The sequence below is a fragment of the Callithrix jacchus genome, chromosome 6 (genome assembly GCF_049354715.1).
Source record: "Callithrix jacchus isolate 240 chromosome 6, calJac240_pri, whole genome shotgun sequence".
NCBI lineage: Eukaryota > Metazoa > Chordata > Mammalia > Primates > Cebidae > Callithrix > Callithrix jacchus.
This window is the reverse complement of record NC_133507.1, coordinates 129,704,325-129,912,996: the sequence shown is the minus strand read 5'-3', so window position 1 is coordinate 129,912,996 and position 208,672 is coordinate 129,704,325. Positions and strand designations below refer to the sequence as shown.

Sequence of the window (208,672 nt, the reverse complement as noted above, 5' to 3'; positions counted from 1 at the left end):
ATCATTCTCAGCAAACTGACACAAGAACAGAAAACCAAACACCACATGTTCTTATAGGCTGGTGTTGAACAATGAGAACACGTGGACACAGGGAGGGGAGCATCACACACTGCGGTCAGTTGGGGGTGGCTAGGGAAGGAACAGCATGGGGTGGGGATGGTGGGGAGGGATAACGAGGGGAGAAATACCAGATATAGGTGCTAGGGGATGAAGGCAACAAACCACTTTGCCATGTATGTACCTATACAACAATCCTGCATGATCTGCACATGTACCCCAGAACCTAAAGTACAATATATATATGAGAAAATTTTCTAGAATAACCACTAAAAGAATTAAATATAATACATATCTTCAATACTCAGTGGGGTGGCAGGGGATGGAATAAAATGAGAAAAAGGTCTCAATCAATCCAAAAAAGAGTTGGAGCTGCAGAAGTGGGAAACAGAAGAAGAGCTAATAAAATAGAAAGCCCAAATAAGATATTAGAATTAAACTCAAATACTGTATATTAGTAATTACAATTAATGTAATTGAGCTAAATTCTTCAGTTACTAGACAAAGATTATCAGAATGCATAACTCTATGGGTGTCCTGTTTGTAAAAGATACTCCTGAAATCTAAGTATACAGAACATTTAATAAAAGAATGGAAACCTGAGTTGTTAAAATGTAATAAGTACAGAGTGTCAATTTTAGATGGAAAATTTCTGGAGATTGATTGCACAACAACGTGAATATACTAAACACTACTGAAAAGTACAATTTAAAAAATTTTAATAGTAAATTTAATGTTATGTATGTTTTATCACAATTAAAACATTTTTTAAATGACTGGAAAAGATATACAAGGCAGGTACTAACCAAGAAAGAAGAAAACAAGTGTTATTTGTTAAATTTTCTTAATATAATAATTTTAAGTTGTACATATTTTTTAAATATGAAGGAAACATATCCTAGAGATAAAGAGGGCTACTTCTTATGTATAAAAGTTTTAATTCAACAGGAAATGTAATATTTCTAAACTTAAATATACCTCATATATTTTCAAAATATCTGAAGTAAAACTATCTGATAAATTTTTCAATGAAAAGTTGAAAACTTATCATCATAGTAGCATATTTTAAGATATATATATCAGGAAATAATAGGTCAAGCACATTTTTTAACACTTTTACTTTTATTGTACATACTTCATGTTATACTCTACATTGTTCACTCTTCTAGGTGAGATGATAAATGAAATATAGAGGAATGTTATTTTTAAAATACCCAAAACCTTTCAAGTTTTTGCTCATTAATTTCACCAGATGCTCTGAAATAATTTTCATCCATGGGCACAAATCTCATTTCTTCCTTCATAGTACCTACAATATGTACCAATTATAAGTAACTCACCTACGGATGGCAAAAGATGCAAAACAAGAACACAAAAATGGAATGCAAAAGAAAAATAACACATTTACATGGTAGTTTATAAACAAGCAAAGGCCTGAAAAATGAATTTTCGCAACTAAATTCAATTGTTTCCATAAGCCAATGTTGTATTACCTTACCTACAAATCATGTACCAATGGGTCAAGCACATTTAAAAAATCATATGGATGCAGAATATATGAACCACCCAACTAATAAGCTTAATGTAGTGGACACTGTAAAACATTGTACTCAGAAACTAGAGAATATACATACCTTTGAAGACCACATGGAACATTATCAAAATTGACAAGAATATAAGCCATTAGGTTTCAACACATTTTTAAAACTCAGTATCATGCAGACCACATTCTCTGATCATAAACATTGAGAAATCAATCACAATTATTTATTAGTATTTAGAGATGTATGAAGTAGATTTCAAACTGCACATTTTATAACAGAGGGAAAACTTTAAGATCATTTTCTGCTGCATTCATTTGGGAAGGCAGGGAGCAAAGTAAATAACACTCCACTTCCAACTTGAATTTGGAACTAATTAAGAGATTGCATAAAATGTCAGGCAGGAAATAAAATTATCATTTTACTAACAAAAAAGGTTTTATGGAGAACATGGTTTAGGTATATAAATGGGCTTGCTTATGTACTGCTCTAAATTGAGCTTACTACCTAAACTTGCAGGCAATGTCCACAGGGACAGAGCCTGCTCCTCCAAGCTTACTGTATGGTCAAGGGCAAATCTGCCCTCTACAGGCAGACGAATACTGAAGAAAGGACTAAGGAATAGGCTGATGTGCACATGCCCAATTGCTATTCTCAAACTTGCTATCAGGCAAGTGACTCCTTCCACAGAGAGGGAAAAGCATGTGGAGTAGAGATAAAAAGAGTGTTGTTATTCTGCTACACACCCCTCCGCATGGAAATGTGGATTGACTGATAAGGATATCTCTAACACCAAAGAAGGAGGGAAATTTGCTATAGGAGGTACAAGGGGAGTCAATTTTCTTGGCATCTTTACCTCCCTCCTGGAGTTGAGCTGTGATGTTGAGTTCACATTGTACTTTTGCTTTCAGCACAAGGACAATCTGCTCCTCTATAGTAATGGTGCCGTCAGAGTCCAGCTGTAAAAATGAACAAAATACGAACACTTCCATCATGGTTTTTAAAGCCAGGATACAAACTTTCATTACTTTACCTTTTAACCTAATTGAAAATGAGTTTTGATATCAAGCTTTTTGAAATAGACCTTTATCTGAATCAAAATTCAAAATCTATCAATGCATAAGATTTTAAAATAATTTTACTTTTACCTGATTAGTCTTTTTAAAAATCTTATACCAGAAAAAGTAAGAACATTTTAATATAGTTAGTAATTATATTAGAGATAATAGACTAAAAAAAAGAGATATCACATTAAGAAAAAAAAACAAAAAATAATTATATTACAAATAACATACTACAAAAAATAAAAATAATGTACAAAGAAAAAAATAATTTCCTGCAATGATATGCTTCCACCTACTATAATACAAATTATTTAGTACCAAGAGTGGTTGGTTCCAGAGGAACAGGATCTTTAAGAAGAAACAATCTGTATTTATCACCTATAGCTGTGTAACAAAACATACCAAAATATTGCTGTGGTTTAAAACAACAAACATTCATTTGTTTCACAGTTTGGGAGATGCTTAGCTGGGTGGTTCTGGCTCAGAGTCTCTCATGAAGCTACAGTCAAGACTTTGGTCATCCTGATCAATCAGCAATCCTGGCTCCCTGGCTGCCCCCTACCCACCAAGTTACCCTTAAAAACTCCAATCCCCAAATGCTTGGGGAAACTGATTTGAGTAATAATAAAACTCCAGTCTCCAGAAAGAAAAAAAAAGACTTTGGTTATGGATGCTGTCATTTAAAGATTTGTCTAGACTAAAGCGTGTGCCTTCAAAATGGCCTACTCACATAGCTATCAGCAAAGGAGTCTCAGTTCTTCAGTGGTAATTGGGAGGAAGCCTTAACTCCTCACCTCATGGTTCTCTCCAAATGGTGCTTAAGTGTTTTGATAACCTGACAGCTGGTTTCCCACAGAATGAATGATTCCAGAGAGAAAGATGCCTTTGATGACCTACCCTTAGATGTCACTCATGGTCAATTCCACCACATTCTGTTTGTTACAAGTAAGTCACCAACTGTCACTCAAAGGGAGATCAGTTAATCTTCACCTCAAATACCAAAAAAGTTGTAAATATAATCTAAAACAACCATAATTTTCTACATGTGGTCATCAATTTTCTAGAAAAATAATACTATTGTGTTTTCTGCAGATTTAATAACAATAACAGCATCCAGAACTTTGCATTTCTTTTCACTGTCAGGGACTTCAAGACTCTTAAATCAAATTAAATGATAAAACCATTAATTAACCTGAGTGACAGACTTTCAATACTAGAATTCTTTGCAAATACCAAATCATTGATTTCAGGCTGCAAACACACTTATTTTCTAGAACTATTCTTTTAAAAAAGTGGGAAAACAAACCTTTTTAAATTGTGCAATAAGATATTATGGATGAACATTAGAAACAAAAAGATGTTTACATCATTGACCATAGAAAGAATGCTTAGATTATTGATATTTATATTTATTTATTATTGGCTGAGCACAGGGGACTTTAGTGATGATGGTACATGACAAGGTGGGGCTCCCTAGGCCACTCCCTCTTGAAGGGGTCTGCATGGAGACTGTGAGGAGAGGAGATGCTCAGTGTGGTGGGTAACTGATTGTGGCAAGGACTCCCCAGCAGTGAGGGCCTCTATCTTCCTCTTGTGATATTGCTGGGGCTGGTGGTCCAGTGTTCTTACTCTTTGGAGGCCATGAGGTCCACCACCCTGTTGCTGTAGCCAAATTCATTGTCTTACCAGGAAATGACCTTGGCAAAATAGGCGTTGAGGGCAATGCCAGTCCCAGCATTGAAGGTAGAAGAGTGGGTGTCACTGTTAAAGTTGGAGGAGACAATCTGATGCTCAGTATAGCTCAAAATGCCCTTGAGGTAGCCTCTGTTGCCTGCTTCACCACCTTCTTGATGTCATCATATTTGGCAGCTGTTTCTACATGGCAACTCAAGTCCATGACTGACACATAAGCAGTGGGGACATGGAAGGCCATGCCAGTGAGCTTCCTGTTCAGCTCAGGGATGACCTTGCCCACAGCCTCGGCAGTGCCAGTAGAGGCAGGGATGATGTTCTGGAGAGCTCTGAGGCTGTCACACCACAGTGTCCCAGAGGGACCATCAACAGTCTTCTGGGTGGCAGTGATGGCATGGACTGTGGTCATGAGTCCTTCCACAATACCAAAGTTGTCATGGCCTTGGCCAGAGGCGGTAAGCAGTTGGTGGTGCACGAGGCATTGCTGACAATCTTGAGGCTGTCATACTTCTTGGGGTTCATACCCATCACAAACATGGGGGCATCAGCAGAGGGGCAGAGATGATGAACCCTTGCTTCCTCCCAGCAAGTGAGTCCTAGCCTTCTCCGTGGTGGTGAAGATGCCAGTGGACTACACCATGTACTCAGTGCTAGCATTGCCCCATTTGATTTGGAAGGATCTTGCTCCTGGAAGATGGTGATTTCCATTGATGACAAGCTTCCCATTCTCAGCCTTGACGATGCCATAGAATTTGCTATGGGTGAAATCATACTGGAACATGTAGACCATGTAGTTGAGGTCAATGAAGGGGTCATTGATGGTGACAATATCCACTTTACCAGAGTTAAAAGCAGCCCTGGTGACCAGACACACAATATGACCAAATCCACTAACTCTAGCCTTCACCTTCCCCATGGTGTCTCAGGGATGCAGCTGGTGGTATGAGAGAAGATGTGGCTGTCACAGACAGAGGAGCAGAGAGCCAATAATTATGACTTTAAATGACACATAAAAAGATAGACTTGTAGGTTAAACTGAAATTAAAGATACAAGAAGAAAATCTACCATAAGAATTTGTTTTAGCATCAAAAAATTATATTCCTGAAAATAAGTATATTATTTTCAAGATATTTATAGCACAAAGAGAAGCCCAGTGAATAGTCAGATATATAGTTTTGGAGATTTCTGGATTATATTCATAGCTCAATGCCCATATTTACTTTAATGATTTTTTTTAGGGAATGAGAGAATAAGCAAAAACTAACTTTGGGAATTGAAATACATATCATAATATATGTATTTATCAATATAATACCACACAGATTCTGAGTTATAAGTAGACATACTAAAAGTGAACCTAAAATCCCACATATCAAACAGAGAGAATGAACTAGAAACCGATGAATCATGGGAGTGGGCACAGAAGGAAAAATTGACTCCTTCCAATTCGTCCTCTAGAAATAGGCACCAATGAAGTTTTGTTTTGTTATGATTTGTTTTGTTTGTTTTGTTTTGTTTTGTGTTTTCCTGGCTTTTTTTTTTTTTTTTTCAGTAAACCCATTACTTTCTTTTACGCCAATCCTAGAAAACACTGGGTAAATTGTGGCCAAATTTTAGATGTGTAAATTTGACTCAGAGAATTTGACTTCAATTATCAAACATGAATATTTCAAATCACCCCTTCTACCATTTTTACTTGAAAATATTCTTTTTTATTTTTTTCTGTGCATATGCAGCCTTTTTATTGGGATAACCTTCTCAGGAACCTAAGTATCTTATAAACTATGGCTTCTAAAGATATTTTGTTTTAAAAAAATCTGATCAGTTTAGCCAGGAGCAAGAATAATCATTATGTGCTAAATTATGATCTGTTAAATTGATCTTTAGTCATTGCATTAGCCCATTGTCACACTGCTATGAATAAATATCCAAGACTGGGTAAGGAAAGAGATTTGACTCAATGTTCTGCATTGCTGGGGAAGCCTCAAGAAACTTACAATCATGGCAGAAGGCAAAGGAGAAGGAGGCACCTTCTTCACTAGGCAGCAGGACGAAGTGAGTGCAAGCAGAGGAAATGCCAGATGCTTATAAAACCATCAGATCTCATGAGATTTACTCACTCTCAAAACAGCATGGGGAAAACCTCCCCCACGATCTGATTACCTCCATTTGTTCCCACCCTTGACATGTGGGGATTATGGGGATTACAATTCTGGATGAGATTTTGGGTGGGGCATGGCCAAACCAAATCAGTCATTTCCAGTAAGAGCAAATAAGTATTTGTTTTTTTGTATTGCTTGCTTTTATTCTTTATATTGCTTTTATCTTATAGATACAAGTGTTCTTTAACATAGAATGACATTAAAATGATAGTGTACTTCAAAGGGAGAGCAGTTTACATTTTCAATGTCTATTACTCCAAAAGCAACAATTGCACCCAAAACAAAATGTTACATTTCGAAAAATAGATATTAGTAACTTTCCTTGGACAAGTGATCATTTATGATTTGAAATAAAATGTTGAATTCCAATCTGTCACATATTTGATAGCTAAAAGAAGCCCTAATTTGGTAATTTGTACTTTATTAAAAGTCCCTAAAGTTGTTAATATAGATATCAATTTTAATGTCAAGATATGAAAATCTTCATAACTAACCCAATATTCACATATATTCCATTTGTAAGTAACCATAAATCTATAAGTTAGATTAATTTAAGAGGTATTCTGGAACTTCCACTTCCAGCGTGATAGAGTTGATGTGCTTTCCCCAATTCCTCTCAGTAAACATAAACAAAAGTCATAGGTATTATATATAAAATGAATATAACAAGATTCTAAAAGGCAGAGAGAAGATAGCAGAGCCGGTCACAGATCCTGGAAAACAACATGGTGGTAAATTCCCTGGGTTTTCTTTCTGCTTTATATGCCCCCAACTTGGAGCAAAAGAAGCTGGAAACTCTGGAACACCAACAGGCACAGGTAAAAAATTTAAAAGTCTCAAGAGAAGCCTCATCTCTAGCTAAGAAAGAAAAAAGACAACCACAAAACCACAGAAAAAGCTGCAGCTCACAACTGGGACTTAGCCTGGGAGGGTTCTTGATTCTGCTTAGGAAAGAATTCAAAGGCAAGCTGGTGGTGACAGCAACTTCTATCGAACTGATGGTTTACAGCAGGAGGAGAGGTACTGTTCCTTGCAGAGCAGGGGTAGGCAGTCTGCCCAGAGTAGCAGCTCAGAGGCAGTTCTACAGTCATATTTATACCTACTTATATGTAAATTAAGGGGTAGATTATATAGAAATTTCTTTTAAAAAGAGTGGTAACTTCTGGGTCATTGGGTCATTGCTGTGAAAAAGGGCGGTAACTTTTAGTGTTGCCATGTCAATGGTAAACTGGCATGACACACTGGAGGATGTGTCTTATGGAAAGCTGCTTGTACCCTGTCCCTGCTTTAGCTAGTCCTCAATTTGTTCCAGTCTCTGAGGCCCACCTCCTACCTCAGTATCTCGAGTTCAGCTTTTTATTCCATCTCATTACATGTGATTTGCAGGTCATGAATCATTGCCTCCACAATGATGTACTTTCCTTTAAAAGGCACATCTTTTTGCTTTGCTTAATGTAGTGACTCTCTCACTCACCTTTTTTTCAGTTCCTATAGATTTTTTTTTCCAGTTCTGGCTCTACTATTACTGTGGTCTGATTCTGAAAATGTTTGTCTAAAAGCCTAAGAAAATGACATTTCCTCCAATATAACTTGAGCCTGTACTCTTGGCTTGTCTTGATGTGTCTAAATTGTTTTGGCTAACTGGGAAATTTTAAATGATTTCACTTTTACTGAAAGCCATACATTCCCCTGCTCAAGGTACTGGTTTTCTTGTTTACATTATTCCTCTATGATACGGTGTACACTCATAACCTTAGATACACACTCTTCTAGTGTCTAACTGAATTCAAGTATCTTGTCATCAGCTGCAACTTCCAGGTTATCTAAACAGTCTTTCCCTAAAGAGCAGAAGTCATACTAATAGAGTTTTTCTCTTTATCTTTTAAGTAATCAGTCTAAGAAATAGAGATTTTGTGTTTTAAGATAGTTTCTTTTGCTTTGTGCTGTCTTTACTAGGTTTGACTACATGGAAAAACTGTCATCTCTAATACAGGTCTAAATTTTTTTCTTTCATTATGCAACTTCTTGTATTTGGTTTTGAAGTCTTTTAATTATCATTTGGACTAAATAAATGACTATTATTTTTCAATGACATGTGCTTCTACTTTGATTAAATGTTTTAAATCTGTTAACATCTTTACAATCTTCCCCAAATTCAAATTCTAAGTTCTTTTAACCTAAAATTGACTTTGGGATTTTTCCAGCCAAGCCCCTTGATATGTTGGATTATATGAGAAGCTACATCAAATAATAAAGTGATACTAAATCTTCTTTAAGCTATGTTTATATTAGTATGTTATTGATGTGAACATTCTAAAGATCATATAAAATTTATAAAGGTCAGATGGTCCTGGTGTGGTACTACCAGTTATAATTCTGGTCATTACCTCAAATTGATGAATGCAATAGAAGCAACTGAATTTCTTCATCAGTTGCTAAAATCTGATCAGATTTTAACTACAGCTATTGTAAGTTGTTATTATCTACAGCAGCAGTCTCCAGCCATTTTGGCACCAAAGACCACTTTCATGGAAAGCAATTTTTCCATGGACTATGGTGGGGGATGGCTTCTGGATGATTCAAGCACATTATATTTATTGTGCACTTTATTTCTATTATTATTACATTGTAATACATAAGGAAATAATCAGACAACTCACTGTAACATAGAATCAGTGAGAGCCCTAAGTTTGTTTTCCTACAACTAGATAGTCCCCATCTTGGGATGATGGGAGACAATGACAGATCATCAGACATTAGTTTCTTATAAGGAACATATAACCTAGATCCCTTACATGCACAGTTCACAATAGGGTTTACACTCCTAGGAGAAATAGTGCCACTGCTGATCAGACAGGAGGCAGAGCTTAGGCAGTAATGAGAGCTATGTACAGGAGGCAGAGCTTAGGCGGTAAGGTAGCTGTATATACAGATGAAACATCGCTTGCTAGCCTGCCACTTACCTCCTGCCATGTGGCCCAGTCCTAACAGGCCACAGACCAGTAACAATCCATAGCCCAGGGGTTGGAGACCTCTGATCTACAGTGTTAATTCTTGACTTTTGCAATCAGATTAATAAAAAAGACCTAAAAAGTACCCTTCAGTACAGGTTTCCAATAACTTTGAGATTGAAGAACTAAATAAAAATTTCTAAAACTCTAATGAAAAAACTAATGGGTTCATGAAACTGCAAATAAAGATCAAGCAGAACAAAATAATTATATAAGATTCAATAATTCATAAAAATTATAACTTTTATAACTTTCATTTGAGACTTTATGAATTCTTAAATGTTTTGTTTTTCTGGTTTAAGAAAACTTTCTTTCTTAAGCTATCTATAATTTACAGCCATTTGGAAAAGTATACTTTTATTAACAAAGGTAAAAACATTTACTTTTTCTTTTGACTCAATCTCTCCAAAATTCAGAAACTATTCCTATTTTTTATTTTATGACAATATAGTTACTTACATAAGTTCCATAAAAATCTGTTTTCTTTATTACAGGATACAATTAGAAATATTAATCATATTACCAAGGTTTGACAAAGATGTCATATTTAAAATTATTTATAGGTACTGCAGATAAAATCTGAAGTCTGATTTGATTTGGCTTCCTTTCCTTAAAAGATTTTTTTAAGTCTGATCTGAGATTAAATCACTGCTCTTCCTATACTTATCTAAATAATTAGGCCAAATCTGATCAAACTATATTTATTTTACAAACAAATTAATCTTACTCTGACTATCTTTGATAAAAATTGGGGTGATTATGATACACCTTTTATTAGATTATAGCATTGTTTCTGAATTCTTGTTATCTACATGTAGACTGGACTGAATTCTAAATTCTCCTAGGTTCTGCCAATATCTGGCTACAATTCTCCAACTAAGAATAGGAGCCACTCTGTTCCTAAGGCCCTATAAGTTGAAATCAAATGAATTTCAAGGGAAAAATGTTGTACCTGGCGTGTGGACTGCACAGAGAGCTCACCAAGCCCAATGCCATAATCAGAGACATTAAAACTGCAAAACTGATGACAGTAGACAGCTCTTCCCAAGATCATTGGAACAAGACTCCATATTACAATGAGACTCTTACCCCTCTTAATTCCTACCTTTTTCACTTGAGAGAATAATGCCATAATTAAAATTTCACAATTAGTAACTATTATGGGTAATTTGACAGAATGTGACCTAAGAAATCCTTTAGTCCACCTACTGAGTAACTTTAACAACATCCCCAACATAGCTTTTTGGGTAGTGGTCCCATTCATAAAGTTGGCACTCTCTGCTCTAATTCAACCCAGCCATGGAATGCTATTCAATGGCTACAACTGGTCTCACCCACTTCCCCCACGGTCTTTCAATTTGCTTAGTTTGTTGCCCTCAGGCTTGGCCTCTTGGTTCAATGCCATTGTACAAAATAAATTTGTTATGCTCCTGTTGGTTTTACTCTGTATTATTTCCTTTAAACATTGGACCTAACTGTGGCCTGTCCCAATTCTATAGAAACAACACTCCTAATAGAAGAATGCTGGCCCAGTGATTCAAATGATGACGAATACTTACAGAACCAACAAAATTGAATGTGAACAGTGGACTCCGGGAAGATTTAGCCTGAAAGCCACTTTCTCCAGGTCGAGCTTGTTGCTCAAATGTGGCTGAAAGTGTTTTAATGCTGATTCCTAGTCGCCAATCACTTCTCCCCAGTGTGAGACCAGACCAACAATCCAGGACAGGTGCAACTTGGCACCAAGGGACAATCAAAAGCAACCCACAGGAGAGTCGATCAGTGATGCTTTCAGAGAAATGTGAAAGTTGTAAGATTCAAACTAGAGTAACTTGTGTCAAGTCTTGGCAAGTGGAGCAGGGCAGAACCATGAAGGCAGGGCTCTCACAAATGATTTGCTGGATAACAAGAACTATCGCAAGAAATTTTTCCAAACCACAGTTTACTACATGAATCCATTTACACAAGGGCAGCTAGCAACACAAGAACAGCTAACCAATTATACAAGAACATTTGCCTGACATGCTGTCTTACAAACCCAACCCAAAATTACAGGGGACCCCTACAACCTCCCAGTTTAAGAGCAAAGTAAAGAATTAAAGCATTCCCCCTCACAGGCCTGTAACAAGGCTTCTGGACACGCCCACCTTTTCTCCACAACCTGCCTGTGAGGAGCCTGGTCTTCCACCCCTCCTGACAGTAGCATGTTACCCCTCTACTTCTCTGCTGGTGGAGTATCAGAGAAGACCTAGTGGAGAGTCAGCCTAGCAGTAAGAAGGCTACTCCCATTGTAGTGTCAGTGGAGGCCACATGAGGAGCAGAACTCATACCCCCAGCCATCAGGAACATGGAGCAGCCCACCATAGGTGTCAAGGATAGCTGACTGGGGAACCAAAAAGTCTACTTCCATGAGCAGTAATAAGGTGATAACTCCACTTCCCCAACTATATTAGTACTAGATAAAGTAGAGCAAACAAAATTACCAGAGACTAAAAGAGAGACATTATATAATAATACAAGGGTCACTCCATCAAGGAAACATGGCTCTCTAAAATGTATATGCATCAAAAAAAAGGGCTGCAAAATATGTGAAGCAAAAACTGATAGAACTGAAAGAAGAGGCTGGGAACAGTGGCTTACACTTGTAATCCCCGCACTTTGGGAGGCTGAGGCAGGTGGATCACAAGGTCAAGAGATGGAGACCACTCTAGCCAACAAAGTGAAACCCCATCTCTAGTAAAAATACAAAAATTAGCTGGGCATGGTGGCACATGCCTATAGTCCCAGCTACCTGGGAGGCTGAGGCAGGAGCTTCAACCCAGGTATTGGATGTTGCATTGAGCCAAGATCGCACCACAGCACTCCTGCCTGGCATCAGAGCAAGACTACGTCTCAAAAAAAAAAAAAAGAACTGAGAGAAGAGATCAACAAATCTATAATTACAATTGGAAACTTCAATCCCCCTCTCTCAACAACTGATGGAACAACTAGACAGAAAATCAGCAAGGACAAAGAACATGGAACTCAACAATGCCATCAACCAACAAGATCTAATAGACATTTCCTGAACACTTCATACTCCAAAGTAATGGAGAATAAACTTTCCTTCCAAATGCATATAGAACAAATACCAAGGTAGACCATATCCTAAATTGTGAAACAAATCTCAACAATTTTAAAAGAATTGCAAGCATACAGAGTGTGTTCTTAGACCACAATGGAATCAAACTGGAAATCAGTAACAGAAAGATAATGAAACTCTCCAAATGCTTAGAAACCAAACACATATCTAAATAAACCATGGGTCAAAAAGAAAGTCTGAAGGGAAATCAAAAATACATTGAACTGAATGAAAATACACAAACATATCAAAATTGGTGGGACAGACCTAAAGCAGTGCTAAGAGAAATGCACAGCACTAAATACATCCATTAGAAAAAAAGAAAAATTTTGCAACAATAATATAATCTCCCACCTCGAGAACCTAGAGAAAAAAGAATAAAATAAAACCAAGCAAGTAGAAAGGACATCATAAAGATAAGAGGAGAAATCAATGAAATTGGAACAGAAAAATAATACAGACTGTCAGTGAAACCAAGAGCTAGTGATTTTAAATTACCAATAATATTGAAAAGCTTCTAGAAAGCCAATAAAGACAAAAAGGAAGAATACACAAATTAAACTATAGAAATAAAAAAGAGATAGTGGTTGCTAGGAGTTGAGGAGGAGTGGGAAGTGCAAAGGAAGAGGGTTTGTGTATAAAGAACATCAGAAGAGATCCTTCTGGGAAGAAAATGTTCTGTATCTTAACTGTTATCAATGTTATTATCTTGGTTGTGATATTTTACTGTAGTTTTATAAGATGTTATCATCTTACAAGTGATAAAGGGGAAACTGGGTAAAGGATACACGTGTTCTCTCTTATTAGTTCTTACAACTGCATGTGAATTTACAATTATCACTAAAAAAATTATTTTTTAAAAAGAAGCATTCTTCTCTCACTTAAAAAACACAAAACATTACCTAATTCTAGTAAATGAAAATCTACCGCAAGGTGCTCATAAGAAAAAAATGTATATAAAAATGTTTTAGATATAATTATTTTATAATTTTACAAAAAATCTTTCTTTCCTAAAGTGAAGTCTCCTTAATGAATATAATGTCCTCTTAGAAAGTTATTATAATATTTATACATTAAGTTTTACTTTAATTTGGAAAGGATTAAAATGATATATTTTTAAAAAATGAATTCCCTTCTAGGCTAGTGTGATGGTTAACTTTATGTAGCAATTTCAGTGGGCATAGGTGCCCAGATTACATTTGTTTCCAGTGTGTCTGTGTGTCTGTTTTCATCCAAGATGAGCATCTGAATCAGTAGACTCAGCAAAGCAGATTACCCTCCTGCAATGTAACTGGGCCTCATCTAATTTGTTGAAGGTTTCAATAGAACAAAAGGCAGAGGAAGAAGAAATCTGCACCCTTTTTTCCCCTGCCTGGCGACAATTCATCTCATCTTCTCTGGCCCTCAGACTGAGATTTACGCCATCACTTTATAATTCCTGAGCACTGAATCTTTTTACACTCTCATTCCTTAATGCATAATTTTTCTTTCTGTTCATCAGTGACACTTGACAGTGTCAAATGCTGTCTCTTGGTAAGGTTGGCTCTTGGAGTTTCTGTAATCATGACTTCTCTGTAGCTGTGCCTGAAATTGCTAGACTAGCATCACATGGGGAAAATGTACTATGATAACAATACTCCAAGATGAACGGAGGACCACTCTCTCAAGAGTCAAGTGGTAGCTCTCTATCATTTGTAATATAATTTAATGAGTTCAAATTGCCAGTCTTCTATATTGCTTATAAACATTCTGTGTGTGTGTGTGTGTGTGTGTGTGTCACTTTTTAAACAAACAAGGGTGAAATAACTACATCTGTGTTTATATTTCATATGATCAAATGAATTATGGAGAAAGAGGTGGAAGGATACACAGTATTATCTGAGTGGGATTGAGAGGAGATGGGACAGTGGTGAGAGAGAAAGAGAATGAGTTCATAAGACAGGAAAATAGTCATAGGAAAATAGAAAAAAATGGATTGTATAATGTCAAGTGAATATATATTATTAATATATTAATAATTTATTGCATGTTTTAATATATATTAGTCTATGTATAAAATTTCATATATGACATAATTGAAAGTATGTATTAATTGAATAGGCATATAGGCAAAGACTAAATGGAAATTTGGGTAGTTTTTACTTTTGATCCCTGTTATGTGTATATAGTAAAAATGTTCTTTTTAAAGCTATCACTGTTGATAACCTGAAAAAACCTGAATCGCTGATATGCTGGAACTCAAAATCCTGTATTCTTAACATATGACAAAATGATAAAATGAGACCCAGAATTTAGCCACTTATCTGTGGCCACCAGCTAATTTATAGTAAAACATGAACTAGAAGCCGGGTGTCCTATCTCCCAGTACAGTGTCCTCACATAGCATGACCTCTCCTTTCAAGGCTATTCTATGGCAGCTCTATCCAGTGATGGAGTTCATTTCATGGGGATATGAAATCAACCAATGACTATCACTTTAGAAATAGTGTTGACCTGTTTTGAGCATGACAAATCATCAAGAAGATCATTTCCTGACAGCAACTGGCAGCGAGAATCTGAGGTTACAGAAAATCAGGCCAAAGGCCAAATTCTGGATCTACACATAATAGCAACAGTGGCCAATGTTCTATTCATTTCTAACTAGTGTCACTCCCTCTAGGGAACACATCTGTCATGAAGCACAGCTGTGTGATCCTGGGAGACAGTAACAACTGGGAAAAGTAAAGTGGTAATATCCATCAGCAAGAAGGAAACAAATTTTAAGCAAAAGGAAAGAGGAAGATAGATATTAATCAAGTACTTATATTAATAAATATAATATCATAACAGTTATTGGTGTTATGAAGAAAATGTCCAATTGCTATCAGGAAAAAAGGTGGGTCCTGAAGGAGAAGTGGTAAGAAATAAAAAGGAAGATAAATCAGCCTCACAAAATTCTCACACACATACACACCCCCATTTTAAAGCCTTCAGGAGTTCCCACTAATGCTTAGAAATAATCTAATAATCATTCCATTAAAAATAATTTGACCTATCTGCTAATATAAGAGGAAAGAGCTGATATCTTTTGTTACCAGGCACCTTAAAGTTTTTTTATGTGTGTATATTTTTAAATTTAAGATTCACATTCTATGAGTAGATGTTACTATAATGCTTATTCTATGAGTAAGTCCTATTTTACAGGGAAACCAATGGAGACTCTAAGAAGTGAAATTAACTGCCTAAAGTCACATAGCTGTTTAAAAGTTTTATGAATAACCCAGAGAAAAGACAAAAACAAAACAGAGGGGAAAGAAAGGACAAGATGGTTTCTAGCAGATGGCAAAACCAATTGAAGCTCAAGACAGGAAAATAAATGAGGTGCATGAATGCTGGTTGAAAATATTTTCTTCTGTCACAAAGAATTGAGGAAGCCCTGGGAAAATGAAATCTGCTCTCTGTGCAATGGCAAGAAAAAGCCACACCTGGGACCCTTCCATCTCACTGCTTCTGGTCTATCAGGGCTGAAGAGACTACTCACAATCAATGCAGCCACCGAGAAACCCCATCCCTCAGGGATTCAAGGCTTCCTTAAAACTAGAAGACAAATGGAACCAGCCCTGGTTGTCAGCCGAAAAGGATGAGAAAAAAACAACTCTCTTATCTTTAACTAAAATAGTGTTTGTGGCAGTAAACACAGTATAGAGATAATCAACAATCGAGTTTCCATTTGATTTTGCCAAAGACAGCTCCTAGTTCCCACTTTGGAGACACTGCCTATATTCTTAGGACTCAGAGCAATCTCAGCTCACTGCAACCTCTGCCTCCCAGGTTCAAGTGATCCTCCCACTTCAGCCTCCCAAGTAGCTGGGACTACGGGCATGTGTCACCATGTCCAGTTAATTTTTGTATTTTTAGTAGAGACGGTGTTACACCATGTTGACCAGGCTGGTCTTGAACTCCTGACCTCAAGTGATCTCCCCACCTCAGCCTCCCAAAGTGCTGGGATTTCAGGCGTGAGCCCCCATGCCCAGCTGTCATCATTCTTAACTCCACCAGTTATAGCTTTGACAGTTCTGTTTATTATCACCACACTTCCCAATTAACGCCGGGTTGAGATACAGAGTGTAGGCCCACTTGATTTATTGATTTATCCCCTTCTATCTCTGTACCCCACTCCTACTTCTCTACCTCCCTTATACAAGCATTTATGTGACACACACACACCTTTTATCTGAATATGTTCATACGACATTTATTACTTTTAGGTGTATGTATTTTAATGTATGCTAATGATATCATAACACATATCCTATTGTTTCTGTGTCACATGTTATCCTGTATTTATGATCTCATCCATGCTGATTTGTGCACATTTAAACCATTGCTTTTTATTGCTGCACAATACCCCATTATGAACACTCAGATTGTCCCTAATTCTATAACACCACAGAATTACTGCAATTATCATTATAGAGCTGGATGAGAAATTCCTTGGGATAGACTCAGGGGCAGAGATTGCTGGGTCAGAGGACATGTGTATACACGATGTCACTAAGCAGTGCCCAGCTGATCTCCACAATGAGGGTACCAGTAGGAGAGGTGGACCCCAGAGGTAAAAGCCAGAGTATAAATCATGGCTGCTTGTGTGAGTTGAATATATTACCTAACATCTCATAGTCCCATTTTCTCATTTATAAAAGGGTGAACAATTACAGTGCCCATCTCATAAAGTTACTATGAGAATCAAATGACAGAAGAACTTAGCACAGTATTTGGTACTTGGCAAGTAAATAAATAGCATCACTGATTACCACTTTTCACCACCCGGAAAGAGATTTCTGATTTTCTAGTAGATGCTGAATCTTCATACTGGAAGGTCAATAATAGGAGTTCTAAGACCTGGCCATTTTTTTACAGCATGGGACTCCTCTAACAGGTAACCTTTCCCCCAGGATTCTCCACTGAGTTGGACAAAACTTTGTCAGATTTGCTTGCTAGTCTGTTTCCCTGTCCAATTCTTCTCCCTCTCCCTTTCATCTTTGACAAGCATTACCTCCTCCCCTAATAAACCTCTTGCACCCCAATTCCCTCTCAAAGTCTGTTACCAGGAGGATCCACTAACACAGTAAAGAAAACACTGAACATGTTTATATAAAGGTCCTCATTACCATGTGATAATCTGACTATAGAAAATGCATTGCTGGGCTCTGTAATGATGTATGAACGCATGAGTTTTGAACTGTGCATTGAGACAAAAGTATCTATTTGCCAAAGAAAAACCACAGAGATCCTTAAAACAATTGATAAGCACTAGTCCATATCATCTACTTTGTGGTGTGAACCAGTGTTTATTGAATAGTACACATTTACTCTACATAAGTTCACTCTACTTGGATGAGTTCCCTTTTGTTCTCTATCAATATAGAATAATTTTTCAAATATCTATGTTAACTAGGAATATATTCATCATTAACTAGGTACACTAAAAAACTTAATAAAGCCAGACTCATTCTTCATAAATACCTTGTCTCTCATACTTAAGCTAATAATATCAGCAACTGATATTTGACGTAAATAATACCCAGGATGTATTTAGTCTCTATTATACTCCAGGCTAACTAATGGAATTTCAGAGTAGAGAATGACTGTAACCTGAAGTAATAAGCCAAGAATTATAGAATTAAAAGAATCTTGGATCAATATGATTCTTTTGAAGATGAAGAAACTGAAGGTCAGAAAATGTGTCAGTTTATCAATGTAAATCACTTGAATGTAACCTCCAGATTTTGTTTAAAATGTCAAAAATTTGGCAAATGTAATATAATACCACAAACTGTCATTTTATGCAATTCAAAATCTATAGCTATAAATGGAAATCTGTGTAAAGCAATGATTCTCAACCAGGAGTGGTTTTGCCTTCCAAAGTACATATAGCAAAATCCAGAGACATTTTTCGTGGTCTCAGGGGGAGGGGTACTACTGGCATCTAGTAGATAGAAGAGACAGGGATGGCACTAAATACCCTGAGGTATACAAGACAATACCCCACCCCCACCAAAACAGAGTTATTATATATGGCCCAAAATGTCAATCATGCCAAAGTTGGGAAACCCTGGTTTAAAGTTATAATAAAAGTATTTGGTGTCCTGATTGTTTTGTTGAAAGCAAAAGAAAATATTCTGCCCACAATCCCATGGTGATTTCTTTCTTTTCTCTCTCTTTCTCTCTCTCTCTCTCTCTCTCTCTCTCTCTCTCTCTCTCTCTCTCTCCCCCTCTCTCTCTCTCTCCCTCTCCCTCTCTCTCTTATTTAGAGACAGGGTCTCACTTTGTTACCAGGCTGGAGTGCAGTGGCATGATCGTAGCCCAGAGCAGCCTCGAACTCCTGGGCTCAAGAGATCCTCCCTCCTCCCAAAGGTCTGGGATTATAGGCATGAGCCACCACACCAAGCCTTTTTTTTTTATTATTGTACTAAATAATACCTCCCCATTTCCTTATAAAGAATAATCTAGAACACTAAAAAAATAAATGGTTAGAGTTCAGTTGCCTCTTATATACAACAAGATGCCATTTTTAAGCATATTATCTAAATATCTTACAAGTTAGACATGCAGGAAATACAGTAGAGATTACCAGAGTTCTACAATGGTCATGGAAATTTATCACCGAATATTTTCCATGCATTCATATTCCTCTAGTAACTTGATGAATTTTTTCAGGTTTAAGTGTACCCTACTTTCAGGCATCCATTGCTAATTTTATTAGTCAATGTATGACACAGAAATTGTTTAGTTTATTAACAAACTTTATTTATTAACAAAATAAATCTACATGAAGCATCTTGGTCATATTAAGTAAAGCCCTCTGTTAGCATAGCACCTACGGTAGAAATCCCCTTTAAGTTTGAATGTCTCTGGTTATGACTATGACAGGTTTTTAAAGCTGCACTTACAGAATAATTGAAATTTAAACTAGTCATCTGAAAGCTGAGAACACAGTATTAAGTTTAGATGGCATCCATACGTAAATCATTGCTTTAAATTCTCACTGTGAAAGAATTTTTTATTGGGCCTTCATTTGACCGTCTAGGTGCACCCCCTACCGAACTAGAGAGAAAAACCTTGATTTTCCTTAAATTCACCGGGCTCTTGAACTGCATAACATCCAACACTACACGCATCTCTCTAGCTCATCTGAAAAGCTGACTGGAAACCCTGCATTTGATTTGACTCAAAAAAAAAAAAAATGTGTGTATGAATGGTGCCTTGCACATTAAAGAGGCTTTATTATGAAAGATCGCCCAGAAAATCTCTAAATGATACTAGCAGTACAAAAGTGACAGCCACCTCTTCTTAACATTAACAAATGAGCTGTATGTTGATATTTTTATTGTATCTCCTAACGTGAATGGTATGTGATTCTGTATCACAGACAGCCAATTATTCTTTCAGACAGTGATCACAATCGATCCTAGAAGTTTAAACTCTCAAAAGCGATAGTAAATTACCAACAGTCAAAAGTCATTTCAATTAATTAGATGGAGACCACGGAGTTTAAGAGTAAGAAAACTTCCTTCACCTTCCCAGCCTCACACTCCTGATCCTCGGCTCCGCTGTTCGGAAATAACCCCTTACTTTGCGGATGCCATGATGCTGGTCCGAACAGTGCCGGCCCAGGACATCACACCACTAAAGCAGACCTTTGAAGCTCCGCTAAATGCCTGCCTGGACCTGCCGGGTGCGCCTCGGTGCTTGCCGGGCGTGTATGGACGAGTGAACATGAACGAGCTCTGGCGCGCACCCGGCCTCCGCTCGCTAAAGCCTACTTCGCCCGAGGATCCGCGAAGCAGGTGTCGCGGGGCACTGGCTCTTACCTGGGCTCTGGCCAGGAGGCAGCTGCTGAGCATCAGCCAACCCCAGACGTGGAGCGACGCCCCCAGCCCGGCCATGCCCGGAACTGCTGTAGCGAGAAGCAGGGACCCTCCTCCAGAGCCCGGGAGAAGCTTCCAAGTCGCCAACTTGGCTGGCGCGGGGCAAACTTGCGGCCAGGAACGACGCGCAGCTGGGGTGGTCGGGCCCGGGCCACCGGCCGAGGGTGCTTGGGGTCTCGTCGGAGCGCCCGGTTCCTGCTGCGCCGCGGCTCGAGGTTGGTCCTGTCTTCCGGGGAGACTGGCCCAAGTCCTGTACTTGACTCGCAGCCGCGCACCGCCTGCGGCTGGAAGGGGGCGGCTCCCGCGCCAGGCGGATCCGGTTGCGCCCCGCGCGGCTGCGTTCGCGCTCCTCCTCGGAGTCACTGAGTCCCGCAGGCCATGGGAAGGGGTGCCAAGGATCCCACGGCGCTGCTGCCGCCACCCCCTACTCGCATTGCTTCCGCTTCCCTCCACTCCGTCCCGGGTTCCAGGGCCCTCTCTCTCTAGGGACGCCTGGGTCTTCGCGAAATGGTCCAGCGGTTCCCTCCGGTCCTGCATGCGCTGACCATCGGCCCCGGGGAGAGCGGCAGTGTAGCTAAAGGCTCCCAAGGCCAGGCGGGCCGTGCGTCTGGGCTGCTCGCTGGACAGTCGTAAAGCCCTCTAAATGTTCTGATTCATTTTCTCCTAATCATTATAATAATACTTATATATTATATATATATAATTATAATTATACTTATATATATTATATGTATATTTTACATATATATATATATATTTGAGATGGAATCTCTCACCCAGGCTGGAGTGCAGTGGCACCATCTTCATTCACTACAACCTCCATCTCCTGGGTTCAAGCGATTCTCCTACCTCAGCCTCCCCGTGTAGCTGAGACTACAGGCACAGCGCCACCGCCCCCAGCTAATTTTATTTTATTTTATTTTATTTTTTGTATTTTTAGTAGAGACTAGGTTTCACCATTCACCATGTTGGCCAGTCTGGTCTCGAACTCTTGACCTCAGGCGATCCGCCCACCTCAGCTTCCCAAAGTGTTGGGATTACAGGCGTGAGCGACCATGCCCTGCCCAATATTCTTTAACACTTAGTGTGTAGGTGTGTAAACACCTTCATTTGGGACAAAGCCTGTTCCTATATTTTCCTTAGAAGCATAATTATCAGGATGCCTGGGACTGCTTCAGACATTGAGTCTCCCAGGACCTGATACTGTTGGGAAGAGGCAATTCCCACAGATGAAGCACAATAATTCACAATGATCTGAGATTCCTCACAGAATGGCTTCATTTGCTGCCAAAATGAAAACTAGGTTTGCTTATAAAACATATAGATTATTGATTGCCAGTCAGCTCTAAAACATTTAAAGGAGTGACATATTTCTATTTCTACATGTCTGAAAATGTTCACTCCTATCTCTATTTCGATAGTGTTATTTATATCATGTATATGTATTATAAACACTCTCATATGCTTTTTGACAAATAACACTTATTTTCCACTGATTCCATCACTAATTTACGGTTTTTGTTTTGAGTTTTTTTTTTTCTGTTCTTTTTGGGAGGGAGGGTTGAAACTCTTTTTCAAAATAGAACCCTCTATAGTCACTATTATCTAAAATCTTCAATTTGATTACTTGATTAAGAATCAGTACACATTACATTATTCAAGCAAGAAAATAATGGTAATGGTAATAATACTGCTATATAACATTTTTTAAGTGCTACTACATTCAGTTACTATTCTAAGTACTTTCCATGAAATTAACTAATCTTTAACTCTGTGAGATAAGTGCTATTGTTATCCATATTAATAGATAAGGAAATAAACACTCAGTATTTGTCCAAGGTCCAGATATTCCATCACTGTGGCACTGCTAGTCATCTATTCTATTTATGCAATAATATTACAACAAATTTTTATCAGTTCCTTAGGACTCACAAAACCAGGAACACTTTTCTATGCATTTTTTTATTTCATTGTTCTACCTCCCAAAAATTGAGAATAATTCACTGTGCATAATGGCATGGGTTCTGGGCCAAGAGAAATTTCATGCTCCACTTTAGAAGTCTGGCAATGTCTGAGAACATTTTTGGTTGTGTCACAGTTCTGATATGTCACACATGCTATTGGCAGGTGGTGGGAATGGGCTATGGATGCTGCTAAACATCCCACAATTCATAGGACAGCCCCTTAAATCAGAGACTATCTGGCCCAAAATGTCAGTAGTACCACCGTTGAGAAACTCTGCATTACAGCAAAATGGGTACCCAAGACTACTGCTATTTAAGACTACTGCTATACATTCAATCAAATAAGATAAAACCAATTTTTGCTAAACATATGCTATTCACGTGGTCCATTCATACAAACAGGTACAAATCCACAGACTGCAGACTGAAAGTATTGAAACCCTTGAGGATATTAGACTGTAATAAATGAAAAATGTTAGGTAAAGTGAAAAAATACACAAATTGCTGTGATATCAAGATATTTGTGTCTCTGGCCATAAAATATATAATTGCTTATATCATGGGTAAATTAGGAATAATTAATTAGCATTATTTTTACAAGCTAATAACTAAAAAAAAACCTTTATGCAAAGTCAATGAGATGACTTACCTGCCAAATTGCTGCAAATGACATCTTGTCAATACTTAAATCAATGAAAGGCAGGTGACATGTCTTACCATCTCCAATTACAAAAGAAAAATGGAATTTTGATGATAAAAAGACTCAATCCTGAGCCAATCACAGTCCCAATGACATTTTCTGGTTATTTCTGGCAATGTTTGGCTTTGGTTTTTTGGTGGTGTTTATTTATTTGTCCGTTTGTTTTTATCTTTAGCAGGACCACCATGTCACATGATGATCAAGGTATCAGAATGAGCTGTGCTTGTTAAAATGCATATTCCTAGACTCAGGTCATTACTGAATCTCTAATGATTATCCTTGAACATGTATTTATGTAAATAATTGAATATTGTCTCAAAATAAATTTTTAATGAAATGTTTGTTAAAAATATATGTTCAAATTTAATTGTGAATATTTATAAATTGAACACATGGTCTTGGTGAAGTGTTTCCCTACTCTCTTGTCTTGGTTGGTATTATTTTTCAGAGTCTTGAAAATTTAGCAAAGATGGACATATATTATTGTTTTAATTTTTAGTTTATTCATAAGTTTGACTATTTTAGACATTCATTGGTCAATTGTATTACATCCTTTTAAAATATCTTGTTCTTGCCTCTTGAGAGTAGAAAGGCTTTGAATTCTGGCACTGCCATGTGCTAGCTGCATAACCCTGAGCAAATTACACATTGGCCTTTCTTTTTCTTAATTTCCTCAATTGTAAGATGGGAGAAATGAGAGAACCTCCTTTAATCAGCTCCAGATGCTATAACAAAATACCATAAACTGGGTGGCTTATAAACAACAGAAATGTATTTCTCACAGAACTGGAGGCTGGGAAGTCCAAGATCAAGGTGCTGGCAGATTCAGTGTCTGATAAAAGCCTGCTTCCTCATTGACCACTGCTGTCTTTTCATTACAGCCTCACATGGCAGAAGGAATGAAGAATTTTTCTGAGGTGTCTTTTATAAGGGCACTAATCTCAGAGCCTTTTGTGACCAAATCACCTCTCAAAGGCCCTACCTCGTAATACCATCACTTTAACGACTAGAACTTCAACATATTTATTTTGGGGGAATATAAACATTAACCCCTTTGCACTCTCTCAAAATTTTGTTGGAAAAGTTAAGTGAGTAACAAACACAAAGTCCAGGGAAATCCTCAATAATTATTAGCTAGTAGGATCAGTGTTGTTTGAGGATGATGAATATTACTATTATTATTTTTAGTCCTATGATCATAGCCTGTGAATGGGCAAATTACTGAGGCAAGTTTGAATATTCCCTACTTATGTAGAAAAGCACTGTCTATATTTACAATATAAAATATTTTTCTGACATAAATACCAAAATGTTTTTCAACTTCATTTTTGGCCTAATTTATAATATATTGATCAGTGCAGAGGTTTATTTTCTTTTAATTTATGTATCTAAATCTATCAATCTTTTCTTTTATAGTTTCTTCCTCAGCTTTTATGCAGAAAGAAATTGCATACTAAAAATTAGAAAATCTTTTTATCAGATCTTTTTTCTAGTTCTTTTCTACCATTTCATATTTTTTATTGCATTTTAGGTTTTGGGGTACATGTGCAGAACATGCAAGATAGTTGCATAGGTACACACATGGCAGTGTGTTTTGCTGCCTTCCTCCCCTTCACCCACATGTGGCATTATTCCCCATGCTATCCCTCCCCAGTTCCCCCCCTGCTGTCTCTCCCCTAATCCTCCCAATAGACCCCAGTGTGTAGTGCTCCCCTCCCTGTGTCCATGTGTTCTCATTTTTCATCACCCGCCTATGAGTGAGAATATGCAGTATTTCATTTTCTGTTCTTATGTCAGTTTGCTGACAATGATGTTCTCCAGATTCATCCATGTCCCTACAAATGACACAAACTCATCATTTCTGATTGCTGCATAATATTCCATGGTGTATATGTGCCACATTTTCCCATTCCAGTCTATAATCGATGGGAATTTGGGTTGGTTCCAGGTCTTGGCTATTGTAAACAGTGCTGCAATGAACATTCGTGTGAATGTGTCCTTATAGTAGAACAATTAATAGTCCTTTGGATATGTACCCAGTAATGGGATTGCTGGGTCAAATGGAATTTCTATTTCTAGGTCCTTGAGGAATCACCACACTGTCTTCCACAATGGTTGAACTGCTTTACACTCCCACCATCAGTGTAAAAGTGTTTCTATTTCTCCACATCCTCTCCAGCGTCTGTTGTCTCCAGATTTTTTAATGATCGCCATTCTAACTGGCGTGAGATGGTATCACAATGTGGTTTTGATTTGCATCTCTCTAATGACCAGTGATGATGAGCATTTTTTCATATGTTTGTTGGCCTCATGTATGTCTTCTTTTGTAAAGTGTCTGTTCTTTTCCTTTGCCCATTTTTGAATGGGCTTGTTTGTTTTTTTCCTGTATATCTGTTTGAGTTCTTTGTAAATTCTGGATATCAGCCCCTTGTCAGATGGGTAAACTGCAAAAATTTTTTCCCATTCTGTTGGTTGCAGATTCACTCAAGTGACTATTTCTTTTGACGTGCAGAAGCTGTGAAGTTTGATTAGGTCCCATTTGTCTATTTTGTAGCCAATGCCTTTGGTGTTTTAGTCATGAAGTCCTTGCCTACTCCTATGTCCTGAATGGTTTTGCCTAGATTGTGTTCTAGGGTTTTTATGGGGTTAGGTCTTATGTTTAAGTCTTTAATCCATCTGGAGTTAATTTTAGTGTAAGGTGTCAGGAAGGGGTCCAGTTTCTGCTTTCTGCACATGCCTAGTCAGTTTTCCCAACACCATTTGTTAAACAGGGAAACCTTTCCCCATTGCTTGTTTTTGTCAGGTTTATCAAAGATTGTATGGTTGTAGATATGTTGTGTTGCCTCCCATCCCTCTGTACTGTTCCATTGGTCTATATCTCTGTTTTGGTACCAGTACCATGCTGTTTTGATTACTGTAGCCTTGTAGTATAGTTTAAAGTCTGGTAGTGTAATGCCTCCTGATGTGTTCTTTTGCTTAGAATTGACTTGGCTATGCGGGCTCTCTTTTGGTTCCATATGAAGTTCATGGTGGTTTTTTTCCAGTTCTGTGAAGAAAGTCAATGGTAGCTTGATGGGGATAGCGTTGATTCTGTAAATTACTTTGGGTAGTATGGCCATTTTCACAATATTGATTCTTCCTAACCATGAACATGGAATGTTTCTCCATCTGTTTGTGTCCTCTCTGATTTCGTTGAGCAGTGGTTTGTAGTTCTCCTTGAAGAGGTCCCTTACGTTCCTTGTAAGTTGTATTCCTAGTTATTTTATTCTCTTTGTAGAAATTGTGAATGGCAGTTCGTTCTTGTTTTGGCTCTCTTAAAGTCTGTTATTGGTGTATAGGAATGCTTGTGATTTTTGCACATTGATTTTATATCCTGAGACTTTGCTGAAGTTGCTTATCAGTTTCAGGAGTTTTGGGGCTGAGACAATGGGGTCTTCTAGATAGACTATCATGTCGTCTGCAAATAGAGACAATTTGGCTTCCACCTTTCCTATTTGAATATCCTTTATTTCTTTTTCTTGCCTGATTGCTCTGGCTAGAACTTCAGTACTATATTGAATAGGAGTGGTGAGAGAGGGCCTCCTTGTCTAGTGCCGGATTTCAAAGGGAATGCTTCCAGTTTTTGCCCATTCAGTGTGATATTGGCTGTCGGTTTGTCGTAAATAGCTTTTATTATTTTGAGATACGTTCCATCGATACCGAGTTTATTGAGGGTTTTTAGCATAAAGGGCTGTTGAATTTTGTCAAAGGCCTTCTCTGCATCAATTGAGATAATCAGGTGGTTTTTGTTTTTGGTTCTGTTTATGTGGTGAATTACGTTTATAGACTTGTGTATGTTGAACCAGCCTTGCATCCCTGGGATGAATTCTACTTGATTATGATGGATAAGCGTTTTGATGTGCTGATGCAATCAGCTTGCTAGCATTTTATTGAAGATTTTTGCATCTGTGTTCATCATGGATATTGGCTGAAGTTTTTTTTTTTCTTGTTGAGCCTCTGCCAGGTTTTGGTATCAGGATGATGTTGGTGTTATAAAATGATTTGGGAAGGATTCCCTCTTTTGGATTATTTGGAATAGTTTCAGAGGGAATGGTACCAGGTCCTCTTTGTGTGTCTGGTAGAATTTGGCTATGAACCCATCTGGACCTGGGTGTTTTTTGTGTGGTAGGCTCTTAATTGCTGCCTCAACTTCAGACCTTGTTATTGGTCTATTCATAGTTTCGACTTCCTCCTGGTTTAGGCTTGGGCAGACACGAGTTTCCAGGAATTTATCCATTTCTTCCAGGTTTACTAGTTTATGTGCATAGAGTTATTTGCAATATTCTCTGATGATGGTTTGAATTTCTGTGGAATCTGTGGTGATTTCCCCTTTATCATTTTTTATTGCATCTATTTGGTTATTCTCTCTTTTCTTTTTTATCAGTTCGACTAGTAGTCTGTCTATTTTGTTGATCTTTTCAAAAAACCAGCTTTTTGATTTATTGATTTTTTGAAGGGTTATTTGTGTCTCTATCTCCTTCAGTTCTGCTCTGATCTCCATTATTTCTCGTCTTCTGCTAGGTTTTGAGATTTTTTTTATCTTGCTCCTATAGCTCTTTCAATTTTGATGATAGGGTGTCAATTTTGGATCTCTCCACTCTTCTCATGTGGGTACTTATTGCTATATATTTTTCTCTAGTGACTACTTTAAATGTATCCCAGAGATTCTGGTATGTTTTTTCTTCATTCTCATTGGTTTCGAAGAACTTCTTTATTTCTGCCTTCATTTCATTGTTTATCCAGTCAACCTTCAAGAGCCAGTTGTTCAGTTTCCATGAAGCTGTGCAGTTATGAGTTAGTTTCTGAATTCTGAGTTCTAACTTGATTGCACTATGGTCTGAGAGACTGTTTGTTATGATTTCAGTTGTTTTGCATTTGCTGAGGAGTGCTTTACTTCCAATTATGTGGTCAGTTTTAGAGTAGGTGTGACGTGGTGCTGAGAAGAATGTATATTCTGTGGATTTGGGGTGGAGAGTTCTGTAAATGTTTATTAGGTTTGCTTGTTCCAGGTCTCAGTTCAAGCCCTAAATATCCTTGTTAATTTTCTGTCTGGTTGATCTGTCTAATATTGACAGTGGAGTGTTAAAGTCTCCCACTATTATTGTGTGGGAGTCTAAGTCTCTTTGTAAGTCATTAAGAACTTGCCTTATATATCTGGGTGCTCCTGTATTGGGTCCATATATATTTAGGATCATTAGCTCTTCTTGTTGTATCGATCCTTTTACCATTATGTAATATCCTTCTTTGTCTCTTTTGATCTTTGTTGCTTTAAAGTCCATTTTTATCAGAGATAAGAATTGCAACTCCTGCTTTTTTTTTTTTTTTTTTTTTTTTTTTTTTTTTTTTTCTCTCTATTTGCTTGGTAAATCTTCCTCCATCCCTTTATCTTGAGCCTTTGTGTATCCTTGCATATGAGATGGGTTTCTTGGATACAGCACACTGATGTGTTTTGGATTTTTATCCAATTTTCCAGTCTGTGTCTTTTGATTGCTGCATTTAGCCCATTTACATTTAGGGTTAATATTGTTATGTGTGAATCTGATACTGCCATTTTGATGCTAGCTGGCTGTTTTGCCCGTTAGTTGTTGTAGATTCTTCATTATGTTGATGCTCTTTAGCATTTAGTGTGATTTTGGAATGGCTGGTACTGGTTGTTCCTTTCTGAGTGTAGTGCCTCTTTCAGGAGCTCTTGTAAAGCAGGCCTGGTGGTGACAAAATCTCTGAGTACTTGCTTGTTTGCAAAGGATTTTATTTTTCCTTCACTTCTGAAGCTCAGTTTGGCTGCATATGAAATTCTGGGTTGAAAGTTCTTTTCTTTAAGGATGTTGAATATTGGCCCCCACTCTCTTCTGGCTTGTAGGGTTTCTGCCAAGAGATCTGCTGTGAGTCTGAATGGCTTCCCTTTGTGGGTTACCCGACCTTTCTCTCTGGCTGTGCTTAGCATTTTCTCCTTTATTTCAACCCTGGTGAATCTGATGATTATGTGCCTTGAGGTTGCTCTTCTTGCTGCATATCTTTTCAGTGTTCTCTGTATTTCCTGGACTTGAATATTGGCCTGCCTTGCTAGGTTGGGGAAATTTTCCTGGATAATATCTTGAAGAGTATTTTCCAGCTTGGATTCATTCTCTTCGTAACATTCAGGTACACCTATCAAATGTAGATAAGGTCTCTTCACATAGTTCCACATTACTTGGAGACTTTGTTCATTCCTTTTTGCACTTTTTTCTCTAATCCTGCCTTCTCATTTTATTTCATTGAGTTGATCTTCAACTTCTGATATCCTTTTTCCTTCTTGGTCAATTCGGCTGTTGAAACTTGTGTATGCTTCGCAAAGTTCTTGTGTTGTGTTTTTCAGCTCTGTCAATTCACTCATATTCCTCTCTAAGTTGTCCATTCTTGTTATTATTTTCTCATATCTTTTTTCAAATCTTTTTTCAAGGTTCTTAGTTTCTTTGCATTGATTTAGAACGTGTTCTTTAATCTCATGGAAGTTTCTCATTTCCCACCTTCTGAAGTCTGCTTCCAACATTTCATCACACTCATTCTCTGTCCAGCTTTGTTCCCTTGCTGGTGAGGAGTTTTGGTCCTTTGTAAGAGGGTAGGTGTTCTGGTTTTGGGTGTTTTTCTCTTTTTTGCGCTGGTTTCTTCCCATCTTTGTGGATTTATCCACCTGTGGTCTGAGTGGTTGCTGATTTTCCAGTTAGGTCTCTGAGTGGACGTCCAGATTGTTGATGATGAAGTATTTCTGTTTCTTAGTTTTTTTTCTAACAGTCTGGCTCATCTGCTGTAGGACTGCTGAGGTCCACTCCAGGCCCTGCTTGCCTGGGGAACTCCTGTAGCAGCTGTAAAACTGTGAGGGTTGCTACCAGATTCTTCTGCTATCTTTGTCCCTGAATGATGCCCGCCAAATATCAGTCTGATCAGTCCTTTGTGAGTTGACTCTTTGGATATGTGGGGGTCAGGGAGCTGCTTGAGGAGACAGTCTGTACTTTATAGGAGCTCTAGTGCTGAGCTGTGAGCTCCGTTGTTCATTCAGGGCTGCTAGGCAGGTATGTTTAAGTCTGCTGCAGCAGAACTCATAAAGCCCTTTTTTTTTCCTCAGGTGCTCTATCCCAGAGAGTTAGGGCTTTATTTATGACTATCCGTTGCACTTTCCTGCCCAGTGAAGAGGCAGTCTAGTCACTGTCTGCCTGTAGTGGCTATGATAAGCTGCCATGGGCTCTGCCCTGTTGCCGTGGGCTCCACCCTGCTGCTGCATGTAATTCCCTGTAGTCCTGTTTATATGCGTGTGGTTAGAACTGCAGTGGTGATGGTGGCCAGCCTCTGTAGTGGTGGACTCTCTCTGTTATGGTGGGTTGCCTCGGCAACAGCAGGCTGTGTCAGCAAAGGCAGAGTACCTCTGTAGGGGTCGTGTGCCTCAGTAGTGGTGGACGCCCCTCCGCCACCAAGCTGCACTGTCCTGGGTTCAGCTGTGCTTGCCGTGAAACTCTCAACCCCGAGTGTTTCCAATTGCTGTTTCATTTGTTTTTGTGGGGGTGGGACCCACCAAGCCTTATTACCTGGCTCCCTGCCTCAGAGCCCTTTTTTTTTTTAAGTTGAATGGTTGACTCTCTCCCAGGTGTTCCAGTCACCTGCTGCAAGGGCACCGGGATCTGTGTGACTTCCCATGCAGTGCCCACTGCACCAGCTCAAACCACATTGCTGCCCGGGAATCTCCTGGCCTGGCTTTCTGTTTAAGTCCCGTTTAATCAGATGAATATGCTAATCTGCCTTCCAAAATCTCCAATTGCCAATTTAACAGGGCAGCCAAACCAGGGTATTTTGTACGGAGTGTCGCTGTGCTGCAGCCTCAACCCAAACAGCCATGCCGGCCCAAACTGCCGCACTGGCGGCCTGTGGGGCTCTTACACCTGGGAATCTCCTGGTCTGTGGGCAATAAAGATCTGTATGGAAATGCGACGTCCACTCACCCTCTGTGGATTCACTGGGAGCTGCAATCCTGATTTGGTCCTACAGTGCTATCTTCCCAGTCTCCTCCCATTTCATATTTTTACATTTAATGTTTCAAAGTATCAATTGTTTAGGTAATATAACAATTTCTCCAAGTAACTAACCAGTTAATGCAACACTATTTATTAAAGAATCCATCTTTTTAGACTGGGCACAGTGGCTCACACCTGTAATCCCAGCACTTTGGGAGGCCGAGTTGGGCAGATCACAAGGTCAGGAGTTTGAGATCAGCCTGGCCAACATGGTGAAACCCCATCTCTACTAAAAGTACAAAAATTAGCCAGGCAGGGTGGTGAGCACCTGTAATCTCAGCTACCCCGGAGGCTGAGGCAGGAGAATTTCTTGAACCAGGGAGGCAGAGGTTGCAGTGAGGTAAAATTGTGACACTGCACTCTAGCCTGGGTGACAGAGCAAGACTCCATCTCAAAAAAAAAAAAAGGAGAAGAAGAAGAATCCATCTTTTTAATGGGAAAGATATTTTGAAGAGAGGTGGAGGATGAAAGTTTGCTAATGCCTCTGAAATCACAACTTACGCTCCATGTAAGGCTGCTCTGATAGAAGAGGCTTAGAAATCAAAGCAGGATTTGCAAATGTTTGAATATAGCATCTCTCCAGTTTATCCAGGATAGAATACCATTCATCAAACTCAGATGTGAAACACCTCCATCAGATGGTTGTCAATCTTTCCTCTAAGTGCCTGACTGATAGATTTGTAAAGCTGAAGAACTGAGGCCTCTAAAGCTCAGACCTGAGGGAGGACTTTCTCACTGGAACTCAGGAAGTAGACAGATAACAACCAAGAAGTGTGGCCATTCAAACACGGGTCCTTCTCGGGGCACATCTGGAGAGAAAAGGTACTCCCCAAGGTGAGGTTTTCTGTCTTGACTCCAAACTAATGTGCAGTGGCTCGTGTGCAGGTGTCTTTCTCCCTGTTTAATTAGAAAGGTTGCTATTACTAATAACAACTTACTTCGTAAGGCCAAGTCACAATTAAATGGGATAATGACAATGTCGAAGAAATGCTTATCAGCTGTACAGAGTTATAGAAATGACAGTAAGCTAGGTATTTGCAGAATACTTTCATATACACTATTGCATTCAATTTATAATTATTAATATGCCAAGCCTATTATGAAAATACTCAGTAATTAATTTGTGGCTTACAGAAGATAATGGAAAGGAAGCAATAGCCAATCTTAAAGTTTCCCTAATGAGGATTAAAGAAAATTAACAAATTCAAGGCCCACCTTTAGTCAAGATAAAGCCCAAAGAAAATTAAGAAGTTGGACAATTATGTGCTTGGCACCATCCCATTTCCTCTCTCTTAAATCTACACTGTGCTACTTGTCAAATAACCAGTGTTCTTTGTTTCTCAAATAATTAGATGAGAACTTTCTTCTCAGTAGCTAACAGCCCCAACTCAAGCTTATCCTCCTAAGATTTGATGTTTTTCTCTCTGTTCTTCCTTTACACTCTCTGACTGTAGAGGTTTTTAAAAGTGTGAGTCCAGAACTCTTGGACTCACACTTTTCATTGAAAGGTGAGGGTCTATGTCTCCTTCCCATGATTACGGGCTCTGTGATTGCTTGACCTATAGAATATAGTGGAAATAAACCCTGTGTTTAAGAAACCGACAGCTTCTAGTTCTAGACTCTAGGACTTCCTTTCAGCTTGGAATTTAGCCACCATGCTGTGAGGAAGTCTAAGGTGCCCACAGAGAAGCCCAGTTCAGGAAACTGAAGATGTCAGGTCTCAATCCTAACTGCTGTTCCAGGCAACAACCAGTGGCAACTCATCAGCCCTATGAGTAAGCCACGTTGGTTAACCCAAGCTGAGCTGCCTCTGTTGATACTGACTTAAACAGAAAAAAGCCCTGCCCTAATTCTAGATTTCTGAGCTGTGTAAATGGTTGTCCTTACTTTAAGTCATTAAGTTTGGGAGTAGCTTGCTACACAGCAATAATAACTGAACACCATCCTGACATCTAACTGCTGTGCTTGCAGTGTGAAGATCTCATCTAGCTGCTAGCATCTGATGTTTGGTTTCATTGATTGTTAGATCACTTAGCACCAGGATTTAATCCTGTCCAAATGCTAACTGGACAAGTAGCCCCTTCTGCTCTTTGTACCTCCATTTTGTCTTTCTAAAATTAAATGACTTTCTCAGAGTTGACACATTCTTCTGTCAAGAATTTAGGACAGCTGTAAGTCTTCTCTAGAAATGCCACAGAATTTTAGTATGTGAAGAATCTCTTAACTTCTTCCCAATACTTAAATCATTCCTACATATGTACAGCATATTTCCTCAATCAAACAATTCTAATGATGAAAATCTCACTCCCTCCATGGAAAACATCTGACTTACCTAGCCAATATCATGGATTAAATGACCATAATTTGCTGGCTATAACAATACCTCATATTTTTAACTTATTACCAATTTTCTTTCATAAATCTGCTTTCTGCAAAATATTTGCATCAAGAAAAATATCCCTATGCCCCAAACAAGCCTTTGAGGTACATAAACTAAAATACCTATTTTAGTGGTAGTATCCATTTAGATGAAGAAACCGCAACTCAGAAAGAAGCTAAATGACTTGCAGAAGGACACATGGCAGCCAGTGATGACTTCAGCTTAGGTCTCCTGTTTCCACATTCATCACTTTTTCTATTATTCCACTGTGCCCCTATAGAATGTGTTTTAGCATTTCCATAGAACTTCACAGATGTACTAAGCATCCCCTCATTCATTTTCTCATTTCTCCCACAGAGATAACTCTCCAATAAAATTACATTTTTAATTCTTGTTAAACCAAAGGACAGTCAACATTGCAGGTAGTATGGCATATCTATGAGCAGGTCATGTTGAGTCTTTCAGCACACAAAGGCATATGTTCCCAAGAATGTACCAAATAACACAGAAAGAGAAATCTCACCTAGATAAGAAGAGTAACAACCGTTTAATTTGGAGATGAATTAGGAAAAAACACTGAAAACTTCAATCTAGTTGTTTCTTTATCACTTAAGTACAAGAAGCCTTGAAAAAGAAAATCTGATTAAGGATTTTTTAAGATGTAGGGAGCTAAGACATTTTGTTAGCAATTTATACTAGGTACTTTCTAGACAAGAAAAATCACTGTAAGAAGTAAATATTGATAAAAGAAAGAAACAAACAAAAAACAGAAACATACTGGTTTTGCCCTAAAGAATTTATATGATAGGCCTGGCCCAGTGGCTCATGCCTGTAATCCCAGCACTATGGGAGGCCGAGGCAGCCGGATCACAATGTCAGGAAATTGAGACCATCCTAGTTAACATGGTAAAACCTCGTCTCTACTAAAAATACAAAACTTAACTAGTCCTGGTGGTGCGCACCAGTAGTCCCAGCTACTCAGGAGGCTAAGGCAGGAGAATTGCTTGAACCCAGGAGGCGGGGTTGAAGTGAGCTGAGATTGCACCACTGCACTCCAGCCTGGATGACAGAGCAAGACTCCATCTCACAAAAAAAAGAAAAAAAGATTTATATGACAAAGCAAAATATCAACGTGGACAGAATAATGTAATATAAACATAGCTACAGGCTGCAGAGGGAGAGACTGATTAGTTTGGGGCTAAGGTTACTTAAAGAAGTCTTCCAGCAGAGTGAGAAAATCGGCAAAGCTTCTCAGATGCTATGACAAAGGGAAAAGGCATTTTAAGTGTTCTAAATGGCAAAAGCCCACCAAGAAGCTGGGTGTGCTATGTAATGTGCAAAAACAGACAGAAAACTGCCTTGTTGGTAACAATGGAAATGTGAGGAGGAGGAGCGGGAACCAGGAGTCTCTCAAAGCCTGGCTAAGACATGGCTTTTGCAATGGTATGGTAGCCTCTCATGTGCCACCAAATGGTTGAGATACAAAAATGTTTTTGTAGGAAAAAGTGTTCTGTTTGCTCTTGTAGAACAGGTGCAGTGGAGAGGAACCAGGGAGCTCTGTAAGGGGACAAAGTGTAATAACAACAACACACTGTAACTAGCATCTCGTAGGCACAAGAGTTTCAAGGAGAATGATCCTGTCCTGTTCCCAGTGCACTTCCAGAGCCTTGAAGATGACAGAAGTCCTCTAAGCCCTGTGTGGAGTGAGAGGATTTCCAGAGGAGTCCTCCCAACTGAGTGTGAGGAACATCTGCATGTGACCCAATGGAGGATGCTGAAGAGGGCATTCAAAGCAAAGAAGAACATGTGCAAAGCAGAAGACGTGCAAAACAGGAGGGATTCTGAAACAGCGGATTTGCCACGGAGGAAGAAGGGTGGCTGCAAACCCTGAGGAGGAAAAGGATATAGTTTAAAAAATACACAGGAAGGAAAGACACCATGAAGAAAATATTAACAGGACCTGGTCACTAAGCGGTTTGGAAGGTAAAAGGAATGACAGGGCTAAAAAAAAACGTTTTTGCAAGTCTCGGAGGCCAAGACCAAGACTAGTGTTGATAGCAGTGGGAAGGCAGGAAAGGGCACTGTTATTACAGGGGACAGATGTGAACCTTAACTCTCCTTATGTTCCATTTCAGGTAACATTGGAACATACAGGTGGCAGGTAGGAGAGAATTTGGAGGCTTTTGGAAAGAATGTGAAATTGGAGATTGGGTCTCAGGTAAGTGCTGAAAACAGACTTGGGAATATTTCCCATACAGGTGGAAAGTGAGACTGCGAAGAAACTTCATGTTATTGAGAATATCAATGATTTCTTCATAGGATTCATACACATTCATCCAATATTTCTGGCATAGCATAATCCTATTGTATACCTCCTTCTGATATTTGGAATATATAACCAATGAATTAGCATAATGATCATAAGGTAGGTCTGCTGACTCTCATGCATCATATCCAGTTGGTTTCTACTCTAGAACTATGAGGTCAACACTTGTCAAATATATATTGAGGTTTATTATGAAATTTGCTTTTACTCTCCACAAACAAAGCTTTTATGTTTGTGCAATTAAAGTTCAAGAGATACATATACATTGGGTTACTTACTGAGACATTAAATATAATGTTTATTAGTTGAATATAATGCATATAAATCATATTTCCAATAAAATATAAATATGCTTTAGAAATTAAAGAGACTATTTTAGCAATTATATAGTGAACTTTTACTGACCTAATTTGCAAAATGCTTAGATAAAATTAAGTTATTAACTGATTCATCCATGTCTAAAATGACTTTCCCTACATTAAAAGTGGCCAGGCATACTGGCTCACACCTGTAATCCCAGGACTTTGGGAGGCTGAGGCAGGCAGATCATGAGGTCAGAGTTCGAGACCAGCCTGTCCAACATGGTGAAATCCTGTCTCTACTAAAATGAAATAATTTAATTTAATTTAAGGCATCTGTATAAAAAGCAATAGACAGTACCAGAAACCTAATACCAAAATAACCACTAATATAATCTACTCTGAATCATCCCTTAGTGATCCAGAAAATGTTGCTATTTTTACTAGGTTGCCAGGTTAAACTAGACATCTGAAAAAGACATTCTAATGAGAAATTCAATATATCTTGCCACCCTTGAAAATATAAGAATACTCCACTGAAGGACATATCCTTTCATTGTAGGCAGTCCCCAAAGAGAGGTGCTGATGACTAATTTAATGACTGGGCAGATATTCATGCTGAGTATGTCTCAGGATATTATAGCAACATAGTACAAAGGAGAAATGGTCTACCAAAGCCAATTCTACCACTTATACTTTGAAGAATTTAGACATTACTATTTAGAATTTATATTTTATTTTGTTTTCAATAGTACTCTACTAGCCTCTGGACATGTACCCTCTACAACATAATATTTTAGTAAGTATTTTCTGAAAAACAAAATAGGTCAAATTGCTGAAAGAAGTAACTTGGGTTTTAGGAAGAGTTTAATTTTCCAGGTGCTATAACTGGAGACCTATTGAAATAGGTGTCTATACTTTCCATAGAGTTATTACTTTCCATAGGGTTATTAATGAAGGTTTAAGGCCCCAGAGACAGGGTAAGTATCAGTAAAAAGGGGTAGAAGGACATCATCACACAGGTTCATAGCTCCACACTACATGGTGGGAAGAAAAAGGCAAACAGCAGGTGTGAAAGGAAAGAAAAACCTCAAATAAATCTCATGGTAAACATGCTATGTTGCGAGTCCCCAGAACCATCACCATCATGCTTAATTATTTGCTAGAAAGATTCATAGGAATCAGAAGATGTTATCTCATGGTTATGATTCCTTAGAGTGAAAGGCCACAGATTAAATTCAACATGGAGAAAAGTCACAGAGGGTGATGTTCAGGCAGAGCCAGGAAAAAGTTCCAGGTGTCTTCTCCCAGTGGAGTCACACAGATGCACTTAATTCTCCCAGCAATGATGTATGACAACTTGTGCAAAGTGTTGCCAACCAGGGAAGTTTATGTGAGTCCTGGTGTCCAGGGTTTTTAATCATCTACTCAGAATCCACCCCAACCATAACCCCGCCCTAAACAAAAACAGGCATTCACCATAGATCACATTGTTAGCACAAAATACACAGTCAAATTGGTACAGCATAGCCAAGGCTGCAGGTATACAAACCACTCTTATCCAGCAGATTATGCTGAGGACTTAGAGCTCATCTCCCGGAAGCCAGCCAAGGGCCAGTCCTCAGGACTGGCCTTTCTTGGAGATGTGCCTGCAACCCAGACCTACTGAGTTAACCCTTCCCTGCAGACATGACAATGACCAAATTTTTCAGTAAATACACTAAGAATTTACTAGGAATGGAAAGATAATGGAGAGTCCAAACCTATATGTTGTTTTTAGGAGCACACATCTTGACTGTATAGGTTTTACTATAAATAAACTTAGAATTCACAGATTATGGATGATGTGGGAAAATAAGAGATGATGATGCAAACAGTAACATATGAAGAAGAGGTGTTGCATAACTGGAATTATTCCTTTTGTTTGAACAATGTCTCTGCACATATTGCTTATAAAGAAGCTTGTTGAGAATAGGGTTATTTTGGATATCTGTGCCAAATGATCTCAGACTTCTCCTAGAAAAGACTGTTTTATTTGTGCCTGGTGTTTGCCTGATCCTTTGAATTCTGAGTCAAGTTTGATGCTGGTTAAGAGCTAGAATTCAAGAGAGTCTAATTCTATAATTCCAGTATTTGCGTTATCACAAGAGATACAGGTAGATGCAACAACTGTTTTCTGCCTTAAGATTCAAACCATACAAAATTGAGATAGTAAATAAATTAATTTGTAATATAATAAGTTATGGAAAGAGAGAAATCATTTAAAACACTTTTAAGAGAATTGATCTAAATATGTTCCCCAAACCCCATCCAGACACCTCTTATAAGGCTCTAAAATGATTATCTAAGTAATGATACAGTGCCCCTAAAGAAGCTTTTCATTTTGAACACCAGAGTGTGATTGTCTTTCTTCTATGCCTTTGCAGTTTCATGGTCTAAGGACACACATCTAATTATCTACCAAATCACACCAGAAATGATTGGAACATTGATAATAGCTGCTTTAAAAAATAAACACTTCCATCCAACCATTACCATAAACTCATAGATGCTTTTTGCTCCATTTTCTTGCATGAGACATGTTTGACTTCCATGGCCATTCTAGCATCAGATCCTTGAAGAGAATGCCAAGGAGTGATAAATGTGACATGGACTCTATTTATACATTAAAAATGAAGTAAACATCACCATTTCACTAAGGATAATGAGGATATATCTGATCTGAAACTTAGACTACTTCATCCTGAGACAAAAGAAACTAATATTTTTTAATGAAATGCCTAGGGTGGCAAATACAATCTTTTCCATGACTTCTGTGGCTTAAAGAATATTAATATCAAAGACCCAATAAATTAATTTTCTATTATTTGATTTTAGTTTGAAGATACATGAATAAATTGCTTTCTAGTAATCATTATGTTATAGGGGTCATTAAAAAATTATTTTAAGCAGATAGAGAGGAAAAGGGGTCCTTGGGAACTTTTTTTTTAATTTTAAAGCAGCTCCAAAAATGTTTCTTGTCTAGCAGAAAAGCCCTGGCTCTTAGAGCCAGGCTGAAAGATTTGATAAGCAAATTCTGGCTATTAGAAACTGGGTCCACCCAAATATGGTGATTCCCAGCATCTTCTTCTTGTCCCGACATGTGCCTGGCAACATGGCCGCCTCCACATATCCCCACATATGTAGAACATCATGGCGCCCTGTATTTACATATTAAAAGGCCAGGATGGGAGGGCCTAGCCTTTTTCATTGGCCACTTGAATGATATACCTGGTCAAACCAATCCCCTGGGCCCTGTGTCAGTAAGACACCATCTCCTCCAGCCTCCTCATATAACTGGCTGCTTTTTACTACTCTTATCATTCCCTCTTGCATCTTGGAGCGCTCCCCCACCCCAACCTCCTCTATGTCAATACAAGGGGAGCCTCTTCCTTCTTTCTTGCCTATTAAATTATCTGCTCCCTAAAACCACTCCACATGTGTCCGTGTTGTTTTATTCAAACTGGCAGGAGACCAAGGACCCTGGTGTTCCTTCATTGGAGCCACTTCATTCTGGTGCACTGGCCAGGAATCCAAGGTACAGCCTTTGTCAGAGTGGTAAGTATGGGAGCGAGCTTAAAATCTGTTCTATCATTCCAAGGTGCTCTTGGCATCTATTTTAAAATAAAATCAAATAAATCAATGGGCATCCATCAGACAGGTAGAAACGCTTAGCAGTGGCTGCTGTACTAAAGACTTGGATGTGAGACTTGCTAGTGGAAACATGGAAAACCTCCCAATACCCCGGGATCATTGGGAATGTGGGCCATGTTTTGGACCAGCTTCTTTTCACAGAGAGATCTTGCCTTCATGCAAGGCTGGGAAAATCCTGAGATAACTGAGAATTTCTGGCCAGGGTACACCCTGGTGTGACTCAAAGGCCTCTGGACTGAACCCAGCCTCCCACAGCCCTTTCCAGGTGTTGGCAGAGAATCCTCAGCTATCCTGTGGCAAAACTCTCCTTCCTTCTCTAACCATGGTCTCATGATCTTTCTCTGTGTGAAATGTGCAGAGATCTTTAGAGCCTAGGAAAGTTATCCTTTTAGGCAAAATCAGGAAAATGCCATTGCAATCTTCAAGGAACAGAGTTCCTTTTTCCTGTATTGAGATTTTTGCTACCACGTCGCAGGCAAGCTCATAGTATTTCTAAGCCAACGGCACCACCTAGTGGAAATAGATATCTTCTACATGAGGGACTTTCTTTTTTTCACAGTAATACCGCAGCATCCTTTCGCACCATTAGAAATCAGACTCTAGGCCTCTTCTGCGCACAGGAAAGTCTTGCCTTTAGCAGTTAGGAGTAAGATGTCTTCCATAGCCAAATTTCAGACTCAACATTGTCCCATCAGCAGGAAAATGGCCATTCAGTTCCTTTAAGGCACTTATTCTGTCTCTTATTAAGACAGTACTTAATTAATAATGGGTTTAAAATCCAGAAGTTAACTGGAACCATTTTCCTAAGGGAAAATGCTTTAGCACAGGCCATAATAGCAGGATATAGAGTTCAATCTAGCATGTCCCGTCCCTTAAAGGAGCCTTGCTCAATTGCATAGTTTTTCTTGAGATCCATCTTTTTGGGGAGGCACACAGGTCACACAAGTCTAGGAGGTCAAATGGAAATAAAAGGCAGAGGACTAAAGCTGCTTGAGGAAGCGTGATTAGGCCCAAAAGTCCAGTTTCTCTGGTGCCATGGCTTGGAAGGTCATGCCTGCAGTCATGGGCAGCACATTTAAATGAGTGCCAAGATCCAGGAACCAGGGAGAGATTAATTGGGGGGACACCCCCTACTGTTTTCTTCTCCATCCTGGATCACATATCAAAAGAAAGGAGACTAAAGAACACTTATTCTCAGTTCTCTTTCTAGATGGGTTACAGATCATCTTCAACATGCACTCCGCTAGGGTATATTTTAAAAACACTGGGACTCCTTCGACCCTAAGACTTTGAAGAAAAAGCACCTTATATTCTATTGCACAAGGGCATGGCCTTCTTACTATCTTGGGGACAGGCAAATCTGGCCTGCTAGGGAGAGTCTTGATTTTCATATTATCCAACAATTAAAACTTTTCTGTAAACGGAAGGGCGAATGGACTGAGGTTGCCTATGTACAAGTTTTCTTTGCTCTGCAAGACAACCCAGACCTTTACAGGTTCTATATAATCAACCCAGGTTTTTTAGCAGCCACATCAGGCAAACCCACAGGAAATAGTTCCCCAGAGCTAAAGCAGGTTCAGAGGAGCAGTCCCAAAAAAGCTATTGAATGTTCCAACACTTCCAGTCCCCTTGCAATCATACCATGAGCTCCTCCAGCTCCACCAGCTCCAGTATATCCTACTCTCCCCATTTCACTCTCACCTCTGCAGGAAATGCCTGAGGGAAGTGGTGCCATGAAGGTTCACGTTCTTTTCTCATTAAAGGACCTTAAGCAAATAAAAGGAGACTTAGGCCAATTTTCTGATGACTCCGACAGGTATATAAAAATTTTCCAAAATTTAACTCCGGTGTTTGATCTCACATTGGAGGGATGTTATGTGCCTACTAAGTCAGACCCTCATTGCAGCTGAAAAGCAGGCAGTTCTGCAGGCAGCAGAAAAATATGGAGATGAGCAACATGCCTCCTATAACAGACCCAGGAGAAAAAGAGGAGAGAGAGAAGGTGAGAAGAGATGGAAACTCCATTCCCACTAAGAAGGGAAGCAGTTCCAGCAGACGACCCTGATTGGAATCCCAATGACTCAGGAGATGAATGTAAAAAGAAGCACTTTTTATAATGTAGAAGGCCTATGGAAGACCAGGGCCAAACCTCTCAATTACTCTAAACTGTTCATGATAGACCAAAGACCAGAAAAGAATCCCACAGCCTTTAAGAAAAGGCTGGGAGGCACTAATAAAACATACTTCTTTATCCTCTGATTTAGTCAAGAGATAGCTCATCCTGAAGGGCAACTTTATTGCACAAGCATCTCCCAGCATTAGAAGGAAGCTCTACAGAAGCAAGCTATAGGACAAGATAGCACCCTAGAAAGCCTCCTGAGAATAGAGAGTCTCACAAGCCCTCGGCCTACTGGTTCACTGTATTCTGTGTGTGAGTCCATTTATTTATCCATCAAGTGGCTAGAGACTATAGGACAGACCCTGACAGGTGGTGATCCCAACGTGATCAACATCACACTATAGCATGACTGTTAGGGCATCTCAGGAAAAACTCTAACCCGATATTTACTTTTAACCCTTAGCTGCAGGTGGGGGCTTACAGTTTACACATGGCTTTCTAATCATGCGTAAAAGTCCCACTCCTTTGTTAGGTAGAGATATTCTAGCTCTCGTGGTGGCCGGCATCCTTATCACCATAGGACAAACCCTTTTTCACCTCTGATGGAAGCTAACATTAATCCAGAAGTGTGAGCAACTCGAGAAAGAACAGGTCGAGCCATAACCACTAGGCCAGTCAAAATCTATCTTAAGGATCCCACTTCTTTTCCTAACCAGAGAGAGTATCCCTTAAGGCCAAAGGCTAGGAAATGGCTAGAAGCCATTATTTTATTTTATTTATTTATTTTTGATACAGAGTCTCACTCTGCCACCTATGCTGGAGTGCCATGATGTGATCTGGGCTCACTGCAACCTTGGCCTCCCAGATTCAAGTGATACTCCTGCCTCAATCTCCCAAGTAACTGGCACCTGCCACCATGCCCAGCTAACTTTTTTTATTTTTTGTATTAGAGATGGGATTCCACCATGTTGGTCAGGCTGGTCTCAAACTCCTGATCTCATGATCCACCTGCCTCAGCCTCCCAAAGTGCTGGGATTACAAGCGTGAGCCACTGCACCCAGCGAAGCCATTATTAATAACCTAAAGATGCAGGGCCTCTTCAAACCCTGTAATAGCCCCTGCAACACCCCAATATTAGGAGTGCAGAAACCCAATGGGAAATGGAGACTAGTTCAGGACCTTCCCCTCATGAATAAAGCTGTTGTTCTAATCCATCCAGTGGTACCTAATCTCTATACCCTGTTAATTCAAATACCTGAGAGAACTAAATGATTTACAGTCTGAGCTTTAAAAGATGCCTTTCCCTGCATACTGTAACATCCTGACTCCCAGTACCTGTTTGCCTTTGAAGATCCCTCCGGTCAGGCCACCCAGTTAACATGGATGATGTTGCCTCAGGGATTTTGAGATAGTTCTCATCTGTTTGGACAGGCACTGTCACAAGACATCTCTGAGTTCACTTATCCTCAAGTTAGGGTCTTGCAGTATGTGGATGATACAGTGCTCTGTGCCCCAACTGAGGAAGCTTCTCAGGAAGATGCTGAAGCTCTTCTCAACTTCTTAGCTAGCAGAGGATATAAGGTTTCAAAACCCAAGGCCCAGCTCTGCAAAACCTCAGTGAAGTACCTAGACTTAGTGCTGCCTGAGAGGACCAGAGCATTAGGGAAAGAGAAAATTAAGCCTAGCTCCTCCTTCTCCCTCCCCAAAACCCTCGGGCAAATAAGAGGATTTGGGGGCATTACAGGATTTTGTAAACTACGGATACCTGTGTATGGTGAAATAGCCTGTTCATTATATAACCTCATTTAAAAAAAAAAAAAAAACTCAGGGAACTAAAACTCATCTTCTAACCTTGGAACCTGAAGCTCAAAAGTCCTTCAAGCCTTGCTCAAGGCACCAGCTCTCAGCCTTCCTGTAGGGAAGGCCTTCAATCAGTATGTATCAAAAAGGAAGGGGATGGCCCTGGAAGTTTTAGCACAGGCCCAAGGACCAGCTCAACAGCCAGTGGGTTACCTATCAAGAGACACCTCAGAAAATTATCCCCAGAAACTCACCTTCCTTGGATCACTCTTCTTCCTATGGCCTTACTACAAATTAAAAATACCCCTTCAAAATTAGGTCTTAGCCCTTTTAAGATGCTGTATGGATGGCGTTTTGTTACCAATGATTTTCTATTAAATTGAGAAACCTCTGAGCTAGTCAAGCATGTAATCTCCCTGGTTCACTTCCAACAGGAATTAGCACAGTGAAAGCCCAACCCCAAGAAATTGAACCGCCTCTATTTAAACCAGGAGATTTGGTACTGGTGAAGACTCTCCCTTCCTTCTCTCCCTCCCTAAGCCCAAGCTGGGAAGGGCCTTACACTGTTCTTTTTTCAACTCCCTTGGCAATAAAGTACAAGAGTCTACTCCTGGATACATCACACTTGAGTCAAAGCCTGGAGAGCTAAGGGAGCAACCCCTGACAGCCCAAAAGAACGACCCGGATGCCAATGTGAAGAAATAGGAGATCTTAAGCTGAAAATCACAAAAGTAGCTAACTGAGTGAGAACTACTCATCTTACCCAGTCTCATCCCTCCCTCACCAAATACTTTTTGCCATTTCTACCTCTCCTCTTGAGCCAAATATTAAAACTTCTTTTTCATGGAAATTATTTACTATGCCACCATGGCGTGAATTGTTACACTCTACTATTTGCAGTAGGACTATATACAGTAGCACCCTCACGGTGGAATGTCAGAGAGAGAATCTCAATTACTGTACCATTTTTCTTATTATCCTCATAGCAGGAATAATGGTTACTAACAGAAAATAAACATGGGTGTTTTGCTATCACTAAGTCTATTAGGACTTTTTATCAGACTTTTATCAGACATCACACCCTTTAGATCCTACAATAGCTGCCATGACCCATTTGTACAAGACTAATTGTTGGATCTGTCCTAAGTGGTTCACTCAGTTCAACGGCACTGAGGAATCTTACAGTGACCTGGAACTCATTGTCCCAGGGTTCCCTTTGTTGGCTTTACCTTTAAACCTTAAAGACGTATAAGGCATAAATGGGACATGATATGGGAGCACTTTCAGCTGGGTGACTAACTCCTCTCAGGAGAACACTCCTCCCCATTAACAAAGAACACAAAGAACACTCTCCCCAAAGATAAGCTTCACACTCAGGCTGGGAAAAGTTGACCAAGAAATAGCAAATGTCTCCCTCTGCTTTAAAAGTAGCAGGAAAGGACCACACTTGGGAGACCTCAGATATGGTAACATCACACTTGTCATTGCTGGTAGTTCAAAAATTTGGAGAGGAGAGTGAAACAGGGGTGATCTAAAAGGATCAGAAGCTCTAGTGGGGGGCTTTCAGGATCCAGCCTTTCCTCCCAATGGGAGTGGCATGCCATAAATAACCATCTTGACCATAATGTAAAAGATAACACATGGGCCTTTCCAAACATGCCCCCTCATGGAACTTGAAACCCCTGTATAACATTTGCTAATAGTAGCAGCTTACAGATCTATGAGTGAAATGGAGACATCTGGAATGGTAGCCCTTGACACAAGGATCATTTGAGATATTGGCCAGGGCATATTCTGTCTCTAATTTTTCAAAACTCCATTTGTCAGGTGGACTCTTCTCACTTGGCATGTCAAATTCCAAATGGCATTGTAAATGACTATCCTAAATATGGTTATCCTATCCCAAGGATGCCCCTATTATATGTAAAGAAAGGAAACTTCTAAGATATCAGAAAAACCTGCTGGTGTCTCTCACAAGCCACAACTTAGAACCGTCCCTTCAAGGAACAGGACGGCTCTTGGATACACTTAATCCTCACAAAACATTGGAAGGGAACTTGTACTATCGTCGCAGTAGTTTTTCTGACTTACTATTTTTAAATCCTACTGAGATGGCAACATCATTGGGGAATATCCCTGACTTGGGCTCTTTTCTAAAAACTGCACTATCTCACATATGCTGGACAAATCTATCATTTCCGTGCCTTCATATGGAGACATAACTGAAAGGGAAGACTGCGAAGGACATCCACATAACAATCCCATCTTAAAGAAAATCATGGATGGGAAATTCTATAGTCAGAGGTATATTCTGGTTAATGTGCAGCCCTCTCTTTAAAAAGTCAATACTTAATATCTCTCTTATGATGCAATGAGGATGAAAGGCAACTCTAGGGGCCACAGAGGCACAACAGCAATCTGTAGTCTCTTTATCCTCAATAGCAGAACAGAATAAACAGGACTTAAATGTCCTTACAGCTGAAGTAGAAGGTACCTGCGCACTTTTAAATGAAAGGTGCTGTTTCTGAATTAACATCTCTATTAAAGTGTAGGAAAATCTACAGGTACTTAAAGATCAAATCAAAATTATTGACAGACTAAGGGAAAATGCAGCCTTCAGCCCCAGATGGCTACAATCCCTCTTTAATGAATTCCAGTCTTCTTTATGGAACTGGTTAACCCCTTTATTAAGCCCCTTCTTGCTTATATGTCTTGTATTAATATTTGCACCTCGTATACTCAATACCATATCTCGAGTTATTTTCTCTTGCCTAGAAGCAGTCAAACTCCAAATGGTGCTGCAAACCAAACTATGCATGGACGCACGATTCTTCCAAGGACCCTTAGATCCACCCCAGGAGGAGCCCTGGTTGCTCTTCCCCAGAAACAGTCATTTCCCAAAACCCCCTAACTACAATTATGGTGACCTTTCCTCATGGGGCAAATACTATAGGGGTTACTAAAAAATTATTTTAGGAAGATAGAGAGGAAAAGGGGTCCTCAGGAAGTTTTTCTTTTCTTTTAAAGCAGCTCCAGAAACGTTTATGCCTAGCAGAAATGCAAATTCTAGCCCTTAGAAACTGGGTCCATCCAAACACATTGATTCCCACCTTCTTGTCCCCACATTTGCCTGGCAACATGGCTGCCCCCACGTATCCCCACAGGTGTAGAACATCGTGGTGCCCTGCATTTGCATATTAAAAGGGTAGGGTGGAAGGGTCAGTTTTCTTGAGAGCTACTTGAATGACATACCTGGTCAAACCAATCCCCTGGGTTCTTTGCAAATCAGACACTGCTTCCTCCAGCCTCCTCATATAACTGGCTGCTTTTTGCCACACTTGGGTTTCCCTTTTTTGGCTTGGAGCCCCCCTCCCTCTGTCTTTGTACAGGAGAGCCTCTTCCTTGTTTCTTGACCATTAAATTCTCCACTTCTTAAAACCACTTCACGTGTATCCATGTCATTTTATTAAAACCGGAGCAAGACCAAGGACCCTGGTGTTCCTCCAGTCATCTGAGACATATCACTTATATGTATGAGTATTTTTATTCATTGGATAATAAATATATAATTTCACTAAGTTTCTTATCATACTTGTTTGGAAACCCAGAAAAATGTGAGTACCCGAGTCAACTCATGATGGCGCAGTGAGAACAACCCAGGATTGAAGCTCTCGGTGAATACATGGAGAGGGTGACTCAGGGCCGCATTTCCACACAAAACTTTGTTGCCCAAAGAATGGGGAAATTCCCAGGTATAAAAGAGGCGTGGGACGCCAGGCAGAGGTTTTGGCTGGTGCAGCCGGCAGCCAGTGCAGCCGACGGCTGGCACTGTAGGACAGCAGTGCTACATAGGCTCCGCACAAAGTGCACTGGTCCAGGTGCCCTGTTGAACCAGCAATCTGAGACTTGAGAGGGCTGAACTTGAGACTGAATGGGACTTGGACAGTGAGCCAGCCCAGGAGATTCCAGGAAAACAGGGTTTTGGGTAGTGCAGAGGGACAAACAAAATGGAGATTCCAAACGCTCCCAGTGGAGAGGTTCCCTTAGGGCACAGCTGAACCCAGTATGGTGCAGCTCCGTGGGGGAGGGTCATCTGCCATTACCTAGGCAAACCGCCCCTACTGGGGTACACGCCCATTGCTGACACAGCCTGCATTGCTGAGGCAACCTGCTACAACAGAGAGACTCCACCACAGGGCGTAGCCCATGGCAGCAGGGCGGAGACCGCAGCAGAAGGGCAGAGCCTGCAGCAACAGGGCGAACCTCACACCAGCAGGGCGAAGCCTCAGCAGGCAAATAGTAACTAGACTGCCTCCTAGCTGGCAGGACAGCACAACGGGCACTCAATAAGAAAGCCCCAACCCCCCCCAAGACGGAGCATCTGAGAAAAAAAGGGTTTTTTAATGAGTTCTGCTGCAGCAGAATTAAACGTAGCAGCCTAAAAGCCCTGAATGAACAACAGAGCTGAGCACTTGAGCTCCTATAAAGTACAGACTGTCTCCTCAAGCAGCTCCCTGACCCCTCTATATCCAGAAGACTGACATTTGGCAGGCATCATTCTCGGATAAACATAGCAGAAAAAGAAGCTGGTAGCATCCCTCACTGTTCCGCAGCTGCTATAGGTGCAGCCCAGACAAACAGGGCCTGGAGTGGAACTCAGCAGTCATAAAGTGGAGGGGCTAGACGGGTAGAAGGAACACCAAATAACAGAAATACTTCATCATCAACAATCTGGGCGTCCACTCAGAGACCCAATCGAAAAGTCAGCAACTACTCAGATGACAGGTAAATAAATCCACAAAGATGGGAAGAAACCAGTGCAAACAGGAAAAAAACACCCGAAACCAGAACACCTCACCTCCTAGAAAGGACCAAAACTCCTCACCAGCAAGGGAACAAAGCTGGACGGAGAATGACTGTGACAAAATGACGGAATCAGACTTCAGAAGGTGGATAATGAGAAAATTTTGTGAGCTAAAAGAACATATTGTAAATCAATGCAAAGAAACTAAGAACCTTGAAAAAAGATTTGAAAAAAAATTCGAGGAAATAATAACAAGAATAGATACCTTAGAGAGGAATATGAATGAATTAAAGAAGCTGAAAACACAATACGAGAACTTCGCAAAGCATGAAGAAGTTTCAACAGCCGAATTGACCACACAGAAGAAAGAATATCAGAAGTCGAAGATCAACTCAATGAAATAAAACGAGAAACCAAGATCAGAGAAAAAAGCACAAAACGGAATGAACAAAGTCTCCAAGAAATGTGGGACTATGTGAAGAGACCTAACCTACGTTTGATAGGTGTAAAAGAATGTGATGAAGAGAATGAATCCAAGCTGGAAAATACTCCTCAGGACATTATCCAGGAAAATTTCCCCCACCTAGCAAGACAGGCCAACACTCAAATACAGAAAATACAGAGAACACCACAAAGATATTCCACAAGAAGAGCAACCCCAAGGCACATAATCGTCAGATTCAACAAGGTTGAAATAAAGGAGAAAATAATAAAAGCAGCCAGAGAAAAAGGTCGGGTCACACACAAAGGGAAGCCCATCAGACTCACAGCAGATCTCTCGGCAGAAACACTACAAGCCAGAAGAGAGTGGGGGCCAATATTCAACATCTTTAAAGAAAAGAACTTTCAACCCAGAATTTCATATCCAGCCAAACTGAGCTTCATAAGTGAAGGAAAAATAAAATCCTTTGCGAACAAGCAAGTACGCAGAGATTTTGTCACCACCAGGCCTGCTTTACAAGAGCTCCTGAAAGAGGCACTACACATAGAAAGACACAACCAGTACCAGCCATTCCAAAATCACACTAAATGCTAAAGAGCATCAACATAATGAAGAATCTACAACAACTAACGGGCAAAACAGCCAGCTAGCATCAAAATGGCAGTATCAAATTCACACATAACAATATTAACCCTTAACATAAATGGACTAAATGCACCAATCAAAAGACACAGACTGGCAAATTGGATAAAAATCCAAAACCCATCAGTGTGCTGTATCCAGGAAACCCATCTCACATGCAAGGATACACAAAGGCTCAAGATAAAGGGATGGAGGAAGATTTACCAAGCAAATGGAGAGCAAAAAAAAGCAGGAGTTGCAATTCTCATCTCTGATAAAATAGACTTTAAAGCAACAAAGATCAAAAGAGACAAAAAAGGCCATTACATAATGGTAAAAGAATCGATACAACAAGAAGAGCTAACGATCCTAAACATATATAAACCCAATACAGGAGCACCCAGATACATAAGGCAAGTTCTTAATGACTTACAAAGAGACTTAGACTCCCACACAATAATAGTGGGAGACTTTAACACTCCACTGTCAATAATAGACAGATCAACCAGACAGAAAATCAACAAGGATATCCAGGACTTGAACTCATACCTGAAGCAAGCAAACCTGATAGACATTGGCAGAACTCTCCACCCCAAATCCACAGAATATACATTCTTCTCAGCACCACATCACACCTACTCTTAAATTGACCACATAATTGGAAGTAAAGCACTCCTCAGCAAATGCAAAGCAACTGAAATCATAACAAACAGTCTCTCAGACCATAGTGCAATCAAGTTAGAACTCAGAATTCAGAAACCAACCCAGAACCACAGAGCTTCATGGAAACTGAACAACTGGCTCTTGAATGTTGACTGGATAAACAATGAAATGAAGGCAGAAATAAAGAAGTTCTTCAAAACCAATGAGAATGAAGACAAAACATGCCAGAATCTCTGGGACACATTTAAAGCAGTCTCTAGAGGAAAATATATAGCAATAAGTGCCCATATGAGGAGAATGGAGAGATCCAAAATTGACATCCTATCGTCAAAATTGAAAGAGCTAGAGGAGCAAGATAAAAAAAACTCAAAACCCAGCAGAAGACAAACAATAACTAAGATCAGAGCTGAATTAAGGAGATAGAGACACGAAAAACCCTCCAAAAAATCAATAAATCCAAGAGCTGGTTTTTTGAAAAGATGAATAAAATGGACACACCACTAGCCAGATTGATTAAAAAGAAAACAGAGAACAACCAAATAGATGCAATAAAAAACAATAAAAGGGAAATCACCACAGATTCCACAGAAATTCAAACCATCATCAGAGAATATTACAAACAACTCTACGCACACGAACTACTAAACCTGGAAGAAATGGATAAATTCCTGGATTCCTGTGTCCTCCTAAGCCTAAACCAGGAGGAAGCTGAAACTATGAATAGACCAATAACAAGGGCAGAAGTCGAGGCAGCAATTAAGAGCCTACCACACAAAAAAAGCCCAGGTCCAGATGGGTTCACAGCCGAATTCTACCAGACACACAAAGAGGAGCTGGTACCATTCCTGCTGAAACTATTCGAAATAATCCAAAAAGAGGGAATCCTTCCCAAATCATTTTATGAGACCAATATCATACTGATACCAAAACCCGGCAGAGACCCAACAAGAAAAGAAAACTTCAGGCCAATAACCATGATGAACATAGATGCAAAAATCTTCAATAAAATATTGGCAAGCCAATTGCAACAGCAAATCAAAAAACTTATCCATCATGATCAAGTAGGACTCATCCTGGGGATGCAAGGCTGGTTCAACATACGCAAGTCTACAAACATAACTCACCACATAAACAGAACCAAAAACAAAAACCACATGATTATCTCAATTGACGCAGAGAAGGCCTTTGACAAAATTCAACAGCACTTAATGCGAAAAACCCTCAATAAACTCGGTATCAATGGAACGGATCTCAAAGTAATAAAAGCTATTTATGATGAACCAACAGCCAATATCATACTTAATGGGCAAAAACTGGAAGCATTCCCTTTGAAATCTGGCACTAGACAAGGATGCCCTCTTTCACCACTCCTATTCAATATAGTACTGGAAATTCTAGCCAGAGCAATCAGGCAAGAAAAAGAAATAAAGGGCATTCAAATAGGAAAGGTGGAAGCCAAATTGGCTCTATTTGCAGACGACATGATAGTATACCTAGAAGACCCCATCGCCTCAGCCCAATAACTCCTGAAACTGATAAGCAACTTCAGCGAAGTCTTAGGATATAAAATCAATGTGCAAAAATCACAAGCATTCCTCTACACCAATAACAGACTAAAAAAAAGCCAAATCAAGAATGAACTGCCATTCACAATTGCTACAAAAAGAATAAAATACCTAGGAATACAACTCACTAGGAACGTAAGGGACCTCTTCAAGAAAAACTACAAACCACTGCTCAACGAAATCAGAGAAGACTCAAACAGATGGGGAAACATTTCATGTTCATGGTTAGGAAGAATTAATATTGTGGAAATGGCTATACTGCCCAAAGTAATTTACAGAATCAACGCTATACCCATCAAGCTATCATTGACTTTCTTCACAGAACTGGAAAAATCCACCATGAACTTCATATGGAACCAAAAGAGAGCCCGCATAGCCAAGTCAATTCTAAGCAAAAAGAACACAGCGGGGGGCATCACATTACCGGATTTCAAACTATACTACAAGGCTACAGTAATCAAAACAGCATGGTACTGGTACCAAAACAGAGACATAGACCAATGGAACAAAACAGAGGCATTGGAGGCAACACAACATATCTACAACCATACAATCTTTGATAAACCTGACAAAAACAAGCAATGGGGAAAGGATTCCCTGTTTAACAAATGGTGTTGGGAAAACTGGCTAGCCATGTGCAGAAAGCAGAAACTGGACCCCTTCCTGACACCTTACCCTAAAATTAACTCCAGATGGATTAAAGACTTAAACATAAGACCCGGCACCATAAAAACCCTAGAAGGAAATCTAGGCAAAACCATCCAGGACATAGGAGTAGGCAAGGACTTCATGAACAAAACACCAAAAGCATTGGCAACAAAAGCCAAAATAGACAAATGGGACCTAATGAAACTCCATAGCTTCTGCATGGCAAAAGAAACAGTCACTAGAGTGAACCGGCAACCAACAGAATGGGAAAACACTTTTGCAGTTTACCCATCTTACAAAGGGCTGATATCCAGAATTTACAAAGAACTCAAACAGATTTACAGGAAAAAAACAAAGAAGCCCATTCAAAAGTGGTCAAAGGATATGAACAGACACTTTACGAAACAAGACATATATGAGGCCAACAATCATATGAAAAAAATGCTCGTCATCAGAGAGATGCAAATCAAAACCACATTGAGATACCATCTCATGCCAGTTAGAATGGTGATCATTAAAAAATCTGGAGACAACAGATGCTGGAGAGGATGTGGAGAAAAAGGAACACTTTTACACTGTTGGTGGGATTGTAAAGCAGTTCAACCATTGTGGAAGACAGTGTGGCAATTCCCCAAGGCCTTAGAAATAGAAATTCCATTTGACCCAGCAATCCCATTACTGGGTATATATCCAAAGGACTATAAATCGTTCTACTATAAGGACACATGCACACGAATGTTCATTGCAACACTGTTTACAATAGCAAAGACCTGGAATCAACCCAAATGCCCATTGATGATAGACTGGATTGGGAAAATGTGGCACATATACACCATGGAATATTATGCAGCAATCAGAAATTATGAGTTTGTGTCGTTTGTAGGGACATGGATGGATCTGGAGAACATCATTCTCAGCAAACTGACACAGGAACAGAAAATGAAATACCACATATTCTCACTCATAGGCGGGTGATGAAAAATGAGAACACATGGACACAGGGAGGGGAGTACTAAACACTGGGGTCCATTGGGGGGGAAAGGGGAGCACCAGCGGGAGGGGGAGCTGGGGAGGGTTAGCCTGGGGAGAAATGCCAAATGTGGGTGAAGGGGAGAAAGGAAGCAAAACACACTGCCATGTGTGTACCTACGCTACTGTCTTGCATGTTCTGCACATGTACCCCAAAACCTAAAATGCAATAAAAAATTTAAAGAAAAAAAAGGAAAAAAAATGTGAGTACCCTCTCAAAGACAGGACTAATAACAATTTGTTTATATTTCCAACACACATCCATTAAACACCTACTATGTGCCAGATGCTTTTCTAGGTTGTAGCAAAACAGTAGATAACAAAATAAACAACACTCCCCCAACAAAAAAAGAGAGAAAGAAAAGAAATCTATCCTCAAAAATCTTTAGGTTTTGCTCATTAATTTGTAATAAAAGTTAAACATTTGTAAGAAAACCTCACAAATGTGTGAGAAGACATCAATGTTTGGCACACTACGTTAAAGGTAATGAAAGGGTCAGCTTGATCGTGGTTCATTACTTTCCCTCGTGGGTCACACACAGCCTAGACATAGGGAAGGGACTATTCCAGTGTCTACATGTTGAAAACAACTGGCAAACTAACATGAGCTAACTATCATTTAGAGGCTGGAAATTAAGATGCATTTAATGATTTGTCCTCCAGTGTTTCTGTTATCTTTTGACATTTATGAGTTAATAAGCTGCTATGGTTTCTGCAAATATAACTGGCAGTAATTCACAATTGATTTAGTTAATTAAGCATAACAATTGTCAAGAGCTAAGAATAATTAGAAGAAAGAATTTTAATGAAATGATGCATAAGGCCATAAAGCTACACCAAGGAGTGTAGACAATCTGGAAATTTTTCTGTGTGTGTGTGTGTGTGTGTACATGTGCACACATGTGTGTGTATTAGTTTCCTTTTAATGTATCATCATTCTGTAAAGTATGGCATATTCCTAATGTTCAGATTAATGGAAAACACACTGTTAGAAACTTAGTCTTTTCCTACAGCTTGACTGTAGGAAACTCTGATGCTTAAATTCAGATATAATGAAAACATCTTCACAATATGAACACCGTATTATTGCTAATTAGAATCTCTTGATAATAAGAAGGGGCACTGATGCCGATGCTAAGGTTACATTGCTTTCTACATATGTGCTATGCCCCAGTAAGTCCAGCTACAGGATATTTGCTGCTTACATCCATGAGTGCTTACTTAGTGCCAGACCCTGGATTAGTATTCTCTCCCCTGGTGTAAGTGCTAAGTAAAAATACCCTTTATACCTCCTGGGGATAGAATTATAATCAAACATCAGGACAAGCATAAGTTCAAGAATAGGGGCAGTGAATTAGTATGTCTCATATCCTAATAGTTTGGTCATAGTCCTTGACGGTTTTCTTTCTAAAGTTGTATTTATTTCTCCACTTTTACTCAATCTTACAATGATTCTTTTCTCTTTTTCCCTTTTCTTTTTTTTTTTTTGTTTTGTTTTGTTTTGTTTTGTTTTTTTAGATGAATTTTTGCTCTTGTTGCCAAGGCTGGAGTGCAATGGTATCACCTCAGCTCACTACAACCTCTGCCTCCCAGGTTCAAGTGATTCTCCTCCCTCAGCCTCCGAAGTAGCTGGGATTACAGGCACCTGCCACTGCACCTGGCTTGTTTTTTGTATTTTTAGTAGAGACCGGATTTCATCATGTTGGTCAAGCTGGTCTTGAACTCCTGACCTCAGGTGATCCACCAGCCTCAGCCTTCCAAAGTGCTGGGACTACAGGCATGAGCCATCACACCCAGCCACCTTACAATGATTCTTATCTCAACATGTCTCTTCTAGAGTAACCACTATTATATAGTATTTCAAACCACACAACTCATAAAGACATAATGTTATGCAGAGATGGAAGGTTTCAGGGGTTACAATATCTCTGTACCAACACAGAGTATGTAGCTAGGGAGATAAATATTATGTAATAGGTTATTCTCAAATCTTGATGGAATGGGACACAGGTATCAATATGATGGAAGAAAGATCTCATTTTAGTGTTGAAGGATAATGTGGAATGTCACCGGAGGTTAGACTTTTTCAGAAGGATATGTGGAATCATTGCTTTGTGGCTGTTGGGATCGATGCCATTGAAGGGTGAAGTCTTAAGCCACTGCTAGTTAATTCATGAGTCCACTCAAAACTGTTTAGCCTATCTCCCCAGGAAGCGTGGTGCAATGTTTACAGACTAACACTGAGAGGGAGAGCCCTGCACCCACATCTAGGTTCTGCCACTGCCAGCATCATCTGTGATCCTGGAATAAGATATGTAATATGAGAGCACTAGTTGCCTGACCTTTGCATTAAAACGGGTTGTTGTGATCAGTGATTGAGACATAAGGGTCTCTGCACTTCAAAGAATAATCACTTACTTAAAGATTACAGCATTGTGGGGAGGAGGATTCAAGATGGCATGGTAAGAACAACCCAGGATTGCAGCTCTCAGTGAACGCGCAGAGGGTGAGTCAAAGCCGCATTTCCAGATGGATCTTTGTTGCCCACAAAACAGGGAAATTCCCAGGTGTAGGAGAGACATGGGATGCCAGAGCAGCTGTTTTGGCTCGTGCAGCCACTTTGGCTGGCGCCACAGCGCAGCAGCACTCTGCAACACTCCACACTTGTCCGGGTGCCCTATTAAACCAGCAATCTGAGACTTGGGAGGGCATATTTGCATATCCATCTGATTAAACGGGACTTGGACAGTGAGCCAGACCAGGAGATTCCTGGGAAGTGGCGTTTGAGCCAGCGCAGTGGGTCGCTGCATGAGAAATCACACAGATCCCAGTGCCCTAACAGCAGGCAACTGAAATACCTGGGAAAGAGTCAACCATTCAACTTAAAAAAAAAAAAATGGTGCTCTGAGGCAGGGAGCCAGGTGAGGAGGCTCGGTGGGTTTCACCACCAAAGGGACAAACAAAACGGTGATGAGAAACACTCTGGGTGGAGAGTTTCACTGCAGGCACAGCTGAACCCAGGACAGTGGAGCTCCGTGGGGGAGGGATGTCTGCCATTACCAAGGCAATCCGCCCCTACTGAGGTACACTACCACTGATGATGCAGCCTGCCATTGCCGAGGCAACCCGCCATAACAGAGAGACTCCGCCACAGGGTGAAGCCCGTTGCAGCAGGGCAGAGACCGCGGCAGAAGGGCAGAGCCCACAGCAACAGGGCGGACCCCAGGCCAGCAGGGCAGAGGCTCGGCAGGCAAATAGTGACTAGACTGCCTCCTACCTGGGCAGGAGAGTGCAACGGACACTCGCAAAGAAAGCCCCAACTCCCCGAGACAGAGAAACTGAGGGAAAAAATAGGTTTTATGAGTTCTGCTGCAGCAGACTTAAATGTAGCAGCCTAACAGCCCTGAAAGAACAAGGAGCTGACAGCTCAGCACTTGAGCTCCTACAAAGCACAGACTGTCTACTCAAGCAGCTCCCTGACCCCTGTATATCCAAAGAGTCACCACAAAAAGCACTGATCAGACTGATATTTGGCAGGCATCATGCTGGGACAAAGAAGGCAGAAGAAAAAACTGGTAGCATCACTCACTGTTCTGCAGCTGCTACAGGTACACCCCAGACAAGCAGCGCATGGAGTGGACCTCAGAAGTCGTACAGCAGAGGGGCTAGACTGGTAGAAAGAAAACCAAGTAACAGAAATACTTCATCATCAATATTCTGGGCGTCCACTCAGAGACCCAATCGAAAAGTCAGCAACTACACAGGCGACAGGTAAATAAATCCACAAAGATGGGAAGAAACCAGTGCAAAAAGGAGGAAAATACCCGAAACCAGAACACCTTGCCTCCTACAAAGGACCAAAACTTCTCACCAGCAAGGGAACAAAGCAGGACGGAGAATGACTGTGACGAAATGACAGAATTAGACTTCAGAAGGTAGGTAATGAGAAACTTCCATGAGCTAAAATAACATGTTCTAAATCAATGCAAAGAAACTAAGAACTTTGAAAAAAGATTTGAAAAAAGATTCGAGGAAATGATAACAAAAGTGGATAACTTAGAGGGGAATATGAATGAACTGAAGGAGCTGAAAAACACAACACGAGAACTTCATGAAGCATGCACAAGTTTCAACAGCCGAATTGACCAAGCAGAAGAAAGAATATCAGAAGTCGAAGATCAATTCAGTGAAATAAAATGAGAAACCAAGATTAGAGAAAAAAACACAAAAAGGAATGAACAAAGTCTCCAAGAAATGTGGGACTATGTAAAGAGACCTAACCTACGTTTGATACGTGTACCAGAATGTGATGAAGAGAATGAATCCAAGCTGGAAAATACTCTTCAGGATATTATCCAGGAAAATTTCGCCAACCTAGCAAGGCAGGCCAACACTCAAATCAAAAAAATACAGAGAACACCACAAAGATATTCTGCAAGAGCAACCCCAAGGCACATAATCGTCAGATTCACCAGGGTTGAAATGAAGAAGAAAATACTAAGGGCAGCCAGAGAGAAAGATCAGGTCACCCACAAAGGGAAGCCATTCAGACTCACAGCAGATCCCTTGGCAGAAACTCTACAAGCCAAAGGAGAGAGGCACCAATATTCAACATTCTTAAAGAAAACAACTTTCAACCCAGAATTTTATATCCAGCCAAACTGAGCTTCAGAAGTGAATGAAAAATAAAATCCTTTGTGAACAAGCAAGTACTCAGAGATTTTGTCACCACCAGGCCTGCTTTACAAGAGCTCCTGAAAGAGGAACCACATATAGAAAGGAACAACCAGTACCAGCCATTTCAAAAACACATGAAATGCTAAAGAGCATCAACAAAATGAAGAATCTACATCAACTAATGGGCAAAACAGCCAGCTAGCATCAAAATGGCAGTATCAAATGCACACATAACAATATTAACCCTAAATGTAAATGGGCTAAATGCTCCAATCAAAAGACACAGACTGGAAAATTAGATACAAATTCAAAACCCATCAGTGTGCTGTATCCAGGAAACCCATCTCACATGCAAGGATACACAAAGTCTCAAAATGAAGGGATGGAGGAAGATTTACCAAGCAAATACAGAGCAAAAAAAAAGCAGGAGTTGCAATTCTCATCTCTGATAAAATAAACTTTAAAGTAACAAACATCAAAAGAAACAAAGAAGGCCATTACATAGTGGTAAAAGGATCGATACAAAAAGAAAAGCTAACGATCCTAAACATATATGAGCCCAATACAGGAACACCAGGCTATATAAGGCAAGTTCTTATACAAAGAGACTTAGACTCCCACACAATAATAGTGGGAGACTTTAACACTCCACTGTCAATATTAGACAGATCAACCAGACAGAAAATCAACAAGGATATCCAGGACTTGAACTCAGACCTGGAACAAGCAAACCTGATAGACATTTACAGAATGTTCCACCCCAAAGCCACAGAATATACATTCTTCTCAGCACCACATCACACCTACTCTAAAGTTGACCACATAATTGGAAGTAAAGCACTCCTCAGCAAATGCAAAACAACTGAAATCATAACAAACAATCTCTCAGGTCATAGTGAAATCAAGTTAGAACTCAGAATTCAGAAACTAACCCAGAACCACACAGCTTCATGGAAACTGAACAAATGGCTCTTGAAGGTTGACTGGATGAACAATAAAATGAAGGCAGAAATAAAGAAGTTCTTTGAAACCAATGAGAACGAAGACACAATGTGCCAGAATCTCTGGGACACATTTAAAGCAGTCTCTAGAGGAAAATATATAGCAATAAGTGCCCATATGAGAAGAGTGGAGAAATCCAAAATTGACACCCTATCGTCAAAATTGAAAGAGCTAGAGGAGCAAGATAAAAAAAACTCAAAACCTAGCAGAAGACAAGAAATAACTAAGATCAGAGCTGAACTGAAGAAGATAGAGACATGAAAAACTCTTCAAAATATCAATAAATCCAAGAGCTGGTTTTTTTAAAAAGATCAACAAAATAGACAGACCACTAGACAGACTGATAAAAAAGAAAACAGAGAATAACCAAATAGATGCAATAAAAAACAATAAAAGGGAAATCACCACAGATTCCACAGAAATTCAAACCATCATCAGAGAATATTACAAACAACTCTATGCACACGAACTACTAAACCTGGAAGAAATGGATAAATTCCTGGACACCTGTGTCCTCCCAAGCCTAAACCAGGAGGAAACTGAAACTATGAATAGACCAATAACAAGGTCTGAAGTAAAGGCAGCAACTAAGAGCTAACACACAAAAAAAGCCCAGGTCCAGATGGGTTCACAGCCGAATTCTACCAGACACACAAAGAGGAGCTGGTACCATTCCTTCTGAAACTATTCGAAATAATCCAAAAAGAGGGAATCCTTCTTAAATCATTTTATGAGACCGACATCATCCTGTTACCAAAACCCGGCAGAGACCCAACAAGAAAAGAAAACTTCAGGCCAATATCCATGATGAACATAGATGCAAAAATCTTCAATAAAATACTGGCAAGCAGATTGCAACAGCACATCAAAAAACTTATCCATCATGATCAAGTAGGATTCATCCCGGGGATGCAAGGCTGGTTCAACATACGAAGGCTATAAACATAACTCACCACATAAACAGAGCCAAAAACAAAAACCACATAATTATCTCAACTGAGATTCAACAAAATTCAACAGCCCTTTATGCTAAAAATCCTCAATAAACTCGGTATCAATGGAACATATCTCAAAGTAATAAAAGCTATTCACAACAAACCAACAGCCAATATCATACCTAATGGGCAAAAACTGGAAGCATTCCCTTTGAAATTCGGCACTAGACAAGAATGCCTTCTTTCACCACTCCTATTCAATATAGTACTGGAAATTCTAGCCAGAGCAATCAGGCAAGATAAAGAAATAAAGGGTATTCAAATGGGAGAGATGGAAGCCAAATTGGCTCTATTTGCAGACGACATGATAGTATACCTAGAAGACCCCCATTGCCTCAGCCCAATAACTCCTGAAACTGATAAGCAACTTCAGCAAAGTCTCAGGATATAAAATCAATGTGCAAAAATCACAAGCATTCCTCTACACCAATAACAGACTTAAAGAGAGCCAAATCAAGAACAAACTGCCATTCACAATTTCTACAAAAAGAATAAAATACCTACAAATACAACTCACAAGGAACCTAAGGGACCTTTTCAAGGAAAACTACAAACCACTGTTCAACGAAATCAGAGAGGACACAAACAGATGGAGAAACATTCCATGTTCATGATTAGGAATAATTAATATTGTGGAAATGGCTATACTGCCCAAAGTAATTTACAGAATCAACGCTATACCCATCAAGCTACCATTGACTTTCTTCATAGAACTGAAAAAACCCACCATGAACTTCATATGGAACCAAAAGAGGGCCCACATAGCCAAGTCATTCCTAAGCAAAAAGAACACAGCGGGGGGCATCACTCTACCAGATTTCAAACTATACTACAAGGCTACAGTAATCAAAACAGCATGGTACTGGTACCAAAACAGAGATATAGACCAATGGAACAGAAAAGGGGCATCAGAAGCAACAGAACATACCTACAACCATACAATCTAATAAATCTGACAAAAACAAGCAATGGGGAAAGGATTCCCTGTTTAATAAATGGTGTTGGGAAAACTGGCTAGCCATGTGCAGAAAGCAGAAACTGGACCCCTTCCTGACACCTTACACTAAAATTAACTCCAGATGGATTAAAGACTTAAACATAAGACCTGGCACCATAAAAACCCTAGAAGAAAATCTAGGCAAAACTATCCAGGACATAGGAGTAGGCAAGGACTTCATGAACAAAACACCAAAAGCATTGGCAACAAAAGCCAAAATAGACAAATGAGACCTAATGAAACTCCACAGCTTCTGCATGGCAAAAGAAACAGTCACTAGAGTGAATCGGCAACCAACAGAATGGAAAAACATTTTTGCAGTTTACCCATCTGACAAAGGGCTGATATCCAGAATTTACAAAGAACTCAAACAGATTTACAGGAAAAAAAAAACAAACAAGCCCATTCAAAAGTGGGCAAAGGATATGAACAGACACTTTACGAAAGAAGACATATATGAGGCCAACAATCATATGAAAAAATGCTCATCATCACTGGTCATCAGAGAGATGCAAATCCAACACATTGAAATACCATCTCACGCCAGTTAGAATGGCGATCATTAAAAAATCTGGAGACAACAGATGCTGGACAGGATGTGGAGAAAAAGGAACACTTTTACACTGTTGGTGGGAGTGTAAATTAGTCCAACCATTGTGGAAGACAGTGTGGCGATTCCTCAAGGCCTTAGAAATAGAAATTCCATTTGACCCAGCAATCCCATTACTGGGTATATATCCAAAGGACTATAAATTGATCCACTATAAGGACACATGCATTCGAATGTTCATTGCAGCACTGTTTACAATAGCCAAGACCTGGAACCAACCCAAATGCCCATCAATGATAGACTGGATTGGGAAAATGTGGCACATGTACACCATGGTATATTATGCAGCAATCAAAAATGATGAGTTTGTGTCATTTGTAGGGACATGGATGAATCTGGAGAACATCATTCTCAGCAAACCGACACAAGAACAGAAAATGAAATACCACATATTCTCACTCATAGGCGGGTGAGGAAAAATGAGAACACGTGAACACAGGGAAGCAAGTACTAAACACTGGGGTCTATTGGGGGGAATAGGGGAAGGACAGTGCTGGGGGGAGCTGGGGAGGGATAGCCTGGGGAGAAATGCCAAACGTGGGTGAAGGGGAGGAAGGCAGCAAAACACACTGCCATTTGTGTAGCTATGCAACTATCTTGCATGTTCTGCACATGTACCCCAAAACCTAAAAAAAAAAAAAAGATCTGTAAGCTGCCCGACAAATACTGTAAAATAAATATCATAAAAATGCTCAGTGACATATAAGAAAACACAGACAACTAAATGAATCAGGAAAATGATACATGAACAAAATGGGAATATCAACAGAGAGAAATGCTAAAGATAAATAATCAAATAGAAATTTTGGAGCCTAAAAATACAGTAAGTAAAGTAAATAATTCATTAACAATGTTCAATTGCAGACTTGATTAGGTAGAAGAAAAAATCAATAAACTTGACAGATCATCAAGTCAGAGGACCAATAACAAAAAAAGAATGAAAAAAATAAAGAAAGCCTAAGGGACTAAAGAGTCAGTATCAAGCAAATCAATATGTACCTTATAACTGTATCAAGAAGAAAAGGTAGAAAAATGAAAAGAACACTTATTTGAAAATATAATAGCCAAAGAATTCTCAACCAAAGAGAGAGCTTGATATACAAATTCAAGAAGCTCAAAAGATGCTAGCCATAATACATCTAAAGAGACCCATACTGAGACATATTATCACATCAAACTGTCAGAAGTCAAAGACAAAGAATTGTGAAATATTCCAGGGAAAAGTGACTCATCACACACAAGAAATACAACATAAGATTATTACAGGATTTCTTAACAGAAACTTTGCAGATCATAGGGAAGTAGAATAATATATTTCAAGTGCTGAAAGAAGAAAACACCCCTGCCAACCAAGAATATGGTATCCAGAAAAACTTTCCTAGAAAAATGAAGGAGAAATTTAGATTTTCCCAAATAAACCAAGCTGAGGGAGTTAATTGCTACCAGACCTGCTTTGCAAAATGCTAGAGAGAGACCTTCAGGTGAAACAAAAAGATGCTAGACAGTAACACAAAACTACTTGTAAATAAGTACTTTAGTAAAAATAATACATGGTCAAATATGGTAACCTGTATTAATATAATTTTGTTGTACAAATTCACTTTTCATTTTTATAAATAAAAATTTAATGATAAAAAAATTCTAAAACTAACCATAAATCTATATGAATATACAATATATAAAAAAATTGTGATGACAATAACATAAAATGGGGGAAGTAGAGCTATACAGGAGTAGAGATTTTGTATGCAATTGAAATTATCATCAGTTTAAAATGAACTGTTAAAACATTAAGAAGCTTTATGTAATTTCAGTGGTAACTACATCCTGTAGAATATACAAAAAAGAAAATGAGAAGGAAATCAAATTATGCACTAGATGTTAAATCTTCCACCTGCAAGTGACACCCATCACTTCCACACCTATTTTAGTGATCAAAATAAGTCACAGCAAAATCTAACTTCAGGGGATTCCAAAAGGAGAAATTTTTGGTGAAAAGCACTAATAAATGACCAAAATACTAATTATTAATTTTAATTTCCTACAAGTTAAAAAAAACTAGTCACCAAAATTTTCATTACCACAATCTAATAACAATAATTACAGAATACATGCAATATTATTTTCAATATTTGCTCAGACATCTGTAATTACTACTATTCCTTCCTAAATTAAAAAAAAGTGCTTATTTTTTCCACCTTCTGTATATCCCAATGTTTCACAGGGAAGTAAGGTACCTTTGGGAATTGTATTTCTTCTGTCTATCATTTTTCTCTTCTTTAAGAATCTAAAGATTAATGCCTCTGGTCATAGCATTTTATGATCAGATGTTTTAATTTCTTGACTGTCTGTTCTCACAAGACACAGTTTTCCTTCAGTGTTTTTATTTTCCTGCCCTGACAACTGTTTGATTGTTTCTGGCATCTATTCCTCTATCTTCTTGTCTTAATATAGACACAAATAAAGCCTTGAGGGTTTGGCAATGCCTCTATGAATCCATTACTCTTGCTGTTTTATTGCTAGAGACCCTGAAAAATCATGAGTTACAGGACAATGCATTGACTGGGATCAAACATCCAGATGGTAAAATTAATATTTTCTGATTCAACTAGATGTTGGTGAAGGAGCAACATGGTTTGATGTCTGGAATCTATTTTGACAAGCTCCTACTTTAAAGAAACATTTCAGAATTGAAAAGTTTGCTAAGGATATTTGCACTTCAGTTCTTCTTAAGCAGTTCCGGGTTTAAGGTTATCAGACTTTCTCCATCAGCACTAGCCTTGGATTTTATTTTAGCATTTGGAGAGCTAATGATATGGCAACCAACTCTTCATTACACACACATCTTATTCAAATATGTGCACAATCCACTCTGCCCTGTGTGTGTGTGTGTGTGTGTGTGTCTATATGTGTGTAACCTCAGCATGGTCTCCTCATACAGCCAGCCCAACCCAATCTTTTTCCACTACTCTATAGATAGATGGCAAACCTAAACTCTGGGAATTATTTAACATGATTTGTCTTACTAGGCTTTCCGTTTTCTCCCTGTGTATTCTCTACACATCATTTGATTTTCAATCTAAAACTAGAAGATAACATGACACTTTTGTTTCTTAGCTCCTTCTCAAGAGGGTATTTTGACTGATTTCCCAGGGATTTGAGAATATTTTGCAACAGAGTATATTAATCTTCAGACACAAAGTAATCTAATGGTTTGGTTTTGTATTTTTATTATTTTCTAAATAATGAGAGAAAACAGAAAACTTCAAAACATGATTCCTAAAGAAATCAAAATCTATATCTATAAAATAGGGGAAAAAATTGGACCATTTTTATATGTAATGTGTATATGTGCAATTTTAATAAGTTTTATTCTAAACAACTATTGCATCATATTTTTAGCATTTAGAAGTGCTTGAGAATCATTAGAGAATTTTATGCCAGTTTTGACTTATCTTAGGACAATTGTTCATCTTATAAAAATATATGCAGTTTTCCCTGGTTTGTTTCTTTCCTTACAATCATGAGTGGTGGATGGAAATATTGTCCCTGACTCCACATTTGAGATCTGTGGCTTTCACATCATTGTAAGGACTCATAAAATTATTCTTCTTCCACCAAATTTTTTTCAGTAATAAGTGAAAAGCTCTCTGCTTTTCTCCATCATCCACAATCTGCATGTGAACCTCTCACACGTTTGCAAGATTGTATTCTCATCTAAGGGCCATTTCACTGACAGTTCCCTCTCTGCCTCAATAACCACACAGAACATTCCTTTCTCCTCTAAGGCTTTGTTCGAAAGCCAACTTCTCAGGGAGACTTCTTTTATTATGCTTTAAAATTGCTAACTTTTCCTTTCTCATATGCAAACCACCTCACCGCTCCCATGCTGCCAATTATTTTTTTTATTGTAGCTATCACAATCTATATCAGTTCAATTTCTTGTGTTTATAACCCTATTGGTTATAACCCTATTGGTTATAAACACAAGAAACTGATAGAGTGTATTGCCTATGAAAGACAAAGGACAGGGGATGCAGGAGTTTGTAGGGGAAGCCTTCAGACCACAGCGCAGGTCTGACTTGTTTCAGCGGTTATGTGGTTTTGCTGTGTCCTCACCTAAATCTTATCTTGAATTGTAGGTCCCATAATATCCACGTGCAGCTACAGGAACCACTAAATCATGGGGGCAGTTACCTACATGCTCTTCTCGTGATAGTGACTGAGTTCTCACGAGATCTGATGGTTTTTTAAGCGGCTTTTCCCCTTCTCATCGGCACTTTTTGCTGCCCCCATGTGTATGTAGAAAGATGTGTTTGCTTCCCCTTCTGCCATGATTGTAAGTTTCACGAGCCCCCGCCCTCCAGCCAAGCTGAACTGTGAGTCAACTAAACCTCTTTCTTTTATAAATTACCCAGTGGTATTTCTTCGCAGCAGTGTAAGAATGGACTAATACGGGAGGAGAGGAGGAAAAAAGTAGAATTGAACAAGAGCTTCAGATGAACTGCGACTCACAGAAGTTCTCAGCTAGCCAAGAGAGCTCCAAGATGGATATTAGAAGAGTCCTGTATTTGGCAGAAGTGAATACAACCTACTCCCCAGGTCTGCCCATTCGTGGGCTGGAGTAGTCCAACTGATGGACTCAGGACTGACACAAATTCCAAGGGCACTGCCTCTGAATCCTGTCACCTGGCTGTACTCCATGTTTTCCCTTGAAAAAAGATCAGATTGGCACACACCCGGAATTGCCGTACTTGCTATGAATACATTATGTATTTATTAAAAGTTTTTTATGTGTTTCCCGTTAGCACCAAGTAGGTGCTCAAAAAATGTCTAAGTAAACAAGTGAATGAATTTAAAAAATGAATCCAGTAGATAAATTTAATGTTGAAGGGACAAAAATAAATAAGATTCTTAGTTTCCTTAGGACAGTATCCAACCATTGTTTTTGTATTTCCACTGCCTTCCACATTGCTTGATACAAACTCAATAAATGCTAACCACTATGTAAATTAATAAATGATATTTTAATATCACAATGAAAATATTTTTTAAAAATGCAAGTAGTAACTTTGAATGCTTTCACTTCTGTAACATATCTCTTTTATGAGTAAATCCATAATGTTTCACAGTTTCAGCTATACAGTGAATCAATTGTGGAAGGTATCTCTCCAAAAGAATGTAATATTACCTCAGGAAGCTAAATCACATCTTATCTACACATGTAATTGAGGGGCAAAAGAGCAGCTTCCCTCTTAGAGGAAAATAACATCCTTGGGGATAAGATACTTAAATAGACAAAACTTATGAAGTGGCTTAAGTCATGCTGTATGTGGATTACATGGTAAAGAAAGATTGCTGATGGGATTCTAGGTCTCATACCTTTGGGCCAACTGTGTTCAATTAAACTAGGCTTCTTAGGAAGGAAAAAATACATCAGTAAGAAGCCCGTGGGGAGGGCTGAGAATTCACTGATAAATAGTACACTGTGTTTAATAAATAAGATAAGGATTAAGAGTAAACCTGAAACTGAATTGCATTTTTGTAGCTTGTGCACTTCAGAGTTCCGCTCTACAGAGCAATGCATGGTGAAACACTGTAATCATATGGGCACAGATAGTGCAGAGCAACAAGTCTAAAACTCCAAGGTCTACAACAGTGAACTCATCACCATAAGAAAGAAGTCAACAATCACCTCTAAAATATGCTGTGTTTCTGACTTATGTTTAGTAAGGGAAACTGGGAATGCATGTGAATAAATGTATTCCTGTGTTCCAGTCACCTGTAAACAGTTCTTTATATACTTAACCAACCCTTGACTTATAAAATGTCATTTTCTTGATGACCCAGATGTTCTAAAACTTTGGGTTTATAATAAAATATTATAATTGTTCTAAAAAAAAAGATTACAGCATTGTGACATCCTCTAGCTCTAATAGTATGATGGTTTAAATAAAGAAGCAAAATCACCTGAATGTTATTTTGCCTCAATTATTTTCATAATAGAAAATGGTCATCTAACTGGAAAAAACAGAGTCACATTTTAAAAGGAGGATTAACTTCTAGTGTATTTTATGGTTCTTTCTGAAACACCAGGAATTTTTCCTAAGGGAATCAAAGCAACAGAGTCTGAGCTTCAGTGATTAGACATCTGGGGACAAAGAGTATAGTATGGTGGAGACATTTAGGAGAGCGTGTCTTTTGTGAGTGCAGTGTTTTAAGTCAGGAACTGCCTGAGCTCATGTGATGTGATTTCATTTGATCTGGATGCCCATATGTGTATTTGGGAAAACAAGACTGTTTATTTATGATTTACCACCACCGTGTTTTACTCATACAACCTAAGGTACCCTAGACTCTCCCTGGAGCTTATCTGTAAAACAAAATATATGTTCTTTCTATCTCAAGGACTGTTTATTGAAAAATAAAATCTAATACTGTATATAAAATTGTTTTAAAAATATAAAGTGCTGTCCCTGCACACATACAATTATAGGGTGATCATAACAGTGCAAATAATGACCCAGATCTCAAAAAGCAGAGAACATTTATTCAAATTATTGTCCCTTTGTATATGAAAGTTTCAAAATTAAAAAGTAAAAAAGAATCTTAGAAAAGATAAAAATAGATTACAAATTGGCATTTAAACTTAAAATTCTGCTCATTATTAATGAACCTATTTCATATATAGAATATAAATTCTTGAGATTTTTCTATCTTACCTGTTATGAGCTGAATGTTTGTATTCTCCACCCCAAAAGATTCACATGTTAAAGACCTAATCCCTAGTGTGATGGTATTTGGAGATGACAGCTTTAGGAGGTAATTAGGTCACGGGGGTGGAAAGCTCCTCGTGGGATTAGTGCCCTTAGGAAATGAGAGCTCACCTTCTCCTTGCATCCCTCATTTCCTCCCACACCATGTGAGAATACAGCAAGAAATCTGCGATTTGCAAACCATGAGGAGCTGCAAAAGAGGAAGGGTCCTCTCACCAGAAACTAATCTTGACCTTGGACTTCCCAGACTCCAGAACTGTGAGAAAAAAAGTCCTGCTGTTTTTTTTGTTTGTTTGTTTTTTTGTTTTTTGTTTTTTTGAGACGGAGTTTAGCTCTTGTCACCCAGGCTGGAGTGCAATGGCACGATCTCGGCTCACCGCAACCTCCGCCTCCCGGGTTCAGGCAATTCTCCTGCCTCAGCCTCCCGAGTAGCTGGGATTACAGGCATGCGCCACCATGACCAGCTAATTTTTTGTATTTTTAGTAGAGACGGGGTTTCACCATGTTGACCAGGATGGTCACAATCTCTTGACCTCGTGATCCACCCGCCTCAGCCTCCCAAAGTGCTGGGATTACAGGCGGGAGCCACCGCGCCCGGCCAGTCCTGCTGTTTAAGCCACATAGTCTGTGGTATTTTGTTATAACAACCCAACCTGACTATTACGCATATTAGCAGGTTCTGTTTCTATCACAGACACACACACACACACACACACACACACACACACACACACATTGACTGATTGCAGTGTTCCAGGTATTGTGTTGAGTTCCACATATTTATGCCTTATAACTTAATTAGGTATTAACACAGATACAGTCAAGATACAGCACAAAAGATATGTGACACACAGATGTAATTATATAGCTGTACTGAATCTACATCAGTACCATATCCACAGCCATCTGCTTCATCATCTATGCATATCTACAGCTAAGCCCATCCATCACAGCACAGAGTGTTAAACATGTATACACATATCAATGTGAGCTATGTGAGCATGTCTCCTAGGAGGTTAAAATGATGCCAAGAACATGTGTATAATGAGCACAAGTCTAAATCTGACTTTCTCTAGAATAAGGTTATTAGGACACTGTCTTGAGCCAGATATATGGAATAAATTAAAGATTTGATCATTTGAATGTTTTATACAACTTTCTGTACCTGAAGAGATGGAGGAAACTCAAGAGTAGAGAACAGTAATTCAGCTGCTTAAAACTATTATGTACAGAATATGGTGATGATGAATGACTAGATTTCTGGGTCTCTCAGTCAGGATAGGGGTGAACAAGTTCTTCATATGTTTCAATTGAGGAGGGATGCTTTGGTTCATATGAAAATGCTCTTTGAAGTTTTTGCTCAATTGACCCAGTAGTAATTTTGACAATAAATTCTCTTTCAAAGCTGGTTTTCTTATCTTCTGTGTTTTATTCTGTGTCTAGGTCTTCACAGGTCCTTTTGAAGTTGAAGGTGGCCACATCAAGGTTGAAAGCCTGATTCCATTTCAAATCTAGAGCCCTACAAATACATTTGACTTAAGAGGTTGTCTGGTAACATATGGTTGAAAATTAATGAATGGACCAGTACAAAAAACATGACAGCCCAGAATAGAATTGCAGAATTTTCATTTTACATTGCTCACGTACCTCTGAACCAAGTCAGGCCTTCTAGATGACCACAGGTCTTTGTGCAGCAAAGTCTAGAAGTGGAAATGTTTGGTCAAAGCATAAGAACATTTTTAGAATTTCCATTATGTACACTAGTTGCCAGGAAAGGTATGTTGCTTCGTAATCCTATCCATAAAATTCATATAATTGTTAAGTTTTAATTTGACAAACAAGGGTATTATTATTCTAATTTGCATGTCTTTGAATATTAGTGAGGGGACCTTTTTGATGTGTTTACTGACCACTCTTACTGCTCGCTTTTTAAATAATTTGTTCATGTTCTTTACTCAAAAGGCCATTTTTTAAATCATTATAGCACACTATAATTTAAAAACACAGTTTCTTGGAACAGATCATTTCCCTGTATATTTTAAAGAAAGGTACTATACAAAGGTATTAACACTATCAGGTAGTAAATGTAACTGGAGAATGAGAAGTACGAAGAAAATTCTTCCATCCATTTTCTTAAAGCACAGGGCTTGTATTTCTGTTCTAAGAAGGGAGTGGTGGAAAAAAAAAGTGTTTTTCAAATGTTTGTGCTATTTCTGCTTATGCTTTTTTATTCTAATTCTAAGCACTGAAACAGAATTATTTTGTTGTGTATGACTTAAGAGATTGTCTGGTAATATGTGATTGAAAATTAGAAAATGGGCCACTGCAAAATGATGACAGCCCAGGATAAAATTGCATCACTTCCACAACTCTAAATTGCTCTGATACTCTGAACCAGGTCAAGCCTTCTCCTAGATGACCACAGATTTATTTTTTATTTTTTATTTTGAGACAGAGTTTCACTCTTGTTGCCCAGGCTGGAGTACAATGGCGTGATCTTGGCTCACCACAACCTCCGCCTCCCAGGTTCAAGCAAGTCTCCTGCCTCAGCCTTCCGAGTAGCTGGGATGACAGGCATGTGCCACCATGCCCAGCTAATTTTGCACTTTTAATGGGGATGAAGTTTCTCCATGTTGGTCAGGCTGGTCTCAAACTCCTGATTAGGTGATCCACTGGCCTTGGCCTCCCAAAGTGCTGGGATTACCCAGCCCAACCACAGATCTTTCTGCAGCAAAGTCTAGAAGTGGAAATGCTTGCTCAAAACATAAGAACATTTTAATTTCTGCTTTTGAAGTTATCGCCAAAATGTGTAATTGTTTTATGGGACTATGTGCCTTTTTCATTTAAATAATAGTTCATCTATCTAAGAAAAAAATTCTCAAAATAAAACTGTGTGTGTTTAAAGAAGCTAGCATTTAGCAGCAGCACTGAATTGACAATCTTTTTTACATGAAATTCTTATCAAGGGATTCATTCCTTGAGGGAGAGGTAATAGAATGGTAAGGTGTTTGGGGTTTACTGATCCTCTATACCAAGATCAGGCTAAGAACAGCTTTCATTGTTTCTTCTCAAATCTTCAGAGCCTCTAGTTAGCACTCCTCAAACTAAATATCATGATCCTTCACACTTTCATGCATTTCATTACATTATCATGCCCTATTCTTACTGGCTTTTCTGCAAAACACTCCTGAAAGCCACTGGCATAACTTCTTGATGTGAGATGTCCTCCCTGTCTCTTTCCACCAATCCAAACTCTCACCAATCCCTACCTTCATCCAGAAACCTGTTCTAACCAGTCCAGCCTACACTGAACTCTCACTTTGCTAAACTGCTGTTGCACTGGTTTTCTGTGCCACACATGCTATTGCTTAGTCACAAGCTCTCATTTGAGTATTTAGGTATTTTTCACATGGATATCTTCTCTTTTAAGTTAAATATTAGGCAGAAACACTTATACACTATTCCTAACTTCCACACAAAGGGTCATAACTAGAGAGCCTCATCTTCACTCATGCCCCTATCCTCCATTCACTCCTCCCAGACTGTTCTCATCATATGGCAAACAGAAACTCAGCATGAAGATCAGTATTGACCAGAGCATGCAGATCCCCACTGATGTTTGTTGTGGTATTAGGTTATACCTGAGTTTCAGCAGGGAAGTGATATTCAACTGTGTTAATTGTGAATCATCAATGCCAGCCGCCACACTCATGCATTATGTTGAAGCTCAACTATTGGCTGGCAATTGATATGTACTGCATGCATTACTTCAATAAAACATATTTTGAGATTATTTCCTAGGATTATCTACAGGCCAGAAGAAATTTAAATAAATAGCCAAGTGTTTCTTTGCTGCATAATATGGCCAGAATAAATCAAATTTTAGAGAACTGTTGGAGTTGTGATTGAATGTTGCATGAGTTTTACAAAAATCTTATTTAAACATTATTTAAAGCTCTCTTTAGTTACGACCATTTAAGCATGTCTGCCTTTTGCAACAATTCTACCAGAAAATTTAAGGAAGTCTTTACATCTTCCAAAGTGTCTTGGAGACCCTGACAATGTTGCTGTTTCTCAATTGGCAGTGTAACCTACTCCCCTAAATCTCTGCCTTGTAGCTACATGTGAGCTGTTGAGAAGAGATACGAGATACACTGTTATTTCATATCAAGGCCCCTTAATAAATTTCTGCCAACAGAACCTACTGTTATATTCTGAACAAATAATAAAAGGAAAATTGCCCTTACTTTAGATCCAAATTACATTTAATAAGAAAGAAAAATATTTAGCACCTCACAGCTTCTACCTCCCTTGAAGTAATTTTCCCACTGATGAATTTCTAGATAACCTAACAGTTTTACTAAAATAAAAGGTTTAGTATAAATTGAGGGATTGAGCTATGGCTCGATCTGCCCACTAAGAAAAAGTGAACTGGTTAGTGCACAGGTGCATTTCTTGGAGTTGACTAATAATGCAAATGATGTCAGACCCCCAGATCCCCCAAAGGGACAGCAGTAGGAAGACAGAGCAAGGGACTTAGAGTGGGATCAATGCTGAAGGCCCAGATTTATGAACCAGGGCACACTAACAGCATGCAGTGAGCCTCAGACACCATCACAGTGTGCTGGTCAATGACAGGATAATAAACTCTAAGTTGAGTTGGCAGCTGGGGTGACAGGTTCAGCCACACAGGAGTCTATAAGTACTGAGTAACATCAAAACTTCCCTGGAATAGTTTAAGTTCTTCCTGAAGTCTCCGAGAGTTCAGTAACTAGAGCAGAAAAGGGCCCAACAGCAGATGAATCTACCAATCTATTTGTGAGGAGTAGGGAGGATCAGACTCAGAAATGAGGTGGGATGGGAAAAGCAAAACTTTCTAATGCACGTTTCCTGTGCACCTGTTCCCTCCACACCTCCCATGTATTACCTAGGCAATTCCTACATTGACAGACTAGGACACTATTATTAGATTCTCTTAGGTTGTGGACATATAGCATCAAAATTGCTGGTGTGTTTCCTCTTTTCTAAAAAATCAAGTATGGTAGAAACATTTTGGAAAATAGTTTAACAGTTTCTTATCATTTTAAATATATGCAGTATTTGCCACATAACCTAGAAATTTCACTCCCATATATATACCCAAGAGAAATGAAAACCCATTTTCACACAAAGACATGTATGTGAATGCTCATAGAAGTTTTATTCATGATGGCTAAAAACTAAGATCTCCCAAATATCCATGAATGTGTATGGATAAACACACTGGGAAGGCCGAGCATGGTGGCTCACGCCTGTAATCCCAGCACTTTGGGAGGCTGAGGTGGGCGGATCACCTAGGATCGGGAGTTCGAGACCAGCTTGACCAACATGGAGAAACCCCATCTCTACTAAAAATACAAAAGAACTGGGTGTGGTGGCGCATGGCTGTCATCCCAGCTACTCAGGAAGCTGAGGCAGGAGAATCTCTTAACCCATGAGGTGAAGGTTGTGGTGAGCCAAGATTGCACCACTGCACTATAGCCTAGGCAACAAGAGCAAAACTCTGTCTAAAAAAAAAAAAAAAAAAAAACCAGACTGGTTATATCCACACAATGTAATATACTACTTAACAATTTTAAAACTCCTGATAAATGCAACACTATGGATAAATGCCAAACGCATTATGCTAATTAGAAGACGCCAGAGTCAAAGGCTATGTATTATTTCTTCTTGACTGTACATACCACTCCCCTAAATCTCTGCCTCAAAGCTACAGGTGAGCTTTTGAACAGAGACAGCAGATACACCTTTATTTCCCACTTTTATTCACATCCATGCTCTTTAACAAATTCCTGCCCAGTGCCCAAGAATCAAATGCGCAGCTATGATTCCCTTTATATGGCATCTGGTTATAAGACTGAAGTCCCTGATATCTTGCTGAGATTAGTTTAGTTCAGCCCAGGATAATCTCCCTTTTGATTAACTGAAAGTCAACTGATTAGAGTAAGTCACTGTCACTCAAGGGGAAGGGTATTGATTGTACAAGGGTGTGGGTGATTTGGGAGTCATTTTAGGAGTCTACCCACCACAAATAATTACTTGAAAAAGCTTCTATTGTTGTATTACTCTTTCAGATGCAGCAGTATATTAATTGGTAAGTCTGACTTATTCAAAATTTAAGTGCATGCTGGACACCATGGCTCAGGCCTATAATCCCAGCTACTCCTGAGTGTGAGGGAATAGGATCACTTAAGCCCAGGAGTTTCAGGCTGCAGTGAGCTATGACTGTGCCACTGCACTCCAGCCTGGGTGACAGAGCAGAACCCTGTGTCTAAAAAAAAAAAATTAAGTAAAGAATAGTTATTTTGTATTTTTTTTAAGGGAGGAAGGCAGGAAGGGAGGAAAGAAAAAAGGGAGGGAGAAAGGCAGGGAGGGAGGGAGAGAAGGGAGGGAGAGAAGGGAGGGAGGGAGAGAACGGAAGGAAGGAAATCAGGCAGTGAGAGAGACATTGCTAACCTTGATCTAGAGGTCTACAAGTTGATTTCTTTTTTTTTTTTTTTCTTTGAGAGAAGGAAAGAAAAAAAAAAGGAGTGAAGGAGAAGAAGAAAGAGGAAGAAAAGAGGGAGAAAGAATGGAAATGTTGCTTTATTCTAAAAAAATGGGTATTAATAATGGCCAATCAATATTTCATTTAAACCTATGAGTAGGTGTGATGTGGTATTAACAAGAATGTATATTTTGTGTATTTGAAGTGGAGAGATCTATAAATATTTATTAAGTTTACTTGTTCCAGAACTGAGTTCAAGTCCTGGATATCCTTATTAATTTTCTGTCTCATTGAGTCTAAGTCTCTATGTATCTGGGTGTTACGATAGTTAGCTCGTATTGTTGCATTGATCCTTTTACCACTTTATCTTTGTTGCTTTAAAATCTATTTTATCCACTATGAGAATTGCAACTCCTGCTTTTTATTTATTTATTTATTTTTGCTCTCCATTTGGTAGGTAAATCTTTCTCCATCCCTTTGTTTTGAGTCTTTGTGTATCCTTGCATATGAAATGGGTCTGAACGTAGCATACCATTGGGTTTTGGCTGTATCTTTTGATTGGGGGATTTAGTCGATTTAAATTTAGGGTTACTGCCATTTGATGTTAACCGGCTATTTTATCCATTCGTTGATGTAAATTCTTCTTTAGGTTGATGCTCTTTACTTTTTGGTATATTTTTAGAAAGGCTAATACTGGTTGTTTCTTTCTATGTGTAATGCTTCTTTCAGAAGCTCTTGTAAAGCAGGCCTGCTGGTAATAAAATCTCTGAGTACTTGCTTGTTCATAAAACATTTTATTTTTCCTTCAGTTGTGAAGCTTAGTTTGGCTGGATATGAAATTCTGGGCTGAAAGTTCTGTTCTTTAAGGATGTTGAATATTGGCCCCCACTCTCTTCTGGCTTGTAGAGTTTCTGCTGAGAGATCTGCTGTAAGTCTGATAGGCTTCCCTTTGTGGGTAACCTGACTTTTCTCTCTGGCTGCCCTTAGTATTTTCTCCTTCGTTTCAACCCTGGTGAATCTAACGATTATGTGCCTTGGGGTTGCTCTTCTTGAGGAATATCTTTGTGGTGTTCTCTGTATTACCTGGGGTTGAATATTGTCCTGCTTTGCTAGTTTAGGAAAATTTTCCTGAATAATATCCTGAAGAATATTTTCCAGCTTGGATTCATTCTGTCCGTCACATTCAGGTACACCTATCAAATGTAAATTTGGTCTTTTCACATAGTCCCACATTTCTTGGAGACTTTGCTCATTCCTTTTTATCCTTTTTTCTCTAATCTTGTCTTCTCATTTTATTTCATTAAGTTGGACTTCGACCTCTGATATCCTTTTCTGCTTCATCAATTCGAGTGTTTAAACCTGTGCATATTTCTCGGAGTTCCCGTATTGTGTTCTTCAGTTCCGTTAATTCACTTATATTCCTCTCTAAATTGTCTATTCTCATTAGGATTTCATCAAACCTTTTTTCAAAGTTCTTAGTTTCTTTACATTGGGCTACAACATGTTCTTTTAACTCACGGAAGTTTCTTATTATCCATCTTATGAAGCCTGATTCTGTTATTGGGATGCACTCATTCTCCATCAAGCCTTGTTCCCTTGTTGATGAGGAACTGTGATCCTCTTTAGAGGGAGAGGCATTCTGATTTTGAATATTCTCAGTCTTTTTATGCTGGTTTCTTTTCATCATTGTAAATTTATCCACCTGTCATCTTTGTAATTACCAACTTTCAAATTAGGTCTCTGAGTGGACGTTCAAGTTGTTAATTCCCAGGGCTGAAATATGAGCAACCCACTGCTCCGGCCAAAACAGCAGTGTTAAGACTGATGGTACTTTTCTGCCCGGGAATCTCCAGTCTGGCTTCGTTGTTGAGTCCGTAATAGGCGACTCTGCCTTCCTGGAGTTCCAAACGTCGGTCAGAAGGGGAACCAGTCCCCTTTACTCTGCACCAAGAGCTGCCACACCGAGGTGCCAGCAAAACTGCTGCGCCGGCCACAAGAGTTGCACTGGCGACCCATGCAGCTCCTCCACTGGGAATCTTCTGCTCCATGAGCGACAAAAATTTGTCTGAAAGTGTGGTGTCCTCTCATTCTCTGCAATTTCACTGGGAGCTGCAATCCAGAGATGTTAGCGATCAGCCATCTTGGATCATTCTTCTATTTTGTATATAGCAATAAGTGCCCATATGAGGAGAATGGAGAAATCCAAAATTTACACCCTATCGTCAAAATTGAAAGAGCTAGAGGAGCAAGATCAAAAAAACTCAAAATCTAGCAGAAGACAAGAAATAACTAAGATCAGAGCAGAACTGAAGGAGATAGAGACACGAAAAACCCTTCAAAAAATCAATAAATCCAAGAGCTGGAATTTTGAAAAGATCAACAAAAAAAAGAGACTCAGACTCCCAGACAATAATAGGGGGAGACTTTAACACTCCACTGTCAATATTAGACAGATTAATGAGACAGAAAATTAATAAGGATATTCAGGACTTGAACTCAGATCAGGACCAAGCAAACCTAATAGACATATACAGAACTCTCCACCCCAAATCCACAGAATGTACATTCTTCTCAGCACCACATTGCACCTACTCTAAAGTTGACCACATAGTTGGAAGTAAATCACTCTTCACCAAATTCAAAAGAATGGAAATCATAACAACCAGTCTCTCAGACCACAGTGCAATCAAATTAGGACTCAGGATTAAGAAATTAACTCAGAACCACATAACTTCATGGAAACTGAACAACTGGCTTTTGAATGTGGACTAGATAAACAATGGAATAAAGGCAGAAATAAAGATGTTTTTCAAAATGAATCGAATGAAGACACAACATACCAGAATCTCTGGGACACATTTAAAGTAGTGTCCAGAGGAAAATTTATAGCAATAAATGCCCACATGAGAAGCAAGGAAAGATCTATACCCTATCATCAAAATTGAAAGAGCTAAAGGAGCAAGAACAAAAAAACTCAAAACCTAGCAGAAGACAAGAAATAACTAAGATCAGAGAGAAGAACTAAAGGAGATAGAGACACAAAAAAACCCCTCAAAAAAATTAATAAATCCAGGAGCTGGTTTTTTGAAAAGATCAACAAAATAGGCAGATCCCTAGCCATATTTAAAAAAAGAGAGAAAAATCAAATAAATGCAATAAAAAACGATAAAGGGGTTATCACCACTGATTCCACAGAAATACACACTACCATCAGAGATCACTACAAAAAACTCTATGCACATAAACCAGTAAACCTGAAAGAAATGGATAAATTCCTGGACACTTGCACCATCCCAAGACTAAACCAGGAAGAAGTTGAAACCCTGAATAGAACAATAACAAGGGCTGAAATTGTGGCAGAAATTAATAGCCTACCAACCAAAAAAAGCCCAGGTCCAGATGGGTTCACAGCCAAATTCTATCAGTCAAACAAAGAGGAGCCGGTACCATTCCTTCTGAAACTATTCCAAACAATTCAAAAAGAGGGAATCTTTCCCAAATCATTTTATGAAACCAACATCATCCTGATAGCAAAACCCAGCAGAGACTCAATTAAAAAAGAAAACTCAGGCCAATATCCATGATGAATAGAGATACAATAATCTTCAATAAAATACTGGCAAACCGATTGCAACAGCACATCAAAAAGCTTATCCAACACGATCAGGTAGGCTTCATCCCGGGGATGCAAGCCTGGTTCAACATATGCAAGTCTATAAACATAATCCACCACATAAACAGAACCAAAGACAAAAACCACATGATTATCTTAAAAGATACAGAGAAGGCCTTCAACAATATTCAACAGCCCTTTATGATAAAAAATAAACTAGGTATCAACGGAACATATCTCAAAATAATAAAAGCTATTTACGACAAACCCACAGCCAATATCATACTGAATAGGCAAAAACTGGAAGCATTCTCTTTGAAATCTGGCACTAGGCAAGAATACCCTCTCTCACCACTCCTATTCAATGTAGCATATGGGAGTTCTAGCCAGAGCAATCAGGCAAGAAAAAAGAAATAAACAGTATTCAATTAGGAAAGGAGGAAGCCAAATTGTCTCTATTTGCAGATGACATGATTGTATATTTAAAGGACCCCATTGTCTCAGCCCAAAATCTCCTTAAACTGATAAGCAACTTCAGCAGTCTCAGGATACAAAATCAATGTGCAGAAATCACAAGCATTCCTATACACTAGTAACAGATTTAAAGAGAGCCAAATCAAGAATGAACTGCCATTCACAATTGCTACAAAGAGAATAAAATACCTAGGAATACAACTAACAAAGGATGTAAAGGACCTCTTCAAGGAGAACTACAAACCACTGCTCAATGAAATAAGAGAGGACAAAAACAGATGGAAAAACATTCCATGCTCATGGTTAGGAAGAATCAATATCGTAAAAATTGTTATACTGCCCAAAGTAATTTATAGGTTCAATGCTAGCTCCATCAAGCTACCTATGATCTTCTTCAAAGAACTGGAAAAAAAACACCTTAAACTTCATATGGAACCAAAAGAGAGCCCACATAGCCAAGTCAGTTCTAAGCAAAAAGAACACAGCTGGAGGCATCACGCTACCTGACTTCAAACTATACTACAAGCCTAACAGTAATCAAAACAGCATGGTACTCGTACCAAACAAGGATATAGACCAATGGAACAGAACAGAGGCCTCAGAGGCAACGCCACACAACTAGAACCATCTGATCTTTGACAAACCTCACAAAAACAAGCAATGGTGAAAGGATTCTGTTTAATAAATGGTGTTGGGAAAACTGGCTAGCAATGTGCAGAAAACAGAAACTGGACCCCTTCCTGACACGTTACGCTAAAATTAACTCCAGATGGATTAAAGACTTAAACATAAGACCTAACCCCATAAAAACCCTAGAAGAAAATCTAGGCAAAACCATTCAGGACATAGGCATAGGCAAGGACTTCATGACTAAAACACCAAAAGCATTGGCAACAAAAGCCAAAATAGACACATGGGATCTAATTAAACCCCAGAACTTCTGTACAGCAAAAGAAACAATCATTAGAGTGAACTGGCAAACAACAGAATGGGGAAAAATTTTTGCAATCTACCCATCTGACAAAGGGCTAATATCCAAAATCTGCAAATAACTAAACAGATTTACAAGAAAAAAGCAAACCCATTCATAACTGGGCAAAGGATATGAACAGACACTTTTCAAAAGAAGACATGTATAAAGCTAACAAACATATGAAAGATTCCACCAAAAAAAAAAAAGGTTAGAACTAATTTAAAAATTCAGTAGAGTTACCAGATTCAAAATCAACATACACAAAAAAATTAGTTACATTTCTGTACACAGTGAAAGCATCTGGAAAAAAATAAGAAAATGATTCCCTTTTCAATGGCATCAAAAAGAAAACAATACTTTGGAATTAACTAAGGAAGTAAAAAAAATAAAATGAAAACTACAAAACATTACTAAAAGAATTTAAATAAGAGATAAATAGAAACATCTCATATTCATGGATTAGATTTAATATTATTAAGATGTTAATAGTACTCAAAACAGTCTACAGGTGCAATGCAATCCTTATGAAAATTCCAAAAGCATTTGTTGCAGAAGTAGAAGAATTCATCCTAAAATTCATATGGAATCTCAAGGGGCCCTAAAGAGTCTAACAATTTTGAAAAAGAAGAATAAAACAGTGTGGTCCTGAAATAAAGACAGATATACAAATCAATAGAACAGAATAGAGAACCCGGAAATAAACTCATGTATACATGACTAACTGACCTCCAAGAAGAGCTCCAAGAGCACTAAATGGGAAAAAGATAGTCTGTTCAACAAAGGGTGCTGGGAAAATTGGATATTTGCATGCAAAATAATGAAGTTGGACCTTTCTCTTATATCACATACAAAAATTAACTCAAAATAGATTAAAGACTTAACCCAAAGACCCAAAGCAATAAAACTTCTAAAAGAAAAAGTAGAAAAAAATCTTCAGGACATTGAATGTGGATATGACATGTTCCACATTCTTGGATATTAACACCAAAACACAGGCAACAACAACAAAAAAAATGGACAAATGGGACTGCATCAAACATAAAAACTATTGCTAATCAAAGGACACAGTAATGAAAAGGCAACCGATAAAATAAGAGAAATGTTTGCAAATCATATATCTGATAAGAGTTAGCATCCACAGTATGTAAAGAATTCCTACAATTCAAAAACAAAATAATCAAATTACTCTATTTTTAAAAATAGACAAAGCAACAAAAATATAAATTGACAAGCTGTAACCAACTAAACTAAAGAGCTTCTGCACAGCAAAAGAAACTATCAACAGAGTAAACAACCTACAGAATGGGTGAAAATATTCACAAACTATGCATCTGACAAAGGTCTAATAATCAGAATCTACACAAAACTTAACAAGCAAAAAACAAACAAGCCCATTAAAAAGGGGTCAAAGGACAGGAACAGACACCTCTCAAAAGAAGACATACATGCAGCCAACAAGCATTTGAACAAAATGCTCTACATCACTAATCATCAGAGAAATGCAAGTCAAAAACCACAGTAAGATACCATTTCATATGAGTCAGAATGGCTATCGTTAAGAATCAAAAAATAACAGATGTTAGAGAGGTTGTGGAGAAAAAGAAATGCTTAGACACTGCTGGTGGGAATGTAAAGTAAATTAGTTCAGCCACTGGGGAAAGAGGTTTAAAGACTTCTCAAAGAACTTAAAACTGAATTATTACCCAACCCAGCAACCCCATTACTGGATATATACCCAAAGAAATGTAAATTGTTCTGCCACAAAGACACATGCACACATATGTTCATCACAGCACTATTCACAATATCAAAGACATGGAGGCAACCTAGATGCCCATCAACGTGGACTGGATAAAGAAAATGTGGTACATATACACCACAGAATACTATGCAGCCATAAATAAGAATGAAATCATGTCCTTTGCATTAACATGGATGCAGCCGGAGGCCATCATCCTAAGCAAGTTAATGCAAGAACAGAAAACCAAATACCACATTTTCTCACTTATAAGTGGGAGCTAAACATTGAGTACACATGGACAATAAGAAGGGAACAAAAGACACCTTCAGGGTGGAGGGTGGGAGAAGGATGAGGGTCAAAAAGCTACCTATCAGGTATTATGCTCATTTACCTGGGTGACCAAATAATCTGTATACCAAATCCCCGTGACACACAATTTCTCCATGTAACAACCCTGCACATGTACCCTCGAACCTAAAATAAAAGTTGGAAGGAAAAATAATAGACAAAGGACTTAAATAGACATTTTTTTCCCACAGATTATATATAAATGACCAACAAGCATATGGGAGGATGCGCAATACCACCAATCATCAGATATGTGCAAATCAGAGCCACAGTGAGACATCACCTTGCACCCATTAGGACAGCCATTACACATACACATACACACACACAAATAAGTGCTGGTAAGGATGTAGAGAAATGGAAATCCTGTGCACTCTTGTTGAGATTATAAAATGGTGCAACCACTATGGAAAACAGTATGGAATTTCCTCAAAAAATTAAAGGTAGAACCACCAAATCATCCAGCAATCCACTTCTGGGTATTTACCTAAAAGAACTCAATGCAAAGAGGCATTTGCATACCCATGGTTACAGCAGCATTATTCACAATAACCAAGAAGTGGAAGAAAGCTTTATCAGTCAGAATTCTCCAAAGAAACAGATATATATATATATGATATAATATCTATGAAGATATCACACATGAGACATCTATATATAGAGATATAGGTATATATATATGAGACATCTATCTATGGAATTGATATATAGGTATCATATCTATATGAAATATAGATACATAAGAGGAGATTTATTATGGGAATTAGCTCACATGATTATGGAGGTCAAGAAGTCCCACAGTATGCTGTATGCAAGCTAGAGAACTAGGCAGTTTATGTTGTAATTCAATTCAAGTCCAAAGGCTTGAGAATCAGGGAAACCCCAGTCTGAGTCCAAAGGCCTAAGAACCAGGGAAGCCACTGATATAACTTCTAGAGTCTGAAGGCCTGAGAACAAGAAGCTCTGATGTCTGATGGCAGAAGATAGATATCCCAGCTCAAGACTGGTGGGGGGGGGTGGGGAATTTGTCCTTTCTCAACCTTTTTGTTTTGTTCTGGCCCATCCACATTGATGATGGCAGATCGCATTTATTCACCCTGCCAATCCAAATGCTAATATCTTCTGGAAACAGCCTCACTAACATACCCAGAAATAATGTTTTACCAGCTATCTGGGCATCCCTTTGCCCAGTCAAGTTGACATATAATTAAACATCACACAACCCAAACATCTGAAGAAAGATGAATGGACAAAAAAAAAATGTGGCATATATACAAAGGAATACTCTTCATCCTTTTTTTAAAAAAAAGGAAATCCTGAATCATAATACACGAATTTTTGAAATTCGTGTATTTCAAAATATTTTTGAAATTATGCTAAGTGATATAACCAGACACAAAAAGACAAATACTTATGAACCCATTTATATAGTTAATGTAAGTAATCAAATTCATACAAACAAACAGTCATCTGGAGGCTGGGAGTGGGGGAAGAGGAGTTATTTAGTTTTGCAAGATGAAAAAGTTGTGGAGATCTGTTTCACAACGCGATTACCAGATTTTACAATTAAAAAAATGGTTAAGATGGTAAAATTGCCTTATGCACTTAACTACAAAAAATCAGAGCACTGGCTGGGTGCATCCTGCCCAGAGTCTGCAACTGGGGCACTCTGAAAGGAGAGCAGCTACAGCTTCCCACAGCTGCCTACAGAAACCCATGGCTGCCAAGCCTGGAGCAAGGACCACATCCAGATGGCCACCACCTGCCTCAACAACCATGAGGTGCGCAAGCTGTAAGCGTGGGGCCAAGTGGACCAAGGTGCCCAAACTCAAGGAGCAGAACAGACAGGTATGAGGCATCGACTGGACCTCAGAGAGTAACCTCATCGTGACCTGTGGCACAGGCCGCAAGGCCTCTGTGTGGACGCTGACAGGCTGAGCGAGTAAGCCCCCACGCACTGTGTGTGCTGAGCCCACAGGACAAATTTGCTGTGGGCGCAGCTGCATGTCATTGACATCTGTTATTTCCAGCAGGAGAATAGTGTGCAAGTACATCAAGAAGCCCATTGGCTCCACCGTCCTCAGCCTGGGCTGTCACCCCAGCAACGTGCTCCTTGCTGACGCCTCATGCGACATCAAGCATGGGATTCTCGGCCTACATCAAGTGGGTGGAGGAGCAGCCAGGACCTCCACCGTGGCACTCCAAAATATCCTTCGGGGTGCTGATGTCTGAGGCCAGCGGTAGCTGCAGCTGGGTGCTTGGGTTGGCCTCTCATCAGCAGGTGCCACACAGCCTGGGTTAAGGCCACGACAGCACAGCGTGCCTGGCTGATGCCAACAAAAGATGGCCTTGTAATCCTGGCCCCCACTTTCATCACAGAAGGCAGTCTGGTGGCAGCAGGCCACAGCTGCTTCCCGGTGCTATTTTACTGTGGCGCTCCACGGGTGGCTGGATGAATGAGCCCAGGTAGAGCTTGCTGCGCAGCTTGCAGCCCACCAGGCTCCAGAGCCCTGAACAAGCGGGAGGACTGCAGGGCCCGGGAGCAGCCTCCACTTGCCGCACAAGCACAGCCTCAGCCAGGTCTGGCCCAGAGCCGCGGTTCTGGGCCCCAGACATGCCCAGCGCCTGAGCAAGGACCTCAGGATCAAGTGACCTGCGAGGAGCACGCTTCCCCCATCCCAGCTGACCGGGAAGGGGCCCGCAGGGGCTCGGGGAGGCCACCACTCTGGACCCGTGTGAGACCCCGCGGGGGCTGCTCCCACGGAAGACGGAGGAACAAGTGGAGAGCTCTTCTTACCTGTTCAAGTCCCATTTTCTTAAAGAAATGCTTTTGTTTAGTGTAGAAAAAGAAAAAACACCATGCTGGTGACAAACTGCTTCAAAGCATAAAAAGATAATTTTCGAGGGAAAAATCATTTTTTAAAACTCTCCATTTTTAAAATTAAACCAGGAATTATCTCAGATAATTTCTCTCCTACCCAAGAAAGCTGTGGGTGGATGGGGACTGGAGAGTGGGCTGCCTCCCCAGCTGCATCCACTCCTCCTGCCCCACACGAGAACATGGAGGCAGCAACTGGGCGACCCACGGGTCTGCCACCTCCTGGTCTCCCTGCGCAGCCGGCCACCAGTCCAACCACCTTTCAGGGCACGCTCTACTCAGCCACCCTTGTCTGCATGAACCCAGGCAGGAGGCGGGCCTCCCGGCCTCGTGCCCACAGGTTTGAGTTGTTGGCAGCGGAGAGCCCTGCCCACCCACAAACTTAGCCAATCGCAAATGGAAGAGAACGTGACTTCCTTGAGGGCCCTATCGTAAGTGAGGCCAACGCCACCTGCCCATTATTGGCTGAAATAAACTGTGGATTTACCTGTTACAGATTCTCCAGTGGTTAAACAACCAGAAAGAGAATGAACAGAATGAACAGAAAGCGACACTGCCAGGACAGGTGAGGCAGAATAGTCTGGAGGCAGAGAACCTAACACTGATTCACACTGACTTTCTAGAACTAGAAAAGAAAACCCCAACTTTCCACACCCAAGTAGCAAAAAAACCAGAGACTACTCCCTTTGCAAGTACTCTCCCCGCTTTTCTGCATGGCAGATGGAAAACTGAAAGTATCTCTGGCCCCTTTCTGCAACCAGACATTGGCATAGGAGTGTAACTTTGTAACTTCACTGCAGCCTCTGATTGGTTGCTTTCCACAACCAGACACTTGCATAGGGTGTAACGTTTGCAACTTCAGCCTCTGATTGGTTGTTTTCCACAAACGAGACACTTGCGTAGGGTGTAACCTTTGTAACTTCACTTCAGCCTGACTGCAGGCCACTAATTGATTTACATAGGGTACACCAAGTAATCAATGGGAAATTAGAGGGTATTCAAACCCCGGAAAATTGTGTCGGGGGTTCTTGCACCCCTGTGGAATGTACTTTTTTTCCAATAACTCTCTGCTTCTGTAGCTTCATTCTTTCCTTGCTTCATGTGTTCTGGCCAATTCTTTGTTCAAAATGCCAAGAACCTGGACACCCTCCACCAGTAACAGAGAGACTAGGCTTGCACGGACCTCCATTTCCTTTTGTTGTCATTTCTTCAAGCAGATTCAAAACTAAGTGGAGTAAGTAGATGCTCAGTTTATTAAGTCTTTATTTACAGTACAAGTCTCCAAAAGTTCAAGGCAGTTATCTTTTAAATAACATGTCAATCATAAAAAATAGATAGAACCAACGTAGAGAAATATATACAATATAATACATTAAGTACTTTCAATATAGTTGCATTTTTCATATTACATTAAAAGAGGCTACTACAATTTACAATGTCATTTCTCTAGTTTAAAATTCAACCTGTCAAAAGACATAATGTACATTTTTTACAAAACGGACACAGCAGTATTAATAAAACTACTAATGATTGTAATTTTTATTTTTTCTATAATACACTGCACCTGTGTTACAAAAAAAAAAAGGCATTGCACTAGATGGTTGGAATACTGCATAAGTCAGTATATTAACACTTGAGGAATAATGAATGGCCCGACCCGTTATACAATCAGGCTCATTTACAACAGCTTTCCCTCTTGAAGCTCAGCTAACTTCTACAGGTAATTAATTATTTTCCTTAGCAGTTTTACACAAGTTCACTGCAAATGGGTGAAATGCCATGAAGCTGATGACCACAAAGTCATCACAAAAGCTGATGTCAATATAACCCTACTGTTTACAAGGCCTATTAAAAGCCAAAGCTAGAAAACCACTCACTGCTAAATCATGGAAAAAATTAGTTTGTAGGAAATTTTGAGTATCTATAAGGTATTCAATAGATTACAAAAGAGCTTGCAACAGCTTGTTCCCATTATTTTTCTTAGGTCCGAATTAGAAAAAAGTAAATCCTTCCTATTTTTTAATAAGTTTTGATGGCATCAAAAAGCTTCATATTTATAAATAAGATTTTTATACAAAGCAACATGTTACTGACATAGTTTTCTCTTGCTACTATCAATTATTCTTGGGACTCATCCGGTATTTTAAGGAAAGAAGTATTAAGATTTCTTACTCATTCCTAACTTTTCAGAATTAATATACTCTAGGCCTTGAAGGAAAGGAAAACAGTCACTCAATACTTAACACTGAGTAGCACAATATTTGAAATATCTCATGTCTATGATAGTGGCCTAAACAAGAGCAGCAAAGGACCAGACATACAGTTCCACCACTCAACAGAAAGTTAAATTTTATATTTCTCCTTCATTAATACTGTCCAATTTTAAAAGGAGAGATTACTCTTGCAAGGCAGCAACTATTGCTTCAGAATGAGTTATACTGAAAATTTCTGCCACAAAGTTACCTACTAAGCAGCAAGGCAGCAGTACTTTAAAACAGAGTTTTTTTCAAGTCATGGACATGGAAAACAAAACCAACAGGACACATTATTGTCAGAAGCCATTCCCATGGAGAATTCCTGCTATGCACATAGAACTGAAACTAAAAACAAAGAACCTGATTGCAGCTAGGGGATGACACCTTGTACTTCAAGTGTTCTTGACTAGAGGAGTACAGGAAATGGACAGGATAAATAACCCTACATATCCTCACAGAAACAATGAACAGAGACAAAACGGTGTTGGCATTTTAAATCAGATATAAAATCCATTGTTCCGGACATGAAAGAAGATGATAATGTCCCACATTTTTTTAAACCTCTGTATAGTTCCTTTAATAGTCTTTGATTTCAAAACTAAAATCATCAGTGTTTTGTATATCTTAAAAGGCACATACACATTTTTAAAAGGGGTCAAGTGGAACTTAGCATCACATTAGTCATAAGTCCTTGATCAACTTGCTTCCAGTTCAAAACAAACCACATTTTTAATAAGCACCAAATACTGAACTACTGCCTTCATTCTCTAAAGCAAACTTTCCATAACGTTCCTACTTAAAATATTCATCATACTGTATAACTAAACTTGTCCAGATGTCTTATTATGTGAAGGTTAATGTGCTATTATTACAGGCAGTCTGAAAACAGTGAAATCCTTACAACTTTATAAATCCCTAACTTATCCTTGTTACAAAAAAGAAGTGGAAATATTCAGGGGTTGCAGTATTTCCTCAAAGATAGTTTACCACTTCTGATCACTTTTTAAAATAAACAAAAATGCTATTAAACAAGACGTTCCTTACTAAGAATAACTTTGTTTTGTTTTGCTCTTTGAGATGAAGTCTCTCTCTGTCGCCCAGGCTGGAGTGCAATGGCATGATCTTAGCTCACTGCAGCCTCCATCTCCCAGGTTCAAACAATTCTCCTGCCTCAGCCTCCCCAGTAGCAGGGAGTGTGCCACCATGCCCAGCTAATTTTTTGTATTTTTAGTAGAAAGATGGGGTTTCACCATGTTGGCCAGGCTGGTCTCAAACTCCTCAGCTGATCTGCTGGCCTCGGCCGCCCAAAGTGCTGGGATTACAAGCATAAGCCACCACACCTGGCCTACTTAACATTTCTAAGCAATCAGAACTAGCCAATATACAGAAAATTAGAAAATGGGGATGTCCACAGTAGACATTTTTTGAATTTATAGATGCCACTTAAATTGCTGGTTATATTGAAAAGACACTTTACCTATAAAGAAAAAAAAAAAAAAAAAAACGAGTGTTTCCTTCTCACTCAATTTCTTAGATTAGGCCTAATTTATTTTTTATATTTTAAAAATCCTTCATTAATAATTATTCCATTAAGGTTTAGTGACTACAGACTCATTTTTTATTGATTTACTATGATACCCTGAAAATAGAGAAAAAACCCTGGAATATGAGCATATGCAAGTAAGTGCAGTTTAATATATCAATTGCACAAAAGTTTTAAACAAGTTTTAAAAGTATCTCCAAAAAAGACTTAAGGTTAAAAAAGCTGTACCCTCCTGTCATCCAGAGAAGACAGAATTTTAAAAATATCTAACATACTCGAAAACAGGCAAGATGGGAAGACAAAGAACATGACAGGATTCCCAGTTTAAGTCAAATTCCTCAATAAAACAATAAATGCCCACATGTTTAACTGGCCATTAATGGAATAAATCAGAATTTTTGTAAAGGTTTCAGAAATTATGATAATAAGTAACATTAAATTATGACAGAAAAACATAAAACAAATTCAGCAGCTCTACAAATGCTTTCTGAGTAATGTGTCAAATGTGATGCCAGGAGAGTCAATTTATGAGCCATTGTTTTCTTCTTAAAACAAGTTAGCAAATTCAACCCATTTTTCACCCTATCTACTCATCTCCAACTTTAGCCCTTGGAAACATGTCTGTATTTTAGCTTAAGTAAGAAAATTTTCATGCCACTTCCCAACCTACAGACAGCTAATCCACAGGAATCAAAAACCAAAGTGCAAATTCATGGATTTTTTCCATTCCATTACAGTCTACAGAGCCACAGAACTGAAAATTGTGCATACAGTAGTGAACATGATGAAATAAAACATGTAGCTTGTTTTTGCTCCTTTGTTCCTGTCCCCTTTTCCTTCACAGTCCATTTCAAAATATGTGCTTGATTTCAGCAATTCAGACCCAAGCCTGTCCAGTGGTCTGGTACCATTAGGAAATACTTGTCCATTGCCTCACAAAACCTAGTCCTGTACAACTCCGGAGACACCACTGTTGGCATTTTACCTAAGATTATGAAAGAGAAAAGGGGAAAAGCTGTTATATAATTGACTGGACAACTGAAGTCAACCAACCATGTTCTTTCATATAAACTGCCATAAAGATACACACGCCAGAGCAGTCTAAGTGAGCAAGCAGGGTTATCTGCTGTGCCACATGCCATGGAACAAGGTCCTGCCTGGTAGGAGTTTCTATTTAAAAACACTAGCTCTTGCCTATAGATGAGAGATATCTAAAAGCACAAAAGAGGCAAACTTAGAGAACGTGGAAGTCTCAACTGTTAATTAAAGAAAATCTCTTATTCAGAACATCTGGCTTTTAAAAAAATCTTTTTGAGAACCCCTGAGATTTTAACACAAATTTACACCCAGTATTTCCTGACCTATACAATTCTCATTATTGTTTGGTCATTTTAGAAATGACAATGAAATCAGAGATAACCACTTATTTTCTACAACTAAAAAAAGAACCAGTATTCACTTTTAAAATTTTAACTGGTAAGAAATACGAGAAAAATTGAAACAAAACAAAAATTCTGCTCACCTTGTCCTCCTAAAATTCCTGTTGATTTCACAACCATCTCAAGCTTTTTGTCCCATGTAAACGTTCGAATATAATCTAGGGATAGAAGGAGTAAAATTAGCAATAAAACTATGTTAATAAATAATCAGATGACAACAGCAGTGACTATTACTACTATTTCTATGACAGTTAACTTGTATTGAGCGCTAACAATATGCTAAGCGCTGTTCTCAGGGCTTTCTCCACATTAATTTGTTTAATCCTCACAACAATCACGAAGGGACTCATTTATAAGTGACTTTTTGAATTCACATATTTTTGGTAAAGATAATGAAAATGAGGAAACTGAGAAGAGACTAGAATAAAAAAACTGTTATTTTTGAAATTACGAATGCAAGTTTGTGAAAATATTCAATAAGCTATTATTAGACCAGGTTCAATAGAATCTTATTCATGAACTGTAAGTAGGGTACACACTGACTTACCTATAATTCCAACTACTAGTTCATTGCTAGTATCATCTCGCCCAACCAGCAAAGAATAATCTATAATGAGGTGGCTAGAAAGGAAATGGGAGTCACTATGGATGGAGGTTCTCAGAACAGCTTTGGAATGAGAACGAATGTACAGAGGGTTGTCTCGAACCATCTTTAGGAGATTTTCATCTAGCAGGACCACATCACAACTCTCTTTTCCAGTGTCAGTTTTTACATTCCGATTCCTAAGAGAGCCCTTCAAATCAAAAACCTAGCAGAAAGAAAATTCTTTGTCATTTATGTATGGGTTGCCACAAATGATTAATGTAATTAAATAGAAAAGGCGGAAAGACTCCTTGTAGTCACTACCATTACATACACTCTTAGATTTTATTGAAAAATTGAATTGCAATTTTTAAGTTTTTAAATGCATGGTGATATAATTGTGCAGTACATAAAATACACAGTAATATAATCCTATCATATAAAATTAACACCTAGATACTCAATTACTGAAACATTTCTGAAATACACTGGCCAATTTAATTCACTTTAAGATACATTAACAAGTATCTCCAGAAATATATCACTGGATCACAAGGCAGTGTTAAAAAAAGAAAGAGAGAGAGAGAGAGAGAGAGAGGCAAATAAACAAAGTTTTAATATCAAACTCCGGACAATTACTTACGCCAATGTAGAAGAGCATAATGTAGGAATATTTGAGTGGTAGCAAAAGCAGTGCAAAGGACTCAAAGGACAAAGGACTTGAGTACCAGAACCAGTACAACCTATAGTATATCCTCCAGGCCAGTGCTGGTCAGTTGCTTCTGGCTCACTATGACATTAGGGAACTAGTGCCAGAATATAAATCAATTACATTATTAAGCATATTGTTTAGTTCTCATAAAAGATGTTCTCAATGAAGAAACCAGTGCACTGAATTACATTCTAGCACAAGTTCCTTATCTCATTACAGTCTGGAAACAGTTCAAGGACGAGCACTTTGAAGAGCACTGTTTTAGAATCTAGACTAACCTGAATCTAGGAATAACTGAATGATTTTGATGAAGCACTTAATTTCTCTGGGTCTCAGCTTCTTAATCTTTAAAGATCTGCCTTCTTATTCTACCAATTCTGTGATTCCAGAATATTGGATATGCTGAATTTTAAGACCACTTCACAAGAATAATTCCTCTTTATTCTTTCTCTAAGGCTGAGCAAGTCAAAAGTTAAATATGGTCTAGTAATCAAAGTTCATACTTACTATAAAATAAGATGTTACCCTCTGATTCATTATATTTAAGAACCAAAAGTACAAAAGTTTCCAGTAGCTAAATGCTTCACATAATCCAATACCCTTACCTGTGCCATCTTTCTCCCATAGAAAAGGTTTTCCATGACAAGGAGATCTAACTTCTTCTCAGTGTTGTTCTGAGAGTTCTTATAACCAATTCTGTAAACTCCAAGAATTTTGGCCAATGCTGTGGGCCTCTAATCAAGAGAAGGTCAAAGTAAACTCTTATGAAAAAGGGTTATTTATAATTTAATACCAATATAAGGATTATCTATGTAATATATAAACATAATTTTCTATTAATATGACCAACCAAAGGACCTTGAAAAAAACTCAAATCCTTGAATCTCAGAAGTGAGTATAACAGCAATGCCAGTAAAAATATCAGACCCTTAACATTCTCCCAAGGAATAATCCAGTTGATCAAAAACTTTATTATGACATGTAATTTCCCCCAAGACCATGCAATAAACCATGATAACTTAAAAAGAAAATAACCCAAAACTATGTAACTCTTTCATGATTCTAAGGTGGCAGCTGGGTTGGGGTATGGGGCACTGGTGGTTGCTCAATGACAAGTGGGCAAACCTGGACCATTGGCTGCCTCTCTTTCCAGCTAAAGGAAGCATCCCCTCATTTCTCAATACACATTTCAAATTTCAGTCTTAGCAAAATTACCAACTACTGAATGTGCACCTAATTTCATCCAGTCTTAATGTCTTAAGTGATTTTTTTATATAAACTAATTAAAGGCAACTTGCTCGAGATCACTTGGAGTTAGTGAGGAATTAAATAGGAGAGGTGTCGGCAGAATGAGAAAAAAAAAGAACAAAGGCAGAAAATACATAGTTTAAGATCTCTGAATCCTGTAATACCTGAACAACATAACAGAGATCCATTTGTGTCCTGCATATATCTTACCATAGAGAAAACTGCCATTAGGACTGTTACAGTTTGGATATTTGCCCCCCACCAAATCTTATGTTGAAACGTTATCCGAAATGTTGGAGGTGGGGCCTGGTGAGAGGTATTTGGGTCATGTGGGCAGAACCCTCATGAATGGCTTGCTGCCCTCCTTGCTCTGAGTTCATGCAAGATCTGGTTAGTTAAAAGAATGCGGCACTTTCCCCCACCCCTAACCCCATTCTCTTGCTCCATCTCTCTCCATGTGACATGCTGGCTCCCCTTGCCTTATACCATGCCTGTAAGCTTCCTGAGGCCCACCAGAAACAGACACTGACAGCACTCTGCTTTGTATACAGCCTGCAGAACCATAAGCCAAATAAACTTCTTTTCTTTACCAATTACCCAGCCTCATGTATTTCTTTACAACAACATAAGAACAGGCTATCAGAAAGAATGTGAAAAAAGCCACCAAACTCTGATTATAGACCATGGTTTTAGATTTCTACCTTTTGTTGAACAGCATTTGTAATATAATTGAAGTAATGTGGTGCAAAGTCGAGGAAAGACTGGACTTCCAGACGAGGCATTTGCTTCAAAATAAATCTATCATCTAAAAGGCAGAAATTTTATGTGTTTATTCAATCACAACATATACGGCAATCTATAATACATCATTCCAAAGATCCTACATGATCAGGTTGCTTTATGATTTCAAGGAATATTTTCTAATGTCACAGTGAAAATTTTGATCAGAACACAATTCTCAATTAACTGAAAGGCTGGAAGGGATCCTGCAGATTCATATAGTCAAAGACCCTCTACTTTTGTCAGTTTTTAAGTTCAGTTCTAGATCTACTTTTTAAGACTACCAAATAAAACTTTATAAATCTAGTAGGTCATAGTTATGGAAGTTCTTAAGTAATATCCTTCCTGCTGCATTTTCTGAGGGAAAGAGATGGAGACTATTGAACCAATCAATAAATGATGAGAAAAACTCACCTTCAGTTGCATAGAAAGCAGCTCCTGATTTGCCTCCCCGGGCCTGCCAGGGCGATGAGTGGGAGAGGGAACGAATGAAATCTTCCTCACTGCTGCCCAGAATGACTTCACGCATCTTATGAAACTCTCCCGCATAGTAGAGCCGACAGTAAAACTTGGCATTAGCATCAGAAAATTCTATAAACAGAGGTTTTTTTTAAATGCTTTATGACTCAGAAAATATTTTTCCTCCCCAGCTCCCTCACCTCCTGCCCCAGCCAAATGCAACCAATTAAGTTTTTACATGATGGCAATTTTCATGTTAGATCTAAATCCCTATTTATCATAATTTTGTTAAAGTGATCTTCAGGGGAACTTAAAGAACATCCTATGACCCTTTTTACATATTTTCAAAAAAAAGAGAAATGAGAGAAATCACACAAAAAATATGAGTCAGTTCTATTTTTACGCTGGTTACCTACCATATTAACATCACTGTACATTTATATCCATTCTTAATAAACATCTTAAAATGTACTGTACATATTATTCTGGGTAATATATATCTGGTACCCATATACACAATTCTAAATGCAACTGTCAAAGCTCTGTGGCTCTATTTACATAAGTAAATGTTTAAATATTAGAAATAAAAGCATAATTTATAAATTATACTGTTCATTAAATTTCTTTGTAAATTAAGTAATGCATATTTTATAGATAGATTAAATATACCTCATGTCTGCATACAGACTTAATATTCATTTCAAGAACTGGGATATTTATCTAGTTTAAAGCTAGAGTTCTCAAATAATAGAGTTGACTCAACTGTAGTCCCTCTCCCCAAACCAATGATATATTATCTCATACTTACGAAGTTCCACATGAGGATTTATGAGTTGTTTCTTTTGTGTATCTCCTCCATCTACTTCATCTAAAAGGTTTAACATCATTAGTAAAGCCACTTTTGAGTAAATATCAGTTCATTTTGTCTTTTCCTTTTTCCTTGACGTAACAAAAAAACTTAGCAAATTAAAAGTAAAAATATCCTACTCAAGTCACTATCAAGCAAGCATTAGATATACAGTTAAACTGTCTAAATGATTACAATAAAAATGTATGAGTTTTTTGCAATTTCAGTTTGTAAATTAGAAAAACTGAGAATTTAGGTTGAATACTTTTTCTTACAACGGAATGATTCATACAATGGCAATATAGTAACTCAATTCTTAGATCAAGTCACTATCAAGCAAGCATTAGATATACAATTAAACTGTCCAAATGAAACCATAGCTTCTTTATTATATTTTTCCCCATGTGTGTAGAATGTTTCCTCAACAGTTTGCAGTGCTTTATCATGTACTAAGATACATAAAATGTGAATAAATTATTTTTTAAAACATAAAACTGTATCATATACTATATATATTATATATAATTTTATTAACATATAACATATATAATCATATAACATATAAAATTAACATAAAATTAAATGAGAAAGGCTCACCTTCAGTTGCACAGAAGGCAGCAACTAATATATTAATATATAATTTTATTAATACACTTGAGAAATATAACTTTATAAATATATAAACATTTTTAAACATAAAATAGAGTATAAGTCAGAACATTTTTTTCATATGTGACTGATTTGCCATGCAAGCTTACTACTTTCTGTGTAATTATTAGAGATTTGGAATACATCTTAGGATCTAGAAGAACAAATCATCCTGTGAGTTTCACATTTTAAAATGATTTTTGAAGTATCAAAGCCTTCCAATGATTAAATTTTAAACAGCTACAGCCCAATAGCAAGCAGCCTACAGAATACTAAACAGATATTTTAATTACTAGTTAAAATTTATTATAGCAGTTTTTTGTTTTTGAGACAGAGTCTTGCTGTCACCCAGGCTGGAGTACAACGGTGCAATCTCGGCTCACTGCAACCTACACCTCCCGGGTTCATGTGATTCTCCTGCCTCAGCCTCCCAAGTAGTGGGATTACAGGCATGCACCACCATGCCCAGCTAATTTTTATATTTTTAGTAGAGACTGGGTTTTGCTACATTGGCCAGGCTCAACTCAAATTGCTGGTCTCAAGTGATGCTCCAGCCTCAGCCTCCCAAAATGCTGGAATTACCATACTGGGCCCAGCAGTTGCTATTTTTAAAACTACTAATTCATGGACTAACCCAGAAGACACCAAACTTTCTGTATAGAGACAGAGTAAATATTTCACTCAGTTCTAACTACTCAACTTGGCAATATAAAGTGAAAGCAACCAGATGATAAGTAAATGAATGGGTGTGCCTATTTCCCAATAAATGTTTATTTACAAAAACAGGCCAGCATAGTCTGCCTATTCCTGATCTAAACCCATACCCAAACACAATGAGGTAGACATACACACACACACACCACACACACACACACACACACACACACACACACACACACATTTTTTTTTGGTAGAGACAGAGGTCTCGCTTTATTGCCCAGGCTGGTCTCAAACTACTGGCTTCAAGTGATCCTGCCATCTCAGCCTCCCAAAGTGATGAGATTACAGACATGGGCCATCTCACCCTGCACTAGACATAATTTTTAAATGTCAAAATGAAGGTGACATAAACAAATGCAACTTTAAAGTGACTTGAAAAGAAAGAAAACATTTGAGGAAGTAGTGGAATGAAAACATTTGAGCATATACTATGAGTTACATAAGGAGACAGATGTATTACATCCGGAATGTCACATAAAACTTTGGAAGACATTGTTCTTTCCACTTTACAGGGTATGGAAATTAAAGATTTCTGCTTCTACTGCACAGTACATGGTGGCAGTGAAATCCGAAACTAGCTGGACTCTCCCAGAGCCATACTTTTTCCAGTCTACCACACTGACAAGTGAGAACAGAGGAAATGCCCCAGTTTCAGCACTAAGAATTATCTATTTAAGGCTGTAAGAAATATATGCAACTAAAATAAATAAAGCCTCGAATAAGCACATTTATTCTTTAACACACCTTGAGGCTCAACGCCTTGATTCTCCGTCCCCTCCTTGCCCGTCTGCCCAACCTGGTAGTAAGCACTATCTGCTCCACGTAAGGTCTCTCTCTTCTGGGAAGAGAGATCGGGGCTTTTCCCTGCTGTCCCTCTGAAGAAGGACAACATTCCAGAAGCCTTTTTGGCTAAAAATAAGAAGTAACATATTAATTTTAAGTATAGGTCACTGCAAGTAGAAAATAAAAATTTTCAACTCATTTCTTTATTAGCAGTAACCAATGAAGCTAATCAATCTAAGTAATGCAGATACTTTAGTTAGCACATTGTTCCACATGTTACTTATTGTTCCACATGTTGCTTTTGCGTAATCAAGCACCCCTTTTAACAAAAACCCGTATTAAGAAAAACACAGATGGAGGGTTAATACTCAGCTAGATGAATATAAAAATATGGGAAATTCTCTAGAAAGCTTTTCAGAAATATCTTCAAAGGCAGTCACAGCTTAAGCGACAAGATTAAATTAGGGCTGAGTTCTTACATTATTGCAATATAGTTAACTAAATGAACACAAAACAATTTCATAAGCTGAAATAATTCAGTTAAAGGTAACATCTTTGTGCCATCTGTGTTCCTACAGTTTCACACAGAAAAATATATGATTTCCCTTTTAGCATCTTTCAAAAAATAAAAAAGGCCATTGAACAGCCAAGAATTTACTAAAGCTTGCTCTATACTTTGACTCCTAGTTTTGGGCTTCATTCCAATTTATTAATATTCCACTTATTAATATGATTCCAATTCTTGCAAATATATTTTTGGCTCAGTGGAAACCCTACAAGCCAGAAGAGAGTGGGGGACAATATTCAACATACTTAAAGAACAGAACTTTCAGCCTAGAATCTCATATCCTGCCAAACTAAGCTTCACGAGTGAAGGAAAAATAAAATCTTTTATGAACAAGCAAGTACTCAGAGATTTTATTACCACCAGGCCTGCTTTACAAGAACTTCTGAAAGAAGCATTATACATAGAAAGGAACAACCAGTATGAGCCTTTCTAAAAATATACCTAAAAGAGCATCAACATAAAGAAGAATTTACATCAACGAATGGATAAAATAGCCAGTTAACATCAAATGTCAGTAACCCTAAATTTAAATAGACTAAATCCCCCAATCAAAAGATACAGCCAAAACCTAACGGTATATCCAAAGATACACAAAGACTCAAAACAAAGGGTTGGAGAAAAATTTACCAACCAAATGGAGAGCAAAAATAAATAAATAAACAAAAAGCAGGAGTTGCAATTCTCACATTTGATAAAATAGATTTCAAAGCAACAAAGATAGTGGTAAAAGGATCAATGCAACAATAAGAGATCTTAATACCCAGATACATAAGACCCATAATGAGATTTAGACTCAACGAGACAGAAAATTAATAAGGATATCCAGGATTTCAACTCAGATCCGGAACAAGTAAACTCAATAAATATTTATAGAGTTCTCCATTTTAAATACACAAAATATTGATCAGCCATTATTAATACACATTTTTAGAATGAAGCAATATTCCTGTTCTCTCTCCCTCTTTTTCTTCCTTTCTTCCTCTCCTTCTCTCCTTTTTTTACTTTTCAACATCCTAGTTCCTCACCTCTACTCAATACATTCCTCTGAACATCTGATTCCTTGTGATTCTCCCGTCCCACTGAAACCTCCAATCCAAAAAAAAAAAAACAGACACTAGTATTGCCTCCTTAATATCCACTTCTACCTGGTTCCCCACTAACAGAACACAAACTTGTGGGAAGAAAGGAGCAGGGCAGGGTATGTAACTATGTGTACAGCACCAAGAAAGGATTATGATTTATATAAGCCAACCAGAACAATGCTCTTCCCTACTTTCTCTGTCTCTTTCACAGTCAGGAGTGGCCATGAACTTCAGTTCTGACCAATGAGACTAACGGAGGAGCCTCTGCTTTCCTAATGAAAGAGAACAGCTAACACCCTTCTTTCTGCCTCGAATGCAAACAAAAATGGAACACTTTTAACCATGAGGAAAACTTAAAGGAATCATAGAGAAAGTATTCTCCTAATGTTATAACAATGCTGAGCAGCTAAACAAAATGGCAACAATTGTCAACCTCCATGTTTGGTTATTTTAGAAAAATAAGCTGTCACTTGTTTAAATCCTTACAGTTGAATTTGGTGTTACTTGTAGCTGAATGTGTTCCTGACAACGTCAGGAAGACACAAATTCAAATCCCAGCTCCATCACTGTCTAATCTTGAGCAAGTTGCTAAATCTAAATTTTAACTTATTTTCTGAAAAATAAGGATGTCTAATTATTATTATGTGGCTATTATGGGTATAAAAGGAAGTAATGCATGAAAATTTACTTTCATAGTGACAGTAATACTGTAAAACTAAAAAGGAAAAAAATGTAACTTGCTGTTTTCTATCTTAGGTTATATATTTTACATTGAAAGCTCTTCTAGGAAGCAGATCCTCCTTTTTCCATAGACCAAAGAACTTTTAAAAGTTTCAAATTCAATACCTTGAACTTATATTTGAGATAAGAATCAAGGAAGAAAAACAAAACACCTATAAAGATGACATACAGAAACATCTAAATTTATATTTTAGAGATTAGAAGTAGCAAATCATTTCCAGATGGTACTTGTTTTTATGTATTTTCTTTTTCAAACCATAATTATAAGTAAATCTGATTATAAATATTCCTCCATGTGTAATCTTACTTGGTTGTGGTTCTGCTTCCACTGTACGGTTTGTCTGTCCTCCACTCATTTCAGGTAATCTAATAGGGCTGCTACTCTTTGGTCTGCTGTCTAAAGTACTAAAATGAAAAAAACAAAGGAAAAAAATAGTTTTATACAAGTCAAACAGAAAATAGTAGTACACTAATTACATTCTACACTAATTTACTTCCTACATAACCCCACCAACAATATCAAAAGTCTGATTCATAATTTACATAAAACACAGGCTAGAACCCAGAAGAAAAAGTCTGAAATATCTACTGGACTTTTATAGTCCAGTATATAGTTATAGTGTATAGTCCAGTATATAGTATATAGTTATAGTATATATAGTTATAGTGAATGCTGTAACTATAACAATGTATGGAGGAATAAATTATAATATGTTCCCCAAGTCCATTAACACTGTATCAGCACCCATAAGTCAAAAATTACAGAAAATATCAATTCCTTTCTCTCACACTAGTCACCATAATGATAATTCAGATAAAATTTTATCATGTTAGTAGAGATGGAAACTCTATTTCAGTAAGAATCATAATAATGAGCATGTGATAATTTCTGTCTATAAGTCTAAAATATGAAACACACCAAAAGAACTGGTTTGGATTTGGTTTTTTAAGTATTAGGACCTTTACTTATAAACAATTCACAGATACTTTGAATTGCAAAGTCAAGCAGTAGCTTACCAATTTTACAAATTATTACTTTTTAAATAAAAACACTTTTTCAAAAATGTCATTAAATCTGCAATATACATTTAACTGCTATCACAATTACCATAAAACTGGATCCTAAGGGACTGTTTAAGTTCTTTTGTTAAATTTGAACTTTGTTCTCTCAATTATTGGCTGAAATATGAGTGCCATTATCTGAATCCTAGAAATTTGTATACTGATAAAATGCTATAATAAAACTGAAGTTCAAGCATATAGAAAATGACGACATAACTAAATTAAAATAGATTCTACTCAATCAAGAATCACCTATTTGCTGGAAGCCCTTCTTCGGCACTGTTCCACAGAGTCGCTTTAGATAATTCCTCTAAGGCATTTCGGTATTCTTTACAACTGAGGGTAGAAATAGGTTGAAAAACGTTAAACATTAACGTCTTCTTTAAAAGTAAATCAAATCAAATGCTTTAGAGTAAGTTTTGCATTATAGAAGCACAATCATTATAAGTTTCCATAACGAAATAATTTTGGTTAACAAACCAAGCAATCAAGTAGAAGATTCATGAAAAAGGTCAATGTCTTCATAGATGGTAATACAAAACATGACCCAAAGACTCATGAACCAGCATCAACATGCTCAACAAAGATTTTAAAAGCCTTACTGACATTTAGATCAAATAACTTCAGGGGTTGAACAAGTAACTTAAATTTGAAGCCTCAGTGTTTAGTACAACAGAGAAAAAAAGAACTTGAGAGTGCTTTTCTACTTAAAGCACTAAGCTTTAAATAAAAAAAATTGTTTGTTCTATTAACCAAAAAGAAAAAAAAAAAACCTGACTCTTAGACTAGCAGTCTGGGAGCCCTGCTTTAGATAAATGCCATGCAATAAGACAGGCATGTTAGGATGTATTATTCTTCTAAGACATTGAAAAAAGATTATCTCAACTAGAATCCTTACTTCCTAATAGTACAAAAAATATTTTTGATTTGGTTGACTTTCCTACCTTGCTTATCTATTAATCTATTATGACTAATAAAGTGAGAAGCTTATACTATGTTCACAAAGGCCAAAGGCAAAGGTTAAAAATGTATCATATGGAATCTCATAAAGGGAAAAAGATTCCTTATTATCTATACAGTAAACTATAAACTCCATAAAGGCAGAGGCATGTAAATCTACCTTATTTACTCCTGTACACCTAACGCCTAATATATCACATTTTGCAAACATTCAAATATTTGTTGAATAAACTGACTCCTTGTGACCACCATCTAAAAAGGAAAATTAAAAACTGTAATGCCTTCCAGTGGGAAAAAAATTGCTTTAAACATCTTAGATTCTACTTAAACTAAGTTCAGCTACCACCAAGATATTCTTAAGATTTAAAAGCTTTGCCCTTTTAGACACACTATATAAATATTTCTAAAGTGAATATATTTTTAAGATATATGGTAACTGTATAAACTAAAAAGTCAGAAATGTCTATGGAATAAGACAGAAGAACAGCACTGCAGTAGGCCCTCCTCATTCATAGTTTCAGTTTCCATGGTTTCGATTACCCACAGTCAACTGCCAAAAACATTAAGATATTTAGAAAGAGAGAGAGCACATTCACATAACTTTTATTATAGTATATTGTTATAACTATTCCATTTTATCATTGTTGTTGTTCATCTCTAATTGTGGCTAGGCTAATTTATAAATTAAACTTTATCATAGGTATGTATGTACAGGAAAAAACATAATATTTATAGCATTCATTACTATCTGTGGGTTCAGGCATCCTCAAGAGTTCTTAGAACACATACTCCATGGATAAGAGGTGACTGCTGTATTCTAAGTAGAAAAATTTTACCTCGTATGTGGGATATTAACAAATAAGTGAAGAGTACAAAAAGGATATTCAGATGGTACGAGGCAGGCTGTTCCAAGTACTATGTCAGTAAGTAAACTAAGGAAAGGGATACAAGGGAACACATATTTTAACAGAATGGGTAGAGGATTCCAGGCTCAGTAAATAACTTACCTAGTCAATTTAGTTACTAGGAGCATACTTAGGAATCATTCTTACTCCTTTATTTGGGTAGGGAGAAGATTTTTATGTACAAAAAGAACAAGCTATCATAACTAAAGAACATATATTTTTGCTTATATTGAATCATTTTGCTTTACTCCATGTGAAAGATCCCAAAAATAAGGGATTAACAGAGATATCAACATAAGTCAAAGTCCCATGAATAATACCTGAGAGCAAAAGCAATGATGGAGCTGGGTTCCTTCTCGCAGACTGCAATGGGCACTCGTTCATGTTCGTACATTAAGTAGTGTTTATCTGGATCACTATTCAAATTTTTAAAATACATAAGTTAACTAAGTACTGTAGAGTTAAGAATATAATTAAGAAAGCCAAAATGTATTCAGACCTGATAACTTGAATCATTAGTAAAGAAAAAATATCAAGAGAAAGTTTTTGAAGGCAATTAGAAAATTATCAGAATTAATTAGGTTTCAAATCAGAGGGTTCTGCGATAGTCACTCCAAACAAACCTTTCCAACCTGCCAAGACTCTGGCCATACAAAACTCAAAAAGAATTTAAATGAACAGCAGAGGTCTAAGATATTTCGTTCCATTGTAAGCTAGAGAGAAAAGTCTTCTAGAAATTGTGGAGAAGATATACTACTAGTTCAATAATAAACAATGCAACACAGCCACTCTACTACTATCATATAAAAAGCCCACTATAGCTCCATTTCAACTTAAATTTTGCTCCTCTGACTCCAACCCTAACTCACCTGGGAATTGTTAGGCATAGTCGTTCATTTTATTTAAATGCTGCTTACTGAACACCAAATATGCCAAGGATATAATATGAAGAAAAACTATTTTTAAGGATCTTACATGTGTAAGACATTAACAATACAATGGTGAAAAAGAAGGCACCATCGAGTTTATACTGTAGAGGGGGTAAAGAAATAGACAATCCTATAAATAAATATCGCATCTGTGATAAGTGCTATGAGGGAATTGCTATAGAATGAATGTTTATCCAGCCTTCACAAAATTCACATGTTGAAATCCTAACTCCCAAATGTTACAGTATAAGGAAGTGGGGCCTCTGGGAGGTAATTTAGGTCATGAGAGTGGAGTACTCATGAATGGGATTAGTGCCCTCATAAAGACGACCGAACACAGCTCTCTCAGCCTCCTTCCACCACATGAGAATATGAAGAGACAACAGCAACCTACAACCCAAAAGAGGACCCTCGCCAGAATCCAACCATGCTAGCACCCTCATCTCAGACTTCTAGCCTCCAGGACTATGAGAAATAAATTTCTGTTGTCTATAAGTGACTCAGTCTACGGTAATTCATCATACAGGAATCATAAGAACATATAACATAAACCTACTCTGACTGGAGCAGAGGTAAGAAGGAGGGTCTAGTAAATTCTTCTTGAGAAAGAACAAGACTGAATAATTTAAAAAGATGTGTTTCACAAAAAAACAATTTAGAAAGAAGAGAAACCATTAAAAAGAAAAAAAAAACATATTTTAAAAAATTACAAAGGGCCAGGCCCAGTGGCTCAGTACTCTGGGAGACTGAGGCAGGCAGATCACCTGAGGCCAGGAGTTCGAGAACATCCTGGCCAACACAGTGAAACCCCATCTCTAGTAAAAATACGAAAATTAGCCAGGTGTGGTGGCGCACACCTGCACCCATCTACTCAGGAGGCTTAGGCAGGAGAATCTCATGAATCTGGGAGAGAGAGGTTGCAATAAGCCAGGATCGCGCCACTGCACTCCAGCCTGGGTGACAGAGTGAGACTCTAACTCAAAAAATAATAAATTTTTTTTAAAATGTGAGAGCATAAACAAACACCATAATCGAAGAGGTATCCCAGCCCAATCAAGAAACTGAGATATTCAGGTTTAAAGTAGAGAAAAAAGGAAACTTTTATATTTTACTATCATGAAACATATCACATACTGTACTGTGAGTCCTAACCATATCTTCCCAAAGATTATGAGCTCCTAAGAGCAGTGACTGTTCCTCATAAATCTTGTTCTACATCATAGGGCACTAAAACAAAGATATATGTAGCCATATATCTTTGAAAAAAGATAAACAAATAAGTGTTTCACTAAATAAAAGTTTGAATACTGACTGAATAAACACATAAGTCAGTTAAGAAAAAGCAGAAATCCTTATTAACAAAAATGTCCACCTTTTGGATACACTTGTTCCATAACAAGGGCAGCATTTGACAGCCACATGAGTCAACCAGTGGAAGAAAAATAAACTTTCACAGCCAGCCTATATTCTTTCCAAATCTGAGTGGGCCCCATACAAAAAAGATTAAATAAATACTTGTACAAGTCACTGTAATTCATCTTCAGTGCTAGAACAATGCCATGTCCCAGTAAATTATTAGATGAGCAATACCAACCTCATATACAACCAGCAGTATGTTTTTATAATTATTAAATCAGTAGATGTAGCCATATATCTTTGAAAAAAGATAAACAAATAAGTGTTTTCAGAACAACTAATTCTAGTCTTTGTAAATAACACTAGTTAGTGCCTTCTTCATCTACTCATCTACTATGTTATAATGATATGTTCTACAAATTACATTATATCAAAAGACATCTAACTATGATAAAATAAAAGTTACGATTGAGAAATCATGTATCAGATAAACATATTGAACTATGCAGAGAGCAAGTCTAGAGAGTTTTTTTAATTAAGAAAAAATAACACCCCCTGCCAAGAGCCACTAGTTTTAATAATACTTACAAAGGAAATGGAATCGGATTATAGCTATTTCCTGGAAGCAAATTTGCAAAGATGGCTTTCATGGTTGACTTTTCCTTCACTTGGCTGTCTGTGGATCCCAGCAAATGCCCATCAAACACATCTAAAATGAAAAATAATCTGTTTATATATTAATATTCAGGGAGAATAAACAGTATAAACAGCTAACTTTGGTTCTTTTCCCTTCTGGAATATGGACATATGTATACTATACCAATAATAGTTTAAAATTTCCGATCAAGGGAAAAGACCCCTATTGGATAAAACAGGAAACAACAGTGAAGCATACATAGCACTGACTGCAAGGGATGCTTTTTTTTTTTTTTAATGTCTCTGAAGCATTACGACTATTACATCTGAGTTAAACAGCAATTTTCAAGTTAATTTCAAAGTTTATACTATAATTAAGTAGTTACCACCTAAACAGAAAGCAAGGCATAAATCTGTTATTGTGAAGCAAATATCTGTCCTTAGAGAAATGGCTGTAATTCTCTTATTTTCTTATAAAGCAGTAGCCATGTGCTGTATGAAACTTAAGAAAGGAACATCCCCAGAAGGTAAATGAAGCTAAGTGACATGTAATACTAAGATATTTACATGTCAAGTAATGTAACTAAATGAAGTAATATGATAATAAGCTGCATCTAAAAAATACTCTCAGTAAGTGTAAACAGAAAATTCTAAGGGATAAGAGCATTATGTCAAAGAATCAGCAGTTTCTCCTCCTTGGTGACACATGTAAATCAATGACACATCTTTCAGTCTTAGATTCAATGAAGTATAGTAAAAGTGACTTAACCTCTACCTTCGGAACTGCTGGCTGTATCTAGCTCAGGGGGCCCTCCCACTGACTGCTCAGACATCACTTCAGGTGGTGTAGGCAATTGGAGATGAGTAGAACTGGTGGAGCTCTGGCTGGACAAAGTTGTTAAGAAGCGATCCTCTAAAGAAAAACGCAATCTTAAATGAGTCATTTACATACATTAAGTCCATGTCTAATAGTTTTTAAATGCTTATTCCTATTCCTACCTTCTAAAACACAGAATTTTCACTTTTTAAAAATCATCTAGGTCACGTAGCTCATGTCACGGAAATGGACACAAAAATCCAGAAAGATTATATGTGACTTGACTACAATCAAATCCTGGTGGCAGTACTGCAACTGTCAACCAAGACTGACGCCTATCCAATACTCTATCCATTATACCACAATGCCTACTTAAATACTAGTTTTGGAGTTTAACAGAGGATGGAATTAGGACACTGTGAGAAAGAACGCACATTTACTCTGGGAGAGAAAAAACAATTATAATAGAAAAATGCCAAGAATTGTAAGTTGAGCTCCTGGTTCTACAGTCAATGTAAATTTCCCCACAAAGTTTCTATGATGACACCAACTTATTCAATGAAATACTGTGAAAGACATCTTAAGTCTAGACAATATTTTAATGACATTAAAAATGTAAAAATTAAACTTTACAAGATTTTTGCAGTGAAACCTGGGAACTGACTTTGCAATAAGCAAAACAGAAATTCAATTTACTTTTTGTTTTTCCTTCCCTAATAGCAGCCTTCTTTATATTTCATGTATTTCTATAACCCGATTTATCTTATTACAATAAACTGTATGATAATCTTAATCTGATAGGATTACAAACGCTCTACAGGAAGGAAAAAAGTCTATGAACAATAGCAATAGAAAAACTGTTCAAACAGTTTAAAACAACATATACACTAAGAAATTCCTTTAAAGACAATGACAAGTGATCACCAGACTCAAGGACCAAACCTTTTTCTCCATTCTGAAGTCCTGGAGAAATATTCCGTGGAGATGCATCCATCGCACTTATCTGCAGAGAAGTAAATACTTTGTTGTTATGGAAAACATGAAAATCACATTCAAAAAAAAAATTTTTCATCCAGTGAATCTTAAACTTTTTGGTCTAAGGACCCATTTACACCCTTAAAAATTACTAAAATCCCCCTTAATGTTTTTAAATAGCTTTTGTTTACCTTACAAATTTTTACCTTACTAGAAATTCAAACTAAAAGTTTTTAAATATGCATTAACTCATTTATAAATAATAAACCCATTAATATAAGCAATATTTAAACATGTAACATGCCAATTTTCTAAAATTAAACAAAAAATGGTAAAAAAGTGGCACTGTTTTACATTTGACAAAATGTAGACACTGACAAAAATATCTTTAATGTCAATGTCTAGCTAAATAGAAAATAGCTAGATTTGTATTTGAATTCTGTATGTAATCTGTTGTGATATACTGTTATGATTGAAGTATACAAAGAAAATCTAGCTTTATACAGATATGCAGTTGAAAAATAAAATGGGCCAGGCATGATGGCTCGCACCTGTAATCCAAGCACTTTGGGAGGCTGAGGTGGGTGGATCACCTGAGGTCAGGAGTTAGAGACCAGCCTGGCCAACACGGTGAAATCCCATCACTACTAAAACTACAAAAAATTAGCTGGGCATAGTGGTGCACACCTGTAATTGCAGCTACTCAGGAGGCTGAGGCAGGAGAATCTCTTGAACCCGGGAGGCAAAGGTTGCAGTAAGCCGAGATCGCACCACTGCACTCCAGCCTGACCGATGGAGTGAGACTCCATCTCAAAAAAAAAAAAAAAATGTTTTTGCAGAGTCCCCGAAAGGGTCTTGGACTCTCAGGAGTCCTTGAACCACACTTTGAGAATTGCATTCTAAATAGTAGCTCACTTTCTGGAATTAGGCATCTAGGAATACTTAGGATAGACAAGACTACATTTCATACCTTGTTTTCTTCCCCTTGTCTCAGTCTTCCAGGACTTGGAGGAACTGAAGGTCTCTTTCTACCCTTTTCCTGTTGGAAAAGGTCCTGCAACCTGTGGCCAAAGGCAGAAAAAAAAAAAGGAAAGAAAAGAAAAGAAAAAGAATATGGCTTGTTTCTATCACCGTGAGTGCTGTTTAAAAATTTTCTCTTTACAACTTTGAAATCACAAAGTTTTCCTATTGGGATTACCACAGTCTTGGAAGTTATATAAGAGTAAGTTCTTATCATATCTAATTAATCAGGAGCATTTGCTGATATGACTATAGTTGTAAAAGAATAGCAAATTATTATAAAGAAAAATACTTCTAAAAATGTATATTTAAATAAAGGCATAAGATAAACATACCAATATATTTGGAACTGCTGGCCAAAAACCAACAGTCACTCATGGCATACTAATTCAGTTAAAAACAATTTAACAGCACACACATCTGAACAACATTGATTCAAATCATGTGAGAAACAGCATTAAAGACTGTTTTCCTCTGATTTTTACATCTTCACAAACTACCCAAAGAATAGCACATATATTTTAAAATATAAAGAAGGAGGGTGACAGAAAAAAAAACCTTCTTTAACTTGAGCATCAAATGAAACATCAATAATTAAAGATTTTTAAGATTTTAGATATCATATTGGAACAAATGTGGCAATAATATTAAAGAAAACCAGACTGCAAAATCATACCTGTTATTCCAAGCTTGCAGCACTTCACAGAGACTTTGTTTCTTGGCAATAAGTGACTCAAAGACCGACTGTAGTTGCTGAGGGGTATCTACAGAGGAAGACATGAGTCTTGCTTGCATCTTCTCAATCCAGTTCTTGAACTCCCCTTCTTCCATCTACAAGGAAGAGAAACAATTTCAGGAGACAGAGACACTATATAGACATACCCCAAAAGAAACTTCTAGTAAATTAATAATTAACTTTTGAATTTTCTACCAAAGAAATGAATTACCTCTTTCTGTGCAAAGATATCTTCCATTTTTTCCTCTCTTGTTTTACTAAATGTATCAGTTTTCAAAGATGCAAGTCTTTCATCAACAGCAAGATATACCTGTGAAACTCTAACAATAGAGAGAACATTAAACACCAGAAAGGGTGAATCGAATTTTCTATCTCACATAATAGAAACAAAAAGTTACACACAAAACATAATTGAAATAATGTTTTACCTAATTAAGAATTACATACAGTTTTGCAGAGCAAATAAGACCTAAATGGATGTACTTGAAAATTTTAAATTATGTCTAAAAGAGTTTGGCTTCTTTTTTAGTATCTTTCCATAACGTCTACAACTTTCTTTTTGTACACCAAGCATGTATAGCACACAATTAGAAAAGTTATTTACATTTTCAAAGAAAGTGAAATGAACAAACCTAATACTTTCAAATAGCTGTAAATAATTTTTTTAAAAAGATGATTTTTTAAAACTGAACTTACTTTTGAAAAAAGTCCTTCAGATCCTGAAGCAGGGACACTTTTAATGGGGCCTGACGCTTAATGAATATTTTGGGGAGTGGAACACATACTTCAAGAAGCCGAATAGGAGAATAACTGAGAGAAGAAAATACAAGAAGCGGTAGAAAAGGAAAAACAGTTTAATACCTTGAATAGAACCGTATCATGATGGTCAACTAAATCCTATGAGGCATAAGAGAAAAAGTTTCTATAAAATAGCATTTTAAAACAATCACAAAGATATTAAAGATAACTTTTAGCCATTATAATAAATATCCTCCCCAGTTTTGGAGGGATTTTATCTTTCACTGCACTGCAGTACCATCATTTACTCCTTGAAATTATCCTTACCTGCTATAAAAACAAAAATGATTGCTATAAACCATCCCTATTAATAAGGAAACTAAAAAGTAATGTATACCTACAATTAGATGTAGGTATACAGTTAGATACAGGTATCATTACCTTTCCAGCTGCTAAAGATTCTTCATGAGTCTTTGTTTCCTTTCAAACTGAGGGTTTATATTGACTAACAAGTGCCACAACCCCACTCACCCACAAGGTCCTAGATGCATGGTTAAAAGTTCTTGCTTAAAAAAGGAAATAAGCTCTAATTAACAAATATTCCTGAGGGTCTATTATGTGCCAGACACTGTTTTAGGTGCTGAGGATATAACATTAACAATTCCTATTCTCATAATTCAGAAAAACCAAAATTCAGGTAACAAACAAAACAAATACGTATCAGATGCTCAGTACTGTGGAGAAAAGTAAAGCAAGAAAGAGAAGAAGCAGAGTGCTAGGGTGGGAGAGTGCCAGGGCAGGTGAAATTTGAGCAAAGACTTGTAAGAGGCAGGAAGCAACAAGCAGATATCTGGGGAATGAGCAGTTCCGAGAAGAAAGAACAAGTTCCAGGTTCCCAGGCAGAAACCTACCTGACATACCTGAGGCCCAGTCAGGAGGCCAGTGGGGCAACAGCAGGATGAGTGAAGGGAGAGTAGTAGGAGGGAAGAGCAGAGAGGTCCTGGGCAGTCAGAGCAGGTAGGAGATTAAAGGCTAGTCAACAGACTTACTTTGGCTTTCACTCCAGGTGAAACAGGTACCCTTTGGAGTGTCTAGAGCAGAGGAGTGGCCTTATCTGATTGCCTCTTAAAGGAACCACTCTGACTGCTGTGTTGAGAAGAAGCTAAAGGGACCAGGCCAAAAGGAGACTACTATAATAATCCAGGTGAAAGATAACAGAGGCTCAGCCCAAAGTGGTAGTGGTAGATGTTATAAAAAGTGCTTAGACTCTGGATATATTTTGAAGGCAGAACCTGAAGGCTTTCTCAAATTATTTACTACCACAATGGCAAATATCAATTCTTTGAACATAGAATTTTAGCTCTACCAGAAATACATGATTATCCTTCTGGTTAATGTCTTGGCAAAAATTCTGACAGACTTCCAGATGCCATCAGATGCCAAAACAATGGTTAATAAGTTAGGCCAGGGCCCAACATGGTGGTGGTTCACATTTATAATCCCCACACTTAGAAAGGCCGAGGCAGAAGGATCACTATCACTTGAGCACAGTTCAAGACCAGCCTGGGTAACAGTGAGATCCTGTCTCATATTTTTCTAAAATTTTTATATTAAAAAAAATTTTTTTTAAAAGAGTGAGGCTGGTAGTAGGTCGACCAGGGTTCAAATATGACTTCATCATTTGACAGCTCTGTAAGTGAACAATTGTAAGCTCTGTAAGTAAGGATAATAATAACTATTTCATAGGGTAAAGAGTAAATAAAATAATATTGAAAGTTCTTAGAGTCTGGTCCTCTGCATTGGTAAGAGTGGAAATGGGGAATCCCACAAATTAATTCAATCTAGTAACAGTGAAAATGTTTAAAAAAAAAATTCTTAAGGGATTATCAGATCTGAGATCAGGTAAAGGTTCCTAGGATTTCTTACCTGAAAGATGCCACCATCTGGTTATAGGAGAAATACTGGTGATAATCATGATGGATGGAGTGACCACAGGGCTCAGCATTGGCTCTGCGAGTATACTGGTGCCCATAAAACCTAAGTTCAAGGTATTTTGCAAATGACATAGACCAGGACTCATTGGAAAGAGCAACAACTGGTGTTACCTGGAATTCAGCAAAAATAGTTTACCTGATCACATATTGCGAATTTAAAAAAAAAAAAAATAACATTTTCTTTTCTAATACAAATGTAATATGTATTGACTGCAGAAAACTGGGAAAAGAATGAAACGTTCAAAGGTGGGTGGAGTTGGGGGTGGTGGAGGAGAGCAGCATCATCAAAAATCCCACCAACAACATTAGTATACTAGTATATGTTTACTTTTGATTTTATATTATATATATATATACACACACACACACACACACACACACATATACATATATATATGTGCAGGCACACACAGTCAGTATATTTGTAAATAAAAACTCTTTCCTATTAGTTTCATATTATATAACTAGTTAGCAATCTATCTTGAATATTTTCCCACACAAAATATTCTTGTAGAACTTTTCAAATGGCCAGAGTATCCTATTATATGAACATATATTTAACCAATCCTTACTGATGTGCCTTTAAGACATTACAAGTTTTTCCATACTGAGATGATGCTGTGATGAACATCCTTGTATGTATTTACAACATCCACAATTATTCCCTTCGAATAATAAAGGTGGAAATTGGTAGGTCAAAGAGCATAAGCATTTATATGATCTTTGATAATTTTTGCCACATTATCTTCCAAAACAAGTGTACCAGTGTATATAGTCTCGAACAGTGTTTAAGAATATAAATTTCCCCCACTTTCTTACCAATCCTAGGAATTAGAATTGAAATTTTTGAAATGTGATCTCCTAAAGAAAAATTTTTGAAGAGATTTTACTGGTTTCATGCATACTTCTTTGACTACTCATGAGTAACATGATTAGTAGCCATTTGCATTAAATTGCATTGTCATGTTCTTTGCCCATTTTTCTACTATCATGGCTTACAGCAATTTAATATTACATAAATTTATGTTTAGTCATATATGTTGTATTTTTCCTTGACACTAGAAGTTTTTCATTTTAGTGTAATAAAACTTACCTTTTCCTTTCTAGCATAAAAAAAGCAGAAGTTTTATTTTAAAATAAAGTGTATATAGCAAAGCATATAAGACATAAAGATCAAATTTAAGTTATTCATTTAATACTATGGTCACTCTAGAGTTCACATATTCTACCACAAACTATTAACAGCTATCTAATAGGAACTAAAGCCTGTAAGGACAAGTATGAAACTAAGACTGAGAATTGCTAGAAATAATTTTATGTCTGTATGTTTGCTGCTGCAGGTGCAACTTTGATTTTGCTCTTCTCTACCACTGATTAATGTATGTCATGCTATTATTTTGTATGTAATTCCCATATGTGCCTTCCAAAAGCACACTTTGAAATAACCCAATTAAGGCCAGGCATGGTGGCTCACGCCTGTAATCCCAGCACTTTGAGAGGCCAAGGCGGGTGGATCACCCAAGGTCAGGAGTTCGAGACCAGCCTGGCCAACACAGTGAAACCCTGTCTCTACCAAAAACGCAAAAATTAGCTGGGTGTGGTGGCGCAAACCTATAGTCCCAGGTACTCGGGAGGCTGAGGCAGGAGAATAGTTTGAACCTGGGAGACAAAGGTTTCAGTGAGCTGAGATCACACAACTGCACTCCAGACCTGGGTGACAAACCAAGACTCAAAAAAAAAAAAAAAGAAAGAAAACAAAATAACATAATTAAGGAAATGAGTTAAATTTGGAACATTTTATCCAGATTGCAAGCAATCTGGATAAAAATTATATATTTTAAAAATACAATACTGGCACCAAACACTTGCCCCAGGGTTAGAAAAGTAAGAAAGGCACAAAGAAGAAATAAAACACATGTCCTTCTCTCAAGAACCAACATGAAAACCAATAGAGATCAATTTCAACATGGTCTCATCCATATATGGATAGAAACGTTGATATAGGCTCAAATTTATTATACAAATATCCTAATATACTGCAGTTATTGCTTTACATGTCTGTCTCCTCCTCTATAGAACAGAAGTCACTCCTTATTCTTTTTTTCATTCCTAGGGCCTAGCACAGTATCTGGCACATAAATGGTACTCAATAAGTATTTGCTGAAAGAATTAACAAACATAATTGGGAACTGTCAAGATACAACCTCAAGAAATCTTACTGTACAAGGCCCTTGTATTTTCTTTAATGACTGATACATTCCTAAGATGGGATCTTCAAAAAACAAATACTAGATTGAACATACAGCACTGGAAGGTAAGATAACAAAGACAAACAGAGCTCAATGACAAATAACAAATCCATTATAATATAGAAAACCCTCCCTTCAAAAAAAAAAAAAACTACACAAATAAATAAATGGCAAATAAAATATAGTAATAGGGTCTATTTACCTGTTTGCAGATTCTACACCAGGAATATGTAAGAATTGTATGTTGATATCCAGGTACTGGAGAATCCAACTCCTTCAGGATTATCTGCACACAGCCTTGGCCATGAACAAAGCGCCGAATGTGATGTACCATGGGGGTATCACAGAACATGCTTGGACACTGATAAGAAGGCCTTTGACAAACAAAAGAGCCCTTCTCACATTAAGCATAAACAGAGAAATCAGAACCACGGAATGGTGGATAATCTGCACAAGGTACTCATGCTGCTCTGAGCCTGCAGCTGAACATCCTGTCTTCAGCTATAGCATGGTGACAGTTTCCATTTGTTAAGAACCTTTTATTTGCCAAACAATTTTAAAACATTTCCTTTTACCCTCTGACAATTCTGGGGATTGTTATTCCCTAAACAGGGGACTAGTAAAGTGTTTTGTCATGTAAGTGGCAAGTGATAGCGCTAAGACTTAAACTGAGGTCTACATGATTCCAACACTTTACCCGCTTCTCACTTGAATCACTGTATAAAAACAGATTCCGAAAAATGTCGATGGTAGGGTAATTAGATGGGCAGAGATATGAGGAATGTTCTGGATAAGTTTTCTCAGATTAAATATGGAATAGACTACTTCTTTGAATGATATACTCTGATATGCACTATGAAAGTGAGGATCATACAACAGTCACTTGACATCCAACTCATGTTTACATTTTAGGTTGAAATTTTGGGTATCAAAAATGTGTAATGGAATGTAAGGAAGAAATGTGTTCTTACCTGAAACAGTATCTCTCTAAAAATATTCCTAATGTAAGATCATTCTTTCCATAAAATTCCATTGTTACAATCCTAAAAGAAGAGACAACCTCTTAGAAACGTAAGAATTACCATACACCAAAGACATTTCATGAGACCACAAATTATGATTACCTATTAAATGTACGGTACTTACAATGAAGTATGAAAGCAGGTAATATTTTTTGTTGTTATGGAATAGGTTTTAGCTCATCCAATAAAACGAGTTTAGACTAGCCACACTATAGCATCTTTTTCACTCCCAATCCACTAGTATCTTATAAAACAGATGAGGATGCATAAACTATAATATTAATTGAGTAAAACTGATTTGAGTTAGGAAGAGGTAAAGGTTTCCTTTACAAAGGCTTAAGCCCTGTCAACATAAGGCAGGACTCCTGTCTCCTCTTCTCTTGTCCATGCCTTTACTGAGCATAGAAAACAGCAGTTCTTGCTAAAGTGCCAGTTCCTACCTTTATACCTAACCTATAAGTGCTCACAAGACTGTTTGGCTATATAACTGGTGAAACCCGCATCTTATTCAAGCCTTGACCTACGGAGTTTATAAACTCCCAGAGAAAATTCTTATGGGCTCTGCCAATCCTAAGTCTGCCTACTGACGCTATACTACTGGAAGAACCCATGAGCTCACTGCTGGAAATAAGTGTTTCAGGTATCCGAAATTAAAACACAGAATATGCTTTGGCATGGAAACAGTGCCCCCCAAAAAACAGTTACGTTCCACAGTATGTTTAAAAGTAAAGGTGAACTATAAGGCTATGTACATCTATGTGACATTTTTGACAATAATTTGAAAAAAATAATTTAAAACATAAAATGTATTTCAATTTCTATCAATCTACTTAAAATTAAGTTTTAGACTAAAATCCATTAATAAAACCAAAGGTTGACTGCTTCTATAAAAATTATGCCTGAAGGAAAACCTGCCTAAATTGTACATACTATCATCAAAATGCTTATAAACAAGCTTTTGTGTGTCAACTTTCTCACTTTTTTAAGTACAGGTTGAGCATTCCTAATCTTAAAATCCAAAATCCAAAATGCTCCAAAATCTGAAACTTTTTGAGCACCAACATAACACCACAAGTGGGAAATTACACAACTGAAACCTTTGTTTTCTGATGGTTCAATGTATACAAACTTTGTTTTATATACAAAATTATTAGAAATCTTATATAAAATTTACTTCAGGCTACATGTGTAAGGTATATATGAAACATAAATAAACTTCATGTTTAGACTTGGGTCCCAGCCCCAAGATGTCCCATTAAGTATAGGCAAGTATTTCCAAATATGAAAAAATACTAAGTCCAAAACACATCTGGTCCCAAGCATTTCAGATAAGGGAAAGTCAACCTATACAGATTTCTCTTCTATGTCTCACATTTTTTCCACTCTTAAGGTACTCTCATTTACTTCCACTCATGAACAAACATGTATTTTCCCATTTACTTCACAAGTTTAAAAGTTCTATCAATTCATATGTGACCAGCAATGTGCCGTGTACCTAAAAACAGGTTCTAATGACTGTTTTTTTTTTTAATTGCTAGAATTCTGTTCTTAAGTGGAAGAGTGTAGGGGGAAAAGAATCCTACCATGGACTGACACAGGCACTAGGAGCATTGCTGGACTGGGCAGAAGAACTGCTGAAGAGCACACAAAGTCTCTGGTGGTTAATGGGATTCAGACAGTCTACCTAAAAAAGAAGGAATGGATGGATGAGCAAGCGACTGCAACCGCATTCAACCCCAATGCACCAAACACACTCCACAGTATTTGTAAAGCCTCCAATTACTGCTGTGGGGGCTCTGGTCAAGATTTAAAACTACAGGAAACTAAATATAAGGAAGAAGGGCAGTTAGTTTTTGAGAAAAGACCACCCAAAAAGTTTAAATTAAACTTAAAAATACAAAATGATGCCTAAATAGCTTGTTTTCTTAACTTCTTCATTTTTACAAAACTGCAATAAATTATTTTGGAAGAAATATTAAATACATCCATATTTAACAGTTTGAACTGATGGCTGAACATCAATCTGAGACACCCAGAAATCTAAATTCTAAGGTGATAAAGGTAACACCAGCTATCTGTTAAAATTCAAGTAGTATAGAAGTATATGAAGAAGTTCAGGAAATACACGAAACCACTCCTTCTATGATTCCACTAAACTTCCCAAGCTGAGCAATTTGACTCTGTGGTTTTAAAGTATCTTATTATTTTTGCTAGTTCACATACCCTATCCCACATACACACATCACTTCCTATCTAAGTACACACAGGGAGTTTTGTTTTTATAAATATGAAATAATGCAACACATATTAAAACACAACTTGCTTTTTTTATTTTTTTTGAGACGGAGTTTCGCTCTTGTTACCCAGGCTGGAGTGCAATGGCGCAATCTTGGCTCACCGCAACCTCCGCCTCCTGGGTTCAGGCAATTCTCCTGCCTCAGCCTCCTGAGTAGCTGGGATTACAGGCACATGCCACTATGCCCAGCTAATTTTTTGTATATTTAGTAGAGACAGGGTTTCATCATGTTGACCAGGATGGTTTTGATCTCTTGACTTCGTGATCCACCTGTCTCAGCCTCCCAAAGTGCTGGGATTACAGGCTTGAGCCACCGCGCCCGGCCTCACAACTTGCTTTTTAACACTTCAAATATAGCATGGGCTTTATCTAAGTCATTAAATGACTTGAGATCCTGCTCATCCTTTAACTGCTTTAATAAATGTCTTTGTACATATATTCTTATAAAATGAAAGCATCCTTATATAAGCATACTTAATTATTTCTGCAGGAATAGATTATCAAAAGTTGGAGTCCTGGGTCAAAAGTATATACATGTATGTGTAAATCAATACTTTCCTATTACTTTCTATAAATTTGTACAAATTTATACAAATATACAAATACATACATTTTATAAATTTATGTAACATTTATGAAAGGTGTTTTTCCATGCCATCATTAACCATGGGTCTTCTATCACTTTCCTTTTTGCTAATCTCACAAATAAAAAATTATTTAGCAACACTATTATTTAGCATTTCCTTGACTATTAGAGAAGTTGGACATTTTTTGTTTTATTAAACAACTGCATTTCCTCATCTAGCAATGGATTTGTTCATTAGCTTTATTGCTACCATTATCAATAATACATCCATAAACTTCCTTAATTGGCTCTCAATTTATGCCTAAAAAGAAAAAGGTCACTGTCTTAGTTAAATAACAAGGTAAAATGTTTTATGACTTAAAAAAAAAAAAAAATCTACCTTTTTTTAAAAAAACACATCTATTTCCTGCTTTTTTAAAAAAAACACATCCATTTGCTGCAATAAGCTTCCATCTCTGACTCCCTGACACAAGGTTCAAGGATTATAATACCACATCTAAGTCACGTTGTCAGAAATCTTAAGCAGCTCCACATTTCCCCTTACTTCAAGGACCTTAGCTTACTGTAAGCTCATCTTAAAGCCCTGAAACCCAGATTCATTACAATTCTGCTTCATACATATTAAATTAACACAGAAGCCAGCAGACTCAAGACAAAAACTAAAACAGCACAGGAGAAGAAGTATTTCACAAATCTGGATGCAGTTTGCCAAACTGATTTTTTTAGCCTGCCTTAGACGAGTCTTTCAATACATTCTAAACTTACACAAGCATCAAAAAGCAGTCTGGCTCACCTTTGTTGACCACAGAGCATCACTCTGAATAAGCCCTCTCTCTTCATCACCTTCGTTTTTGCTTCCTGATTTGCCACTTGAAGTGCTTGATGCATCCTTTGAATGAGCAAAAGGGTCTGAATTTTTTGGCTGAATTCTTCCTCCTCTGGCTCGATAATCGGCCAGCATTCTACCCAAGCTCCGGCTATCGCCCAGATGCTCAGCAATTCTAGTGCTCACTAGCTCATGTGAGGGTAAGACTTGAATAGACTTGGCCTGAATACTTCCATTCATGCCCTGAAGTCCAGAGAGATCCCTGAGCAGCTGTTTCTTCCTCCTGTTCTCCATTTCTTTGAATTCTTTATTGAGGAGAGGAGACCAGTAAACCTGCTCTGGAAAATAATCTCGGGTAGAGCATTTCATCCCCTTTTCAGTTAAAAGGAAGGGCTCTCTGAAGGTGATTACTGAGGAGATACAGAGGATCACATCTTTTAATTCCTGCTTAAAGGCCAAAGAGTAAGTCTTTCGTTTATCTTCAGAGGAGGTGACTTCCTCAGTAACATATAATCCAGTGTCATCCTGCAGAGGGTCTCTAAAAGCTCTCATCTGGCTTTTGGGATCCTGCAGCACATCAGTTTGCTGCAAAGTCTCTGGCTGCTCACTGCCTAACGCATCCTGTTGGTCATCCACAGGAAGTGGCAACAACGATTCCGGTACAGGTGGAAAGAAAGCACAAGGGAGACCCACCGGGCAAGCTATTGTGGTATGTTCTTGATGCTTCAAAGAGGCAATAGCCTGGGGCACATTTTTATTTTCCTGCTCACCCTTCTCAAACACAATCCTTGATTCCAGCAGACTGCTATCATCACAGGGCAGAGACTCAGAAGGGATGTCAGGATCCCAGGGGAGGGAACCTCCACCGTACTGCTCTTGTGCAGCCCCCTCATGCCCTCGTCCCTCAATCAGGGAATGGAATGAAGGGTTTTGCATTAACGTGGGAGGCATAGCAAATTCATCCATGAGGAAGGAAATTTCTAATTGAGAATGATAAGCGACACAGATCATAAATATTAGGATCTCCTTAACTCGAGCCAGCTCATAATCAGAGCCTCCTCTAAGCTTGATTGTACAGCCTAGGTGCTGTGGACAGCCTTCAAAAAACATCAGCGTCTTGGTTTGTTCTACAAATAATAACAAACAAAAAGTTAAGATGGTGGTGGTGGCCATCCAGAAGTCCATATAGAATTAATTTACTCTCTTAACATCTATAAAAGAAAAACTTTTACATGATTAAGATCATAGTTGCCTATCCTCACTTATCCACTATTAATAGATATTTCCTACTAATTAAACATTGTAGTACTGATAAGTCAACTCTTTTCCTCAGGTCAATTTATGCCAAAGATCACTCACCATTAGGCAACTGAAATATCTGCATATAAAATTTGTGACAAGTGCCCAGGTGTGGTTTCGTAAGTAGCTGGTCCATTGACATCACTAAATCACCTTGGGTCATACGACTGATTCGTTCCAAAACTTGCTACAAAACAGAAAAACATTATATTACAAAACTAGGGAAAAATTAAAATCTTGTAAATTTGATCTGGAAATGTAATGAAAACTTAAAAAATAACATTCACAATAAATAACTTTTAATTTAATAAATTTTTAATTAAAAAATTTTTAATAAATATATGATGAATTTTTAAATTCTGGATTTTTCTACACTTAGTTGCTTAGTAATCAATATGTGCCCACTGAAACCTAACTCATATTAATAACATTATCAAAATGCATTTAAGCATCATGGATTATCATAAGTTACTGTAGGAAAAGGGGGGAAAAAAACTTCCTAGAATTGGCCTTTTTTCTGCAGAGGGTAAACTTTACAAGGGAGAACATTTTCTGCTCAAGCAATTTTCCAACAAAAATGAAGGATCAACAAATACCTACTGATTAACCAGTGTCCATTTCAGTTTTGGTCCTATGGACACCAATAATAAGTATTACATAAAAGTACATGTTCTTCCAGTCTAAGACTCTCAATTTTAAATAATTCAATAGGTGCCATAATCTTCTGTTCCACTTTCAATACGTATGGTAAAGCAAAGAAAAAAAGATTCGTGTATACCTACCATATGTGCATATAAATTTAAAAGCTGTGATTAAAAAAAAAAAATACAAAAATAAAAACACTCACTGATTTTACATTAATGACCAAAGTAATGCCATGTTCCAATAACATGTCCTGGGCAATCCGAGAAACTGTTTTCTCAACTAGAACCAAGGTGGGTCGAACATCAACTATTCGCTGAACATAATTCTTCAAGAATTCCCTTTCCTAAGTAAGATAAATCAGAAATATTACAACTGGTAAAATTCATTATCTGGACATATTAAGATATCAAGATAGCTTGACTATTATTATCAATCTTAGCCTACATTTTATTCATCCACAAATAAGTCTGTAAGCAAATTAATTCAAACACAGTAAGAATCTCATCATTCTAAACTTGATTATGCTGACAAGAGTTTAAGGAGAAATTCCATTCTCCAATTAACTTTCCTTGAAAGATTTCCAATTCTTAATTTAAAAGCCAACAATCCAATTATCTAGTTCAGAGGTTAAAAAAACAAGAACAAGAAGCCTAACCTCACAACTTCCAAAATAAAAGTAATTTCTAAGTTGTTGGGTTTTTTTTTTTTTAAAGAGACGGGGTCTCTTTCTGTCACCCAGGCTGGAGTGCAGAGGTGCTGTCATAGCTCACTGTGACCTCAAAGTGCTGGGCTCAAGCACTCCTCCTGCTTCACTCTTCTAGGAGCAAAGGCACATGTCACCATGCCTGGCTAATTTTTTCTTTTTTTATTTTTTGTAGAGACAGGGTCTCACTATGTTCCCCAGGCTGGTCTTGAACTCCTGCTCTCAAGCAATCCTCCCGCCTTCAGCTCCCAAAGTGCAATCACAAGTGTCAGCCACTGTGCCCAGCTCTAAGTGGTTTTAATATGGTTATGAATTCTCTCCTCTACATTCTGAAACCAATATGAGTTATCTCTTTTTCTGGATATCTGAATAAATAACTCTAACAGATGCTATTTCACCTACTTCCAAATTCTAATTTCCCAACAGATCATATAATACCTAGCACAGCTACAGTTAAATATCTCAAACATAATTTCAATATATATTTATCACAAAGGTTTAATTTCAAAAGAAATGAATATTGTAAATAACAACCAGAGTGAAAACAATATAACTCATTAATTGCTTCATAATATTTCTGGGCTCCAGATGGGAGACAACTGAAGATGAGCATGTTTGCTACTCCTACTCCATGTGCCCAAAGTGTTTTCTGAGCAAGACTATATTAATGTCCCTTACCACCCACAATGGATGAGCCTACTCACTGCAATAAACTTGCCCTGTTATGAAGTATATTGCTTCCTGCCTTTGTTTTACTGATATTATTTCTTTTCGAATTCTCCCATTATTAACAAAATGGATTTTTTCCTAAATGTGTTAATTTCTTACTGTACTTACTAAACTGTAATTTAACAGCATTTAAAATAATTTTATTTGTGTAGCTTTAATAAAGTATACTCAGAATAAGTTGATTTCTTTTTTAAAGTTTCTGCCCGTGGTACAAAGATGGCAAATAACTTTCCTTCCAGTTCCAACTCCAATCAGCTATCATGACTACTCATGAAACAACATGTCAAAAAGGAGGCCTGGTCCAAGCTCAGCAAGGGAAGGGTATCAGGAGGTAGGCCATAGGCACAGCAGTGGGGAACCAAGAGATCTAGCAGGCCCGGCCTTTTAAGGAGAGTATAAAGTCACAGGCTGATTATCTCCCTGCCCTTTGTTTCTCCTCCTCTTTCTGACTATCTACGTTTCACCTTCTTCTCTGATTAACTATTTGACACTGGGTAGACAAAACACAAAAACAGAAAAAACTCAAATGAGCTGGAACTTTCTATCAATTCAGAAAAAGCTCAAATCAGCTGATACTTTCTATCAATTCAAACTAGGAAGTTTAACTGGGCAGGAGTTAACTGTATAATAAAAACTATGTTTGAAAGCTTTGATGAACAAGATGCTTTATGTTATGTGAGCTAAACCATGTTTCCTAAGTACACATCTGCCCAGAGCATAGCTCTCTAACAAAAAAGCTTTAGTCTGTTAACCTGACTGTAAAAATAAAGTAATAATAATGTGAATAAATTTAACTATAACTTTTTAAAATAAATAAACACCTATAGGTTTCATCATTTCCAAGACACAGAATTTTATGAATTTTAACATCTCTGCAATCAGGATGCATCTCAGTTAAGGCAATCCTGATCTGATCATGTGAAAGTCTTCTGCTGACAATCTTTTGTGGAAATTAACAAAACCTCCAGCATCAAATTATCTTAGGTCCCCTGAACAATAATCATTGTGATTCCCTTTATTCCTTTAGCGTTCTCTACTAACCTGTATAGTCAAAACTCATCGTTTTTAATGATAAAATAGCTGAATTCCAAAGAGAAAAGAGCCCCAGGTAACAGAGTTCTTAAGTAACACAGCAGAGTTTTATAAACACTTGCCTTTTACTACAACTCAGTTTCTCTAATTGTTTGTTATCTATGAAATCAGTACAAAAGTGATTGCTCCTACCACTCTTTAAAAAAATGTAGTTACCTAGAATTTTCAAGTAATGCTTTTCCGAAAGATTTCTGGAACCCAGTATAGTGTTTCCACTATAATATAATATACACATTCCTAAAAAGCTTCCATTTTGAATGACCACAAAGTAAAATTAACAGCATTTATGGAAGAAAAGGAGTTGGTGCAGAAAACTTTAAAACCTATGAAGGTGTAAAGTTTAAAACCAACTTTGTACCTTCAGCACTAACAAAAATAGTAACTAGTACCTCAAGAGGAATCATGGACAGCCCAGGCAGAGAGCTTAGTATGGCATGAGGCTGCCTCAAGTGAAATTAAATGCACAAAAACTATTGCAATGCTACAACTGGAAACGGAGCTCTGAGCAGTAAAGCTACTAAGAACCACGCAGGGATGTGGGTGTCCCTCCCTGGGGAGAGAGCCCTGCAAGCAAACGCTGACTTTTACTTTCTTAAAATAGAACTTAAAAGGCTTCTGCCTGTGTAGCAGCTGAACTGAGGCTGTTTTATTTTCTGGCTGAGGGTTATAACCTACTGCAGCTACTCTGGGCCTCTCTGCTTAGGAAAAACCACTTAGAAACCAACACAACTTCCATCTGATATTATTCCGTTTGCCAACTACATAAAAGCTAATTGGTGTTTCAGAAATGTGTTTTAGTAGCACAAACTGTATTAAAAACCAGAGATTCCATTAGAAATCTGGTAAGTTAGAGAAATACTCACAGTAAATCAATGGATTAAGTGGGAAAGGGAAACTAGTATTTGGATTTTAACCTTTTCTTCCTTATATTCTTGAACAGTCACCTTACCTTTAACACTTGAAACTTTAAAAATGATGAGTGACAGAGATTTTGGTAAGCTATCAAGTTTTCCTATCCAATTTAATCAGCAAGAATTAAGTCAAAATCAGTAAGAATTTACTAGCATGATGGTACACATACATTCCTCCAAATTATTACTTTCAGTAATAAATTCTTACCTGAAGCACAATAGGATCAATGCAAGTAAACTTAGTTTCTTCTCTGTAGAGATACTCAATGGAACACTTCAACAGAAGAATTTTAGGGTTTTTAATAGAAGAATTCATCTACAAAAAAAATGAACAGTTTGTTAAAGCTTTTAAAGGTTTGCATTTTACAGCTCTCCTTTAATTATAACTTTAAATCTAATAATGCTTATAATTCTTAGTAACTTATTATATCTCAGCATTAGTACACTCTCGTTTAGTTCTTATATGGTATTAAATTTTTTCAAAGCAAATAATTTGTTCAGAATGATGCAAAATTCTTCAAAAACTGGCTTTGCTTTCTTATTATTAATCTTCTATACTCTGAACTTTTTTATTTCTGATGTTGTAAGAAGAGATGTTATGCCCTGAGTGTGCACAGAGGGAACAGTAGTTAATGACAGGTTACTTCACAAAGTCCAATAAGCAACTTTAAAAGCATATTTTAGTCTAAAATTCAAAATAATTAAAATGCCTCCTGAACATATTTCTAATAGAATAAATTTCCGAACAAGGTGGCAAGCTGAAATACGTAATGTGAAGCTTAAAAAGAAAATCTGAAAGCATCTCCAGAAGCAGCTACTCAAATAATATACCCTAACCATGTGCTTAAAGCCACAGACAGAATAGCCTAAAGCCTGCAATTGCGGTTTCAGGCTGACCAAATTTATGGACCCCAAACTGGCAAACAGTTCTGAAAACAGTGACTCGCTAGCTGGGGAACTCAATTCAGGATTCTTTTACCAACTACAAACCAGACTATGTCTAATCAGTGGGGCAAGACAGTCATTCACGCATGTTTCCGCCACACTCATATACAAATTTTCTTCACTTTCTGAGAAGGGCACAACATGTTTACCTCCTAATTCAACAAATATCATTTAATTTGATTTAAAGTTCTCCTTTAAAGGGTAATGTGTGGTTTTAGTAAGACTCTCTGTGGAAATACTGACTGACGTGGGATTATTGCGATAAAATATTATTGAAGCCAAGCATATTTTCATTTATCTATGGTCACTAATAACTTTCAGGAATCTTAATGCCTTAGAAAAAATGTATTAGGCTCAACTTAGAAAATAGTGAAACAACACTACAGTTCATCCATCTGGTTGCTCAGGCTAGAAATCTGCCTCAGCTCTCACTATAACAAAATCAGTATCCCCAGAAGTGGGGCCAGGGTACCTCCGTTTTTAATGTTTCCCTTAGTGATTCTGAAGCACAGCAAGGTTTGACAACACTGCTATAGATCAATGGTATGTCAAAATGCAAGGACCAATAAATGACGCTGGAAACACCTACACTGCCTACTTTTTTTTTGAGACGAAGTCTCACTCTGTCACCAGGCTTGAGTACAGTGGCGCAATCTCAGCTCACTGCAACCTCTGCCTTCTGGATCCAAGCAATTCTGCCTTAGCCTCCCAAATAGCTGGGACTACAGGCACATGCCATCATGCCAGCTCATTTTTGTATTTTTAGTAGAGATGGGGTTTCACCATATTGGCCAAGCTGGTCTCAAACTCCTGACTTTGTGATCTGCCTCCTCAGCCTCCCAAAGTGCTGGGAATTACAGATGTGAGCCATTGTGCTCAGCCTAGTGCCTACTTTAAATACGGTACCGCCACTTCCCTAACATCCATACACTCCCACTGCCCTTAACCTACTGAAAATGAGAATTTCTAGGGGTTAGGCTAGGAACAGACATTTTTAACAAGGTCCACAGCTGACCTCAATGTATGTCCACTACACTTTCAGAATCAAAAGACTTCAGAATAAAGTTCAAGACCCATAATGTGATACAAAGCCCTTGCCTGCTTCCTCCAGCTTCATCTGCATTGCCCATATTACACCTTAGGAGCTCAGAGTTGCCTTAATGCCCCAGGTTATCTCACCCCATTCCTTTGTGCTAGTGCTACAAAGCTATAAGGTGAGAAGGCTAACAGAAGAAAACTGACAGTTCTGTAACTTAGCCATAAAAGAGATATCAGTTTTATAATGCTAAGCCTCTGGAAGGACTCCAGCCTATTAGAGAAACCCTGTCTCCCTAAGACATGGCAGGGTCAGGAGATAAATAATGCTAGTACGGTATTATTCTGTTGACCTAGAAGCCTGACCTCCCTCTTCCTCCTTCTGTCTGGTGAATTCCCATTATTCAAATTCCAACACATTCATCCTCAGCTCTGGGAAACCTTTCCTGAACCTCCCAAATTTTACCCCTATGGCAGACACAGCTGCCTTTCATTGTCCATTTTCCATTTCTTCCATCACTAAGGTACCCCAACTTGTTAGCTTAGCACACAGCCATGGTTTGCTGAACTTCACTACTGAACTGAATCACATTACCTTTTTATGTGCAATGTTCTTGGTACAAACAAAGCCATTGACAACCACAGAATCAAACTTCTTTCCACCTGGGATCTAATGGAGCAATTAAGAAAACAATAAAATTCAATGATAACATGCTTGGAATCTAGTCAGATGTATACTATTATTCCTTTCCTTTTTTAACCACTGTGTAATCAAATAAAAACAAAAAGTTTCAAAAATAACTCTTCCTTTCAACCAACGTTCAATGGCATCTCTGCATGACTGTTTTTCCAACCCCTGCTTTCTAGTGTACTATAACTAGGACTCAAAAGTACTCACTGACTGAATAAACTGGCGCCATGTGGCAGTTAACCGCTACTATTTAAATTAAATATCATAGGAAAAAAGCCCACACAGGACTCCATTAATATCTAAATCAGGGGTGTCCAATCTTTTGACTTCCCTGGGCCTCATTGTAAGAAGAATTGTATTAGGCCACACATAAAACATGCTATCACTGGCTGATGAGATTTTTTTTTTAATCGCAAAAAAATTCATAATGTTTTAAGAAAGTTTATGAACTGGTGCTGGACCACATTCAAAGCGGCCTTGGTTACCACATGCAGCCCACAGGCCACGAGTTGGACAAGCTCGATCTAAATAAAGCAAATACCCACTGCTTTTCATCAGAACAGTGATTATACTCTGTGAGAATAGGCTTTCTCATAACTGACGTGTCAAGAGGAGGAAGCAAGAAAGGAAGAACATGTATATGTTTGGGTTCCCAATTCATCTCCCATATAAGGCATCCTTTCCATTCCCCTCTCACTTCCTATGCCCGGCTTCCATGACTCCTGAGTGCACTGCTAACAAACAAAGCAGACACCAAAACCTCCTACTCCTCACCTAGCACCCCTCAGGGTAATGACTCTTTTTAGATTATCATGAAGAGAAAAATTACTATGAGTGTTGCTTCATCAGTTCCTAGCATTAGTAGCACATCAGCAGATCTCACTTTTTTGATGTGGACAAACTGACGGATATCCATGTCATCATCCTGGTTCTTCACATCAGGTCGGACTGTCTGAACAACCTGGCAGACCAATGACACGATGATGTCCCTCCAAGAGGATGACAGTGAGTCACTATGGAGCAACTGCTGGAGTAGTGCCATCATGTGGTTATGATTAGCTGAACTACAAAAATATAACAAAGAAGTTTGCATAGTTAATACTGCCAGAGACAATAATTCTGATGATAAAATGAGCAGTCCACAAAGAATTAAACATTTCAATTTTGGCTCAGAGTAAGATTTTTCTAGATCAATTTCATTCTTTCATTTTATTTTACCTTAAGGATTTTGCATATAAATGAAATCTGAGTATCTTCAACTAAGAAGTCGCCTGTAATTGACTGAAATGCAACTTTAACATGTAAAATGGGGACAGACAGGCACAGTATGGGGCTCTTGGTTTGTTTGTTTTTTCTGAGACGAAGTCCTGCTCTGTCACCTAGGCTGGAATGCAGTGGCACGATCTCAGCTCACTGCAACCTCCACCTCTCGGATTCAAGCAATTCTCCTGCCTCAGCCTCCCAAGTAGCTGGGATTACAGGTGCACATCACCATGCCCGCCTAATATTTGTATTTTTAGTAGAGAGAGTTTCACCACGTTGGCCAGGTTGGTCTCGAACTCCTAAACTTGTGATCCTCCCACCTCGGCCACCCAAAGTGCTGGGATTACAGGCGTGGGCCACTGCATCCGGCCAGGCTTCTTGGTTTTATAAGGAATTTACTCACAAGTCAAAATAGGCTTTGTTTCCTATGTAATCTAAGTATTTTTCACTTTATAAGGAAAAAGACCTCCCTTTTTAAGAGGAATGATGCACCCTGCTTATCAAGTCATTGAAGATAATAAACATGAAAAATTAAAATTAAAAATTTCATTGCCTTACAGCAACCTCTCCATGGCTTGTTTCTCCCCATTCTCCTCCCTCAGGAGCTCCAGGTTGTTATGATGCCAGCCCAAAGGTGTGAAAGGCAGCTCTTTGGATTTTTCCTCTACTCGACGATTAAATAAGGATTCTAAGTACAATATAAAATAAGAAGTTATTACTTCATTGTCATGTTTTATACCATCTACTCATGTATGTAGAAATTTCTCTTTATTAAATGCTTTAAGTTAGCCAACATAAATTATTGCTGTAAAAAGGCAAGAACACACAATAAACATATAAATAAAATGCATAAGAAAATACATACAAATACATAAATACACTAAAAATACAGAAATGCAAGAAATAAAAACAGTAGTAACTGGCAACAGCCAAGATCAGAAACAGAACTATGAAAATCAAATGTACATAACTAAGACTCTCAAGACAATAATTATAAGCACAATTATTATTTGCTGTAAAGAAAATAAAATGAAACTTTTGCTTTTCCTTTTATTTAATTTTTTAAAAGGAAGGTGTTAATTTTCCCTTTAAAATCACAAACTGGGCCCGGCACGGTGGCTCACGACTGTAATCCCAGTACTTTGGGAGGCCAAGGTCGGTGGATCACCTGAGGTCAGGAGTTCGAGCCTGGCCAACATGGCGAAGCCCCATCTCTACTAAAAACACAAAAATTAGCTGGGCATGGTAGCACATGCCTGTAAACCCAGCTATAAGGAAAGCTTAGGCAGGAGAATAGCTTGAACCTGGGAGGCAGAGGTTGCCGCGAGCCAAGAATGCGCCACTGTACTCCAGCTTTGAGACCCCATCTCAAAAAAAAATCACAAACTGAAAACTGCATTCAATAGAACTCTAAATGCTCGCAGAACACATGATAGTGTGGGTGATGAATTTTCAAAAAAGAAGCTCAGCTCAGACATCCCAAAACAACAGATGACAGTGTAAAAAGTCTACTATTCAGACAATCCTCAATAGTGTTTCTCTTTCAATATTGGCACAGAGGTTCTCAAACAAAATTTTAGCAAAACAGACTCAAAAAAATAAATATTAAAACATAAATAGCATTTATGTAGAGTTTTTGAAAATCTTTTAATAAGGTAAATAAAAATGAATCGAGACAAAAAATTATTAAATAATAAATGCTTAACAAAAAAAAGATGTTCACTAAATAACTGTTGAATAACGTGACCAAATAAGTGGAAAGAAAAAAAGTGGGAAATGCTTACAAAAATTCTCTAACCTGTCCCTTCTTAAAAGCAAAACAAACAAAAAAACTTCCACCAAACAGCCAACCAGATAACACAGTAAAGTATATGTCCATGACATGCGAAGTACAGGAACTGTGCATTTCAATTACATAAAGGGCCACTCTAAACTTCTAGCTGAACCAGATGCTTGGAGGTGAATTTAGAAGCACTGCCAAGCTAGCAGATAAGCTGCAGTGGCCTCCCTGTACTTGCTTGCCCTGCCCTCTCTCTTTGATCTGAAACCCTGGGAGCCAAGAAGGAAGGGAACTTTTCTCCCATTATCTGAGGCCTAACCAGCAGAGTACTATGGACCAATTAAGAATGTCTTTACTCTAGGAAGCTAAGCTAAGTAGGGAAGGAATAGGAGAAGGCTAATACTTTTCTATTCTCCTTTTGTGTCCAAAAGAAATTTATCAGCAGAGTTAGTTTTTTATTCTCTACTGCCTACTTCTCTTCCTCATTCCACAAGGCAAGCAGCATCCTTAACTGAATGAGATCTGCCTGTGGGCTTTCTGACAAATTTGACAATCCTTGATGATACGGTATGTAAATACTTAATATTATATTTACAATACACGAAAGTATAAACTGTATCTTTCAAATAATTAAGTTTGAATTCTACTTAAAAGTTTTAAACAATTAGTTTTCACATAAGAGATCACCTTCTCACAAACCAAGTCCAAGTTTACATTCTTGGTTCTCAACATTCTCAATCATCCTCAAATCATTATACATATTAAAAACTGTGTTCCCATGATACCACCATAGTCAAATACATTTTCAGCACCTTATCTGTGCCAATCAACATGCTAAGCCCTAACTATATCCTCATGAACAAAAAACACGCCATTCCACATACAGCTTTTTACAAAATTACCTTTGATGAAAGCGTCGCTTATTGAGAGCTGTTGTCCTCCAGTGTCAGAAATCAAATACTCTGCATACCAGGGAGACAACAGAGAGGAGGAAGGAAAGGAGAGACATATGACTATAATATGTCAGCATAATTATATACAGAATACACCCACACACAAAACATTACTCACACTAAACCCATCACTGCCTGGGAAATTCAAGAAAGCTTTAGGTCAAAATGCCTTTTTCTGCTTGTTCTACACACTTCATACTAAACTTAAGCAGACTTGCATTAATAACGCAATAGAGCCATGAAACAATTCTCCTTAATTCAAATGTCAGTTACAGAAACATTCTTCTCTTACCAAAACCAACCAGTTTATGAAAATTAAGATCCTCAGAGACTTGTATGACTATCATAAAAGATGACAGTTCTTTTATGTATAACTCCATGATTTAACAAATAATCACTTTGCCTATGCACAAAGGAGTTTACAGAGAACCCACCTGACAAAACAATATAAACTTTTTAAAAATTTCAGAATATAAGCTATAAAACAAATTAATACAAAAGTGACATTGGCAGGAATAAAGATAAAACTCATCACTATTTGTATTAGTTCCAAATGTTTTTGTTTTTCAAAACTTCTACCAAACACTGTCAAATTTTTGCTAGATATTAACTGAACACATTCTGAATGCTTTTATTATATTAAATATTTTTCTTACAAGTGAAACTTACTCTACTTCCCCATGAACTTTCTCTAGGTCTGTGACCAAGCATAGCTCAAAGGGGTTCTTTCCACTATGCAAATTAAAACACAACGCATATTAACTCCTTTAAAGGTAAAGGTTCTCCACAAAATTTTCTCCAAGTTCATTTATAAACAACTGGCTTTAAAGGTAACTATGTTTATGAGCCAATATGCTCAACCTTCCAACCAGGAAATAAAATATTTTACTTAGAAAGTTCAAGTGCACCATGCCAAATACAATAAAATCAAGTATGTGGGCAAGACAGATGTTATACTTTATTTCTACTCTTCCCTCACAGAAGTGAGTAACACCAAATCCTGTTAGTTCAATTAATGTATTGTTCTTTACCAGCCTTCTCACACTAAAGCTTAATCATATCCACATGAGACTCCAGAAATGGTGGATTCAAACCTACAGAAAATGCTGTATACTATCCACCTGAGGATCTGCCATATATGTATATGTTTCTTCGCCCCCAATCATTCAAAGTTACACACATCATGACACTTTACCACTAGTACATCAGCACAACTCTCATAAAAATAAGGGTATTCTTTTCTATAGCCACAATATTATTTACATATTTGAGAAAATTCACAATGTCTTAATAGCACAGAATTGGCCCGTACTCAAATTTATCCAACTGTCCCCAAAATGGTTTTAATCAACAGTTTTTTTTCTCAAGCCTTGATGCAATAAAGTTCACACATGGCATTTGGTTCCTGTATCTCTTCAGTCTCTTTTAATCTTGAACAGACTTTTTTCCTTTACATAAAATGAATTTTAAAAGAACCCAGATCAAATGTTCTGTGGAATGTCTCACATTCTGAGTATAGTCAATTGTTTTCTCATGGTGTTTTTAACTTGCTCCTCTATCCCATGTTTTCCTATACACGGAACTACATCTAGAGGTGTGTGGAAGCCATGCTTTTCACCTTCTTCTCTAGGTTCTACTTGCTAACTTCCCAAGGATAGTTCAGAATCCTGCTTGAAACACATAATACAATATATTTTAATCGTACAACTCTCCAAGACCAATAATGGAAAATTAAGCCAGTTTTATGATCTATTGAAAATAGGGTTTTCTCACCTAAGATAGAAAGCATAAGCAATTTTTTTTTTTAAGCACAAATATTCCAACCAATTTTATAAATCCATTTTTCCTCAGCCTTAAACAATATAGGACAATCCATAAGAAAATATTTAATAAGTAATCCATAAGAAAATATTTAATAAGTACTACCTGCAATTTCAGTGTAAAGATAAAAACCATTCCCACTTGTATTTATATAAATGGAATGAAAACCAGAAGCAGAAGAATTCTATTATTCTTTCACATAACTACCAGTCTCTCTGGAAATCTCTGTTTTCTGGTAATCCATGTTCATCTTGACTATAACACTGAGCAAACTATGACATTTCAACTTCACAAGAAAAAGTGTAAAGGTAATAACTCTTGTTAGTATGCTAAAAACTAACTAAGGAAGAACTATGAAAGCCAGCTACATTTATTAAGAGATTTATAAAGTCTTCAAAGTATAAGGCTGCAAATGACCTAAGAGTTCAATTTAATAATTATCTTCTTCCTAATGCTAGAACCACCTCTATAATATTCTCAGTGAGTAGGCTAAAGGATTATAATTTCTTTTTAATTCTAGATCTAGATTTTTTATTTCACAGATTTAGAATTGAAAGAAAACTTAGAAGTCCCCAAGTCTATGTAACTCATCACCCGATGTGGGCATCAGTCCTCAATAACCACGACAGGTGGACATTCAGACACAACCTGGACACTTCCCAGGCACACTGGCAAAAGTTCACTACTCCTAACTACTGAATCTAGTTCTTCCTTCAGTCATATGCAAAATAAATATAATTCCTTTCAGCTACTCTTCAGATACCTAAAGGCAACACCAAGCCTTCTTTTCTCCATTTTAAATTGTCCAACTTTCCTTAGCATGGTTTTCAGATGTCTTAGGATCCTGGCAACCCAGTTCTATTCATTCTATTCTAAATCAGAACTGAACACAAAACTTTAAACTGGGTTCTCATTCTAGACATTATATGGCCACTAATGAAATCTGTGATTGCCCTGGAGGATGTGGAGGGAGGGAGGTAGCACATCACACTAGCAAATTTGCAAATAACTAAAATTTAGATAGATCTTTATCACACAAATTATTAATAGTTGCTTTCTCCAAAGTACTAATAGTAAACGTTTTAAGCCTAATCACATTATTTTATGTTTAACTGTGTTAACTTTCATCTTGTTAGTCTCAGTCTATTGCCTGAGAAAATAAATATCTTTAAATGTCAATTCTGCTATCCAACACACTAGCTATTCTCTCCAGATTTTAATTATTTGTGGATCTAAAAAACATTAAAAGTGCTAACCAAAAAAAAGTGGTGAACTTAATACAGAGAATCAAATCTCTATAACATAACGTAGAAGCATCCGCTTCCTGCTGACATCAAATAATTAATTATCCTCTCAATATTTTGTAAAGCAAGCTACAGATCCATATGTTAATACTAGTAGTGGTATCATAAGTTCTTACATTCACCAAACACACTACACTCTGTGTGTTTCATATTGAAAGCTCATACTAAGTAGAAGGGTGGTTACCAGAGGTTGAGGGAGTGAAGGGAATGGAGAGATGCTGGTCAAAGGGTATAAAGTTTCATTCAGACAGGGGGAATAAGTTTTTGAGACATACTGCACACCATGATGACTAAAGTTAATAGTGTATTGTATATTTCAAAATTGCTAAGAGTAAATTTCAAAGGTTCTCATCACTAAGAATAATAAGGATTTTTTTTTTTTTTTTTTGAGATAATGTCTCACTCTGTTACCCAGACTGGACTGCAGTGACAAAATCATGGCTCAGTGCAGCCTCAACCTGCTGAGCTCAAACAATTTTCCCACCTCAGCTTCCCAAATAGCTGGGACCACAGGAGCATACTACCACACCCAGATAATTTTTTTGCATTCTTTGCACAGATGGGGTTTTGCCACATTGCCCAAACTGGTCTCAAACTCCTAGACTCAAGCAATCCATGTGCTTCAGCCACCCAAAGTGCTAGGATTATAGGTGTGAGCCACTGCGCCTGCCCCAACAAAAAGGATTTGAAATGACGAATATGTTCATTAGTTTGGTTTAATAAACATATCCATCATTTCAAATCTTTATTTATTCCTTAATCATTCCATATTTTATATATACATTGTAATATCTTTTTATATCCCATAAATATATACAATTATAATTCATCAATTTGTAATTTAAAAGTAAAGCTCAGACTCTAAAGCCTATGCTTCAAACAAATATAACCACTGCCTTTGCCTCTTTTAACATACTTCAAGTATGAAATTGTCCTCTTTGTCTACAAAGAGATCATTAAATGTCTTATTAACATCAACAAAGATAGTATCTATCATAGTCTTCTGATTTATCAATCTCATATCACCATAAAAAAAGGAAATGGGGTTGTTTTGGAATGACTTATTTTGGTTAACCAATGCTGGTGCCTAATCACCACCAACCCCTTTTCTAAATATCACAGTACATTCTGTTCACTACACTTCTCTATATTTTGCCAGCTTCCAATGTCACATCAAGAACCCACCTTTTTCAAAAAAACACTAATGCATCTATCACTATAGTCATCTAGACTCTCTCCACCTCTTTGAAACTCTTCAAAGATAACAAACTCTGGCTCCATGATCCCACATCAAAAGTCTTTCAATAACCTGGCATATAGTTTGCCTAAACCTAGCAATAGACTTACTTTAAAAATTCACTAATTCTCTAATCTCTTCATTATCCTGGACTTCACTTTCCTCTTAACCATGTGTATTCTTTCCTGGTAAGATTAATCTAAAAAGCGGAGAGGAAAAAAAAAAGCCTTTTTAAGTCATCAATCAGTATTACATAAACTTTCCCAAGTACCTGGCCTAGTTTTTCTTTCTACCAAACTTTAAATTTTTCTCAGATATCCTTGGTATTTTCTCCAAACTTCAGTGCAAGCTGGGCTTCTAGTATCCTGTCATTTTTCTTAAAAGTGCTGGCCCCTCTTTCAGATTCATTCTCCTATCAAGTTTCCACTTACAACTTTCATAGACAATCTTTTTAAAGGATTGAAAGCCAGGCACAGTGGCTCATGCCTATAATCCCAGCACTCTGGGATGTCAAGGCAGATGGATCACTTGAGGTCAGGAGTCCAAAACCAGCCTGGCCAACATGGTAAAACCCCATCTTTACTAAAAATACAAAAAAAATTAGCTGGGCATGGTGGTATGCACCTGTAATCCCAGCTACTTGTGAGGCTGAGGTAAAAGAATCACTTGAACCTGGGAGGTGGAGGTTGCAGTGAGCCAAGATTGCACAACTGCACTCTAGGTGGAGCAAAAGAGCCAGACTCTCTCTTTAAAAAAAAAAGGATTGAGATCAGGGAGGTTCCAAAGGAGTCATATTTGTGTCGTCTGCAGGTGCTTCTCCTGTCAATTTCCTTGGAGATGCAATCTGGAGTCGTAGCAAAACAATATCATTTTTGGAGCCTCCTGTTCCATTCGACTCTGAATGTTCTCAAGTTAGGTTTTCAAAAGTAAGTATCTGACTGTGCTCAGCAGTCTATCTTCGCTATTACAAATTCTATGATGACAGGTCACTTTCTTCAAGATTTTCAAAACTTCTTTAACATTTCAAAAGGTGAAATCATCAGCAAGTCAACAGTATACTTCACAATCTGCTTACAGCAAAATGTAATTGCCAACAGGTGTGTCCAGAGAATAGCTATTCATCATGTGTGTGCCCCTGACCCATATCTGTAAGTTTATATTCAAAACCTTAATAATATCCTCCATGTGACTACCATCTAAAGCTAATTCTCACACAATTGTCCTATCTGCTTTCCCATCCTTTCATACTCACCCAAATATTCTCCATCATTTTTCCAATTTCTGTTTTGAGGATATCCATAAAGATGTCTGTCTTACTCATGTTCAATGCTAGTCAAGTCTCCTCATTTATCACACCCTCTCTACGTTTCTTATTTTTAAATAACATATATCTTTTTATTACTATAACTCTTAAGTGCCATTTTACCACATCTGATAATGGCTAATAGTGACAGTTATGAGAAATTTGTTGGAGAAATATAAACTTGTATCAAATCATTTTAGTATAAATATTAAGTGCAAAAGCTTCTGTTTCCTGATTATATTTTTAGGCTCAAAATAGAGTGTGCAAAACTTAGGCAAGCATTTCAGATCTAAGTAAGGAGACAATTCAACTTTAGACAGTTATATGTTTAAAATACAAACTCCAGGTAAAATCATGGAATAAAGTGCTTCATCTTTATAATAATTTTTCAGTTATTATGACATAACAAAATCCCACAATTATTTATTTACTCATGTATTTTTTATTTATTCACTTTTACACAATGCCACAATAGGACTATAACTTAAATTTGCTTTTAATTATATCCAGTAGAGTGAACCTCATCACCCATTTTAAAAACAGGCATTTTCTTATGTGCTGCTATGTTAGATTTTAGTAGTGTTTACCTTCTTTCTCCTTTCACACCAAGTGTATTTTAAATATGGTCACTATTATTTTTGAGTCAGTAGACTAAAGCACCAAATAAGATAGCTAAAAATAATAAATTCATTTTACATTAGAGAAGAAATTATTTTAATAAATATAGAATATACTTAATAAGCATTATGAGTTATTATGGAGACATTTTGGAATATGTGAATGATTTTCCCCCAATCTAGTTCAAGCATCCTAATGGGTTTAGTGAAATATTATGTTATTGGGTAACAGCAAAGGCAAATAGGCTTTAAAATGTTAAATGAAGAAAGAGAAAAGAATAGAGCAGAACATCCATGTTATAAATGCAAAGAAATGCCACCTTGGAAGTTGCACATTATGGGAAGAACAGTCAGATGTAGTTCCTTTTAAAGACTACAAGCTTTAAACTGGGCGTGGTGGTGCTGAGGGAGAAAACAAGAAATAAAAGGAATCAACCAAAAAAGGTATGGGGAGGAGGTGTGGGAGAAATGAGAAAGGGTAGAACAAAACCCACACCAAATCCCCTTAGCCATATGGGACAGAGGAAGCCAGAAGGACAGGCTGGCATGAGATCCTATGGCCCAGCTGTCCAGCCTGTGTTTGGATTCCAGATGGTGACTACCTCCTACCTTTTTGGTCAGCAGGGTGAGGGGGCACATGTGGGTACTTGGAGGGCTTCTTGATATGGAAGTTCACGTTGTCCAGCTCCACGTTCAGGCTGATAGAAGCGGCTGAGTCACTGTCCACTGTGGACTGGAAACTGCTGACTGATGTGCGCTTGCTAGGACTGGCAGAATCTTTTAGTGTTGGGAAGGGGAAAGAAATATAGGGAGAGGAGGGGAGTAAAAATGGGTTTTATCAGGGTATTGGAGGAAAGGAGAAAAATGTTTTTTTAATATACAAGCCCAATGTGCAATACCAAAATGGATACAGTATTTTCATGTACTTCTGTGTAGACTTAATAAAAATTTGAACAAGTTAAATATTAAATCAATTTTTAAAATGAAGAAATATATTGGAGGTTCTGCAGAGAGAAAGTCTGATATCATAGTGAAGAGATGAGAAAGTTGTCTGCTGCCATATTATTAGTTCAGTTATTTTTAAGCTGCTGCAAACTACAGACTATGGTAAAATCTAGAAATGTCAGCCTAAACAAGTTGGTTTAAGAAAATACTGTATCTAAGACAAGGACTGCTGTCACATGTTTCCATTTAGTTGGAGCCATAAATCATAAAGCAGAATTATTTCAACAGACAAGATAATCATTTTATCATACATACACAGTAATGACCCATCAAAACTAAAACGTTAGAAAATTAAACTCACTAGCCAAATTATCGTCACCTTCTTCAGCTATCTGTTCTGTGTCACTGTCATCAAACTTTATGTCTTTAAACCAGGATGGCTCAGAATGTCCTTCCACAGAGTTCACCGAGTCGCTGTCTGGAGAAGGTGTCTCAGAAAATTCTGTACTCTGAAAAGATGAAGACAGGATCCAAGCAGTTGGCCCTCAATGGCAACAATGTTGAGGCCGTCACATTACAAATAAATTGAAGTCCAATATTTCTACCACCTAACAATTGAATTTATATATTTATATATAAATAAACAAAAACTAAGTTATAAACCAGAATCATTCTGACGATTTCACTCTTTAAAATTGTAATTTTCATTAGCTAGAAGGCTTAGGTAGTAAATTAAAAACAAAACTTTTTTTGACACAGATTTCATAGTGCTTCATTTCATGTCTTAGTCCTGAGAGTGAAGATAGCTTAGAATTTATTTTAACTCTGGGGCAACTCTATCCAGAACACATCTTGGAAAGTAACTTTTAATCAATCATTACAGCAGTCTTTGGAGTCATTTGTCTCTTCTAACCACTGACTTTCCAATTTTAGTTCACAAAGGTGTTACTAAACATTACACATTTGACCCCTGAAGAAGGGTTTAAACTGCATGGCTCTACTTATACGTAGATTTTCTTCTGTCTTTGCCACCCCTGAGACAGCAAAAGCAATCTCTTCCTTTCCTTCCTCCTCCTCAGCCTACTCAACATGAAACAAGGATGAAGACCTCGTGATGATCCATTTCCACCTACTAAAGAGTAAATATAGTTTCTCTTCCTTATGATTTTCTTCATAATATGTTTCTCTAGCTTACTTTATTGTAAGAATATGGTATATAATACATATAACCTATAAAATATGTATTAATTGCCTGTTATTGATAAAGATCCCAGTCAACAGTAAGCTATTAGCAGTTAAGTTTTGGGGAAGTCAAACATTATCCATGAATTTTCAACTATGCAGGAGGTCAGTATCCCTAACTCTCAAGGGTGAGCAATGCACGTGTGTGTGTGTGTGTGTGTGTGTGTGTATAACCTATATATTATATATATATCAAATTACAGAAACCAAGAGTAAAAGTGTATCTTTTCTTTAAAGTTCTATTTTTAAATAATTTCTACTTCCCTAGAAGTAGAAAAAATACATATTCATCAGTATACCATTGTTATACAATAGTGCTAGTCAAAATTATCTCAATAGATGCCATAAAATTTTTCATTTTTTATACTCTCAGTTCTAAAAACATAGGCATAATAAAACTGAAAACCATTAAAGTTAAATGATAAGCAACTTATGATACCATAAAGCCAAATTTAACAACTACCACACCAACTGAATAGAGTATTTGATTCTCATTTTTTCCTTTTTAGTCTGATCAAATTTAAAGTAAACAATAAAATGTTTGATTCTAATGGCAGCATTTTCATCAATGCTGCCTATCATGTAAAAAATGTTTTCACTTTCCTCAAACAGAAAAAAATGTTAGAAAAATTGTCTTCGAGTAAAGTACTCTTTATTCCCACTGATGAAGAAAGACTATAAAATAAGCTTGCTACATTCTAATGGGCAGTAAACACTGAAAAGTACCTGCAGTGGTCTATACAGCGCATATTCATCTCTGAAAAGCTGGTCATGATGGCTAACACAATCCAGCCAACGTCCATCAACCATTGCTTGTCCAATTGCTATAGCTTGTGCCCTGAATCAAGACCCACAAAAATGAAGTTTTAAAAGTCAGTCAGAATAGTTTTATAAATACCAGATAAGTTCTAATCAGAGTTAGATTTTCCATGGCCCTTGGATAAGTAAAGGATAAAACAAGAGAGACTTAAAGCAAATTAAAAGATTCTTCCAGGTACTATAGTAAAGAAGAAGAAACTACTGGTAAGGCAAGTCCTAACAAAACCTACTTTTAATAACAGCAAGCATGGACTGAGCGTTCAATCCATGCACAACCCTGTGCTTAACAGAGTAAACAATGTTGAGAAAAGCTCCTACCTTCAAGGAGCTTCGTTTTAATAAGAGAATACCAAATATTACAGATACAGGCATAAAATATATGTATGTAGATATGTGTGTATATATATGTGTATCTACATGTATATATGTGTATGTGTATATATACATATCTACATATATGTGTGTGTGTGTGTGTGTGTGTGTATATACATGAAATAGACAATGATACATTACATTATATGGCATTTCACAATTTATAAAGCACTTCAGCCAATATTACTTCATCCCTACAGTTTATTCACAGAACCACATAATTTTCCTCATGTTGTAGAAATCTCAAAGAAATTGAATAACTCGACTAAAAGCACAAAGCTAAAAAATATATATAGCCAAAATTACAACCAGGGCTTCGCTACTTAAAGTTATTTCTCTCTCTACTTTTTTACATACCGTTTTCTTACCATGAGAGGAAGAGTAGCTAATCTGAGAAAATAGTAAAAGCTAGGGGATACATTTATTTGAAAAGCATGACCTGTTACTCTTTTTATAAATGATTTATGAGGCAGGCAGGACCTGACAGGCATAGCTTATGGACGCAATACTCAACACAGGTTACAATGTCTAGATTAGCCAACAGTAGCAGGGGAATTCTTTGGCCTTAGGTTCCAGCTACATTCTCCAATCCTGCTTTAGTAGAGTTCTTCTGCTTTTAATAAGGTAAATTATGATCCCATTTGGCTCCTTGTACTCCTTGCATCTGTTCTCTACTGGTTAAAACTCAGATTGTTGGAGGGTTAACTAATTAGCAACCTAAACCATCAATTACAAAAAACAAAGAGCATCCTAACTCTACAAAGAAATCTGTAACTCTTATTATCTTCAAATATGTTTTCTCATTCAAAATAAATAAATAATATTGAAACCTCTTTCTAAGATCAGAATACCTTGTGGCAATGTGCCCATTTCGGATTAGCCAGTTGACTAACTCCTTTCCTACAATGCAGTTTGGATGCGTTCTCAACCAGTAGCGGTGATCCTGAAACTCCATTCCACTGCTGTGATGGCAGATTTTTTTCCACAGGTCCTTTAACTGAACACTGTCCTGCAATCACATTAACAGCAAGTAGTTACTCTTCAGAAAAATGCTATATGCCTTTTCAGATGTTTTCCTGTGATTTTTAGACTCATAAAAGGAAACCCAATTTGGACTTCTTTACAGTAGCTAACTCACATGATTTAATACAAATGACACATACGTGGGAACAGCTTGAACTCAGCTCATCTAATTCCAAATATAACTTTTTCTCTTGAAAACCAACTATTCCAAATACTTCTTTTTTCAGTCAATGGCACATATTATCAACCTCCTCCTTATGTATTCTTCTTTGAAAATGGGGCAAGGCAGAGGGAGACAACAGTCAATCACACTAACCTAAGGTAACTGTTCCTAGAGGCTTTCCCTCCACCAGATTCTCACCATGTACCCAACTGCCAGGTTAGCTTTTTTATACTCCCTGCTCAAAACAATTCTGAATGTTCTTCAGCAATACAGGTTCAAATCTAAATCTCTAAGTACAGAATTCACTGCCTTCCACCAGGCAGTCCCAAATAACTTTCCTTTCTCATTGCCCCCAGACTCCTACTTAAATTCTCTCCCAATTAAAAAATCCTACTTCTGGCCATGGAAAATGCCACACTTATTCTCATCTCTGTACCTTTCTTGACAACTTCAAATAAGGTTCACCATCCTCACTGCCTATCCAAAACTATTCCATCTCTCAAGGTCCAGTTCAAGCCCTTCGATTTAAGCCTTTTCCTGATTTCCTCACTAGTAATGAGCTTTCTATTTTTTGAATTCTTATATGACATACAATCATATTATTTATCTGATACTCTTTTATTATTAAAGTATTACTACTTCCACTATTGAGGCTCTTCCTAATGATCTTATTTTTACCTTTTGTGGGTTTGCTGGTTTGTTTGTTGTCTTAGAGACAAGGTCTTGCTATGTTGCCCAGGTTGGAGTGCAGTAGCTGTTCAAAGGCATGATCACAGCACCCTACAGCCTCAACCCCCTGGCCTCAAGAGTCCTCTCGCCCTAGCCTCCTAAGTAGCTGGGATTATAAGTGCATGCCACCATACCTGGCTCTTATTTCTACTTTTAAATTATAAGCTTGAGGACACAGCTATATCTTCCATTTCTCTGAGTCACTCTTAGAATTGAACTCAGTATTTTATGCACAGATAAATTCAATTATTATTTTTTCACGTATAGTATTAAATGTCTGAAAAATGCTATATGAGTATAACAAACATGCTTCAAAGCTTAAATAGCAATATGGGACCTAAGCATTAAGCTCTCTTTTTATGTAGGCAATTGAATTCTGATTTTACCAGATAAAAGGGGTAAAGAAAATTAATGCAATGAATATAGAATACTTGACCTATCACTCAGGTAATCCCAGTACAACTGAAGCTAATACTTCTGTTTAACTGATATGCTATTTCATTTATATATCTTTTTTAAAAGACTCAATGACAGGCCAGGTGCAGTGACTCACGCCTGTAATCCAAGCACTCTGGGAAGCTGAGGGGGGCAGATGACTTGAGGTCAGACCAACCTTGCCAACATGGTGAAACCACATCTCTACAAAAAATACAAAAAGTTAGTCAGGTATGGTGGCATGTGCCTGTAATCCTAGCTACTTGGGAGGCTGAGGCACCAGAATCACTTGAATCCAGCAGGCAGAGGTTGCAGAGAGCCAAGATCGCACCACTGCACCCGAGGTTGGGGGACATAGTGAGACTCTGTCTCAAAAATTAAAAAAAGATTCCGTCACATAAACACTCTCTATGCTCAAAACCAGCAATGGGTCAAGGATACTGGACCAGTACCAGAAGAATTTTGCGTTCATCTTCAGTGGTCTCTGTCCTAACATATGTTCGGTTAGCCTGGGGACTGACAGATGTCTCATATGTAGGTACCATAGGAGAACCAGATCTATCCAGTGACAGGTTAGTAATGCTGGCTGATCTGGAAATAAAAACAAAAAGTGAAATCACAGGTGTAAATTCTTCTTCGATAAATAAAATTACAGAGAAAATTCATTTTTAAATAAATATTTATTTACCAATGTTAAGGGTACTTTTAAAAGTAGTTATGATGGTTATGCATGATGTTATCATTGAAGGAAATTTGGTAAAGGATACCCAGAAACTCTGAATGATATTTGCAATTCTATGTAAGTCTGTATTTAGCAATTCTAAAAGTGTGTGTATAAAACTACTTGGAAATAAGTTTAAAAGGAAGTAGTTATGGAAAAATTACAGGAAAACAATTATATAGCTCATATATCAGTAATATTTCAAAAGAAATAGACACAAAGTCTTCTTGTTAAAATGCTGCAAGTTAGTGGATTTTTTTTAACTGACAAATATAAAGAATGACAACTAAATGCAAAATAATCTCCAGGATCAGGGTCAGGAAACTATGGCCCACAGGCCAAATCTAGGCTTCCTGTATTTGTATAGCCCATGAAGTAAGAAGGTTTTCATAGTTGAATTATCTGCAATGCAATCAATCTGATGAAAGGAACACTAATTTTGAAGCCCAAATAAGCAAAATGTTATTCCCCAAGAAAAGAATTATTTTCTTCTCTCTAGTAGACCTATATTTGAAATATTATCCTCAAATATTATTACATTATTTTGTCAGTTAAAAAAAAAAAATTACAATAAATGTGTTTTTTCTCGTAGTATCAGTATTCATACATATCCTTAATTCTGACTCTTGGCAAAGTTACCAAACAAATGACTTAGAAGTGGAATACCAACAGCATCAAACAAGCTTTAATTCATTTAAAAGAAAAAGTAACTAAAAATTTAGTTAACTTCTGTCTAGAAAAAATTAAACCCAATTTTAGCTTCCACGTAAAGAATAAAAGGCAAAAATACCTATGATGTATTAGACTATATAACTCCTTCATTACAGCAGAATCTGTACTTCCCAAATTTAATCTTCACAGCATCCTATGAAATATGTATTGCTAGCTCTATTTTACAGATAAAGATATCAAGAATAAGAGATTAATCTGTCTAAAGTAGCTGGACTAATATGTTTAAAACCTAAACTCAACTAATATGTATCAGGGCTGCCACCTACAATTAGGTGTCAACTGAAAACCAAGATTTCCCTGTATGAAGATAAAATATTTTTTAAATAATTTAAATTATTCACAGGTTTAACAAAGTGTCAGCTGATAGGAAAACACTGATATCAAATAGTCGATAAGCAATTTTTTTTTTGAGACAGAGTCTCTTTCTGCCACCCAGGCTGGAGGGCAGCGGCGCAATCTTGGCTCACTGTAACCTCCGTCTCCCGAATTCAAGCAACTCTCCTGCCTCAGCCTCCAGAATAGCTGGAACTATAAGCACATGCCACCATACCAGGCTAATTTTTTGTATTTTTAGCAGAGACGGGGTTTCACTGTGTTAGCCAGAATGGTCTTGATCTCTTAACCTTGTGATCCACCTGCCTTGGCCTCCCAAAGTGCTGGGATTACAGGCATGAGCCACCACACCTGGCCAACAAGCAATTTTTTTAAATAATCGGTTATTTATTTCTTGGCCTAGTCTTTCAGTGAAAGCTTGCTATCATGTCTTAATTAATTTTAATCTCTTTTCCAATGGGTGCATCATCCATACATTCTACTTCTCTATCATTCTAACTATCCCTGTATATATTCTAATATAGTGGCAACAAGAATAAAAGAAAATTAGTCAATTTTGCTGTCAAAAGCTCTAAAGGGAGGCTAGTAACAAGAATACTGATTAAAATTATATTTGGAGACAACATTCATTGACTAAATTACATCTTTCCTAAGACTTACAACAATCTTAGCATTAATTCAAAACACAGAGAAAGAAACTGTAAATTAGCATAGTTATCCCAAAACTTCTAAACATGCTAACAGGAATACTGTAATTTTCCCTATCTTTTTAAAAAGCCATCTCTTGCCTCCACATCCCTCTTCTGCATTTCCCTCTACTTTACAGCAAAACTCCCGTCTCCAGTAATTCTTCCATTATCTCTTGAACCCCAAACAACCCACTAAAACTGCCTATCAAGATTACCAATGTTGGCCGGGCATGGTGGCTCATGCCTGTAATCCCAGCACTTTGAGAGGCCAAGGCAGGAGGATCACAAAGTCAGGAGTTCGAGACCAGCCTGACCAACATGGTGAAACTCTATCTCTACTAAAAATACAAAAATTAGCTGGGCATGGTGGCACATGCCTGCAATCGCAGCTACTGAGGCAAGAAAATTGCTTGAACCCAGGAGGTGGAGGTTGCAGTGAGCCAAGATCATGCCACTGCACTCCAGCCTGGGCAACAGAGCAAGACTCCCTCTCAAAAATAAAAAAAAAAAATTAAGATTACCAATGTTGTCGTTAAATCCAATAGTCAGTTTTCACTCCTCATCTTACTTAACGTATCAGCCACATAACTCCCCTTCTTTGAAAAACTTTCTCCACTTGACTAATAAGATAAATACCCTCCTGGTTTTCCTGTTACCTCACTGGCCTCTCCCTCTGTCTCCCTTTCTGGTTTCTTTTGATTTCTCCCATCTCAGTCCTTAGTCTTTATTTCCTCTTTTTTCACACTCATTCTTTTGATGATCTCCATCCAAGTTCATAGCTTGAAACACCATAATGACAACATCCAAGTTTGTATCTCCAGCCTGCACCCCTCTCCTAAATTCTGGACTCATATACCCAACTATTTGCTATATTGGGAAGTAGTATAGTATTATTTGAAAGTAAATGTGGATTACCTGTAAGTTATTGCAAACTCTAGGGCAATCACTAAAAATGTAAAAAGAATATAACTGATATGCTTTTAAAAAGAGAAAATAGAATAATTTAAAATGCTCAGTTAAAAACATAAAGGTGGAAAAGGTGTGGAAGACAAAAACAGGAAGAAAGAACAAGGGCAACAAGTAGAAAACAGTAATAAATGTGGCAGATATTAATCTAACTACATCAGTAATCACCTTACATGTCAATAGTCTAAATACACCAACTAAAAGACAGAGATGGTTAGAATGGATCAAAAAACAAGATGGATTAAAAACGCATTGTACAAGAAATCCAATTGAAATACAAAGACACATACATATTAAAAAATAAGTGAATGGTCAAAATGTCACTATTTATCCCATAAATACGTACAATTATGTGTAAATTTTAAAAATTAATTTTTTTAAAATTTTAAATGAAATCAAAGGAGGATACATGAAAAAAAGTAAGTAGATAGAGAAAGATATACCATGTTAACACTTATTTTAAAAAAAAGCAGAAGACAGACTTCAGAGCAAGGAAAGTTATCAAAGATAAAGAGGGATATTACATAATGATAAATCAATATTCCAAAAGATATAACAATCCTTAATATGTATGCTCCTAACAATAGAGTACCAAAATATATGAGGCAAAAACTGATAGAACTACAGGAGAAACAGATGAATCCATTAGTACAGTTGGAGACTTTAACCCCTCTATCAGAAACAGACACATCTCCAGCAGAGAGAAAATCAGTAACAACAGAGCTGAACTCAACAACACCAGCGATCAGGTGGGTATACAGGACATCTTATAGACTGCTTGATCCAACAACAGAATACTCATTCTTCTCAAGTCACATGGAATATTCACCAAAACAGACCACATTCTGGGCCATAAAACACACCATAACAAATTTAAAAGAGTAGAAAACATACAATATCTGCCTTCAACAACCAAAACTGAATCAAACTAGAAATAATTAATAGAAAGACAGCTACAAAATCCCAAAACCCTTGGAGATGAAACAACACACTTGTGAAAAATAAAAATGAGTCAAAGAAGAATATCAAGAAAAATTTTTAAATATTTTTAACTAAATGAAAATTTAAAATACAACCTATCTAAATTTGTGGAATGCAATGAAAGCAGTGCTTAGCAGGAAATTCATAGCACCAAGTGCTTACATTTAAGAAAAAGATCTAAAGCCAGGCAAGGTGGCTCACGCCTGTAATCCCAACACTTTGGGAGGCTGAGGCAGGAGGATCATGAGGTAGGAGTTCAAGACCAGCCTGGCCAACATAGTGAATCCCCATCTCAAAAAAACAAAAAAAAAAAGAAAAAGATCTAAAATCAATCAACTAAGTTTCCACCTTAGGGAACAAAGAGGTTAAAAAGCATATTAAATCCAAAGAGAACACAGGAAAAATAAAGATTAGAACAGAAGTCAATGAAACTGAGAACAGGAATCAATAGAGAGAATCAACAAAGCCAGTTCTTTGAAAAGATAATGAAATCAGTAAGTCTCCAGCTAGGCTAAGAAAAAAAGGGAAAACCCAAAGTACTAATATCAGAAATGAAAATCAAAATAGTCCTACTTCTCTTAAAGAAACTGAATCAGCAATTAGTAACCTTTCAAAACAGAAAGCACCAGGCCCAAATTCATTCACTGAATTCTACCAAACATTTAATAAAGAAATATGTCAATTCTCTACAAAATTTTCCTGAAGATAGAATCAGAGGGAATACTTTCTAATTCAGTCAATGAGGCCAGCATTTCCCTCATACCAGAACCAGACAATGACAAGAAAAAGAAACCATAGCCTATTATCCTCAACAAAACAGTAACAAATCCAATCCAACAATGTATAAAAAACTGTATACACCACGACCAAGTAGGATTTATCACAGGTATGCAAGCCTGGCTCAACATTCAAAAATCAATTAATATAACTCATCACATCAATCAGTTACAGAAGAATAATTACATAATCATATCATTGATACAGAAAAAGCATTTGACAAAAACCAACACTCCTTCATTATAAAAACTCTCAGTAAACTAGAAATAGAGGAAATTTTCCCAAGTTGGTAAAGAATATCTACAAAAAACAACACACAGCTAATAGCGTATTTAATGGTGAGAAAACTCAAAGCTTTCCCACAGATCAGGTACAAGGAAAGGATGTGCCCTCTTACTACTCCTTTCCAACACTGGACTAGAAGTCTTAGCTAATGAAATAAGCCAGGAAAAGAAAATAAAAGGTACACTGACTAAGAAGGAAGAAACAAAACTTTGTTCACACATGAGAAGATTGTTTATACAGAAAATCCAAAAGAACTAACAAACTCCTGAAATTAATAAGTGATTATAGTAAGGTGGCAGGATACAAGATTAATACAGAAAAGTCAAACCACATGAGATAATACAACACACTCATTAAAATTGCCAAAATCCAAAACTGACAACATCAAATGTGACAAGGATGTAAAACAACAGGAACTCTAATTCATTGCTGTAGGAATGCAAAATGGTAAAACCACTTTGGAATAAAGTCTAGCAGTGTCTTACAAAATTAAACATAATCTTACCATAGGACTTGGTGATCATGCTCCTTGGTATTTATCCATATAAACTGAAAATTATATCCACAAAAAAACCTATACTCAGATGTTATAACAGCCTTGCTCATAGCTGATAAAACTTAAAGCAATCAAGATGTCCTTCAGTAGGTGAGTAGATACATAAACAATGACAAATCTAGACAACGGGATGTTATTCATCACTAAAAAGAAAAGAGCTATCAAGCTATAAAAAGACATGGAGAAAACTTAAATGCTTATTAGTAGGTGAAAGAAGCCAATCTGGAAAAGTCTACACACTGTATAATTTCAACTATATGACATTCTGGGAAAAGTGAAACTATGGAGACAGTAAAAAGATTAAAGATTGTATGGGTTGGGGAGAGGAAGGGATAAACAGGAGGGAGCCCAGTAGACTTTTTGGGCAGAGAACCTATTCTGTAGAACACGACAATGATGCATGCATGTTATTATACATTTGCCCAAACCCAAAGAATATTCAAGACCAACAGAGAACTCTAATGTTAACTATGGACTTTTGGATGATAATGATGTGTTAAAGTAGGTTCGTTGATTACAATAAACTTGCAACTCTGGTGGAGGACACTGAAGGTCATGAAGATTGTGCATGTGTGGAGACCGGGGATATAAGGGAACTCTCTGTACTTTCTGCTAATTTTTTCTATGAACCTTAAAACTGCTATAAAAAATAAACTTTATTAACTAAGAAAATATAAAGGATAATGATGTCTGCAGCTTACTCTCACATGGTTCAGAAAATATGCATATTATGTATATACAATATAAAAAACGACGGCCAGGTGTGGTGGCTCATGCCTATAATCCTAGCACTTTGGGAGTCCGAGTGTAAGAATCTCTTGAGGTCAGAAGTTGAAGACTATCCTGAACAACAAAGTGAAACCCCATCTCTATAATTTATTTAAAAATAATAAAATAAATAAAAATTTAAAAAAAGAAAAAATTAGAAAGCAAAAGGGCAAAATATAAATTAGCAAATCTTAATGAAGAATAGATGAAGATACATTTTTCTGTCCTTGCAAATTTTCTGCAAAGTTGACATTTTTTCAAAGCAATTAAAAATTAACAAAAAATGTAAAACTCTCCAACAGCTTCCTATCTCACTCAGAGTAAATGACAGAGTCCTTAGGATTAACTCTAAGACTGCTCTATTCCATTACCATAGGATTCTTTGTTATTCCTTGCCAGGTGTATTTCCTCCCAGAAAAAGTCCTCCTCCACAAAATGTCCACATGGCTCATTCCCTCACATCCTTCATATCTTATTTAACTAGAAGAGAAAGGATAGTGTAGGTTCCAAACTCAAAAGTCAGTGGAGAATATTGCCAAGAGTCACTGAGAGAATGGAAACAAGAGCTGAATACCAAAAAGAAAACACTAGTTTAATTCAGCTTTTAGAGCTAAGAAAGTATATGACGATCAATCCCACCCTTTTAATACATTTGTTCTTCTTATTAGCATGAAAAGAAATAAACATCAGAGAATACTGTTTTCATTTGTCAGTTTACCTATTTCGAGCAGGAGATTTCCCAGCATCCTCTTGCACAGATACAAGTCTTGTTGAAAGAGGAGTATTTGAGGAATCTGGATGAATCAAACTATAAAGAAAACAGGAAAATACTAAAATAATTCAGGACAGTAAGAGGGAACTTCAGTGAGGTGCTTTAACATTAAAAGCAGATTAAAGCTTTTTCCCTGCAATAATGAGATTATGGGTCATTTTGGTTCTTCCTTTAATTAGGGTGCAAACGGTATGAATAACAGTTTTTGCAGTGCATGGCTTTTGTCTTAAGAATACAAAATGCCAAAAGGACAATTTTTAAAAGTTTCTAAGTGCATGGAATATAAAAAAAAATTAGTTGGATGGTTGACTTATGAAACTTCTCACATTATAAACACAAAATGATAAGTGATTTTGGAGATAAATCTGAGTTCAAATATTTTATTCTCAGTCCCCATAACCCACTAGAATAGCATCATAGAGTCAGACAAACGTAGGTCCAAGTGCAGACTCTACCTCTTACTAGCTGTGTGACCTTGAGTTCATTATTTAGTCTCTCTAAACCTCAGCATCCACATCTGCCAAAAGCAGAAAAAAGTGCCTACCACAGAGATATGCTGACTAAAAGAGAATGAACATAAAAAAAAAAAAAAATAAGAGAATGAACATTAAGCAATTAGCACAGAACCTAAAACTTAACTATTATTCTACCTTTGACATCTATTGTACATCTCTCAGGAAGCTTTCCTACCTGATTTGTTTTGTTAAATCACATCTGCCAATTACAACAGAGCCAGTCACAAATAAAAAGTATTACTAACGAAAGTAAGCAAAAACTTTAAAAATCTCTAATTTGTAGAATCAATGTTTATAATATAGAATCAATTTTTTAAATTTATAAAATATATGTAAAGTATAAAGAATCACAATGCCATAAACACCAAAGTACTCATCAAGCAATGTAAGAAAAGGCTGGGCATGGTGGCTCATGCCAACACAAAGTGCCAGCACTTTGGGAGACCGGCAAATCACTGGAGGCCAGGAATTCAAGACCAGCCTGGCCAACATGGCGAAACCCATCTCTATCGAAAATACAAAACTTAGCCAGGCATGGTAGCACACACCTACAATCCCAGCTACTCAGGAGGCTGAGGCACAAGAATTGCTTGAACCCTGGAGGCAGAGGATGAAGTGAGCTAAGATCACCACTGCACTCCAGCCTGGGCGACAGAGAGAGACTCCATCTCAAAATAAATAAATAAAAACTAACATAAGAAAAGAACACTACCACTGACTGGGAAATTCCCCTACCCAGTCCTAATCCGTTCCCTTCTCTGCCATCAGTAAAGCCACTGCTATAAATTTCACATCACTGCCTTTCTTTTCTTAAAGTCTTACCACATTTGTGTCCCTAGACAGTGTACTAGTTTTGCGTATTTTTAAATTTTATATAAATTAAATTTTACTGGTTACATGATTAGATAATTTTCTTTTCTACTCCACTGTCCCTGAGATTCATATATATTGAATGTAGCTGTAATTAATTCATTTTTTACTTTATTTAAGTTCATTACATACTAATTTATCAATCTCTTTAAGGGGTAACTGAGAAACTAACCTATCACAGAGATGTTAGTCAAAACTATAAGCTCTTTGAAATGGCCAGATTTTGTATTATGCTTAACAAAATAATTCAGCTAAAGAAACACTCAGAGGCCGGGTGCAGTGGCTCATGCCTATAATCTCAGCACTTTGGGAGGCTGACATGAGAGGATTACTTGAGATCAGGAGTTCAAAAACAGCCTGGTCAACACGGCAACACCCTGTCTCTAAAAAAAATAAAAAATCTTAAAAAAAAAAAAATTAGCCAAGCACAGTGGCATGCACTTGTAGCTAGTAGCTAGTAGTTCTAGCTACTCAGGAAGCTGAGCCAAAAAAAGTGTTCAAGTCTAGGGTTTCCAGGCTGCAGTGAGCTATGATCACACCACTACACTCCAGCCTGGGTGACATAGCAAGGCCATCTCAAAACTAGTAACTAATAATTTTTAAAAATCAGAAACTGATAAAACTAAAATTGTAATTCAAACAATTCCAGGTAACTTCCAAGAGTCAGCACCCTCTACTACTAGGCAGTGCAGTATACTTACAGAAAAACATGATGTGTTCCTTCAGAAGGAAAACAAAAAAATCTAATCTCATTTAGAAATATGAATACAAATTGTACGAGCATTCTTCTCATGGAAGGCTACGTTAGAAATTAATAATGTTAATGACTCCTGTTGCGTATTCAACAAATATTATCAAGATTATATATATGCCATGCACTGTTCTTGGTGCCTGAGGTAGGACAGTGACAAGAAAGGTGTAAAGTCTCCTCTCATGGAGCTTACATTCTAATTAGTTGATATCACTATCTATAAACATCTGCAAACATTCTGGAGGCAAACAAAGGAAAAAGGAGAACATAGTAAATTGACAGGAAGTAATTCAAAGAAGGTTAAGTGTTAACTGAAAGCACTCACAGGTCAGAGGATTTTAAATAAAATTATATTTAAGGGACAATACCTTTGCCAGGCCAAATCATCCTCTAAAAATATGTTACGACTGGCTTTCCTACTCCCAACAGGTGTTCGGGGTTCACTTGGATCAAGTACAGACACAGAGCAAGCAGAATCTGAAAGGGCATTCAAGTCTTCCCCAATAGAATTACTGTCTGTGGAATGAGCATAACTTAAAGCTATTTTTCTACAATATGTACAAGCTCGGAGGTCTCCTAGGAGAAAAAAAAAAAGAAGGAAAATGAAGGAAAAGATAGCATGATATATTGCTTGGCATAACTGTTTAATTCCCTGGGTCAACAGTTCACCTGTTATTAGGTGGACTCTCAAAAAAATTTATTTATTACAGACTCTCAAAAAAAATTTTTCAAAAGTGAAATAATTTTGTTAGCTCTATTATACACAATAAAGAGCCACTTTGAATTCTGGAACTAAAATTAAAAAGTTGAAATAAAAAAAAAGAGCCATAAATTCATCCAGGTATCCAAACTATCACAAACATTTATAACAAGTTTAAAATATATATCCCAGGCTGGACATGGTAGCTCACGCCTGTAATCCCAGCACTTTGGGAGGCCAAGGCGGGCAGATCATCTGAGGTCAGGAGTTCAAGGCTAGCCTGGCCAACATGGTGAAACCCCATCTCTACTAAAACTACAAAAATTAGCCAGGTGTGGTGGTGCCTATCTGTAATCCCAGCTACTTGGGAGGCTGAGGCAGGAGAATCGCTTGAACCCAGGAGGCAGAGGTTGCAGTGAGCCAACACTGTGCCATTGCACTCCAGCCTGGGCAACAAGAACGAAACTCCATCTCAAAATAAATAATTAGCCAGGTGCAGTGTGTGTGCCTGTAGTCCCAGCTACTCGGGAGGCTAAGGTAGGAGGATCACTTGAACCCAGGAGTTCTGGGCTGTAGTGCACTATGCCGATCAAGTGTCCACACTAAGTTCAGCATCAATATGGTGATCTCCTGGGAGCGGGGGACCACCAGGTTGCCTAAGGATGGGTGGTCAGAAATGGAGCAGGTCAAAACTCCCGTGCTGATCAGTAGTGGGACTGCGCCTATGACTAGCCACTGCACTCCAGCCTGGGCAACATAGCGAGACCCTGTCTCAGAAAAAAAAATTAATTAATTAATTTAATATAATGTATATCCCAATGATACTAGAAAACTTTGCTTAAAAGAGTATTTTTGCCCAGGTCATAAAAGTGAAATAAGGAATCTAGGCCAGACACAGTGGCTCACACCTGTAATCCCAGCACTTTGGGAGGCCAAAGCAAGAGGACTGCTTGAGGACAAGGGTTCAGGAACAACGTGGCCGACATACCGAGACCCTGTCTCTATAAAAATATAAACATATATAAAATAAAATTTTAAAAAGAAATCTAACAGAGTCTTGAGTTTCAAGGAAAAACATTTTTAAATAGAATAAATAAACCAACACAAATAGAAACAACATATTTTCCACAGGCAAATTAAGGAGGAAAATACTATTAAGGTCTTTATTGTGAAGCCCTGAAGAGTACCCTCCACAGAATTTCAAAAGCAAACTAATAGAAAATGAGCTTACATACAGTATAATATATGGGAGTAAAAACTATAAAAGAATTCTTATAAGAAAAGTTAGAGCCAGGCACAGTGGCTCAGGCCTGTAATCCCAGCATATTGGGAGACCGAGGTGGATAAATCACCTGAGGTCATGAGTCCGAGACCAGCCTGGCCAACACAGTGAAACTCCATCTCTACTAAAATTAGCCAGACATGGTGGCAGGCGCCTATAATCCCTGCTACTCAGGAGGCTTCAGTGGGAGAATCACTTGACACCCGGGAGGCAAAGATTGCAGTGAGTTGAAATCGCACCACTGCACTCCAGCCTGGGCAACGAGAGCGAAACTCTGTCTCAAAAAAAAAAAAAAGGATAGATATGAAACATTCTTGGGAAGATAAACAAGGTTAATACTTCTAAATAAGTATTTTTTGAAAGTGCGGTCCTGCCCAAATATAAGCTTGCATTTCTACCCTATTTTTCTATACAATGCCTTGAGTGATTATATAACATTTTCGGTATTAAAAAAGGAGATAAAATAATTAAACCTTACTAATAACATGTTGTTTAACAATTCTACCTAAAATTTTCCCACTAATATTAGAACATTGAAGTGATACAAAATAAAAGACTTCTAAAAGTTAACTGTATTGTGTTTTTACCATAATCACTACCAAAATGGCCTTTTATTTTTTCATTTTAAGACTATTATTATATACTACTCAGTTTTATTAAATTACAAACGCAGGCCAGGCATGGTGATGCACACCTGTAATCCCAACACTTTGGGAGACCAAGGCAGGCAGATTGCTTGAGCACAGGAGTTTGAGACCAGCCTGGGCAACATGACAAGATCCCACATCTACAAAAATACAAAAATTAGCCAGGCATGGCAGCATGCACCTGCAGTCCAAGCTACTTAGGAGGCTGAGGTGGAAGGATTGCTTGAGCCCAGGAGGTTGAGGCTGCAGTAAGCTGTGACTGCACCACCACACTCCAACCTGGGTGACAGAGTGAAACCCTGTCTCAAAACTAACAAAAAAAAATTATACATGTAAAAATCAAAATTTCACTTGTTGTATTACTAATTTCCAACACAATTTAACAAATGAAACCTATTAAAACTCTAAAGAAAAATATAACCACTTTAATCGGCACCCCCTACCCTCTACCCCAAAAAAGTAAACTACAATCCAGGATAAATCAAAGTGCTAGGACATACTATTCTCAGCTGACCAAAGTAGAACTGCAGCTCAGAAGTGAAATCACAGCGAAGCACAGTGGCTGGCAACTGTAATCTCAGCACTTTGGGAGGCCGAGGCGGGGCAGATCACTTGAGGTCAGAAGTTCGAGACCAGCCTGACCAATATGGCAAAACCCCATCTCTACTAAAAATACAAAATTTAGCTCAGTGTGGTGGTGCACACTTGTAATCCCAGCTACTGAGGCTGAGGCAGGAGAATCGCTTGAACCTAGGAGGTGGAGGTTGCAGTGAGTCGAGATCACGCCACTGCACTCCAGCCTGGGTGACAGAGCGAGACTTCATCCCCAAAAATAAGAAAAAAGAAGTGAAATTACTCCCTACAGAAAGACTTTCAATTTACAACAACAAAGACTTCATTTGTTTGTTACACACTATAAAGGAATTCTCCCCTAACCAGTCAGCTATTAGAACTAGATCTGTCAAATCAATAGAGCCAAATCTGATCAGAAAAGTTTTCATTCCATGAACAACTTTCATCATCAAGAGCCTATTAAGCACATGCCTATATAGTATGATGGGAATACAAAGACTGATGAGATACAGCCCTGCATCAAAAAATTCATAGTCCACTGGAAGCAACACACATATAATCAAAAAGCTTCATGACAGATGCAGACACTATTACTATTACCATCAATAACAACAGTTTACTGTTCATTGATCCCTTTCCATGTGCTAGACATTTTTCCAGGTTTTTACATTTATTTAAGGTCACAATGTATAATTGTGCCTGGCATACATTATGCCAGGGGTCCCCAACCCCAGGACCATGTACCGCTCCCCATCCATAGCCTGTTAGGAACCCAGCCGCACAGCAGGAGGTGAGTGGCAAGCAAGCAGCGCAAAAGCCATACACAAGCGAGCATTACCTCCTGAGCTCTACCTCCTGTCAGATCAGCAGTGGCATGAGATTCTTATAGGAGCGTGAACCCTACTATGAACAGCACATGTGAGGGATCCCATTTCCACATTCATTATGAGAATCTAGTGCCTAATGATCTAAGGTGGAATACTTTCATCCCAAAATTATCCCCTATCCCCTACACCAGTCCACGGAAAAACTGTCTTCCACAAAACTGGTCCCTGGTGCCAAAAAGGTTGGGGACTGATATATTACCCCATTTGTGATGATTAACCTTATGTGTCAACTTGGCTAGATTAGTTATTTGGTCTAGCTGAGATGCTGTGAAGGTATTTTTTTGGATATGATTAATAGTTACAATCAGCTGACCTTAAGTAAAGCAGACTGTCCTCTAGAATGTGAATGGGTCTCATCTAATCAGTTGAAGGCCTTAAGAACAAAGACTAGTTTTCAGAAGAAAAAGAAATTCTGTCTCAGCACTGCGAGATAGAAATCCTGCAGGAGTTTCCAGCCTACTCATCTGCCCTGAGAATTTCAGACTTGCCAGCCCTCAAAATCACTTGACCAATTGTTAAACACAAACTTCTCTATATAGGTAGGTAGGTATGTGTGTATGTGTGTGTGTGTGTGTGTGTGTCCCACTGGTTCTGTTTCTCTGGAAAACCCTGATACATATTTTGGTACCAAGAATGGTTTTAGAGAAACAGAATCTTAACAAGTTTTCTGAATTGGTTCTTATAAGATTTCTGGAATTGGTTCTCTATGCTGATGAGATTTAAAGGCACTAATGACTCTGTTTCCAGTAGTAAAGAAAACATTGACAGTCCACTGTGTAAAGTGGCAACAAAGACATGTAAAATATCACCTATAGATACTCCATCAAATGTTAACACTTACAAAAGGCAAAGTTCTGGGTGACCATGTATTTAATACCTTAGAAAAGTTCTGTCAAGCTAACAAATACAATGACATGGGCTGGTTCCTCCTAATCGCATTAAGACAAAAGTGAAAAGTGAAATGGATTACCTTAGGGATTCAAATTCCCAGCTCAAGAACTGTATAAATTATCTGAAAGTTTCTATGTCTTCCTTGAAAGAAAGCCTTACCTCTTGCAGCTTCAGTGCTAACACTGCTAAAAATCAAAATGACATTCTCATCCTGCAATTGGCTAAATTAAAATGCAAACTGAATCACAAACCTGAAGTTCGTCTGCTATTAAAGTGAGGGCACTGATTGGGAAGGAGTAGAAATATACAGGAAGATCCTGATGAAGCTGGGGATATTAAACACCAAAATTCTGAATCTTCTTTGCCAGTAGAAGCAGTCTTTCTAGCTTATTTGAGAAGATTAACCTTGCTTTGACCAGATATTCTGTAATAACCTCCCCTGAGTTAGCTGCCTTGCAAGACCCTGCTAATTTTACTCAGATCTACTCCTGCTACTCCTCTTTGCTACCAGACCTAAAAAGAAACTCAAATCACAGCAGACCCTGAAAGGTGAGATACAAAGTGTGACCCATGAGAAGGTGTACTACCTCTAGAAGAACTACATGATTTTTTCCAATTTATACAGATAGAAACCCAGGAAATACATGAAGGAGTGGATAATGAAGGTATGGGATAACAGTGCAAAGAACATAAAGTTGGATCAAGTTGAATTTACTGATATGGGGCCACTAAGCAGATTCTACATTTATCGTTGCAGCTCAAGGGGTTAAAAGGGTCTCCAACAGTATGTTTAGATGACTGGCTGAAACACACACCAAAAGGTGGCTTACACCCAAGTGTCAGGAATGCCCTAGCATACTATAGAGGAAGGCATCCAAAGGCTAGGGGAGACTGAAACTTTAAAAGTAGTTTTACCATGTAAGACTTGCTGACTCACCCAAGGAGGATAGACCTCTCAACCACAACTATGAGAAATAAATTTGTGAGGGGAGGCCCAGCATCCTTAAAAAGCTCTGTGGTTGCTCTTCTTTATAGATCAGAAATTACAGCAGGAACTGCTGCTACTGAGTCAGGAAACCTAAATGCAACAGGGATCACTAGATCCCAGGGTGGAAGGGGCCAACCAATAGCATTTTAATCACCAAAGACAAGGTGGGCATGGTTACTGTAATAGACAACAGAATCAAAGCAATAATCAGAATAGCCTGACTCAGAGACCTATGGCATTGGCTAGTTGATCATAATGTCTCCACAAGTGGATGGGCAGTCAACAAAATTCTTATTTGATTTGTATAAGGGAAACAACTCTACATCAAGCAGCTATAAGTCTAACTTGAATCATAAAAAGTCATATGACCCCCTCAATCAATTCCCAGACTTGAGCCATTTATAGATGACCCAAAACTCCTTGAATAAAGAGGGGACTGGTCATTCTGAGGAAGAACCCCACTACACTGCCAGAAATGGATTCTGTTAATCACCAGCCATCCCCAAAGAGACCTGTGCTTTTACTAAGGCGATCAGACATTGAGGAGAAGGAAATGAATGATCAAATTTTTCAGGGGTTATTAGATACTCACTCTCCACTGACAGTCATTCCAAAATATCACTCTGGTCTCTCTGTCAGAGTAGGGGCTTACAGATGTCAGGTGATCAGTGGAGCTTTAGCTCAGGTCCATCTCACTGTGAGTTTAGTGAGTCTCCAGACTCACTCGATGGTTATTTCCCCAGTTCTAGAATATAGAGTTAGAATAGAAAACTAGCAGAATCCCTACATTTGTTCCCTGACCTGTATTATGGTACTTCTGCCTCCAGAACTCTGAGACATACATTTCTGTTGTTCTAAGCCACTCAGCCTGTGGTACTTTGTTTCGGCAACCCTAGGAAACTAACATACCAACCACAGACAGGTTTCATCCTGAGGGTAATGGGAGCTCTGAAAGAGTATAATGCAAGGAAATATCTTGATATGATCAAATTAGCATTTTACAAAGAATACTGACTAGGATATGAAATACGAATTACAGGTAGGGAGAAACTAAAGGTAAAAAGTCTTTTAAAAGCTGTAATCTTGGTTACTATAGCCTTAGAGTACAATTTGAAGTTAGGAAATGCGTTTTGCTTAACATTTCTTTGGCTATTCAGCCTCTTTTTTGGTTGTATGCGAATTTTAGAAGAGTTTTTTCTAATTCTGTGAAAAACATTAGTAGTTTCATACGAATAGGCTATAATACAAAAACAGCATGGTACTGGTACAAAAACGGGCACGTAAGCCAATGGAACAAAACAAAGAACCCAGAAATAAAACCACACACTTTACAGCCATTTGATCTTCAACAAAGTCAACAAAAATAAACAACAAGGAAAGGACTCACTATTCAATAAATGGCACTGGGATAGCTGGCTAGCGATATGCAGAAGAATGAAACTGGCTCCTACATTTTATCATATACAAAAATTAATTCAAGACAGATTAAAGGTTTAAATGTTAGACCTCAAACTATGAAAGTCCTAAAAGAAAACCTATGAAGCACAATTCTGGGCATCAGCCTTGAGAAACAATTTATGACTAAGTCCTCAAAAGCAACTGCAACAAAAACAAAAATGGACAAATGGGACCTAATTAAACTAAAGTGCTTCTGCATAGCAAAAGAAACTATCAACAGACTAAACAGACAAGCCGCAGGAGAAAATATTTGCAAAGTACGCATCTGACAAAGATCTAATATCTAGAATATATAAGGAACGTAATTCAACAATAAGAAAACAACCCCATTAAAAACTAAGCAAAAGACATGAACAGACACTTCTCAAAAAAAGATTACAAGTGGCCAACAAACATGAAAAAATGCTCCACATCACTAATCATTAGCAAATCAAAACCACGATAAGATACCATCTTATGCCAGTCAGAATGGCTATTACTAAAAAGTCAAAAAATGGATGTTGGCAAAGCTGCAGAGTAAAGAGAATGCTTATACACTGCTGATAGGAATGTAAGTTAATTCACCACTGTAAAAGGCAGTTGAAGATTTCTCAAAGAGCTTAAAACAGAACTACTACATTTGATTCAGGAATCCTACTGCTTGGTGTATATCCAAAGGAAAATAAATCATTCTACCAAAAAGACACATGCACTCATATGTTCACCGTAGCACTTTTTATAAAAGCAAAGACACAGAATCAACCTAGGTGCCACCAATGGTGGAATGGATTTTAAAAATGTGGTATATATACACCACGGAATACTATGCAGCCATAAAAAAGAACAAAATTACGTTCTTTGCAGCAACATGGATGCTGCTGGAGGCCATTATCCTGAGTTAATTAACACAGAAACAGAAAACCAAACACTGCATGTTCTTGCTTATAAGTGGGAACTAAACACTGAGTACATAAAGATGGTAACAATAGACAAGGGGACTACTAGAGCCAGGAGGGAAGGAGAGGAGCAAGGTTTGAAAAACGAACTATTAGATACCATGCTTACTACTTGGGTGACAGGATCAATCATATGCAAAATCTCAGCATCACTAAATATACCCATGTAACAAATAAGAATCTAAAATGAAAGTTGAAATATTATCAAAAAAAAAACACACAAATAATTTTCAAACAAAAAAGCTGTTGTAAAAGCTAATGGGATTCTGGGTGACAGATAATGGGATTCTGAACTCTGTAGTAGTTTGAGTAGAAAATATGACAGAAAGATCTTCACAGTAACAAAAATAACATGAGAGAGATGTTAGGGGTGTTCTTTTTCAGGTAATTTCTGCCTACCTTCCACTCCCAAATCAATGTATAAATCAACATACCATTGTTCACTTTTTTCTGTTTCAAAAAACAACTTCGTTTTCTGTATTGCTGAAATTTGACTATGTTCCTTATGGAAGAATCTGAGTAAGACACAATTCACTGCCAAAGCAGTGTCATGTAAGTCAAGGACGAGCTGTACTTTGTAAAATGAAAACTCTCACAGTGATTCAAATTAGTAATCTACTCTAACCATCTTGTCTAATAAATTTTAATGTTCCTATAGTTTTTTGCTAGCATCTACATTTTTACTCTAGTTATTTATCATCAGTCCCATCTACTGTATTATTCAGTAGTAAAGTTCTTAAAAGCAAAGCTGTGTCTCCCTCACCTTTGTTCCCCATGTCTTACACATAAAGCCCAAAATGAAAATTGGCTTAATACTATCCTGTATTATAAGTGTTTTATAGTTATGACCTTTAAAAATTGTAAACTGGCAATAAAATGCATTTACCTGTATAGCCCATAAATTTTCCAGGGATTTCTTGATTACAGCAACGACTGCAGAAAATCTGCCCACATAGTCGGCAATGGTGTCTGCGCCTAAAGGTTGTAAATTTCTCACTACAGTCATAGCACTCTTTACATTGGCTATCTGGCATCCAGTATTGTTTCAGGTCACTATCCTATAACAATAAAAATGGGTGAAGGCGTCTTGAAAATATTGATTATTAATATGCAATGGCAAATGAAATCCTCCAAGGTTTCTTTTGCAGAAAATAACAAGCTAATTCAAAAATTCACATGGGAATACAAAAGGTCAAAATAACCAAGACAATCTTGAAGAACAAAATTGAAGGAGTTATATTACCAGCCATCAAGACTTATTCTAATGCTACAATAACTTTAGACAGGGTACTGGTACAAGAATAGAAAAAAATAAAGGTATGGAACAAAAAAGAGAGCCCTGACATACCCTTACACACATATGGACTTATGATGAAATTTATAATGCAATCAGTGAAAGATGGTCTTTTCAAAATGATACTACTGTATCCAACTGGACATCCATAAGGAAAAATGAAAGCCTGACCCTATACTTGACAGAAATAATAAAGCTTCTTGAAGAAACCATAGGAGACTATCTACTGCCCTGAACTAGATAAATACTTCTTAAACAGAAAACAAAATGCACTAAGCATAAAGGGAAGAAAACTGATAAATTAGACTACAATAAAATTAAGAACTTATGTATAAAAATAGGGTGCTCACACCTGGAGGAAGGGCTACTTAAACTTTCTTTAAAGTGGCTTTATGCCATCTTCAATAGGTATGGCATGATCCCCATAAGCGCTTCGTAAGTAATCTTCCAAAGCCTCTAGACAGTACCTGGCTTTTCCCCTCCATGATTTCCTTGAGGCGTTTTAATACTGTGCTGAGGCTTCGAAGCTGAACAGCTGTACGAGGGTCATGACCTCCAAAGGTAGGTTCTGCTTTCCTTCTTGTGTCTGAGTTGGATTAAAAAAAAGCAACCTTGTTAATAGTCCCTAGCATCTATAAACAACAAGGTATATATGTGATGAAAACTCTCTCTTATTGTTAGAATATAATTATGTTCTCCCATCCAGTTATAGGAATTGAGAGTTAAAACGAGTCTTTATAAAGGTAAGAGGCTACTGAAAGTATTTCTTGTCATGTAAAATGCTGTTTTACAAGCAAGTAAAGGCTGCCTAAGACAAGCATTGTCTGAGACCACTGATGGTTTTCAGGCCTGGAATGGGAACATCACTTAAATGGTCCAAAATTCATTAATGACTTCTTAAGCCCCTTGGTCCAACCTATAATAAATGCATGCTAGAAATTTAGCAGAAGAAAAAGCAATCAGGGAGGGTAAACTTAGCTTGGTCCCTAAAGTCAAACAGATAAGCAATAGGATCAAACAGTTCAGTTCTGTCTGCAGACCATATACCCAAAGTCTCATGCAGAAGGTGATCAGAAAAAGTTTAATAGCCCAGCCTTCAAAGATTCTGACACACTTCACAACATCCAGAACGGTAATTTGCCATGATAAAACTTGACCAATGGTCCAAGCAGATTAAAACTGCCAGAAAAATTGCTAAAATTCCAATCCTATTCCTCCGTGTCACTTCCACAACTCTGCAGCTCCAAATTGGAAAAGATCATTTACATCTAACATAGCAATACTGAAGCCAAATCTATCACTAATAAGCCCAAATTCCAGACTTGTGGCCAAAATAGGTTATGCCCACCAAAGTTGTCACCTATTATTTCCTTAACTTATACCAAAATTACAACCAAAGTTTCTGCCTATCTCTGACAGTTACAAACCTAAGGATGAAGCAAAGATGTTCTGACAAAAAGGATGAACATCCTATTAGCTTAAATCCGTCAACCTATAACCTAAGGCAAAGTAAGCTGGAAAACACCCCACTCTGAATCTTCCTCAAACTCACCATTTACTAGATTTGTTATAGTTGTTGTTTTGGCTGGGTAGCGAAAAAAAGAATTACAAAGAAATGAGAGGTTGGGATCTAAAGTTTACTAAGAATTTCCCAAGATAATGTAATCACTGAAGTAACTATCAAAACTGTACCTATTTTAGAAAACTCTGGAAACCATCATCTTCTATAAAGTCATATCTTAGTTTCAGCACATACCTCAGATGTGTTGCTACTGTATTAGAATAACTAAACTTTTCTTGCATCTCAAAAAAGAAAAGCAACTCTCCATGATCTACAAGTTGAAAAAGGAGCCGGATGAAGCTACTGCAAACATAACAGCTGTGCTCCCGTGCAGCAGGCAACAATAGTGTGAAGTCCCTTACATTTAGCCAATTAGCCGTATACGAAAGTATTAATAGCATCACCCACTGAAAAAGGATGAACGAGACCCTTCTTGGAACCAAGAGAAACACAGATGTTGGCTGAAGATGAAAGAAACCCAAAGAGAAAATCTGGTCTAGCTCTATGCCCTTAGGCAAATAGCCTTGGCTACTTCTCTTGCAAAAAGAACATTAGAAAATTAAATAACTTTCCTAACGTCTGAAAGCTAATAAACTGTAGAATTACAAGCATTTTTAGTAGGAAAAATAACTTGATTGGCCAAACACCACCAGGTTTCTGAAGCTCAGATGCCTTCGAGGTAGAATCAAATAATCAAGACAACTGAAAAAGACAATAAGGAAACTAAATATTAAAGGCTCAACATGGAGATATTAAAGTTCAAGTTGGATCATAACACCAATGGCAAGGTTTTCCAATTTGTAACTTCTAAAAGATTACATTCTAGTCCAACTTGATTTTAGAAATTAAAAAAAAAAAAACCCTACACTCAATTCAGCATGGGATTTAGTCAAAAGAGTTCCCTCAACAAAAAATAGTGTTGCTGTGGGTCAGGCACAAGATCTAAGGAGAGTTTGCTGAGGTTAAAGGTTAAAATAGAGATTATCTGGAATAAAAGGAGAACTCCTTGCTGTCCCACTCCCCATCTTCTGATTCTTCCCTCCAAATGGCTGATGTAACCCAGGCTGAGGCTCACTGCCCTAGAAAACCTGTGCAGGTGATACAGTCAGCTCTGTGCCAGTCTTTGGGTAGAAACTCTTCTTTTGCTTGGTCTCTCTTTGTTCTGGCTGAGTCTCAACTCACAATAAAAGGTCCTTTTGCCAACCACCATTACCTGGGGGAAGATCAACAGACCAGACGGGATCTGGTGTTCAGGGGCATCTAGTCCCCAGTGCTGCATCCCTTCCCTTCTATCATGCTGCCTTCCATTTCCTTTCTTCTGTCACCTTGATTTGGACAAACCACTCCACCAAGTTTAAAAATCTGACAGAAATAAAACATAAACCTCCTCTCTTTATCTAACCTCTCAATTCTGACACCAATCCCCAGCCCATACTCATCAGAAGAGCATGAAAATGAAGGACATGACTGTGTAGTAGACCAGAATGGAAAACGGACAGATGAGAGGAGCTCAGCTTATTCAGCCACACTGACGGTTAGCACCCCAACAAGGACAGAAGGCCAAGAGCAAGTGGCAGCCCACTAATGGAGGTGACTGAGTTCTGCAGCCAGAGGCATGCATATCACATTTCACTAGCATCCCAAGAACAGATGCAGAATTCATTCACAAAGTAGAAACTAACCTGTGTTCTCCTGGGGATGTTGCAAACTGTTCTCTGCTGAAACCCAAGCAAGTAATTAATCAAAAAATAGTCAAGAGATATGTGCCTTGCCTAAATTAAATTTTAAAGACTCCTTTAAGAATTTTTCCAGGTGTCAACAAATTCTTTCACTTCCTAGGTAACGGTTTTATTTACTCTGAACAGTACCTGACTATTTCAAATAGTAGGAAAGTTGTTTATAGTCCTGCTATAAACAACCTAGGAAACACAATGACTGTGGAAAAATCTAGTATACAGAAGGGAATAAAATAAGAACACTGTTTACCTAATGCTGAAGAGCGCCGCTGGAGTTCCTCATTAAGCTGTTTTTTATAAGGTGTGGGTGACCTAACAGATTGTGTCCTTGAAGGGAGCTGAGGGCTGGTCCAACTTCCACTCAAAGGCTGCTGTTCTCCCTGGACTCCTTCTGCTCTCTCTGTAGCAAGGGAACACTTGGCATTACTTGAAAAACTAAGACTGAGAGTTCAGCAATGAGAAGGAAGTAGATGACATTTTCAGGCAACAATGTATGAATATATTATATGCATAATTTAAAAAATATTTTTCCGTTTTCATTAATTTAATTTTAAATACAAACAGGTTCTCCCTATGTTGCCCAGACTGGTGTTGAACTCTTGGCCTCAAGTGACCCCCGCACCTCGGCCTCCCAAAGCGCTGAAATTACAGGCATAAGCCACTGTGTGCCCAGCTTAGATTTTAAAAAAAGAAAATTCAAAGAAAGGGACAGAATTACAGGCCAATAATCACACCTGTGGTATATATGATCTTCTATTTGTTTTACTTTCATCAGAAATTTCTTGAGCATATTGATGGAAACAAAATGCAAACTTCATATAAAGGCAGTGATTTTTTTTTTTGGTCTGTTGATGGGATAGATCCCTTACACTATTAAAACAGTTCCCAGCACAAAGGAGGTACTCAATAAGCATTTGCTAAATAAATAAAAATGTTATTGTCTTATGATAACTCAGTGTAATGTGGTATCATAAATGGGATTCTCGAACACAAAAAGAATAACTGGTAAACGCTCAAGAAATCTAAATAAAGTAGGTAATTTAGTTAATAATCTAAAAATAATAGTTCATTAATTGTAACAAATGTACCAGACTAATATAAAATGTTTATAAGGAAAACTGGGTATGGGAGTATATGGAAATCTATCTTCCCAATTTTTCTGTAAATATAAAACTGGTCTAAAAAATAGTTTATTTTTAAAAATATCATTGCCTTCAAAATGAACTAAAGGGTTTTTATAGCACTTTAAATATGATCATAAATAAAATTCAGTTAATATTACTAAAGGTTCTACTGGCCAGGAGTGGTGGCTCATGCCTGTAATCCCAGCACTTTGAGAGGCCAAGGCTGGCAGATCATCTGAGGTCAGGAGTTCAAGAACAGCCTGACCAACATGGAGAAACCCTGTCTCTCCTAAAAATACAAAATTAGCTGGGCATGGTGACACATGCCTGTAATCCTAGCTACTTGGGAGGCTGAGGCAAGAGAATCACTTGAACCCAGGAGGCAGACTTTGTGGTGAGCCAAGATCATGCCATCACACTCCATCCTGGGCAACAAGAGTAAAACTCTGCCTCAAAAAAAGTAATAAAATAAAATAAAATATTCTACTAAGTTAATTAAAACTAGTAACCTCCTCAAATTCTTTACAACAAGAATTACTTTCTAACATACTTCAAGTAATACAGACAAACAAAAGACGAAATATATGGGCCATGTTTTTTAAATTCTTATTCCAAGTAAAAGACATATTACTTAAAAATCGCTTATTTAAAAAGTATCTTTTCATTTGATGTCATGACATGTACACCTTAATCTAATATTTTAAGTCAGCAAGAGGCCTACTGACAGCTTCCAATTTCTGAACAATATAAACCTTTCCTTCCATGTACTGCTCCTTTTAGTTTCATTGCTTTAAATATTTTAGCTATTAATCCCCAAAAGAACAAAGTCCATTCTATGAAATAAGTTGAAGTATATTAAGAAAAAAAGAATACTGATTTTTCTATTAAAAGAAACCTTCTTTTAACATTTAGTTTTTAATTCAGACCTTTAGTTAACAATAATTAATGATATTACAGTAAAAGTTCTAGCTTTCTCTTCAGCAGTAAACCCTGGTGACCTACAATTAAAGCTATCAGCTTGTTAATATTTCACTTTCTTACAGACCCGACATTAAAGCTGAACAGAGTACTAACCACTATATGATGATCATGGTGAGCTACTGGAAACAAAGGAGTATTTCAAAGAATCAAAGCTCTTATCCTTAATAAGTCTTACCTTTGTTAAAACGAAAGAGATTTACAAAAGAACTATAAGCTGATTTAAAAGGGGGCTCATCTTGATCAGGAGTCAAAGGTTTAAAGTGTGTGAGATGAGAAGGACTAGTGGGAGATCGAGGCAAATCATTAGCAGAGTCCAGTGTTGGGGACGTCTTATCATCTGTGGCCATTTCATGAGTCTGAAAAACACAAGAAACAAGCAAATATATAAATTCCTGAGGAAGCTCAAAAGTTGATTCCAAACAGCATCCAAATATCTAGAAAATCCTATTCTGTGAAAATTCAGATCTATGAAAACAAACCATAAATAAATCTAGTTTCATATATTCCAAAGGACTGAACACACTGCTGTCTAAATCATAAGAGTCTCAATCACCTAAAACTATTATCTGATAGCCAACTTAATTTGAAGCATAACTATTCAAATTATAGAAAATATTTAAATTAATAAAAATTTGGAGGTAAAGCACTAATGTGTGCAGTCAGAAAGAAAAATAAGCACTTTCACATCATTTCTACTGCTTTCATTTTAAGATGTTTTGGAAGAAAGGATATAGAACAGCTTTTTAAAGTTACAAAGGGAGGGCTAGTTATACAACACACATAGAAATTCTTCAGTCTTGTTTTACTTATTTCAACTTTTTTTTTTTTTTTTTGAGATGGAGTCTTGCTCTGTCACCCAGGCTGGAGTACAATGGCAAGATCCTGACTCACTGCAACCTGCGCCTCCCAGGTTCAAACGATCCTCCTGCCTCAGCCTCCTAAGTATCTGGGACTATAGGCATGCATCACCACGCCCGGCTAATTTTTTGTATTTTCAGTGGAGATGGGGTTTGGCCAGGTTGGTCTTGAACTCCTCTACCTCAAGTGATCTAAGCCCCAGCCTCCCAAAGTGCTGAGATTACAGGTGTGAGCCACTATGCCTGCCTCAACTTTTATATTTTAAAAAATAATATAAAAATAATTATATTTCTAAGACAAGAACATGAAAATCATCCTCTAACGACATTTCTACAAAACTTTTACCTGAAGCTATGCTTCATGATCTGTGACGACTTCAAATCAACAAGTTGTTTCCCTACTATATCTGCTTGCTCCTGAACAAATGAACCTGGTTTTTCTTCCCTTTAAGCCTCAATTCATATTGACATTAATGCAGATCTTCTTAAAGGGCTTTTTTTCTAAATAACCAAAAATCATATTTCAACCAAAGCAGTAAAGCTAACCACATCACCAGATGGAAGTTACAGAAAAGCAGTATTTTCTGCCATATTTATTTATATTTCAAAGAGAAGAACCATGGATAACTCTAATTATTAAAACAGTGCCCCCGACAGACCCCAAAGTAGATGGGTACCCCCATCCACACACTGTCCTTTGGCCACCAGACATCATGCTTCTAAGAAGGATGTTCTTTCTGGGGAGGAAGCAGCAGGGCCCTACCTCTCCAAACCTGCTGCCAACCAGCAGCAGCAGGGGTCTCTCCAACCAAAATCAAAGCTGAGCCAGCTATTCCCCCAAACCCCTGAGAAAGCCCAGGAGCCCTTAATCAATCTCTCCAAAGTGGTGATCAGGTTTAACAAGGACCAGTTGGAGGAGCTCAAGGAGGCCTTCAAGCTGTTTGGCAGAGTGCGGGATGGCAAGATCCTGTACAGCCAGTTTGGGGACATGATGGGGGCCCTGGGCCAGAACCCCACCAATGCCAAGGTGCTCAGAGTCCTAGGGAACCCCAAGAGTGATGAGCTGAAGTCCCAGCATGTGGACTTAAAGACTTTCCTGCCCATGCTCCAAGCAGCAGCCAAGAACCGGAACCAGGGCACATATGAGGACTACTTGGAAGGGCTTCACGTGTTTGACAACAGCAAAGTTAGGAGAGCTGAGCTCAGACAAGCCCTTACCACCCTGGGAGAGAAGATAGCTGAAGAGGAGATGGAGACTGTTCTGGCAGGACATGAGGTCAGCAACGGCTGCATCAACTACGAGGCCTTCCTAAAACATCCTAAGCGTACTGAGCTCTGCCGATCCTTAGGGCCCAGACACTGGCCTCCATAGGCAGAAGCATGTTTTGGCCACCAGAAGGCCGCCTATTGTTTCAAAATAAAGACAAGGTCCTCCCTTGGAAAAAACAATACATATACTATAGTTTATAATCTAGTCTCCACTTTACAAAGAGGACATTACACTCTTGGCAAAATGCTTTTAACATTCAAAATTATATCTACCATCTCATTTTATTCTTTTTTTTTTTTTTTTTTTTTTCACTCTTGTTACCCAGGCTGGAGTGCAATGGCACAATCTCGGCTCACCGCAACCTCCGCCCCCTGGGTTCAGGCAATTCTCCTGCCTCAGCCTCCTGAGTAGCTGGGATTACAGGCACGCGCCACCGTGCCCAGCTAATTTTTTGTAATTTTTAGTAGAGACGGGGTTTCACCATGTTGACCAGGATGGTCTCGATCTGTTGACCTCGTGATCCACCCACCTCGGCCTCCCAAAGTGCCTCATTTTATTCTTAACAGTCCTGGAAAGCACACACAGCTGGCTTTATTACTACATTTTACCTTTGAGGCAACCAAGGTACACTGAACCTAAAACAACTTTCTTGGGGGTCATACAGATACAACTGTCACTATACCCCAAGTCTTACCCCAAAAGTATTCCTCAAATCAAAATTACTTTTGTAGCTCTTCACACTTTATTTTTAGCCTATCTGCATTCTCTAACTACTCAAGACTTTGTGAGATCAATAATTTAATGAATAAATTAATTAAATCAGAAAAATCACTGACTTAAACAGAATTTTGGCAATAAATGTTTATTGGGGGAGGGAAAATAAAAAGAGGAAGAGGAAGGGGAAGGAAAGAAGAAAAAAGAAGGGGAAGAAAGGTTTCTAATATCTTCTATTGAGAAGAATAATCAATCCTTCTGAAGTGTCATGACAATTCGTCAAAAAGTGTTGAGAAGTAAGCTGATCAAGTATACACTTAAAAAAAAGTTTGTGGTTTTTTGTTGTTGTTATTGTTGTTTTAAAGAGCCCAGGCACTGTGGTCTCATGCCTGTAATCCCAGCACTTTGGGAGGCTGAGATGGGAGATCGCTTGAGGCCAGGAGTTGGAGACCTCATCTCTATTAAAGAAAAAAAACAAAAACAAAAAACGAGAAGAAGAAGAAAAAAAGCACTGGAGAGAAAGGATGTGACGACAGTAACAACCACCCCTAGAAAACAGCCTACATTCTACTTTGACACAAGGAATGTCAGAAGCAGAGATGGCATTCTGCCTAAAGAGTCTTGGAATTACTTCTAAAGGTTATCTACACAAAAATTATACTTGGCTTTAGAAATATGAAAATAAAAATTCCCAGGAAAACACTCAGCGAGTGTAGTCTCTGAAATACAAACTCAATCATATAGTTAATCCTAATAATTACATAATGACACGAGGGCCCTGAAAAAATTACAACTCTCACTCTTCAGCAGCTTAACGACTCTTTAAAATATAAACTAGGACTGTTTCCTAACTGAGAGGTAATCGGTCCTATTAACCTACCTATCCAATACCTTCTAATATATCACCAATAATTCACCCTTTCTAATTAAGGCTACTAATATATCCAGTACTACAAACTATCAGAAGCCAATTAGTAAAGGCCGGGCGTGGTGGCTCACACCTGTAATCCCAGCACTTTGGGAGTCAGGAGAATCGCTTGAGCCTGGGAGACAAAGGCTGCAGTGAGCCAAGACTCACTGCACTCCCGCCTGGGCGAGGGAGGGAGACTCCAGGCACAGTGGCTGACACCTGTAATCCCAGCACTTTGGGAGGAGGCTGAGGCGGGTGGATAGCCTGAGGTCAGGAATTCCACACCAGCTTAGCTAACGCGGCGAAAGCCTGTCTCTACTAAAAAAAACAAAAATTGGCCAGGTGTAGTGGCACGCCTGTAATCCCAGCTACTGAGGCTGAGGCAGGAGAATCGCTTGAACCCGGTAGGCGGAGGTTGCAGTCGGCGGAGATCATGCCATTGCACTCCAGCCTGGGGTACAGAGCGAGAGACTGCGTCTCAAAAATACATACATACATACGTACATACTGAAAATTTATTTAATGATTTCGGAAAGCTGAATATTGGAAATGTTAGCTTCTATCAACAAAGATTTCTTGTTCAATTTTTGACCTGCACGCCTAAAGAAACACTAAAGGAAAACCAGAGCATGATTCAGAAAGCAGAAAAAGGGAGGACACAGGGAATTAGTCTTGCTCCGCAGAAGAGATTTAGCCTACACAATCTTTGTCACAAACACAAAAGAAAGAAATAAGAACACTTTTTGTAAGACTACAGACAGAGTGGGAGTGATGGAGTGCCAAAAAGAGACTCAAATCATAAATAAGCACACTATACCAAGCGACTACCTCTATTGCCAACATTAGACACATTTTACAACACAGGATGCACTGCGTCAATAGTAGATAATGTAACATATACACACAGCAGATACACACGAATAACTTGCTTTATACAGAATTCTAGCACTTCTTAAATTTCTTGATTGTCTTAGGAATAACCTCTGATTGGGCAGAAAACCCCTAAGTCCTAAAAGTATCCAACACATTCCATTCTCAACCTTTTGTTGGGAACCTTCTAAGCAAAGGGTAAACACTAATTGGGAAATAAGCCTCCTCCTCGAGACTCTGAAACCGAAGTTGAAATGGAATCGTCTCAAATAGCAGAGGCAAGCATTTAAGAAGACAAGCACATACTTTAACCCCCACGGTTGGTATCGTTTCTGCAGATCATGAACTTTCTTTTCTAACCTACGGATGCGCCTCTGACAAACTCAGAATTCTTGCACTGAGAGGGAAAAAGCAACAGGACTCTTCCCCTCCTAAGTTCAGGCACAAAGCGTCGAGAGAGAGGCAAAGGAACTTCTAAGGTTTCCAAGGAAATCTCAAGGGCCCCACCCGACTTCTGTCCCTACTCGCCAGACGAGGCAGCCGGGGAATCGGAAGGACCAGCTAATTCTAAAGGCAGGTTCTCTGTCCTTCCTTGCTCAGCCGCAGCCAGGCCCCAGCCCCCGGCTGAGGAGCCCCGGTTCTCGCCTTCACATCAGCTCTGGCCCAGGAGTTAGTTCCCCCATACCGGCCTCTCTCCCATGCTCAGCTCTAGCCAGCAGCGCTCCAGGCCCCAGCCCTTACCTGCGCCTCCCGCCCCGGCCTCGCCGGCTGCCCTCCACCCCATTCACTGTTTCACCAGCTCAGACCCCAGAAGTCGGCCCCCGAGCGCGGCGATGTGCTACTTAGGCCGCGGGCGGTTGCAGCAGGAAGCGAAGCTGCTTACCTGGTTGTTGCGGCTTCTCGCTTCCCCTCAAGACTCCGCCCTCTGTTTGCCTGTCCCCCAATCCTCAGTCTTTCCCGGGGGCCGGCTCCTCCCAGCCCGCACGACGCTCGGATCAGATGCTCAGGCAGAAGGAGTCTGGCCCAGATCGAGTCGTCCAGATCTTTTGGCCGAGATTAGGCCACTTCAGTCTTCCAGGAAGAAGCTAGACGGACTGCGCGCGTGAGCGTCACGCGTGCGGGGTCACCGGTTGGGTGCTTGGTATTCTGGGCACTGCACAGGTACTGGCTGGACTGCGGTTACCGTATGTGTTCGATGCTCTGGGCACTCATAATATGTTACTACGTTGTTGTAGACTGACAGTTCACTTGTGTAGCCCAGAACCAGAGTTAGACTGTTTCCAGACTTGCATGACTCCGCCAATAACCAGCCATATGATCTTAAACAAATTGGTCATTTCTTTAGGCCTTAGACCTCTGGTATGTAAAGTCAGGTTAATAATAGGACTCACTTCTTAATACTTTTTTGAGGATTAAGTAAATGCACTTAAAGCGAATGGTCTGGTGCCCTGACCCAGAGTAAGTGATCTTGGCTTTCTAGTTAATTTTTTCATTTAGGTGTTGTGTTGCAAATTCTGATGCAAATAAAGTTACCAAGCCCTGTCTTGCCCAGCTTGTCTAGCGTTATTCGTCCTTTCTGTCGTGCCGAGAGCGCAGTGCAGTTAATGGCAGAAAACATGCTAAAACCCGCCCACCGCAGCTGTGGGGCTTGGGAGGGGAGGATGGAAAGGAGACGAAACCTAAAGGGAGGTGCTATTTTAATTAAATTCTGTGCGTCCTTTTCCTCAAGAGTTTTGTCAAATCCCTACCCAGTTTTCCTGGAATAGGCAAGTACCATTGAAACCTGCAGGTTGATTTCAGTGCAAATCCCTGTCACTATCGACAGCTAGGCCCTCAGCATTCTTTATGGGAGACTGTAGTCAGCTTCTCCCATTCCTCATTACTGCTGTGCCAGACCACCACCCCGACCCCCACATTACGTTGACTGTCATTCTCAGCAGAGAATCTTATTTTATACCCAAGTGAAAAATCCCAAGTTGTCTGTGCCTGACACAACCTAATTCCCCACCACCACCACCACCACATTTACCTACGTCCACATCTGCCCTGGTCTGCCTTTCTCCCTCATTTCTCTGAGGAAAGGGCCTCTTCTTCCCCAGCTCAATCCTTTTGGCCCCCAATTCACCCTCTCCTGTCTGGGAGCTTGCACCATATCTGCAACCTCCACTTTTCCAGTGACTCTTCCTCCTCAGCCCATAAAGATGCTCAAGTCTCTGTCTTGCATTGAAAACATTTAAAAAACAATTTTTTCAGGTAATCAAAAAAGGCCCTCGTAATTATCCCCCGTATGTTAATATTTCATAAACACAATGAAATATAAAATAGGTACAGAGGTCATATGAAAAGAATAAATCGCCCAGCCACGAAGACTGTAGTGTTTATAGAAACTCCATGTATGGTTAAAAAAAAAAAAAAAAGTGCACTCCACAAATATTTTTGTCTCTAACCTGCAATGTTAGTTATATAAGCACTGCACTAAGGATAAAATTATGAACATATCCCACTGCTTTACTTGCCTAAAAAATAAAAATACATGTGAATGGTTCGTGTCCTCAAGAAGCTTACAGTCGCTCTTCCGGTCCTAGGAGCTTCGGGAACCGCGGCTTGGGTGCAGACATGGCCAAGTCCAAGAACCACACCACACACAACCAGTCCCGAAAATGGCACAGAAATGGTATCAAGAAACCCCGATCACAAAGATACGAGTCTCTTAAGGGGGTGGACCCCAAGTTCCTGAGGAACATGCGCTTTGCCAAGAAGCACAACAAGAAGGGCCTAAAGAAGATGCAGGCCAACAATGCCAAGGCCATGAGTGCACGTGCCGAGGCCATCAAGGCTCTCGTAAAGCCCAAGGAGGTTAAGCCCAAGATCCCAAAGGGTGTCAGCCACAAGCTCGATCGACTTGCCTACATTGCCCACCCCAAGCTTGGGAAGCGTGCACGGGCACGCATTGCCAAGGGGCTCAGGCTCTGCCGGCCAAAGGTCAAGGTCAAGGCCAAGGCCAAGGATCAAGCCAAGGCCCAGGCTTCAGCTCCAGTTTCAGTTCCAGCTCAGGCTTTCAAAGGTGCCCAGGCCCCTACAAAGGCTTCAGAATAGATATCTTTGTCTGCCAATGTGAGGACAGAAGGACTGGTGTAACTCCCCTGGGGCTGCCATCTGCATGGGGCTGGGGTCCTCCTGTGCTATTTGTACAAATAAACCTGAGGCAGGAAAAAAAAAAAAAAAAAAAGAAGCTCACAGTCTAATATCTATATTAGCTTACAGTTTAATTTTTGTGGAAAAGAGATGGAAAACTGGGCTACTGTTTTGGGGGAAAAAAATCATTTTCGATTCTCACTTCATACTAGACATTCAAAATTAATTCCAGATGAATTTTATCTGTAGAGAGATTATTTGTCTGTGTAAATAGCCTCCTCAAAAACTTTCATCCAAGCACAGATTTAGGATTCTTGCTGAATCAATCATTGTTTGGTAGTATTATACTTCTATTCCTCTGTATGTATTAGTTTAATTTTACTGCAACTAATAGCTTTCCATCTTTTTCTTTCTTTCTTTATCTTGGTTAGTATGAATTTGGACTCATTTTTTTTTTCTAACATGTCATAATTCATTACTGCCACTATTCATTGCTATGATCCAGATGTCCCTGCTTTGGCCGGTGTGAGCCCGTTTTTACAGACTCCTGAGTCCATTGGACATGCCTCCATTACATTTTGAGCACATCTTTTTGTTCTTTTTCTCTCTCCACCACCCTTTACCCCTGGCCACCACCATTCTACCCATTAGTTCTGAGTTCAATATTTTTTGATTCCACATATATAAGATCTTGTGTGCCTCGCTTATTTCACTTAATGTCCCCAGGTTCATCTATGTTGTCACAAAAGACAAAATTTCCTTCTTTTTTAAGACTGAAAATTATTCCACAGCATATATATATATATATATATATATATATAATGTACACCACATTTTCTTTATTCAGTTGTTCGTTGATGGACACTTAGGTTGATTTCTTATCTTGTCTATTGTGACTAACGCTGCCATAAAGATGGGAGTGCAAATACCTCTTCAAAATTGTGATTTTGGTTGGGCACAGTGGCTCATGCTTATAATCCTAGCACTTTGGGGGGCCAAGATGGGAGGATTGCTTGAGGCCAGGAGTTCGAGACCAGCCTGGTCAACATAGCAACACCCCATCTCTATAAAAATATTTTTTTATTTCAATTAAAAAATATATATATAGTGATTTTATTTCCTTTGGATATATATCCTGTAGTGGGATTGCTGGATCACATGATAGTTTTAAGTTTTTTAGCAACCACCATACTGTTTTCCATAATGGTTGTACTAATTTACATTCCCACCAACAATGTGAAAGGGTTTCTTTTCTCCATATTCTCTCCAACCTTGTTATCTTTTGTCTTTTTGATATAGCCATTGTAATCGGTATGAAGTGATATCTCTCATTGTGGTTTTAATTTGCATTTGTCTGATGATTAATTACGTTGAACATTTTTTTTCGTATACCTATTGGCCATTTGTATGTCCTCTTTTGAGAAATGTCTATTCATAATCTTTGCCCATTTTATAATCAGATTTTTTACTTTATTACTATTGCGTTGTTTGAGGTCCTTATATATTTTGGATATTATCCCTTTATCAGATGTATGGCTGGCAAATATTTTCTCCTGTCCTCTATGTTGTCTCTTCAATCTATTGATTGTAACCCTTGCTCTGTAGAAACGTTTCAGTTTTATGTAATCTCATTTGTCTATTTGGCTGTTGTTGCCTGTGCTTTTGGGGTCATATCTAAAAAATCACCACTCAAACCAATGTCATAGAGCTTTTCCCCCTCGTTTTTTTCTCATAGTTTTACAGTTTCAGGTGGTACACATAAGTCTTCAATTTGTTTGAGTTGATTGTTGTATATGGCATGAGATAATCCTCTAATTTTATTCTCCTGCATATGGATATCTCATTTCCCCATTACTACTTATTGAAGAGAATATCCTTTCCCTATTGTGTATTCTTGGCCCCTTGTTGAACAATAGGCTGTAAATGGGTAGATTTATTTCTGGACTCTTTATTCTTTTTCTTTTATTTTTTAATTTTTAAAAAAATTAGCAACTCTGTTAACTGATGGACTCTTTATTCTGTTCAGTTGGTTTATTTGTGTTTCTGTGCCAGTACTGTGCTGTTCTGATTACTATAGCTTTGTAGTATATTTTGAGATCAAGCAGTATAATGCTTTTAGCTTTGTTCTTTTTGCTCAATATTTCTTTAGCTATTCAGCCTCTTTTGTCATTCCATAGGAATTTTAGAGTTTTTTTCTATCTGTGTGAAAAATTTTATAGGGATTGCATTGAACATGTGGATCACTTTGGACATTTTAATATTCTTTCAACCGATAAACATGAGATGTCTTTTTATTTCTGTCTTCTTAAGTTTCTTTCATCAATGTTTTATAGGTTTCAGTGTACAGGTCTTTTACTTCTTGGTTAAATTTATTTCTAAGTATTTTAATATGTTTTTGCAGCTATTGCAAATAGGATTGTGTTCTTGATTTCTCTTTCAGATAGTTCATTGTTAATATTTAGAAACAGTATTGAATTTTGTATACTGACTTTATATCCTACAACATTACTAAATTTGTTTATTAGTTCTAATAGTTTTTTGGTGCAGTATTTAGAGTTTTTTTAAATACATAAGATCATGTCGTCTGCAAACAGGTACAATTTAATTTCTTCCTTTTCAATGTAGATGCCTTTTATTTCATTCTCTTGCCAAATTGCCCTGACTAGTACTTCTAGTACTATGTTAAATAGAAGTGGCAAGAGTGGGTGTCTTGGTCTTGTTCCCAACCTTAGAGGAAAAGCTTTCTCTTTTTTACTGTTGAAATGATGTTAGCTGTTGGTTTGTTATATATGACCTTTATTGTGTTGAGGCATATTCCTGCTATACCTAATTTGTTGAGAGCATTTCCTTACTTTTTGACCCAGCAGGCTCATCTTGAACTTTCCCTGCCCCCAAGCCTAGAATCAATCAGCTCTCAAAGGAGCGCCAATTCCTTTCAGTAAGGATGCAAAGATGTTTGTAAAAGTTATGAAACTCAGTTCCAGCTAGAATGCAAAGAAATTAGCAGTCTCTTACATGGCATGTGAAAATATACACTGGTATATTCCCCCCTAGAAAATGATTTGGTGGATTTAACAAGCACCTTAAAAATATTTATACTTCATGATCCAGTAATTCCCATTCAAGCAATCTAGCCCAAAGAATTGATCTGTGTTTAAAAAAAGTAAGATAAGGACATTTGTCACAGCCATTTAAACATTAAAGAAACAAAAAGAAAACATCCAATACAAACCAACACAAAAGACATGAAAACAATATAATCAAATCCATTCTAACCAACACAACTGACGTGGAAGTAATACAAATGATATTCTAAAATATGCATACATCAAAAGCATGTTGACTAAGACTTTTAAAAGCATTTTCCAGCCAGGAGAAGTGGCCCATACCTGTAATTCCAACACTTTGGAAGGCCAAGGTGGGCAGATCACTTGAGGTCAGGAGTTCAAGAACAGCCTGGCCAATAGGGTGAAACCCCATCTCTACTAAAAATACAGAAATTAGCCGGGCATGGTGGCCGGTACCTGTAATCCCAGCTGTTTGTGAGACTGAGGTAGGAGAATCACTTGAACCCTGAAGGTGAAGGTTGCAGTGAGCCAAGATCATGCCATTACACTCCAGCTTGGGTGACAGAGCCAGCCTCCATATCAAAAATAAAAAAGTGTTTTTCTTCACTTTACCATCAACCTTCTTGAAAAGGTTTTCTTGTCTCCCTTTCCATTCATGCTTCAATCCCTTGTAGTATGGCTTCTATCAGAATCATTCTCATAGAACCATTCTACTAAAAGTGCATTCAAGAGGTCCTCCTTTTGCCAAAATTATTTTCAGGCTCTTTTTTTTTTTTTTTTTAATCTCTCTGTAGTACTCCCCTCTTTTTCAAAACTTTTCTGTCTGTTGGCTTCTATGACATCAGACTCTGCTGAGTCTTTTTACTCCCCAGACTCTCCTCATTTTCTTTGTGGGGGGCTCCTTTTCCTCTACTTGACCTTTAAATATAACTCTGTCTCTCAGAGTTCTCTCTGAGGTTGGCTTTTCTCATTACTTTGAAGTCCTAGGTAACATAGACTCTGTCTTCAACTGTTATCAACACACACTAAAGATTCCCAAATTTCTTTTTTTTTTTTTTTTTTTAATTTTTTATTGGATTTTAGGTTTTGGGGTACATGAGCAGAGCATGCAAGACAGTTGCATAGGTACACACATGGCAGTGTGCTTTGCTTTTCTTCTCCCCTTCATTGACATTTGGCATTTCTCCCCAGGCTATCCCTCCCCACCTCCCCCTCCCACTGGCCCCCCAATAGACCCCAGTGTTTAGTACTCCCCTTTCTGTGTCCATGTGTTCTCATTTTTCATCACCCGCCTATGAGTGAGAATATGCGGTGTTTCATTTTCTGTTCTTGTGTCAGTTTGCTGAGGATGATGTTCTCCAGATTCATCCATGTCCCTACAAATGACACAAACTCATCATTTCTGATTGCTGCATAATATTCCATGGTGTATATGTGCCACATTTTTCCAATCCAGTCTATTATCAATGGGCATTTGGGTTGATTCCAGGTCTTTGCTATTGTAAACAGTGCTGCAATGAACATTCGTGTACATGTGTCCTTATAGTAGAACGATTTATAGTCTTTTGGATATATACCCAGTAATGGGATTGCTGGGTCAAATGGAATTTCTATTTCTAAGGCCTTGAGGAATCGCCACACTGTCTTCCACAATGGTTGAACTAATTTACACTCCCACCAACAGTGTAAAAGTGTTCCTTTTTCTCCACATCCTCTCCAGCATCTGTTGTCTCCAGATTTTTTAATGATCGCCATTCTAACTGGCGTGAGATGGTATCTCAGTGTGGTTTTGATTTGCATCTCTCTGATGACCAGTGACGATGAGCATTTTTTCATATGATTTTTGGCCTCATATATGTCTTCTTTCATAAAGTATCTGTTCATATCCTTTGCCCACTTTTGAATGGGCTTGTTTGTTTTTTTCCTGTAAATCTGTTTGAGTTCTTTGTAGATTCTGGATATCAGCCCTTTGTCAGATGGGTAGACTGCGAAAATTTTTTCCCATTCTGTTGGTTGCCGATCCACTCTAGTGACTGTTTCTTTTGCCGTGCAGAAGCTGTGGAGTTTCATTAGGTCCCATTTGTCTATTTTGGCTTTTGTTGCCAATGCTTTTGGTGTTTTGTTCATGAAGTCCTTGCCTACTCCTATGTCCTGGATAGTTTTGCCTAGATTTTCTTCTAGGGTTTTTATGGTGCCAGGTCTTATGTTTAAGTCTTTAATCCATCTGGAGTTAATTTCAGTGTAAGGTGTCAGGAAGGGGTCCAGTTTCTGCTTTCTGCACATGGCTAGCCAGTTTTCCCAACACCATTTGTTAAACAGGGAATCCTTTCCCCCTTGCTTGTTTTTGTCAGGTTTATCAAAGATTGTATAGTTGTATGTATGTTGTGTTACCTCCGGTGCCTCTGTTTAGTTCCATTGGTCTATATCTCTGTTTTGGTACCAGTACCATGCTGTTTTGATTACTGTAGCCTTGTAGTATACTTTGAAATCCGGTAGTGTGATGCCCCCCACTGTGTTCTTTTTGCTTAGAATTGACTTGGCTATGCGGGCTCTCTTTTGGTTCCATATGAAGTTCATGGTGGTTTTTTCCAGTTCTGTGAAGAAAGTCAATGGTAGCTTGATGGGGATAGCGTTGATTCTGTAAATTACTTTGGGCAGTATAGCCATTTTCACAATATTAATTCTTCCTAACCATGAACATGGAATGTTTCTCCATCTGTTTGTGTCCTCTCTGATTTCATTGAGCAGTGGTTTGTAGTTCTCCTTGAAGAGGTCTCTTACGTTCCTTGTGAGTTGTATTCCAAGGTATTTTATTCTTTTTGTAGCAATTGCGAATGGCAGTTTGCTCTTGATTTGGCTTTCTTTAAGTCTGTTATTGGTGTAGACGAATGCTTGTGATTTTTGCACATTGATTTTATATCCTGAGACTTTGCTGAAGTTGCTTATCAGTTTCAGGAGTTTTTGGGCTGAGGCAATGGGGTCTTCTAGGTATACTATCATGTCGTCTGCAAATAGAGACAATTTGGCTTCCACCTTTCCTATTTGAATACCCTTTATTTCTTTTTCTTGCCTGATTGCTCTGGCTAGAACTTCCAGTACTATATTGAATAGGAGTGGTGAAAGAGGGCATTCTTGTCTAGTGCCAGATTTCAAAGGGAATGCTTCCAGTTTTTGCCCATTCAGTATGATATTGGCTGTTGGTTTGTCATAAATAGCTTTTATTACTTTGAGATACATTCCATCGATACCGAGTTTATTGAGGGTTTTTAGCATTAAGGGCTGTTGAATTTTGTCAAATGCCTTCTCAGCGTCAATTGAGATAATCATGTGGTTTTTGTTTTTGGTTTTGTTTATGTGGTGAATTACGTTGATAGACTTGCGTATGTTGAACCAGCCTTGCATCCCCGGGATGAATCCTACTTGATCATGATGAATAAGTTTTATGATTTGCTGTTGCAATCAGCTTGCCAATATTTTATTGAAGATTTTTGCATCTATGTTCATCATGGATATTGGCCTGAAGTTTTCTTTTCTTGTTGGGTCTTTGCCGGGTTTTGGTATCAGAATGATGTTGGTCTCATAAAATGATTTGGGAAGGATTCCCTCTTTTTAGATTGTTTGAAATAGTTTTAGAAGAAATGGTACCAGCTCTTCCTTGTGTGTCTGGTAGAATTCGGCTGTGAACCCGTCTGGACCTGGGCTTTTTTTGTGTGGTAGGCTCTTAATTGCTGCCTCAACTTCAGACCTTGTTATTGGTCTATTCATAGTTTCAGCTTCCTCCTGGTTTAGGCTTGGGAGGACACAGGAATCCAGGAATTTATCCATTTCTTCCAGGTTTACTAGTTTATGCGCATAGAGTTCTTTGTAATATTCTCTGATGATGGTTTGAATTTCTGTGGAATCTGTGGTGATTTCCCCTTTATCATTTTTTATTGCATCTATTTGGTTGTTCTCTCTTTTCTTTTTAATCAATCTGGCTAGTGGTCTGTCTATTTTGTTGATCTTTTCAAAAAACCAGCTCTTGGATTTATTGATTTTTTGAAGGGTTTTTTGTGTCTCAATCTCCTTCAGCTTAGCTCTGATCTTAGTTATTTCTTGTCTTCTGCTGGGTTTTGAGTTTTTTTTATCTTGCTCCTCTAGCTCTTTCAATTTTGACGATAGGGTGTCAATTTTGGATCTCTCCATTCTCCTCATATGGGCACTTATTGCTATATACTTTCCTCTAGAGACTGCTTTAAATGTGTCCCAGAGGTTCTGGCACGTTGTGTCTTCGTTCTCATTGGTTTCGAAGAACTTCTTTATTTCTGCCTTCATTTCATTGTTTACCCAGTCAACATTCAAGAGCCAGTTGTTCAGTTTCCATGAAGCTGTGCGGTTCTGGGTCTGTTTCTGAATTCTGAGTTCTAACTTGATTGCACTATGGTCTGAGAGGCTATTTGTTATGATTTCAGTTGTTTTGCATTTGTTGAGCAGTGCTTTACTTCCAATTATGTGGTCAATTTTAGAGTAGGTGTGATGTGGTGCTGAGAAGAATGTGTATTCTGTGGATTTGGGGTGGAGAGTTCTGTAAATGTCTATCAGGTTTGCTTGCTCCAGGTCTGAGTTCAAGCCCTGGATATCCTTGTTGATTTTCTGTCTGGTTGATCTGTCTAGTATTGACAGTGGAGTGTTAAAGTCTCCCACTATTATTGTGTGAGAGTCTAAGTCCTTTTGTAAGTCCTTAAGAACCTGCCTTATGTATCTGGGTGCTCCTGCATTGGGTCCATATATGTTTAGGATCGTTAGCTCTTCTTGTTGTATCGATCCTTTTACCATTATGTAATGGCCTTCTTTGTCTCTTTTGATCTTTGTTGCTTTAAAGTCTATTTTATCGGAGATGAGAATTGCAACTCCTGCTTTTTTTTTGCTTTCCATTTGCTTGGTAAATCTTCCTCCATCCCTTTATTTTGAGCCTTTGTGTATCCTTGCAAGAGAGATGGGTTTCCTGTATACAGCACACTGATGGGTTTTGGATTTTTATCCAATTTGCCAGTCTGTGTCTTTTGATTGGTGCATTTAGTCCATTTACATTTAGGGTTAATATTGTTATGTGTGAGTTTGATACTGCCATTTTGATGCTAAGTGGCTGTTTTGCCTGTTAGTTGTTGTAGATTCTTCATTATGTTGATGCTCTTTAGCATTCAGTGTGATTTTGGAATGGCTGGTACTGGTTGATCCTTTCTATGTGTAGTGCCTCTTTCAGGAGCTCTTGTAAAGCAGGCCTGGTGGTGACAAAATCTCTGAGTACTTGCTTGTTCGCAAAGGATTTTATTTTTCCTTCACTTCTGAAGCTCAGTTTGGCTGGATATGAAATTCTGGGTTGAAAGTTCTTTTCTTTAAGAATGTTGAATATTGGCCCCCACTCTCTTCTGGCTTGTAGTGTTTCTGCCGAGAGGTCTGCTGTGAGTCTGATGGGCTTCCCTTTGTGGGTGACCCGACATTTCTCTCTGGCTGCCCTTAGTATTCTCTCCTTTATTTCAACCCTGTTGAATTTGACGATTATGTGCCTTGGGGTTGCTCTTCTTGCGGAATATCTTTGTGGTGTTCTCTGAATTTCCTGCAATTGAGTGTTGGCCTGTCTTGCTAGGTGGGGGAAATTTTCCTGGATGATGTCCTGAAGCGTATTTTCCAGCTTGGATTCATTCTCTTCGTCCCCTTCTGGTACACCTATCAAACGTAGGTTAGGTCTTTTCACATAGTCCCACATTTCTTGGAGACTTTGTTCATTCCTTTTTGCGCTTTTTTCTCTAATCTTGGTTTCTCATTTTATTTCATTGAGTTGGTCTTCGACTTCAGATATTCTTTCTTCTGCTTGGTCAATTCGGCTATTGAAACTTGTGCATGCTTCGCGAAGTTCTCGTATTGTGTTTTTCAGCTCCTTTAATTCATTCATATTCCTCTCTAAGTTATCCATTCTTGTTATCATTTCCTCCAATCTTTTTTCAAATCTTTTTTCAAGGTTCTTAGTTTCTTTGCACTGATTTAATATATGATCTTTTAGCTCACAAAAGTTTCTCATTATCCATCTTCTGAAGTCTAATTCCGTCATTTCGTCGCAGTCATTCTCCGTCCAGCTTTGTTCCCTTGCTGGTGAGGAGTTTTGGTCCTTTCTAGGAGGCGAGGTGTTCTGGTTTCGGGTGTTTTCCTCCTTTTTGCGCTGGTTTCTTCCCATCTTTGTGGATTTGTCCGCTGGTCGTCTGCGTAGTTGCTGACTTTTAATTGGGTCTCTGAGTGGACACCCTGAATGTTGATGATGAAGTATTTCTGTTGCTTGGTTTTCCTTCTACGAGTCTAGCCCCTTCGCTGTACGACTGCTGAGGTCCACTCCAGACCCTGCTTGTCTGGGGTGCACCTCTAGCAGCTGTGGCACAGCGAGGGATGCTACCAGTTTCTTTTTCTGCTATCTTTGTCCCAGGATGATGCCTGCCTAATGTCAGTCTTTTGGATATAGAGGGGTCCGGGAGCTGCTTGAGGAGACAGTTTGTACTTTATAGGGGCTTAATTGCTGAGCTGTGAGCTCTGTTGTTCATTCAGGGCTGTTAGGCTGCTATGTTTGATTCTGCTGCAACAGAGCTCATTAAAAAAACCCTTTTTTTTTTCTCAAATGCTCTGTGTTGAGGGGTTTGGGCTTTATTTTTGGATGTCCGTTGAGGTCCTGCCCAGCTAGGATGCAGACTAGCCACTGTTTGCCTGCCGTGGCTCCGCCCTGCTGTTGTGACGCTCGCCCTGGCTCTGCTGTTCTGCTGTTCTCCACCACGCCCTGCGGCGGAGTCTCTCTGTTGTAGCGGGTTGCCTCGGCAACGGCAGGCTGCGTCAGCAATGGGCGTGTATCTCAGTTGGGGTGGGTTGCCTCGGTAATGGTGGCCGCCCCTCCCCCTCAGAGCGTCTTGGGCCGTCTGCACGGGGCTTGTTTGAAATCGCGGTTCTGTTCGTCCCACTGGGCCAACCCTAACGCTCTGTCCCGGCAATCCCCTGGGCTGGCCCACTGTCCAAGTCTAGCTCAGTCTCAAGTCCCGCCCTCTCATGTCTCCGGTTGCCGGTTCAACGGGGCACCCGGACAAGCACGCCCTGTGGGGAGTGCTGGGTAGGGCCGGCCGCCGCCACCCCGGCTGCCGGCTTCGCCAGGCGGAATATCTGCCTGGCGTCCCGCGTCTCCTCTTCACTTGGGAATTTCCCTGTTCCGTGGGCAACAAAGATCAGTCTGGAAATGCAGCTCAGACTCACCTCTCCGCGGACACAACGAGAACTCCAATCCTGGGTTGTTCTCACAGCGCCATCTTGAGTCCTCTCCCCTCAGACTTCTTAACAGCCATACTTTTCAGATTCCCAAATTTCTTTCTCCAGCCCACTCTTTCTGAACTGCAGATGTGGCCAGCTGCCTTCTGGGCATCATCTTGCTGTCCCTTGACATCTCAAATTTCACAAATGTTAAACTTAACCCACGATCTTGGCCATCAAATCTGTGACTCTATGCATATTCCTTCCTTGTTGAACAGCACCCTGTCTCCCAAACTCCAAATTCAGAAGTCCCTTTTGCTCTTCCCTCTCTCATAATCTTCATGGACACTCAATGACCAAGCTCTATTCATTCTACCTCATTTTTTTTTTAGATAATCAAAATCAAAATACAACCACATTTTAATATTTATGAGAATCCCCTGTTATCTGGATGAGTATCTCAAAACCAAATGCTAATGGAAATTTCATGGCCCATGTTTCCACTTGTGTTTGCAACAGTATTTGGGGCCAGACTATTAAAATATTCAGATTCTTTTACTGGCTAAATGAAAGACGAATATGTCAACACATACATTTGAAAGACATATATCTCAACACATACATTATTAACCAAATAGAGAAGAGTGCTGGGCTAAATGAACCATCATCCAGTAAAATAGGCTGGCTCTGTGAAAAAGAACATGCACATAAGCTGTGAGCTTCATCTTCACATTTCAAGAAGTAATTCAATTTCAGCTAAATGTTATTTGTTTTATTTAAGTGATATTAATGGTAATATATTGTTTTATAATTTTCTTTCTAGTCATTTTATATATAAAATTTTTATTTTACTGTTGAATAAGAGCTGTCAGCATAAGGAGCATATGTCTAGTTTTATGCACATTTATAGCAATATTTTAATGTCAATCCTAGGAATCTAGAAAATATTTTTTTTAAAAGATAGGGTCTCATTTAGTTGACCCAGTGAGAACGCAGTGGTGCAACTATAACTCACTGCAGCCTGCAGCTTTGAATTCTTGGGCTCAAGTGATCCTCCCACTTCAGCCTCCCAGGTAGCTAGAACTATAGGTACAATCATGCCTGGCTAATTTGTGTTTGTTCATTTGTTTAGATAAACAGGGTCTCCCTATGTTGCCCAAGCTGGTTGCAAACTCCTCACCTCAAGCAGTACTCCTGCTTGGCCTCCCAAAATGCTGAGATTACAGACATGAGCCACTACCTGGCCAGATTTTTCAGTGGAAAAAGAACTCCTCCATTACTGGCTTAGGAAACACTGTTTTAGATGCTGAGACTCCAATAACTGCCACCTTTACTACTACATTGGCTTAAAGCCACCTCAAGCAAGTGTTTAGGATTTAACATATTTTATGATGGAATTTATATTGGTTCTATATAATATCCTATATCTATTCATTTTTTAACCTTATTTTTCTCAATTATAGTCAATGTTTTTATTGTGCTATATTTGATAATATTTTTATGACTGCCTTACATTATTTTGAGAACAAGAATGGATATGAATGCTTACTTTCATTAGTGAGCAAGAGGTAAGAAGCAATGTGAACCTGATATAATATAAAGTAAAATTTACAATCTCAGGTGTCTTAGGACATCAGATTCGAGATGAGAATTAGCTCATATACCTCTCTAATCAGTTCTACAGGAATAAATGGAGTGGCTGCCAATATCCTTAAGCTACCTCAAAAACCAAGTTAGCAGGGTGTATGCTTTTCTCTTTTCTCTCGGGAAAAATACCAGTGTCCTCTGGCATCCAAAGTGCACCTTGAATAGTACCATGTCGATCAATCTATCATCAAAGAATAATGTACTAATTCACTGTTAGATATAACTTTTTAAAATGGATTTTGGAGACTGGGCGAGGTGTCTCACACCTGTAATCCCAGCACTTTGGGAGGCCGAGGAGTAGGATCACTTGAGGTCAGGAGTTCAAGACCAATCTAGCCAACAGGGTGAAACCCCGTCTCTATTAAAAATAAAAAAATTACCTGGGCATGGTGGTGTGGCTGTAGTCCCAGCTATTTGGGAGGCTGAAGCGGGAGACTTGCTTGAACCCGGGAGGCAGAAGTTGCAGTGAGCCAAGATTGCGCCACTACACTCTAGCCTGGGTGACAGAGCGAGTTATTTATTTATATTTATTTATTTATCAAATAAGTAAATTTTGGAGCATTGAATTCTGGGCAGCAATATACAAGTGTGCTATTATCATACAGATCACAATATAAAATACTCTTTATTTTCATGTTTTAGAGAGCAAGGAACACAAAATATAATCTCCAGAGAAGACTAGAATTCTTCACATCTCTAGTCCAGCTTCATTGTATCACAGATAATAATCCCCCTCGACTGAGCACGGTGGCTCACGCTTGTAATCACAGCTTTGGGAGGCCAAAGAGGGCTATCATTTGAGCCCAGGAGTAGGAGACCAGCCTGGGCAACACAGTGAAACCCCGTCTCTACTAAAGGAAAAAGAAAAGAGGGGAAAAAAAATTAGCTGGGTGTGGTTGTGTGCACCTGTACACAACAGCTCCCAGCTACTCTGGAGGCTGAGGTGGGAGGATCTCTTTGAGCCCGGGAAGTCAAGGCTGCAGTGAGCGGTGATCGCTCCACGGCACTCCAACCTGGGCGATAGAGCAAGACCCTGTCTCTAAAAAAGAAAATAATAAGAATCCCATTCATTATCTTCTAACGCAAACAACCAATGGAGTTTCTAAAGACCTAGACAAAGGTATTGGCAGTGCCTACTTGTGTAACTGTTCCATCTTTTGCTTTCGGCAGCGCCGCAGCCCCCTCCCAAGCTGGCCGGGAGCACTCTTTCTTCAGCCAAAGGCACGTTCCAGCACCGCACCGCTGGGGTGCTCCAGGCAGGGGGCTGGCCGAGCTGCCACCGCCTGGGGCTCCCTGTCCCGTTTGCTTTAATGCCGACCTCGAAACTCACCCCGCGGTGCTCTGGGCTGTTACGAAGTTCTGGGTAGTGCAGCCTTAGCGCACTCCGCTCCCCGGCCTGCAGGTGGCAAACGCGTCTCTCCAGTGCCCAGAGCCGGTACTAAATCCCTGCGGCGCTGCAACCCCGACCCCTACCAGGAGCACCGGGAAAGTGGCAACAGGGACTCTGCATCCGGCTGTGGCCACGCCCCTCTCCCTGACTCTACCCACCCCACGGGAATCGGCGCTCGCCGATTGGAGGCGTGATGGGGGCGGGGCTCAGGGAGGTGGGCTGAGGAGGCGGGGCCTGGGTGGGGACAAAGCCGGGAAGAGGAAAAGCTCGGACCCGCCCTCTGGTCCCGGCTTTCTGCAGAGGCCGCGTCAGAATCTGAGGCAGTGGGAACCCGGTTTGGGATTGCTAGCCTGTGCGCGTGAGTCTGAGCGTGTGAGCGGCTGTGGCGACCCAGCTCTTCGCCAGCATATCATCCCGGCAGGTAACCGTAGGCTCCGAGGGGCGTCCCCGGCCCCTGGCTGTAAGGGAAGGTTGTAATTCCATCGAAGGCAGGAGTGGGGAAAAGGAAGAAAGTGCAGATCTTGGGTATAGAGGGAGAAACTTAGCGTTGAGGCCTGCGTGCAAGAAGGGAACAAATCCAGGTATTGAGAATAGGAAAAGAAAAAGGGGAGGGAGAAGATGCTGGATGCCTGGATATGCAGAAGGCCTGCTTTGGGGCTTCGGAGGGAGAAATTGGGCTGTGGGGAAGTTGGATGCAATGACAAGGGGAAAACCAGGTCTGCACTTGGGTTGGAAAAGCGAGCGGTGGCGGTTGCAAGAATACATGTAGAAGACTAAGCCTTGGGTGTAGGAGGAAGAAAACGGGCAGCAGCTGGGGGCTGGATGCAAAGAAGTCTGTAAGCCGAAAATGGGCGTCTGCAGGGAACTCAGGCGGCGGGAATCGCTGTGAGGCCGATCCCTAGCGTCCGCCAGGGGGCGTGGTGGGGGCGGAGCTCCAGCGGCCTTCAGAGGGGTCTCTAGGCCACCCTGGCCGAGAGGGAGTTCTGGGAGACGCCCCCGCCGGTTCCTAGTGCCTGGAGTTTAAAAGTTCTAGGCACCGGAGAGGGAAGGGGCGGGTGTGGAGACCCAGAAGGAGGAACCGATCCAGCCTTGGTTGCAGCACTCTTTCACAACGGCCACAAGGATGGCTGCAGGCCAAAAGCCTGCTATCCACAGCGGCACTCAAGGACATGCAAACCCCAAGACCTGTTAACGGGTGACAAAGCGGGTGCACACCGTCATACGCACAGACATAATTGTGCTCCCATGACTTTTATTTAGAAAGTGCCTGCGGGCCTAAAACTGCCCTTTGCCCCTCTGAGTACACTCAGCACTGTACTTTAAACTAGATAAACTGGGCTGTCTGGCTGGTATTAAAAACAGCTAAATTCTCCTGTGGGTATTCTGTGTTAAGACTTTATATTCCTTGTTTTGTATTAGGAGATAAACTATATTCATTTGAGTCTGCAAGTCTGGGAGGAATTGGGGTGATAAGAAATTCATTCACTGCCAAGGTGAGAATTAGCAATTTTCACCCTTCTGTACTTTCTTTGATGTGGTGGTACAGTGTTTAACTGGTCTTGGGGGCAAGCCAAGGCTCTGCAGGGGAGTGAGTCAGGAATATTTCCAACAACAAATTATAACAGCTTCCTCGTTTTTTTCGTCCAGTGTTTTCTCTCCAAGAGATTCTTTTTGCCCAGATTATTGTAGTTCATGAACTCGGCAAAAAACAATCTGGCCAAAAACTTGGGGTTGATGCAAATAATATTAAATGGCTCTTTTTTAATTAAACTACTCTGTATTGTTATTCCAAGTTTATTTTCTGGAATTACACAAGAATACAAGTATGTTAGGAGATAGGATTCAGCTACTGGTGCCTATTAGGAACAAACAGCCCTTCTTTCTGAAGTTGGGGTTGCGGTAGAGACAAAATCTGAGGGGCAACAAGGGTGGAGAAGTCAATCCAGTGGTGCCTCCAGCTCATCCCGTGGAAATCAGATCCAGAAGAAATACAATTATGCTCCACATGGTAGTAACAATAAAGCTTTACTTTTTTAGTTAAAAGTTGGTAACAGGACCGGGCGCGGTGGCTCAAGCCTGTAATCCCAGCACTTTGGGAGGCCGAGGCGGGTGGATCACGAGGTCAATAGATCGAGACCATCCTGGTCAACATGGTAAAACCCCGTCTCTACTAAAAATACAAAAAATTAGCTGGGCATAGTGGCACGTGCCTGTAATCCCAGCTACTCGGGAGGCTGAGGCAGGAGAATTGCCTGAACCCAGGAGGCGGAGGTTGCAGTGAGCCGAGATCGCGCCATTGCACTCCAGCCTGGGTAACAAGAGTGAAACTCCGTCTCAAAAAAAAAAAAAAAGTTGGTAACAATTTCATGACTAAGTAATGTAAGGAAGACCTGAAGTGTTTGAAGTATGCATTATGAGATAAAGATTATTGCAGCGAATACAATTGCTTTAACTGAGAAGGATATTGTGAACTAAAAAAAAAAAAAATCACTCGACATTTTAGGTGCAATATTTGACCTCCATTAACCGTATTTGCCATGGCCATCAAGGAAAAATAGCCATGTCATAACTGTTGCACAATACTATATAGGAGCATGGCCATGGAAGTATAGTATCAGGAAACAGATAAGTTCACTACCTCCTTTTTTACTTTGCTTTAAAATAAGGATGGGTGTGACAGTGGAATCAAACATGAACAAAATCATATACTTTCAGCTGCACTATAAATTATACTTGACATTACAGATGGGAAGTACTTGACATTACAGATGGGAAGTAGTTGACTCATGAGTCATTGACTCATTCTGTTCATTTCTTTTATTCTAGTTCAGTTCCAGAAGGTTCCCCAAAGGAATCTCCTAAACACTAGTAAGCAGAATTCTAGAATTACAAATTTGGGAAGTGAAAATGGTCCTGAGGATTGGAAATACATCCAGGCTTGTCAAGAAACTGAGGCTTACTGTCTGCTAATCATTACATTTTTATTTAAAGACCACATTACTTTAGCTCAGTTTTTTAAGACAGACTGTTTTAGGTCTCTTATGTAATAATTTTTTTAAGTCAATTCTCTTGACTTTTCTAGTCCTTAAGAGAATAAAAGCAATGTGCATTTGTGTTGTTGGATTAAAAAAGAATTTCCAATAGAGCATCATTAGAAGAAATAGATGACTTTTAGCAGGCTCAGGGGTTCTTCTGCCTCTAGAGACAAGCCGGGCCATGGTCTTCATTGAAGCCTCACAGTTTCATTTCTTCCAAAGAGTCTGCCCTTGCACTGTCTGAGAATCTGATTGATTTGTATTGCTACCCCTACACCCTATCTTTAAAGTGCTGTCTTCCTAGGACAGTGCACAGATTGTCCTATCCCACTCAGTAGCAGCTTGCCCTTGCCTCTGAACAGCCAGAAGAAGATGACAGGGACATGCTTAGGTCTTGGGCAGTGGCTCTACTGTATCCAGATTTCGCTAATTGAGAAATCACTTTGTTTTATTTAGCCCCACATCTCCAATGTCTGTGTTATTGCTAGGAAAACATAGATGTGCCAGGAATTCTTCATCTCACTTTCAGACTTAAAGTTTTCCTAAAGATGGGTCACAAGAATCAGGCGAATCTCCTTATGGCTAGTTATTTTATTAAATAACAAAAACAGCCTCTTTGAAGAGGGGAAATACTAGCACTCATCATTCTGCTTATCTTGAGAGCCCAGTAAAATAAAGAGTTGGACTGAAGTGTTCAGTAAACATGAGAGTATGGAAATAATCTCATTTCATAAGACAAACCAGTAGTTGAGAATAATGATTGCATTATGAAGGGCATGTTACAGGGTCAGGCTTCCCGACGCTCCAGTGAGGTGGTCTTGGGAAAGCTATTTCTCTTTTAACTAAGTAAAATGGGAAAATAATGTCCATTTTTTAGAATTGTTATGAGGGCTAACTCAGAAACCGCATGTGAAACATAACACAATACTTTGTACAGAGAAGGTGCTCAATTCTAATAGCAAATATAATTGTTCTTACTACCTTTTTATTCAACTGCACATAAATCGAATTGTATGAACTGTTCTTTTAGTAGTTACCACATTGTTTATATATTTTGCTTCCACTTTGTTATGAAATAAATGACAAGGCCTGTATTTTTTTTTTTTCTTTTTAGGTTTATTGAAATCAAAATGTCCAAAAAAATCAGTGGTGGTTCTGTGGTAGAGATGCAAGGAGATGAAATGACACGAATCATCTGGGAATTGATTAAAGAGAAACTCATTTTTCCCTATGTGGAATTGGATCTACATAGGTAAATCAGTTACCCCTCCGTGTAGCAAACTCAGAAAGTATAATCTGGCTGGGCATGGTCGTGCACACCTGTAGTCCCAGCTACTTAGGAGGCAGAGGCAGGAGGATCCCTCGAGATCAAGAATTCAAGTCCAGCTGGGCAACAGAGTGAGACCCCATCACTGAAAAAAAAAAAAAGGAGTGGGGAGGGAAAACAGTAAGAAAAAAAAGAATGTAATCTAAATTATTTTGAGGTGAAGTTAGCTTTTTTTACATAGATTAGCTATGTTTTGTGAATAAAGCTTTTTAAGCCTAAATATATTCAGATGAATCTTCTATTTTAATTTTAACATACTGCTAGAAAAACTGAATTTGTCATCTAAAAGTCAAGAATTATAATGGAAAGAATTGTTTTCAGATTCTTCTAACCCTCTGTTTCCTGTGAAGGTTTTATTTGTAATAAAGCAGTGGCTAAGAGTCGTACAATGTATTGAGAAAAGGAAAATAAGAGGATGTAAGAAACAGGAAACTAAACGCAGTTAACACAATTTTGTCATTTCAAACTCAATCTTCTGTCACCCTATTTAGTCAATGGACCTGTTTCCTTTTCATTCCTCACTTTTTGCCCTTTTCATACAATTGTAGTACAGAAAGAATTCATGAAGTTACTTAACTGAACCCCTCTTTTCCAGCAAAAGTTCCCCTAAATCCTGTGTCCCTTTACCCTGCGTGTTAAGTGCTTGGGGACAGATGTAAAAGTCTATGTAATTCTCTCAGTTTTTTGCTGTGTTTTTCATAAACTTGCTTCTGCTCTTTGTACCTTTAACTAGGTAGAGACAGAATTTTTAAAAGGGTAAAATGGCTGAAGAATGGCATAGTAAAATATTGAGCAACACATTTCAGCCAAACTATTTGCAACTCTTAAGTGTGTTTGCCTCAGCCCAGAATTAGTCATCAAAATTCGTCCTAAGGACCTGTTCTTTGAGTGGAGACACTTAATTCACATAATTTCATTAAATATTCTTTTGAATTGTTCTAAACCTAAGCTGCTGATGTCTATATTGCAATCACAATAAGATATAAATACTTGCAGAAGTCAACCAAGCATACAGGAAATTAGGCATAAAAACATCTTCCAACTAGGTTAAAAAGAAGCATTTTAGGAATTCCTGTTTCAGAGCTTTACATGACAGTAGGTGAACTTGCTGGGTTCTTGCCCTTATAAAGGCTGCAAAGAGGCTTTGAGCCTCTTTAGCTTAGAATCCTGAGTAGTTTTAAAGGGGAGTCACTGTGCCTAGGAGGAAAGAAGTTGGTGGCTGCAGACTAAATAATTTTTGGAGGCCCAATCAAGTTTTAAATGTTGCCAAAATTGCTATTATCATCATCACTAACTGGTTCTTTTTGAGGAAAATGGAGCGATAGTTTGTTTTATGTAGGCTAGACAGTGGACTGGGCAATTTGTTCCTTCTTTTCTTAGAAATGTTAAGAAGACAAGCAAAAAATCTAGTAATTTGCTCGTTGATTTTTCTCCTGAGAAATGGTTCCTAGGAACATGAAAACTGCTGAGTATACTTCTTGCTGGAGTTGGGACTGGATCAGCATTTCCTATGCAAGAAGATAACAAAGGACATGACTTTGCTAGATTTATATGAATTATCTCAAGTTGAAGCAGTTGGGAATGATTTTTGTTTGGAAATGTGTCAAGATTACTATCTCTTTGTTTGCATCATGAGTTGGGTAGGATATCTAAGAAAGGAAGATAAGGGAACTAAAAAGAAATCTAGAGGCTTAATAGTTCAGCACGTTTTGAGAGCTGAAAAACTTTTCTTGAAATCCTTGCAGAATAGAAGAAATTGTTAGTTTGTTTTCTTTCTTCTTAACCAACTATTACAGGCTTCAGATAAAGCTTTGCAGTCATTTTCTATGCTCCCTAGACAACCAACATTCTTTCTGCTCTGAATGACCTGCCATCTTAGTGTTGGTGTATATTAAGCTGTAACTCTCTGGTATATATAAAACCATCGATGGATTCCATTACGTATCCAATAAACTATAGGTTTGTTTCCAGAACAAACACTTGTTCAAGAATTGGAGAAACAGCTGGGCATGGTGGCAGGTGCCTGTAGTCCCAGCTACTCAGGAGGCTGAGGCAGGAGAATAACTTGGTCACCGTGAGCCAAGATCATGCCACTGCACTCCAGCCTGGGTAACAGAATGAGACTCATCTCAAAAAAAAAAAAAAAAAATTAGGGAAAGGTTCACCTTATGACTAACTGGCATTAATGAGGGAGTCATTAACATTTTTGGCATCAACTGTCACATCTTTACCTCCCCCCACTTTAATGCCAAAGTACAAAAAAATCCTTTTGGCCCTCGCGCCCCCTTTATTTTTAAAGAACAATATTTATAAGGGAAAAAGGTGGTGCTTAGGCTTACATTTAATTATACTAATCATATGGAGAGAAACCAGGCTGTTATTGCCTCTATATGGTCAAAAACAGGAGTCAAAGGGCAGAGTTTGATGGTTTCCATTCAGTTTTCCTGATAGACAACTTCCCATTACAAAAGAAGGGGTGGCAGCCCAGCAGTCCAGCCTCTCTTAGTTCTCTTTTTAGTTGGCACCCATCTTCTGTGTTTAGCGTGTGCCAGTGCTAAAACTTGGAAGATTTTGGTGTACTTAGAACCTGCACTTTCTGCAAAGTGAGCTCTGTATGCCATCACTGCGGTTATACATTATAACTATAACCTATTTGTCTGAAAAAATATGCTTCTAATTTTTCTCTTTCAAGCTATGATTTAGGCATAGAGAATCGTGATGCCACCAACGACCAGGTCACCAAGGATGCTGCAGAAGCTATAAAGAAATACAACGTTGGCGTCAAGTGTGCCACTATCACCCCTGATGAGAAGAGGGTTGAGGAGTTCAAGTTGAAACAAATGTGGAAATCGCCAAATGGCACCATACGAAATATTCTGGGTGGCACAGTCTTCAGAGAAGCCATTATCTGCAAAAATATCCCCCGGCTTGTGAGTGGATGGATAAAACCCATCATCATAGGTCGTCATGCTTATGGGGATCAAGTAAGTCATGTTGGCATAATTTGGTTTTCCATATTCTTCTTTAATGGCCCAGAATTTCCAACTTACATGTATTTTATTCTTATCTTTTGGTATCTACACCCATTAAGCAAGGTACAAAATTGAGAAATGCATATTTGTATAACTGCATATTTATACACATTTAGCTAAAGGTAAATACAAATAAACTTACAAATAGGCACCCATCTCAATACATCATTTTTTTTAGATGTACTGTTTTTTTTACTTTATCCTTTTATTCAGTTATACCATATGATATTGCCATTTTTATGTTGGTAATTTCATATGGTTCAACCAGATCTGTGGTTTTCAACGTTGGTTGCACAATAAGATCCCCTTACAAGTTTTTTGATGGTTTTGTTTTGCTTTGCTTGATTTGTTTCTTTGTTTTAGTTCCAGTGCTTAAGTCCCACCCTATACAAATTAAAATCTGAATTCTATGCGGTTCAGGCATTTTTAAAGCTCCCCAGGTTAATCTAATGTGCAAAGTTGAGAATCACCAAAGATTGTATTAAACATGATCTCATTATGCATAAAAGAAAAAACTGCTTCGTACCATGGCTCACATCTGTAATCCTAGCACTTTAGAGGCTAAGTTGGAAGGACCGCTCGAGGCCAGGAGTTTGACACTAGTCTGGACAACACAGCAAGACCCTGTCTCTACAAAAATGAAGTGTTTCAATAATTATGTCAGTTGCTCATGGAAGATCCAGTTTTGTTGTTTATTCATATATAAAGTGAGTAGGCAAAGCTGAGTGCAGTTGCATGTGCCTGTACTCCCAGCTACTTGGGGGGGATCCCTTAAGCCCAAGAGTTCAAGGTTACAATGAGCTATGATCACACCACTGCACTCCAGCGTAGACAACGGAGCAAGACCCTGTCTCAAAAAAGGAAAAAAAAACTGACTCCGTAGCTGAAAGCAGCCTTACTAAAGCATTCCTTCCTGCCTGGAAAGAAAGTATTGCTGCTTTACTTCTGTACCAGTAGGCTCATTGCCAAAGTAAGCAGGAAAAACTGCCAACTAAACAAAATCAAAGTTCAGTGTTGAAACTGAGGTTTCAGACTTTGATAGAAAGTAGTTTATGTCTTAAAAGAACCTTAAAAACAGAAAGCTCTGATGTTGAAATCCAGAGGTTTTAATGTAGCCATCACTGAAAACAGTGTGTTTAGGATAGACAGTTTAGTCCTTATGGTGTCAGTTAACTTTGTTCCATTCTGTGACTAAAACTATCCTTTCATCCTTGCCAGAGTCTTCACAAATACTCCCAGGGGCCCAGGCAAGGGAATGTCGATGGCAGTGGTGCAAACTCGCTAATCCTGCAAACATCACCCTAGATTCTTACCAATTCAGTCGTGCCTTTTTTGTGTGTGTATCCTCTTTGTTTTTTTGTTTTCTTTTTTTAATTATTTCAGCATCAGTCACTTGTAAAAATGGCCATTCTATTTATTAAAGTCAAGAAAGAAAATTCCAAACCTCAGGTTGATTCAGACTGTTTAAATATGCATAAACGTATACAAAGCATATATGGTGCTTTGGTGCCTCCGTTTCTCACTTTTCAGAAATTGTAATAAATTACCACCTATAGTAAGGGACTTCGTATGTCAAAAATGTTTTGTGTAAAGTAGGTATTTAATCTTTATTGTTACTTACTGCTCTTTTGCCAATCATTATTAGTATTTCTCTACACATATAGATGTGGCTGGCACCTGCTGGTACCTAACTCTGCAAGTATCCAATTCAAGTCACTGAAGAAGATACAATGCAGCAAAGACCTGTGGATGTCTAGTGTATACCAGGCACATTATTCCACTGAGTAGCTGAGGCCCATGAGGGAGGTGTCTGTCCTTGAACAGCCCTTTCCTAAAACTCATCATCATCCCATTGTAACTGCTGCCAGAATGATTTATTGCTCCATAGGAACAAGTCATATAACACTAGTAACAATTGTACCATGAGAGACTGAGCCCTGATGGCCTAAGTAAGGACAAGACCTCGAGTCATTTGACCTTGGATGCATTATTTCTATCATATCATATTTCTCTCCTTGTCAGATTGATGTAAGAATCAAATGAGATGCTGCAAGTCAAGCCCTTAAAACATCTGGCATAGAGTAAGGACAAAGCTTTAGCTACCTCAACACTACAACTAGATTGTTACCATCACCCTCTAGGGAGAGTTCCCTGACTTCCATGCCATGGTCATATCTTTTCCTCTGTCATCCTATAGCTTTTTCTTTTCTTTTTTTTTTTTTTTTTTTTGTCTATACCCTCTTTTGGCATTTGAAAGCTCTTATATTGCTTTTCACTTATATATGTCTTTATTGGGTTGTAAACTTCCTAAAGGCTTATGTTATTCTCTGTCCTCTCCAGATCAGTGCTCAGGAAACTTTCCTGTACATCACATAAGCACCTGCTAAATATTGATTTGGGGAAACTTCTGGACCTGTTTATCCCCACCTCCTAAAAAAAAAAATTTTTTTTTTACAAACTGCCCTACTTGTCTAGGTGCCTTCTAGGTCTATATTGTATGAATATTTTCCTTATAATTCCTGCCTGGGTATTTTTCTCTTCTTTATACCTTTTTTACCCCCTACACAGTACAGAGCAACTGATTTTGTTGTTCCTGGGCCTGGAAAAGTAGAGATAACCTACACACCAACTGACGGAACCCAAAAGGTGACATACCTGATACATAACTTTGAAGGTATGTATGATTGTAGCATAAGCTTCATCTTTTTTTTAAAAAAAGCAAATGATTTAGATCACATTTTTATTATTTTTTTAAAGTTAGTTATGTGGCTGCCTAAAAATACAATCTGAATCTACAGTGTTTTTACAAAACCCAAAATCTGACATGAAGAAGTAATTTGCTTTCATGGCTTCCTGTGGCATGAATAAAGGCACAAAAGTGTTAGCCACTTAATTGGAAATGCCTTTAGACAAAGACAAGGAGATAATTATGCATTTATCTTAAACACAGAGAGAAGGTTGGCGGAAATCTGTTATGTATGAATTATATACATTAAATATTAATATCCCCAAATCACCCAGCATATAATCCTGCCCTTTGCTCTGATAGGGTTTGTATCTGGAAGAGGTTGCATTATATATTTAATAAAAGTTTTCTTCTTGCTCTCTGGGTATTTCTCCTGCCAAAGTGGAACATTTGCTTTTTGCCTTTTTTTCCTAGCTACGCTGCTACCCTTGAAGGTCCATTATGGCAAATCCCACCCAAAATTTGTTGAAAGAACTAGTGGGCCCTTTTCCTTCACTACTGAAGTTGTTGAAAGCACTCACACAAATGCAAAAACCCAACACTCACCTAGCTTTTGTTTTTCTTGCCTCTTCCAAATAATACTACTTATTGGAATCTGGTCCTGCAGGCTTCAGCACCTTTTACCCTAAGCCCATTAATTCTGGGCATTGACATGGATTCAAGTTCTATCTTTAATAATAACAAAGTTCAATAAGAGTTGTAAAACAGGAACATAATTATTTCTATCAAGTACAGTAGGAGTGCTCAGTATCCTCCAGGATATTGTAAGAATTTTCATTCAGTATTTGAAATGCAAGTTTTCCTCAATAACTAAGGATTGACTACACCCTTAAAGTTTAAAATAGATGTTGAGAATTGTAAAGGTAGGCGTGTTACTCCATTCTTGCATTGCTATAAAGAAATACTTGACACTGCGTAAGTTGTAAAGAAAAGAGGTTTGATTGGCTCACGGTTCTGCAGGCTATACAAGCATGGCTCCAACACCTGTTCCTGGTGAGGGCCTCAGGAAGCTTCCAATCTTGGGAGAAGTTGAACAGACAACAAGCATGTCACATGGCAAGAGTGGAAGCAAGAGAAAGAGAAGGGGGAGGTCCCAGACTCTTGTAAACAACCAGATTTCAAGTGAATTAACTGAGCGAGAACTCACTTCATCACCAAGGGGGATGGTGGTAAACCATTCATAAGGGATCCAGCCCCATATTCCAGTCACCTCCCACCAGGCCCCACCTCCAACATGGGGAATCACATTTCCACATGAGATTTGGAAGGGACAAATATCCAAACCTTATCAGTATGTAAACAAGGGTTTCAAAATTATTTGCCTTTTCTTACATGTATTTCTGGTTCATATCAGTTTTTGGTATTCTGCATCTCCCGGATTTTAGACTGATTTTCATTTCTATTGTCCTTCCAAAACAAGTTAGAGCATCCTTATCTAGAACTGACTTTTCTCTCATTAAGTGCTTCAAAAACTTGTGGAATATTCAGGTTGGAAACCTGTCTGGGACTTCTGAAGTCTCAGATGTGCGAGCTGAGAAGTAGGTCATCTGGTTGTGGTGGGTGACTTTAGCCTTATTACAACTACATGCATTTACCTTTCTCCCTTTTTTTCCTCTCATTGGTTTCTCCTCTACAGAGGGTGGTGGTGTTGCCATGGGGATGTATAATCAAGATAAGTCAATTGAAGATTTTGCACACAGTTCCTTCCAAATGGCTCTGTCTAAGGGTTGGCCTTTGTATCTGAGCACCAAAAACACTATTCTGAAGAAATATGATGGGCGTTTTAAAGACATCTTTCAGGAGATATATGACAAGTAAATACAGTTCTCTTTTTAACTTTTTCTTTATTCTCAAGCAAGCTGACATTTCTCATGTAGAGTATATATCTCCCTAACCCTATGATTCTAGAGAAAATTGAGTGAAAATCGTCACTCTCCCTTAAAGATAAGGGCAAAATTGAGGTTTACCAGGAACGAAACAAAACCACTCTGAGTTGCTTTTAGAAGATAAACATGTTCTTAAATAAGCACCCCACATGAATTTTTTCAGAGTCAGCTTCTTTAATGTTTAAATAAAAGTACCTTGTTAATGATAGGAAGTTGTAATTTTCTTGTGGCAGTTCCTAAGTTAGACCCATTTCCATTCTTTTGAAGCCCATTGTTAGAATTTTAAATTCTGTTTTAGTGGAGCCATTTGAACTTAAGTCTAAGTTTATAACAATGCTGGCTTCCACAGCACAGGAGGTGAGCATGTGTTAATATTTAAGATGGCATAACTCCCTTTAGGTGCAAGTGTTCAGGCTAAGGCTTGGGTTTTAGATGAGAAATCTTTCCTGAGGCATTTTGATTCTTTCTCCTGCTACCCATCTGTACCAAGCCCAGAAACTGCCCCAGAATATATTTAATTTCCTGAATGACACCAAGCAGTAGAACAGTCTTTTTAAAAATACATTTTTAAAATAAGTTGAATCTCAAGAATTTGATCTATCGTATAATGAAAACTGAAAAGTAAAGTAGTCCTTGGGATACTCCACTGTCTCACTTCCTTCTCACGGCTTCCCTGCAAGGTGGGTAAAATTGTTCTTATAGATGGCCAAATTGAGTTTCACAGTTAGAAAATGACTGGGCTGGGATTTGAGCCAATGTCTGTCCGAGTCCTGAGTTTCTGCCGCTTCTACTAAAATATGCTGCTTCCTGTGTGTCCCATCTTTCCTTTGGGAAAAGCAGATGACAAAATCCATTTTCTTTATTATTTATCCCTAACAAAATCCATTTTCTTTATTATTATTCTTTTTTGTCTCTTGTTTCTTAGGCAGTACAAGTCCCAATTTGAAGCCCAGAAGATCTGGTATGAGCATAGGCTCATCGATGACATGGTAGCCCAAGCTATGAAATCAGAAGGAGGTTTCATCTGGGCCTGTAAAAACTATGATGGTGACGTGCAGTCAGACTCTGTAGCGCAAGGTATGGAGATGGAGCCTGGCTTGTAGTAACTGGGTCATTCCAGGGTATTTCTCTAATTTGGGAAGGGGAGTTTTATAGTCCTTTGTTGTAAAATCGTGGAATGTTAAAACTCCAAGTCCAACATCTTGTCTGACAGCTAAGGATATTAAGCTCAGACTAGAGAAGTGATTGCTCAAGAACACATGGGAAGTAAATGAGTGGATTGACACTCCTGGCTCCAGCCTTAGATGTTAACACAGTTTCTCTCGCAACCTTTTCTCCACTTGAGGTTTTAAAGCCTACCTGATCTGCAAATCACTTCCTTTACCTGCCCTCATTGTCCTTTGGTGAAAATGTAAAAAACCAGGACACTCAGGCAAGGAAAGATAAAGTGAGGAGACTGATCATGTCATAACCAAGCTTTGGTGCCTGCAAAGCTCATTTATCTGGTAGCAGGACCTACTCATGTCCCTCTACCAGCTGCTGTTCTGGTAGACTATAAAACAAATGTGTTTGGCCAGGCACGGTGGCTCCCGCCTGTAATCTCAGCACTTTGAGAGGCCAAGGCAGTGGATCACTTGAGGCCAGGAGTTTGAGACCAGCCTGGCTAACATAGCAAAACTCCATCTCTACCAAAACAAAAGCAAAAAAAAGCCAGGTGCATTCACATGCCTGTAGTCCCAGCCACTCAGGAGGCTGAGGCATGCAAATTGCTTAAACCTGCGAGGCAGAGGTTGCAGTGAGTGGAGATCGCACCACTATACTCCAGCCTGGGCAACAGAGCAAGACTCTGTCTCAACAACAACAACAAAAAAAAACAAGTGCTTTTGTTTACTGCTTAGCTTACACACAAAGAAATTGAGCAAAGAACCCAGGGCTGTTTACAGAAATTCCAGGAAAAGTTTTGTATATGGGGTAAGGGCCAAATCAACAGAAACACAGCCCCTGATTTCCTCAGCACCAGGTTGCCTTTTAGTTTCTGTTGCCGATGGTAGCTGTGTGAACTTGAATCTCTCCAGAGGAATGTTTGTTAACTTTAATTATGTTTGCTTTTCCCAAGAAGTAGGCATGTCCTCTCAGTTTGAAAATCAGTAGACCAACAGGGTTAAAGATAACTTTTATCTGACAATAAAGAAGTTACCCAAGTTCTGTTTCTCTACGTCCCCACAATCATTTGTACTGAATGCAACAGAGGAAGGAGTGTTGTTGCTTTCTGATGACTCCATAGTTGATTATTAACTTCACAGATGATGTTGGGAGGTAGCAAAAATGGAGAAAAGAAAATTAATTCTATAGATACAAGAGTTGTAAATGTGGTTCTTTCAATAAGAAACCACAGAAGAGAATTGTTATATTGAGGGTATTAGAGCAAGGAAGGGTAAGTGGGATGTTCTTGGATCCAACAGATCCTGTTTACCTGCCTTTTTTCCTAGTCCCAGCAAGTGTATGAACAGCTTGAGGGTAGGAGACAGCTCTCATCCATCTTTATTTCCCCAGAACGGCAGACCATTGCACATAAGAATAACAATAATAGAGTGAGCTCTTAATCTGTGTCTAGTATTATTCTAAGGAATATAAATACATATTATTTTCATATATATTTATGAATATATGTATATTTATCTAATCCCACAGCAACCTGGTGAAGTAGATGCTGTTATTACTCCCATTTTACAGATAAGAAAACTGAGCCACAGTAGCTGTAGAACTAGGGTGCAATGCAGGCAGTTGGACCCTGAGCCCTCCATCAGGGAGTGAGTACCCCTGAGATAAGTAACAGAAAAATGCAGCCTTTCCAGACCCATTGGCTCTGACATCTGGAGCAGGGATCCTGCCTTCTGAAAGGCAGAATTATTGGTGATTCCATGTACTCATGGTTACTTTGTTTACCAAGACCTATCAAGATTGAGTCATTAATGCTCTCATCTCCGAGAGACTGGGTGCTCTTCATGTAGTTGGACCCAATGCTTAATGCTCCATCACTTACAGGGTATGGCTCTCTCGGCATGATGACCAGTGTGCTCGTTTGTCCAGACGGCAAGACAGTAGAAGCAGAAGCTGCCCACGGGACTGTCACCCGTCACTACCGCATGTACCAGAAAGGACAGGAGACGTCCACCAATCCCATTGGTAAGATGGTGTTTATGTTGATTTCTCATCAGAGTGCCCTCCAGAAGACATCTCCGAAGCAGCTCAGCTGTGTTCCCTTGTCTGCTCAGTGTTTTGTGTGCAAAGTCATCACCAAGAAGCTGATTTGTTCTAGTCATAAAATCTATTTGAATATGCTTCTTAAAATACACAATACATGCTTTTCTGTTTGTGGGAGAACATAGGTTATAGAGAAGAATGTTATTAAGAAGCATTTTCCTTCACCTCTGGTGCAGTGAAATGTCACATAAGCATACAAATCTAAAAGTCACATGGATAGATCCTTTCAACAAGTTTCAAAGACAGCACTTTAAAAAGAGATTACTATAGTGAACCAGCCCCACACCCCCCCGTGGGTGCCCCAAGTTTGGTGGCAACAAAGAAACTAGAAAAAGACAGATTAAGAATGAAAGTGGGACCAGGGGACCATGACTTTGTACTGGAGGCAGTGAAGGCCCCAGTACAGTGAAGGCTCTGGTTTCCACAGTATTTATTGAACACAATCACTTTTATCTATAGTGCAGGTGGTAGGGTGAATCGGTGAAGGGTGAATCGGTGAAGGGAGGCTGTGTATCAAACATAAAATTGATAGCAGTGGTGGTTTACGTGAGTTTCTCAAGAACTAAAAGCATATGCTTATCAATAGACAGTGCAGCTAGTGGGAGTGGGCTTAGCAAGGAGCCTACATGTCTGGCTATATTCCAGTGCTTCAAGGGAGTGTTATGTCCTTGGGCACTGGGCACTATGTTTAGAATATTAGAGCTTAGGTCACTCTGTTCCTGGGAACATGCTGGCATAGAGAGGCCTTCCTCGCCAGAGGCCTCCATGGCCTTCTGCAGTTTATTGTTCCTGATTTCTTTTATTCGTTACTTATAACCAGTTTATGTAGGCACACTGTAAACGCTTTCTCCATTGCTGCTTCCCCCAACAATTACAGCCTGGAAAAAGGAATATAGACAAGAGATAGAAGAGATTGTGACCTTTTTCAAATTAGAAAATGCCTTAAGTTTCAAGCACTAGTACCATGCCATAAAAATGTGTTTTCTTAAAGTTTTTGTTTGGTAAAATATTTCCAACTCTCCTAAAACACCTAGCCTGTGTGGTTAGTACCAAAACAAAAAACTACTATATTTTTGGGAACTATGAAACATTTGGAAACCTCTATAACTGGGGTGATTGGAGTGTTGGGATTTTTCTCCCTCTTTCAGCTTCCATTTTTGCCTGGACCAGAGGGTTAGCCCACAGAGCAAAGCTTGATAACAACAAAGAGCTTGCCTTCTTTGCCAATGCTTTGGAAGAAGTCTGTATTGAGACAATTGAGGCCGGCTTCATGACCAAGGACTTGGCTGCTTGCATTAAAGGTTTACCCAAGTAAGTATAAGATGCCCTAGCCTCTGTGGCCAAATTAGCACTTATCCTCACGGGGCTCAGAGCATCAGTGCTTTCTGGAATTATGTAAATTGTTATTCATCATCTAGTTCAGGAGTCAGCAGACATTATCTGTAAATTGTCAGATAGTGAACATTTTAGGTTATGTGGGACATACAGTCTTTGCAACTACACAGCTACTCCACTTTGCCTTGCTATTGCAGCAGGAAAGCAGTCATAGACAATACAGAATGAAATGATATGGCAACACCCCAAACTTTCACGTTCGGTACCAGGCTCAATTTGGTTCACCTGCTGGGCTGTAATTTGCTAACATCCAATCTAGTTGACAATCATTGAATGAAAAGGTTCTATTTAATTTTAAGAAGCAGATTATAGACAAGTAGAAACAAAGGTACTTCAGAGACTATTTTATTCTACTTCTTTATTTTCATTAACTTACCAATGAGAAAAGTGAGCAGCACAAATTTAAAGCGTGCAATTGATCATAGTCCCTTAAATATCTATAACCAATATTTGGGCAAATATTTGAGACCCCATACATTACAGAGAATTTTTCTGAGAACATGGTAGCCAGTATGCTGGGGGGATTGGCTCCACATCTCAACCGGTGCATCCACAGAGGTCTCAACTATGGTCTGTATACCCCATAATGGGGATATACTTGATCACTGTATGTTTCTTAATTTAAATTTTCAGCAAAAAAAAAAAAAAAAAAAAAATGCAGTATTTGAAATGGTCTTATCAGGGGAATACCTTTGTAGCCTATTAGGCACCTATCAGCAGGATTATGTTATCTAATCCATTGTCTTTTGTTTTTCTTAAGTAAGACACTGATAGAAATAACAGCATTAAGACTTTTTTTTTGAGACAGCGTCTCGCTCTGTGACCCAGGCTGGAATGCAGTGGTGCAATCTCAGCTCACTACAACCTCCACCTCCTGGTTCAAGTGATTCTCCTGCCTCAGCCTCCAAGTAGCTGGGATTACAGGCATGTGCCACCACACCCGGCTAATTTTTTGTATTTTTAGTAGAGATGGGGTTTCAACGTGTTAGCCAGAATGGTCTTGATCTCCTGACCTCATGATCCATCTGCCTCAGCCTCCCAAAGTGCTGGGATTATAGGCATGAGCCACTGCACCTGGCCATACTATGACTGTTTTAAGGACATGTGATAGTTTGTAGGAAGGTGGGTAAAGGTTTGCCTATGCCCTGAATAAGTTTTGCTATGTTTGAGAATAAGGAAGAAGTGGGATGATTTTGATCTTAGCAGCATTAGTCTGAACTGAAATTCCATGATAATTTCACCCTCAAAGCTACATGGCAAGAGACCTAACTTAATATATGTGGATGAGACTCTACTGCAGGCTGCCTAGAGAGCCTAAGTACTGAGCCTGTGTCAGTCCCAGGAACCTAAAGGCAAAATCTATAGACAATGAACAAGGGGTTTCACCATGTTAGTCAGGCTGGTCTCAGTGAACACAATCATTCTCTATAGATTTTGTAGATTACTAGCATAAATGTGTTTTCTTCCTGAACAAGTAGAATACTATTTTAAGTAGCATTTCTAGGATTTTACCTCTACCTGCTACCATATCAGAGACAAACTAAATTTTCTCTTTTTCCTCCCCTAATAGCGTGCAACGTTCTGACTATTTGAATACGTTTGAGTTCATGGACAAACTTGGAGAAAACTTGAAGATCAAACTAGCTCAGGCCAAACTTTAAGTTCATACCTGGGCTGAGGAGGATAAGTGTCTTTTGGTAACTAAGTCTACTGGTTTACATTTTTCTGTATCACACTCAAGGATAAAGGCAAAATCAATTTTGTAATTTGTTTAGAAGCCAGAGTTTATCTTTTCTATAAGTTTACAGGCTTTTTCTTATATATACAGTTATTGCCACCTTTGTGAATGTGGCAAGGGACTTTATTAAAATTTTGTTTTCTCATAGCAGCCTAGGAATTCAGTGAGTACTCATTTGTATTCACCGTCACTTTTTCCTCATGTTCTAATTATAAATGACCAAAATCAAGAGTGCTCAAAAGGGTAAATGATAGCCACAGTATTGTTCCCTAAAATATGCATAAAGTAGAAATTCACTCCCCTCCCCTCCTGTCCATGACCTTGGGCACGGGAAGGTTCTGGTGTCACAGATGTCCCGTTTCATGAGGTAGAGCTATACATTAAACTTGCATATGAGTGGAACAAGGTATGAGTGTAACTCAGATGTGTTGAAGATACTGCAGTCATTTTTGTAAAGAGCTTGCTGAATGTTTCCAATAGACTAAATATTGATTAGGCCACAGAAGAGTTTGGAATCCAGAATAAATACTACCAGGAGGTTTGTCCTCTCTTTCTCTTTCTCTTTCTCCTTCTGGCCTGGCCTGGCCTGAATATTATGCTACTCTAAATAGCATATTTCGTCCAAGTGCAATAACCTAAGCTGCATCTTTTTTGGACTTCTGGCCCGTTTCATTTCTTTTATATAAATGTGATTTCTCAGAAGTTGATATTAAACACTATTCTAGTCCTTATCTTCTCCTGAACTGTTGATTTAATTAAAATTAAGTGTCAGTGACTATTCGTCTTCGTTTCTGTTTATTGGATGCCAACCACCATGCTACATCCTAGCCATACGCATATAATCTGAAAAAATTCTCTGCTCTCAAGAAGTTTACCATGGTGGAAATAGATAAGTAAACAGTAAGATGTAGATCCTGCAGTGAAAGGATAGAAGACCAAAGATGGAATTAAAGGAAGAATTAAGGAATATTAGAAAATAGATTCTGTCTATGCACATGCTAAGGAATTTAGTCATTATCTTGTAAATTATTAGGGAGCCAGTGAAGACTTTTAAGAAATAAGGGACTTGATCATATTTTTTATTTTTTGAGACAGCGTTTCACTCTTTGCCCAGGCTGGAGTGCAATGGCATGATCTTGGCTCACTGCAGCCTCCGCCTCCCAGGTTCAAGTAATTCTCCTGCCTCAGCCTCCCAGGTAGCTGGAATTACAGGCATGCACCACCACACCTAGCTAATTTGGAATTTTTAGTGGAGATAGGGTTTCACCATGTTAGTCAGGCTGGTCTCAAACTCCTGACCTTAGGTGATCTGTCTGCCTCAGCCTCCCAAAGTGTTGGGATTGCAGGCATGAGCCAGCATGCCCAGCCATATTTTTATTTTTTAAAAATAGCACTCTGGGAAACTTTTACAAAGAACGAATAGAGGCTTTGGGAGGCTGAGGTGGGCAGATCACAAGGTCAGCCTGGCCAATATGGTGAAACCC

At 38.3% G+C, this 208,672-nt stretch overlaps 3 protein-coding genes and 1 pseudogene across 55 annotated transcripts in view; 2 read left to right on the top strand and 2 right to left on the bottom strand.

Moving 5' to 3' along the window:
• PTH2R (parathyroid hormone 2 receptor) overlaps positions 1-20,841 on the bottom strand; it is a 105,239-nt gene extending 84,398 nt beyond the window's left edge. For both annotated transcript variants that reach the window (XM_035305514.3, XM_035305515.3), the window contains exons 1-2: positions 20,503-20,841; positions 2,455-2,557 (exon numbers count right to left, since the gene is read on the bottom strand). In XM_035305514.3, coding sequence (XP_035161405.1) covers positions 2,455-2,557; positions 20,503-20,577 — 178 coding nt within the window. In that variant the 5' untranslated portion in view covers positions 20,578-20,841. The remainder of the gene's footprint in view (positions 1-2,454; positions 2,558-20,502) is intronic.
• Positions 20,842-86,538: 65,697 nt separating this feature from the next.
• PIKFYVE (phosphoinositide kinase, FYVE-type zinc finger containing) lies at positions 86,539-188,866 on the bottom strand. 50 transcript variants are annotated; one of them, XM_078328324.1, is made up of 44 exons: positions 188,706-188,866; positions 167,823-168,003; positions 165,793-165,942; positions 165,489-165,524; positions 162,713-162,831; positions 161,838-162,009; positions 154,199-154,291; positions 152,959-153,166; positions 150,401-150,490; positions 143,327-143,465; positions 141,376-141,533; positions 140,060-140,171; positions 138,453-138,600; positions 137,756-137,923; positions 130,814-130,873; positions 128,690-128,819; positions 127,752-127,932; positions 126,773-126,847; positions 124,406-124,513; positions 120,965-121,105; positions 120,178-120,304; positions 118,786-119,945; positions 116,694-116,794; positions 115,060-115,131; positions 114,291-114,462; positions 111,772-111,950; positions 109,804-109,917; positions 109,319-109,427; positions 109,048-109,202; positions 108,322-108,412; positions 107,319-107,379; positions 106,335-106,472; positions 105,512-105,632; positions 102,959-103,054; positions 101,026-101,109; positions 100,019-100,116; positions 97,282-97,446; positions 95,131-95,190; positions 94,278-94,454; positions 93,785-93,888; positions 92,441-92,569; positions 91,088-91,349; positions 90,624-90,698; positions 86,539-90,086 (listed from the first exon to the last, which is right to left on the bottom strand). In XM_078328324.1, exons 2-44 carry the CDS (start codon positions 167,992-167,994, stop codon positions 89,971-89,973), a joined length of 6,426 nt encoding a protein of 2,141 aa, XP_078184450.1. In that variant the 5' UTR covers positions 167,995-168,003; positions 188,706-188,866; the 3' UTR covers positions 86,539-89,970. The 50 variants fall into 50 exon arrangements, with proteins under 50 accessions (XP_078184450.1, XP_078184469.1, XP_078184449.1 ...); XM_078328343.1 differs by lacking the exons at positions 154,199-154,291; positions 188,706-188,866 and adding exons at positions 165,020-165,168; positions 173,010-173,188; XM_078328323.1 differs by lacking the exon at positions 188,706-188,866 and adding an exon at positions 173,010-173,188.
• LOC108592267 (myosin light chain 6B pseudogene) lies at positions 168,730-171,654 on the top strand (annotated as a pseudogene). The gene has a single exon (XR_013519085.1). The product of XR_013519085.1 is annotated as a myosin light chain 6B pseudogene (transcript).
• Positions 188,867-189,053: 187 nt separating the features above from the next.
• IDH1 (isocitrate dehydrogenase (NADP(+)) 1) lies at positions 189,054-207,964 on the top strand. 2 transcript variants are annotated; one of them, XM_002749717.6, is made up of 10 exons: positions 189,054-189,186; positions 190,185-190,258; positions 192,915-193,052; positions 195,820-196,111; positions 198,728-198,833; positions 200,542-200,719; positions 201,717-201,868; positions 203,837-203,977; positions 205,204-205,366; positions 207,021-207,964. In XM_002749717.6, exons 3-10 carry the CDS (start codon positions 192,931-192,933, stop codon positions 207,109-207,111), a joined length of 1,245 nt encoding a protein of 414 aa, XP_002749763.2. In that variant the 5' UTR covers positions 189,054-189,186; positions 190,185-190,258; positions 192,915-192,930; the 3' UTR covers positions 207,112-207,964. The 2 variants fall into 2 exon arrangements, with proteins under 2 accessions (XP_002749763.2, XP_008997597.2); XM_008999349.5 differs by lacking the exon at positions 190,185-190,258.
• Positions 207,965-208,672: the final 708 nt, after the last annotated feature.

Coding starts and splice junctions, on each gene's coding strand:
- PIKFYVE (XM_078328324.1), bottom strand. CDS start 167,994: ATGGCCACAGATGATAAGACGTCCCCAACACTGGACTCTGCTAATGAT. Junction 130,874..137,755: donor TCACCCTGCTGACCAAAAAG/GTAGGAGGTAGT, acceptor CCTGGTATGCAG/AGTATTTGATTTCTGACACT. Junction 92,570..93,784: donor CAAATGCTGTTCAACAAAAG/GTAGAAATCTAA, acceptor TCTCTTGATTAG/AGGCCCACAGCATTGGCCAA.
- IDH1 (XM_008999349.5), top strand. CDS start 192,931: ATGTCCAAAAAAATCAGTGGTGGTTCTGTGGTAGAGATGCAAGGAGAT. Junction 198,834..200,541: donor CCTGATACATAACTTTGAAG/GTATGTATGATT, acceptor TCTCCTCTACAG/AGGGTGGTGGTGTTGCCATG. Junction 200,720..201,716: donor TTTCAGGAGATATATGACAA/GTAAATACAGTT, acceptor CTTGTTTCTTAG/GCAGTACAAGTCCCAATTTG.